The sequence below is a fragment of the Cyrtonyx montezumae genome, unplaced genomic scaffold (assembly GCF_038088225.1).
Source record: "Cyrtonyx montezumae isolate F1298 unplaced genomic scaffold, pur_monq_1.0 scaffold_2, whole genome shotgun sequence".
NCBI classification, from domain to species: domain Eukaryota; kingdom Metazoa; phylum Chordata; class Aves; order Galliformes; family Odontophoridae; genus Cyrtonyx; species Cyrtonyx montezumae.
Genome location: NW_027071936.1, coordinates 57,246,490 through 57,534,847, shown reverse-complemented (window position 1 = coordinate 57,534,847; position 288,358 = coordinate 57,246,490). Strand labels below are relative to the sequence as shown.

At 39.4% G+C, this 288,358-nt stretch overlaps 3 protein-coding genes across 10 annotated transcripts; 1 reads left to right on the top strand and 2 right to left on the bottom strand.

Annotated features, from left to right (window-relative positions):
- Positions 1-26,950: 26,950 nt before the first annotated feature.
- MAN2B2 (mannosidase alpha class 2B member 2) lies at positions 26,951-53,511 on the bottom strand. Its single transcript, XM_065735788.1, has 19 exons — positions 53,281-53,511; positions 50,044-50,190; positions 46,487-46,592; positions 44,125-44,297; positions 43,197-43,312; positions 41,947-42,124; positions 40,241-40,439; positions 36,923-37,113; positions 36,072-36,255; positions 35,044-35,177; positions 32,918-33,174; positions 31,589-31,780; positions 30,446-30,698; positions 30,235-30,345; positions 29,954-30,146; positions 29,151-29,303; positions 28,675-28,787; positions 28,064-28,181; positions 26,951-27,161 (listed from the first exon to the last, which is right to left on the bottom strand). Exons 1-19 carry the CDS (start codon positions 53,509-53,511, stop codon positions 27,067-27,069), a joined length of 3,144 nt encoding a protein of 1,047 aa, XP_065591860.1. The 3' UTR covers positions 26,951-27,066.
- A 2,951-nt stretch (positions 53,512-56,462) lies between these two features.
- Positions 56,463-224,034, top strand: PPP2R2C (protein phosphatase 2 regulatory subunit Bgamma). 6 transcript variants are annotated; one of them, XM_065735821.1, is made up of 10 exons: positions 56,463-56,499; positions 123,513-123,604; positions 175,138-175,235; positions 175,827-175,992; positions 180,294-180,406; positions 181,785-181,962; positions 199,259-199,423; positions 211,685-211,854; positions 216,099-216,190; positions 223,322-224,034. In XM_065735821.1, the coding sequence occupies exons 2-10, from the start codon at positions 123,538-123,540 to the stop codon at positions 223,611-223,613; spliced, it is 1,341 nt and encodes a 446-aa protein (XP_065591893.1). In that variant the 5' UTR covers positions 56,463-56,499; positions 123,513-123,537; the 3' UTR covers positions 223,614-224,034. The 6 variants fall into 6 exon arrangements, with proteins under 6 accessions (XP_065591893.1, XP_065591897.1, XP_065591891.1 ...); XM_065735825.1 differs by lacking the exon at positions 56,463-56,499 and adding an exon at positions 105,684-106,151 and having other exon boundaries at positions 123,518-123,604; XM_065735823.1 differs by lacking the exons at positions 56,463-56,499; positions 123,513-123,604 and adding exons at positions 106,072-106,151; positions 139,338-139,487.
- A 12,523-nt stretch (positions 224,035-236,557) lies between these two features.
- Positions 236,558-268,731, bottom strand: WFS1 (wolframin ER transmembrane glycoprotein). 3 transcript variants are annotated; one of them, XM_065735786.1, is made up of 9 exons: positions 268,320-268,343; positions 267,872-268,056; positions 266,745-266,942; positions 250,620-250,702; positions 246,670-246,814; positions 245,741-245,911; positions 245,075-245,155; positions 240,449-240,594; positions 236,558-238,865 (listed from the first exon to the last, which is right to left on the bottom strand). In XM_065735786.1, exons 3-9 carry the CDS (start codon positions 266,935-266,937, stop codon positions 237,057-237,059), a joined length of 2,628 nt encoding a protein of 875 aa, XP_065591858.1. In that variant the 5' UTR covers positions 266,938-266,942; positions 267,872-268,056; positions 268,320-268,343; the 3' UTR covers positions 236,558-237,056. The 3 variants fall into 3 exon arrangements, with proteins under 3 accessions (XP_065591858.1, XP_065591857.1, XP_065591859.1); XM_065735785.1 differs by lacking the exons at positions 267,872-268,056; positions 268,320-268,343 and adding an exon at positions 268,456-268,731; XM_065735787.1 differs by lacking the exon at positions 267,872-268,056 and having other exon boundaries at positions 268,320-268,337.
- Between the last annotated feature and the right edge of the window lie 19,627 nt (positions 268,732-288,358).

Genomic DNA, 288,358 nt, shown 5'->3' with positions numbered 1-288,358 from the left:
ATGCTGAACTCATCAGATCCAGTGGATACACTACTGCTGGAGGTTCAGCCTTGAGACACTGAGTTTAGTGTAAATGAGACATTCGTGCCTGAAAGTGTCCAAGGCAACTTGTTAATCTGGTGTTCACACTTACATTGGATGTGATGTAAGTCCTCCGGACTTCATGGAAAAAGTATTTTGGGCCTTACACTCCTTTGAAAATCTAAGCCTTTGTAAGTTCAACAGAGGGTTCACAGAAGATTTTGCTTTGACAAAGCATCTATCCCATACAGAAAGGGGAGCAGAGGATGAGGACATGTTCTGGAGAAGATTTGGCCTGCAGTAGTAGGAAGCAGGGCAATATATCCACATGAATTTCTGCTTGATGGTTAAGTTTTCCTTTTTGAAATTTGTATACAAGTGGGTGTATGTTTTCTAAACTGCCTAAAAGGTCGAAGCTGTCTGTGGATATATTTATTTCTGTTCCGTATTTGTAAGAATTCTGCATGCTTACTCACCTCTCTGTCAGTCCCACCAGTAAGTTCTTGACTTATTTATCAGATTTGATTGTAATTTGTCATAAGAGTGGAAATCTCACAAGAAACTGAATTCCTGTAAGTCTTGTGGAAGAAGGAACCCAATAGAAAAAAGTTGTGACTGTGTGCTCAGCAGTATCTGATCTGCTGCTAGCAAATTGCTATGTGTGCTCTGGGCAGGCAACTCAGTATGTGTACACAAACCAGACATATATTTAAATACATGTATTTCAGAGCAAGACAGAGCATATTCCACCTCTTGCTCAAGCTGGTAGTTACAAGACAAGGAAAGGCTGGGAGATGGGCGAGAGCTCAGCACAGTTATGGGAGTGAGGGGGTCCTGAAGAGGGCAGGAAAAGAGTCAAGACATGTAGGGAGATAAGGCACAAATCCATATGAAAGCAGACATGATTTACTCTGGGGCTGATGGGACAATATGTCTAAGAGTTGTGAGACTTAGGTGGCAGTAACATAAAGAATAAAAGTTAGTCTAGCTGAGGCAGGGCTTCTTGCTCCTGTGGAAAATGGTGTTAACTTAAGTTGGATTATTCCATTCTCTTTATATGGCTGCAATGTCTGGTTTATGCCATTTGGTTTGGCTTGCAGCTTCTTCACTTTCTTGCTCTGGGATGCACTTTTGTTTACATCACATGCAAAATTAGGAGTCATAGTGACTGTTCTGCAGGAAAGATGCTGGTTTGCATTTGTGAGAGCAGCAATGAGCTGTTTGTTAGGAGAAATGGAATCAATATATGTCCACGGCTTAATTTGAGTGAGCTGAAGGGTGTGTACACAACATAGAGCCAAAATTTGCACCCAAACCTTTGTATTCAGAGAAATGTCTGGACAGCAGGCATGCAGCATGAGCCAAATCTCATGGAAGCCTCGGTGCTGGTCAGCTATCCGTTCCTGTTAGCCTCTTGGAGTACGGGTGATTTTTCAGTTTAAAGACATGAGATCAGTTTAGATTCCTTGTCTTCATACTTCAACCAGCAAGAGAGCAATATATTTATGTTGAGAGAAGAAAATATATTGAAAGAAAATCTATGAAAAAGTCTTGCTGGAGAACCCTGGAAACAGCAAAGTCTGCTGCTTCTTGTTCTGTTATTAAAAATAGTAGAACACAGGCTCCCTTCCCTGCTCTGTCACAGAAAAAGGGCTCAGTTCTGACTTGAGGAGTCTAGACTTATGCAGAACTATTTGAATTGATGGGTCTAGATCCTGGCAAAGGAATTTCATAAGGCTTGAATGTTGCTAATGTCCCATGAGTAATTTATATTGCATGTACATGACTTGTTTGCACTTTTGTTGCGCTCTGACCTATTAAAGAGACATTTTAGGAAGTGTGATGAATTGGAGAGACATCAGATATCAGTTTTTCTAAATGTCCTCCTGCAGTAGGGCTGCACCATAACTACTTTCCCCAAATGGAAAACAAAGCCTTTCAACCAAAATGTAATCAGCGTTAGCTGTCCCAAAAAATGCTCTGTTCTCACAGGTTTGCAAAGCATAGGCGAGAGGAGGCTGGGGGAAAATGGGCAGCCCTTATGGGAAGACAGAAGACACTGTGACAGCAGATTTGTGACTGAGAACCAGAGAGCTCACATGAAGGAAGGAGAGCTGCAGGAATGGCTGGCTTCAGTCGATACCTGCCCCTTATTACACACTAATTAATCACACAGTGAGCCCTACTGCTCTGCTGCTTATGCTCTGTAGGAGCAATTTGGGTCTTGTCCCTGGGCTCCGGTACCAGCACGCAGTGAGTGGGATGGTTCTAGCATTTTTTAGACAATATTCAAAGATCTTGCCTGAAAATCTGGTGAATTTACCCTCCACCAGTGGGTAGTCATTGTTTGGGTGCAGTTGCTAGCCCATGGAAACCTTCAGTTCTAGATTATAATGTTGTGCAAGACTGTCCCAGGTATCACTTTGCCAGCACAAAGGGTAAGCTGTGTTTCTTCATCTGAGTGCCCTTCAACACCCCCACAGTGCTGCTAATTCCAACAACTGCAACTGGTCCTTTGGTTGCTTCAAGGAGATCCTCAGCCCTTGTGAAAGCTGCAGTCTTGTCCCTGTGATTTCTCTGTTTCAACACAGAGATAAAAATCAATGATGGGATACACTGAGCCTTCTCCCTTCCTCTTGCAAAGGGAGCTTTCTGGTTAAGAAAAGGGTGCAGCAGCAATCACAGAGGAGTAAGGACTCAGAGAAGCTGTGCTACCCCCAGGCCCCAGTGCAATGGTCCCTCTCATCTGTCCACCTCCATGCCTCCACCCCTGTAAAACTGGTCCTCAGAACATGGGTGTGTGTTGCGTGACAAAAAGATTACAATGTGAAAAAAACCAGCAGCTTTAAGCAGGAGAAAGAGAATGAATTATGGGCCTGGGGAGGGAAAGGGAGCTCAGAAGAGCAGCAGTTGATTCACACATAAATCAGCAGAATCTGCTATCACCCAGCCAGATTACTGAGTTATCCATCCTGAACCTGAACAGCTTCCAAATGCTACACTGCAGATTCAGCTTATCTAATTCAGTGTGTTTCAGAGGCTTCACTACTCTGCATGCCTCTCCAGACTTATTTTGCAAAAATGTAGAAAAAATCAGCAGCTACCATTCACACCACAGCTCCTGAATCTGGTGTACTTGGGAGTGCTCTGTTTCCCAATCGATGTTGATCTCAGACAGAATAGGTGTGATTGTTATTTAAGGCAGGGTATTGGTCCTCTTTTTGAGGCTTTCTGCAGATGCCATGTGTGGCCATAGTTATTTCTGGTTGAGTACAGTCTTCTAAAGCCCCTGAAGGCAGGCTGTGTCCTTCCTGGAGATTGATTGACTCAACTCCCTTCAAATACACCCACTCCAGAAGAGACGACTTGACCTGAACAGCTCTAGTACACATACGTCACAATGGCAGGTACAGATTCCATAGAGGACTTACAGTGTGAGTCAATGCTCACAGCCACCTTGGGCTGGGAGTGTGCTGGAGTGGGATCCCATGCTCCGTGGGGAATGCAGTACATTTCTGCTGTGCAGTCCTTTCCCTGGGGTAGGAAGGGTTTTGGCAGACTGCCGTCCTGCATTAGCTGGCTCAGCCTGTGTGTCGTACCATGGCTTGCTCCTTGCAGTATCTCCAGCAAACCCATGGATGTCCCCTGAACATCTCTTGTGCCTCCACCACAGTGACCCGCACAAAGCTCCTGTTTTGCACTTCTGCATTGCCCCATTACAGGCCCTCCAGAAACTCAGCTGGTTCAGTCTTCTGAGGAAAGAAATATTCCACAGTTATGTTCTGCCAGGGAAAGAAGTGTAGTCTTTAAATATAAAAGTGGATTTATTACATGAGAAAAATCTAAAGTGCATTTTGTCAGTATGTTTTTAATACTGTCTGATTCTGAGGAAAAAAAATTATTACCACTGCCGTTGCCAAATCAACTGCTACTTCCCAGCCATCCCTGAGGAGGGAATGGCATGTCACCTGGCTGTGGGCACAGACTGAGGGCAATGACAGCTGGTTTTTATTCACATATCACCAGGTTTAATATAGCTCAGGTTTTCAGTGGTTATTTGCAGGCTGTTTTATGACCCCTGTGACATGACTCTGGATTTCCTCCAGTTTCTGGTAGACAAGATCTCACATGTTTCACTGTTCTGTTATTCTCAAGCAAAAGATTTGGCAAGACAGAAAGAGTGAACTCCTGAATTCCCACAGTGTGGCTGGCACACGATGCCAATGATGGGAGAAACCTGTTGTCCCCTTCCCTGTGCCTCAAGGGAGCTCTGGCTGTTCAGTCACCACATCCTTCTTAGGTTTTGGGATGTATTTGTCAGGGTTTTGGGTGAAACCTCAAACAGCTAAAGTATCTATGGACCTCTTAAAGCTCACGCCATAGTAGAAAAGCTTGACTGTTCTAAGTATACCAGCTAGTTTTTGAGATGCAATTTATTCCAGTAAGTGCAGGCATTTGCTGTTGTTTTATTGTCTGCCTTCTTATTTATGATCTTTATCCTTATACTTAGTGCTGGAAATCACACCTCTAACTCTTCTGTATGTCATCCTGAAAGAGTCTTTAAAAAGTCTCTTTTCTATTTTGTTATCACAACCTGGCTTTGTGAACAGAATCTTCTCTCATGCCAGGACAACAGTAGGGTGCAAGTCCTGGGCTCCCACAGGAGCTCCCCAGGATCCAGATTTAGGGGCTTCTCTTCTCCCTGGACATGCTCAAGGTCAGGTTGGATGAGGTCTGAGCAGCCTGATCTGGTGGGGGGCCTTCTTCCCATGGCCTGGGGTTGGAACTGGTTGGGTTTTAAGGTTCCTTCCAACTCAACTCATTCAATGATTTGATGTTCTACTAAGCCACCAGCCCTGCTACTTCTCTAGTGTTTGATAGAGTAACATCAGCAACAGCAATAAGATGTTTTTAAGATTTCTGTCACCTGCCTGTAGCCGAACCGAGGGCAGTAATGCAGTATAATCAGTGCAACTTCTGCATACTACTGTGGTGCTACCAGAAAACCATTCCTTCATTCTCCTGAAACTTCAGTTCACTGACCCTAGCGTGAAAAATTGGGTGCATATAACACTTCCACTTCTACAGAGACGGGAAGATTCATTTTACTTTTTCTTTTGCTTTGAAAAAAAAATCAGACTCAAAATAAATAGCGCTGAGAATGAGGAACATCACGTCCGGTCTCCTCAGTTTCTCTGAAAATTTTCTGTGCATGAACCAGAAGAAACTGAGTGTTTTTATCAGGTTCTTTTAGCACTTACATTTGCACTGTATAGATTTCTTTTTAGTGAATGTGCTCGCTTAGCACAGAATATCTCCTCTTCCCCCAGATATTGCCGAAAGCAGGAGAGTAAGCAGTAAAAGCACAGTGCAACCCTGTCCTATCTGCTACTGGAGAAAGAAGTTGTCCTTGTCCCTAGTTCAAGATGGGGTTGGGATAAATGGGCCTGAGAGAGCACTGAGGGGTGAGAAGAAAGGCACGGAAGCAAAAGCTTGGACTTTTTTTCTAATCAGAATTACTAGTGCCCAGGTTTGTATAATATTCCATTCTTTCTTCTTTTTCCAGTAATTATTATTTTTTAGATGACACAAATGAAAGGACTGTAGATAACGGGGTCAATTTGGGAAAATAATCAGCTTCCATCGCTCAAAGAAGCCATGATTATGTACTGTTCCTTCAGATACTCATTTGAAAAAAACATCAGTGCACATGCATATACCACAAAAGCAGGAGTTTAGTCTGAGAATCTGGGAATGAAAAGGAGATCACGGATGGTTGGCCTTTCTGACTGTAGCAGTCACTTCAAGTCCTGGTTTCTCATTAGTTGGTGAAAGAGAGGGGAGCTTAATGAAAAATGTGAAGTACCCCATTAAGGACTGAGGGGCACAGCATCCAAAGAAGTCTTCTGCTGTATGGTGTTGGGCACAGTTACTGTTTTGGGCAAGGAAGGAAGTAGTGATTGGCCCATGGGATGGCTGCTGAACAGGAAAGAAACTTTCCCTTTTCTGATTAATTTTAACTTTTGGGTCTGAATATTAGAAGGTATGTTTGCAACAGATGTTTCATGGGGAGAAACCTCTTTAATCCCTTCCTTCAGGCTAAATAGCTTTACAAAATCCTCCCCAGAGCTTTGATAACCCAGTAAAAATAACAGCTGAGCTACAGATGATCACTAATCTTGCTGTATGCTTTTGATCACAAAGTGGATGGCCAGTAATTTCTCACATGTAATGGGGTTTTTGCTTAAATATGACTTAAGATGCACTTTTAAAGTGTCCTGATAATTAAGAAATTAGAAGACTGTTCTCAGATCATCAAACATAAACCACTTTCAATAACAACATGAGGATAGAATCCAACAGGACAAATTATTTCAGGGCTAGCATAAGGTTGAGTTAATTAATTAATTATTTTTGAAGAAAATATTACACTATGAAATTAGGAAACAAAATACTTCTGTCTCCCAAATGATATAGTTTTATTGGGTTCTATTTTGAATGAACACCTCAATCTCCAGAAGCAGCAAAATCAGTTAGGCCAACACTAAGCAGTTCTCAAAATCCCAGCCATGAGAACTGTTGAAGCAACTGGAGACACCTAATGAGAGGCATTATGGACTCTTTACTTATCTTGCCATAATGCCTGGAGCCTAAGTCAGGAACTGGAACCTCCTTGGGGCAGGGCACTCTTCATAAATTTGAGCAGACCTCTTTAAATGAATACAAAATACTTCATTTAGAGACTGATACGCATTAAGACACAGGATTCCATGTGCTTTCATCTATGCGTCCACCAATCAGAATGTATAACATCTTGAATGGACATTTTTAGGTGCAAAATCAGCAGGAGCACGTGGTTTGCCAAGAGCCAGGTGCAGATTAAAGCACTGGCTTTAAGGCTCTGTGGCTCCTGGAGTCACATGTCTTCACCAGCATCTAAATTATTTCTAAACTTAGATTACTTTTAAAGAGGAATTTCAGCTTTGCCCTTTATTTCCTTCAGCTTTGCTGCTGTATCTAGGTCAGTGGCCAGCCTGCTGGAGCAAATAGTCCTTGATCTTGTAGCATAAGCTGGTCTGGAGAGAAAACAAAAGCTCCTAGACTTCATGGAGAGCATTTTTAAGAGGGAGCCAAAACCTGTCGACACAGCTGTTAATTATATTTTTAATTCCTGGGCTTTTAGAAGGCTAAAGTCAGTATCTGCTAAACCTGCCTGTCTTTGGCAGAATCTCTCACTTATCTCTGGGCCCCATCCTCCATATGTCCTGAAGCATTTGCTTTCAAGATTTTCCAGAGAGGACCAGGAAGGCAGTGTCCTCTCTTGCCCAGTGTGTCGGGGTAGAGTTGGCTGCAGGACACCAATGCCTTTTCTCCTTCAGCTGCTGCCTGTATGCATCACTTTGCTTATGGCCTGTGAAAATGAATACACTTGTATTTATCTGGACAGCTATAAAATAATTTGATCCTGGACAGAAAGTATAACTGCTGTCTTGGTTTAAGAGTCCATCTCAGTGCTGTCTTGAAAGCAAGCAGCGTCCCTCGTAAATTAAGACAAGGATAAGGCAGAACCTCTCTGGGAATGGAGGGGGCAAAGGGCACAGGTGATCCAGATATTTGAGACAAAAGCCAAGCTAAAATGACTGTGGTGAGTGTCCTGCAGTGCTTCTCAAGTTAGAGATACCAAAGCAATGTAGACATTCACTGTAGGTGATGTAAAACTTGCAGCACCCATAGCAGTGAGTTATTCCACTGAGGTACCATCATATGAGGAAGCGTTTACTCATGGTTTCTGCCTCTTTCCTCAAGATGATGCAGCAAAAAAGTACAAGTACTTCCTTAGCATTCATAATTTCAGCCCTAAATATAGCCACAGGAAACCATTTTGTTTCTTTTATTTCCCACTGTCTTGATTCTTTCTTTTCTTCTGTAAGCCCAATGCATTGTTCCCACTTGAGATACTGAGCTGATGGCTTGTTTGTTTTCATTATCAACTATTGCTTTCCATTTCAGTGCTGTTATCCTTCACTCAAACTTTGAAACAAAGGCGTAGTGAACAAGTGATATCCTGTAACAAAGCCTCTATGGCTTTTGTGTTTAGTCATGAATCCTCTTCTATCATCTCATATTGCTGAGCAGTTGCAAAACCTAGTACTCTTTGCTGTTGATGGGAAATGGGGACCTAGCACTTTTTCTAAAATGCTTTTAAGGCTGTTTTTCCAAACAACAATCTTCATCCTGACACCCCCACAGAACCGAGGTCCATGTCTCGTGTCATGGACATGGGCTATCATTCCTGCAGCCTGGTCCCCATGTACAGCTGATGTTTGGTGTTCACTGAAAAGAGCAATACCATACCCATTAACCCAGAATCATTATTAGATAGGTATTTAAAGCTATTGAACTGAATCCTTCTCTAATCAAAAATGGCAGGAAAATAAAATGATTTGTCATTCTATTTTCATTAATGTTGAGATCTGCAGAAAACAGACTACCTACAGAGAGATCTTTTGCTCGTACTTGTGCAGCTAATATCTCACAGAAAGAAAGTTTGCATTGCTTCATTTTCACTGTGCTCAAGTTAGGAGGACTTGCAAAAGCAAACCTAAAACACAGCTTTATTTTATTGAACCAGGATGAAACTGGTTCATTAATGAAGTAGTTGGGCATAGCCTGAGGAAATTGGAAGCAACATATTCAGCTACTAATGTGCTCCTCCTCTGGGGTCTGAAAGATGGAGCTGACACATGCTACTGGTTAAACTGCAGGACACAACAGCAGCCTCCTGCACCAGGGGAAGAATAGCTCTTTTGCTTTATCTCTGGGGGTATAGCATGAGAAAACTCTTCCATTTGCTATTTACAAAGCAAACTGCAGAGCAGTGATCTGCCATGCCCTGCTGTGCTGAGCAGGCTTCATCCCATATTTCCTTACCATTCCTGTGCCTTCAGCTCACAGAGGTGAGACAGAGGTGAGGCCACACAGCCAGCAAGGATGTGCTACTTCCCGTGACGTGGGGCAGCAGGATGAGTCCATTGATGGAAAGACCAGAAGAGGAGCGTTTAGATGAGGTGCTAAGGGATTTGATTTAGTAGTTTAGTGGGTAGGGATGGTGATAGGAGGATGGTTGGACTAGATGATCTTGTAGGTCCTTTCCAACCTTATGAACCTATGAACCTAGGAGCACCCGGGTTCATAGAGACTGTGCTCATTCATGCCAAAATCAGACTAAAACCCTCCAGCCATTGACATTAACACCTCAGCCTCAGGCAAGACATGCATCTTTTCTCCAGCAGACCCCTAGGAGGACAAACCTGGTGTTACACAGTTTAATTGGGACTTGGGATCTCCTTTAGATCCCCTTCAGCCACAGCTTTGGGCTTTCTCTTTCAGCTATTTCATTTGGGAAGTCAGTGGTGGGAAAGAAACAATTTCTATCATGGGAGTCCAAATATACATCAGCCAGGCCTTAGTCCATGCAGAAAGACCTGCACAGGAGCTCTGGCCTTTTACATGTTATAGGGATTTTATTGTTTCTTTTAAATCTTTTAACTTACACAAATAGATACATGGGGTGTATGGGGACACTGACCGGCTGAGGTCAGCACGGCTAAAGATTTTAACACACAAACACAGAACTGACTTCTGTGGCATTGGTGGCTTACAGATACAGAATATCTTCAGCTGAGACAACTTAGCTAAAGTGGCACAGGCTTGATTTACAGAGAAGGTTTTGGGAATGAGGAGAGAGAGAGGAAATGTCATCACTATAACAAGGATTGAGAGGCTCAAAGGGAAAATAAATTTTTGAATATGAAAATGCATCCAGAGCAAGCACCCAGTCCTTGGATATCCAGCCTACACCAGATTTGAGCCCCTCTAGGTATCAAGGCAAGCACAAGGAGAGCTGCAGGCTGTGCAGTCTGTGCTGGTGTTCACACCTGGGGATAAAGCTGCTGGTTGTCTCAGTACATCTCTTCTCAGCTCCCTTACTCATTTCAGGAATCTTTTGCTCTTTCTGAATGCAACAGTCAATTGATACCTCATACTTCAGAGACCTACTGTCACAAAATACAAGAAAATGTTATAGGAAATTGCGTTGACTGAGAAGCCATAAAATCATAAGGAAAAAAAATCAATGTATTTATTTGGATGCAATGAAAATGTTTATCAGGCAAAAATAGCCTATTTGTAGGCTATTCTGATGCCTAGTCCTGCAGCATATGACAGCGTATGCAGCTGTTTAGCACTTGTTGGAGAGCAGAAGAACTGCACTGGTAAAGATGTTGGTGTTTTCTCTCCCTACAGACAATGGCCAGCATCCAGACAGAGCTATGACCCAGAGGTTTTCAGGTGGGTACAAGAGCAAAAAAAAAAATCTCAATGAGGGGGAAAAATAATTGGAATGAGTCTAGGGAAGAAAATGGCCTGAAAAAGCACAGTCAATTAGCTGCTGTAATGACTAATTTCCATGTGGGTGGCTCAGAGAGCAGACTGCAAGAATCTGAACATGGGAAAGGTGTCTCAGAAAGGGATCTAAGAGCATGCATGCACACTCTGGGGGGCTGCACACACATGGGTGGTGGGTAAGGGGACACAGAGCAAGCCCTGAACCTTGCCTGGGCTATAGACATGAAACTTCTTTAGCAAAACAGAGATGTAGATCCTTCCACGTATCTGAGCAGGAGTCAGCTTATTTATTTATTATTTAAGCACTTCCTGGATCACTATTAGGTGTACAGAACACACACCAGAGACCAGGGATGTGCTGGCAGGACACTGGTGGGCTGACATCACCCTGCATTTACCAGTTATAGGGGTGAGAGGCTGCTCTGAGCAGGAGGAGGAAGAGGAGGAAATGACTCCTGCTGGTGCGTGGGTTTCAGCTGGGGAAGGACTTAAGTGCCATTTCCTAGCTCTTACAGGAGTGTTTTACCATGAGGCTGTTCCATAAGAGAGGTAACATCTCCTCCTTCTCCATCTCTTCCTCTGGTATATAAAAACAAGCAGCTTGAATGTATTTTGTGAAGAGCTTGATCTTTGCAATATTGGTCAAACGTAGAAGGTGTACATTGCTAGTATGGGATGCTCAGAGAAAGCAGGGGAAGGAGTGTTTTTTTTCCAGCCCCAAACTGGAAATATTGGGAAGATAAACCCAATGCTTTCCTGGGAGATGTATTTTTTCCATGAATGTTTATTTTTTCTATTATTATTCTGAAGGTAAAATAATGAGGGATCTTCTCAGGTAAAGCCACAAGGTAAGTGACCACAGACATTTTCAGAATTAGGTAACGTGATGCCAATCATATATCTCCTGTATATACACTTCCATTTTTGAAACTGAAAAGTCTTGACCACAGATACTGGAATATATTAATCTATGGAAGGTACCTACTGTAAATCCAAATGTATATTGTTCTGTATAAGATAACAAACAATACCTATTGGCTGGTTTGCTCTTAGCTGACTTGTGAGCCTTTAAGCCTTGTCTACTTTGAAACTCACTGTAGATGATGATTTCCCGTATCTTCATTTTTGAGTAATATTGTTTCCTGTATCTATTATTTTCTGTTAACATAACTAGACCAAGCATATGCTATCCACAGCCATTAGCTCATATTTGCTGAGCTGCTAGTTTTTTGTATTTTCCTTTCCCTTAAAGCTGCCTTATACTGTCTCTTAAACTGTTTCACACTATGTAATACTTAGGCCTAGAAGCTAAGATTTAACCATAGGTTCCAAAACAGGTCCAGCACCTCTGCAACCTGAACTAAACAAAAGTTAACTCAGGGAAGGAAATGCACAGCATGTTCTGGGTAGATGTGAAAATCAGGGATACTAGAGAAGAAAAGCAGAGGATTGAAAGACATTTAAACAGCTCTAATGAAATGCTTTTAGGTTGATAATATATTCTGAAAAGTCACTTTTGTTCTATGATAAGGTGGGAGCTATATGTTAATTTCTTTTATTCCTGGATCATTTTCTCTCTGAGGTGTCATCAGTTGAATTTTCAGTATTACACTGAAATGAATATTCATCACGGAGTTAGAGCTTTTGAAAGAACTGCAGTGAAAAAAAGCCACTGCAAAAGCCACAAACCCTTAGCTTCCTTCCCTCTGCACCAGCTCTGTGCTGCTGGGGATGCTCTCATAGCTCTCCAGGTATCCCCATGGCTACTGATGGGACCGTGGGTCCTAACAGGAGTTGAGCTCATGCCCAAAAGTGTGCAAGAATGGGGCCTTCAGGAATAATGAGGAAAACTATATCCCACTCATTTCCCAGCACATTTTAGCTGCTATCGAAAAGCAGAGCGTGCTTTAGCTCAGCACAGTGCCAGGATTTGGGTTGTTTCACATTTTGGGAAGGGAACTGGTTACAAAGGGTTTAGATACCTAAACCCTTTAGATACCTGCAGCCAAGGAGAATAGTCAGGAAAAGAGGCAAAATTTAATGAGAGAGTGAGTTTAGGCATGTGGATAGTGTTCCCAGGAGCAGGGAGCTCAGGAAAAAATAGGTGCAGTTTATGGTAAATTACAGCATTACTTATAATGGTATACTTCAGTCACTGCTGGGCAGTGTGTTCTTCAAAAAAGTGTGTTCTTTTAAACTGGAGAAATGAGATTCATCTCTTGGCTGGGAAGGCAGCTTTTCACCCATTCGCTCTTTAAAAGGTGTGTTTCAAAAGAGATCGCGGTGGTGTTAACTGTGCTCTGGTAATTTCACAGGGGATCTGAGATCTGCAAATAAGGGGAAGCACTTTCCCTGGGGGAGCAGAGCAGAGCTCAGGGAAACGCTTCCTACAGGCGCCCCGTCCCGCTCTCCCTGGGATGCGCAGTGTTGGTTTAGAGGGAAGGTGGCCACTGTGTTGAGAACACTCCTGATCGTTTTGAATCTTGACGCCAGTTCTTCACATCTTCTCTCAGGAGAGATTGTGTAGGGTTTGAGGCCCAGCGAGTAAGAAAAAGGTTGCATGTAGTGCCACGCAGTGGTAAGAAGAGTAATAGTATCTGGGAGAAAGGATGTTACTGAGCAACGCAGGCACAAACGTTACATGTGAAAAAGAAAGCTACACTTCAGGAAAGTAATGAACAATCCATTAGGGACAGATATCACCTGAATTTTCTCACCTGATAGTGGTTTATAACGCTAGCTTTGGGTCTGGGAGTCCATGCAGAATCCGGCCCCTGGTCCAGCTCCGGATATATGCGACAGTGGCAGCTGCCCTGCAGCGGCAGCGTGCTTCACAAGGGTGGGGACAGGAACCGCGGGGCTCCGAGGACAGCACGGGCATGACAGCAAAGGGGATGGTCCTGAAGATGAAGGAAGTGAAATCGCTCATGGATTGGTACCTGTCATGTGCTCCAATGCCTGCACTGCTTCGCTCTCCGTGCTGTGCTGTTAAGCACCTCCCTGAAAGAAAGCAAATTGCACTGCCCCCCACAGAGGGGCAGGTACAAAAATTGCTCTTTGTAGTTATGCTTCACACAGGCATGCTACTCTGGGACAGAGGGGGTGTTTAAATTTACGTAAAGTAAACCCTATCTACCTTGCCAACTGCATGGCAATATCACTACATATCATTATATTAGACGAATTAAAACCATCTGAGCTGGTTGGAACAGTTAGCCAGCACAAAGAAGTGCACAGAATCCACCATGCTGAAAAAAATTAAAAGAAAAAAGTAATTTTTTTTCAGTCAGGAATGGTAAGCTGAGCTTAACGGCTGCATGGCTGAGGGTAGTGATCAGGCTGCACACACACACACACATTCTGATGGCCACTGCCCAGGAGGCCACTGCATGAAACCTGCTGCATAAAACCTGCCTCCAGCTGCTTTCACAGCCCCAACAGCATTTATCCTTGCCTGGCCTCTGCCCTGGGATGGATTTTGAGCCTTCTGGATGAGAACAGCATTTTAAAAAGCTGACAGAGAGAGAAAAATTGCTCAATACAAGCTAGTGCAATCTGACAAGCCAAGGCTCTTCCACAAAGGAGTGGATAGATATCAGCATTCAAGATGAGGATGTAAGCTGAGGAAGATTTATTTTTACAGCTCAGCATGCTTGTAAACAGCATTGCAGTACATGGAAGGGATGACAGGATCCATAGCAGTAGCATATGGAGCACAGGCAAAGATGGCATCTTGCGAGCACTTCAACAACTGTTTGTCTGCTTTCTGCTCAAAATATTTATGACAGCAGCAAGTCAGGGCTGCCACGAAATCAAATTCTTTGAAGTCCACTTGAGAATTACCGTTTTCATCCAGATTCTTGAAGACTTTATCAGTAACCTCCTTGTCCTTTTCCTATCTGCAAAAGGAGCAGGCCGCAGTGAGAGGCTGCACAAAACCCCAGAGCACTATTAGTTGCATCCCAAAGTCAAGCATGTGAGGCACGAGGACAACGCTTGGGAGATGTGTCATTGCACAAGAAGAACATTTAACTGTTTGAGTCTGAAGGAGAGTTACAAAGATAGGGAAAGGCCTGGAGGGCAAGATGCACGAGCGGCAGCTGAGGCCCCTCGGTTTGTTCAGCCCTGAGCAGAGGAGCTGAACAGAGGCCTCATGGCAGCTGCAGCTCCTCACAGGGAGCAGTGGGGCAGTGCTGAGCTCTGCTCTCTGTGACAACGACAGGGCCCAAGGGAGCGGCACGGAGCTGTGTGAGGGGAGGGGCAGCTGGGGCAGAGGGACAGGGTCTGCACCAGAGGGTGGTGGGTATGGAACGGGCTGCACAGGGCGGTGGGCACAGCCCTGAGCTGCCAGAGCTCAGGGAGTATTTGGACACTGCTCTCAGGCACAGGGTTTGGGTTTTGGGTGGTGCTGTGTGGAGCCGGGAGTTGGACTTGATGATCCCTGTGGATCCCTTCCAACATGGGACATCCTACGATTCCTTCTAAGTGATCCTATTTCTGCCTGACTGGATCACTAGTCTGCTATTAAGCAAGGTGACAGCCAAGCAAAAAACATGGTGTGTGTTTTCTTAATTTTGACAAAATAAAAAGCGTTTCTTTAGAGAAGCTCACAGGGTATCTTTGGCCTGATTCCTGGCACTGATCAACCCCAATGACTTTAGGAATACAGGCAGTGTTTAAAAACAAGCAGGAGATGGCAGTAGAGACCTGTGTAACACAGGAAACAACCGCGGGCTTGCTGGGAAGCTGAAGGAGCAAACAAAAATAGAAATTATTTAAACTTCTGTAATTTATCCAGGGCTATACAGAAAATGAGTGCCTGACCCGAACCCGGATGGCTCTCTGTGATCATGCTCAACTCAATTTCACGTTCTGAGATGTCATGCTTCTCTTAATAAATAAATCAATAAATACATCATTAGATTGCTATAAATCAACACAATTGCCCAGATTTCATTGACGAATGCATCTGGGAAGCTTTAATCCTCTTCATTCATCAATATTAATTTTATAAGTGCATATTTTAAGTTATTTAAGTGAAGTACATGAACTAGTTTTAGCCTCAGAATTACTTCTGACATGCTCACGTGGGATTTGTGTGTGTGTGTGCAAACACACGCTCTATTGCTTTGTCCAATTCTTCACTTCTATGGCATGGATTTATTTCTGCTTCTGATTGACTTAAGGCACCTCCAGGCAGTTGTGAGTTCTGCCAGGTACTTATTCTAGGACCAGAAATATAGGAAAATTGAAAGGATTCTGTTTCACAGAACACTCTTGTTAATAATAACAATAAAAATATGCATAATAAATGCCATAAAGTAATAGCAGGTATAATAGTGACTGTTTCTCTAAACTAAGACTTACATTCTCTGCTGCTTTTCTTGCAGTTATTAGCTTTCATGAAAAGATGCTGTCATTTAAAAAATATTTAAGACAGAAGTATTTATTTAGAGTACTGGCATAAAACTATTTCACATATCTATGCATATATATATACTTATTTATTTTCCTAGAATAGGTAAAAATGGAAATGGAGACTAGAACATAGCAGCATAATTAGCTAATTACCTTCCTGGAAAATTTTGTTTTGTTTCCATTGATTTCAGGAAATAACTAGAACCAGGAGCAACTAGAGGTGGTGGTGCCTGGCCAGGGAACATAGTCAGGAATGGCCTTTTGGGATCATCATATTTGATGAGTCTCTGGGAGAAAGGCTCCACAGATTTTTGTAGACCAAAGGTTAGATGATATTTTTTTATATATATTTCCATACTGATAACAATGAGTTAAGGTGTTTTTACTTGTTTGTTTTTCTTAATGTGGATGTATCATAACCCGCAGACAAGGATTAGGACACTTAGTATAACTCTTTTGTGTCACAACCCCTGATTTAAAATATTTTCAGACATTTTCTTCTATCTACTGTCCTACTTCTGTACACCACTGAGAAGAGCCCAGCCTCGTGCATTTGTCTCTCACCTCTCTTTAGATAAACATTAATCAGATTCTCTCTCAGTCTTTTTTTCCCCAGGCTGAACAGACCCAGGTCACTCAGTCTTATACAGGAGATGCTCCAGGCTCTTAATCATCTTTGTGGCCCTCTGTTGGACTCCTAGGAGATCCCTGTCCTTTTTGAACTGAGAAGTCCAGAATTAGACACAGTATTCTTAATATGGCCTCACGAGGGCAGAGTAGAGGGGAGCATCACCTCCCTTGACCTGCTGCCTATGGAATTTTAATGCACCCCATGATCCTGTTGACCTTCTTGGCCACCATGGCACACTGCAGGCTCATGGCCAACTCGTTGTTCACCAGGACCCCCTGATCTTCTGCAGAGCTCCTCTCCAGAGGTCATCCCCCAGCCTGTATCAATGCATGCGGTTATTCCTCCCTCTGTGCAAGACTCTACACTTGCTCATGTTAAATCTTACCAGGTTCCTCCCGCTCAACTCTCCAGTCTGACCAGGTCTTGTTGAATGGTAACACATGGTGTTTATATACAAATCTATGATGTAAAATACTTTTCAGATCTTTCTTTTAGTATTAAAGATAGTCACTAAACACTGAGTTCACACATTGTTCTTTGTATTTATGCGTTTAACATTTTGATGCAGACACTGAGTATATAAGTATAGGGAAAATAAATGTAGATTCCCCATCTATAGTCAAGATCTTCATTTGTTGCTACCTTCTCAGAAGCTGTGACACCATGCAAGACTGTAAACCCAGGAATAAGTCAAGGAATTCTGAAATGATCTCTGTACAGCCAGCTATTCAAAACTCCACCATTATCATGCTGGCACATGTTGCTTGCCAGTAGAAACTGGCTTCTCCTTCAAAATAGATGTTATGACTAACAAAACTCAAATAGGTGCATGGCCAATAGCTCACTTTTGGCAGGGTAAAGGCTAGCACACTCAGGAGCATCTCACTTCTCCCTCACAACTGCAGTTAGGGGCTCTGTGAGTGCTGCCTGTCCTGATCTAAGCTAGCAGGCATGGGTGGCCCATGCTGCCATGCAGAGGAGTTTGTTGCAGACCGAACAACCCACACCATGGGTAGGATTCACCAGATCAGAAGCAGAGTCTGCCAAGCTAACACCTGAGTGTTCCCTGGGCTTACATCCAAAGTAGATGTCTAAAGCTGCTCTGATGAATCAGCAGCTCTTCAGCACCAATAAGGGGAGCTTTTTGCAGTTCTCTCAAAGTTGCTTGCTCAGATGAGGATATCTAAAGGATAAAAATCTGACACATAAAAATCTATGAACCTATGACACCTGAGCACAGGATCAGTACCAAAACCCATCCTGACCTGTAGTCAAGTAGCTTGTGGAGTATCAGGTCTTGCAACAAAATTGACTGCCTTGAAAACAAAGTCACTCTGAAATCCTGTGGTCATCTGTAGCTTCTGATCAACCTCATGATTCACTTGGAAGTAATGATTCCCATAGTTAAAACATCAAATGCACTGGAGCCATGTTGTTCAAGCTCCAGCTGCTGCCTATATAGCAGCAGAGATGGCTCAGTGTTAGCACCAGGAGCTGAGCATTACCTGGAAGGAACAGCTCAGGGGATGGAAGCTGAATGGCTACAGCTGAGCTTGGATGTCTTTGGTCATTCCTCCACATGCTTGAAAGTAATTTCTAGTTGTGTCATGCTACAGAAAAAATAGCCAAAGTCAGTTTTAATTAAGAAAAAAAAAAAGTCCTTTCTGACAGATATCTGAAGCCACCTGTTAGACAGGCAAAACCTATTCTGTGACATCTACAATGCAAGACACAAATACATGAAATCTAGTACTTTCTTGAAAAACAAACAAACAAAAAACAAATCACATTTTTCTTCTTATATTCCCCAGTAACTGATCTGTATCTCTTGCAAAATCACAGCAACGGCTCCAGCTCTATGCTTTATTCAGTCACATGAGCTGTCCTGTCTGTTCCCATGGATTCAACCTCATGACATAGTTAGAATTGATTTGTAAGAAATGCCTTCAGTCAATAGGAGGCACCACTGCAGCCACACCTTCACCACAGAACTCTGCAGAAAGGTAACCTCATCCCTGACCTGCTTTACTATGCAAACAAAGGTGACGTGAGGCTTTCGGAAGGGGCCTCCAAAACACTGAAACACAAAGTAAACCACAGGACTTGAATTTCTAGAAATGGAAAGGTCACCATAGTGGCACCGTCTGCTTTCTTTTTCTTATTTTTTAAATGTTATGTATTTGCATTCACGTGCATACACCAGAACTGCTCAGACTTCCAATGCACGTGCTTTGTATTGTTTAAATATTTTCTTCTGGTTTGCTTTTCATTAAAAAGAGCAGCTTGGTGCACAAGGCACAGAACAGGCTATCCCCAACTTTTGCTTTGCAAAACAAAGCAGAGTATAAATAGGAGGCCCACACAGGAGAGCAAGAAATGCTTTGATGCTAACCCACCTATCCAGCTGGGAGTTGGGGGTGGGTTACATTTGATATCAATCTCCATGCAAACAATAGCCACCACTTGCTTCCTTCAAGTTTCTTTCTTGGAAAGAAGGGAGGAATGTTGTGGCAACAGCTTGGACAAGGCATCACAGAGAATTTATGCAGAATTAGGTCCCACTGCCCTGACTTGGGACAGTAGTTTAATTTTCTAACATGATGCTGATGTGCAGTCATGCTGCTTCCAGAAGCCATTGAGTTCTGTGGCACTCATCCAGACACTCAGGCTTAAACGTGATCTGTGTGACCTCATGGTGATTTTCTCTCAGAGAATAGATTTCCTCCTGTGCTCTTTGCAGCAGCTTCTGTTTTGGGGAAGTCTGACTAAACACATTCACAGAATCACAGAATCATAGGCGTTGGAAGGGACCTCCAGAGATCGAGTCCAACCCCCTTCCTAAGCAGGTTCCCTACACCAGGTCGCACAGGTAGGCGTCCAGGCAGGTCTTGAATATCTCCAGAGAAGGAGATATTCTACCGAGCCCATTGCGTGAGCATCACTGCTGGGAGAACTGAAAGGTTAAACCTCTCTTAGAGCTTCTCATCCCCTAACATTCACTCCAAAAAGCTCATGGAACAACTTCAGGACAGTTTTCACTACTTGTGAAGTACCAGAACGCAGAAGGCACAGGAGGAAGAAAGCACCATTTGAAATGATGAATTCACTGTTTTTTCTTGCAGCAGTACTAAACATCCCTTCCCTTCCCAATTCGTATTTATAACACGCCCTTCTCTATTTGCCTTTTACAAAAATACAAGCAGTGAGTGTTCCACACAGACATAAATAGCAAAACCCTCAGCTTTTCATAGGTGAAGCACATCTCATCCCTGCTGGCTAATAATTTGTGTTTGAATACACATTGTATTAATGCTTATCAATGTTTAATTCAGAACTGGGACCTTAATTAGTTCTTGCTAAAGGATAGCATGTGACAATAATAAAGTAAGATAACATAGCCTCCAGAAAACAACTTGACATAAGTTTATGGACAAGAACTCCTATAAATGTAGACACCATACTCCTATATCATTCATAAATATCTCCCACTTTTTATTGGAAGCATGTTAAAAAAAAAAAACAACAAATAAACCCAAATGCATATTACTCAACAGTGATTATTTTATCCACTTCCCACCACACAAAAGATGCATCCATTATCTCACATCCACTCTAACAGAATCCTCTAAAGGAATTGGGTTTGGGTCTTTTGTGAAACACACTGCTAATACATAGGTTTTCTGGATCCTAACAGTAACAATTATTCTTTGTGAAACCCTCAGAGAAGAAAGCAAAGACTTTACAGTGGGATTTATAAGGCAGGGAGCTTAAGGTAATTGTCATAAGTAGTAGGTTCAGGTCCTCCTGTGTTTGTCTTGCTCATTCTGAGATCTGCAGCATTGAGGGAGGGATACTGGAAAGGGAGGAAATGAAATGGTAAGTGGCATAAACATACTTTTGGAATCTAACCTTGCTCTTCAGCGACCAGCATTGTTCCATTTCCATTTATCTTCTTGCAGAAAGGTATTTCAATAATTATCTCACAGTAGTAAAAAACAGTGTCATTTGTACTGGCAGCTTCAATCACTAGGACATCCTTATTTTCATGGGTGACATTATGTACATAGATAAAATTTGATGATACAGTTTTGGTGATGTTCTCTTCATTAACAAGATACCAGCTGATTCTGTATCTCTAATCTGATTTTTCCCAAATACAGGTTATTGCAGTGGAGTTTCCAACAGAAAGGTGCATTTCTGTTGGTGTTTGTGTGACTATTATGTTATCGGTACCTGTAGCTACTGGGAGAAACACACACATTTGAAGAGGCAATTAGATCATGTAACATCTCGAGTGTCTACAATTATACTATTTTAAACAATACTAATACTGTAAAATCACGATGACATTAATCTTGAAGAATAGTTACTGCCCACTTCTTGAATGCAGACACATTGTGGCTGAACTAAACTTTTAGTTTTGTGTGTTATATCACTCCATCATCAGTGCATGACGTGAAGATTCTTTGTACTTGCCAATATACTTACTTTAAATAAACGGCTTTCTTTTTTTTTTTTTAATAAGAGATGTTGAGTTTGAAGCACATTAAACACTCTGTTTTTATCTGCCAGATAAAGAATGACCAAAAGGAGTTATTCAGAATGATTCATCCATAATGAAGAAGACTTGTCAAGAAGAAATTAAAACTCACTAGAAATTTTCTCCCCCATGTAGGATTCATTTCCTGCCCTGCTTCTAATTAGTATACTAGTAGTGACAAAAAGTACAGCATTTCTGTCTTGGGTTCTGTAATTTCATTTGAAATTTCCTTATAAGTTATTGCTGAAGAAGTTATAACTATAGCATGAAATTAACCTCCTTATTTCGTTACATATTCCACTCACACCGCAGTTGTTTCATCAAGTTTTTCATTAGGCTTTAAGCTAAGGCTGACCTGGACAATATCAGAGAAAATCACACTTCTTACTCTTCCCTGCTCTCAATCTGCCCACCTGATGGAGTATCTCCATGAAGTGCAGTGCAACACAAAATATTTTCCTCCAAAGTGAAATCACTGTGTAGACATCAGATGTTTTTCTTCGACTCCAGTGATTTGTTTGCTCACCAAAGAAATGCCAACCTTATAAAAATCTATCCCTGGACTGCTGAGGATATGGATTTCATTTGCTGTGTGAAGAATTATCACTGTTCTTGTAGCACGTAAACTGTTAAAGTGTGGAACTACTCAAAAGGAGTGTAAGCTGCATAATTTTCTTCCAATTCTTATCCTGCAACTCAGACTCTTTTTCCATCAATATGTAAGGAAAGTGATGACTTGGCTTTTAACCAGTCCTAACACAGCATCTGATTAAGTTTTATTAGAATTACATAAACTACGTTTTACCCTTCGTTAGCTTCTTAGCCATCATACCTAATAGCACCTCAACTTTTTTTCCCCACAAAGCAGTGCTCAGCAGCACCTCCATTCCAGCAAGCCCAGCATTTACAGCTGCTCTGAATGACCCAGACCCCTCACTGGATATGTACAGGGGGAAAATCAACAGCAGAAATACTGAAATACTACCAGGAGCTACGACACATTATTCTAGAAGTGAAACACTTCGCACTTCCTATTGAGGATACTTCTAGGATATTTCTAAGTGAGAGCATATTTACTGCTGCCAATTTGTGCAAACAGCTCTAAGTTTGCATTAAGATGTAGACTAAAACAGTGTATCCACCTACATTAAAAGCAGAGAACATTATAGGGGTAATAAGCAGCTGAACAATAAGGGAGAGAACTGATGTAGAGAGTAAACAACAACTTGAAACTGTTCTAAGAACTGATAGCTCATGTCACTTCTGCTCACTTGTTTTGTCATTTAAAATACATTTAAAAGATATTTTAAATGTCTAAAATTTGCTCCTCTACGCATTTTCCCACAACAATCTCTTGGTGAAAACGTCTTTCAATCCCCTCACACACTTTAATTTTGATTTCTGGATTACAACACACTTCACATTTGTCTCATGTACGCACAAGTCTACCTGAGGTTGACATACTTTGGGGTGGATTTAAAAGAAATAAAATTATCAAGAACTACACGTTGCTAATGATAAACAAGCAAGGCCATAAGCCGTACTTCCCTAAGCAGCCAATGCACATTGCCAACAGGAGTCCCAGTGAAGTGGCAACCATCACACAGGGTTATTAGCTCTCACATCAGGGTGTCTTTGCTGAAGACAGCAAAACAACAAATGAAAGCATGTGAGAACCATAGCCCAACTTCCTCTTCCCTCATGTGGTGGCAACGACATGTAATGCAAATACAGCCCAGTGTTTCCTTATGCTTTTTATGACGCTGCAGTCACAGCTGCCCCTAGCTCAGAGCCCAGTTATGCCTTCTGAAATCAGAATGTTTCTTCTCAGAACTTCCACCACTTGCCTTTCCTCATGAGCAGACGGACCTCCCTGGTGGTAAGGCACAAAGGGCTGCTTTCCAACAGCTGCAACGCTCACGTCAAAAGTTTACCACTTCTGTAATCTTACATTTGGGAGCTTTTTATGAAGATGAGACTTGTCAGTTCCTAAGGCTATTAACAGTCTTTTCCAAACAGTAAATTGTGCCCAAGCCTAAGAGGCTATGTACATGGGTTACACCAATACCAAGCCCAACTCCTACGTTTCTTTGTCATGCATTTGCTCGAGGAAGATTACGAGCACGGGTTATATGAAGTGAGCTATGGTATGGCATCAAGTTAATGTCAGTCTTGATGAAACTTATCTCCATCCAATTATTATAAAATCATCTGAAACACAGACAACTGTACAGCGCTTAATGTTTTCCAGCACTGATTTCTGGATCCAACCCAGAATCAAGTAGATTGCCTGGTAGAGACAGAGAAGGCAAAACACGTCAGTCTTATTCCCTTGACGAGCTCTTTCAAATGCAGGAGCAGCAGGCCACACAAAAACATTCCACAAATACACATAGCTGCATTACATCAAAAACTGCTGTGACAGAAGTTAAGAATAAAAAAGAAAATTAAAAATCCAATTGAACATGCATTAGTTAATTAAAAAACCTTGATATGAGCCTGTCTTATCCAGAAAATATTCCAGTGGCAGCATCTGGTTTCAGCAGCATCAGGCATGTGTCCAGAACAGCTGAGCGGAAATTTGTAATGAAGGCACAGCCACATTTAGAGCTCAGAGCATTGTTTTGTCAGCAACAAAACCATGATGCATCAGCATGCCTGCTTCTCAGCATCTGCCTTATCAGGGTTGATTCTGGTGTCACTTGCATTGCCAGGTTAAACACAAAATATACTCCAACACACGAGCAAAGATAACTAAATCCCAAAGACAGTAAATTCTAGGACTGCTGTAGGCTGTCGTCATCTCTGATGGTACCCAGCCAGCTGGAGCTAGTGAGAATATAACAAGTATCTTTAAACTGGAGTGAAGGAAGAGATAAATACTTAAAAATATTCTATTAGCTATACTAATATTGAAGTTCATGTTATCTTTGGTACAGAATAAATGAGATATGTATGCACAACCCAAAGGAGAAATTAGCTTCTTCTGGGTTTAAATATTCATAGTTGTGCACTTTGTGCTCAGGTATGCAGCTGGCAGCTCCTTACCTACAGGCTGGGCAAAACTTTTCCCATAGTACTGTTAGCAGCTCACATTCATTCTAGAAGATGCTCTGGCTGTAATCCAAAGCATCCACTGTCAGAGATGAAAAGCACTGGCATAGAAAAAGAGGTTAGAAAAAAGGTTTATTTTTAGCCCACGTTACTTCATCGTAACAGTTCACAGCATAACCCCACAAACTCATTGTGGTACTACTGAGTGGGTGGAAAAAAATATGGTATTTCTCAAGACAGCTTGCATCACACAAAACAGCTATCTGGGTCAGAATGCATCTGCAACAGAAAGATTCTTTCCCATTTTCTTTCTTCATCTACAATTAACATCACCACATTTGGACTCTGTATGCTCCAAAGACTCATGAGTCTTCCTCTCCTCCAGCAAACACCAGGTGTAAAGCATACTGCCACTCCTCACACCACCAGTACAGCTTTACTTGCTTCCTGCGATATAGCCATGCTATTAATTTTGTCCAGCTGTGACCCAAACAAAAAGCTGAAAACTTCTTTTGACATTGCCACTGCAACTTTTCTCAATACATTTGTTAGCACGTTAGCATCCCACCCAATTTGTTTTCCAACAAAGAACAATAAATTACATCCGAGCAGAAAAACAGCACGACAAAAAAGGATAACTGTGCCTACCACCATTAATTTACACATAAATATGAGAGCAAGTCATACTTTTACCCAGTCTAGTGATTATGGCAGTGATCAAGTCTGTGATCTCTGCAATATTTCCCTTAACAAGGGTAATTACACAGTGAAAAACATTAGCCATGGTAGTGGTATCAGTGCATTCATCCCCTTCTCAAACCAGGTGAATGCTAATGTGAAATAGGAACTATCTTCTTTAGCTTTTTTTTTTTCTTTATCAGGAAAACAAAATATACAGATATCTTCTAGTAGGAATGCCACACTATTACAGACCACCTTTCTGGATGCCTCTGGTGGAGCACAAGGTTCTTCTCTGATAAATTATTCCCAAATGGCCAACCATTCTGAAATAACTCAAGTACTCTGGTGTCATCCCATACCTGGTCCCCTTTGCAACTTTTAACCAGAAAGTCAGTAGAAACTGGAGTTAAAAACAACAAAAAACCCCTATCAACACCACCAAAAACCCAAAACAGATAAATCAGATGGTAATGAGGTCTTTCTGGTGATAATCTCCCACAGAGAGGTTTTCACAGGATTTGTTCTCACTTATTCTGCAAGAATCAGATCAATCTGGCACATGGGAGAGCAACGCCTCGAATTAACAGCTGTAGGACCCAGCACTGCCTACCTACTTCTTGGGCAAGATTTGCCCTGCTCCATTGAGGATAAGTTCAATTTCACAATCTACCAGCATGCCTTGCTGTTATTAGCACATGTATCAGCCAACACAACCAGTTCAGCCCTAAAAAAAAAAAAAAAGTGAAATCATACCACTGTGTAACCTATGCAGCATAGCCATTACAATACATGGTACCTCCAAGCAGGGATTGAAAAAAAGATTACAAAGCAAAGCAACACAGTTGAGCACATTTCATTTTCTGAATACACACAAAATAAAATGAAAATAGCTGCCATCATCCCTTACTGCAGCCTCGTTATGATGCTAAATGCTTTCCCCAGGGAGTTAATGCTGCAGCTTCCACTGCAGCAGGGCAGGTTAGATTGGTGTATTATTGGTTATTTTCACACTTGGCCATAGGTAACAACTGTTGTCCGCCCAGTAAAAAGCAGCAGTCTCTGTGGTGATGTTAAGGTGATGCAGCCAGCTGGTATATACAGGCTGTCTCCATAGAGAAGCCAACCACCAGCACAGCACACCCAGCACACCTATTTTGCAGTAGTCCTTTCCACTGTTTCCTTTGTTCTGGAACAGCATCTCTGCACAGGGGAAAATTATTGCTGAACAGCCTAACTACATCAGAACAACTATCACAGCAAACGTATCTTTTAGACTAATCTAGATCTGAAATTATTGGTTTAAAAGCTACATGTATTTCCCTTTAAATCCCATGTTTTTCAAGTTCTGCTGGCCAGAAATACAATTTTGCACAGTGTCAAACAAAGCACAATTCAGCATTACCACTGCAGTAAGTGACCAACTTGATTCTCATCTCAGCCATGTGCATTTTCACGGTGAAGGTAAATTAAGGGCACGTGAACAGAATGAGATTCTACAGTTATAACTAAGGAAAAAAATAGAAAAATGCAATGTTTCTTTTGAACACAAAAACATACCAGCTATTAGGAAAGCTGGTCGCCGTCTGTTTCCTTTAGCTGTTGCTCAATCAGATCTGCTTTACAGCTTGCACTTACTGTCAGCTTCTCTCTAAACACTACCCTTCATAACTAACTAGAACAGAGCACAAATGGGATAGCATTAGGAAGTCCAGTCAACTCCAAATCCTGAGTGATACAGTTTTAATGAACTCACTGCACGGGAATACCAACACTGCATTCAACTTGAATTCACAGTAAAGCAGAAAATTAGTGGTTGTGTCCTGAAAGATAAAGTAGTTCAAAGACATGATAGGCATATAGAAACAGAATGGATTTGGGCAGATTATTACTCAGTGACTGAGAAGTCATCACTAAGAGTAAAACCTTTGGAAAGGACTCTTGAATCAACCATAGTAAGAAAGACAGTTCAAGACTAGCAGACAAATATGACATTGACAGCATTCCAAAATGAAACATCAGAAAAGCAATTCGCTTCAAACCACCCACAGCAAACATGAAACTGTTTAAGCCACTTGTATTACCACACTAAGGCCATTTTTGTATTTTCAAATTGAATAAACTTCAGAAAAAAAAGATTTTAAGTAATTAAATAATGAAAACATACACAAGTCAACAGTTCAATTAAATCCAGACTTTATTCCAAAATGACATTCTTTTCATCAACATAAGTAGAATTTCATTCACGACCATCATTTATGTTTTCAAACAAAAATTAAAAGCTATTACATAGGCAATCCAGAAACAAAGTCAAACTTTATTGATCTTGAAAATAAACAAAGAAAGTCCTTATTTCCTTTGGGTGAACAGTTACAGTAAAGTTGTCTGAGATCTTTGTACTGTCAGAGAATCCTGTAAGACACGACACAGAAACATTAGCAATTTATTCAAGAAGGAGCTGTAGGTTAAATGTATATATTATTCTATCTCAACAATGTAACTTGTCCATCCTTTAAAAGCTAGTGTTTGAGCAGGTTGTCCTCTTTTAAAGCTATAGGTAGCATGGGACTTACAGCACACTCTCATTCTTAATACTGAGATATACAAAAATTTATCTACTTTTCATATACTGACTCATACCAGAAAACATGGGTGACTTCCCAGTCATGCATTTTAGTTCATCATGAGTCAAAAGCAAGCAAGTTCCTAGCTGCAGGTCAAGCAAAGCCTGAAACTCACATACTGCTCAGGCCAAGATATCTGCAAGCATTTTACAAGACACATATATGGTTGTGAGAGTAAGGACAACGTGCAAGCAACTAACAGGAATAGGAAATGAAATGAGGTCACCTACAGCACTTGAGTGCAAGCCCTAACTGGAATCCTATTCACGCAGACCTTTAAGCTGATTACAGTGGGGATTTTTTTTTTCTTTTAAACTCCAGCTGTCTGTTTTTCTAGAGCACAAGGTTAAGCTCAGATTAACACATCACAACTCATCGCCATATAACAAAATTCATGAAGTGTGACTTCACAGAGTAGCCACTTGAATCCGGACAAAGATAGAAACCTGAAATCTTCTTTGAGTTGAACAATTCTGGGTGAAATAAGCCATCGCTGAAATACTAGTCTAGTTCTTGCTGGGAATCTTTGCTACATCCTGCTGCTTGCAGCCTATGCTAGATACTAGGTATGTGATATAGATGAGTAATACATTTCTCAACTGGCAAATACAGAAGTATTTTTAAACAGAGAACTCTCAGAGCTTCAACAATCAACAGGAATAAAGACACCAACCACCTTGTTCCACTTACCTTTGCTTCGATTTTGCACAGTCTTCCACTTCCATCGCTTCAAAGTGTTCACATCCCAGGTGCCTGTGAGTGACCGCTCTTCCACTAACTTCACTGACCCCAATTCTTTCAACAAACACTGTGAGTAAAGAGTCACAAAGTATTGAGATCAGCTTAATAAACACTGATCTAATACATAGTTAGACCAGAGTAGAACTTTCATCTCAAGCACTGACTTGCTAAGCAGAGCAGTATAGACTTCAAAAAATCTGTGACATCACAAGGAGTACTACAGACTCACCTGAATTAAGAAGTTAAAGCCTACTCATCTTACCATTCAAGAACCAAAACTCTTATTTAAGAAAACAGATAGCCCTACACCTTGTTCCACCTTGTTACCGTCATATCATCCGCATGCTGTGCATATCCAAACTTTATCTGAAGTAATAGCTTTTGTGGCATAAGTCTGAATATAAATAAGACCTGCATTCCTCTGAGAGTAAAGTCGCAGTAGCATTTTCATATCCACCTTTAGTGGAGTCTGTATCACATAGGACATTTCATTCCAGAACCAGTTCTCCCTGAAACAAAAATACCTTGAGTGGTGTTTCATCCACAAGGATTTAATTTACCTTCAAATTCACCACCACAGGTTGAGATAGCACAGGATCCTCTCCGACTTCATACAGGTGTCTAATTCTTAGCAAGACACGACTGAAGTCTGCATCACCTTGCTTCTGTTTACCTTTAAGAAAAAGCAACATGCAAACATTCTTAGTTATAAATTAAAGCCATTTTTTTTGTTTTGTTCAGTTTTTCGTTTGGTTTTAATTTTTTGTGCTTTACAATTACATTATTTGAACTTATGGTCCATTTTTGAAGATCAGACAAAGTGCTGAGAGCAAAAAGTACTCAGCTCCCACTGTTCACAGGACATGATGCTAACTCATACAGCAGACATTTTTCTATCTGAGTGGAACAATTGTTAATTGCCAAGACAACTGGCTGTCTCGATAGAGGGATTTAACACTTAAATAAATGCACTATTCACACAACAAAGACAGATTTTTGAAGTATAACTTTCAGACACCCTTTTGAAAGCACCTACCCTTTTGAATGACGCGGACCTGCTCTGCATGATTAGAGCTGTATCTCCACCCTGGAATGCTCAGAGTTTGGAGATGAAGATTAGGTGGGACAGTTACAGAAGAAGAACTGTGGGCTGATCTCTGCTGAAGTTGCCTGGATAGCTCTGGTTTATCTTCTCCATGCAAAAGGAAACAAAGGGGACATCAAACATCCATCACACATATGGAAGCCTGGCTAGAGTACCATAAAGAGATTTTTGCATTTTCTGCCAAGGCAGATCTAAAGCAGATGCTATGCTTTCTCCACTGAGGTCTTCTGGGATACAAAGCAGAAAGAATTTATGTGCTAGAGAAGTGCATTAAAGCTTCCAATAAAGCAGATTTCTCTGGAGTTTGATGCTACTATTCCACTGCTAGGCTTCAGCTTTAGTTAATAAGTCAAATATTTTTAAAAGAATGACTCAAAAAAGGTCACTAAAGACTCAATATCCAGGAAACCCATGGATAGTACACTATCTACTTTGCAATAATTCCCTGCGTGGATATTTTGTTCTCATTACAAGCTTTATAATTTTTTCTCTTCTAAAAGCAGAGATAATTACAAAACAAGAGAAACATTCCTAGGGACACTTGGAAAACATCCATATCTGAAATTAATGCAAAATCATTAACAGTCTCTAAATCTGCTTTCTAACTCACTGTATATTAACTTCACCATACAGAAGGCTTAAAGTCTGCATTTACAAACTTAATAGCATAAGTTAGAGCAAAATAACTACACTATTCAGATGCTAAAGATAGCACAGGAGATAGAATGAGTTACCTGAGAATGTTCCAAACATTACAACTGGCTTGTGTTGTAATGCCAGGCCACTCGTCCGATACAAAACACTGGTGGCAGACTTTGTTCCTAAAATTAGCCAAAACACCGGACGAACCACTGAGGAGTCATTCAAAGTGAGATTGTTATTTAGGTTCCACTGAAGATTGTTCCATAGTCTCCTGTGAAGCATCACCTGCATTGAGAAGATGTGTCTTAACAGTAACCAGCCACAAAACTATCATCTCCTAATTAAAAAAAACCCACACATCTACATTTGTTACCTCCACTTGTCCATTCCCTTGACTTGAGACACCATGAGCTCTTTCTGCAAGCAGCACCAGCCTTGTGGTATCATCTTCAATGTAGGCAGTCTGGACCATAGGATAATAGTTCTGAAAAAACAGCAAATCATGCAGTATTAATAGTAATCCACGTAAAAGTGATGGAGAATGAAGATAAGACATCGAGTTTGGATTATGCCTTGGCACCTACCCGTGCTGCTGTATTATTCACATAGGCCTTGAATGGTCTTTTTTGAATCTGGTATCCATTGTCATCAGTGTAGAGCAGCTGCCCAGTGTTCAAACTTGTGCTTGTTCTTAGAACTGCCTCACGATTTACTTCCAAAGGTCCAATACTGTATTCTTGCTCTATCCTATGACAAAGCAACTTCCCATCGTAGCCTTCGGGTACTGAGTACATCCTCGTAAATACTGCATGTGTGTAATACTGAGCAGTAACATTGCTATAAAAAGAAGAAGGATAGGCAGAGCTTATCGAGTGCAGTACTAGATCAATTACACCAAGACTTGCAAATCATGCATGAGGTGCACATAGAAAATTTTCTTGTCCTATTCAAGCCATGTAATCACGGAAGTTTTCAGATGTACAGATATGCTGCTGGAATAAATAATACTCAGCTATTTTCTTCAGGGTTGTGAGTGAAAAGGGTACTGTTCATTTGGCTAGAGATGCTATGTATTTCCTCAAAATTAATCATGAGGTGTAAAAACAATTATAACTCTCTAAGTAACACATGTTCTACACGTAGTTTCATGCATGTACTTTTTTCAGTCTGGGCAACATTAATTTGGACAAGAAGATTCCACTGAATTTGCTCAGTCTCTCTCAAAAACAGTCCTTGTATGATGCAGTTTACAGCAAAATGAGTCAATCAAATAACCAGATTTAAAATAAGGTAAGGAGGTTATATACTAATATGATTTTAACATAGGAAATTTCATGCAGAATCTGAGCATCCCTGTGCAGGATTCACTTCTCCTTTCTGTCTTTAATTCACTGGTAAGAAAGATATCTACAGTTTGGAAAATTAACCATTATGTACAAATTCCACCCACGTATAGAAGATGTTAGCTGCAATTTTAATTAAATTATACAGAAACAGGTTCCCAGCAGAAATTACATTATAAAGCAGACTACAAAGGCAACTCTGAACAGTCTTCCCCTCCCTCCCCTAGTGGCACGACTATGCTTAGCAGATGCATATTAATTCTCATCTGAAACCTTCAGGGTACACAAACTCCACAGTGTGGAGGAGAAGCTGCACAGAACAACTGACATACATCAACAGAGGACTACACATTCAAGTGAAGTGAAGCTATAATGGAGTTGCACCTGAAGAAATATTGCCGTATCTCTGTCACTAAGTTTCCAGAGACCACTTCCAATCCAACTGCTTGCGATACTGGAACAGCAGAAGCATTAGGGGCAAATAAGTAGTTGTCTGAAATTGGTCCTTTTGTAACATTTCCGTTCACATGGTACTCAAGGAACTCCTGAGTCACCTGGACAGTCTGGTTAGTCTCCCTGTGAACCAAAGAGGGGAAAAAAAAAAAAACCTGTGTCACCCACAAACACATTTTGTACATAACAGACGAAAAGCTGGAATGAGGTTGTGAAAATAAGAAAAATCTGTTTTCTCAAACCAAAGAACTCATTCAATAGGAAATGAGGACAACAGAGAATTAAAGCACACCCTGTTAAGACATCTGTCAGTGTATAAATAAAAGGATTTTCCTGCATTTTGTATTTCCAGAAAACAGGGACATCTTAAAACAGGAACAGTACTTACATCAGGTTGTGTTTTGAAGTGTCAGTGAGAGCTGCTACAGGATCAAAAACTAGCTGCTGCACAAAAATTAGGAACACCACAACATAATAATGAATAATCAGATTAATTTATCTGATGTTGTAGCTAAGTATACCACTGTGGCAAAGGTTTCCATATTTAACAATAGTAACAAGAATATAACGACGACAGGGTAGCAAAATTCACACTTGTTCAGTGCATACTTTGTCATCTCCTTAAGGTTAAGGTACTTAGGAACCCATTGCTGTCTTAAATCCTGATCAGGCAAAAAGTATAGCCCGATTCATTGGGATTTCACCACTGAAATCCCAATGAATCGGGCCAATTCACAGCAGCCAGAAAGACAAGCTGCAAACCTCAAGCTGATCTTAACTATTCTTCCATTTCACTTGCTTAACTAAATTTACCCGATTCATTTGCTTAAATGTTATCTTTCAAAATGTTTTGTAGTTTCCTACGACAGAAAGAAGGACTTCCAAATACTACTAACTAGTTAGCCTTTATCATTTAAATCTCTTAGTGTACATCTTTTTAATATGCACACTGATGACTCATTTAGCTCAGAAGTACAGTAAGATTCTTCTGATATATAGGTATTGTGATCTGTCACGTTCTCTGATTACTGGTTGCATGGTTAAACGGGGCGACAACATTACAGAAATAGTATTAAATTGTCCAACACAGCATCCTTCTTTCCATAGGAAATACCAACACGTTGAATGGCAGAGAAAAATAATTATGAAGAAAATTTAATTAGTTAAGTCTCAGAATTAAAGCTCACAAGTATATTACTTGGACTTATTTTTACAAAGTGGTTTTACAGAATCTGAAACACAAAAAACAAGCAATCTCACCTGTTTGTAATGCTGTGCATTAGATTTGTGTTTTGGTCAAACATGATCTCATAGCAGTGGCTGGCCACAGGAAGCAGCTTTTGACTTTGCTGAACTGAACGCATTATGTCTTTTTGCTTGTATTTAATTGATCTTCCAATAAATGTAGACTGCTTATCATTTGAGGGCTTAACATTGTATTTTTTGTAGGTCAGACCACTTATTTCAACTAGAATATACAGGTCATAGATAGAATGGGACTCAGCTGAACTCTGAATCTGTAAGTTAACATATACAACATTGCTCCATTACAGAAAATGAATTAGCAAAGCAACTGTCCTCATGTGTTGTAAGCTCTAAATTAAAAAAAATTGACTAATACTATAAAAATAAATTTCCATACGTGCTAGTCCTACGCTTCTTAATTACAGTGTAGATCCATGCTGCTTTTAATTAGGAGTTTAGAAACCTCAGGTTAAGCCTAGCCATGCTAGCATCGGGAAGAAGATTGCTAAGCACTTTGCAAAGTTGTATCATATTTTGTTGTGAATATAGCACCAAAAATCTTGACTTAACATCACACAGCAAAAGGTAATGAGCAGAAATAATCATACCTAAAACTAATCAATTAAATGACAGAACAGGCTGAAACATAAAGGAGGCGAATAGTGTGAATATGAGAAAACAGGTGGCAAGAGGAAGAATCAACCTGGTATATCCTCACCTTGAACAAGGGACAAGGAGAGGAGGTGGAAGATTGTGGCATATTTTCATGTAAAGAGAACACCAGTGCTATTAAGTAGCAAAATAATCCTATTTTCACCTTTACTATGCAACTCATACATGTGGTACCAAAGGCAGCAGAGTTTTTGTCAACTTTTCCCACTTCCTCTCAACCATATACTCCAAACAAGGCACTGAGCTGAAGATTTCTCTCTCAAGGGGAAGGAATGTGTAACATAAATGTACATGGAAAAGATCCTGAAGTAACGACATTACTCATAAATGGATTTCATTTCACCTTAAGTGACAATCCATGCACGGATGAGGGTAACTTCTAGCAAAGAACAACACTGACAGAGAACTTAAGTAAAAAGCAACAGCTTGACCTCAGGGCATTCTGTATCCTGAAATAAAAGCTTTAAAAACATTTCAGTCTCACACTTTTATCTTACAAACCTAAAATAATCCAGAGAAGAAAACCTCTGGGAGGTAAGTGGCTAACAGGTAAACATGACCATGTGCTAACCCAAGAATCTAATGGCTTTCAGATCAAGGCCATACGTACGTATGCCAAAACCCCAGATAGCTGTTCTGCATCACTACCTGACTACAACGTGCTATGATGCATGGTGGCAGTAATGAGTCATGTATACATTAACAAGAGGAACTCTGTCCACCAGACAAAAGCTGCTGAGTTTCATGGCATCCTGGGGACAGAGAAGAGCATCTGGAAGTGTGTCAAGCCTCTGCAAGCATTTCTGTGCAGGAGGCATTCCAACAGGTTTTTCAAGCCACTGGGTGATATGCTCTACAAGGCAGATTATCCTGTGAAAGGCTGGTACTAGCTTTCATGCAAGGTCACCCTCTTCCCTCTTGGGAAACAGCTGGTCTTGTCATGGAGCTTGACTGCAACATAGAATGAGCTGGATTTCCTCAGCGGCTGCTTGTCCCTCATTCCCTTTGTGCTTGTAACTAAGATTCTACTCTTGTAAAATCTCCCCCTCAAAGGCAATCTGTCAATTGGACAAACTGGACCATCAATCGGGGAGGATTTATCTCCATAGGGCTTTACTGGAAACAATGCTGTTTGATTATTTTTCTTTCTCCTTTTTAAACCACAACCTAAAAGAAAGGATAAAACCTGACAGATTACACACAGCAGACAAGCAAAGGATAAACCAGGCACACAAGAGGAATAGAATGATTTTTGGATACAAAAGCAAAAAAATAAAAAAAAAAAATTGAGAGAATAGGCAAGGAAAACTAACCAATAAAATAAAAAGCACTTAAAGGAAAGCTAGGCAAGTCCCAACTTGAAGCAATCTTTGGTTTCCCTGTAATGTACTATATTACCATCTAGGATCAAGTCAGTGAGAACAGGAAAATGAAAGAAAAAGCAACAGAAAGAAAAAATTTTGCAGTACCTGTGCTGGCACAGAACGCCCCAGTTCATCATATACACTCATTGATGAGATGTTGACAGGGATTGTGACAACTGTAGTGATGTTCCAGGCCAGTGGATTATAGACAACAACATAATGGTCAATATCTGTAGCACCTTTGTGCACACAAAGGAACAAGAACAATCAGTCACTACAATTATGATTTTTAAAATGTGATGTTGAAAAGTAGTTAAGAGATCTGTACAAGTACAAATACATTACAAAATTTTAACAGAAAGCCCTGCAGTAAAACATCAGGATTGAAAGCAGCAGTACATTTTACAGTACTTTATAAAAACCCCTTCCACTGTATTTTTCCAATTATTTACCCAATAAAAAGAGACCCTGTATTCAGCCAGTGGCACCTGAGTTGAATGCAAATGCATTTGGCAAAAATAAGCAGCTTACCACAACTCACTGTCATGCAGAATTAACTTTATGAGAGTTATACAGAAGATCAAATGAGAAGCCTAATCTAAAAACAGCCCTGTAAAAAACCAAATCAGTCTGTTGTGCAGCCCACGGCACTGCTTACATTTGACAGTTTAAAAAGTTTCCAAAGTCAAGACAAAAAGCAATGCAGCCTTTAAAACAGCATCTTTAAAACTGTTCTACATTTTTATACTTGTTGGCAGTACATCACAGCAAGAACTTTTCTTAACTGTGACTATGATTTTTACTGCATAGGATTATGTTGTGTAGCAGGCTCAGTTTAATTACATCACCTCTTACTCTTCTCTCTTATACAGCTGAGGTCTGAGCTTAGAAGCCCAGTTTGACATTTACAGTGGGTCACAGCTCTGCCTAACAGCTAAAACGTTCTGTTTTCAGGTGCTTGAGATCTGAGAGCCCCTTAATTAATTCAGGCTTAGCACATCTTATACAGCAAACATGATTTTCCAGTGGTGGTTGACAAAATTTAAGCGGTAAATACATTGACTCTCTCTGAAGGAAACACTGTAACTTTCGTAAGCAAGCCAAGAAATTGGAAAAGCTGTCTTAAAAAGTACCTGATTTTCCCAAGTCTTTATTGTAAACATAATAGACTGCTTCATTCTTCTTAGCATTGTTCATATCAAAGATTATGGAAGCCATTAGCTTCTTAACGTTGTACATTCCATACATCAAGTTATCCATGTACATGTTTGTCACTTTGGGAGACTCCGTGCCTGTTATACCATCATGGTGCTGGACCTTACATTTAAGAGTAGTTTGAATGATCACAATGCAATGCAAACAAGTGACAGCTACAGGTCCAGTAACCCCCAGACACTTCATTCAAAATTTATCATTTTCCCAGTATTTAGACATTTCTGAAATTACGTATTAGAAGAAAAGAATATGAATCACAAAAATCAAGAATACCATAGCAAGACAGGTTTTTCATTTGCAACTAAGTTCTGCTCAGTAACTTAGTAGACAAAATACTTATGACCAGCAAAAGCACTAAGGTCTACAGATGCTTAAAGGCATGAGGCCGATTCCTTAGCTGTTTAACTTTGATGGAACAAATCTATCCTTCCCCTCCCAACTTTCACAAGTAGAGATTATCACAGAAGTTTGAGTTGGTTCAGGTTTTTACTGTAATCATAACTAAATAATAAAACTGAGAAAAGGACTTCCACATGTTTAAAATTTGGACACAACCACATAATGAATGTATGGGTAAGGGACTCAGGTCTTCACGAGACGGTTGTTTGTCAAATTATTATTATTATTATTTTTACAATTATGACTTGCTACAAGGGAAAATTATTGCTAAAACTATACATGTGAAACAGATACTATAAATGAAGTGGCTCCTTTAGGCAATATATATATATTAAAATTTAAATAGAAATATTTATGTAACAGTGTTTACCTCTGAAACTGCCCATCTAAGGCTCTGAAGTTGCTTCAGGGCTCCATGTTTGCAGATAGGACCTTCTGGGTGTTTCCGGACATACTGTGTGAAAAAGGACTCTCCAGCATTAAGTAGTGAACTTGCTCTCCTTGCAACTCCTTTTAACATGCTCCGAGAAGTATAAAATCCAGTCCATGCTTGAAATGGCTCTGTTAAGAGTTGAAAAGATCCAACAAAGGCCAAAATACTGCTTCAGTTACTGCTTATTTGCTACTTATTAGACTATTTCTGTACACTTTCTCACATTAAAACTGCATCAAAACAGCGTAGAAACAGTAACGAGACAACATGACCCCATACTATTCCAACACTTCAAAGTACTAAAACATGCCCTCAAGTGGTTAGTGAAAAATATTTCAATGATTCCTTTGTGCTTTAATGTGTTTCAGCATCACAAACAAGGAAACAATTTATTTGTTTTAAAACTTCCAAATCTTTACTTAGTTGTATCTTTTTTAACAGCTAGAGCACTGATGGATTAGTCTTCCATAGAAAAGTTGCAGACAATGCTTTCTAAAGTTTGTATATGCAACTGTAACAATCTGCTATCATTCTATAATTAAAAGCAGCAATTAGAGAATGGTCAAAAAGCAGTAGGAGAAACTCTTTTTCAACTGAAGAAATGCTATGAATTCAAGTAGAATTAATTTCATTTCAGTTTTTGAGGTTACAAGCAAGCTATGCATGTACACAGTGGCATGGTGCAACAAACCCAGAACGGAAAAAGGAAATAGTTTTCTGGGACTTAAAACTTGAGTTTCCAAGGCATATGTCAGAAGTGACACTGAGTCCAATAAGTGACTCATAATAAAACGACACAGAAAGAACGAGAGAGGATTAATCATCATGAGGCAAAACAGTACGTGGGAGAAAGTGCACTCCAATCTATACTGTAATTGCAAGGCACAGTAGGATGTTTAGGGAAGAGATTGCATCTATGTGTGGGAACCCACAAGGAGCATTAAGGGTGCTTCTATTATGCAAGAAAGTGACAAGTGACTGCTGCCTGTAAATTACACCACAAGATACAGGTAAGAGCTCAGATGTAAAAGGCTATTAGCAGTTAGAACTCACAATGCATTTATCAGCAAGTTATTAGACATGTCTTGATCCCTCAGGGGGAGTGAGTGAGTCAGGGATCAGTCCATGCAGTGATTCACAGGAAGCAATGGTTATTTTTTTAATTCATTTAAAAGTTAACAGACATGCTACAGATTATTATATGTATAAGCTTTATTTGGGTCATAATAGCCCAAGATATAATCCACAGTGCCAAGAAAGTGATGAAGCTGTTGTAGCTACGATTATATAAAAAAGGTACTCCAATGATAATTTTATCTAGAGAATGAAAGAAACTAATGAGTTTGAAACTGAGAAATTATCTATTGTCTTCTCTCTACACACATCATTTTTGTGGCCCTTATATAAAAAAGATTAAAGAGTACATTTACTGGGGAAAGGAACTGAAAGGATATTGAGTAGAGCATGCCTTCTTTAATATCTTCCCAATTCTACCTGAGAAGCACAGCAAGTAACAAGCAAGCAACAAACAACTTCAGTAAATTTGTGCCACATCATACTATGAAAATTGAGAAATACAGAGGATATTTCTCCTTTCTGAGGACTAGATGACTTGACTTTCTCCTAGAGCTACAGGAGATGGGGCAGGGGAGTACACCTACCACAGTGTTTTGCTTGGACCAGTACCATGTTGTCAAGTGAGTGAACAGATCATCCTTATTCTGCTTCACTTCACAAAAAAAAAAAAAAAAAAAAAAAATAATAAAAGGCTTTACAGGCCACAAACTGAATTTCTTTCATGTAGTAATACACCTGAAGTATCAAGTATTAACAGACATTCAGTCCATGTGATCAGACTACACCTACATGGCCAGAATAAATACAACATGAGCATTAAGTTCTCAGCACCAACTGTTTCACTTTGATCCACTCCTGTTCTACTGCACTAACAGAGAAGTGGGGTCTTTGAGCTTCAAGATAACCTTATGCCCTTCTTTGTATGCTCCTCCTTCAGCTTACTCAGTGTCACTCTTCACTTCTCTGCTCTAATTTATGCATAATCCTTTTATTTTTTAAATAGTAGCAGTGGGAGATCACTCTATTTGGCCAGATGGCCATTTATTTCAAGGTATCTTTTGGTTCATTGGTTTCCTTTCAGTTCCCTGGACCCTGAAGCACTGTGTACCTACTGTGGATCATTTTAGAAGAAGAGAAGTAAAACACACACATCCTGTACTGTAGAGACTACAGGTATTTGTGCATCTGTGCTGACATGTAGGAAGCAGAGAAAATAGTGAATTCCAAGTTTTATGTCTACATATAAAACAAATTACTCAAAAATGTACACTTCAAGCAAAATAGGGTCCTAGGAATTTTCCTATTTTTATCTATTTTCTTTCATGGTCTATTCCTCCATCCATTGCTGCTAGCTGTCCAGTGAAATATTCCAGTCACTGCACTCTTTCTTATACTGCTAAGTCTGGATCAATATACCTTATTCTATAGAACCTAGTAATGTAAATAAATGCCCCATCCCTGGAAGTGTTAAAGGCCAGGCTGGATGGGGCCACAGGCAGCCTCAACTAGAGGGAGGTGTCCCCACCCCATGGCAGGGGAGTTGGAACTAGACAGTCTTTAAGGTCCCTTCCAATGCAAACTATTCCATGACTCTGTGATTCTACTTTTCACAGAACTGTAGCAGTTGGAAGGGATCTCTGAAGATCATCTAGTTCCAGCTCCTCCCACTAAAGCAGGTTCCCTACAGTAGGTTGCAAAGAATCCATCCAGATGGGTTTTGATCATCTCTAGAGAAGGACTCCATAACCTCTCCGGGCAGTCCACTCCAGTACTCATTAATGCTCAGAATAAATAAGTTATTCTTCATGTTCATATGTAACTTCCTGTCACACAGTTTGAGGCCACTGACCCTTCTTCTGTCAGTGAGCACCACTGAAAGAGTCTGGCCCCAACCTCTTGACTCCTGTCCTTTAGACACTTACAAGCACTGATAGGAAATTCCCTGTCTTTCTTGAAATGGGGAGAGTCCAGATCTGGACATAGTACTCCACATGCATCCTCACCTAGGAAGTGAAAAAGTGGGAGGAGAACTCTTTTTAATGCTCTTTTTAATGTACAAGCCTTCTTGGAAACAAGGGCACACTGCTGGCTCTTATTTCTCATTTTCTCAGTTTCCTTTATTAAAACTATAAATATGTACAACTGAGGCAGATGCCATGCAGTTGTGAACTTAATTACCTGTTGAATATGGAAGGAAGTCTTGAGAATTCCTTACTTCCCATGTAAGATTTCTGCTATGAACTGCTTGGAAGTAATCACCAACAGTAGCATACTGGACAGTCACTCCAAACTCATCAGAATGCTTGTTAATATAGTCCAACAATAGGTCCATGTTGGAGTACTGAACAGATGCATTAAAGAACTGTTTGTCACAGCCCTGAAATTCACAGAACAGAACAGTAAAATAACTTCAAGTCATGTAATTTAGAAGGATCTTTTTTTAACAACAGGCTACATTAAAGTAGTATTTCTTTTGAACTTGACTGACCATAAAGAAGTTACTTGTTATAGAAATCTCAGTTGGGGGTAGGGTTACTCACTCACATCAGCTGATAACCAGTTGGCATTATAGACAGAAGTGTGCTAATGTACCATACTGTGCAAACACATGAAATGTGGAAGCAATTGAAAAATGTATGAATACGTATGACTAGAAAGAAGATCTTCATTTCTTTTCACACTGTGTACCTCACAGTTAGAATAAAATACAGAAGTTCTAGGAACATTTTTCAAAGCAGAAAATAAGCTTTAGGAAGTGCAGACATAGCTTTGTTTCACACTATCTGGAAAGCGAACCCAGCAGTACAAATGTCACACAGTATGTTGCTGACTGTCTTGATAGTACACTATAGTACTTCTGATGCACACCCTAACTGTTAAGAGGGGTGATACAATATGTAGTAAAGCCTTATCTTTATTTTTTAGCATGCTTGAACAATCTCTGACTTCTGTTGAAGTCTCATTATAGGCTACCTGCATGTAAAAATGTTTTCAAAAACAAACAATAAGCAAACAACACCATTATAACAATGCCTTTACTCGTCCACAGGAGGTGAACAGGAAAATGTTGTCAGCCACAACATCATGCAACAGTGGCACAGCCAGGGAGAAACAAAGCAGTAACTCAAAACTGCGTCCACTAGGAAATGTTTGTTCAGTAACAGACATTATGGTGAACTATCTACCTTGAGGAGACATTTTTTAAATTGTAATTACAAGACCTACAGCATCTACCAAACTTCAAAAACAGACTGAACATTCAACCTAAGAAAGGTTATTTTCTAACAATTTAAAACTAGCAAAAGTATCAGTGCTATTTGTACACAAATGACAAAATTAACACAGCAGACTGCTGGAAAAAGAAGATTTGGATGACCCATCTAGGGTATATCTCTGTTTCTAACTAAAATATAAAGATTGTAAGAAAATGACCACATGAGTTTGAAAAAATGCTCTCTATCAAATGCTTAGGACATTTTCTGTAAAGCTGACTTCTTTTTAAACAAGATTATGCTGTGCTAAACATTTATGTAAAGAAGTCATCTAAACAGACAGTACAAGTTAAGGATAAAGGATCACAGCACATAGGCAAGAGGTGATCTTCACAACTCTGATACATATATATTATATATGTATAATCTCTATATTAAGTAGGCTAGAAGATTTGGTAGACAGTCGACAGACAGCAAGAGGAAGCTCTAGTTTTCAGAAGTAATTACTAATTGGACATTCGGTCCCCACTTAGTAGAAAAATACTCTACAGTCACAAGGCTTGCACTCTGTACTTGGGCAGTACATACAGTAGCAGAGTAGCATCTACATACTGCTCATGATGTAGGTGTACTGGCCACTTCCCAGGTGAACTCTGATGATAACACACTTACCCATGGCCACAAAACATCACTTGTTCGGAACCAGGCTGCTCTCTCCTTAATGTTTGCCACCATGGTCTGTGCATACATACGGATGTTGGTTTCTGTAACAGGGAGGCTCATGTCTGGATAAATACCATCTTTTGGTGGATCTGGGAAAACTGCAAATCCATTCCAGTAAAATCCCGACCTAAGAAGAAGAAGAAAATAGTTGAATAAATCTTGTTTATATTCTAACTGAGAGAAACTCATCAAAAGGTGCTAGGATAAAACATCAACAAGCAGGAAATTCAGCTAACACTTGTTGACAATGTTTAGATTTTAGTGTATAATAGAGGGTAGGATAGGAGGAAGGTTGTTTTTCCTTCAGTGCAATTTTCCTGCTGCTTGCTTCCGTAGAACAAAGAAATCACAGAACAAACCAGCTAGCTGTGAAACAACAAGGACATCCCCCCAGGTTAACTTTCCTTATACAGTGATTATACTGTAATGATTATAATATAGTCCTTATACTGGATGATAAAGTTTTCAGTTCATAGCTCAAATTTTTTCACAAAGTCAATGAAAAATTGTCTATTCTATATATACAATGTACACAATCTCAGTCCAACATAATGGTCAAAATCTCCAACAGAAAATCAACTAGCAATAGCTAAGTCCACCCTAAGCTTCCTGGAGTTCTTAAATTTCCAGGCAGAGAAACAAAAAAAAACCAGTCCTGTTTTGGACATACCCTGTTTACAGTAATTGATTTGTTCCACATTTTTATTCTGTATTTATTATTTTGATAGAAACTGACACAATTTGTGTGTAGATGAAAGTTGTACCTGTGTTCTCAGTCTCCTGCTGATAGAAAAGATTATTTTTTAAGTCTGTCAATATTTTGAAGTATTTTTAATGCCTGTCAGTAGAAAGTGTCACTTTTGAAGATTCAATTGTCAGGTACTGAGCAGATTTCATGCATCATGGTGGGTAGCTGGAGATGCTTAATAACCCTGACTTAGAGCCACAGTCTAGACTTCTCACTGACCTACCACAGGGTCTAGGAAGGAAAGCAGGAGAATATTGTTGAAAAAATATACTGTTGTGGGTGGCATTCTTGCCCACGGTAGGAGGGTTGGAATTAGATGAACTTATCTTCAAGGTTATTCCCAATACAAGCCATTGTATGATTGTATGAGCGCTGTCAAAGGAAATCCTTAAACACTGACAATATAAACTCTCCACAGTGTATTTTCTGCATATTTTTGAAAGCTTCAGACCTGTTTGAAAAAGGCAATTGCGATGGGGTACAGTAGCTGTACTGATCCATAGTATGGGTGAAGATCTCCTGACTTTCAGATAAGGAAGGTGAACCCTGCCATACAAACTGAAGCTTCTGGAAAACAAAAAAAAAACAACAAAAAAAGAAACCATTATCCTTGAGGACAAGCACAGAACTACTATTTTGGAAGCCTCCAAGCTGTCGAGTGACCAAAAATGTTTAGATGGGAAAAGATACTCAAAAGCTCACAAAAACAGAAAGGAGAATCAGAACTCACTGCGAGCTTGAGGCAGTAGGTCCTCATTTCATCAAATTCAACAAGAATCCTGTTCTCCAGAGATGCTTGAATTCTATGCAGCATCCATAACAGCATAGCCTAATGCCCAGCTCATACTAGTCAAAGTCCTTAACTGCACACAATTTAGTGCACTTTATGCAAGAGAAAGTAGCATTCGAAACAAACTGAATTCAGCAAAACAGTGCTTAGCTGCAACCCTGATTGAAAGACACTTCCAGTCACAACTAGGTGTTCCAAGCATGACAGTCTCTGCCCCAAACACTCTGCACTTTAACACTGCATATACAAAAACAAGATACCAAAGACTGTCTCATGGGAAGGTGAAATCCATTCTGCAAGATTACAATTCCAGCAGTCCTAATTCCATGACCACTTATTCCTTGACAAACCACCCACATTTTGTGTCCTTTTCAAGCTAGGCCATATTTGGTCTCCTTGACCAAAAGTCACAGGAAGATGTTACTGACAGCACTGTACAGACACAGCGTATTTTACCATTACTACATACAGTATTAGAGAATATCAGTTACTTTTAGAGAAGAAATACCTATGCTTTAGATTATTATAGATATTATATAATTATTATATAGACACACTGTCACGGGTTCCAGTCCTCCAGTATTTTTACCTTGTTTTTCTGCATGTCAGCCTTCAGATCATAATCAATTCGAGAGATAAGATGAGCATGAAAGCCAGCAAGAGCAAAAAGAGTTGGTGTTGTAGCTGAAGCTCCAAAAGGATCAACGTGCCAAGAAAACTGAGGTCTGATGCCAAAAGTTTCATATAAAAACCCATGGCCCTCTGCAAAGCAACATTTGTTTATATTAGGCACACACCTACAAGTTCATTCTCTAAATGCAATATGCATGTAATATGACAGATAAGCACTTATAGGATTGCTCTTTGTTGCTATGTTCCAAAGCATTTAAAGTCTACAATGACAATATTTATTTTGCTATGCTGAGTACACCTTATTAACATCATAAATAATGAATAATAAACAGGAACTAGACAAGCCTCAGAAACGGTACTAAAAGACAAATTGGGTTAAGGCTAGTAGGTTGATGCTAGAGTTTCAGTTTGGGTTTGCTAACATCATTCAAACTGCTGTCAGGAAACGTTACTCTCATATCAATAACAAAAGAATAAAGACAAAACTAACAGCAACATGACCGAGAACTATGATAGCAAAAAAAGACAAAAGTTAACAGCAGTATTGTTACAAGATGTTACTTATAACCAATGTTATTTAGTACTGAAAATCATTTCAATACTAAAGAAGATGGAATACACAAATCAGAAAGACCAGACTACAGGATTAATTCAGGCAAACCAACTAAATGAAAATAACCCAACCAGTTATGCAGCTGGTTTCACAGAGAACTCTAAAACACAGTACATAGATTATTACTGCAAGAAAAAAAAAAATAGATCTCGGTTTTATAGTTCTAGAGTTGTGTTTGTATATTCAAATAGTTACGTGCACATCTTCTCATTTTGGACTAACTTCATTCCAAAGATCACGTTTAAATAACTGAAGTTGCAAGGCCCCCTTTTCACATTATCTTTCCCACAGTTAATGCCTCTTCTAGTGAAAACATTCACAAACAATAAGCATAGTACATTCCAGACACGGTTTGCTAGACCCTTCCCCTAAGCACAGCTGGCTGGACAGACAGGAAAAGACATGTAGAGCCTAATCATTTGCATTGGCTTTGTCTTTTGAAGGTGTACACTGTGCAGTGATACATCTTTTTCTTCTTCCATATAATCCTGTAGTGGAAATTGAGCAGAGTGCTTTCAGGAAAAAATAATGGGGATATTTTATTATGTTAATATTTGTTTCTCTACCAAACTAACTAGTAAACTTGAATAATCCTTTAAACAACATTTAGATTTATACACTAAATGAAATATGAAAATACAAACAACAGTTTGCACAACTAATTCCAATTAAAGAAAAAAACTGTTAAGTATGTTTTTAGTGTATTAAGCTCTCAACCATTTCTAAACACAGGAGTCAAATGAAAAAAAAAAGTATCCCCTCCCTCTCCTTTTTTGCCTAAGTGTGATGTGGTGACTCACTGAGATGGAAAAGCAGCGGCTCTCCTTGTATTGTGGATGAACACCGACAAGCAAGGCACACAGTGTTACTATGCAGTCAGGTTCAGCAAATGAAAAAACCTGTTTTCTGACCCATTATTCTCTGATGTAAGAAGCTGTCCAGAGTGTAGCCCTATAATGGGCAAAGCATATCAGTCATGATAGGCAGCTAGTGTTAATATATGCCCTCTTATCCCTACCCTGCCCCCAAGTATGCCACTCCCTCTAGACATCTGTGGTGTAGCAGTGTCATGAACAAACGGTCTTCCCTCTCCCCTACCCCCACTTCAACCAGATGGAGATAACTTCGAACACTGAAAGAAGCTTTACACCATCCAATGGAGAAGTGTAACATACACCTCTTGGAAATGAGTGACAACTTCTAGCAGAAACTGTTGTTAATTATCACAAATAGGGGCTTCTTCGCCAAGCAAGTCTTCCAGCCAGGCTAACATATTCTCAGTGATGTTCTATGCTCCATATTTTGCAGAAGACTTTACATAAACAATAAAAGCTCTCTGCCCCTAATTTCTGAATTATGAGGTGTTCTCGTCCAGATTGTTTCAAATTCTCAGTTTCATCATAAATAACTTCACAGGATCTTAAGCCCTCAAATAGACACAAACCCAAAAAAGGTCTCTGGAGTTTGTAACTTCTCTGTTTACTGCAGGTTTTTATTTTTATTTTTTTTAAGGCAAAGGTTTTTTTTTTTTTTTAATACAGATGAGTCACTAGTGAATTAGGAAAAAAAAACCAACACCTTAAATCAATTCTTAAAGAACAATATATACATTTATAAAGCAAACTTGGGGTTGAGAAATGAAAAAAAAACAAAACCTCCAGGGTCATAACAATGAAAAATAAAAATTAAATGCAAATACGCATACCCGTCAACTGTAAAATCTGATCATCAATTAATGTCACAGCTTCATCATGCATCACTTGCCCTCCAATTACAAATTCCAATCGTCCTTCCTGAAGTAACTGATGGACCTATGATATTGAAATTAAGACACAGAACATAAATGCCGTTTCAGTCTTCTCCAAAAAGGCTGCAAATTCATTTCAATCACAGCATATTACCTAGACAAAACAGTTGTCAAGAGGGCATCCAGGTCGAAAGTGGGATAAAAGGATGTCTGTACTGAGTGCCATCAAAAGCAAGGGTTGGAGGGAAAGCACACTAATGGGCTGCACAGTGCATTGATTTATCCAGCTTACACTGAAATCAGGTAGTGGCACACAGATGCACCGTGAGGGAGAAACTGCTTCTCGGAATAAAATCATGCTGACAGCCCTACTAATCTAAACATCAGGCTCTTGTCCCCACACACAGCCTAGGATCCTGCCTCAAGACTAAACTAGAGTTAGAAGATTAAAAAAGATGGTATTGCTTCTCCTGAAGTCTTCCTCCTGCTGCAGCTGTTCAGGCTTACGAAAGCCATTAAGCAGCTAGATGAGAGAGCAATATGAAGCCACATGTGAGCAGCAATGGCCAGGATCCTGAAGTTTGCTTTTGTTAACTCCTGCCACTAGAAGTCCAAGTATGTGGTCAAGTGGAATTGCTAGCAAAAGTGCTGGACAAAGTTGTAAGGGTGTGCATGGAGGGATGGCAATAATCTGTGCCCCTCTCTAGAAGTCTTTGTGAGGCTTCTGTCTTCATTATAGCTATTGTGCTACCTGCAACTTTGAAGATACAGACTTGTCAAAAGTTTAAGGTATAAATACATATTTTGTTCTCCATCATTATTTATTGTTAAATATCTGTCACATAGGATGCCTGTTCCAGGAGTATTATGTTTATGTCCCCAGGAACCTTCAGCAAATGCCCCTGTGCCTGCTCAGATACAATGCCAGATTGTCAATTCTGATTATAATCATTTCTTTCATTGACAATGTTGTGAAAATGCTCCAGGGCTCAGCTTTCATAAATTAGTTCCAGCTGACTGTGGTGACTGATTGGCATGCTGGGGTACCAGATAACTGGTATCTGGTGTCAGCACAGAACTGGTCCTGACCTACATGAAAAGCATCTGTGGTTATCATTCCCTGTTTGGATGGACATCCAGAAACATCTCTGAATCATACTTTGGACCACAGAAACTTCATTTAAGTTTCATGGAACCACATGGAGGTTGAAAATACTAAAATAACAATTCAAGTAATTTGAATTCTATCCAACTCAAGGAAGGAAAAAAAGTATAAAAGGATATCTATACATACTGTGCCCTTCACCGACATGAACTGGGCAAAAGGGTAACTTAGGAAAGAGTTAAGCAAGCAGCAGGCTGTTACAACAGTGGAACATATCTGCAGACCTTGCAACAACTGGTACTTCCTTACATGAACCTATTTCCACATACCAGATAAGCAAGATAAGCAGCTAAGTATGTTTCTTCCCCACTAGTTAAAACCCTGAGACATCAAGCCAGGGTCAGGAGACAGGAATGGTTCACAACATAAAACACTCTGAGAACAGGCTGCCAAGAGAAGTTGTGGATGCCCCATCCCTTGAGGCACCCAAGACCAGGCTGAATGGGGCCCTGGGCAGCCTGACCTAGTAACGGGCAGCCTTGCTCATGGTAGGGGGTTAGAGCTCCTTGAGGTCCCTTCCAACCTAAACCATTCTACAGTTCTGTGAACAACATGTACTGAGAATTAAGAGATTCACATCCAGCTGCATGCTGCTCCAATGCATCTCTGTCACACATACTCTCTTGCGCAGACTGCAAAACCAGCTTCAGTATTCAGGACGTACTTTTTACTGATTTGAATACTACCACTAATCTAAAGCAGACATGCCCATAGAAAAAAGAATAAAATCCTGCATTTCAAGTAAAATACAAAGTTAGGAGAAACCAGTAAAATTAAAACCCAAAGGCTGTACCATAGAACAGTTAATGTTGGAATTCAAGTGGAAAAAGCAGGGCAATAACCAGAGTGACCTAATTTCAAAGCTCAATATTTGCAGCCTGATAGTGTTAAAAACATGTCAGTTATCAACAACCATCACAGCTCTGTTAGATTCAGTATTTGACACACAGGTTCAAGAGAAACTTGCTTTTAATCATTTTAATTTTCAGAAAAGCATCAACTATAAAGTAACTAGAGAATTGATTAAATGAAGAAAAGTCACAAGTACAAAGATAAGGAAAGTAGGGCTGAATCCTGTCTACTAATATGGTGCTGCTGAGGTCAATGTGATAAATATTTGCTCTTCGGATACCACATAAGAAGAACAGATACTGGGAACTGTAGATCTTTTACTTAAAGTTTGTGTTACTGCAACACAATGTACTTTAAATAAGAAAAATCTCTTAAGAGTGCTTTACTGCCCTGCACAAAGCAGTATCTATGCTATTTTCTTTAATGCCCCTATCCCAGATTTACAACATTATTTCTGAATTAAAAACAAGAAAACTTTCCTGCAAGGTGTGGGCAAAAGCAGCCTACACACAGCAAAGCTGCACAAGTGTTGCAAGCTATTATTTAAATAAGAAACACTACAGACATTTCAGAATTTATTGAAGGACTGTGTTTAAACAAACAAACAAAAACACAGGAGTGTTTCCTACATGACACCTCTCACCTACAGTGCTTCACAGAACCATGGAATATCCCAAGTTGGAAGAGACTCACAGTGATAACCAAATCCAATCCCTGGCTCCACACAGGATCAGCCAAAAATCAAACCACATGTCTTTAAAAAACTGAAATTCAGTGTTCTGCATCTAATATGCTGCTGTTGCCTGAAGTTCTGAATGGGAACCTATAGGGAGATGCACTTGTACCCTCTAGTCTAGAAAGGGTTAAATACGATGCATTTCAGTCAGACACAGTCATCCACTAGGCTGCCACCCTGGCCATTCATAAAAAAAAAACAAACTTCAAAAGGTATTTACAAAAAATAAAAAAAATTCTTGAGTTAAAACTCTCTCAGTTCTTCAACACACAAACCCAGGGGACAGCTCTTGTTGCCAAATCCTATGTTTTTCCCTTAGCTACACTAACACTGCTTAGAAACAGCAACTTTTCGAGTAACATTTAACAGGAAAGAAAGAAGCTCTTTCTTGTGAGCATTAGGCAGCTGTCCCTAAGTCTCAGATGTTCGACAGGTATTGGACACAGCCTACTTCAGATCACCCAGATCTTACACCACTGTGCTGCCAAATAAGAAACTTGCTGATGAAACAAGAATTGCAGAGTCTTCAGTGCAAAGGTTACTACCACATACTGCTCTATCTACAGCTTAGGTTTTAACTTCTTGCAACTGCCTTTAGAGTTAAGGTTTCTTTTGCTCCTAGCACTTCCTATGCTAGATTCAGAGAGAACTTGCACAAGAGCTGCATAAAAATAAAATGCTGAGGTACTTTGCCCTTTCTCGTTCTTTGAAAAAACACATGAATTCCTCATAAAAAGCATGTTTTGCTCCAGTACAACCTACCTGCTGCTTGTGTGTCTCCGTGGCTACTGTATCCCACCAAAGCAGAAAGAATTCTTGTTCCACAGCGATAAATTTGCGCTGCTTACCTTTCATCAGTTCTTCAACAACAGATGTATAGACATTTGCTGCATAAGCATGCATACTCTCCTGAAAAAAAAATAAAAGAAACTGAGTATTACTTTGTCAATATTAAAAGGGCAGTTTTGAACACTCATTGGGCTTTACCCTTTCTGCTCTTCTGATTACTCAGAACATTAGTAGAATTGTTTTTGTAGAGCAAGCATGCTCCGCTATGCACGTATGTTTCTGGTACAACAGAGTTCTGCACAAACAGTGAATTTTACTATTATGGCCCTAGAGGTTTTAGTCATGAAACTCTTAAGTCTGAAACAGTAATTTTCTGAGCAACATTTAAATGAAAATAAAAATCCTTCTTGTGAGAAGCATTAGGCAGCTGTCAAACAGAATGAAATTCTGCTCCATGATTTAGAAGAGAACAAAATAAAACTGATAAAGGACTCTTAGAACACATTTGAGTGTTGATGTAGAATAATCTGACATAAGAATATGTGCATCTTCTTCATATCTCTCCTGCTCCTGAAGTAACTGATTCCAGAAGAAGGCCTATGGATTTTACAGGGGTGCAAGCACAGCAACTGTACTCATCAAATAACCTATCACATAGTTATAATGTATCAAAGTAACAACATAATGTAAATTTAAAATCATGCACATTAAGGTTTCTTGAGTACACTTTCCCTTATCAGAAAAACTTCTGCTTGTCCAGATCCAGTCTTCTACCCTTAACTTCAAAGTGATATTCATCACCTAAAGGCAACAGAAGAGCTTCTTGAAATACCTGTAATGTCTGTTGCACCAGTTTCAGCACCTAGCTATAACAGCAGAGTTGTTTTAATACGAATAATATCACTTTTCTACTTAAAGCCACTAGTCCTTGCTTAAGAATATGCACAACACATCCACCTGAAAGTGATTAGCAGACATCCAGTGAAACTAATGGACATAATACACAAAATGTGAATCCATAGTATTAATTTGTGCAATTTTCCTATATGAAAAAAAGCCTGCTCTGAAATAAGAGCAAGATGACGTGATTCAAACAAGAAATTAACTTTTCTTATCTCCTTCCTTTGCACAACTGAAATCTAGCTATCTTGGTTAAAGGCCACCATTAGAAAACAGAAAACACTTGAACACAGGAATAATGGCCCAGAATACTTTGAAGCATATATAAATAACTGCTTGTTCACTGAATTAACCATAATTTCTTAATGACTTTATAGAAGTCAAGATTATGACTCTCAACTCATTATTACCCAATTTTAACTAAAGGAATAGCCTATTTATCAAGTTCTTGCTATATTTTCCTTCGCCATTTGCAATCAGCTGCAAGCAATACATTCTAAAAACTTTACTTACAAGGATTATGACATTAAGATTAATTTTAATTCTTAATAGTTAAGCAAAACAAGTATTTTAATAGCTGATCAAAGACTCTTCAAATGTAACAAAGTAGTAAAGTATCCAGAGTAGAAACTTATTAAAAATACTTTCGTGATGTATTTTGGAGATTGAGAAATTATGACTCAAACTCAAGCTAACCAAGAACTCCCACAGAGCTTACAAAGCCCAGTGGTCTGGGAGTGAATTAAACATAAATGCTCTCACAAGCTAGGCCACCTACAAGCAATAGTAATAATTTTCTTTCACACCCTCTATCAACTAAGGAAATGCTCTGAAAGAATAAGCTGTGGTAAGACAAAATTACGCTTATTTATAAGTAGATTTTAAACTTGTAATGCGATTTAAGAATTACACTTTGCTTCTCATACTGAATTCTAGACAACAGTGAGGCATTCTTCACATCTTCAGTAAGAAATGTAAGTGAGGTGCCACATCTCACTTAAGTTAGGATACCACTGGTACTAGCAGACTGCAACAGACAGATGTCATTGAAGAGGAAAAATAAAGTTGTATTGCAGATACAATACTGCAATCAACCATCACTACTGTAATTTCCAGCACACAATGAAGACTGATGTACTGACCCCATAAACGCTTGTTTTCCACTTTATAAATGTAGAAATGAAACACTAAAAAAGTAGTATGAGTAAAACCTAACAACAAAGCAAACCTGTACAGTGGGTTGGGATCACACCCCCAGGGAGTTACCTTCAGGCTTCATCTTACTACAAAAGCATGTAAAGGTATGCAGAGGGAACCTTCATACTTTTTGACCAAAGCAATCTTTGACATTCACGATTTAATAACAGAGAAATTAAAGTTTCTAGCAATTTTATCTTCTCAAAGAAACATTTCATTTCTCTTAGAGGAGCTCTTCAGCCACAAGCTGAATAAATACAATTAATAAATAGTAAAAATTAATTTGGTGTCCTCTTATGGAATTTGAAATGCAAAAGGAGAAATTCATTGATTTTCTTAAGAAGATAAAATACATGAACAACAAATTTCTCAGCAAGCCATTATCATCTCCTTAGTTATTCTTAAAGACATGATGCCAAAGCACCCTAGCAAGCCAAGCATCTTCTGTATAACCTAAAAAAAAAAAAAAAAATCACAGCAGTGAAAAAGAATGCAGGATTTAGCTCAACAGGTATAAAAGGTACCTCTGTCCCACTTGATTTCTATTTTTCCTATACAACTATCTCACTTATCTAGCTAAAAATATTTTGCTGCTGCACTTCTGCTGCCTTAGGCACCACCCCCACTTTGGCAATGGGGAGAGAAGTCTCTGAGGACTGAAATTTTATCACAGAACCATAGAGTCGTTTGAGTTGGAAGGGTACTTTTAAAGGTCATCTAGTCCAACTCCCTTGCAATGAACATGGACACCTGCAGTTTTCCTTGGGTTTTGGCTTAGGCACAGGTCAAACTAAAAAGACCAAGAAGGCATGCCATGTAACTAAAGCACACCGTTTCTCAGACTGAGGATAATTTTCCTTAAGAAAACCCTAAAGAATACAAAACACAGCACATCGTGAGCACCCAAACACCAGTACAAGCAAAGCCCAGATGCGTGCAGCCACTGAGCCGGCCTCGCCTTCCCAGGCCAGCGCCCAGGGCCCCACACAGCGAGCGGGTGCCGAGCCGGCCTCCCAGGACGGCGCAGGACGAGGGAAGCCCTCGGGGCCTAGCTAAGAAAGGCAGCGGGCACGCCCGGCCCCAACACCCCCGTACCCCGGCAGCCGGCCCCACCTGCACCGTGTACACCCAGCCGACGTCCATGTGGCTGTGGGCGACCACGAAGGCCCGCAGCTCCCCGCGGCCGGCGGCCGGCAGGGCGAGGCAGACGAGCAGCAGCAGCAGAGGAGCCATGGCAGCTCCGCGGCCCGACCAGGCCAGCAGCATCCCGGGGCCGCCCGAGCTTCCGCGTCGCGGCCCGCCCCGCCGCGCTCGGGTCCCGCCTCCCGGCCAGGGCGGCTCCATCTTGGGCGAACGGGAGCCCACGGCTTCCAGTAAGAGGGCGTGGGGCGGGAGCTGTCCCCGCGGGGTGCTGGTAGCCCCGAGGTGCTGCGCACGGTGCGAGCCCCAGTGGAATCCCAGCCCCTGCAAGGTGCTTGTTTTTACATGATTGCTCAGAAAGAGTTGGGCATTTAACGAATATGAGTTCTGTTTTTCTTTCCTCCTTCCTTATTTTTTTTTGGTGGAAATTCCTTGTTGAATGAGGAGTTCTTTATTTCTCAGTACGCCGCCGCACTATGGATTATTGTCTTTGAGGGCTTTGAAGTAGTAAGATGAAATTTTTATTTTATGCGGTTGACCTTCTGATCCCATTTAAATTGGTTTTCTCCCTTGTTTTATCACGGTTAGCAGGAGCCGGCCCCTGTGACTGCAGAAAGCCCTTGTGAAAAGGGAAAAATAAAAATCCATCATTACAAAAGTGTTGTATAGGCAATGGAGCCCAACCAGCCTCCCCAAAAATTTTGTTGTCAGTTTCACCTGTTTTTGCCCAATATATCACTATCAACAGCCAAAACAGTTCTTTCTCTGATAACTCTTAACACAGACTTATAATTTGTTTGCTTTACTGATTGTGCTTCTAACAATCTTACAGTCCTGCAATGATAAAAAGTACCATACTCAATTCTTTATTTCCAGCAGTGCAAAAGGAGATCAGCTGAAATTGATATTTGTTCCCACCATCACGTCTGTCTATTGATTTAGAACTAGTAGTTTAACTAGTTTTAGTTGAAGCAATTATCTCCAAAGGAAACAATCAATCGCAAATAGTTTAAGTGCCCCTCTACAGATTTACACCAATAAAAAGATAAACTCAACAGAACTTGAAAATTCAACCACTTAAATATTTAAGGCGCCTGTAGAAACAGCCCAAACTTTAAGTAAGATCTGCATTTTAGACAGGACAAAAAATATAACTGCTGCATTGTATGACAATCTGGGTATTTTTTTTAACATACAAAGTTTGTATATCTTTGAAGTCCTGAATAAGAAATACTACATAACTCACTAATATTGATTTGAAAATGTAATTCCTGTATTTCATAAATAAATAAGCCTAATATGAATGGATTCTCCCACAGTAGGGCCCCTTTTTACTTATCAATATGGGAGAATATAATTTTCCCTTAAATTCAGAGGCAAAACTGGAATCCTAAGGTTGATTTTATTTAAAATAAAGCTCTCTGAAGAGCAATCAAGGTCTGTGGGTACTTTGCTGAGGGAGTTATTATCTCTGTAAACAGCTGGATGAAGCTTTACTAGTAGAGCTCTATGAAACTGTGTCTTCCCCCAAATCACCAGCTTAAAGCTTTTCCATTCCAAGAAAGCTATTTCACATCCAGCAAACATATGGCTTGGAGATATATATATACACACACAGCCTAAATGATGTTCTTTTACCTCAGAAGGCATTATGGCCTTTGTAATTTAGGTGAAGTTTCCAGGAAAGCTTAAGTGGTAGCATTTTGCTTTGTTCCTGAAGTAGCTGAGAATGTCTGCAGAACAGTATTCCCATTTTAAACCTATTTTCATCAGAACACATAACTGTCCTCCTCAGTGTTTCACACAGGCCACAGTGCTACACTGTTTTCTGAGGAGTGGATAACAAACATTTGAGCAGAATACTTGCATGAGTAAAACTGAATCAAATCGCCTGTTGTTTACGAAAGCACGTGCGAATCTGAAGGCATCAGGAGGGCCTTCACTTGCTATGAAAAGGAATGAATGTCAGCACATCAAATGGAATTTATGCCAAAGATAAATGTTTCCCCACCACTTACACACTGCTTCAAAAACAGCAAGAAGGTAGATGGCAGACCCAGTGCAATTGTGCCATCTTTGCCACAAGCGCACACTGCTGGCTCATGGTCAACCTGTCGTCCACCGGGACAGCCAGGTTCCTCTCTGCAGAGCTCCTCTCCAGCAGGTCATCCCCCAGCCTGTACCGGTGCATGCAATTATTCCTCCCTAGGTGCAAGACTCTACACTTGCTTTTGTTAAACCTCATCCGGTTTCTGACTGCCCAGCTCTCCAGCCTGTCCAGGTCTTGCTGAATAGCAGCACAGCCTTCAGGCGTGTCAGCTCTGTACCATCAGCAAACTTGCTGAGGATGGCCACTGTCCCCTCATCAAGGTCATTGATGAAGATGTTGAACGAGACCAGACCCAGCACGGACCCCTGGGGGACACCAGCCATTTATAACTAGGTTTGCTCTAGCCAACTGTTCCCACGTTCTAAAATTGAAGACTCTCTAGTGAAGACAAAGGTCAAAGCTCGCTTTGCAACAGGTTTGCTTTCTCCTTTACCCCTCTCAGAGCTACAGCTCGCAGATCCGCATGCTCGAGGACAAGAAAGCCTCTCCTGCCTCGCAGTTTGATAGGAGAGCACCAAAGGCCGCCGAGCTGCCAGGACCCCGCAAGCAGGAAGGGCGGGCGCGCACCTGTTGTGGCCGCGCCGGGGCCGGGCGCGTCCAGCCGAGGCAGCGCCGCCTCCGCCGAGAGCTCCGGGTGGAGCCGCCCCTCCTTCCCGCCCGCCCTCCCCCGGCTCCCTCGGCGCCCCGAGGCGGCGCGGCTGCTGCACCGCCCGCTCCGCTGGGAGAAGGAGGAGGCGGCCCGAGCGAGCGGCGCTGGGAGCGGAGCAAATCACAGTTGAGAGCACTGGGCACCTTCGCAGGGCTGCACACATGTCCCAAAAGCAGGGTATTTAGAAGCGCTCGCCTTTCCCCCGGCTCTCCCTGGTCCCCTCGCATCCCTCCGTTCCCTTCTGTGCGCCCTTCGTCTCCCCCACTGTTGCGGTTCGCCCTCTCTCCTCCACCGCTCCCCCTCCTCTCCCGGGTGCCCCCGACTGACGGTGCCTTTCCTCCTCCTCCTGCAGTTGGTGTCCCCCCAGGCGAGAGCGCGGTTGACTGGTGCCTCTACCAGCTCAATGGAGCGGCCGAGTTCGAGGTCTCCGAAGGTGAGTGAGCACGGGGTGCCGAGGAGGGGTGCAGCCCAGTGCCCGCTGCCCGCGGGCAGCTTGCAGGCTCTAGGCCGATGGCCTCGAAACGTGGCGGCTGGGCTTGGCCTAACGGGGGTGGCTTTGGGTGTTGCAGAGTTTGGTTTTGCCCAGGGCAGGAGGGGAGAGGGGCTTGTGCTCCTTCTGCACAGGAGCATGGTGTGAGCACCTCGGCTGGTTGGCTTTCGTGGGTTTTGTCCTATGGGCCTAGGTGGCATCGGTCCGCTTGGCGCCGCTGTTGCTCGAGAAGCTGCGCACGTGGAGAGTTTTTGTGCCTTCGTTGTGTTTTCTTAACTTTGACGAGATTTGGAGAGTCTCATGTTTGAATGTTCTATAAAATGGAGCGTCTTTATGGTACCAGGGCAAGAAAGTCTCCCCTCTGCCTCCGAACCATGTATGTTTTTGAATGTGCACTGTATTTCAGCCTAAGTGTCACCTTTTATTTTCCAATACATCCTATACGTAGAGTGCAAGTGTCAGCAAGCGTATTTCCATGTCTCTACTGAGTGTGTTTCCAGTAGGCTAAGTGCAGCTAGGACCTCATCTCTAGGATGTCTGTTGTTTGTGTGCATTTCTGGGGGGAGTGCATTGCTGTTTGCAAGGTAAACGTGTGACAAGCTCAGGCCAAGCTGAAAATCTTGCCGGTAGTGAGGGAGGTGGAACACTGCTAGGTTGGATTCAGCATAGACAGCCAGAAGAGCTTTCCAGTGATGAAGCCCTAGAATGGATGTGGTGGATAAGTGGTGAAATCTCACTCAAGATATTTAATGTTTGTTTTGGAAATGTAGGTTGAAGTGAGAAAGATGTGGATCCTGCCGTGGGGCAGGTGGATAGATTAATGATTTGAGGTTTCTTTCAGTGCTGTTATCTGTGATTCGGTGGAATGCCAAGTTTTCTGCTATGTCTATGGCTTGTGTTTTTCTATTTGCAACAGTGATTTAAACCCCAGTGTACTGATAAGTCAGTCAAGGCTCTGGACTAAGTTTATTTTTTCCCCAAACTATTCCATGATGGTTTCTATTTGAAGGTTTACTTAATAGTGTGCATAATTACACTCTCATGCATACCAAAGTGTTTCTTAAAATGTGTTGTGATTTGGTGCCTGGGTAATATTTTGTTCTTTCTTTTTTTCTTCAATATTTTTTGTGTTTAGCTGCATACCAAACCAGATGTGATGACGATAGGTGGGGGTGGAAATTACATCCGTGTGAGGGAGTGTAATGAGTGAGTGACAGCATTTCTCAAGCATCATAGAAAGTTGAAAACAAGCTTTAGGTTGGCATTTAATTTTATTTAAAGATTTGAATGAGTGGGATATGCTCCTTAACCTTACTTGTCTGGGTAAATACCAGTGTTTCAGCACTGCTTTAATAGTGTTATGTTTTCTTCTAAGCAAGCGTTCTATTCTTTTGATTTATTGGGTCATCTTTTGTCACATGGCAGAATCAACCATGGCTTTCAAAATTAGTTTGCTAACCCTGACTTGAGTTCTCTTTAACACAGATGATTTAAGGATGCCCAGCTTTACACCATAACATAAATGGAGATCTTGTACATTTTCTCTTTCTTACTCAGCATGGGAATATGTGAATTTCAGAGAACTGAAAACAGAGTGAAGCACGGTAATTTGGTCACACAAACTGTAGAATCAGAAACGTCTGCAGGCCATACACCCCATTTTGGTTAACAGGCTTATGTATCCAACATGCATTTTGTTCTTCTTTTCCATTTTCCAGGATAGTTGTCTGCTAAATGCCACTGGTATCTCAGGACATATAACCAACGCACTTTGCAGAAGTAAAGAACAACTTTTAAAAGGAAGTACTACAGTAACAGGTGGCTTGACCTCTTGCATGATAGTAATAGTTTGGACAAAATCCAAACTTTCTGTTTTCTGAAGTTTTCCTCTGAAATAGCTTAAACTACACAGAGCCAAACAGAACCTTCAGCTTAAAATTGACTGTCCCTAGGACTTTCAATGCAGATTTTTCTTCCATTCTTATCCAAGATCCTTTCACTTTCAAGGAAGGCCATAATGGCTGTGACTGCAAATGCTTTGGTTGGGGCTACCCAGTGAACAGAAGGTCTAATTAATATACATTAAATATAATTGTGTGTTTATGTAGATACATATCTGTGTAGATAACCATTTATATATTAATAATTTTAATTCAGTGATTCATCTGGGTGCCTCTTGCTGCTTTTGTTACTGAATGTGTGTGATGGTCTTGCGGTACTTTGTCAGTATGACTCCAGAGTTGTTTTCAGCAACATTTCTGTTTTAGACTAGGAAAGGAAATCATTCTTTTTTCCAAAAATAGACATGTTAGATGAAAAACATTCATTTACATAACACAAAAGCAAAATTGCATATTTCAAATGCAAGGAAAAATAGAGCATAGTAAGTGAAACATAACAATCAAAGCCTAGATAATCATGTTTGATTTAGTCTTGCTTCTTTGAAACAAAACCCTATTTAAAATATTGCTACTTCTATAATTAACATCTAAGTGCAAAATATATTTTATTCATGCTAAACATTTCGAAGCACTTTGCTCACATTAAGTGCAGCCTCACAAAAGCTGCATGAGGAACAGTATTAGAGTACCCATCTACCATCTAGCAAAAGGAAATATAAAAGGATGTGATTTTTTTCTTTTTCTTTTTTTTGTAGGAGCTAAATGTCTGCTATTGATCAGTTAGAACTTCTGATAAGTCAGATCTCATGCTGTTTGCCCAAAATATCTGGTGAACTGTGAGCAGGACTGCTTCTACAAGACCCTTTGCTTAAATTACAAAACATATTAACTTTTGTAAATGTTATGTAAGTAAAAATATGTTTTAGACATTCTGAGACTCAAATCTGTTAGATCTTGTACAGAACATAAGTAGCATTGCATTCACTAATTACTGTATGCTTAAGAGAAATTGAATCAAAATTCCTATTTTCAGTTTTTGGTCTTGATAACTCCTCAGAAACTGATGAGTTGAAATTGGTTTGCAGTTTTAATTTTCATCCCATTTGAGAATTTATGCTGTTGAGTGACTTGAAACTACAACAGTGCCCTGTGAATCATGTGATGTAAACTTTCCTGATACTTGCCTTATGCTGCTGTCCCATTCTCTTCCTGAGTAATTTGAAAAGTGAGTCACTGAGTAGATAAGTTGGATCAAACACCGCTTTTGTTGTAAACATACATTTGAATGATATACTATTTGAAGGAGCCAAAAGTCTTGGGAACTGATGATTTTCAATTCAATCATTGTGAGGTTTCTGTGCAGTAGTTTATTGCTTACTGTAGTTTTCAGAGACAGTAAGTCTGCTCTGCATTCAGTACTGTCTCTTCCAGTATTACATGAATTCAATGGAAAGCAATTTGATTGCACAAGTTTGCAGCTGATGTGACATCCTTGTGGTCCATGTCTTCATTACTCCTGTGTAATTAAAGTCTCCATCTGTAGATGCTTTGACATTTCAGTCCTGTTTTGTCAGAGCCAAACAACTGGTTGTACTTTGTTACAAGAAGACCTAGTAGCAGCTCTTAGGAGTTTGTCAGCATTTCTTTTGAGGTGTGATCACCATGAATGGATGTATTTCTCTTAGACCTTAGTTGGGTGAACATGCTTCACAGTTCTGGTCTTCCAGTTGCCCACACTGGAGTTAGACTGAGATGAACCATGCCACTTCTGAGCCCTGCAATTTTGGGAGGGACTGGTATACCCACTGCTTCACCCCAGTGTGCACTGAGGATTCTATTAGCTTACATACTGCACTGCAAGGTGCACCACAGGGCTTGTCTGCATCCTAATGTACCTCCTTACATCATTTATGTGGATAATATTATTATTCCAATCCTATTTCGTACATCTGTGAGTATACATTCAGCAACTCCCTGCTTTTAATCTCTCTTCATTACATAGCCTCTTACGTTGGTTTTTTGGTTGGTGATCACTGATGTCTCAGAGCTGCTGCAGTGCAGGGAGAGGTCTCCTTTCTGAAAAAAATGTTATCATTATACTGCTCTCTTGATGGTTTAAAAGTGGCTGTGTAAAACTAGAGCCAACAGGTGATTCTATGCAAGAAAATATGGGTTTTCAATTTGTTGCTGAAGAATCTGATGTGTATCTTCAATATGAAAAGTTCTGCATTACTAAGGTATACTGAAGCTATGTTAATTCATCTGATAGCCTTACTTCTAATTATACTTACCACAAAAAAGAATGTAATTTTAGGTATGTTTATCTGTAGTTTGTGTCTTTGTGTATGCATTAATTGGATTTTGTGAGGGTCTTTCATTCAAATGTCTCTGTAGATTACTATTCAAAATGCTTCTTGAGTGACAGTTGCATACTTGAATATACTCGTACATAGTTTTTATAAAACAGTAAAAGTGAATGTCTTATTTATGCTTCTTGTTTGTTGCTTTTCAGTTTTGAATAAGAGTTGGTTTAATTTTTATGGAATAAATTAATTAAATGAGATACATGGACAAGATTGAATCAGACTGTTTTGTGAAGTCTTTGTTTCCACAGTATTTCCATTGGAACTTAATATGGATGCTAGAGTATGTGCTCTCCTAAGAGTCATTAAGTGTCATTTGATCAAGAAAAAATATTTGTTAACACTTTGTTAATTATTTTCTTATTTAAATATCTGACTGGAAATTTTAGCTCCTTCTCAGTAATGTGAGGCATTGTTGCTGTTTGGGTGAAATTTGAAAAGCATGCTAAGCTTTTTAAAATTCTTTGCTAGGTTTCCAGATTTTTTTTTCCTGTTCTTTTCAAGGACTCACTCCCTCTAACATACTGTATTTGTTTGTGTAATCCTCTGGCTCTTTGATGTCTGAAGTTGTAGCCTTCACAATCCCAGTGTCTAGGATGTGGTCTTCAGCCACATTTTCCTCTCTGGTCTCTTAATGATCTTTTTTACTTTCCTTCCAGTCTGCCCCATTATAATAGCTTTACTTACATACTTGGTCATGTTTTCTACTCTCAGTTGGTGTTGTTTTACTTTCTTTGTCCCTTTAAATCTTCTCTCTGCCAAGCTGGTTTTGGGGGTGGGGGCGTCTCAGTCCATTGACTGTGGCAGTCTGGCAAAGGGGTCTCCCCTCTGTGCCACTGGAAGTCTGCCATTTGCAGCAGGTGCTTGCACAGCAAATCTTAGCTCTTTTCCCTCTGTCTCTCACTATTTCCAGGTCTCCAAGGCTTACCGTTCTATAGGATCTTTTTAGTTCCATCCAAGTAATTCCTGGCAATTCCGAGTTTGTGGTTGAATGATCAAAATTTCCTTGGGTGTTTCAGTTGGCTGCATCCTCTAAGATGCACTTGGTATACACATCATGAAAGATGAAATTGCTCTGTTGTGTGCCTGATTATGCAGGTATTAGCAAGTCAAACATCGTGCCTTCAAGTTATCTGGTCCAAAATTTAACAGGAACATCTTTCATGCTCCCTCTTTCTCATTAAATACACAATAATTTAATTTATGCCATGGTTTGGTTATAAATAACAACACCGATGAAGGAAACTGATTTCAGTGGTGCCACAACTTTGCTATTTAAACTGATTTTGGTATTTAAATTAAATCATTAAGCTTGAATATGAGTTGGTATAGAATTGCCTGTTGGTCCAACTGGGATGCAGAAAAATCACCAAGTCTGCACAAAGCCTCCTCTAATGTTAACAGTCAGGTCAGGAAACACTGTGCAGTTTTTGCTGTTCTGTATGAACCTGTTGAACATGAGACAAATTCTGAAAAGTTAAGATGGTTTTGTTTCAAGGATTTCAACTCAGAATCTTAAATTGTACAAATATGAACCCAAAGGTTGAAAGCAAGCTGCTCAGGGGATTCAACTGTCTTTCTGTCCCAGTATATGTTTAAACAGTATGTGTTAAAACTTTTCTGTCCTCAGCTATGGACTCCTTATTCAAAACCGTGGTATGTAGTGCACATTTCTTTAAGCTGCTGTGTGATCACTTGGTGGTCTGGGGCAGAACCTGAAAGAACGGAAGATAATGTTTACTGGCCAAATTCCGCATCTTGCCGTTTATGTTGAATTGTCATTATTTGTTAAACCAGAAGAGGGAGCTACTTCATAAATTTCCAACAGTTAGAAATGTTAGGTATAGTCTCTTAACCTTCATGGATCTTTTCTCTTGGGGTGGGGGGGGGGAGGTTGGGGGGTGGAAAACTGAATCCAGAAACTTCTTGTGATGCCTTTTTTGTCACTCAGTTCACAGTTTGCTGATTTCTAAGGATTTAAGAGTTCATCTTTAAATGTTGTGTTTGTAGAACTCCATAAAAGCTTTGGTTGATATCGCAATTGCAATTTCTTATATTTAATGTTCTGAGTTCTTTCTAATTGTAGGTTTCCTGACTAGGATGGTGTGAGTGTTTACAGGATTTTCTGCAACGTGCAGGACAAACTTGGTGGTCCATGTGAGATGAATGTGGCTTACAGGGCATTTTTTTTGTGTGTAAAGGACATTTCTCCTGTTTGTCTCAGTAAGAAGGTACAGATAGTATGTTGAAAATAGCACTTAGAACTAAAATAGTAAAACTAATGCATGCTACTGTGTACTTTCTCTTTTTTCCACAAATTTTATTCTAAACTGCAGTGCAACGTGGTTATATTGAGTAAATATGCAATTTCTGAGCTATAAAAGACAAGGAAAAAGCATTTTAGCATGCACTTGTGATGCTTTTCCAGTCATATTCTAAAGTGCATGACTTGCCTAGGTCCCAGTTTTTGTTGGCTGGTGGAACTCTAGGTTGATGCATACTACGGTGACAAATTTTGTAAAAGCTATCATACCTCCAGGTTCATTAGTGGTTATGTTCTGTTAAGAACTGTTGTGCTGAGAAACAGATGAGTCTTCCAACTGAATGCTGCGTTCTCTGTGTTGAAGAGCAAAGAAGGATACTTTTAATAATTAGAAACTTGTCATTTAGTGGATAGAGCACTGGGCTCCATACTTCTTTGTGGGCGATCACCTTGATAAATTTCATGGGAGTTTTGAGGTGCCACCTTCTTTTGCTGGAGATAAATACAGATTAGTACAAGGGGTGAGAATGAAGTATTTCTTTTATTATTGCATTCAGTAATGTCCTGCTGTTGACTAGCTTTAGGTTTGCTTTTAAAAAATCTTCATTTATAGCTGCCTTCATGGTGGGTCCCACTGGATTACATTCAAACCTGTGTGTGGCATTGTCGTGTGCCCTTCAGGTTATGTTTGCAGACTGCTCCACCACAGTGTTTAGACATTATGTTAAGCATTAGAAAATGTACCAAAATGAATAATTCCTTTGCTTATTTTTAGCTATGCTGTAATATACTTTCAAAATTTAGTTTTTGCCTGTACACACATCAGCAAATGCATACACATGCACACTTTTTTTTCTCATTTTCATACAGGATTTGTACCAAAATGAAAGAAAGATAAATTAGATCAATATGGGTTTGATCTTTTTTCTACAAGAGTTTTTAGAATGTATCCTATTTTTTTTAAAATATATTTTACTTGTGACACATGGCCATAATAGCAAAAATATGAAATATTTAACAATATGGAAAAAATGGACCTGTTTTTATTTTCTTAAAAATGACAACCTATTTATGTATTTCTAGGTCTTCCATAAAACACAGTTTCATTTCAGAACACGTATATTCCCTAGATGTTTTGGCTATGTTTATTTACAATCACTTTATATTGAGGCTTATGTCACAGTGAATAGCATTGACAGTTGGGATGATTGCAGGAATATGTAAAGCATTAAGCTCATAAAATCTTTAACCTATTGTGTTAAGTAACTTTTAGAAAATATTCACATGTATGATGCAAGAGGCAATTCCATTATTTTAGTGGAATCGTTTGGATGTTACAGTTAAAGAACGTGAATTCAATTTAGAGACAATTAAGTCTAGAAACTAACATAATCCAGGTACTTGAGTTTTTACTTACAGAGAAGGCATGTGTCATTCAAAAGAGACTTGTACTGTTATTTAGCACATTTTCATTGTCAGAGGTGTGCATCTCCATTTCAAATTTCTATCTTAACTAATTGCTGTATTTAATAGAATCTTACCAGAACCCTGAAACTAAAATTATCCACAATTTCTTTGTCAGGTATAAAGTATAGCAATCTTAATTCCTTTTGTATCCAGAATAATTTCTTCTCTTTTAAGTAGACTCAAATAGCTTCGTCTTTAAAGATGCATGTCTAACAGTAGGAGAGTTATTCTTGCAAGAATTAATGGTTTCTTGTTAGGTCTGTCTTACTCAGTAACCTTAGATTTTTGCAAGCTCTAACATGAAGGCTGTTTCTGTTGATCAGGTGACTCTTAGTTTAGAAGGTTCTCTGATGAGCTCTTGCATTAACTTTTGAAGCTCTACTTTGAAATTGAATGCTTGCTCTGGAAATACTCTGGTTTGGATTTTGTTCAGAAGCCTGCCTCTTACTGAGTTGCTCAGGAGTGTTCAGAGAAGAGCAGGAAGCTGGTGAAGGGGCTGGAACACAAGCTGACAAGTGGTAGGATGTGAGGCAACAGCCTCAAGTTTTGCTTTGGATGTTAGGAAGAATTTATTTAAATTAAATGTGGTTAGACGTTGGAATGGGCTGCCCAGAGAGGAGCTGGGGTGGCCATCCTGGAGGTGTTTAAGAGACGTGTTGATGAGGCACTTCAGGACATGATTTAGTGGTGGCTTTGCTAGTGTGAGGTGATGGTTGGACTTGATGATCTTAAGGGCTTTTTCCACCCTACATAATTCTATGATTCTAACTTGGAGACCTTCATAATGATATGCAAAGTAGGTGTAATCAGTTTTAAATACTTCTGAGCTTGCATTTTAAGCTTTATTCCTGTTTTTTTTTCTGCATTTATAGGTTGAAAAGCTAAAAACGTTATTTATTAATTTATATAAAAACTTCAGGTTTTTCAGATGGGTGGAGTGCTTATTTCTTAGGCTTGGTAGCATATTATTTTCAGGTATGCTGTCCCATCCATTCTGAGCCAGGACAGCAGAGCTGTGTTTTACTTTGTCTACTTTTTCTGTATTTAATAGAGGTTTTGATCCCACTTGCCCTAGTGGTACAGCCACCTTTTCTATTTAATGGAAGCTAATTAGAACTGAGCTCATGGACAGACTAGCTGTGCATTGCTGTGTGTTCTTCATTCGTGTGCCAGTGTCTTAGCAACTTTGTGACATTATTTTGCTTTTTGATTTCACCTTTGCCCTAAGCTCCTCAACAGTTATTAAAAATCTCACTTAAAAAGTAATGGGTTTTTTTTTTGATGTAGCAGCTGTGCAATTTGAGTTTTAAAATTCTGTAATACCAACTTGGTATTTAAGATTTCCGATCTGATGATTTTAGATGCGTAATTGTTCCAAAATACAGAAGTTTGTTGAAAACTCCCTCCATTTTCCTCATTATGCCAAAAGACAAGATGTAGTAGTGGATAAAGAGCAAAATGTGTACTTGGGGTCAAAGAAGCTGACCTTGAAGTATGAATTTCTTGTTTCAGCCACGAGACAAAATCGCCTCTGCTAAGGAACATCTCCAGCAGCAGCAAGAGGCTGTGCCTCTCTCCTCCGCTGATGCGTGCCTCTGTAGCAGCTCGTGACCTATATTGCATATCAAATGTCCATCCTCTATACCCTTATGGCAGAAATCACTTCCTTTTACTCTGTGTTCACAGTGTACCCAGAGCAGTGCCCTTGCTGACTTGGGCTAGGCAATACTGGCTTTGACAGCCCTGTCACACACAGAGAGCACACTCAGTTGCAAAGATGACAATTGTATATATCCTCTTATAGAGCCCTGAAAGAAAGCATGTACTGAAAACCTTGAAATTAAAAAGTGGAGCAAATAAAAGAAGATGCAATAACAAGTGTTCAGTGACATCATTGTGTATCTGCTGTTTCTGTAGGTAGTCTCCTGCATTTGACTCACAGGTTTTATGTGGCTCTGTTTTACTTCTCGTATATGCAGTGTGAGAACAATTAGAGCACTCTACTTTGACAGACACAGCCATGTGTTCTTTCTTTGGTAAGTACAGTTAAATATGTAACCATCCATATAGGTTTCTTTTTCTGGAAAAAAACCTCAGCACATACTTACCTATGTTAATGTAACATTTTAGTTGAGATGATGGCAAAAGTCAGGAAATTCAGAGATACAGTTCCCACAGCAACCATAATTCAACCTCATTGCTGTGAAAGCACAAAAGCCCACACCAAACACCATACAGAATGCTGCCTGTATGCAAGTGTGTGAAATACAGTTGCTAGGAGAGCCATAAATTTTTATTTCCAGAGGGGTTTTTTTTATATATATATATTTTTTGTAGCTGTAATTCTTTGTATTTTATGGAAACAAGGCAGCAGTGACAAACTGGAAAAGAGGCTGGTTGGAATGGTGTATCTTTTTGCTTTCTTGTAATGTGTAACAATAGATTATACTCCTGTACCTGTTTTTGTTTTGTTTTTGTAGTTTTCCTTTATTTTAAAGTGAGTAATTCTGAGTATGAAACATAATCTCACTCGCTTCCTTATTTGACACTATTAATTCTCTTCATTTAGCCCTATTCCTGAACTGTTGCAAATGAATCCTATTCATTTGCCTACTGAGGATAAAAAAAAGCCTGATATTTATCCAGATGTAGTTATGCATTTTGGTATTCAAGCACATCCATAGTGCAAGATTCCAGTATGAGATATCTTAAAGCATGTGGGATATGTGTCTTTTCAGTATTTATTAGGACTTTGTCAGCTAAGTCTGCCAGTTTCTTGATTTGCCAGTTTTCTTGACATTTCATCATTAGCAATTAGTGACGAGGTGGAAGTATCCTTGTTTCAAAATTACAGGTATGTAAATATTTAAAGTATGGTACATACTTGACACGGAAATGATTTTATAAAAAATATTTACATGATTTCCAGAAGTTGCTTGCCTGAAATATAACTTAGTGATTTTTTTTTACCTGAATCTTTTCAATCTGGCTGTTAGAGACAGAATGTGACACCTGAAAATTGTTGTATCAAGTATCATTGTTGTTGGAGTTGAATATTATATCTGTAGGTTAAATTGAACATTCATGATTTTTATTATTTTTTGAAATCAAATGCATCCCCTTTGATTGTGGCATATGATAATGCCTCCTAATTTATTTATGAAATCCATCATAATCTAACTGTATCCCATCAATCATTAAAAAAACATAGGAAGTTACACAAGATATGGGAGGTTAATGGTAAGATTTCTTCTTCGGTAAACTACAAAAAAATTAATTTGGATTTCATCTAGTTTCTACTAGATTGATTTTTTTTCAACCCTCCATCAGGTCTTATCCTCCAATATGAGCCCTTTTATGGGCAGTCTGGGCAGAGCTGAAAGACTGATTGGATGTGAAAATGTTCTCCTTGGGAAATCCTTGGATTCTGCCCTTCCCAGACAGTTAGGCAATCTGCTGTAGGAAACCTGTTCTGACAGTGCCTGTTATCTCTGCTAGGCAGAGACCTACAGGGACTGTCACAGTGTGTACCTCAAAGTCAGGGTGAGGGGAATTCACTCTGCAGCCCACCGCCTTCCCAAAGCTTTTATTGTTCTGTTTCGTTTTGCTTAAAAGCTAGTTAGGAACTGTGGGGATTTTAAAAGAGCACATATATAAAATTATTAGTTTATATGAAATGCAAGTTTGCTTGTGGTAGAGTTTATGTACTGGAGTTTGAACTCAACCTGAAAATTAAAAGCAGAACATTCAAAACGGCTCAATAATTTCTTTACAGATAAAAGCAGAAAGATTAGTTAAATTCTGGCTACCATGTGATCAAGAGTTGGTGTAGTCTCTCCACGGGGTCTTTACTGTTTCTGAAATGCAGAAGGAGACTGGGAATTGTGAATTATGGGAGTTTGCCAAAGGGAAGGCAGAATACTGGAATTTGGGTTGAATTGTAGGTAAAATTTTGATATATAAGGTTGAATGTGCTGGTAAAGCAAAAACTCCATCAACAAAGTGAATACTTGTGGTACACAATACTTGTGAGCATAAGCTTGCATCAAAATTCTGACTTTTATTTCTCCCTCTTATGTTCTGGGGCTCTTTCAAAGTATGAGCAGTTCAAGGTTGACTTTATTTTCTTCTGTTTATCTGCTTACACCTAATAACTATAGACTTAATAGGTGAACTGAATACCTAGTAACAGAATGTCAGTGGAAAATAAGAGCTGTTGATTAGAGGCAAACAGCAAAGCATCCCACTTGAAGCTGAGCTGTTGCTAGTAAATAGGCATGGAGATCTAGGAAGCACTAAGTTTACATCAGTTTCATTACAAGCAGATGAATAGCGGTATTGCTGGATGATTTGATGTGGTGATAAATCATTATTTTATGCAATGAATTTGCATTGCTCTGCTTTTGGGTCTAAGAAAGTGCAGTGCACTGTAGATACTGCCAGTGATTGCCAGTTATGTTTAGGATCTTGTTTTGTTTAGGCAGGATGGGGATCCTCTCAATGCAAGTGTACTACTGCATATGTTTTTCCTCAAGCATGTATCTTCCTCTGTGTGCACTGAGCCCCAGAGATGAGAATTTTCTAATGGAACGGAGGACTTTGATGAGAGTGGATGGCTGTGTCACCTCTGAGTTCTCAGCGGAGAAGAAAATCTTCCGCAGTGGGATTAAAGCCATCTGCTTGCGTCATGGGCTGTTAGGTGTGACATGCAGTTTGACTTCCATTTGTTAACTGCCATTAGGAAGTGGTTTTTGGTTGCTGTTGGTTTGGTGTACACCATGCTCCATCTGTCAGGGATTTTTGTCATTTCTCGTTTTTGGAAAATACGTATTGATGTCAATTACAATTAGCTGGAAAGAATTAATGAAAAGTTTTGGCAAATTTTCAGTTCAGTTGTGTAGAATTTAGAGTATTTTACATCTATCATTTATCATGTAATGTGGTCAAAATTACCAAAAAGATGTTTGGGTTATGCTTGTTAAACTGATAGAGGTTTTACGGAGAAGCTGATAGTGCTCTGTTATTGGAGCGAGCGCTGCCTTTTGCAGGATTGTATTTCCAGCTTTGACCAGGTTCTGACCATTGAGGCTAATAATAATAATAATACTTTTTATAGGTTTGTCTCAGGCTGATTTTTCACAGAAAATTCTAGTTGAACCTACTTAGCTAGTTTTGAGAAAAAGCCATAGAAGAAAATACTGCTATCCTTTTGCCCATTAAAAAAGATATAAATTTGTCTTTCCTTTGAAAAGCTCTTATTTTTGTATGCAAATCAGGAACTTCATTTAACAAGATACCTATATTAAGATGTGTTTTTCACTACAACTTTGTTCAGTTGACCAAACCTCTGAAAAATTGCAGTTCAAATATTGTCATTTAAGTCTTGCTACAGCTTGGTATGTGGGTTTGTTTCATGTTTTGGTTTTTGTTTTGTCAGCTCTATGTACAGTGAGTACTTCCCAGGGCAGAACTTGAACTGGCATTTCTCTTAAGTTCTGTTCTGATTTGGATGAGAGATGTTTCTGGTCCTGATGTCCTGCAGATTACTGTATGGTGTTGGAGCTTTCTTGCTGCTGTGAAGGAGGAACCTCTGTCTGCTTTGACGCAGAGCAAGACTGGCTGTCAAGGGAAAGGGATGCTGGGGGGAAGGAATGGGCTGTTAATGCAGAGCTTAGGTGAAAAGAAAATCAAAACTGTGAAAATGTGGAGGAGACTTGTAGTACCAGGTGTGACATTAAGTGAGCTACGTCCTTCTTGTGTTTTGAAGAACATAAGGTAAAGTTTCAGACCATCTCAACATGTACCAGTGACAGAGGTACTCATATTTTGGCATTTAGTTTTTGTCTGTTTGCATTTGCAAAGCTGGTAAGTGACTTCTTAAGAGTTGTAAGAATGAGGGAAAAACATTCTACATAATTAAATCACATATCTGTATTTTTGATTAAAAAGGCTTGGCTTTATAGAAACATTCATCGTGAAAAAGAACATATTTAAAAAAAAGTAAGTTGAAATAGTCGTAGGTGTATCTTCCCATGTCATTTCTTGCTAATTAAAAAAACCATGAGTTTTTTCATCATAGTTTTTCCTTAGTCACCTTTAGCAACTTGAAAGTTCCATCCAACTGCAGATAAACAAGTGTGTGAATACAGAAAATAAAAATGAAAATTACTGGAGGCTTTGACTGAATGCAGATTCCTATAAAAGCCAAAAGTAAATGCAGGGGATATAAGTTCACAGGTCTATTTCAGATTTAATACTTTCATTTCATATTTTTATGTGGTATTAAACTTACAGAAAAAGATTAAAATTATTCATATTTCAGAGTAGAATCATAGTACTTACAATTTAGAAAATTCAAACTCAGTCTCCATTTGTGAAAGTTTAGCTTATGTTTCAACCTTGATTGTTTCAGGCTCAATTCTTCTTGAATGCAAAATCATACTGAAGTGAAACATGAATATTTGGATTTAGACAAGAAATACAAACCCTTTTACTGAGATCAGCAGGTTAGCATGCTATCCTTTGCAGCTATCCTGCCATTCCACAGTGGAGAATCTTTAGTGTATATAGAAATGCTGATGAAGGTTCTGAAGAACAGAGACATGGACTTGTGGGAATGTTTCCAAGGAGGGCTTTAAAGATGCTCCAAGGAATTGAACAGCTCTCCTATGAGAACAGGCTGAAAGAGCTGGGGCTGTGCAGCCTGGAGAGGGAAGGCTCCAGGGACATCTGAGTGCGGCCTTTCAGTATCTGAAGGGGGATATAAGAAGGACAGGGACAGACTCTTTATCAGGGTCTGTTATGATAGGTCAAGGGGAAATGGTTTCAAAGTATAAGAGGGGATATTTAGACTGGGCATAAGGAAAATATTTTTACAGTCAGGATGGTGAAACATCGGAGCAGACTGCCCAGAGAAGTAGTAGATGTCCCATCCTTGGAGACATTCGAGGTCAGGCTGCACCAGGCTCTGAGCAACCTGGTTAATCTGTAGGCATCTGTGTTCATTACAGGGGAGTTGGGCTAGATGACCTTTAAAGGTCCCTTCCAACTCAAAGGATTCGATGATGATTCTGTGGTTCTAAGAAGTCCTAATACTAAGGTATAACATACCACACTGACTATTATCTTCTGAGGTGACATAAACTAATTAAATTAGAGTTGCTTTTTTATTATGTTTTGCAGTCAGTTTTTAGTTTGCAGAATTCAGTAATCCTCTGTAGACATCTGTCATTATTATGAAGTAGCAAGGTCCTGTTGTAATTGACAGTGGCTGATAATAATTAATATTTCAAAAACGCATGCATAGTTATTTTCCTTTTTATTAAAAAAAAAAAAAAAGGGAAAAGATCTTTCAAAAATGATTTGTATCCCAGTGGGAGTCAATTTAGAACCTACCGAATGCTATACTCAAACTTTCATGGACTTCATTAGGAGTAGAAACCTGGCTTTTCATATCAATTTTTGCTGATGAAGTGATAGCTGTTTTTCTATGGGGAACAGTTATAAAGTATTGCTTGAAACCATGAAATAGCTGCTGTCTTTGTTTTCTCCTTTGGTCTGGGATTCAGGGATGCAGAGCATCGATACCTCTCTTTTCTGAATGTACAGAAATGTCTGTTAAATCACAGTTCCTCAGATCTTCCCAGAGATTTGCTTAGGATGTTTTTTTTTTAATACGTGTAGTAGATGACAAGTAATAAAACCAGGAGGGTTATTTGTTGTCTGTTTATGGTTGAAGCTGTCACATCGGATTTTCAGACTTGTCAGTGGCCAGTCAGCTCTGCCTGAAGTCTCAGAGGTCAGGTTCTGAGCATTGTGGAACGGAGGCTTTGTGCTGTGATTGTAGAGAAGGGCCTTAGGTTGCGTTATGATGATTTAGGTTTTTCAAAAAGGAAATTTGATTGCTACAACTCGGATGACTTATAACGTGACAAGCATGTTATGTATTTAATTATTAGGTGTGCTGATAGAAGGAGCTGGAATGATAGAATTGTAGGATAGCACAACCTGCAGTGTGGGATGTGCTGGCCCACTGCATCCTTTTGCCAATCTTTGCAGCTACAGCTGATGGGAGATTTTATCTATTCCGTTTTCCTAGACCAGAGCCAGTTCTCTGGCTATTGACAAAATAGCAATACATCATGTATGGAAGGAAAATCTAACTAGTAAGAGAGGGTGAGTGGCAAAGTTTAAGCTCGTATCCGTTAGATACTGGAAAAGTAAAGCAACAGATTGCAAGGTTTAAGCTGGTTTTCATTCTAGTGCTGTAGGTACACATAGGTTAGTAAACTATTTTTACAGTGTCTTGAGTAGCAAAGAAACTAATATACTACACTTGATCTACACATACCTTTTGTTACTGCATTGATTCTTTGTTCTTATATGTTGTTAGATATTTATATTCCTTGAATCATTTTTTCTGAATTACATAGATACTTGTCCACCATATGCCTTATTCTTCCTCATTCTTCATTCCTTTTTCATTCTCTGTTTACCATGGCTAGGTAACTGACTCTGTTATCCCAGGTCTTTCCATCTTTCTCTTGCTACAGAAAAGACATGGAGGCAGTGGGGTGTGTCCAAAGAAGGGCAACAAAGCTGGTGAAGGGTCTGGAGCACAAATCTTATGAGGAGTGGCTGAGAGAACTGGGACTGTTTAATCTGGAGAAGACGAGCTTGGGGTGACCTTATTGCTTTCTACTACTACTTGAAAGGAGGTTGGAGTGAGGTAGGGGTTGGTTTCCTTTTCCAGATAACTAGCGACAAGATGAGAAATGAGCCTTAAGTTCTGCCAGGGGAAGATCAGGTTGCATTTTAGGGAAAAGTTTATTCTCAGAAGGATTGGCAAGGCATTTGAAAAGGCTGTCCAGAGAGGTGGTGAAGTCACTGTGCTTGGAGGTGTTCAGTGAAAGGAAGATGTGCTACTGATTGACATGGTGGTGATGGGTTGACAGTGAATTTAGAGATCTTTTCCAAACTTAATGGTTTTGTGGTTCTTTTTCCTCTGGAGGCATGCAGAGGATGTTACCTTTTCTGGAGTCCTCCACAGTGATGCTTCTGTTTAGCATTCAGCATGGCTTCTTTTGGTTACTGTAAGTCCCAATGTAGGTAGCACCCACACACAACTCCATCCAGCTGTGATGTCCTGTCAGCTTCTGTGTGCAGTTGAAGGTATGGATTATTCTCATTGGGCACTGGTTTCTGTGCTGTGCCCAGGCACAGGCTTTGTGTGTGTGGAACCCCAGAGCTAAAAAACAGCTGCAGCAACTTGCTGCCCCATGTGACTTGCACTGCTGATGACATCTCGTGCATAAATCCAGTCCAGCTGTAACTTCAATGAACACTGCTGGGACATTATTTAAAACTTCCCTCTCAGCATGATACTGTGTAAATACACATAGTAGATTTATATGCAAAGACTCAGGGCTTAAGTCTCCAAACATTTCTGAGTACACTGGATTTCAAGGGCAATTGTCTGCACATTCGCTGTCACGGGCTTTTAAATATAAAGGACAAGCTTTGATAGATTTTAAAACTCATGTTTAAAAGAAAGAATACAACCCTTATCTCACATCTTTAATCTGTACGTAGTGGATACCTCTGTACTGGTACTTCTGTTTTGTTTGTTTGAACTAGTAGCGTACACCTTTAATTTACTTCCTTCTGTTTTGATACTGAATAAAATGAATTGTTTACCATTTATACTGATTGGAGGAAGAATATGAAGTCTTTCTTCTTTAGGGAAAACTCTAGCTGTGTCTAACCTGAAGAGACATCTAGGCCTGCTTATTTGGTACGTTCACTGTGCCTTGCCTTGGTACTGAAATGTCTGACAGAGTACTTAAGAGGTCAGGCAGTTGAAGGAAAAAAACACAAACCAAAACAAACCAATACACAGTTGATTGTTTCTATTCTGTGCTAGAGAAATTAGACAGTTAGGAAATACCAGCTACCCTCTGGTTCCTCTCTGTAAAGAGTGGCTTTTAGGGTATGTGCACTAAGTGTCCTGTGATAAATCAGAGGCTGTTGCATATCTATCTTAATGACAGTTGATATGCATTTGGTCCGTCTGACCTCCAGTGTTAAGAAGATCCATACAAAATGAAATTGATAGTGGAAATATTATGCTTTTTATATGATGTTTTCATTATTGGAGCTTCTGTTGGAGAAGGATGTCTCTTGTTGCTTTGATGTGACACTACCCAGCTTTCAGATAGAGACTGAAGATAAGAAAAGAGAGGTAGGTGATTTTAACATTGTAGTCTGACCTGTTTCATAACACAAACCATAAACTTCTACCCAGTGATGGAACTGATGGAATGAATAATTCGTGAGTTTTATGGAGAGGCTTATGTGGGGAATATGAGTCCTTCTCTCAATTTTAAGTTATAGAACAAAGCACCTTAATGAGTAAACTGTTGTTGGATTTATTGGGAGTTTACTTAGGTGAAAACTGGTAAGATCTGCCTCATTTACTTTTAAATACCTAGGTGTATACATACAATTTTTAGTGTACTAAGATGCTTTATGGTGTTTCTCTTTGATTTTATCCTTTTTTATGAGATCTGCATCTGTTCAGTGTAATTGTAAATCATGAATGCATACTGAGGCTGATTCAACAGCTATTGCTCACATTGAGTGGCCCTCTATTTGAATGAGTAATTCGCGTAATACGAAGGAGAAATACGGTTCTGTCCTTCTTTATCAGTTAAGGATACCACACTATTTTAAAATCTATTCGTAAAGCCTTTCTTCTGCTGATATCCCTACTGGTAGAGAGTGTAACCGTGGCTACGCTCTGTTTCTGTGTCATAAGGGAGAGCTGCACTTGAAGCTCCATGTAGTAACTGCAGTGCTTTAGGTGTTCATCATCAGAGCCCTAAATGATTTTGTTTTTCTTTTTTTAAAATTAACATTTTAAAATGATGTGTGCTTAGAGAAACTCATCACTTTCTGTCAGATGATGGTGCAGCTTCTTTAGTTTGCATTTAGATCTTACAGTTCCATATTTGAGTTCTGGAGCTGAGAATCAAGGCGTTCTTAAAATGATGCTGACTGTATCGCTCGTGTGATGAAAACAGAATCATGTGCAGAAGTTAGCTTTTCTAAAATGGAGAAAAAAGCTCTATGCAAGTTGAGAAAGTTCACATTGCTGTTTCTCAAGTATGTTAAAAGGAGAAACTATACCAACCTGTTTTTTATAGTTGAGTCTAGCTACTTTTTGTTTCTACTAAGAAACCAATGAATAAATCATAAGTGTTACGTGTGTGTTAATCCAACCATATCCTCAAGGAAGAATAAGTAGAACAGCTGTTATTTTTACAGCTGTAGCTCATAATTTGAGTGCTTTCCATTTAGCTAAGCATTCAAATGATGTCTATTTAAATATAGTTGCAAGATTTAGACCTGTGGTAAGTGTATCAATACAATACATCAAATCTTCTTTGCTTCTTACTGAAACTCTTAATTTTATATCCAAAATTAGCTTTTACATTACTTTAAAATTAACTTGTACAATGATCCCTTTGGAGAAGGTTTATGTCTTCAAAGATGTTTCTGCAGTGCCTATGTCTTTTGTCAAGTTGAAGCTTTAATTCTCCCTTAAAGTAACTGCTGAACTGTGGCTCACATGCAGGACTCAAGTCCAGAACCATTGAATTCTGAAGATCTTTGTCCCGAGTTGAATCTGTCAGTGGTTGATCATTGACTTCATAGGAACTAGAGAAAGTCTAAGTTTATCCACTGCTTTTACTGGAGAATCATTTAGAGAGGTACTGTGCTTGTTCTGCATTAGAAGATAGTTGTGTTGATCACATTTTTCACACAACGAACAAAAATTCTGGTAATTTGCCCATGTTTTTTTTTGTTTCATGACTTAGATGGTGACCCTGCAAATCCATTCCTCTCAAGAGGCAGTTGTGAACAAGTATGAGATCATCTATGAGTCACATATGCTAACTAATTACTGTTTTATTCAGGTGATTCACGTAGAAAATATTGTTATTAATTTTGTTTATTATTACTTCTTTCCAAGTGGAATATCTCACCTTCTGGCTCTGTCTTCCTCAGAGATACTACATTTTTGGTAGTACATTTAAACATGCAGCTATTTGTAACTATTTGTGGTAGAGATGCAGTACTTGTGTGTTTGAACAATAAAGAACAGTCTTTGAAACAATTACTGCAAACTTAAGCCAAAGGAAAGGGACAATTCAATATCCCAAAGCTGCAGTGCTGTGGCCTGGCAGGTTGTGGCACTACAGAGGCTTTAATTCGGCAGCTGGTGGCATTAAGGCTACGATTCAGTTAAGTCTAAAACGCTGGGAGCTATAAATAAAATTAGATTTTCTTGCTAACATGCTATGAAATAAATTCAGATATTCTTTTTAATTAGGTTATTTGGTGCTCCTCTGTTCAACCGTATACATCATTTAAATATAATCAGTAATTCTTCAGTCTGTAGGAACTCTTTATCTAATCAAAATGAAATATTATCCTGATTGCTTTTGAAAGAATGAGAATGTAGGGCTGAGAAGGAGAGAGAAGGCCATAACATTTCCATTGGCTTCTAGTAACAGGTAGCATGAGCAGTGTGTTGATGAGTGATCCCCTAAATAAGCATGCTTTATGCCCAAATAGATACCAACTGTGTATCACTGTTGGTGAAGGGAGGCACTGTGATGGGTTCAGAGGGTTGGCATTGTCCTCTGGATACCACTGAGGACATTGTTATGTTGGGCTGTGGGTTGACAGCCCCAAGGACTTTGCTGCTGAATTTTGGTCTGGGACTGTTGTGTTGTAACACTGTATGTGTGAAGTGCTGAGAGCTCTTCTTGAGGTCGCCCATCTTCCCTCTGCCTTCTTGTCCCAGTTCGTGCTTGCAACATAGACCCTTGGTGTCCTGGCCCTTTTGGGTCTGCTTTAAGGACACATGCATGCAGTGCTGGGAGAGCTGAGTGTTCTAATTAGGTCAGAAAAAATGCTATTAAAGGCACTAAAAGTCTTACAGTTTTTAAGCATCAATACCTGTAAAGCATTGCTTGCCTGGGCTGCGTTGAGTGAAGAGGAATTATCTTGGGCTGCACATGTATAAGTTGCTCCAAAAGTAATGCCTCCTATTTATTTCCATGAAAACAACAACAGATAATAAGAGCCCAATAATACTGTTTGGTAGAGCAAATTCTCAGCTAAAAAACACTTTCAACACTGTCACCACCATTAGCTACACATTTTTTTGCCAGCATTGAGCAAGAGCCTGCCTACAGTGCTCTTAAAAATCTGCACCAGCAGCACCAGACGGTCACCATTGCTGAAGGGTATCACCCACAGGCTCACTGTGCTCACAATGCTTGGTCTCCATAAACATTCAGCCAAGCATCAGTGAATGTCAAGGGGTGCCATCTTTTCTGCATGAAGGAATTCTGTTGCACACCTTTACTTTACCAACCATTCTGTGTCAGACACCATTTTGTCAAAGTGCCCCTCTGCTGCCATCTGTCCAACAGCAACAAAATGTAATGGAATATCAGTGGGAAGGTTCAACCTCTACTGCCATACCACCACCACCTGCTCTAATGTTGTGGGCCAACATAATAAAGCAGGAAGCATTACTTTCAGAGCAGCCTTTGTAATATCATGAATATATAAGTAAAAGATATATGTGTATATATATATAATATTTTTCTTAAAACATTAACAGAAAGTGAGGAACAAAACTATTAAAGTAGTGGGATGTTTGACCTTGTTTTTGAGACAAGAATGATTCAGTCCAGTTCGATGGCAGTGGTTGCAGTTCTCAGTGAGATCTCAAGATGTTCATCAGAGATTTTTGATGAAATTTTACTTTTCCCATACTTCATCCTTGATGACTGATCACAAATGAGTGTACTACCAACAAGCAGTGATGTGAATAAGGTGTGACTGTGAAACGAGGGATGTTTGTCTCTGCTGAGAGAGGACTTATGAGTGTCTGGCAGAGACATCACCAGATTTTTGAGTTGGGTTTCTGATAGTGGCCGCATCGTGAGGCATGCCAGGCTGCGGGTTGGATGTGCCTGCAGTGAAAAGGGTAATGGATGAGAAAAATAAAGCTTGTTGAAAATATGCCACAGACTCCTGCTTTCCCTTCTCACTTCTCGTAGGTGTAGCCCTGTGCTCTGATCAGAACTCTTGTTGCAGCCACGGTTGAGTTCTTATAAAAGCTAGTTTTGTTATTTTTGCACTTTAGTGGTTTCATTGTGGATTAGAACCTAATGAGGTAGGTTCTTCAGGTGCTTCAAAAAGCCCTCAGTATTTTTGGTGCCAAAGGTTTATTTACTTATGCATTTATTTTTAAAGTAAAAACCTGTAAAGACGATATCTCTTAGAACTAACAATGAATATGAAAAGTTCCTATTAGTCTGTTATTTTGCTGTGATCTTTAGAATATGGTTATCATTATTCCACAAAATGCCGTGGCAGTTTACAGTGCTGTGAAGTCCAGAGGAACTGTCAGTGCCGCAGGGATCCATCTGCGTGGTGGAAGCTGAGGCTCACAGAGGGCCCCCAGCATGAGCTTCTGCAGTGAAGACTGTACAGACAGCACTGGTTAGAGGGCTCATTCCCTTTTATTTAGATCCTAGGGGGAAGAGGTCCGTTTTTAACAGGATTTTTATGTAGGTTTCCATGGGGCTGTTATTGACAATTGCCTTGGGGCTTATATGCTGTTGATAGAAGGAGAAATTTCACCTTTGAGTCACTAAGTTAGTCTGAATATTTGGACTATGTCTTCACTACTTTCTGTGTTTATTTAGATGGCCTCATAAAAGCTGTGCATTTGTTTATTTGTTTTTATTCACTGAATCCAATGGGACTTTTAAAATATAAATGTTTCTTTTAGAAAATAACAAATGTCTATTACAGTGTCAAAAATATATATCCTCTTTGGTGATATAGAAAAATCACTAAATTAAATATCACTAATGAAAATAATTTCTAAGTTTTGGGTTTTGTAGCGAGAATGGTTCTTCTCAGCCATTGCTTATATGTGTCTTTCCTTGAAGGTTAAAAATGAAAGAAAATATATATAACTCAATATCACTGATTTCTTAATCTTATGTTCTCTGATTTGTAAAATAGTTATAGAAATTTTTCTTGTAGGATTTTGTCTGTTTAATTGAGAAATTTAATTTTCTTTGTATGGATCTAAATGATAATCAGGAGAATACCAGGTCAGTACCATGCTCAATAGACAAGCTATGATTTTATTAATATTTATAAGTTAATACTGTTCTCATGAAGAAAGTCCTTCATAATTGGACTGTGGGAAGAGTAAGTAACTAAATTGGAAATGTTAATTTTAGCAAGAAACTGTCAAGCAAAAGGAACAGTGCTATCAGCTGTGCTGCTTGCTGCTCTGCTGGAGATGGCGTGAAACAACTGCTGAGACTGTTCTGGGCAGGGATGGGCCTGCTTTATGGCTTGTGCTTGCTGAGAACTGACAAGTGATTTTGTAGGTAAGTTCTTATAAATGTGATATTTCAAAACTAAATTATTGAGTTCAAAAAACCTCCCCAAGAAAACAATTAAACCATGGCAACTATAAGAAGATCATTTTAGGCAATCTTCTTGGGTTCTGTGTTTTCTTTTGTTATGTTTTATGAGTTCTCAGTGGGGAAAAAAGAAAAGCAAAACCATTCCCTCTAAACACAGTAAAAACAGCTTTCCTCTTTAAAATGCTTTTGCTTGTCCTTCTTTGCATAAAGAATTCCTTTTATGTTCTCCAGTTACAGACAACTGCGTAAGTGTTAGAATCAAACTCCCTTTCTCCTGCAACATTGCACTCCCAAGGGAGCGTGTAAGAGAGCAAACGTGACCTGGCATAGCAGAGGCTCCAGGAAAGGGGCTATAGGGAGGTACTGCAGATGCCCTGTTCATAAGGGTAGAACCATACCTCTGTAGACTAGAGGAGTGATGCTTTCCTCCTGCTTCCCCCATTCTTTCTGGCTGGAGCTCTAGCTTGCTTGCTTGCTCGTCCTTTATAGCAGTGCTACAGGGTAAGAAGCAATTCAGCAGGATAAAATTATCTGTGCTGATGAGCAGTTAAAGCCTACTGTCAACATATTTCTTCAGACTTGCCTTGATTGATGAGACAGTTGGTGCATCTCTGATTGTAATTTGCAGAGAGTAACAAACCCAGGGCTCTGTTTCAAACTGGCTTGCTCATACAGACACAGCTGTAATTGGAGCAACTAAGTTATGTGTCACATCCCACAAGTATATTTCTGTAAAGGATACATCTAGTTCTGGGTACAGAGAGTCAGTGAAAGGAAAACAGTGTTTACAAGAGAAATCCTATGCCGTCCTTCAGTTGTGCAGTACTCTGATTATTTAGCATGCTTTTTTAATTACAGAAGTACTGGTATGAAGGGACTTCAGTGTTAGCTACACTAACCTCCCACTCAACGCATGCTGTGTACGTGCAGAAGCTTTTCCTGTAAAGATCAAGCCAAAAAAGACTACTGGTCGTTCTCCTGTCTCTGGGTCTGCCTGTCACCTGGAGATTCTTTAGATTTCCTTTTGCAGCTGGCATGCCCATAGTTACCCGTGAGTTGCCCAGAATGTGCCTCCCTAACTCTGACATCAGGTGAGCACCGACCTCCCCCCTTTTGCCTCCGAGCTCCTGAGCAGTGCAGTCTCTTTTGTTGCCACTCCACATTCTCTTCCATTTAAAACTTCCATTATAAAAGCTAACCTTGCAGTTTACAGCAGGCTGAGCTGTACTACCCGTGATATCTAAACTAGTTTGTTTGTCTCTGCAGAGCAGTGTACTGTGAGTAGAACGTGCCTTAATCTGATCTTCTGCATAATGGAGACCAATTTGTTATCTGTATACATCTTCTATCCTCTTTCTTTTCCTGAATTTGTGCTATGGAAATGATCTCAACCTTTTGCTGTCAGTTTTCCAGTTATGATTATCATCTGGCTACGTTTCCTGTAAAATTACTACTTTTCTTGTGGGGCTGCTGACAGGTTGGAGCTGACAAGCTGCTGTGTGTGTTGACTGCATATTTATTTGTCAGAGTGGAAAGCCCTATTTATATTTTACGTTTTACTTGGCATAAGTGACTGGACTGAAATTTCATTCTAATGAGTTTAAGAGAAATTAATGACAGATTTACAGTGCTTCTTCTGTATGGTGGTAGTGTAAGGAGCTCTGGTTTATCACAGCAATCTCTTGGCACTAGGAAGATAACAAGAGCTTCAAGTCACCGTGGAACTGTACAGATTATAGGTGTTTGAGCACTCCCTTCTTTCACTCTCCGCAGCAGTGCCCTAGAAGCCTGTTGAAGACATTCAGAACCACTGCAGGCTGCAGGAAACTGTTCCTTGGCACCAGTAGCTCCTCCTGGCCTCCTTCTACCCTGACCATGGTGCCTACAGGGCTGCTTCTCCCATGTTTCTTGCTCCTCTATCCCACCTGCTGCTGCCCAGCATTTCCCCCTTTCTTCATTCCGCTCTCACAGAAGCACACTCAGACCCACTCATGGCTCAGCTCCAGCAGTGGCAGGCCCCTTTGGACCTAGCTGTGATCTGACATAGCTCTCCAAGACCTAAACCTGGCCACGTAAGTGCAATACAAAAACATAGCTAATCTATAACATACTCAATAACCCCCCAAAAAGAAAAAAATAATCATAATTGCTAGGTGGATGATGGATGGTTTGTCCCTTCAATTAAGTGACTGACAAAAAACTCACATGCCTGCAGTAATGAATGAGAAAGATGTGTCTACCCAGAGCAGTGTAAAGGTGCTGGAAGCTGATTGGACACATTAGCCTTCTGCCCTGCTCTATCTTGTTTACTTTGTTAGAAATTTTGTCGTGTTCAGGAGGTCAGGATGAGTCACCTTGGGCCTTGCTTATGAATTGCTGAAACTCATCAGGCTGTATCCTCCTTCCATTGGTCTGCACAGAATCAGAAAAAATAACTATGCTAAGTAAAAACAGTACTAAAAGGATATAAAATTGCTGTAATTCCCACTGTCTCACAGCTTTTTTTGGGAACTCCACAACTGAATGCCTTCTGCACTTGTATGCAGATAACAGATATTAGAAATGTCAAGTCTGGCTAGTTTCCGGAAGCATTTGCTCAGAATTTTCTGATTTATTTTTAAAACTGTTAATTAGAGAGTTTATTTTTCAATCTCTGGGAAGAAAGAAGAAATTCATATTGCTGTGAATGTCTCAGTGAATGAGCTGCAGTGTCTGCAATCACTGACTTGAGAGCTTGGAGGAATGATGACTGTATTGTGTATGAGAGCCCGGTGTCTTCAGTAGGTCACAGACACCAAAGGAAGATGGACAGGGCAGTACTGCATGGAGAGCATCAATTAAAATGAAACAGGGAGTTGTTAATACATCTTTCTTTCTTGAAAAGAGGGTCATGCAAGGTGTGTTTTCTGGGGGCATAATAGACCACTCTGTTTCTCAGCAGCAAAGTTTTTGCCAATTACCCTATCTTTAACCTTCCTTTTATTACAGAAAATTAATTAGAGGTTTCTGGAGAGGAAATGGGGACTAAAGGGGGTATTTATTTTTTATGGCCTATTTAGCCTTAAAAGCATAAATTGAAGTTTTTTTTCTAATATTTATAATGGAGCCTGTCTTCTTGTTCTCCTGTCTCAGCGATTACAAAACAAAAGCCCAGACTGCAAGGCTTCAGCCTGCGTAATGGAACTCATGGCAGCTATGTATTTACTGTGCTGGTTGAAACAGAAGCAAGAGGAATTTAACCAAGCCAATATCAAATGTATTGAGTCACAAAATTCTTTTTTATACAAAAAAGTTGGTATTTGCTGTGGTTGAAAGCTGGGAACAGCGTTTAACAGGGAAAACCAATATGAGAGCATCTAGCTTCACTTACAGTGTTGAGATTTGATCAGTAAAATGAAGTAGTATTCTGAAAGTCCAATTTAAATATTATGAGATCGTTTTAGATAGATGAAATTGCTTACTAATTAATTTCCTTACTTAAATGTATTTGTCTGCATTTGAACATGTGCAGCAGTGTTCCAGCCTTATAAAACTGCACAGGTAGGAGTCATATCTCCCTCACAGCTTGAGTCCTTGCTGCGTAGTGGAGTATCACAGATTGATAACTGCAGAGCAGATGGAGAACAGAACGCCTGGACAGCTATTTTATGAGAAGATCAGGAATTATGACTTTATAATCTTCCTTCTTGCTATTTTGGAAAAAAGCCATGTTTACTGCTTTTACAGTAGGCATTAGCATAGCAAATTATGCTATCAGCCATAATGAGTAGTGCTAGTGGGAGAGGAGGTGAAAAGTGAGGTTGGGAAAGACAGGCTTGAACCAGAAGAGCAGAGAAGCCTGATTGGAAGTAAATGCTCCTCATGCAGTCTGTGCACTGAAACATTGCTGTCTGATGGTGAGTCAAAGCTGAAGGGAACCAAAACAGTTTCTTACTGTATATTCTTTTTACTAGCACATGCCAAAGTGAGACGGTAGTCGAGCATATTTGGTATGTTCTTGTGCCTTGCAGCGTACATGGATGGGGAACATTAGGAGAGGGTGTTTTCCACTGAAAGATTTTTTTTAATATGAAGTGGTTCTCTTCCCTTCCTCCCTTCTCTCCATTTCTTTTTTTTTTCTTTTTTTAATTTGACTCCAGGAAGCTGAAGTGATTCCAAATTTCAATTTGTATACTTGTGGAACCAAGATGCAGCATTTGCTTTGAGTCAAATGTATATTAATTTTTGTCTGTGTGAGCTTTTTTGATAATTTTTACTGTTTGTAATTCAGGTCCTTTACATCCCTGTCTACTTTCTTATCAGTGAGTCTTTTTCTCTTGCCCTTCTCATTTCTCCTTCAACTCCCTGTAACTCTTCCTGTTTAAGAGTCCAATACTGTAGCAGTTTAAAAAATTGCACTGTTGATAGTGCCTGCACAGTTTCTAGTATAGAAAAAGGGAATGCTTCAGGGAAGCATGTATTAATGAACTCTGCCTTTGATGCTTGGATGAAATCAAAACATTTTTAAGTGTTCTATATGTATAAAACAACTACAGTATAATGCTGTCAGTTTTGCAGTTGTCATAAAAAAGAACTGAAGGCAAAGGTGTGTAGTAGTCTCTCATCTCACAGAAGCCGCAAAGCAAAACAGAGCTCTGGGGACTTCCTGTATTGCTATTGATTTTGCTCCACTTCTGTATTAGCAGAGGGGTTTTTCATCTTGTTAAATAACAGTGGCACATATCTTTCTGGTTTGTTCACTGCCATTTTGACCACGATCTTTCTGTACTGAGTAGGAGTTCACCCTAATAACACTGTTCAATTAAGGCTTCTTGCAGACATCACAACTATCTGTTGCCATTCTGCTACCTCAATCTATGGGTTACAGTGAGAAAAATCACTTCTGGAAAATGTCTTCTGATTCTCAGGTTACACTAGATATGACATGAGAATGGCAATCTTAAAACCTTTGTGGACAGTCCTCTCTTTTGTAAATTTTAGTGGATTTCTGCTATGAAACGACAGACTGAGCTCCAAAGTGGCTTTGAAGAATTGTATTTTGCACCTGGGAAGGGGCAACCCTGGCTGTATGTATGAGCTGAAGGATGAGATGGTAGAGAGCAGCCCTGCTGAAGGGCATCTGGAGGTCTTGGTTGACAGCAAGTTGATCATGAGGCAGTAATGTGCCCAGGGTGCGTCAAGCATGGCATTGCCAGCTGGCTGAGGGAAGTGATTGTCCTGCTCTGTGTTGCTCTGGTGCTGCCTCACCTGGAGTACTGTGTCTGGTTTTGGGAGCCATAGTACAAAAAGGATGGAGAGTGTCCAAAGGCAGGCTATGAAGATGGTGAAGTGTAGAGGGGAAGAAGTATGAGGAGTGGCTAAGGCTGTTCAGTTTGCTCAGCCCAGAACAGAGGGGCTGAGCAGAGGCCTCATGGCAGCTACAGCTCCCTCACAGGGAGCAGAGGGACAGCACTGAGCTCTGCTCTCTGTGACAGTGACAGAGCCTGAGGGAACAGCATGGAGCTGTGTCAGGGGAGGGGCAGGCAGGATATCAGGAAAGGATCTGCACCAGAGAGTTGTTGGACACTGGAACAGGCTTCCCAGGTCTGTGGCCATGGCACTGAGCTGCTGGAGTTCAAGAAGTGTCTGAACAACCCTTTCACTCATACAGACCGATTTTTGGGTGTTCCTCTGTGGAGTCAAGAATAGGACATCTTGGGTTTCTTCCAATTCAGGATATTCTTTGATTTTACAATTTATGTCATCTCATTTGCCTTAGTAGCTCTAATAATCATGATTTTCAGTAGCAGGTCTCATGTTGTCTAATAGGAATTTAAGAATGAGATCAATGACAAGCTTTAACAAGCATGATGTTTGATAATCAGTTCCAGTCACCACATGATGGTGCAACAGAAGAAAATTGTGAGCATAAAAGTTAACACTAGAACCCTGCACTGCAATGCAAATTAATATAATAATGAAAAAATATTGTATAACATAGATGTGAGAAATAAATGAAAATGTAAGTGGGAAGTTAGAGCTGCACGGACACGTCTTCAACTTGATCCCCTTAAATTTTATCAATTAGAGTCACTGAGCCATAGTATCCCTCTGTTGATATGAATTAATGCACGACAGATCTTCCGACTGTGAGAGGTCTGTACACAGTTAACGTGCCTACTCAGTCTGCTTGCCTTTTCAGTATTTGTCAACTACAGGTATTACCTCATTTTCTACTTTTTAGTCACTATTTTATGTGTAATAAAACACGTTCTGAGTTTGAAAGATGCATCGGAAGATTAGGGAAACTATAATTTTCTGCTGCTCTTTCTGCTGGAGCACACTGATTTTTTTTATTTTTATTTTTTACTCACATAATTTCATTAATTTGGAATATATAGCTGTGGTCTTCTGTTTATTTTTAATTAGAGTGTTAACAGTGTATGGATATGCTCTGACCTTGTTCCTGTGAAAGGAAGTAATGTATAGGAAGGAGTATAGTCATGCCTTGAGCATCTGTCTCAGAGCAAAGAATTCAGCTGGAGCTGTAAGAAACAGAACTAGTACATAAAAAGGAGCTGGGTTTTTGCTTTGGTTCTAAAACCAAGAAACATGGAAGACTTGCGCTTGTACAAAGTTGCTCATGTGAAAGTGTTCCAATACACTTAAAAAATAATAAAAAAATAAATAGACTTTTTGTGAACTTTCCTGGCACAAGGAAGGATGTTAATTGCTTAAAAAGAATTAAATGCTCCATATGCTGTATCTACTCTGTCCCTCAAGGCTATTTCTCATACTTAGCTGTGTGGGTTTTTGACCACGTACAGATGATTTTACGTTCATATTTAATTATAATAACTGCTTTTTCAAGCGGTGGACTTCCTGAATGCTCAACCATATTCAGTCTCATTTTGGCAAAGAGAATACAAGTGGCTGCTGCTGCAAAGGAAGAGTAAACTCTGCATGTGCATCTTGTTGACATTGTATTTGACAGAGCTGGAAACTTTGTCACAACGCAGCAGTATTATATAAGAGAATGATGGTGCAGAAATGTTGCTGCAAAGCATACTAATACTTAATCCTTGTCCCTTAGGGATGATCTTCTGAAAGAGACAAATAGAAGATGACTGGAGAATGAGAGTGTAGCATACAGGACAAGAAACATATTAAAGAGCTGGCACAGTTTGCTTATGAGCAAATAGTTGTGTAGATCTTTTCTTCATTTTTTTTTCTTTTTCTTTCTTTTTAATGACACCAGAGATAATGAGTTTTTATGATTTTAATTTATGCATTTGGTATATTGGCAATTAAAACACAACTGAGTAAGGTAGGGAGGAAGTGGGAGGGGACCAGCACAGGATGCCATAGGAATTCTATGAACTGCTTCCATCAGGAACAGAAAGGGCATACTGCTGGCATCACCATGCGTGTGCTACCTTTCCACATGATACCAATAACAGAGAGGTTAATTTTGGCTTCTAGTTGCAACTAGTAATCTGTCTTTTTTGTCTTTTTATTTCACCATCAGTTATTATTACAAGGAAGTTGAAATCCACTGCAGAAGTCAGTGCTTTAAATTATGCTACATCATTTATATGACTTAATATTGTAATTCTACAAGAAAATGGCATATGAGTTGCATTTTTGTGCTTCAGCGTGAACAGCTCTGACTTCCAGGCTTAAATTGATCCTGTCAGCTCCTTACTTTTCTATTAATGGACTTGTATGAATATAACATTAATTTTCTGCTTAAAATGATCAGATTGTTGGTAGGGTCAATACGAGGCTGGTATATTGCCTTATGCTGTAGTAATACAGTGGAGTTTATGCAACAGACTTCACATTTTTTAAATGCTTGGTAAACATCTTTTCCTTTCCTTATATGGTGGGTATTTGCTTAATGCACAATTGTTTGCAGTAGCAAGACTGATCATATCATAGTATGGTGATAACACACCATAAAATGAGGACATAAAACTATTAAAAGAACATCTAAAGGATATGTTGAAGGATCTGGAGAGAAAAACATATGAGGAGCAGCTGAGGCTCTTCAGCTAAGAACAGAGGAGGTTGAGGGAAGTTCTCATGGCAGCTACAGTTCCTCACAAGGAGCAAAGGGGCAGCACTGAGCTCTGGGCATGGAACAGTCTGCCCAGGGCCGTGGGCACAGCCCTGAGCTGCTGGAGTTCAAGAAGTGTTTGGATACTGCTCTCAGACATAGGGTTTGGATTTTGGGTGGTCATGTATCAAGCTGGGAGCTGGACTCTGTGATTCTGATGGGATTCCAACTTGGGATATTTTGTGATTCTATGATAGTGCCTATTGATTTTTTTAAATGACACTTGTGCTTTTTTTCCCATGTTGTGTGACCTGATTGTATCTCTTGAGTATTGCTATGGTAATAACTTCTATTTTCTTTATCTGCCATGTGGATTAATTTTAGTCTGTACTGATTTTAGTTATAACAAAGAGAACTAGAACAGTAGCACTGACCTATTTGTATTGCTTTAGATAAAATACATCTTCAGTAAAAAGTCATGTGCATCATCAAAATGGGTCATGTCCTGAAATCCTTAGTAAAGTTTACTTGAAGTTCAGCATATTTTTGAAAGTGAGAGATGAAAGCCTCGCTAATTTGATATGAAATTGAGAAATTCACCTACAGCCACATTTTCTGTTCACTAGCTGTAAAAAATCTATTTTTAAAGTCATGAAAGCATTATGTCTCCCAACTGCATTTTCCAGTCATTTTATTAAGCAGTTGTTTAGTTAATGAGCCAGAAAAAAGCCTACTACCAAATCTATGTGTATAGTGAATATCTCAGATTTTTTGCTATATTAGGTAATGTGCATTTACCTACAAGATGCAGTTTTATATACCTAGCTTTTATATGCAGATATGTTCCAGATAATTTTTAATATTAATGGTGCTATTCAAATGGTTTCTCTACAACTTTCCAAAATTACATCTGATTTTGAGTACAAGACATTCCTTGGATTAATAAAAGCAGAACCTGGGTCCTAGGCTTCAAGTTATCTGGCTCTGAAATGTAACTTCACTACTATTTATAAATATTTCATCACTGTTAGAAATACCTAAAGGATGGAAGTCAAGTGGATGGGGCCAGGCTCTTTTCATTGTTACTCAGTGACTGAACAAGAGGAAAAAACTGGGACAGGGAAAGTTCCATACAAACATGAGGAAGAGCTGTTTTACTGTGAGAGTGACAGAGCACTGGAACAGGCTGCCCACACAGGTTGTGGAGTCTCTTTCAATGGAGAATATTCTAGGCCATCCGGGACAGGCTCCTGTGCAACTTACTGTTGGGAATCTGCAATAGCAGGGGGTTGGACCTCATCACCAGAGGTTCCTCCCACCCTATACAATTCTCTGAGACTCAGAGGCAGCTACTTTCTAAAACTTGCATTAAAAATTGTAAGTAACTTTTGAGTTCTTCTGTTTTGCTGTTTAATATTTTAGGGATGGCATGTCACAAAAAAGCAATGCCATACTTTGGCTTTTCTTTTTAATTATTTCTGTTTATTATCTGAGGAGCGAGAGGCAAAAGGGTGAGGCTGGACTCTTCTCAGCAGTGTGTGGCAATAGGATGAGGGGAAATGGCCACAAACTGATGCATAGGAAGTTCTGTACAAATATGTGTGGGAACTTCTTCACAGTGCAGTGACAGAGCAGTGGCACAGGCTGCACAGAGAGGTGGTGAAGTCTCCTTCTCTGGAGATGTTCAAGACCCACCTGGATGCCTACCTGTGCAACCTGGTGTAGGGAACTACTCTGGCAGGGGGTTGGACTTGATATCTCTAGAGGTCTCTTCCAACACCTCCAGTTCTGTGATTCTGTGATTGTTCTTTAAGTTTCCAGATTCAAATGTGCAATTGAGCTGGTTAGAGAATGTAAATTCTTATGTGTTACACTTTTCAGTGACACTGAAATTCCTAATAAATAAGAGATAGTAGTGCTTCTATTACTCATTTATTCTATATCTTTTTGGTAAATATCAGATGTATTCAAGTGTTTCTTCTGCAATTGTTTCTCAGAGCTTTACAAGTCAAGGTTATTTTTTCATTGTATAATATCTTTTATATTATTTTCTGCTTACATTAATGTATTTTCAGTACATATCTTTCTCCAATCACTGATACCTGAACAAGGGTTGAAAGTTAGAAAGGCTAGATGAGAGAGAATCTGCTCATGTAGTAAAAACTAGTTGCTTCCTTTGATGCCTTAATGTCATAGTGCCAAGTATACAAAAATACTGGTTTACAAAAATATTCATGAGACCTGGTGTATTCATGTCTAATTGCAGCTTCCTTTTTGGACATGTCATTAGTTTCTGTGGAAATATAGTGAAATCTGTTTGGTTTTCTCTCTTTCATCATACATTGTGGTGTGGTGCTTAAAATATCTGAAAGTTTCTTTGGTTTATGAGCAGGATATTCTCCTTTAACATATTGCATAGCTTTGTTTCAGAGTTAGTTGCACTTTCTGTTTTTTTGGGGGAATAAGTTTATAAATTTTACATCTTATGTAAGAACCTATGATAATTTTCAAAATGTCATGATAACATTAAAGAAAGAAGCTCTGGCATTCTTCCGAAGATCTTTGTTTCTCTTCAAGGGTCTGGGGATGTGCCCAGAAGAATGCTTGAATTTTAGAAATGTGGGCTCAGTGCCACATGTGCCAAAGCAGACGCTCGTTTGTACAAGAACAAAGCAAGCAGGGCCCCAACCTTGCATAATCTGATCTGTGCAGGAGTCGTACAAAATCCTGCTTCAAGAGGGAGTCTTTTGTGAAGTCTGTGAGGGTCTCTGGGAAATGGGGATTGGGATCAGTGTTGAGCCTCTTTTTTTTTTTGTGTGTAATGCTGCTTTTTATTGATAGAAAACCAGTAAAAACCTGCATGTAGAGTATTGCAAAGATTGGAAAGTAGAGCAAAATACTTACCAGCATTGTGTAATTATGATTGCTCTGTTGTGGCACAGTTTTAAAATATGTTTATATTTAGAATAATTCATTCTTAGTGAAAATTAGAATTGATTAATGTGATTCTCGTTTTCTTAACAAACTGAATATCTGTCTACTCTGCATATCCCATAGTGTTTAGAGCAGTATACATTTCCATTATTATTTATTACTTGTTTAAATGTGTTGTGAATCACAACTGTTGTGAAGTTCTCCTGACAGTATTGCCAGATTGGAAATATTCTTGGAACGTTACTTTAAGATTTGAATCTGGAACTTTCAGCCTTTTTGATTAGAATATCTGTAGTATTATCTTCAGTATGATGAGCTTGCAGCACTTCAGAGATGCCAACTGGGCAGCCCAGAGATCAGTAACAATACTTTGGTTGAGGAAATAATTAAAGAATTGTAGGGAGCATTGCTTCAGCATGCTTTGCACTAGTGAAGACCTTCATGCTGCTTTTTAATTTTCTTCTGTCATGTGCCCTGAAGGAAAAACTGATTTTATTTGGATAGTATTTCCCCTTTCTATTCTGTAGGTGGGTATTTGGAAGCCATTTCCTTTAGGCCTCTATCTGAACAGAGATGAACAGAGAAACCCTTGCTTTCCCAAGAAGAGAATCAATCATCTCAGCCTGGATGCTTGCTTTGGCAGGAGTCAGTAGGAAGTTGCTGGATGTGGAAAAGAGTAGACAGAAGACAAGATCATAGAAGAAATTACCTAAGGAGAATAAGCTCGTAGAAATTTCAGAATGTCTTTGATAAGTGGTCTAAAAATTTTTAGACATATTGTGCAGCATAGAAGTGTGTCAAAGGATGCTGGATTTATGTGTAACACTTATTGCCTTTTGAGCCCACTGGATGAAGATAACAGGCTGAGTGATGAACCACTTTAGATCCCCATCCACAGCTTCTATCGACGTGAAAAACTTGGAAGGAACTGCAAATGCAATTTGCCATTCAAAGGCAGATCAATTGCATTCATTTTCTGTATGATAAAATAGGGTAGCAGTAGCAGTTGGCTGCTAATTATGAATAAAGACATAGCATTTTTTAACCTTCCAGTCTTCAATGTCGAGTGCTTATTTTGGGGATTAAGCTGAAAAAGATTTGGAAGAAAGCCAGCGTCAGTGGTGTTACTGTTTTAGACTTTATCACAGCTACCAGTCCATAGGACACTTTGGAGTCTTCCTGCATTTCTAAAGCAAATCCAAGTGGTTTCTTAGCTTTTGCCAATGTGCCTCTTGTTATAGTATTTTAACTGTACAGTCAATTCTCAGTGGTACAAACCTCACTCCTAACCACCCCCACCCTCTTTGACTGTACTGTCAGAAAGATGTCAGAAGTGTGTTGGCTTCAGTTTGGGGATTTATATTGTAGGTTTGTCGATTTTTTTATTTTTTTTATTTTTAATGCATGTTAGCAGCATATGGTTTACTTGTCTTCTAAATTGTAGTTGTGAGAAGACATTACTCCCTATTCTTCCAAAGCTGAGAATAGTGGTATGAAGCACAAGGCTTGTGAAAGGTTCAGTTCAGTATGGAACATGAACATAAATCTTACAGCGTTTATCAAAATCTTTTAAAATTTAAATATAATTTTTAAGTAGCAGCCACACATGCTGTTTAATACTGTAAAACTGGTCTCTCTCTCATTTTGGTACAGAGTAATTAATGATTCATCTGTTCTTATAGCTAGCCAATTTATATTTTATGTTGCCAGCTGGTTTATGATATGTCAAAGACGCAGAGAAAGCTATCATGGGTGTCATACATTAAAAATATGCTTTTTGTTCATTGCTACACAGATACAAACTAATCAGAAATGGAAATTATGACCTTGCATTACTGAATTCATTATGTAAACTGCATACTTTTAAAATGATGACAAACAGCACGCAAAGAAGAAAAGACAAAAGAACTTAGTAGTTGTATTTCTACAAGTAACTAGAGCATTTTGAAATGGAAAAAGGAGCGTTAAGTTACTTGCCAATGAGATTTTTACCAGCTCTCTTAACTGGATCATCAATGTCATACACTGGAGGTACTTATATTACTGGGTGTTCTCTTTAATTTTATCGTTTTTACTGTGTCAGCTTTTATTATCATTAACAACTAGGCTCACAAACTCAATTGTGTCCCAGCAGGATTTCAGATTATTCTTCAAATTACAGCAATTTGTCTTGGTGTCAGTGTTTTTTAACCTATAACCCTAGGTTACCAATAGAGTCTGCAGAGTCCGGATTTGGCGTGCCACCGATTCAATTTATATTGAATGTAAACAATTACAGTGTCTCACAAACAAACAAAAGGCAGGCAAAGTCAAAAGTAAGGGTCAGAGTCTAGCTTGTTGCAAATCCATCTCTAATTGGGCTATTTTTTTCCCCAAATAAGATTTAGGCAGTACAATAGTATCAGCTCCTTACCATAAGGAGAAATGTAAGTGAGTCAGGCTCTCATTAATGGTAGACACTGTACTGTGGTGGCAGCAACATAATTCAGAAGAATTGCCGCTACAGCTAGTGCTTTTCATGGCGTGTGAATGAAGAGGTTTTTAGGAGTTTTCATTTTGTGTTTGTGAGAGAGATAGAAAAACAAACCAACTAATCTGGAAGTTGAAGGAATGTGCTAATGTTGGGGCATCCCCAGGTGATATGAAGGCCAGGTGTGGCCAGGTGGCCTGAAAGCCCTGAATGAGCCCTGTCAGCCACCATGGCCAGAGCTCTGTTGCAGGACACAGATGGTGCTTACTTGCCTGGACAAGCTTTAGGACCGCCCAAATGCTGAGTTGTGGTTGGGATAAATTTACCGTCTTCACAAATTCACAGCTGTGGTGTTGCAGTGACTTAGGGGCAGTCTGATTGTTAAATGTGATATAGAATTGCATTTTCTTTGTTCCTTTTTTATCGTTTTGTTACTATTTCAAATACTGCCATCATATGTTTACCTGTTCTTCTGTTCTTGAACTTTTCCTGTAATAAGGTGTTCTTGGATTTATCAGAGCAGTTCCAGCTACTTCAGTGAATAGCAAAGCTTTCCAGCTTGAACGGAAGTTGGGTCACACACCTTCTCCCTCTACTGCAGAGAGTTGGCTTTGAGGACTGGTGATTCTGATAGGTGAGGAAAGTTTAGAAGAGCAGAAAGAATCATAGATCATCCTATCACATGTAAATATCTTTATTATTTTTTTCTCTCGTGTGCTTTACAACGTCTTTCACGGATGAACAGATGTTTCTCAGAACTCTCTTCCTTTTGGGTATTATAAATTCTTGATTTCATTTGTTTTTTGTTATGATTGAATGCTGTCACTATTTCATGAGTTCAGATCACTGTACTTGAATGATACCATCGTAAAATCTTAAAGACCTCAGAGGCTCAGCATTACAAGCAGTAGCAATTGCTGGTATGGTAAGATCTCAGAAATAAGACTTTCAAGTGTAAATAGAAAATCTTAATGAGGTTTCTATAAAATGTAAGGTGTACCAGTTCTGATTATGTTTTTCCTGACAATTGGCTAGGAGCCTGGCAGTGTTACTGGAAAACTCATGCTGTTAAACATTATTGAAGATTTTCATAGCTTCAGATAACAAACCTTCCATTAAAAGCCCTTTGTCTATATTGTTTCTTTGTGATGTGCTAATAATGGTGGTAGCTGCAGTTATTTCCAAGGGCTGAGGTGATTTTTGCCTCTTTAATCAGTTTCTGTGCTCTCAAACTGTGCTTTCTGGTTGTACTCAATTGCTGCTGGTGCTGGAAGCTGCAAATTGACTGATTAACAGTTATATTTGCTTACAGCAGGTACTGTGTCTGTTACCTGCTTCTTCCTCTTTCTGATTACTGTTACCTCAAAGGTGGAAGGACTGATGCTCAGTGAACATTTAAAACAAATTTCCACATGCCATTCAGTTCTGGATTATTTTCATTTTGAAAAATTTGCATCATGATGCAAAATATGGAAATATTGCATTATTGCTTGTGGTTTTCATTTGGAAAGCTAATTTGTGTTCTATGAAAATGCTGAATTTCAATTTTTTTAATTTTTTTTTTTTCTTAAAAGATAATCATTGAAGGGAACTTTGTTTCATGCAAAAAGATTGTCTCTGACCCAAAAAAAGGTAGTCTTTCAGAAACTGAACATTCAGGATTCTTGGCTTAAAGACATCACTTGGAGTAAAGCGAGTTGTTATTAAATCCCTGTTACAGTGAGTACCCTGATCTGAGGTCATACTGCCTAAGCAGTGTTTTCTGTTAAGTATGAAATGCTTACTTCCATCAGTTACATTGGCTCAAATGAGAGATAAATCTTCTGGCTTATTATAGATACATTAAATAATTAAGAAGCCACTCTTAATTACTGCCTGAAGGAGTCGTAGAAGTTACAGCACTAAGTGTATTACCAAGTAAATTTTTAGATTAAACTTCTTTAAATAGAACTGTGCAGTGTACATGCTACCAGAGGATTCTGACATGTCTTGTTTCAAAGGGTCTTTTATAATCTAATTCCACCTGTTTCAAGTGTTTAGAAGTGCTTAGAAAAGTGGCAGTGTGTGGGATGATGAGAACAAAGAAGATCTGCAGGTGGGCTCAGCGGACAGGGATGGGCTAGGTCACCATGGCATAAGACCACCAGTCACTTTGCCCTTAGGCATGGTGTCCCTGTCCTGCAGATGGTCTTTCACAACACTCCATTGGTAGCTGTCCCACAGAATGTAGAGACATCATTCTCTTTCCTTTGATTTATAATTGTCTTAACCTTACTGTAATTGCATCACTGTGCACATATTCTGTTCTTTTCATTGTGCTGGCTCAGCAATTCATTAGTTGAAATTAGTTCACTTTGTTACCATCTGTAGATATTTCAAGGTCAAGCATTTACGCTTGCTCAGTGACTGAGTTAGTGCCTATCTAGCTGTAAGTAAGGTTAAATTTAGTTTTGCTGAGTTCAGCGAAAACCATGCCATTAATCAGCCATCACTCCCCTCCTTTTTGCTGAAGGGCTGGTGATGTGCTGGAATGTATTTCTGTTGGGCAGACCCCTCTGAAGCCTTTTGGCCTCTGCTGGATGAGGGCCCTTCTTACCTCCCCGTGTTGCAAAATTGAGGTAGCCTTTGCCAAGCTGAATCCCTCTTACACAGAGTTGCATGTCACTGTGCTCCTGCATCCGATCTGTATGATTATTTCTCTTGTGCATGTAAGGTAACTCCAAGTGCAAATCCTTCAACTACTCTCACCAGTGGGATAATATCCCCTGCCTAACATGAGCATATCAATCACTGAAACACAGATTTCTGTTCTTTTTAGTTGGAATTATTTCTGGAAGCACAAAGAAAACGTTCTTTGTTGCCACATGATGCATCTTCAGCAGGAGGTATGGTAAATATCCATACCCAGAATATAATTATCTCAAACTGAATTAGATGACATTGGATTTCCCATTTGTGTTTTCAGCATGCTATTGTACAATAAGGTGAGACTGTCTCCCAGCTTTTCAGGAAATACTTAGTGACACCAAGGTTTTTCATCAACAAGCAAGCATCCCTTGTGTCCTTATTAGTGATCTCTAAGCTCTGGGGAGGATTGTACCTGCTTTTGTGTTTAGTGGTTCCAGTTATCTGATCCTGTAGGCGCCTGAGCTAGCAGCTCCTGTTCTGGGTAGGCAAAGCCCTTCACCCAGTGTTTTCAGGTTATCATTGATGCCAGGCATCTCTTTTCATTGCAATACTTCATTTTCAGGTGCTTACTTCTTTATTAGGTTGCAAAATCAATTAATTCCAGCTATACCTTTATTTGAAAGTATAGTTCAAAATGAGCAATGTGTGATTTCCTTTAGGTAACTTACAATTATTGTGTCTTCAGCCGCGGTAAAAGTAATTTGTTTTGATATTTGTGCTTACTTTCCTTCCAACCAACTGCTATATGGAGCCTTCTCCAGTCCTTGTTCCTTCCTAGTTTCTTATTTTCAATGCCAAATCACTTCTGGTTTGTTCTGTTTCTGATTTTTGATTCCTACTGTTGGCATGAGCACGGCCAAAAGTGAAGTTTATGTGTAGGTGTATTTGCTCTTTATTCCATGTAGGTTTCCTTATGTGAAATGCCCTCAAGCTGTGGGTTTAAGCATGTCTTGCAAACTTCAATTTCCATTCAGTAATAGATTTAGTTCTGCATACTAATAGTTGTTTCTTTCTTTCTTCTTTTCCCATTCTGGTGAATGCTTATGCTTTTTTTTTTTTTTTGTAGTTTTGTTTAATAAAGTAGCTTGAACTTATTGTTGGCTTTTGTTTACAGGTGAGCATTATTTCAGAGATGGTGGCTCTTACAGCAGGTGCTTCTAATGCTGTTTTAATTAACCACTTGGATGGTCTGGAGGAAAGGCTCATAAAATCATTGCTTATATTGATGCAACTTTTTTCACTGTTTCTTTTAAATTGAGAGCTTGCACTTCTCTTAAGCTGTGCCAGCAACATTACAATTAATTTTATCTACAAGAAAAACATAGGGCTGTATCACTTTGTAGACCAGCTCATTTTTTTTGCAGCAGCTCCTTCTCTCTGGCTGCAGTCTGCAGGCATTCCCAAATTGGCAGATTCCTGTGCCTCCTTAGTTATTGTGGAACAGAGAAATATGTAACTACTCCTTGTGAAGTAAGGTAATACTGGAGAAAAAACTCTTGGCACTTTATCTAAGTGAATTAATTAAATGCATTGGTGAAAGGAAGGAGACAGCATGACTGTCGTGTGACACATTATGTCGTTTCTCTGCGGGCTTGTGAAGAGCGTTGCCTTTTAGGCCAAGTTCCCTTTGCAGCTGTCATTTTTGTATGGCTGTGTGTAGAATGTAAAGATGGTAATAAATGATCCTGTACATTGATTTGGTTAAATAGACTTGCCAAGTGCTCAAAGGCTTCCTGAATTATTATTTCCTGAGACATTTCCAGATCTGAATTAGCAAGGTGTTAGGAAGAGTGGCTGTGGTATGCTTTTTAAATGTGAAATCTAACACATGCTTAATTTGATTAGATTCTTAATTATTTACTTGAGTTCTCAAAAATTTTTTTTGATGTGTTACAAATTCTCAGGCAGCTTCAGATATTTTATGGGAGGTGGAACCGTTTAAAAGTTTATCCTCTGTTTCCTCTTTTGTGTAGAACACTTTTCACTTTATACCTGTTTTCTCATCTCTTCAGTTTTGCTGTTGAAATTGTTCCAGCTTCATCTCTCTGTGGTTTCTGTATCTTACCAACTAAAGCCTTTCAGAGTGCCCATTTGGGAAGCTGTTTTCAGAATGCTTTCCTTTCCCAATGTTTTGGTTGTGTTGTAGCATTACTATGCAGTCTCTAATACAGCGTTCCAGTGCCACCCAAGGCTGTGAGCCCATAGGATTTGGCCCTGGGCACTTTTACCTTTTGCTAGACACTGCTGTGACTTCTGCTTTGTAACTTCTGCTCTTCCACTGTTGTCTTGCTCTCACTGAACTTAAGCCAGTAGATAAGGCAGTTTGTTTTTTCTATTTCTTCCTTTCTTGGAGGGAAGCACCTGCAAGCAGTGCCCAGGGTTGCCAGCCTGGGTTAGTGTGATACTGTGGGACTTAGAGAGGATTGAGTTGTATGCAACTGCTCTGACAAGATGGGGGAACCTGCTTCTTCCCTGCCAAGGTGAGAAAGTGGCCCTACAGGGGAGCATATAAGGATGTCCCAGCAAAGGGCATCTGTCCAGGCTTGGGGTCAGCAGGACTTCTTGCAGGAATCACTATGGCCAAATCCCATGGCTGTGTTCTCTTGGTTGTGGAGAAGACTGTTAAGTTTCCCAGAGTTTTCTCTATTGTTTAGCTCTGCCAACCTCACCGCCTCACTGCAAAAGAGAAGGTCAGAGCTGTGGCTTGCTATGTGGGCTGCTGTGTGTGTTGTGGACTTGGCTCTGGCTTTCTGCACACCACCATGGCATGGGCTCTTAATAAACAGGCAGGGTGGAGGATGCTTTAGGAAGTCTGCTTCTGTAATTTCAATTACTTGATGATAATTTTTAATTGCTTGCTTTCTAATATCGCCAGGTGCTGGGAGGCATTCGTTTTATTCAGTGTCTAGAGTATAAAGGCTAAAAATAAATTATTTCTTCTGGGTTGATGTTATTTTTAGGTTTAGCACTGTGTGTGTTAAAGAAGCTTACCCTTTGTGAATAACAGGATAGTTTCCTGTTGTGATAGTAGCCATTAGGTTTTTCAAAACAGTTGGGCTACTACATCATTTTTATTATTAAGTATTCAATTCAATATGCAGTAACTGAAGATTGTGTATTGAAATGTAAATTAAATGCTATAAATTTAAAGATTCTGAACAATTACTGAAGCAGAGTTAGAGTAAGACAAAATGATTTACTTTTTACTTGCGGGTTATGATTGATGCAATTTTTCTTTTATTACCTTTTGTATGTTAGCTTTTACTAGTATCAGTTTGTTTATGTTTAAGATGTCCGAGAACTAAAAATAAAATCGTATGGTAGTGTATCGCATTTGACTGTTAGACAAGAAATATAAAGTGGGCTATTAAAAATGTATAGGAATATGGGTTTTTATTTTTAAATTTCTTATCAGAGTCACTTATAACACATTTTCATTATAACAAAGCAATTAGATTAAGTTCTTTGCCAAATGCACATCACGTAATGAGAGAGATCTGTGAAAGTCTTCAAAATAAGGGAAAGTGTAGGGATACCATTACATCTTTTATCACCTGTGAGGTGATTCCCCCCAAACCAAGTGGCTTGTACTGAGCTCTGTGCTGTCAAGGCAAGATGGTTTCTGTGATCTCATTTGTTCACAGTTAGCCTGGATATTTCCTTTGCCCTGCTATGCGGGGCTAGTATCTCACAGGAGAGAGTAGGATCCATAGTGAATGATCATTCTGGATAGAAATGCTAAATGAGGACTAGATAGCAGAAAAAATCATTACTTTATAGGTAGCATTCTCAGATACTGAACAGTAAAAGCCCAAAGGGTTCCTTCTCTGTTGTGCTGAGCAGGGCAGGAGGATGACTGGAGGAAGAACATTTTATTACATGGTGATTCCTTGTTGTTTTGACCTTCAAATGAAGGGCAGGCAAAGAGTTCCCATATTTCTGAATAGGAGTATGGCTGTATTACATAACCTTATGTTCCTGGGCATTAAAGGTAAATAAGTAAAAAGCCAAGCTAGTTTGCCAGTGGCCTAATTGGAGAAGTCTTTAAGCCTTTTCTTTCTGTGTATGTAATCTGGATATGCATAAAAGTAAGTGAGCATCTGGCTCATAAATATTCTCCGTTGGTGAACAAATTCAATTGCTATGAAATATCAGCATAAAGAGTTAGCTAAATATTTCATTATATTTTTCTGTAGCTGACTGATTGAATGTGTTATTCTGTCCCACTTCAAGAGAAGACAAAGTTGTTACTGATTCACACAATTTGCCGATGTTAGGATGTGGTGATCAAATTCTGTCAGAGCACTAGAAAGACTCAGGTGCTACACAAACATTCAATTTAGATAGTCTAGTTTCATTATAATTTGTGTAACTTTTAAGGATTTTAAACCTCACAGTACTGTGACTTTTTCCATTAGTTTGAAGTTCAGTGCTAATTCAAAATTCAGTTCTGTTTGATTTAAAGCCATTGTGTTTTACTTAAAGAACTAAGAATCATCTGTTTATGAATTTTTTTGTTAGATAAAGAAGGTACTTAAATATTCAACCACTTTTTTATTTCAATTGCTCTTCAAGCTCAATTGTTCTAATCCAGTCTGATGAATTTGGGGGTAGTAAAATGGAAACAAATACTGACAATGCTCTATTTCAGATCTTGAGGGTTTAAATTATTAAATGTTGTGCTCTGATATCAGCTTCTAACAAAGCTAAATGGGAGCTCTTTGTGTGAATGTGCTTAAGAAAAGAACAAAAACATTCTGCATGAGCAAAATGGAAAGATCATACAATCACCAAGTATTTATAAATAGGATCACATGGAACCCTCAGGGCCAATCAACTTCAGACACCTCATTCTTCCCACTCTCATCATGTAGAGCTTACTGATGGAAATGCAATGAGCAAGCACCATCAACTGTTGTTCAGTGAACGCTTCTCTCTGGCTTCAGTTCCTTCCCCATCCAGCTTAACTACATTGTAACACGATCCTACATTCCCAACCCTATTCACATTTTCGCTAGTTTTGTTTCTTTCCTCAAGGTACTGGCTGCCTCCTGCTGCAATCCGTGGATCTGTCCTCCATTCATCCTTCATCTTCCCCTTTCTCCAGTCCTCCCTGAAACTCCTGACAGAGTGAAATACAGGTTTCTTCCTCATTTCTCTCCCTGTTCCCAGGTTCCTCTCATCTTGGCACATAACCAGTTTTTGTTTGCTGAGCTCCTTTTAACTTTTCTTTTCTTACTGACACCATGTCTATAAATATCTAAGGAACGGGAGGCAAAGGGATGAGGCCAGACTCTTCTCAGCAGTGTGTGGTGATAGGATGAGGGGAAATGGCCACAAACTGAAGCATAGGAAATTCTGCACAAATGTATATGGGAACTTCTTCCCAGTGCAGTGACGGAGCACTGGCACAGCTGCACAGAGAGGTGGTGGAGTCTCCTTCTCTGTTCAAGACCCGCCTGGATGCCTACCTGTGCAACCTGGGCTAGGGAGCTGCTTTGGCAGGGGGTTGGACTTGATGATCTCTAGAGGACCCTTCCAGCCCCTACAGCTCTGTGATTCTGTGACCTTCAGTCTCTGTTGGTACCTGTCTTGTGCCCACCCTTATTTTCTTCCTCATCTTTCACTCTCAACTGACACCGTCTCTGAACAGCTTGCACACATTATTGTGACATCTTAATATTGGGAAGGAATAAAATAGAAAAAGCTCCTGACTTGCTAGCCTGTCTTCCTCCTTTTTCATCTAAGCTTGCTCTGTTCTTATTAGGTACAGATTTTACAACTTTTTGAATCCAGGTTTTGTTTATTGCTGCTTTCCACCACGTCTCTAATGACCTTCTTTTGAAGGAAGCTCAAAACCAGTCCTCCATCCTCATTACTGAGTCAGTGTTTACTTGTATGTCTGTCTGATCTATACTTGGCTCTCTCTTACAAGCAAACTTTGTAGTTTGCTTGTAAATTCTTTAGGATAGTCTGCTCCTTTATTTCTGTTTGTATGCTGTGCAGCTTAATTAGTGGGCTGTTTTATGCACGGGACTGTGAAAGTGCAAATAACTAATATCTTCTTGATCAAAGGTTCCTTTTCCCCCACCCTTTCCCTAGATATTTTGTCTGGATCAAATCATATAGATCATCAGATTGATAATAGCAGCATTTTTAAATGACATGGCCAGTTATCCACAAGTGTTCTCTCACAAATTTGCATTGCACTGCAAATTTAGAGCAGAATTCTGCTAATCTTTCTCATGTGAACTGACATACTTAACGTCTGTGGACAACTGAGATTTGCCACACAGTATGGATTTGGCTCATAATCTTGGAGTAAGTATTTGCATACACACAGGGAATACTGTCTAGTGGCTTTGTTAAAAGCCTTCTCCTTGCTCCATTCCTCTTTATGTGATTTTCAACATGAAACTGGGAGGCATGAAGCAAACTCAATCTGACCCAGACATGGTGCCTAAGGAGGTTGTCTGTAAGCCTACCTAGTTCAAATGGTGGAAGTAGAAAATTATCTCTGGATGAGAGTTGTTACACTGGCTTCACAAAAAGAAGTGAAAACACCCTTTAACTGCTTAAATTACACCTAACAGTCGTGGGCAGCGTGCAGGCTTAAAATGGCTTAAAATCATAAAATTTCAACAGATTGAGGATGAAGGACAAATAAGGGACAGCGATTACTGAGCTTATGTTGAAAGGCAGGAAAAATTTCTCCCAGGTGGCATAGAAATCACAAAAGCTTTGGTCACAGAAATGTAGATGTGTTTATAAAAATGATTTGCAGTGGTTTTTTTTTTTTTATTTTATTTTTATTCTTTTTTCCCATGAACTGTCAGAATGGCTTTTTTGGAGACTTTATACCTCATTTGAGTAAATTTATTGTATAAAAAATAAATCAAATATCTGAATTATTTATTTATTTATTTATTTTGTAATTGTCATTTTATGTTTAATGCTTTGTTTCTAATGGGAAAAATGCAAGACCATTTCCTCTATGTTTGTGAATATTAATTATTTCCTGTCAACTGTATTAGGTAACTTTTGGGATCAAATACCCTGCAGTGTGACATTTCTTCCAGCTTCAACAGTCACAGATCAGAGGAAGCTGCTAAAAGAACATGGGTGCCTTAAGCATCCATTGTACAAAATAGAAAAAGAGATTTGACTCATACACTCTGAATTGCTCCCCATGTTCCTAACAAAAGCAGCTAGGTTAGTTTTCTAAATTTGGGTGTAAACTTGCTCTTTGTACTCTTTGCTGACAACTTCAGGGAGCCAGGATGTCATGTGCAGTGTGTGTTGTTCACGATACCTTTCGTCTTTGCAAGACCGAATCCTAAAACAGTGTGACAGAGAGGGACAAAATAGAACAGTCCTATCAGACGGATTAGAGTTATGTATAAAAGAAATATCAGTATTTGTAGGGTCTCCTTTCTTATTTCAGTCAACTTCTAGGAATATTTTCCCACTTACTGTATTACAGATTCTCCCAATTACTTCCTGTACTAGCTAGCATTATCATCTAGTATTTATGCTGTACTTGCCTCTGATAACTTGGTAAAAAATTTAGAATAACAGACAGCAGAATAGTCTACCCAAAGCAGCTGGGAGGACTGGATCCTTTTTTTAGGGTCCTACCTTGTACCTGAGGCTTCAGTTGTCTTACCAGACTCTGTATGTCTGTAAAGATGTTCCTGATCATAAAGCAGCAGGCCCTAGGTTGTTTGGTGTTGCTGCTGACATGCTTTTTCTCTGACCTGAAAAAGAGTGCTGGTTTTGTGCACAGCCTTGAAAAATTGGTGGTACCAATGTGTAAGCAGATTGGATATCCTGAGGCTGGAAGGATTTTGTGCATGGACAGGAGTGGAGAAAAGGCAGCACCTGGTTGAAGAGCAAGGGCAAGCACTGAAGAGCTGCTGATAACACCATTGTCTGATACTCTCCGTGCAGAAGTAAAGGTTCTAGAGTTGTCACCTTGAGGAACTGAATATATATAAATGTGTTCTCCACAAATACAAGTACGGAATATCTTCTTTTACTTTCCGACCTACTCAGATGTGAATATTTGATAATGTTTTCTTGTCAGCTTGAAGATGTTTCTGTTTTATTTTGCTTCATTGATGAGAAAGGGAGGTCACTGTACTGCTACTTTTCTTTTTCCCAGAACTGTACTTCATTCTGAAGTTAGATGCTTATCCTGGAAAGTCATTACAGAGAGTATATTACATAGTTCTCTGCTTTTTCCAAAGTCGTGAATCCCTTTTACAGTAATGGCAGGGTGCTTAGCTTTACCTTCAAGAACATACGTACTATCTTCATTAAAAAGATGCAAGAACAAAAATCAACAACTGCAGGGTCAGTGTAATATTACACAGACAGAAAAAGTTGTAGTAATGCTGACAACTGTATATTGGTGTTCAGTTCCTGGGCCTAAAGGATAGTCCCATCCCTTTGCTCTGAATTGATTTTGTGATTGTGTACTCCCTTATTGCTGTAATAGTAGCTTTTGTTGCCATCCACTTCTGTTCAAATGTCTGTACTTCAGTGGTGCTGTGACCTCAGAATACATTCCCTCTGCAGATAACATTTTGTGCTTCCAGAACAGGAACTAAAAGTTCAGGGAACCTGCTTGTCCTTTCAGCTGAAAGAATTTTATTTTAGCGTGTACCATTGTAACTGCACTTAATTTAAATACTTTCCCTAAAGAGCAAGGTTTGTTCTATAATGCAAGTGCACAATTTTTCACATCTATTTCTGTGTGTGTGTTTCTAAGTATTCAAATTTGAGAACTGCTTTTTCTTGATAATGGGCTAATCCAGGGAGTGAAAAAAGGTCTAAGAAAATGCCCTAACCTGCAGTCATTCCCTTTGTCCAGCCTCTCTCTGTGCTGAAGCCTCTGAGATTTGTTTTCTGGCCCGCAGTTTTTTCCCATACTTCAAATTTTGTCTTTTTTTTTTTTTATTTTATAAAACTGGCAAAATTAAAAGACAAATGACAGCTGTTATATCTTACCTATTCCTGGTGGCTGCCCAGTTTTTCACCATTCCATTTTCAGAGGCAGGCATTTGGCAATTTCAGTAATATTTATACAGGCTGACATTGAACGACTGTTGCTTTTGCTGCATATGACAGTATTGACTAGCGCAGAGCTGCGGCCTCCCGACAGCGTGCAATAGGTGTCGATGCAAACCCATTTAAGCAGCTGCAAGTTTTTTCTCCTGCATCCCCTCCCTTAAATTTTTCATTGCCCATCTTCGCAGCAGAAGAGCTAAAATAATTACCTGCAGTCTCATTTTTCACTTTCCTACATGCAGATCTTGTGTGGTTGGGCAGCGAGAGGCTGGCTGGGAGGGGCCTGCTCTGATGCAGCACAGGCATATGACAGCAGCAACAGCCAGCAGAGAGCTTCGCCAGGCAGCTTTTGCTGCAGTACGCTGATTGCCACTTGAGAGCATCCGCCAGGATCCCCGGCAGCAGGCACTCGGAGGAAACGCTGCGTGGGCACTTGTTTAAGGAGTACCTGACTAAACAATTGGGTTATTCTTTAACTGCAGGAGAAGTGCCTGTATTCCCTTCACGCAAGCTCCCTACTGGCTTTCTGCATTCTTAATTTATCGGAGCCGTTCCTCCCTCCGTTTCCCTCCTGTGACTTCTTTTCCTTTCCCTCCTTTTATTCTAAATATTTATTTTGAGCGTTTTCACCCCCCAAATCTGTGCTGCATCACCAGCTCTCATTATGCTGTGCTCGCTAGCCCGGTGTGCTCTCCGCCTCTGCTAGGCAGTGGCAGCATGGATGGTGCTCTTGTGACGACCTCTGCTGATGCTATCAGTCCACTGCGGATAGGCATGCTGAGTAATCCTGCTGTAAATGGGCGAGGACACGGACACACGAAAAATTAACCACAGCTTTCTTCGAGACCACAACTATGTGACTGAAGGTAACAGAAATACTGTCGTTATTCTCTTCTTGCATTGCATATTCTGTGCCAGGAATGCACTGTTAACGTTTGGAGATGCAGGCTTTTCTTTTATTTATTTATTTTTTTTCCAGCAGTCTTTCAGGGCGTTTTTCTGTGTGATGTAGCAACAGAATTCTGTCTGAATTCACTAAATCTCAAAGGCATTCTGTCTTGCTGTGATGGTATATGAAACTATATGTGCTGAAGAAGATCTTGCATTGTGCTGAGTTTGTGCTAGTGAGGTGTGCAGCACCTGGCATTGAATGCACAGGAGCTGCAGTGTAAAAGCCTGGAAGCAGCCGATCCCTTTAAAAAAGATGAAAGATTATTTCAGAGCTCTGCAGTAAAAGAAATAATCTGTAAAGTTAACTGTTTGCTGGCATAATAAAGGTTATGCATCTCATTTTGGTAATTGTAGCCTGAACATCACAGACATTGCTGAGCTGATTGTTCCCTCGAGAACTGTATAAATTTAGGAAGGATGTGTATGCATAATCTTTTGAAATACTGCTGCCTTCTTGCCACCCTCTCTCTATCTGTGCAAGGTACCAGAGGAAAGAAAAGGCACCTTCATTTTAAGCCCTTCGATGGCTGCTGGTTTATTACATAAAAAGGGTTTTCATGCAGGTGTCATCCAGTGCCCAGATATTTTAGCTTGAGACAAGTGAAATGGTTGGGTCGGGTGCTGATCTGGTTTGCATCGCCAGAAAGTTGTTTGAAGAGCAGGCCATTTTGAGGTCGATTTATTGAACAGGAAGGATGTATCTGTAGGTGCTTGACTTTGCAAATAAATTTGTGTGTGCTGAGTTTTAACAGCACTTTCTAGCTGCAGAAACAGTACTTCAGTGTAGGCTTATATAATATGAACACACTTAACACCAGGGTCACCCAGAGCTACTTGAGACTCAGTCTCCAGATTGTGTCGTCATTTGATCAATGTTCAGTCACTTAATACTCCCATGCTGCATCCTGAAATGTGATCAGCTGATGCTCTCTTGATTATTGATGATTTGCATTTTTTTAGAATGTGGAGAACAGCAGGATGATTTGGCCAGACTAGGAACACAAAGCAGATTTTTTCAGAAGGGAAATTGGGAAAGCTGTGCACTGTGACTGTTACCACTGGCTGGTGTAACCGTTTGATCATCTTGCCTCCAGGACATTCCTGGCATCCTGGTTCATGTTTCTATGCATTCTAAGAATTTGTTTTCAATGTTCAGTGCCCTTTGTCTGAATGATGCTTTACATTTTGAGACGTATTCATCTGTGATAACATTTGAAGCAACTTTGTCGTACATCTATTAGGTTTATAAATTACTGTCTTCACTTTTGCAAGATGTACTGTGCGATTACTGCAGTGTACTATCTACATGTTGAGAGTCAGATGCATATTTATGTGCTCGTGTGGCTACATGAAAATTTGGACATCTAATCTGTCAATTCTATAATCTGAGGGAAAGAATCACTTGTGGATTTTCCAAATCAGTCTTGTCCTTTATACGTTACGGGTGTTTCAGATGGCATTTTATAGTGTTTTGGGGCACATGACTGACTGAAGTGTGAGATTTTCTCACTTCCTAATCTTCACTTGGATCTTTGGATTGAAAGGATGGGATGTTCTTCCATGATTGTGCCTGGAGTAGCTTGTCTGAAACAGGTCATAGTAGGCCTTAAATATTGGTGTCAACCCATATTTCCCCTGGGAATGAGTGTTGTGAAATTTGTTGATTTTGAGTAGATGATGTGTAGGAAACTGTCATAGCAAAGGTCATTGGAAATGGTGTCAATTCTTCAGCTCTGAGTATTGTAATGCTCAGCCGGACAGCTGTAATAAAAATTCTTCCATCTATTACACCTGAGGTTGTTCACCTTTTTAAAGCATCATGAAAATCATGAGGAAATGGATTTATTTGTGAAATTTTTCCATAGCCGCCTTCAGGAATCCAGCTTACAAATTTTCATTTCTAATTGATACTAATTGAGTAATGATCTAATTGATAATTAAGTTTGTTTAAAATGCCCAACGATGATGTAGGTTAAAGTGGTCCTTAAAATGTGCTTTGTTCATTGTCTTGGTTTTTTTTAATTATATTTTATGATTTTATTTATTTAAAGATCTGGCTCCATGAAACATCCTTTGAGGCTTCTCATCTGGGAAGGCCTGAAGTCTTTCTGCAGCCCTTTGCATTTGACTCTATCATATGTTGGTACTGTGTGCGTGATAGCAGTTTCTGTTTGGAAATGCAGCCATGCTGTTTTGCAGGCAATGTTGCATTACTTTGTTATATTGGAGTATAATTTGGGGAGGGTCAAACCGAAGTCTTTTTTTTTGCTTTTGTAACCCACTGTTGAAAGCGAATAAATACTTCACATTTTATTCATCATATTGGAAAGCTTACTGATCCATTGTTCTCTGTGAATAATTACAGTGTTCTCTTTTGTTTTCACAGTTTAAAATTGTTTTTTCTGTTACTGCTGCTCTAAATTCAGCACACTAAATTCACTTGCAGAAGGAGGTGTTTCTGGCCTTTATATGCACTTCTTTCCCATCTGTTCCCTGAGGAAAGGAAAGCCAACAACAATCAAGATGATGTAGGTTAACTAGAGTATTGCTTTATTTCTCATCTATTACTTCATTGAAAAGAAAAGGAGAGAAAAAGCCATAGATGGGTACAGTGTAAATGCAGAGTGTAGGGAGACCATGAGCCACCAAGTCTGACTTGCTTTGCTCCTAATGGTGGCCCAGCATGTGCCTAATGGACAGCTTGCTTGAGCAAAGAATTACCTCTTTGGTGTGTAAGAATATTTTCTAATGTTGGAGTTGTGTACCAAGCATGACTGGCCTTGACTACTGGAACTTTAATTGTTTTATAAATCTCAAATGTTTCTTGGTCTGATTAGCGATGCGTTGCTTTCAGTGTTTTGCTGTTTCTGATAGTAGACATTACAGACGTACATGAGGCATTGCAGACATTCAGATGGCAGCAGTGGCAACCTAGACTTGTCTCTCCTGTTCCATATGCATATCTGCAGTGAAGTTAATGGAGTTAAACCATGCAGGATTTGAATAATTTTGTCATTGTAAGTCTTAAAAGTATGTTACAGTTGCACTATGGAAAAAAGGCAATTTAATTTCAGTGGCACCATACAGTAACTTTTTCAGTGATGACTTTCAAGAGTGGTTTTTGAGGGAATGGCTTCAATTTGAGTTGTCTGCATGCTGAAAACAAAACAAAAAAACTAAAAAACAAACAAAAAAGAGATTGGCAAAGAGAGAAAGATCTGAGGCCTGGAAAATGTGACCTGTGAGAAAAGATACGTTGCCTAGGGAGCTTGGGAGGTTTCTGTCACCGGTTGCTATTAAATGCAATTTCCATGGATGTTGGTAGGAAATGAGATGGTGATAGCTGATCCTCCCCAAGGCCAAAAGATGAGCTCAGTGATGCCCTGCATCCATGCAGGCTTGTGACTCACTGCGGAAATGGGGTTTGTCTTCACTGCCCTTTGCAGCCCAGCTGCCCAGGAGATGCAGTGTCAGAGACATGCGGGGTTTCAGCAGCACCTTAAGAGCAAGAAGCACAGTGGGACATGGCTGGGTGGGAGGAACATGGGCTTTGCTCACAAAGTCTGTCAGGAAAGATGGTGGGAAAATGGTGGCCAGTGGGGTGGGGACAGCACACAGGTGGGTAAGCGGTAGTGTGCTTATGGGGCCAGAGGCTGCCCTTCAGTCTGATGGCTGCCTTGACATTTCTTTAACAGTAGAATTGACAGATTTTTTTGAGGAACAAAATTCACTATCCTTACAAAACAGTGTTGATGAGTGTGATTAATCTCCATGAACCCAAATTCATCTGAAGAATTGCTTCTCTGGTGGTGAAGGCATTCTGCAGGTTTTATGCAGGCGTGTCTAACTTATCAGTTCATCCCCATCTTTTCATGAAGTTTCCCTGTTTTGGGAAGAACTAAAAGGTTGCTTGTCCTCTCAGTTCCTCCCTCAGTTTGTGCCTTTATGTTCAAGTGAAGCTGGGGAAGATGCACAGGTGCAGTGAGGCAGAAGCTGACCTTCAGTATCTAGTCATTTATATGGCCAAATGGTGCAGATTGGTTCCATATGGCTTAACTTCTATTATAAAGTTAATCATGTTAATGGTGTATTAACCTTCTCAAATGTGATATTTGAAAAATAATGAGAATTACCAGTGCAGTGTAAAACATATTGAATCATAACCATGTAAAGCATTTATTATAAGGGATTAAAAAAAAAGATATTTTTTTAATTTTGTAATGATTTTAAAGTAAAATCCTCAGTAGGTAATGAAAACAGATTTAGGAGCCTTTTTTACCCACTTAAACGGAGAAGTTATTAGCTCTGTTCTTCATTAATCAATGTTAAAGGAAATTATCCATTCTTGTACACTGAGAAAGCATTTATTTATGAACTGCCTTTCAAAAACATCTCAAATATAATTTGAATCAGAGCTGACTACCTGAAAATATTGGAAGAATATAGAGAAGGAGGTATGGCTGTTGCTGGCTCAGGCACACCGTCACTGCTGTTGGTTCACCTGTTTCTCAGAATGGCTGTTATCAGGCTCATTCAGAAAAGTGCACAGGGGAGCTCTTCCTGCCTTAACCTTCAGCATTTCAGGATTCATGTTGTGAATATTGATGGCTTTTATCCTTTTGCAAAACTCATTTAGGATGTTTTAGAACAACCCTAGAAATTATTGCTTATTCCTACTCTAGTCAACTGTTTTATTTTATTTTCCTGGATTAATAACTACCATCCAAGTGAAATTGCTGACCTCATAAGCTTTATTAATGCATCTCACTTAGGAGAAGCAAAGGAGGCAGGGCAAGAGCACAGCTGTCATGCCAAACTGTTTGCTTTCCTGTTGCATGTTTCCACCTTGCAGCTGGATGCTTGCTTCAGCACGTAGGATGAGCAAACACTGGCACTACCCAGAGCTTGGGGCTGTGTAGCACGGACATGGGGAATCCTACATTCTGGCACAATGGTGGGGCAGCAGTTTGTTCAGGTGACCCTAGAGTGGGATTTTGGAGTCTCTTATTTTGCTTCTCTCAGCATCCTGGCAGTGCAGCGAGGTGTCACTGTTACCTCCTCTGCACAAACCTTGTTGCTTAAGGCAGGGGCCAGAGTGCTGAACGCCTGGATGTTAGGTCCTCCTCGGAGAGCACTTGCTGCTGTTCTGCACTGCTGGGTGTGCTTAAAAGGCGTGGAGTTAACTCGCTCGGGAGCTGCGTATGTTGTCAGGCCTCCAAAGGACAGTTATTCACCAGTGTTGTGCATACCTTGTATGGTGTTTCCAAGTGTGACTAAATTGGGTGGCAGCTCTTTCTCCTTGCAAAGGCAGAAACCTAATGCCAGAAGGATAGTTCTGGTGGCTTGCCCTCAGAGGCTGACATCAGCTTTAGCTCTCGACACACATACATAATTAATAGATGATCTCGCACTCAATAACCAAATAAAAACTATGGATCTATATTGTGCAGTGTCATTAACAAAAGGATAAGAAGCATCTGGAACATTGGCCAAGGGATGAAAAGCCACTCTGCTTCTACAGGTGCAAAAGATGCAGCAGGTAACTGCAGAGGGCATTCATCAGGAGGGTAACAGCAGGGCCTGATGGGTGTCTGAGTGGCACAAGGGACTGCTTGATTTCAGCAGTTTAGTCTGTGTGCACTTTATTCGTAAGTACTTTTTATACAAACAAGTACAGACTAAAACCATAAATAGAATTATTTATATTGGAGTTATATGGTTAAATATACTGTGTAATATATTCAGTTACACCTAAACCTTGAAGTTCAGGAGGTCAATGGTACGTTGTATATTTGAGATAAAATCCAGCGTAAAATGTGGATTTATGCAGGTTCTCCTCTGTCTGTGCCAGGTTTCTTTCTAATTGAAGCTGACAATTCAAAAGCATTGAATAATGTAAAACTTAACAACACATTGCAGGTAGAGTAAGTGTCATCATTCACTGCAGGAGCAGTTGATTTAGCATATGCATCATTATGAAAAGAAAACTGTACCTTGCAGTATATTTTGTTTTCTAGGCAGACCACAGGCATTTCAACAATGTATCACATATTTAAAGAATAATAGATGTGGTTCTTAGATCAGTTTAAAATGTAAAACACAATGCGCTAACACTGAATATTTTATAATACAAAAAGAACTGAGTATGTTTTATTACATCCATAAAAAGGTAATGAATCAGTACTGCTTGCGTTGTGCAATGACATTGTTACTAGTTTCTGGATCTTTGAGACCTCTCTTTGGCAGTTGATTTCCTCCAGGTTAGTAAGGCTTGTACAGAGGAGCATGTGCTAGAAGGAGGCAAAGTATGTACTTATTGTCTGGGAAAGGATGGTAGATTCTCAGAGAATCAGAGGACATTACTACTGAGTTTTTCTTTTTAAACAAGAAAGGGTTTTAAATGCACTTCTAGTCATACAGAAATGCTTTCTTGATCAACTATTTCTGTAGCTCCCTGGTTGACACCACACTGCCAATAGTAATGAATGTGGTCTATATTATTGATTTCTGGTAAAAGTTCCTGACTTTTTACCAAAAATAACAAAAGAAAACCTACCAAAGCTGTGTTACATATTTTAAGAGTTTCTATTCTCAGGATTTTTTCCTCGATGACGAAGTGTTTTACCTCTTGTTTTTGTTGCTTAAATGCAAATGAGAACAGACTGTATTTGGACAGTGCAAACACAAGTTATAAAAAAACACAGCAAAAGATTCAATTCCTAATAAAAATTTTCAGCTTACTGTGTCACACAGTTCAGTAACTTTTGTGAATTTTTAATATGATGAGGTTTGCAGTCGCTATCAGAAAATACAGCAGTGCCTTTCACATTTATCTGCTTAAAAAAAAAAAGAAACATCTGTGTGTGATGTAATGCCACTCGTGTGTTTTAATTAAGAACAAAGTACAGAAGAAAGGTCAGAAGTATTTTATTATCCTCTGATTCTAGTTCAGCTCAAATCTGAATAGAACTAAAGTAATTGTCACCTTCATTCTTCCAGTGCATAGTGCTTTTGTTGTAGATGTGACCCAGGCACCACAAGAAGTTAATGATAATGCAGAATGAGACCATTCACACAAAGTGTGAACTTAATGCTGCCTAGTGATGTGCTGGTTGCTGTGAAGCCAGCCATACCATCCTCTGTTCTGGGAAAAAAAGAATAAAAGTGGAAAAGATGTATTTTTTTTAGATCAATACTATTTATCCATAATCTGAAATGTTAAAGGTGTGTTCAAATAGAATCAAGATAGATCTTAAACAGCGAGCTGCTCTGCAAATTTCAGCAATTGATTTCTAAACTTTTGTCCAGTCAGTGAAACCTTATGTTCTATTAACTTTCGATGGTTTCAGCAGAAGTTGGCAAAAGTTCTTAAACCTTTCCAGAATGTGATCAGACTGTAAATCAGACTATTTATATCCTTATTTAATAATTTTTGAGATATTTGTTATGGTACTGTTATATATTAAAGAGGAAAATTCAACTAAGGAATTCAGTAACAATAATTAGTAAATAAAATGCAACAAATAGGCACAGTGGACCGGGCAGTGCAGAGGAAAGCAGGCTTTCATTGTAGCACACAAAGCTATGTCTCTTCATGCTGTGAGTAAACTTTGGCACCTGGTTTGATTTGATATCTTTCATTTCTGCATGCAGGTCAGCATTGCCGGAATAACCAGTAGGAGATGAAGTCAGCCGTGGGTTCTGTAGTCATGTTTGGAACGGTAGTATTAGGTCAAGCATGTTCTTTTTAATCAAAACAATCTAATCTAATCTCAAAGTGAAATTGGCATATATGGTGACTTTGAAATAGGTAGCTGTGAATTACTGCTCATCTTAAAGAAATTTCTGGGACACCTGATGCTGACAATCAAAAAATGGCCATATGGACAGGTGGTCCTTTGCATTGCTTACAGGCATAGATTTTAGGTCAAAATGAACACCTTGTTCCCAAGCACCGAATGCCAACTTCATAACTCTGCCAGAGGGTCTTTCTTTCAAATAAAATAACTTGGAAATTGGCCAGTAGTTCAGCATTAGGCATTACTAATTTCTGCTAATCGACTTACTAATATGTGATTTCCAGAGATAAGGCTGGAGTGTAGAGCTTGCCACGCAGATCTTGGTCACACACACTTCTTTCTTCTCGATTGTTGCATTGTTGTTTGGGAAAGACAGGGTTAAACGTGAGCCAGAGGTTTATTTGCTTTCTTTTTTTAATTTGTCCTATTTAACTCTTCTTCAGGAAATTGTGATTGTGGTGAGACTCTCATATAGTATAAATCTGTTCTACTATTTATGTATATCCAATATCCAAGAAGACCCAGCAACACGAAGCATGATTTTCTTTGTGTGGTGTGCATTTGTGTATATGTTGCACCCAAGCCATGTGTGTCTGTTCCGACCAGATGCTACACTTGAAATGGGAATGTACAACCATTAGTGTGACTATTACAAGTTTCAGCATTGGGAGATGGAACAGTAAAAGCCTGATCGTAGGGTACTGTATGTCCCATCTGATTTGCAGTCTGTTTTGTTCTACGTCCATCAGTGTTTGCTGAACTGGGAGGTGAGATTTGCTGTGTCTGGAATGAAGCCTTCTATATGCAGTGGGTGTGAGAAACAGTGTCCCTGCATTTCTGATCGTCCTGTGCTGGTGATGAGCACGGGATGATCAGATCTATTACAACTTTGAGCATCTGCAAGGATTTACAGTATGTGCAAATGAAGGTTTTTTTGTGGCTTGAACTTTGAAGCGTCTTGCAGAAAGGAACGCAGAATGTGATTTGTCCAGAGTATAAATGCTTGGTTGTTGTTTTGATCTTGATTTTTTTTGGTTAGGTAGAAATATTGAGAAAGTTTCTTGCGCTTTTTTGTACCTTCAAACTAACTTCCAGATATTCTAAGGTTGGGGTTTAGTTTGGAACTGCTAGTGCATGCAGTTATTGGAGGCAAACTGTTCTTTATTCAGGGAGAGCTGCGGTACGAGCTGCCTGCTTTTCTCCCTCTCTCTTGGAAACGTGTTGCAGCCTGTCCTATGACAAGCAGAGTGTCAGCAGAGAGGACAGGAGTGGGAATGGCACTGGTCAGCCTGCCAGCCTGATTCCAGCTTCTTCAGAAAGTCAAAGAACTACAGAATGGTTGAGATTGGCAGAGACGTCTGGGCCCATCTGTTCCAACCCTGATCCAGCAGGGACACCCAGAGCAGGGTGCCCAGGAGCGTGTCCAGATGGCTTCTGAAGACTGCAAGGAGGGAGGCTCTGCAACCTCCCTCGTTGTGCCAGCATGGTGGCCAGTTTTTTAATTTGTCCCTTGCTAGCAGAGAAGGAATCATCACACCTGCCTTCTGAGAGCAAAGGTTGCAGTGAGCAGTGCTGACTTGTGCAGGGATAAAGCTGCCATCTGTCACCAGAACCCCATAGTTTGTGTCAGCTGTTACATGTGCACCAGAAATGTCAGTGTCTCAGTGTTGCGAAGATGTACTTAGTGATCCTGACCATAATACCTCATCAAACTCACATTTTTTGAAGGTTTTAATGTTATATGAGCACAGTAGAAGGAAAGGAGGAAACATGGGCTACAAGCGTATTGGAAAAATGTTTTACTGTAATCCTGGATGTACCTGGATAATGGTGTTAACAGCAATGTTAAATGTGAACGTGGAAAGCTGCAGTGCTTCTGCCCCATTAATAAATACTAACAAAGATGATTACCAACATGGAGCTTGTTTACACAGGGATTCATTTCTGATTGTTAAGTGTAAGTATATTTAGATAGAAAACGATTTCTGTTCCTGAAAGCTGAGAAGTTGGTGTATATGGGAGGAATTAGCAATTCAGACTCCACAGAGCAAACACCAGCCTGGTTATTACAGATGGGACTTAATACATGTAGTTATATTGAGGTTAGCACAGGAAGCTGTTCCTTTGTTTCATGTTTTAGTGATTGAATTCAGTTTTTATGACTGGCATATTATTGTTAGCGATTGAATTTGAAGTTTTATTTAACAAATCCTACTTTGGCCATTTCCTTTCCTGAAATGCTGCAAATATGTCCAAGATATTGGTATTCCTCGTGCTAAGTAATATCAGCTCCAGACATCTCCATTTATAAATTGTTCAAATTAGTGTATACATTCGTGAGTCTTCAAGATACTAATGCATCCAATAACTTCAAAATCTCCTGAAATTTTAAGACTAAAAAGAAAACAGTATCTGAATTTTGCTGATGTTCGAAGTGTGAATTTCTATGTTAGAAGTGCTCCTAACTTCAGTGTGATCGCTAAAAAATTTGACTTTTAAATGCCTAAAATGTATGCTCTATCACCCTAACAGGGTCTGAATAACTGAGCAGGAAGGAACTTTGCTGGCTTTCTTCTCAAAACTGAGCAGTGCAAGTATTCTTCTCAAAACTCAGTGCAGTCTGGAGCTTCTGACTCCAGATTTTGAGGTCATATTATCTAAGTGAATCCCCATATATGCTTGTCAGGTGAAGTATAACAGTATGGCTAACACCTGCATGTCATATGTACAAAAGGTAGATGGATAGGAGTTTATGTGTGACAGAAAGACACACTTGAGTGAGGCTGTGGCAGTTAAACCTGCCCCTAGCAGAGGATGAGCACAGTTTCAAGCACTGTTGTGCTCCACCAAGTACCTGGTCTTTCCTGGACAAGGCATTTGGGGAAGCCCTGTGCCATACAGCTTGTAGGCAGTGATTCTCATGATTTATCAAAAGAACTGTGTTTTTCTCTGCTTTGTTCTGTGGCCCACTGAGAGGCCTTCTGTTGGAGCACAGGGATGTTTTCTCAATGTGTCTTTATTTTATTTTTCAAAAGGTGTTTTTACTGATGGAAGGATGAATGGAGTATATTGACAGTACTGCTGTAGCACACAGGTCAGAAATGGAGAGGAGGCAAAGCGCCTGTTCATCCTAATAGCTTTTATAAGCAATAAAACAACAGTTCCCTGGAGCTTTTATCCAATTCAGAATTCCCACATCACCTATTTTCAGCTCTGAGGTTACCCAGATCATAGCAAGGGATGGTCTCTTTCTTCTTTTGAAGCTGGCCGCTTTAAGAACTACTCACTTGTCATGTTTTGTTTCAGTAAAACGGTGGCTTGTTTAGGGCCTGGCTCAGTGCTTACATGGGTGAGTCCCAGAGAAGACCTGCTCTGGCTTCCCCTGCTATATGAGTGGAAAATGATACTGAAACTTATGAGCTTGTGTTTCAGAGAGGAGAGGCTTCCTGCATTGCAGACAAACTAAAAACAGAGTTAATATGAAAACCAAAATGCTTTGAACAGGTGGATGCTTTAGTTTCTCTGTTCTTAATATCTTTTAACTCATAGGTAGTTGAAGTTTTCTGAATCTGAACTTCAGTTCTAGGAACGTACAACACTTGAAGTAGGACATGCTGATCAATTATTACAGTTCAAAATCTGGGCAGAATCTCAAATACATCTGTTCTGCTAGAGGTCTGACATGTGGCCAAGACTGTGGAAATTGCACAAAGAAGTACGGATATTTGGGGACTAAATATTTCAGAAGAATAATTTACATTTTCCTTTGGTTCATGCAGACTTCTGCCCAAACAGCAGATACTTTCTTAAACCTCGTAGTCTGCCTTCAAGTCCCCCTTTCATGTGCTTCTGGTATGTATTTTCATGCAGCTGAAGTTACTTTCATCTACTTTTGGCCAATTTCCAGACCATCCTTTAATTCCTTTTCTGAAATTTCCATACCAGCTTTAATTCCTGCCAGAAGGCGACTGTTCCATCTCTGTTCAAACAGGGCCCCAGAGCTTTAAATTCTAGATGTTTCTCTTTGTGGAAATAATACTCACTGCTCAGACCTGGGAGAGGTCAGGGATATATATGTACATCTTAGCAGTGCTGAGGGAAGAAATAAACAGGCAGAAATACTGTCATTGGTTCCTTGTCTGAAACGCATGAAAGCAAGATCCTGGATTGCCATCCTATTCCAGTCTTTGCTTCTTTTGTTTTTGTTAAAGGTCACAGATGCAACTCAAAATTGTCTTGGCCTTGAAGTCATTGGCCAGTCTATATGTGAACCTCAGGGGCAAGGGAGGGTGTCTGAAATGGAAGGAGATCTGGCAGGTGTTGTGGGTTAAGTCCCAGCAAAACATGCTTGTATTAACGTCTTGTCTGGAGTGTGGGCTCAGGCTTTTACCCTGTTCTTGTGAGGGAAAAGCTTTTGGGGCTTCATTTTTTAAGTATACCACTTGTTATCAGAATGAAAAATAGAATTGGAAGTGACTGGAAATAATGAATGTTACATAAATAATGGTCTTTAATTCCATTATAATTTTTTCTAATCTGAGAGACTTTTAAAAGAATGTTATACTTTTTTTTTTGTAAGGACACTTACAGCCATGTTTCCATACAATAACAAATATATGTTCTTTAAATTCCTGACAAGTTGTTAACAGCCTTTATGTAACTGTGATTTAGCAATGAGCAAAGCCTATTAAGAATCTGCCATTGGCTTCAGTGATATTGGATTATGGTGCATAGCTGCACTGTATGTACGTATATGAAGTCCATTAAAATTTGCTTATATATACAAATATACTTTTGTTTTTCACATGAGAGTACTGATCACTACATCTAGGTCTTTTTTCTAATTATGTTGTATGGTAACTTTAGTACTGTAGTTGTTTTTGTCTTCAGTAGTATATCTGTCATGGGTATTTAGTATGTTATGCTTGATTCTGCAAGAGTTTTGTTGGTGTTTATTTATTTATTTATTTTAAGAATTTATCTCACTCAGGACTCAGTGCAAGAGTGGGTGGTGAAATAGTTGCTTACGAAAAAACTTTCTTGAAATTTCAGTATACTGAATCTTCAGAGATTCAATACCAGAATAAAACCAGAATAAAGTTAGAAATCTGACCTTATTTTGTTATATTAATAAATCTTAGATCCTGTAAAGCTTACAGGAAACACATGTCAGGAAATACAGGTACGTTCTGCTATTTCTCCATAAAAGAATCCTGGGAGTTGAAACTGTGAGGATTTCTTAAGTGTTGGTTAATCTTACTGCATTCCTGTTCATCTGCAAACTATATATTTAGTCTATTAAAATGTATTCTGTAAACAAATGAACTGGTTCTCCATATTTATTATAATCATTTGTAATTAAAATTTTATTTCTTCGCACAATGGGGTGGGAAATGTACTTGGAAATTCTCACAGGTAATATAACATTTAAAAAAATTAGGATACTATTAAAGTTGTCCATTTCAATACTACGTTCCTAAAATGTTTGCAGGTTTCCTTAGGAGCTTAGCATATGCAAATTTATAATAACCTAGGCTTAAACTCATTTCCTTTTCTTTGACCTTTTTGCCTCTTCCTTGTATATGATTTATGATTTCTGCTTATTTTTTTTCTGTTAAATACTCTCATAGATTTTCCTGGAGCAAAGCTCTGTCCAGATTTTCCCTTTGAAATAATCTTGCTTCAGGCTACTTTTAACTTTCTGAAATGCAAAGTAATTGTAGTTCAGATTTTAATTGTATGTCTTTTTCTTCTTTTTAAGTATATACTGCGTGGACACATTATCAGTTTGCTATTTAAAGGGCTGATAAATTTGTCTAAGTTGTATTAATTTATGTTGCAGCAGAATTCAAATTAATGCTATCCAGAAGATCTTTTAATAGGAGAGTTAGCATGAAAAGTGTAATTAAAACTCTGAAAAAAAAATTACAAGATATTTCATGAACATCAGTAACAGACTTGCAATCCTTTAACAAATTTATTTTACGTATATTTTTCAGGGTTATCTGTAGAAAAGTAGAAAATGTACTTTTTCCACAAAATAGTAATTATTCCTCAAGATCAGCTGCCTGTTTTCATACTTCTGGGTTTATGTAGATTTGACAGGTTCATCTTGTTCCTCTAAATTATGCTTTTAGAGTTTCAAAAACATTCATATTGCAGCAGTAGCAAAATAAGGTATATAATTTGTGTTTGTGTATGGTCTGTACAGAATATTTAGGTAAATTCTTCACTTCCAGCTGTGGACTGGTCTCACTGTAGCTAATGATCACTGCAGGAGTGAAACATTACCTCAAAAAAATGAACCCAGTATCAAATAAAAGGCTCTGTCTTAAGAACTAGCACAGATGCGTTGTAGGAAGAAAAAAAAATACAGCGTGGCAGATCCAGAGTTTGTCACTTTAATCAGTTTTAAAATGGGGATTTCCTGATTCAGTCACTGGTGGAAGCATACCAACCTCTTGTGAGTAAGCTGCAGGGAAAAGATATCACCTGTTTGAGCTCTGGATCTCTGAAGCATATTTCTTGGTGCAAATGTCTTCACAGAATATCTTGCTGGACAAGTAGGGAGGAGAGGTTTACAAAAGGAATTCCGTAAAACTAACCTGTTTACCACAATGCACCAAAAAGTTTAATGACGTTCAAACTGAGGGGAAATTCCATCTTTGAATACAGCAGCAAGGTGAATTCTTCCTAAAAAGCAGCATGCGCTTCTGTCATGGAAGAACTTTCAGCTTTAATTGGTCACTGGAGAATACATCACTCTTACGTGAGGAAACGGTTTTCAGTCTATGAACTGCTCTCGCAGACAGTGAAAATGAGTCCATGTTTACGAATTATCCCATATTATTAAAGTGTAATTTGAAATGCTTGGGATACATGGACTGCAGGGGAGGTACAATAATTAACTTACAGGAAGAAATTCCATAGGATGTAAGCAAAGGAAAGGCCCTTTGATGCATTTAATGCATTTTGAATGCTTAAGGCTTGCTTTTGGAACAAATACAGCTTACCTTCAAAGCGTCAAAGCCTTGGCCTTTGATATTTTTGAAGATTACTAAAATAAACAAAAGACCGTGCTGAGTCTGTTTCATATTGCTGTGTGAAACTCGTGCTTTTACTTGCAGCTTGTACTGGTTTGCATTTGAGGGTGGGTAAAGAAAGTAATGCTAGTGGTTTTGAATGGACCCTGGTTCCACTGCTACCAGTGCTTTCAAGGGATTGTTAGAAATTATCCTCAAAGATTTCAAAGAATTTGAGTTCTTCTCTCTGTCATGTAAGAAATTTGTTACCAGAACATCTAGATTATCAGTGAACTGTGGTCACTTTCAGGAAGTTTTTTTTGTGACTCTGAGGTGGCTTAGGTCATACGTAAAACCTAAAGTCATCAGGGTTCCTCGATGACAATTCTTTGTGATATTCCTAGTGTTTTTCACCTGAAGAAAAAGAATACACTTACAGAAATTCCTGTTACTTAGAAGAATTGCTTCCTCATATGACTAGGGAGCAAAAGTGTAATTTTTGCTCAATGCATTTTTCCTCATTTCTGGTCTTTTGATTGTATAGTCAACTAGGTAGACCTGTGCACAAAGACTTAAAACAGGCCTTTGTGGGCATTTCTTTGTGGTCACAGTAATCTATGTGGTTAAAGCATCTCATTGTCTTAGAACCTCTGAAATATTGAGAATATAGCACAGTGAATATGTATTTTTGTATTCTTAGATTTCAGTGATGGCCTCAGCCAACACTCCCAATGAAACAGCAACCTGGGCAGTAAACGTAACACTCATGTAGTACTCAGGATGCAGTCTTTGTCTTGTGTTTTTAAGCCAGATTAATTTATCTTGCTTTTTATTTACATATTGGGCTTACTAAATATATAGTATTATATATAGTGCTTATTAATATAGATATATGTATAGTATATATTACATATGTAAACCAATGCTACTATTTGTCTTGGAGACATCTCATCCAAATATCCTGGCCAAATTCTGCTTATAATCATCATCCTTAATAAGCCATGATCATAATCCAAGGTTACTATCTAGTCAGAAATAAATTGTTTTGTTGCTTTTTATGCTGGAAGTTAGGAACTTTGCAAAGAGAAATACAGTATGCAGTTTTGACAAGGAAAGGCCACAAAATAAGAATTTAGAAAATGCCATGTGGCATCTTTGTTGGTGAAGTATGTGATATGTGAATCTGTTTAGTCCAAATAAACAATGAAAAATTCTGTTTACCTCTGCATTCATGTTTCAGCACACGTCTAGTGAAATGTCTGAGTTTGAGCAATTGACATAATAAAAGTGGATACGTTTTTTTTTCTTTGCAAAGCTCCTTAACCTTATTTTTATATTTTTTTGCTTGCTGCCCATGGTTTTCAGCAGCTCTGAAGTATATCTAAAACTCACATTTACAGACTTTATCTTAACTCTCAATTAAGTCACAAAGTCAACGTTGCTGTTTGCTTAACTTTGCAAATGCAACAAAGGCTGATACCATTCTGGTTAATTATGAGAAATTGTTCCTGCCCATGAACATCGGTATGCATTGCACGCTACTACTGGACAAAAAGGGTTGGTCATACACTTGACAGCATTTCCTCCAACAGAAAGCATTGTAGTACTGCTGAAAGATGCACAGAGATCACTGTTGGAAGCAAACATACTTATTTCAGTAAGGCTTTGGAGAATTGTTTTTGAAATTGTAAAACATTGCATTCATAAACACATTCAAAAGAATGGTTTATTCATATACTTCAGATATTTTTTTTTCTTGTCTCTTTTTCTCTCTAATGCATTGCATTTTGTTATATACAAATCATTTGTAAATGATACACTGAAAACTGTTGGCTGAAAACTGCTGGCCTAGCTGGAAAGCATGAGGATAGAGGAAGGTTTTCTTTTTCCCTTTAAAAGCTGTCTTTCTTAGGATTGATTCTGGTGGTAACTCTATTTGGATTAATATGAAATTAAAATAAGTATATGAAATGAGTGGAACATGAAAAGGAAAAGAACTGCTTCTCAATTAGGTTAATCCATGTGGTAATCATCTGCAAAGGAAATGTGTAAAGAACAGACTTAAGAAACGTGTCACTGTGCAAGGGAGGGAGAAGGAAGAGTTACCCAATGGCACGTAGTAGTTAAGTCTGGGTTGAGGGATTAATTTAAGCATCACTTCCTAATGTATTTTATTTTATTTTATTTAGGCTATGTACCTAGTAACATTGATTAACTGTCACATCTCAGCTTGCTGTATAGGTAACTGGTAAGAGTACCATCAACTCACGAACCTAAGAATCCAGCTTGCTGTCCAAGCAGACAAATGGAGCTCCACAGAAGATGTGAAATACTACAGTAGCAAACAGGGGTTCGGCACTACACCCCAAAATGTATTAGCTTCATTTTCCTTCACTTGTAATGTGGAAGGTGCTGGCTGACAGCCCTGGAAATTGAGTCCTCTATTTCTCCACAGGAGAGGTATAGCAAGGGCAGCAGCAATGCAAGCTTCCCCACATTGTCCTGCCAATGTTCCTCAACCCAGTTCGGAAGAGGTCACTTCTGGAGGTGAGTGGGTGATGAGTCTCTGTCCATGCAGTTGTTGCTGCCAGGACAGACTGTTGGATGGAGACTGCCCCTGTGTCTTGAATGAACCACCAGTCTTTGATAGATAATCACTTTATGTGCCATAAAGCGGCGTGGGCTGGATTCATTGAGGTTGCATTATTCTGCTTGACTGCTGTCACATTTTGGTAATGCTTTTTGGTTGGATGGCACTCTTGTATTTTTTTCTTTTTGCACTGTTTTGTTTTCGGAGACTTTGCGGATGCTTTATGTACATACACATCTATTAAGTAGCATGCGGATAACTGAATGCAGTCTGGTTGTGAATGTGATGCAAAAGAGCAGTTACTGATGGCAGCCATGTGTACAAGAGGAGCTTTAGAGCACTAGACCAGGAGGCATGCTTTGAAATGCACCAAAAATTGATAAGAAAGTGAATGTTGGTTTCCAGTATCTAAATGAACGATTAGGTTTCTGTTGTAAAGCCGTATCTTAACATTTTCTCTTTCCATAATTACTATGTAATTTAGATATTAACACTCATTAAGCTGGTAAACTAATGCTCTTTTTTAGATTATTTTGCAATTAATGAAATCGGTCTATCTGAAGTTAGACACACAACATCCTACGCTGTATGAAAGCATGGTGTATGCATTGTTGCAGTTGCAATAGGTAGTTGTCACCTAAACCAGAAGATACGTGGTAGATTATTTCTTCTCAAATTATGTAACTGATATGAGTCTTCAGAAAAAAATAATTGATGCTTTTACCCGTGACAAATGAATTTTTCATGTATATTCCTGGGTTTATTTAAGTGTTTCATACTTCAAATACAGAGAGTACTGTTCTGTTTTCAGATGAATTTAAATCTCTGAAATATACAGATGTAATACAGAAAATGGAAACAAAGGCTTAGCAAAGATCTTAGGCTATGGTGAATCACTTTTGCAGCTTCAAATGCTTTTGTAAAAAATTTCTATATCATTTGTAGTTGAAGCCTGCAGGTCTGTTTAACTCTGCTTATGTGGCTGTTTGTAAGCAGGTGTGATAACAAAGGAACAATTCAAATCTAGTGTTCTTAGTTTCCACGACATCTGAAAGAGTTATTTTTCCTAACCAGGTTTTTCTTGTCTTTTGTTTGAATGATACGGTTCAGAATATTGTTCATTCCATTATAACTTATTTACAATTTTTATTTTTTTGTCAGTGAAACAAGGAATGCAAGGTTTTGTTCATAGGTAAAATCAGCAGTAGAGTCCTCTTGGGAAATAAACTGTGACTAAATCATAAATTCAGTTTAAAAGCTTGATCATGATGACAATCCATTGCATTAGGTATTATAACATTGGACATATTTGCTAATCACCTTATTTGGCATTTTTATAGTGCTAATAAATTACTGTGGAGTTGATTATTTTTCAGCCTTTCCGAATGCAGTGCAGATTGTGAGCTTCTCACTGGCACTGACAAACCCCCATGAGGTCCTGAGGTTGCTTCCCACACACCCGTGTACACTGAGCCAAGCACTCAGCCCAAATCTTCTACTAGGTCACTCAGATCTTTGAGGCAGCTGCACAGTTTAGCACCATTAAACTCTATTTTAAATTGAAATATAAAAATACAGTTAAAAAAACAGTACAGACAAAAAATATGGAAAGGGGCTTCTCTCACATTGCATTTCATTCCTGCTGCATCTGTCTTTGTTTTTGAATGTGTTAAAATCGTAATCAATTTAAAGCCTGATTTTTTGCATATTTACCTTGATTAATGGTGATCTAAAGGAATGTACTTGTAAGACAAGGCGTTAGCCAGAGTATGAATAAATATGGCAGGATAATCCTCAGAACCTTGATCCTGGAGCCCTAACTTGTATGAGTAATTCTGTTGATTTCCAGTGTGACTGGTCACATGAGAAAAGGCTTCAGCATTTGTAGGTTTAGACTGCTGTCCTGTGAGCTTCAATGTGATTATTCCTTCTTTACCTCCCATTATATCCTAGTGATTTTACAGCCTTGCTGGCTGTGTCCAAGGACTGAGAGCATAGAAAAGTTAAATCAGTCCTTGGAGAGCATATATATGATGCCTTGGCTGAACCTCGTGGAGTTGGTTTGAGGCTGTAGGAGGCTTGTGTTGAATAATAACACTGTGGGCTGTGCATGGACCCAGTTGGGTACTCCTCTTGCTAAAACTTTGTTTCTGTTTGTGAAGATAATATAGGTCTCTATATGCAAGTGGCTTTGCTTCTTCAGATCTGCTGGAGGTATCTCTTGCAAAACATTTCCCTGACAGATTTGAACCTAATGTAGATTCCATCAGTAAGAAGTTTTGTTAGGCTGTTCAAAAGCAAATGCTTATTTAATGCACTTAGAAATATTTTGATGTGCCAGACTTCTAGAAATAAATGATTGAGATGTAGTGGAGGGAATTCCTTATTATCACAACTTTGTCATTGGCATCTGTAAGTGAAAGGGAGACTGAGGAACCAAAGCTATCAGAAATGAGAACTCATTACTCAAGTATCAGGCTGTGCAAGTGCTGTTGTCGTTTTGCCATGTAGTTATCGTGGGCTCCCAGCATGATATTGTTCAGTATTATGGTGGCCGTAGGGATGAATTTGTCACCTATCTTCCAGGGCTTTATGGAAGATGGGGTTTATGTCCTCCATCCACCTCTAGGGGGACCAGGACATTATTGCTAATTAGCAGCTATATAAAAACGTGTACGGAAAAAGTTATGTATGTATTTATTTAGTTCCTATTAGTGGTGTTTGTAGGGGTTTCAGTGTTCACACAGAAGGAACTCATTGCTGTATGGGAACTGTCGAATCACGGCCTGAACCACTGATTGATCACCTGAGACAAGTACTGAGTCAGCCGCAGGGGCACAGGTGAAGGTAACGTACCTGTGTGATGGGAAGGGGTGGGGTCTGGCTCCACCTCTCCCAGACCCCATTTAAGGGCTGACCACCACTGGGGAAGGATCTCTTGTTGGAGGTCCCTTTCTAGTGGAGTCATCAGCACTCCTCGATAATCATAATGGTGAGCCTTCCTTTTCTTTCCCAGTAGTCCGTGTACCATCAGTGTAAAGCAATTCGGAAATATACCATCCTCCGTACTATTCCATCTGAATTCCTTTCTTTAGAACTATTTGCCCTACAATTACTGATACATTTTTCTGTTTGCACACAGCAGTCCTGCCTGAGACTTTAGAATACTCTGTGATGCAGGTAATATAAATTATTTGTTTTTAACAATTTCTGTGCCAGTAGCAAACAAGAAAATGATCCTCCAAAACCATCAGTAACTTTTTAACTCATTTGGTTATTTTGTTTTGAGCACCCAGGTAAAACTGCTCTGGGGAATTCTCACCTTTATTTTGTAGTGAAGTACTTGAACAGACACTGAAAGCATTTCAGGAGATGGAATATTGCGAAAACAGTATGAGGTATGCATACAAAAATAGAATTGAACTTCCAGAAGAAAGATGTCTGAATTTGAGATGTTAGCTGGAATTCTAGGGCAAAGATGGCTGGAATTTATGGAATTCACTGTAGCATTGTCTACCAGTGCTTATCTGTGATATTTTTGTGTAGTGCTGACGGACATAGTGCCATTTATATTGCCTTGTGATGTGCCAAAGGAGGAAAAAAAAAATAAGGCTTATATTTCTAATTAAGTAGAAAAGAATGATACGCTGTATTCAATTTCTGACTGGAGCTGGGAAGACAAGGTCCTGTTTGTTTTCTATGACAGGAACAGTAGAGGAAAATTCTGAACAAAAGCACTGATCTGGATACCTGTTCCTTTTAGAAGACTCGTGATTTTGTAATTTGTTTGCAGCAATGTTGTAATTTCATGACAGAGGAATCTCAGTGCTAAATCAATCAGAATTGTGAATTCTCCCTCAGTGCAGTGTCTGCTAAAGGTACAGAGCACACTGTGGGGAAGCTGCAGCCAGATTGGTGCATTTTTATAGCACGCTTTCTCTGCTGAGCACCTGCACAGTGGGCAGGTCATGCTGTGGCCTGTGTACTTCCCCTGTTGCAGTTATACAGCTGATGGTGCAAAGACAGTGCCAAGCTCACTGGTGAGCTAGGTAATTAACTCTACCCCTGTAACAATGATTTTTTTGGTGTGAGTGGTGCATGAGTGTGGTTTCTTATAACTCATGGAGAAATATGCTACAAGTTCAGAGCACAGATTGTAGTGGCTTTGAGATGGACACATCTGAGGAACTCAGGGCAACAGAAGCTGGACAGCAAATTGAATTGTGATTTGTCTGCATGTAATAATTTTTTTCATTCCACAATGCTGATGATTTCACACTGGTAAGGATCATTATTTTCTGGTGTTTTCCTTGTTGTGGTATTTTTCTACCTAAGTAGAGGTATTCAAGAACCCTGGATGAGTGGCAATGATGGATGTGGCTGGTGGGCATGGTGGGGATGGATTGCAGTTAGACTTGATGATCTTAGAGGTCTTTTCCAATCTTAAGGATTATGATTCTCTCATATTTTGCTTGTGCTGTAAGCTGGGCAAGGTAGAGTCTGTGTGTTTATAGTTGGCTGTACTGAGATCTGTTTCACTCGCTAAACATAGGCATTGGCATCTTTTCACAAGAATGGGGAATGAATGACCCAGACAAGAACAGCAGATTGCTTCTAAGGACTCATTTATCAGAAAAAATGTTGTGAGGATGGTAATGGGTACATGAAACAGGGCAAGTTAAACGAATGAAGCTCTTGCTTTGCAATGTTTTTATATGTTTTACGTATTTATTTATATTACGACTTGGTGTATGTACGAAAAAGACAGGAATCTCCTTGAAAGAGTCCAGCGTAGGGCTACAAAGATGATAAAGGGAACACCTCTCTTATGAGGAAGGGCTGAGAGACCTGGGTCTGTTCAGCTTTGAGAAAAGAAGATTCAAAAGGGATCTGATCCACATCAATAAATATCTAAGGAGCAGGAGACAAAGGGATGAGGCTAGACTCTTCTCAGTAGTGTGTGGCAATAGGATGAGGGGAAATGGCCACAAACTGAAGCATAGGAAGTTCCGCACAAATGTGTGTGGGAACTTCTTCACAGTGCAGTGATGGAGCACTGGCACAGCTGCACAGAGAGGTGGTGGAGTCTCCTTCTCTGGAGATGTCCAAGTCCCACCTGACGCCTACCTGTGCAACCTGGGCTAGGGAAATGCTTTGGTAGGGGTGTTGGACTCGGTGATCTCTAGAGGTTCTTTCCAACCCCTACAATTCTGTGATTGTGTACCCTTGCTTTTCTCTAATTAGTATGAGGTCTCACATTTAATTTTAAATGTATTTTCTTTGATCTGCCTTTTTCAAATAGAAGATACTTTTGAGGGAAACTGCATGTTCTGTTATTGAAACATAGGATTGTTAAAGGGTTTCCTGTAAATAAAAACTAAATTTTGAAGATATAAGCTTAGTGTGCACACATCTTTTGTGCATTCTTGACATCTTTCTGGTCCCAGTAAGACTTTCTGAGACAAAGCCTTTCACTACATTTAACCTGCAGTGCTTGGTAACTTTGACCATCATTCTGTGACAATCATGGTATTGTTTGAAATACAACAGATAAATTCATTATCTGTTCAGTTTTCTCCTTCACTCTTTTTGTAGAGTGTCTCTCATTGCCTTTGTGTCCTGTGCTCCTGTCTGGAGGACTCCACAGCAGGTGGGGGTAGAATAGCAAAATCTTAAACTTTGCTTTTGATAGCTTCTACTGTCTGAACTTTGAGATTGAGAAGGACTGGGTAGTACCTGAGTATGCACAGGAATGATTTTTCCCCATTTCTACTAGCAGGTGGTCCTTCTGCCAGCAAGATTTAGCCTCTATGTGTGGTGTTGGGAGGATGTGGGGCAGCCTCTCCTTGTTGCTCAACAGAACTGGGCCACTGCTGAACCTGATTTACTATTTTTCTCTCAGTAATGGTAGTAGCTGCAGAGATTAGGATTTAGCTCCCCGTGAGAGCTGTCAAATGTAACAAAATATGAAACTAAATGATTGTTACAGGATAAATGCCTTGTCTTAATGCTTCTCTGAAACCACAGAGGTACCTTTTAAAATGTAAACTTCAACATCAAACTTGTGTTCAAAACAAATATTCCTAAGAATTTCACTGGTTGGAATCATGGTCATGATGCCTCCCAGTGCTGCTCTGTAGCAGTGCAATCTTGCTACAACTATTACATTTCTGTATATAATTCAGATTTAACCACCAAAAATTCTTAAATGATATTGGAATTCCATTTTGATATTAATTCCTCTGTCAGATTGTGTTTGAATTGATTTTTCTTATTCTTCTGTAGTTGGTTCCAAATCCTCTCCTGAACACTCAGCTCCATCTGACCTCTAATACTGTGGATGAAAAAAATTGCAGAACTCCAGATGGTTCACTTCTTGTAACAAGAACACTGTTTTTGGACAGGGATTTATGTATGAAGCCAGCAATTAGTTAAAAGTTCAGTAAAGAAAATTAATAGCCTTCATCAACAGTTCTCTGAGATTACACGTGCAGTTTCAGACATCCATGAGTGGTAGCACACCACTGGATTTCAAAAGATTTCCCAGCTTTCTCATAGGCTGTCAGAGAGAGCTATCAAAGCTCACTGAGTGTCTTAGAAGACCATGTTTCAGTGCTAAGTATCCCATACTTTCTGCTCTCTTTTCTAATTACTTACAGTTGCATGCCTTTTTTTTGTAGCTATCTGGAGGTGGGTTTTAATTTTATATCCACCCATCAGGAAGTGGATAGTAAGTACAGTGTGGATCAGTCCCTCCCGTGCCCCTCAGGGACTGAAACAGATGTCTTTTAGTCATCTTTTGTTATGTATCTTCCGAACTGCAGCCATCTGAGTTCAGGGACTTCCTCTGTGTGTTGCCTGGCTTGGAAGAAATGCTTAATAGCAAGAGAATGTCCGACAAAACTACTTGGGAAAATACTTGTCTTTCTTCTGAGTCAATTATTTGTAGTAATAGCGGCAATGCATCAGAATTAATGGGTGATTTAAGAAAACAACATGAAAGAGGATTTGTACTAAAGGATATGGTAACACAATAGGAAAAACCTTTGCTTCATGAATAAAAATTTCCATCAACTTGAACTTTGCACCTATTTAACTGAATATATTGTTGAGCTCTGCCATAAGTCATGGTTAGATGTACATCATTTGTGTTATTGGTGTTGCAGTAGCACTGGGGGTTGCTCAGCACAGCTGGTTCTGTAAACACATGAGAAGGAGCAGGTTTGTGCCTGGAGCAATGTTTCTGTCAAGGAGCAGACAACAGGTGATGTGTGGCTGTAATAAAAGAGGGGGAACATGGGGTCATGGTGATGGCTGGTCAGCACAGGCAACAGCAGCTGGAAGAGAAACCCAAGTGCCAAGGGTGTTCACTCGATGATAATTCATTTATTGTTGTACCCTGAGGAGCACCGTTTGTCTTAGCTAACCCTGGAGTTGAAGTTAGACCTAGTAGATCTTCCACACTATGAAAGCATTCTTTATGTTGAAAGCATTCTCACATTGCCCTTAATCACCATTTTCTGGCAAATACTGATGAAACGTAATTCAGACACTGTAATAACTGACTGAGCAATTGTATTCCTGTTCAGGCAGCTGTGTGATGGTCTTACTGGAGACCCTGGAGCTCCAGTAATGACCCCAACAACCTAAGATAAGCTGGAGAACCACGCTGATTACTAGTGAATGAGAAACATGTTTTTTTCTGATCTCTGTCATAGTGATTCTTCCTTCACCTGTGCATTGACATATATAAAAACACATGTGAGGGGTCCTCAAAAATCCTCAGTGCAAATATACTGAAAGAGGTAATCCTTAGTGTTGGTAAGGGCAGACTTGGAGGACTTCAATTGGGTGAGAGAGTTCTAAGCAATTTAATCTCAGTGTAATCACATTATGCATGGGATTTTTTCTTTATTTCATTCATAAAATATGTGCTATAATTTTTTTACTGCATTGTGTAGTTTGAATGTAGTGCAATACGTCTATAAACCTTGTTGTGGGCATCTGATGTGGTGCAGTGAGTGCTCCTTCTGGCCAGAAACAGCTGTCAGGACAGGTGAAGTGGCTGGGTGGGTTCAGTGGAAGCAGAATGCCTTCTGCAGTGGCTGACAGCAAAGGCATGAAGAGCCTTCCTTGTCCGCTATATGACCACAGATACATTCTTATTCTCTCCCTTACTACCTCTGTGATGGGTTCCTGTGACATAATCAGTTCCTAATCTATCTTCAGAAACGTTTTTTTTTGACTCTCCCAATTGTTTCCAGCTGAACTGGATTTGAGTTGTGTTCATTTTGTCTCAGCAACAGATACCAGGTATCATTAAATCATGAAAAGTCAGGCAAGAATAGCCATTCTTTCTGTAATTTTGGCCAAAGTAATCTTCAGATTTTTCAAAACAGTTCTTTATGTTTTCTGTTAGTGCAATGCTAGGATGTAGGTAGTGTCTGAGTACTGCTGTGGAATTAAATGAAATTATATTGGGAATGTGACTTGCTTTAGTTAACTTTTAATCCATTTTTCACTTGATATTAAATGTAAAAATAAAAAGGAATTACAAGTAGTGCCATAAATCAATACATGTCCTGAACTGCAGTGCAAATCATTTTCATGAGAGCGAGCCCCTGTATTTATAATAAATCAAATTCTTTATCTTTTGAGCTTCCTGATTAATTAGTCATTTATGCTGATACAGAACCATCAGTGAATACTTTGCTTTATTTCACAAGTATTGAATCTTAAATAATTTTGAAAGGGTCATTGGTTATAATTAGCTGCACATTATAATGTAAATTTGTTGTTTTGTTGCTCGGAAGTAGTTTCTTCTTACCTAGATTAAAATGCTGAGCAACTCTCCTGGAATTGGAACAAACTGTCTTTAAAGGAAGGTTGTGTCAGTAGCTAAGAGGAAACTTTAGAAACTGAGCATTGAAAGAATTAATTTTTAGACTTGGCATATGAAGTGCCAGATATTACATAACGGGGTACTTGGGTAGGGCTTGCTGCTCTGGTGTCCCCACGTCAGACTGCAGCGTTAGTGCCTGCTCCTTCCCAGAACTGTGTACCTGTAAAACACTGCTGTTGTCTGAGAGAATCTCCTTGGGATGTGATTCTTACTAACAAGTGTTTTGCATCATTCTTTAGAGTAAGGGTGACAAAGAAGTGGTGGAGTCTCCTTCTCTGGAGACATTCAAGACCAGCCTGGATGCCTACCTGTGCAACCTGGGCTAGGGAGCTGCTTTGGCAGGGGTGTTGGACTCTATGATCTCTAGAGGTCCCTTCCAACCCCTACAATTCTGTGATTCCCACGACAGTTCTTGTCTGTTTTACTTAGCACTCGTGAGGCTGCACTTCAAGTTGTGCTTTCGAAGAGGTACTGATTTGTTTTCAGAAAGTGAGTGCTGTTAATATTGATGCATACTTTTAGTTTATATTCCTGTGAGTAGTGCTATTGAAGTCACGCTTGTTTTAGTAATGCTTGTGGAGAAACAAGTAATAACATAGACTGTGAGAATTTGAGAAGTTTCTCTTAGAAAGGAGAAGAAAGGATTATGTCTGAGGGTAGGTAAATGTGAGCACTGGCAATATTATTATTATTTTTTCTATTGTGAGTGATGAAACACTGAGCAGTTTCACAAGGAATCTTAAATGTGCTTTACAGAAAGTCCTTACATCTTCTAGGACAAAGAAAATGGGTATTTTTCAGAGAATATTGCTCTTCAGAAAAAGAAAAAGCATCAGGCTACAAGAAATCTTCTACAAAGATGAACATTGTCACTTGAAAAGAAAATAGGTACTCACGCCTGTTCACCACCTGGGTATTAATGCAGCCAATTACTGTGTCCTGCCTTTCAGACGTTATTATGTTACAGCAAGAAAAGAGCCAATATTGTATTTTATATGACCTTTCTAATGCTGTATATACACATATAGATTTGTGTTATTTGTCTCTTTGATTCACCAAATGTTTCTTATTTCTGGCTCAAGGCATTTATTTATTGCAAGGCTTCAAGCTGCGGTAAACAAGGTCATAGATTAAGAATTGATTTCCACAGTTGCTGTAGCATACAAACTAAATTTCTCTTGGTTGGTTATAAAAAGCTGGGCATAAATTCGTAATTTCAGCATTGTCTTGAAATTAATGTTAAAGCAAATGAAAAAAATACTCTAAGTATGTATTGCATGCTTAATTTAGGCCTTCAGCTAAAGCCTAAGGAAATCAAATTGTTTATACACTGCAAGTTTCTAAATGAAGCCCTGTTATTACTGATCTGAAGCTTTTTTATTTTACTTGTTCTTTTTTTTCTCTCTCTGATTTTGTTGGCAGGTTTTCTGTACAGCTTTTGGCAAATTGTCATGATCAATAGGTTGATTAGTTCTTTGTTTTTGCTGTATGTTCCTGGGGATTTTGCTGGTTACGATAGGAGTGGAATATCATTTCTATTCTTTCAAATCCTGCTAGAAATAAAAAAAATCTTACTGTTTTGTTACCTTTTACTCCATCTTCCCTTCCCCACCCCCATGTTAAGGTATGCTTTTAATAGTAGAGCAATGCTGTGTACCACGATTGAGTCATATAACAGTCAAAGATGTTTAACTCCTATATGAATTGTTGATGCAGTACAGTTTCCTAGTAACTATAAAATAAAATTCAATGTACAGAAGTTGGCTCCTTAGACATATCTTTGTCGAAAATATTTCTGTTACATAATCCCATGCCCCTGCCCTCCATATTTGAGTTAGTTCAGTTGAGAGTACAGAAGTCACGATAGGTAATGTGTGTTGTCAGATCACAGGCATCTTCCTCAGGTGATTTTATGAACGTTACCTTGACCTCCACTGTTCCTAGTGTTGAAGTTATTGTACCTGCCATTAGCAGAGATAAGAAAAAGGAAATGTGCATAAATGAATTCCCTCAGGCTTAGAGTTCACTTTTTCCTATTTAAATGCATGTTTAGGAGGACTGAAGTTGAGAAATGTATCTATTGGCACTGATTCCTATTCCCTCTGTGAACTTTGTTTTGTAGGATTAGAATATATGGATCTCATTTCGTGGCTATATTTGTTCTGTTAGCACTTCATCTCATTTTGCAAAATCTTTAGTTGGAGCTTAATTGGAGATATTCTAAATAGAAAAATCTGTCAGCATTTAAAACTGCATATGTCTATAGAGAAATTCATTTCTCAGGATTTCCATATGGAGATATCTCCAGAATTGCAACTTTGTGGTGAAATGAGGTAAATCAATTCAGCCCAGAGTTTCTCTGAATAATGAAACAGTCTTACTGGAAGCGCTGTTAGAAGGAATTATGATTATCAAGTCTGGAAGTCAGGAAGGTTTCTTGTTAGAATATGGCTGTAGGACTAACTAAAGTGCGGTTACTCCTGACTGAATAAAAGATTTCCCAACATTTCTGAAATGTAGGTTGCTCTTTTGAAAAGCCCTTAAATATGTATAAAGAAGCTTGGACTGATTCATTAACTTTGAATACATTCCTATGATAAATGGGGGAAATGAAAATGCAAATAGCTTGTTGAGCAGCAGTCCTTGTAAGTGGCTGTCTCCCTGCAGAGGTGTAGGACTAGGACACATGCATCACTGATAAGTCATTGTAGATCCACCCGAGGGTAGGCTTTGAAGGAAGTGAACCTTTTCAGAAGGAGATCTTGCATTGGCCTCCTCTCTATTGATGTAGTAGTTCAGATTTTCAAGTTTTTGTTTTTCCTCCTCTCCTTTTTCTCTGCAGTAGCTAGAAGGAGAAATCTCCTGATCAATTTTACTTTTATCCTTTGATGAGTTTGGTGTAAGAGCATAATAGTGCTAGAAATCTAATGTTCTCCTACTCCTTTTGGATTTTTCTTGCTATTACCTGTATTCCTAATATCTTGCAAAGTTGTTCTCTGGAGTCACCTCATATGTTCATAGGTTCATAAGGTTGGAAAGGACCTACAAGATCATCTAGTCCAACCATCCTCCTATCACTATCCCTACCCAACTACTAAATCAAATCCCTTAGCACCTCATCTAAACGCTTCTTGAACAGCGCTAGGGATGGTGCCTCAACCACCTCCCTAGGCAGGCCATTCCAGTGCCTGACCACTCTTTCAGAGAAAAAATGTTTCCTCAGGTCTAATCTAAATCTCCCCTGGCACAACTTCTGACCTCATTGTTACATCCTCTATATTCTCCACATAGAACCGTGCATCAGTGATGCCCAATGCAAAATGCTGAAAAAGGGTCTTTGCAGCAAACAGAAGTCTGGTGAGTGGGGAGGGGGAGCAGTCTCTCCACCTGTGCCTTCTGCAATAGGAAGAAAGAAAAAAGGGAAAGTGAATGAGGGGAGATGAACACTTTCCTGTACAGACTACCTGAAAAGACTCACTGTGATTTATAGGTGGAAGTGGGCAGTACACATCTGGGGAGAGTCTTAACTAGCCAAAGTCTAGGAGTTGGGTTTGTGCAGAATCTGTTATGAACAGTGCAATTTGAGTCTGCCCACAATAAGTGATTAGAACTGTGTTGGTATCAGGGGCATGTGTTATTGCACTGACATTTTACTTGTTTGTTTGTTAGCTCTTGATGCAAAGTCTTGTCAACTGAAGGATCTTTCTGACTTTAATCAAAGAACTAAGGTTGTAAAGCTTGCTTAAGGTTTTAAGTGTGTAAATATAAATATTCTTAGCGTCCTTTGATTATCTTTGTGACACAATTTGTGCTTTTTCAAACGTTATCAAAATACATGTATTCTCCAGTGAATGTATCTATTTCTGGGGATTCATTCCCCCACATCTGTAGCTGGAGGAATAGCAAGCTCACTGCAGAAAGATCAAATGGGCATAGTCATTTTCATTTGTTGGGGCGTTTTCAGACTCAGGCAGGTAAAAATGAGCAGAGATCACTACTGTTTGTTTGTCTGAGGATTCTTTCAGTCTGTGGGATTGCGTGGCGATAACACAGGTCGTTTCTGTGCATTTCCCTGTGCAGGGCTGCTCTGCAAAAGGCAATGAAGAAAACATGCAAAAATTATGTAAATAGTATCTCGCTAAGGCTCTCCTCAATCTTCCTTATGTGTTGTTCCATCTGTAACTTCTCCAATAACTGACAAAGACCTTGAATTCCAGACATTAAGTAAATATGGAGTATGCTGACATTCACTGTACGCCTATGGGTTGTGATAAAGATATGTAGTCTTTTTTCAGTTCATTACTATAATGCAAAAGGAGACCCCTCATCGACATTACACAAGGACACGTTCTTGTTTATAGATGGATAGAGGCATACAGCTGTGTAACACTTGTGTCTAAGTAGACATACAAGTAGGTATTTATGGTGCACACATAATTTTTTGGGGTTTTTTTTGTATATAGACTTAAAACCTGGATAAAAATATAGTGCTTAATTTTTAGACCCTACACAGTGCCCTTTAATCAACAGTTACTTTATACAAAAATCACTTCTACATTACTGTATAGGAGGACTGGAGCATCCATCATAAAAGCCAGGATTGGCAATGAGAAGGTTAAGAATAAGAAAACCTTTCCACAAGGAAATATAAGGGTTTTTTTATTTGAAAGGCTCTGTTTGACTTTCTCAAATTATCGCTGTATCGTGTCTCTATATAATAAATTCTGGCTGTATCATATGTCTATCCTGATCCGTTTCTCCAGTAAAAATAGGGCCAAATTCTGATACATTTTGTGATCCAGTATTCATTGTCTGATATTTTTGCTTTTAAGAGCAAGTACTACAATTGTTAATGTTCCTCTGTGTGTCCTAGATCAGCATATTTGAGGTGTGAATATTCAGAAAGAGCTTGACACATAGTTCCAATTATTTATTTGGTAAGTATTTTTGTATTGCTAGAAACACGTGGATTCATTTTACCAACTAAAATATTTGCAGAGCACACTTCATCACTAAAAATCAGCATCACTGTGGATCCATTCTCAGCCTTAGCAAAGTGCAGTAGCACACCATCTGAAAAACATAACTTGATTCAAACAGCACCTTGAATCACTGATGCGACTTTGAGGGGAGGCACCAGCAGCATAAGATGATCACCCTATGGTTTTCACTCCATGAAAAGTCTGCTCAGTGTTTTGCAGTGCCATGCGTGTTCTGTTACATGGCATATACCTGCACTGGCTCAGTCAACGGAAAATCGACCAAAACATGCAGATGCTGAGAGAAATGCTTGAAGAAGTTGAAGAAATAGAAGTCATCTGATATGAAGCTTCTAGGTATGCCCTTCTTTTTATCAACAAAATGACGTAGTTCTTGAACAGTTGATTTACTGGATGTCTGAGTGTGGTTTTGTTTATAATATATACTGCTTTCTTGTTGATAGAAGTTGAAGAAGGGAGATGAACAAAACATAGAGGGTCGTTCGTGTGTATACAGAACTTTTTTTTCCCTTTTCCATCCTCTTATGACCTGCAATTGCATGGGACAATCTGAATGTAGTCCTAATGACGTGGAAAAGTGAAAGAGAAGGCTGCAGGCTTGCAAATAATTATTTCCTCATTTGAAACTAGCAGGTGGACAGCCAGTGCATTGCTTTCTAACTAGCTCCAGGTTACAGATGGTACCTGAACTTTGTTTTTATATCGTGCCATTCATGTACTTGATCATCATTGTTGCATCATATTTTATGTTCTCGACCTGTCCAAATGCATTTGTTGCAGAAAGAAGCCTCTCTGCTCTTTCTGGATGGCTTTTCCAATTCTTTTTTTTTTTTCTTTTTGTTTAAATAATAATCAGATTCAGAGTCCTACACATGAGGATGAGTGGTGGAGCTCATCCTGGCTTAGCTGCCTGGGTCATGAGTATCCCATGTGTGACAGTTCTCCGCTTGCTTCACAACTACTCTAGCAACTCCATGCTGTTTTAGTTGCTTTTGGACTCTCAGTTCTCAAAGGCACTGATGTGTGGATGCTTCCTGACTCATTGGCACTTCTGTTTGTTTTTTAAATAAATTAATTTAAAGTGATTTTTGTTTAAAAGGTGTTAAAAACTCGCAGTAGAAAAACAAGTATTTACTCAGGCTCAGTTCAGAGAAAAGAGATACTGCTTCCTTATTATCTTTCTCTTAAACACACAAAGGGATGTTATTCTTTTGTCCACACCCATCTTTGCACTCTTCTTTACCTTCATCTGCAAATGAAGTTCATTGCTAAACTGAGATGCTTTCTTTGCCTGTTTTTCAAGTTGACCCTAAGTATAGTCTTTCCTTAAGATTTAATTTGCCAGCTCATATGACCTGTGCCCCTTCAGGCTGTGCTGCTGTTTGTAACCCCTATATTATTTGGTCTCGTTATAGTGCCAGAGAAAAGCTAGTCCTGTAGATAGGTAGGTATATTGCTTCATTTTGCCCACTTCTAGTCATGTCAAGCCATATGAGAAAGAGCCTGAATCTGTGCCGAGGCTTTCACCTCAGTGTAGTTCTGGAATTTGGGCTGATGCAAATGTTTTATATGGTTTAGAGGGCTTATACTATTTTGTTATGAAGTCCTGAGATATTGGACTTAAAACTAACTGGCAAATAGTTTTGAAACGTTAGGGCCCTAAGGGAGAAATGAAATGGCCCTTTGTGTGTATGTGTATATATATATATATATATACAAAGTATTATACATATCCTTTATATAGCTGAAGTGGATCAATGGCTTTGTTTTTATGTTTTTGTTTGAAAGATAACACTTGCTGGCTGCAGAGTGGGTGGATTCAGCTTCCTTCTGGAGCCTGAGCAAGTCACCTGTGAGATCCTGTTTTCTCCTGTGTCCGTACAGACAACATGGAAGGGGAGAGCATCTATGAGGTTGATTCTGGAGATGGACTTGGAGGTAAGGGTGCCTATCACTTCAGTTTTCATCCCAGATGGCTGGTTGCAGGGGAGCCCTTATGACAATGGACTACAGAAACCACAAAAAGCAAATGTAATAAAGATGTCTACAGTTCTTTGATTGTATTGTGTCACTTTGAAAGCAGTGAATAAAAGTGATTTTGAAAACAACTGTCTCCTAGAGCAAGTGGCACACCTGGATGCTGCATGTACAGAGCATTGTTACTTGGAGTCTGAGATTTTCCAAAGATTATGCAAACTCTAAAGATTTACAATAAAATCAAAGGCTTGTAGCCCTTTCTCTCTTTTATTGTTTCTTTTTCTGTCTCTCACCTGCTGAGCAGCTCTGTTGTACGTGCCATCTGTTTTGTAAATTTCTTTTAACTAGACTGTTGAAAACTGCATGAAATAGCATTGACTTTCTACTATATATACCCACTAATTCTACAGCTGTCCTTGATCAAATTTGCTAAATTCACTGTTGTGATTTACCATTTTAATAATGGGATAAGCAGAGGTTATATTACATACTTCTATGGGATGCTGATGTTTGTGTGTCGCGCCAGGGAATTCTGTCAGTTTTCAGAGTGACGATGTGCCTTTGAGCTAGTGTTTCTTCCCACCTGTTTTTTAAACTGTTCATTCTATAAAGCTTCTTCTGAGACTACCTGGTTCGTGGAGCACCTTCAACTGTCTAGGTCAACTCACTTTTGAGCTCAGAAATCTAAATGTTGTTGGAAGGAACCAAAAGAAAGGTTAGAATATTGTACTAATACAAGAGTTACTGTGCTGTATATCTATTTTGATGGTTTGGGTATTTTCTTGTGATCACTGTAAAAAGAGATACTTTCGTACTGTGCTTCTGCTGAGATACTCCTTGTTTAGTATTTTTTTAAACACTTTCATAGGCTGTAGCTGTATCAGCAATACTATGTACTAAAAGGAAGAAGTTCTACTGCCTTAGCTTTGAATTTCCTTTGTATTAATGAGTTGCCTCCAGCGATTCATCAATTAGCCTAACATGCAAATATGCTGACTTTTTTCCAATCAAAAACCTCAGTAGTTCTATGAAATTGCTGTTTTATCATAATAAGTATTATTACAAGAACAGTATCAGTATTTCTGCTTAAGTGATGCCCTTCTGCTATGTGGGTGTAGGGTAACAGCAGCATTCTCTCCGGCTTTTTGAGCATGTCTTACCCTCTGGCAGAGTTTTTGGAACAGTACAACTGGAGCCATCGTCTGACCATTAGTGATTTAGGGTACTTTTTCATTCCGTGTCCTGTCTCAGGAACTTATTTCCTGGCCTTATCGTTATGTCCTTCACTGAACCTCTGCTTCAGTACTGCATCTTTGTCATTTCTTTCATGTCCCTATGTGCATGGAAAAATACTTTCAGTGCTGATGTTGAAGAAAATCATATCCCAGCTCTAGCTTAGACTGACCTTTGCTGTTAGAATAATTTATTGTCCTTATTCTATGTTTTCTATATTGTATAGACAAGTCTGATTGTGTGTGTTTAGAAACAGAGTGTGAACAAACATACTTCTGGCCTGTTCTGTCTTTCCTCTTCGTTTCTGACATCAGAGATGAGCTCATCAGAGGAAATTTCCTATGTTATTGGGAAATAATAAAAATAAATCATCACTTACTTTAATTAAGTTATTGGCATTGAGAACCAAAATTTGATCCTGTATGTGAAAGGGCTGTATTTACAGCTGCATGTCAGTGTCTCCAGTATATATATAGTGCCTTTTTAAACAAAGTGTTTAAGTGTGAGTAGTACTGAACAGAGGACCATTTCACATGTTTCCAAAGATGAGTGCTGTTCACTCTGTGTGAATTACCAGCTAAAAGCTCAATGAAAAAATATCCTTACTTCATACTTCATACAAAACGAAGACCTATCAAAACAAACTCAACAGAGAAACTCATTCCGAAGGCTGGACTTACGGGCAAGAGCTGTCCCTCTGTTATGATCTGTCCTTCAAGTGCTCTTAGGTGGTGGGTAAGGGAAACATTGGAAGTTTTTCTGTGTTTTTAAAATCAAGGGGAACAGAATTCTCTTTGTATTGCTTTTCCTGTTTCTATTTGAGATAGAAAAATGGCAAGGATCTGCTGGAATCAAACTGGAGGATACTGCCCTGTTTAACAGAGTGTGAATTAAATAAAAATGCAACTTCAAAATAAAGCATCAACCCTGCATTTTGAGAAGAAGGGCCTTTGTTTAAGGTGCATACATACTTTCTGAGTTGGATGCATATTTATCAGTGACATGTAACAAAGTGCACATATACCCTACGTACTATAAATGCATATATACCTGGAGTTACGTACTTACTGAGCACAGATGTTTATTTTCAACTGCTGATTTGATGTCTGAGTTCTTAGACATCAGTGGCTTAAAACAAAACAACTGTGCCTGATTTCAGCAACATGAGTTGAATTTGTCAAGCAGTTTTCCAGTATAATGAATTTATCTCCAAAAAACAATTTGTTAATTTGCATCTCACTTCTCTGAGGGAAGTGTTTCCTATGATTGTAATCTCCCTGACGGGCTGCCTGAATTTGAGGGTCAAGGGATCTTAAGAATTTTTTGGCCTTTTTCTGTCAGAGCCAAGTAAAAAGTAGGTTAGCATTCCCTTAACCTTCTTAATTTCACTCGTAGCCAGTGTTTTCCAATTCAGGAAGGTAAAGGCCCCTCCCTTCATTTGAATGCAAACAAGAGTTTGGATTTTCACTGGCGTGGGTGGCCCATAGCGCTCAATGTCAGTAAGAGCTCAGCGGCAGTGTTGCTTGCAGTGGTCAAGTAGCTTAATCTGCTGATATAGAGTTGTGTACTTAACTCAGATGTCTCAGGTTCAAAAGCAATGTAGGTAGCTGCACTGTAGGTCTTGCACTTGGTCCTCTTGACTTGGTACGTTACTTAATGGTAGATTTTGAATTCCCTTTCAGTCGATGCACTAAGAGCAGTGGAGTGAGCTTCATCTGCCTGAAAGAATGTTACACTTTCCTAAGCAGAAGGCTTGCTGTTATTCTTGAGAAATATGCTGTTTTCTATATTTTCCTTGTAAACCTGATGCAGTTTTTACAGGATGTTGTCATTAAGTGATTGTTTTTATTGGCAGTGACTTGACTACTTTGATGTGTTCCAAAAAGAAGCCATTAACATGGGCAGTGTAGTATTAAGTATATATTGAGATGTTTCTTTAGAAACTTCAAATCTTTTCCATTATTGAGTGATAAGATTATTAATTAAAACTAAAGGTCAGCATCTATTGTCGCTCTGTTTCTGTGACTTGATTTTTCAATATTTAATCCTGTTTGTTTTGGCAGAGTCTGTGCTGGCTAGATCTATATGTTGAATCAATAACACAGCACACATTTTTTCTTGTTCACTTTATTTAATGAGAATCTGAAGATTTGCTGCTGCCCTTTGCAGTTGAAGGGTACGAATGGGGAAAGATTAGGGAGAGGTTAAATGACTTTTGTTCTATTGCTTTGCTGATGTTACACATCACGTCTACTATTAGCCTGGTGTTTTCACTTGTAGCTCTTGTTCAAGTACAAAATCCTTCCTGCATGCTAGCAAGGTTGCAAGTCAGTTGCTATGGTATTCAGCATTTTATGTAGCCAATCGGCTTGCTTTTGTGGTGATTCAGCCCAGAATAAGAAATCGGTCACACAGGCCGGAGCCGTAATCGAAGGAACAGCTATTGTTGGTGTGACAGTCTACAGAGGTTCAGAGAACAGCAGAATATGAGTTTTCAGAGAATAACAACAGCAGTCAGTGCTTATGGTATATTTTCTGCTATATGACTAAATGCTGATAATAGTAGTCACAATGATAAATTTTCAGGATTATGATAAAAATTGAATCAGTGGACTAATTTCTGCATGTTGTTTTACACTCCGAAGGCTTTGGTAATTCACAGCTAAAAATTACCAAGTATTTATCCCGTGGCCGTTTTTGATTCCTCTGCAGCACACAGTACTCACATTTTTCATTTTGTTACAAAATGGTAGCACATTTCTGGCAGTCTGTTACCTGCTGTTGGTGTATTACTAGATTCTGCTGCTTGTCTTGTGCTATTTGGCTAATCAGAAAATTCTGGAATGTTGCTATGTAACATAGAATGACTTTGAGTGTCACAATGGAGCTGATGTGTCAGCACATTCATCCAAGGTCATGTGACAAGTTACTTGCACAGAAGAAACATTCTGAAGGTAACTGTCCAAAAAGGGAGGACAGATTTCTGTGGTCTCAAGGCCTTCTACAGGTTTTTGAGAAACTTATGTTCTTGCAGATAGGTTTGTTTTCTTCCCTGCTCTGCTCACAATTATATTCGTAGGACAAACAGAAAATACTGCTGCTTTAATAGGAAACTTTGTCTATTTGAAATCATGGCTATACCACAAATAAAATAACTTCAATTTAGAAATCACTAGAAATCATGCTTGAAAAGGGAATGCTGTATACCAAAGGCCATCAAAAACCTAGGCAGCTGATCATGGCAGATGCGTGAAAACATACATTTGAATTTGGAAATAGCTTGAAAAAAAAACCAGTTTGTTCTAGGAATTCTTTATAGGTACTCAGTACAATATATTGGCATAATATCCTTGCCCAGTGGATAGCAGATTCTCCTAAGTCACGAGAGCTTTTCTTTTCTTTTCTAGACCCCTTATGTTTCTCTGTGGAGGCAGTGATGTCCCACCGAAGTGGGACACACTGACAATGAGTACTGGTACCTCTGCTCTCACTGAGTAGGAAGAGAGTGAACTAGTTATCAAGGGTTTGATTGTGAATAGTAGCTGAGTGATGAAGTTGAATCTTGGAGGGGCTTTAAATGATGCTGCCAATAAATGCTTAGGTGAGTTTTTGCAGTGGTGGCAAAATGATATAGACATGAACTTGTTACTCAGCCACCACATACACTGATCCTATTGAAAAAGGATGAACATCCACAATTCTTTAGCCATAAAGTGTACAAAAGTGTTGAAAGTCTTGAAAGGATTTTCTGCAGGGACCATCCAATTTATATACTACTGCAAGAAGTTTTATGCAAGATAGTAATTTTAGTAGTTTTTGGTTTCACATCTTGACTGCTTTCACTTAGAAATTGCCCTGTGCTAGTAATTGCCTTGGTCTACTTGCCACTCACCTTTTTCAAGGCAAGTTGTAAGGGTTGGGATTTCGCTTAGAAGAACCCTGTCTTTTTAAGGAAAGAGCAATGGAAAAATTGGGAATTGGATTTAAATTCAGTTATTAAAAGAAATAAATACTGTGTTGATCTGCTGCTCAAAGACTTGGCTTGCTTTATTTGATGCTTTATTTACATTTCACAGGCTATTCACTGCTAATAATGAATCTTTTCAAGTAGTCACAGTCACATATACCAGTCCTCTGCCAGCGTAAATTGTCATAGCCCCACTGGTTTTGGAAATTACGATGGAGTCAGCGAAAGTCTGCATGCCAATAGGACTTGCTTTATTTTTACCAAAATAATTCTTTCAGTTTGATTTGCACTCACCAGTTATGAGAAGTGCTGCTTTTAATAGCAAGAATGTAAGTAGAAGGAACACTCTGCTATGAGTAGGAAATGTGCAGATACACCCCCGAGTGACTTAAGTTGAATGAACTGCTGCTGCCTGGACTAAATTCACATAATGACAATTACCTTCATAAAAAGGAATCATTTGGTACAGCATTTTATTTTTCTGGATTTCAAAAATCTATGAATGCAAATGTAAGCATGTGTAAATAAGCATTGAAATCATCCTGCCATGTATGGTATATATATTTTTTCTATTCAGTCTTTGAATCTATTTGCCTTTCAGTATATCTTCTAGAAAAGAAAGGCTTTGGAAGAAGATTAAAAGAAACAAATTGAAATGGGAAATATATTTCCACAAGGTTCCATAAAGTTATTCTTTTTGATGCTGTACAGACTTGGGATGAGGGATTGATAGTTTGGATGCACTTCTCTGGTTTAAGTATCAGTATTAATAAAATGGGTTCCTTAACCTTGTCTCCTTTTGTTTTGATAACAGACACACAATTTGTTTCTATGAAATAGAGCATTTTATTTTTAATGGTTGTGTTATTTGATTCATTTCTTACCACTTATTTCTCATTAAGAAGATCCAGCCTTTCAGTGAAAGAGAAAGGGCACCTGTTCTCTAGATCCTATAGACTGATGCTGTAGGGTCCATTTAAAAATTTATTGAGTGAAGCAGCTAATTTCTTCTTAAAACCCTGCTTCAACAAGCATTCTGTTAAATGTGTTTTGGTGGTGGATGAATTGATGAATCTGAGCTGAATCCCTTCAATAGCTCTACAAAGGGCTTCCAGTTACCTAGATCTGGAGGGAACTATTGTACCTGCCTGATCATTCAAAAAATAATTCTTACTTCCTTAGGATTAGGAGTATGAGACAGGAAACTCACTTGTGTGCCTGCAAATTCCGCTGGTGGAAGTGAGCAGAAGAGCTAGTGAGTTCCGGGCCGAAGCTTTTGATTTACAGTCTTATAAGTTTGGGAAAATCCATTGAGAAGCTGTTTTTCTGTTATTGAAAGAGATTGAGAGAACAAGGTGCTTTCTTGCTTACGGGGGTCAACAGTTTTGTTCCTGCTTGAAAAAATTAACTTTAGATGAGGAAAATTTTCACCTTTTTTTGTTTTGTCTTGAATTTCTTTGTTTTTTAGGGAAAGCTATAAGGAAGCTTGTGCGCAAGGCGACTGGTGGCATCTAGAATCCTCAGATTTCCATGACTGAATCCATCTGGTTTTAGCCCTAAATATAGTAGACAAGCTGCACTGCTTGCACTGATAAATTTTATCTTCCAAATGATAGACCAAGGTACAGTTATGAATACTCACAATTTTTGAACTTTATTTCACTCTTGATTCTGTTGCTTTTTGGATAGTTGTAACAGTATGGTTTGTCCCCATTATTGTGGACTGTCTCTTAATCACCTGCATCCTGCTATAAGTACTCTTAAAAAAAATATATATATATATATATATATTGAAAGAGACTTCTGGCTTGGCTCTGGCATTTGATGCTGCCAGCTGCTAACAAGTTTGCATCCTGATGGGAAACTTACCCACTCCTGTGATTTACTGATTTATCTCTAGAGGCAGGTAGGCAGTGAGACTGCTGGCAGGACAACTTTTATGGGTTTACTGTACGTGAAAAAGAAAAAAGTGAAAAACCAAAACCAAAATTTAGCTCCTTTTTTGATGTACATTTTTCATTTAATTTGTTTACTCAGCAATTGTAAAAGGAAAACAGATGGTGTTCTAACAGAGCATAGCTGTTGACTGTAAGGTAAACCCCTCATATCAAAAGAAAAATTAGATCACTATTGTGTTAAGTGATAGTTAACCATTAGGGTTTTTCTATATCTGATGTCTCCTTTAGCTGTGGGAATGACTAAACAGTCTTAGGGCCAACCAGCCTACTTTCTGAGGCTAGAAATCCTCTTTGCTTTTTTTTTAGATAGGGTTACCTGCTGTTACTTACCTGTGTATCTTCTAAACTACAGAGGAGGTGACTTTATTATAACAGATAGCTACTAGTTTTGTGATGTTTTTTGAGGTATTATTTCGTATGCTAAAGGACTTGTTTCCTCTGGTATTCCTGTGGTTATCCACTAGAATATTTTATTTTCTTTTTTTTGCTAAGATAGCCTATGAGATCTAAAAATTAAGACTACTACTTTTGTTTTATCTGAGCATGACATTGAATATTAATCGAATTGCATGGAGGCTGTTAAAAGTTCGATTGGTTTGGATATAGAATTGGAAAACTTCAGTGCTGTCAGCTTTCGGCTTCAGGTAGAGGTGAGGAAGTTTCCTGGTTGTTTCTTCTCAGTTCTTCACGCTGCATGAAGAGCTCCAGCTGTTTCCTGCCTCCACTTTCAATTGTTGAGCTTTATCCTTACTTTGGTGTGGTGCCTAAATACCAAATCTTCCAATGTTTTTTTCCCTAAAGCATAATGGACTTGGGTGAGCAGCTGGATCTGGGGTGGATGTCCATAAGCTGGGTTGGCTGGCACATTTGGGTTCTTGTGAACATTCGGATCTTGCTAAGGGAAATGCTACAGCAATCCCGGTCTGATCCTGTGGAGCACAACTGCAGTAATGAAGACTGTAGGTCACACACAGAAAATTTGCTAGCTCTATGCAGCTTTCAAGCTGCTACATGAAATCTGTTTTCTCTCGTCTGGGAAAAAAAATATTAGATTTTAAGTACTAATGCCACTGGGATTGAGGCTTGCAAAGCTGGTCTACAGATGGTTATCTTTCTGAATAGAGTTCTGTTCAAATACATGCTCTTGCCGAGAATCTAGTGAAAAGCTCCCATCGTTCTCCTGTTTAATTAATACAATACAGCAAATAATTGAAGTGTATGTCTGCCATTTCGATCAATAGCAATAGATTGAACCTTTGGCATACAGGTAATAGGTAATTTTTTCTGTTATTAGCAGAGCCAAAAGATAAGCTTTTTGAGTTATGATACGATCTCTGATGACATTCAGCCAGCCTGTAGTGGTCAGCGTGAGTCCTTTCGATCCTTCTCCATCCTTAGTGTTCTGAGATAAGTCTCTATGACTTATTGTGTAACTACCTATTCAGCAGCTGGCAGGTCAAAGCACTTGGGTACAGTAAATTCATTTTCTTTGTTCAAGGAAATTTTGGTATTATTTAATGGTGGTTTTAGTTACAAAAGTATTATGCTCCTCCATTTGGAATCCATGGGAATAATCTGCCAAGAGAACTTCTGAATAGGAAAGACCTTGTGAGAGGTTTCTCATTAGCAGTGTGAACACCATGCATGGAATATCTGGGAGCTGACAAAAAAAAATCAGAGCTAACCATAGGCTTTGGGTTAAGGTACTGCTGCTTAATGCCTGCTGTAGGAATTGGGAATGAGCCAGGCTCCCTCTAAATACATGCTGCAGCAAGAAAAGGGCTGCCATGGGATGTCAGATTGCTGGTACTACAGTTCTGCAGCAGTAATAAGAGACAGAAGAAATAATTTTTAAATTCTGCTAATAAATGAAAAGAATGTAGTAATTATAGAATGTAGAAATACCAGGGACATTGAAAAACATACACTGAAGAGAAGTAGGCAAATAGTAGAGAAAGTTGGACATTTGCTCGTGTGTTTAGTTAGCTGTTTTTATGTTTAACTGTAGAATCACAATGAGTTTTACTTTAACTCAGTAGTAATTCAGTGAAGGAATTAAATTTATATAAAATAATCTTCAAACTGTCATGGCAAATTAGTTTCTTGTGTTACTGTTTTTTGAGAGCTTAATTCAGCTGCTTTTCCTTTATTTTAAAAGTCTTCTTATATGACAAAGCATTTGTAATAGCATATGACATGCTGCAGCTAGTTACAAGCTAGGGTTAGATCATGACAGTAAGATCACCTTAGTGCCAGCTCCTCAGCACCAAGGGCTGACAACAAACATCATTGGAAGGAAGTAACAGGGGGTGCGGATTTGAGTAGTTCAGTGAAAGAAATCTACAAGCTGGTTTAGCAGAGAGCTGGTTGTGCTAGTTAGACAGTTAAGAGAGACCTTGCTGCATAAAGAAATAAATAGCAAAGGAAGTTTAGGGAGAGCAATGGAGAGAAAAACAGGAGAGTTGTTTTCCATTTTCAACTATTGAAGAGATTTTATGGGGCCAAAAAAAAACATTCTAACACAGTCAAGCATGCAATACAGAAGGTAGGTCTGATCCATTGAAGAGCAGCCTGTGTAACTATAGGTCTCTAACAAAAGGACCAGATAGATTTGATGTATTGATGAGATGATGCTAAATGGACAATGAGGCAGCAAACTATGAATAGCAGAGCTTTAAATCCCATTGAAATTAACAGCTGGAGCATGAATTTGGCACAGTTGAAGGATTTCAAAATGAGGTTTCAGTTCTCCACAACAATGGGCAGGGAAGAGGGCTGTTGTTATTCTTTTTTGTTCTGAGAACTGTATATTATACGGTATTGTGTGGCATTTGCTTTTGCAGTGGTTCATTTTATCTCACTACATTGCCATCTAATAATACAGCAGACGTGGTCAGCAGCTAAAGTGATGCTTCCTCAGCAGCAGCATACTGATCTAAACTTTTATGTACACTCAGCACTGCAACTCCATTGACTGCTTGCTCACAGTGCTGCTATTTAATGCTGCTGTAGCTGTTTCTGACAAGTTGATGTACTGGCACATCAGGAGCTTCTATTGGTACATCATAGGGAGACAGGATGATCGGTAACTGTGTGCCCTTGCAGTGCAGTGGTTATAAATACACTTCATGAGGAGATCACTGCTTAGTCTTCAAGAGATATTTGCACTTTTCTCTGTTACAGGGATGGTGCTAATGTGACCTATCTGATAATGCATCATTAAAGGTACCAAAAGCCTGATATGCTGTCACATGCCTCTAGATTGATTATGCAGTGCTTTGTTTTTCCATCATTAAAATGTGCAAGTTTAATCACTAACAAGCTTACATACCTGTGCATTGTCCTTTTTCTTTTCTTTCTTCTTGTTTTTTAACAAAATGTTAAAAGCGCATAACCAGGAATTTCCCTGGGAAAATAAATAATTTCAACTTTTGAAGGAAACAGCGAAAAACTTTTAAACAATGTTGTTAGATATTTGTTTTTAGGATTTTTTTCTGTTTTGGGTTTTTATCTCTTAACTTGTTAGTGTAACTAGTTGACAGTGGGGCAGCAATTAATGAAGATTAGTTTAAATATTAGCTTCAAAAAAAGAATCTTCCTCTGAGTTGAACGGCAGAAGTCATGGTTAGACAGTCAGTATAATCATCTGGTAGCACACAATGTCTTCAAAGTTTTAAATACTGAGAAATGGCAATCACTTTGAATAGCTGTGGTTATACTCTTAACTAAGTATATTTAGGAATCTGAACAGCTAAGCTGATTTTTGTCTTCAGAAGTTGTTTGCGTGTTAATGTGTAACATGGTGTCTGACCATGTTCTACGTCATACAAATTCTGAAAAACAACTAGAACTTATTTACTTTGTTTTAATTTATTTAGTTTAAATTAGTTATTTTTAAGCCTGCTTACAAGTACCCTTTGCAACTTGGTACCTGCTGGGTCGTTAGTATAATTTACATACTTTGCTTTAATAATCTTAGCAGTTAATGTATTGGTTTTTTGATTTCTGTACATACATCTTTTCTGCTTAATACAATGATTGAGGCTAAAGAACAGGGATAGGAAAGATGATGAAAGGAGCAAACAGAAAACACAAGAAAACCACAGGAGTCTTCCAACAGTGTAAAAATGAGCAAACCACACATTGATTCCTCTCCATTTCCCAGAGAAAATTAATATGCACAAGTATAAACTAGTACCTCATAGAGTCATAGAAACCTTGGAGTTGGAAGGGACCTCTGAAGGCCATCTAGTCCAGCTCTCCTTCAGTGAGCAGGGATGCCACAGCTCCATCAGGTTGCCCAGCACCTGATGCAGTCTCGCCTTGGAAGTCTCCAGGGAAGGAGCATCAAGGGCATCACCAGATAACCTGTTTGAGTGCCTCACCACTCTCACTGTAAAAGATTTTTTCTACTCTTACAGTCTAGATGAGGCTTTAACGTGTACCTGGATGTTCAGCTGTCACCTTGTTACTGCTTCCTAGTGCTATTCTGATACTCTACTGAGGAGGAAAAATACCAAACCCTGCAGCCCCTGAGGGGTTACTGAAGGAGATTTGTATTCTTTTTTAAGTGTAGGGATTTAGGACATACTTACTGATGTTTTACCCATTAAACTTTATGGCTGATAAATTTGAAAATGAGCATTCATCTATAATGTACTTCTGGTGCAGATTGCTCAGTAGAAAGGCAGTTATGTTTTTGTCATCAGGATGTGTGCGTGTATTCTTCCCTGTTGTATCTAGCATTTTAATGTAACCTTTAATGTAAATTAATAACTGTGTAAGCTCACTGTATCCAGTTATGCCTTTATGTTTAACGTGCATTTAAAATAATGATTTATGCTGCTTCTGCCATGGTTAAAGTAAATTAGGATGTTGCCATGCTACTCAGTAGAACTATGGACCCTAGGGGCACCGGATTACAAAGTGGTGGAGTTAATTCATATTGTTTTCTGTAGCAGTTAATTACAGTTTCAACATAAAACCTGTTAACACAAACTTACCTTTTAATTGTAAAGCAAGCGAAGTGCCAGGCTAAATACTGGATCATTGTTTGTTAGGTTTTTGAGCCGTAGGGCAGTCTGCAGTGGTTTTATTTGTAGTTGCTGTCCACAAGGCCCCTTATTTTCCTAGCACGAGGGTGCATTCCCCTGACAGGACGAGAGGGAATGGCCAGAAGTTGCGCTGGGGAAGATTTAGATTAGACCTGAGGAAACATTTTTTCTGAAAGAGTGGTCAGGCACTGGAATGGCCTGCCTAGGGAGGTGGTTGAAGCACCATCCCTAGCGCTGTTCAAGAAGCGTTTAGATGAGGTGCTAAAGGATTTGATTTAGTAGTTGGGTAGAGATAGTGATAGGAGGATGGTTGGACTAGATGATCTTATAGGTCCTTTCCAACCTTATGAACCTATGAACTTATGACAGTAATTACTTGTCGGAGAGTCTCCTTGCAGCATCTTCTGCAGACTTATTTAAGCTTTGGCACCAATATTTGCTGAAACCACACAGTTCTCAGGGTGGTCACGCTGAAGTCAAGCTGTTACAACACTCAGAATGCGGAAGAACAGAAAAAGAAAACAAAAATTGTAGAATAGTTCAAAGACAATCATTGCACTGAGCTTTGTATCTGTTTACTTCTTCATTATTGCCACAGTTGCAGTGCAAGGGAAACTCAAATGATGTTTTTAGGTACTGTGTACCCTTCTCTTTCTTTCTTATCTGTTGTTTAATTCTTTATCATTTGTAATAAAATATTCAGCTATCTAGTCCACTGGATAAAACTTAGCTGATCTCTTTCTCTGGAATGGAATGCTAAATCAAATCCTCTTCGGATGCAGATAGCACAGTTGTGTTGCTCACTGGATTATTTTGCATTTGTTTCCTGTTGATAAAAACCAATAATGTATTGAATTTTAATCCAACTTGGAGAAAACTGTACGATAAACAAATGCATTATCTTGGACAATTAGCACTGTATTAATACCTTGGCAAACTGCTTTTATCAAATCTTTAATAGTCATGGACTTCTTAAGGAACCAGATAGGAGGCACGGAAAGAAAACACTTCAGTAGAGACTTAGTCTGATTAAAATGTTTTGGTAAAGAATCCTTAATTATTTTAAAGAAAGCCACACTGGGGTCTTTTCTCCTGTGCAGATAAGAAACTGGGAAGTTTTAATATTGCATTCAAATGTGTGTGATGTAAAATGAATTAGTTATTAGCTGTATCTCCTTGGGACATACGCAGTATAAATAGGTTTTTGAAGTCTATTACTTTATTTTGCTCTGAAGTGTCATGTTAAATTGCAGGCCAGAATAAGAACGTCTCCAGTCCACTGAACATTGGAGCCATGAATACACAGAATCACAGAATCATACGATACAGATATGGCTGTTGCAGATTGAGGTCTGATTTTGTGGTGCACAAGCAAATGAAGGGCTCCTTGGTTCAATGACCCCTGATTTTTAAGAGTCTAAGGAAAAACAAAATACCTGTTGTTTGTGTCACCTGTGATTGTTGTACAAAACAAGTAAGATGCGGGACGATCTAGGTGTAATAATTCACTAAGATATATAATATTGTCAGTAAGTGATTCCGCAGCGCTGTACTTGAGCCACATTCCTACCAAACAATCCCTGTGACAGTCCACAGCAACAGCACTGTCATCTGTTCTGCTCTGTGTCCCTGGTCTCCCGGCAGTATGTCACTTTCTGGCATCACAGTATTTCTTTCTGTATCTGTTACACTGAGGTTTGAGTGACCACCAGGCAGCCAGGGCCCAAGAGCTGAGTGAATATCTAAAATAAAAGCTGGCCCTTGAGCAGTTAGCATCAATTTAGGGAGGCAGGCGAGTGTGATTAGCTGCTCCTCTCGTTATATTCTGCACAAAACACTTGTTCATTTGGTTCCATCAATAAAATGGTGTGAAACAAAATGCTTTGCACTGACTGCAGATTTTATGGGAGTGCAAAACAATAAATACGGTTTATAATGCTTTAAATATTTTCATAGTGTGTTTTAATTTGCTTGAGTGATCTTGCAAGGTGCCTTGAAGGGATATATTATAAATAGAATTACTATTATCCTTTTTGCCAAAATGACTTTGATGTTGGTTGAGATTCTGTTGCAAACTGAACAGCGTAGCGCCACTGAAGTAAAAAGACAGATTTGGTACCTTCTGTTTAAGTTGTCAGGGTTGACTGAATTCTCGTTTAATACAAAATCCTGTTTTATAGCCTCTATTACACAGTTTCCTGCCCCCTCCTTGGAGTCTCTTGTCTGGGGGGACAAAATGTAACCATAAATGCATTTGCTTTATTATTGATTCTTTTTTCTGTTTTATTGTATGTCGTTTTCATTTTGTTCTGTTTAAAGTAATAATCCATGTTGCTGTGTAGATGTGTAGGCAGATCTTTCTGCTTCTCTTTGCTCGTAATGCAAGACCTCAGGACTGGACCAAATAAATGGCTATTCAATTTTAAAATGCAAATAGACTCCTCATCTCCCATGGCTGGCAAACTTTCCCTTTTATCCCTCAGCCAACTTCTCTCCACTCCACTGGTTCCCCTTCTCTGTGTCATGCTTGCTAACTTTTGCAGATTAATTTTTTATGAGAGATGCTACTGAAATGACTTTGGAGATTCACATAAATTATCTCTGTAGCTTTCCCTCAGTCTTTGCTGTTGTGAAAGATATAGTTATGTTTCTCCAATGCCTCGTATTTAATGCTAAGCCAGCATTGAGTGTTTTTCTGATTTGTGCTTTAAGTAATTTCAACTTGATTTTTTCTTTAAATGAAGTAAAATGTTAAATGTGTTATGTAAACCTTAATTGAGGAGGGAAGTGAAAAAAGTGTGTCACTTCTGTTTTGTTGTTTATGCAATTTTTAAAGCTCTGCAAAGTAAATTGAGCAGAGCTCTGCCTGCCAAGAGCAGCCCTGACTGTTCCTGTGCCATTGAAGTGGCTTTCTGAGGTGCGCTTCTGATTCTTTGTTCCCTTATGGTGCAGGGGCAGCAGATTCAGCTGCCCTTCATTAGCGGAGAATGAGGAAATGAGACTTTGCTGTTTCCCTGCCTCTTTTTCTTCACTTTGTTCCTACCCAAAGGAGAACAGACAGGGCAGTTTTTTCACTTCTTCACCTGCCTTCGAGTTTTGGAGAGCCTGAGTAGGAATTTATACTCATAGGAAGAAATGACATATGAGTGGCTGTGTTTGGTACTTGTTTCACTCTCTAAAGTTAGCAAGAAAGTACCACTTACCTTGTACAAAGCTTTGCCTGCAAAACTAAGGTATGACTACTGTCTATTTTGTTCTGCATCCTCTCATATTTTAACATCAAGGTGGAGTTCCCCAAATTATTTTCGTGGCTCTTCTATTAAATCTAGGAAAGTTTTTTTTCCTTTCTTTTGTGAATATATTGATTCTGCTTTGTTGCAATTTCATTCTAAGAAATTAGGTCTTATATTTGGAATAGCTGATATAAGGCCAAATTTGCCACGTACAAATCTTATGATTTACTTTTGAGACAACGGAGTGAATAAAGCTGAGCCTTTGTTACTTTACTAATGTAGCCCTAAAGCGCTGCAGTTTATTTAAGGGTTTTCCAACACTTATGATTGGTAGGTAGTGTGTGTATAGGTATGAAGGTTAATTAAATCAAGTGGTGAAGTTTGTAGAACAGGGAATGCCTCATTAAGCCCTGTGTGAATTAACTTGTACAATCTGTTCACAATACCCCAAGTGCCATTCACTGAGACAGTGTAATTACAGCTTACACACATTTTCATTAGTTTGTGTTTCTTCTACTGTGGTTGACATGTATGTTGTCTTCACTGAAACCTTGGGATAGAGGAGGGACTGCTCACTGGTGGGCATCTGAGCATACTGACATTCAGCAAATCATTTTTCCTTTGGGTTCTAAAATGTCTTATCCCAGATGTAATTAAGCTTGTAATTCATCAGCTGACATATTTCTTTTTCCTCAGATTCCAGACCTAGCTGCAGAGTTGTGAAGTAGCTGTTCTTTGCTTTAAACAGATGTGGACACAACAATCATCCTCTAGCTTGGGTTGTTGTTTTTTTTTTAATGTAACATTCATGCGTTATTATCAAGGCAAGATGTCACAGTAACCTAGAGTTGCAGTAATTTAGACACATCTCTCTTTAATGACTATGAAATTTGGGCAACTGTAATATCTAGGTGCAGAGAAATGGAGGCTTCAGTAAGAATTTAATCATATAGATTCCCAACGGTTTCTTTTAGTAACAACTTACAATGCCACAAAAGTGTGAATGCACTCAGATTGAAGTGTTGTCACCAGTTCATGCCAATTTGCATCTCTCTTGTTGTATGTTTAATTGATTCCCAGAGAAGGATGGTTAAAGATTCAGTTATGATCACTGCAAATCAGACCAGATGCATGCACAAAAATCCCACAGAGTTATGTGCAGATATTTAGTGTTGCCCTTCAAATAAGTCCCATGGGCCTATTCAGGTGAGAAAAGTTTAAATGAAAAAGCGCTTGAAAGTTCAAAGTCTGTAGACAGAAAAGCAGTATTAATGAGGATAATAAAAAGCCCAGTGAGGGGGAATGAACAATGACCTTTATTGCAGATCTTGTCTGTAAATTATTTCTTTATATTAAAAAAAAAATCCAGCATAAATCCTTTGTGAAGTTCCTAGTCATGCAGGTGAATACAGCTGGGGTGTAACAGAGGTAGCAATAAAACCAACTTCCTGTTGTTAATACCTTTAAATATCTTTAAGAGGTTTGTTTAAAAGTTAGGTCCATGCCATAGAGTGTCCCACCTCTGCCAAAGGCGATCTTCAGCCATGTGGCTATCAGTCTCTAGCAGTAATCTGAGAATACTGGAGAGTTTAGGGCTTACGCATTTTTATCTGTTATTTCTTTTTGGTATCTAATCAAGTAATAAAATATTTCACAGAATCCTCTTGGCTGTGTTTTCTCATGTCAAGAGTTAAGTGTTTTGAGATGATATCCTAAGTTCCTATCTGTGCTTTTTGGATTTTTGAAAGATTGTAGATAGGACTGGACTGGACTGGACTAGATGATCACCGTGGTCTTCTCCAACCTCAATATTCAGAGAATCATAGAATCACTTCAGTTGGAAGGTACCGTTAAAGATTGTCTAGCCCAACTCCCCTTCAATGAGCAGGGACACCTACAGCATCACGAGGGTGCTCTGTGCCCTGTCCAGCCTGACCTTTTATCTCTCTAGGGATGAGGCATCTACCACCTCTCTGGGCAGTTGAAAAGCCATTGAAAGTTTCTATGATTCTCTGATTTTTTGGTGAGTTTTAGTATATATAATGATTTTATAATACATTTCATGTAAGAGCCATTCCACAGGAAAATTGGCAGTAAGATATTTGAAATTGTGTGGATTTAAGTCAGTACATACCAGCACGTAAAGTGCTAGGCATAGCCTGATGGAACTGTGGAACAGTATCTGAAAAAAACCATCATAAATCATCATTTCAAAAGTAGCATGTTTTGGGGGCAGAACTCCCAGCCTTTGAGCTCATTGTGAAGAAATACAGTAAAGCAGAGAAGGGAATGCAAATATCCATTTGCACCAAGTTCAGAAGCAGGTCTTAGTGCTGCTACAGAGAACAGATTGTGGGGCAGGCACACTGTGCAGAGAAGTCCTCCAGCATGACAGCTTGGGGTTTAGGCATGGTGTTCTGTAGATATGTGTGTTCATGCTGGGAAGACTTACGAGCTGCACAATAACATGTAGGAGCTTTATATATAAAAATATATACATATATATATATATATATAAATTTTTGGCCTTTGAAGTAATGTCCTACACTGACTGAGGCTGCCTTCTGCTTGGATCAGTACAGCATACCTCACTATTAAGAACAGTTAGCTGTGTCTTTTCGAAATAAAAGACCTTGTGTTATTTACTCACATCAGTGCCAGAAGAGCGTGTGAAGCCTTATAGGTGATTAAAATTAACTTGCCACCAGAATCTAACTACTTAGACAGCACAGCAAGAGGTAACAAAAAAGGCAGATAAGTACAGGAAGCATGAGGACTGCAGTAGCAAAAGCTTATGAAAATGCTTTCTTATTGACATAAATGCTTTTACTTATTCCTCATGTATGTTTCCTTGCTGCGTGTGTCTTGCTGGTTATTTGATTTTTGGTTTTGCTAGCATATCCAACCCATAGACTGTGGTCGTGATTTTTTTCCCTTGAAGTCCCTGGAAGGAACTCCTAGTGATTTAAACGGTGTTGGATCAACCTCACTAAGCCAAGACTGGTAGGATGCAGTATGGAAGAAGGTGTAATCTTCTTCTAAATGTTTTTTAGAATGAATGATCAGCATGTAAATCCTGTTATAGAAGTAGTATGCATAATATTATGTACAAAAATAGCATGTTTCATTTTGACTTCCTACAAAGTTAAAACGTTTACTATTCTGAAACTGTCTCAGTTATAATCAGTCATAATTAGTGCAATGGTGGATGAGTGTATAAATGCATGCATGTCTTGTGAATCTGTTGACCTCCTTGCTCAGTAATGTGCTGATGCTTCACGGGTTAAGTACTTAATGTGGAGAATGTTGTTATCATTAGCTTTAAATATGTTTTTTTTATGTAACAAAAACTCTTGTGTCATAAGAAAATTGCAAATGATTTCATTTGCACAAGTTGTTTTTTTTTATAATCTTTAATATTATGTTTCCAGTATTAAAGCTCTTGTTGGTGTTTTGTTGTTTTGCTCTTATCCTTCTGCTTTTGTCAAACCCCTTGTTGGAAGTTGAAAATCCTTCAGGCAAACGTGCTATTCTTTGACAGGATGTATTCTCAAATACATAGGGCAAATAGGATAAATTTACATTACATGCTGTAAAATGTGGAGAGATGAGGGACACTTAGAGTTGACATTTTTGAGTAGCAAATGGTAGATCCTGCCTTGTAAGCATTTACTTGCATTTTAAACTTCACATGAAAGAGAACCACAGAAGTGGAAGAAGACAGTTTCCCTTTCCATCATGGTATCTTTGGTTTTTGCTCAATGGATTTCAGGAGATTTCTTAACTAGTCAGAAATACAGAAATGCAAGTAGGCAAGTCATGAGAGCTGCAGGAGTATCTGACTCGCTTTAAAATACCTTTAAAATCTTATTAATTTGTATCTTTTATGTCCCAGGTAGATACAATTAATAGATATATATATATATCACAGCTGATTTTCTTGCTGATTCATGTATCAGAAGCACCAAACAATATGAAAACATTAAGTGCATCAAACGGGAACAGATGTGTAATGAAGTGTAGTGAAATTTATTCACCTGTTTATGTGAGTGCTGTATGTGTTTGGTGGATTTAACTATTTAATAAACAGCTTGCTCACGTATTGCCAAGTAGTGGATTAAATCCTAATAAATCAGCTTAAGTAGAGCTATATTCATGAGTGTGCCACTCAGTCTATTTACACCTTTGCAACTGTGTGAAAATGTCAAAAAGATGTATTTTTATAATCCAAGTACCTCAATTCCTTTCAACATTTTCTGTAGCTCATTTTATATGCATATCTTTCTTTTATATTATCATCGTGATGGTATTAATTTGGAAGTGCAAATTAGCTGTTCATGATGTTGTCATGTCAGCATCTGGATTCAGGATGTGCTGTTTCATACGTACCACATCCTATTGCGTTTCATCAGAGTCCCCTTCTCTTAATCTAATTATTCACAAGGAACCTTGGGGATTGTGCTAATGGGTATCTGAAGCTATAAAGAGTAATGAAAGTGGTTGTGTTACTGCTATGCAATTAAATGTATATAGAATACCATTCATATAATCAAATTCAGAATTTTTACCACTTTTTTTCTCCTTTGTAGTACATTAATTATTTCTTTTAAGTTAAGAAGAATACTAATGGGGTTTAAGAGCTTTTTGCTGTTGTGTTTATAATCACAAGTTCACACTGGCTATTATTTTTAAAGGTACTCTGCAATTAAACAGCCAGTTGTATGAATTGATTTTTGGATTTTTTTCTTTTTTTTTCTTTTTTGTGGAAGGGTGGAGGATATTGCTGGCTGATGTAGAATTGGAACAGCTGAGCAACAGAGTGGGGGTTGCTGTGTGCTTTCTGCTTAGTGTTATGGACGCTGGATGGATTGGGTGCAGTACACATTATGCTGCTGTGACACTAATGGGTATCAGCAGTCCCTGCAATTTATAAAGTTCAGCATGACCTTTGGTCTGGGCTTAGTTTTCTGTCTTTGTTCATTTGTAGTAAGTGTTTTGATGAATGAGAATGAAGCATTTAGATCAAGTAGTCAATATGTTTTATGCTGATAATTCCATATTAATAAGTGCTGATGGTTAGCGTCTGTAAGCTCTACTGGTAATCTGACTGAAATCAATGGCAGTTTTGCCTCATTTAATTCATTGGGAACAAGAATGAATCTTCAACCAGCAGAAAATTATGAACACCAATCTCTGCTCACGTGTCATTCAACATGAACAAAAGTTTTTATGGTGCTGTCAGGCAAAAAAAAATCCTTTTCTTTCCTGATAACAAAGCTGTATTTAGTTGAGGTAATCCCTAGGTAGCCTGTTAGAGGTGTTCCAGCTTTGTTATTTCCAACAATAGGGAATGTGGCCACTTGCTGGTTCTACTTATTTAAGTAGTTGCTCCTGCTCAGAACAGTATCTGAGACTGCTGTGCTGCTGAAATTCAGCTGCAGGCAGTCTGCATTAGCCCAGTTACGTTGAATTTTATGTGAAATTCAGACTTTTATTTTAATGCTATGGAGTATGCGATAGTACATATATTGAGCAATTCCCTTTTCCAGAGCATCAGTGACAGCCACGGGTTGTGAAAGAATTCACCTTTGATTAACCACAGACGGTGGAGGTCTCATCCTTTGTTCTGGACTGCTTTCCATTTCTTAGCCTTAAAAACACACTATCATTTCAGAATTGGCCATCTGCGTAGTGTCCTTCTTCAAAACTGAGTAGTAGCCTGCTTCATAAAATCATTTTTCTGGGATGTCCTCTTAGTTTTCTCTACAGGTACCCAACAGAGGAGAAATGAACTGTGAAGAAGTTTGAATGGGAATTTAATAGGTCCAGTTCCTGTCTGACCATATGGCAGAATGTCAGAGGGCAAGTGTCAGCTTCTTTCTAATCATCACTAGAAAAGTGAAAGGGGAGAAGAAAGAGGGGGAAAGTGCACAGAAAACATGATCTCTCAGCTGGATTTTCAGCTTGCTTAGAGCATTAAAGGTCAAAGCCAACATTTAGGTTGGTGCCTCCTTAATTACTAGGAGACAGCCTTAGAACACAGGAATAGCATGCTTTTCACTAAGATTCTGCAATCCACATTTGCTTGCACTTTAAAATATTGTTAAGGTACAACAGCATGTTGGTAGTTTTTTGACCTATCCTTAGAAAGGCAAATAAATTTGGCCTCCAGGAGGAAAGCTTGTATCTGTCTTACTGTCTTTGCAAAATGCTCATGAATGTGTTCAGTCCAGCTATCTCTTGTCAAATTTGCTACCATGATTATGGATCTTGGTTCAGTGCCTGGGATGTTTTCTAGCTGTTTTCCAGGCTTGACCATTGCTATTCCTTCCCATATGCTCTTAAAAAACTCAGCATTGTTCTTGCACACCTCCCAAGCATATCCTCTGAGATAACAGACCTGTAGTCTGAAAATCAGTAGATGTGAAAAGAAAACCTAGCCATTCAAACAGTTTTACCACTTTCAAATTTAAAAGTGGTAATTTCATATTTTTTACATTTGTATTTTCTCTATTAATTTGATTTTTGATATTATACTAGATTCCCTTGTGTACAGGGTAAAATCCTTAATCCTCTGTGCTAATATGTTAAATACTGACCAGTTAAAATGACATTCTCATTGCCTATTGCATCATGTTTTTATCTCCCTATTACTTTTGCATATTAGTGTTTTTCTGTGTAAACGTGAAAATATGTATCTAGAACAGTTTAGAAACAATAAAAACTGATTCTGTATTCCTACCTAGTATGTGCATGTCTTTACTCATCCAGTGAATACTGGACACTAACATTAAAACTTCAATAAGGAAAGCTTGTTGTTAGTTGCTACTTGGTTAGGCCCGGCTTCTAATATTACACTTTTGTTCTTTCACGTTATATAAAACCACATAATTTTAATGATCTCTAGGTTAAATTTTGTGCAAATCAGATATGAGGGGTTTTGCTACTTTTTTTTTTTGTTTGTCTCTTTTTTTAAGCCAGTTTCCATACAAAAGTTCAAATCCCTTAGATCAAGAATATGCTCATTTAGAAAGACTTTAATTGATTTTTTTGCCCCTATTTTCAATACTTTGCACTGTAAATGACATCCCAGTGGAGAATAATCATCATATAGATGTTTGAAAGCTCCTTCCTGCAGAGTATGGTAATTGAAGTCTATAAAATGTCATCAGACTGCACATTGTTTCTAATTAGTACAAGGCAGTTTCTCTTAGCTATGTATAGTTTTTTTGCCTCTTTCATTTATTACTTTATTATTTCTGGCTAGTAAATCATAAAATACTGGTGACAGTAAGCCTGTATAGTTTGATGCTGAATTTTTGATGCTGTCAGTCTGCTCTTAGTTCCAGCTGGACAGGTACTATTCTGACATCTTTTGAAGGACTTTTCAACTTCCATTAGCTTGCATTAACTTCAGGTGCAACCAGTGAGTGCATTCCTTCACAAATGGGGCTTTCTGATAATCATTTTAATTTGTCTAGTGTTCTGAAAAAGAGTGTGACTTCTTGATGTCTAGATTTTTGTGGCAGGTTGTTTCCCAGAACTGGTTTAGGTTGGAAGAAACTCTTAGGTCTGTGCAATATCATTAGGAAAGGTAGATTTTCTGCTTGCTTCTGCTTCCCTGTGTGAGTGCACTTGGAGGTGGGTTGTCCCGAGGTATCTTGATGAGGCCAGGTTCTCCCTCCAAACTTGTACCTCTAGTAGGTTCATTTAGTCAAAAGTAGTGTCCCTCTATTTCCTGATGTCCTGCTGCAAACTCTCTTTTGCCTTAAATAATGTGGGAGCACAGAGGCTGGAGAAGCAGTACACTGGTAAAAAATTTGAAGGCCTGACTACTTTCTTCAGGCAGCCATTTTACCCGTGGAAGACTTAAATAAGAGTTCCCTTTCTGATACAAACAGATTCCTCTTCTTATTTAATATTATTTAAATTTTATTTTTATTGCACTGTGTCCGTCTAATTTTGGGTGGTACTATTTGGAGCCTGAAGTTGGACTCACTGATCCTTGTGGGTTCATTCCAACTCAGAATATTCTTTGTATTCTATGTATTGCTTTGTATTTTATTGATGGAATTTGCATCCCTCCCTCCCATGTGACTAACACCTTGTCTGAATATTTATTTAGCATATTCAAGACATGTCATTACATATTGGTTGTAAGTTTGAAAAATACTTCACTATTTTGGAAGGTCTGCATCTTATCTTGTAGATAAGGAGGATCAAGACCACATGTGAACAGTTAACAGACAAATTTGTTGAGCTGACATGTATTATGGGGCACGCCTTCAAGATCTAGGAGGCTGATTTTGTTATCTCCAACTAACGAAATCCTGTGGAAATTATTTTGTTTCTGCTCATATTTGTTTCCTATCTTTGAATCACAGTATTAGTGATATAGTTCCCTTTCTTCATGTCTTGTGCTCCTTGTAGGCCTTTGTGTTTGGAAAGAAAATAACATGCAATAGCTATGATCTGGAGAATGTGACGTAAATAATTACCAGACTTCTTACTGACTTCATTGTGAAATACTTAACAGTATCATTGGTGTGATATTGCATTGCACTAGACCTTCCAGTTAGTGAAAAACATGTAGAAGCAAAACTCTATCTCGAATTAACTACCATATGTGCAAGTACATAAGAGGCTGCTATAGTAAAAGCTGCATCTACTTGATCTGAAATCCTATTCCAACCAACATTGCTTTCCAAGGTAAAAGATCTTGTATTTGTTTGTTTGTTTTCCTCTGATAAATACTGCATAATTTAGGGGTAAAAATGTGAACTAAAAATATTGTTGTAATGGGCCATCTTCTCCCAAGATGAAGTGCTGTGCCTGGCTCTCTGTCTTCCCACTTCATTGCAGCGCCTGTGGGATGCAGTAGTCCTCTCCACCCAGCCACCCCTTGGCTAATTTTCCAGCATGTGTTCCCTGGTTCTAGCTCGAGCGATGACTTTCTCCTTATCACAGTCCTTTGAACACCTAATAAGCGTGTTTCTGTACTGCTTTGCCTCAGAGAAACCTGTCAACACCTTTTCTCTTTATTCTGTGTTTAATAGATATGTCAACGTTGCTTAATGGAGGATGGTGAAAAGGTATGTTTTGTATTTAGCTCAGAGCACAGTGGTGTGTCCTGCCAGCAGTGCTGTCGCAGGCTCAGCCCTGAGCTGACGTTATATCGGCTCTGATGCCGCTTTCAGTTAGTGCGAGCTCGGATATTTCTCTGCAGTGCTCTTTGCAGTGCATGAATAGACCCTCATGCCAACAAAAAATTCAAAAGCAGCGTCTCAACTGCACATCTATCATTTATAATTATAGTGGGATTAAAATAGAGCTGAGCCTTCAGTTGGCCCCATGCCGCAGAACTGCTGTATTGCAGCAAAGGCTGCTTGGCTTCGAGAGCACAGCAGTAATTACTGTGTCCTGTTTTAACAACCAGTGATGATTGCAAGGCACATCTTCAAGGGTTTGGGGGTGGGGATAGGAGCCTTGCACATTTATTGAGGGCTCATAAGTCTAAATGTTAGCTGTGTGGGCTGCACATTAGCAGCTCTTCGATGATACAGCCCTAGGTTGTTTGGCCCTGGGGAGGGTGCCTGCAGATTGGTGAGCTGTCTCCCTTCACTTCGAAGCCCCCTGACCTAGGGAGGCTTACAGGAAATCTGCTTTGTCTCTATCTAGGAGACACGAGTCTGACCTGATGAGGTTTGGTATTTCACGCTGTTTTTTATTTAACTTTTAAGTTTTAGCAGTATGCTAGTGGAAGCCGTACTTTGCGTTTAACTGTTTGATGCAGAGTGGATGATAGTGCTTAGTCTTAAAAGAGTTGGATTTGGAGCTTGGAGGATCTCATCTGTGAATGCAGTGGAAGCAGGCTGAGTTTTCACTGTGTTATTTGTCTGGAAGGAGCTTTCAGGGCTGTTTTAGGAAATATACTAAGTTATGTGAGTGTTACCTCAGAGTAGAAAAAGAATGTAAAATTGCCTGATGAGCCAACAGTACAGTTGCTTTTTTAGATGCTGTCCATAGCATTCGTAATATATGCTGATCCAGTCCTGTTATGTAATTGGCATCCTTTGGGAATATCTCAAAATGAGGATGTTTGTTTCCTGAGGCTGTTAACTGTGTTTGAAGTTTCTTTATCAGGCACAGATTGAGGAGAGGTACATTGACGCTTAATGTCTTCTCTTCTTTAGGTGATTTTATTTTATTTTTTAAGGATAATTACAGTAATTACTAGAAGCGTGATGCACTCAAACTTGATGGCAGATTTATTGTTCTTTGCACACTCCAACTCTCTAGAACTCAGTCTTTTAGGGCTGGGAGTGCCTCTAGTTCCTGGTATGCTGGGGTGGTGCGGTGTGCTTTAATTTTAAGCATGAGTAATCCCATCTTTCATCACATTTATTTTGCTGGATTCCTATATACACTAGGACTTCTGTCTTTCATGAGCAGTATTACGGGTGAGCTTTTACCATAGTGAAAGCCACTACTAGTTAACATTAGTCCTTTCTACTATGGTTTGATATATATTGTTCATAGTGGAACTGATTACGGTTATTCTATTCATTTTGAGGCCACACTAGGAGCAGTTTTTGATGTTATCAGTAGCTGCAACCCATGTTAACATAAAAAAAATGTGATATTTCTGTTATTAGGATCATTACATAAACTTGTTGAAGGAACTGATACAATGATCTTAAAGTTTGGCTTAGGTTACAATGCCACTTAAGCCAGACACAGTACCTGGATAATTCTGAGAGGTCACAAATGCTGATTTCAAAGGATGCTTAGGAAGGCTGTAATATATTATGATGTGCATGATCTTCATCAAAGAAGCATTAGGCACTCCCAGAAGTCCTACAGTTATATGATCTTGTGACAGACCCAGAGGCAAATTCAGAGTTGTCAGCTGAACTGCCTTTGGAGCCCGCCAAGCAAGCAGATGCTAATGTTAGATGAGTATCTACACAGCTTGGCATCGAGCTCCCCTGACAGCCAGTGAGCCCTGCTGTGACCTTCGCTTGCTGGTCCACTGCTGGGAATCGCAGAGGAGATGTCCAATGATGTTTAAGTTTGAGCTGCATTTTGCTCACAAGGTTTGGCTATAGTTTATTGCACACTATGTGCAACACTGATTGCTGTGAGTGACATCTACTAATCACATCTGCCCAAGTAAACTAGGCATTACCGAGCACAGTAGCAGCCTATGTCTGTGATGGTAAAATTCCAGTTTCTGAAATGTCATGACCTGCTGAGGAGTGTCCCTGGCTCATGGTAACTCCTGAACCATGCTGAAGATTGTCTGGGGGAGAGCAGACTACTGCAAGCCTGTAAAGGTCCAGTCTTAATTCAGCTTTACTAATAATAGCATTACAAAGCCCAGGAAGTTACTGGAGCTATCCTGTGTGTAGTTGTGCAGGTATGGCTTTGTGTGCCCTGCTTTCCTTGGTGTCGCTCTGCACTTGAAGACTCCAGCTTTAGTCCAGCTCCTTGCTCCAACCCTCAGTTATGTTTAAGATTGTATACCTCAGCTTCACTTGAAAGCTTGTTCATCACGGCTTTTTCTTCCATGGTGCATGTTATTGTGATGCACTGTTAGGTCTGCACCAGTGTATTCATTTGACTACATGCGTGCTCATTAGAACTGAATTTGGGAACATTTAAGTATCTAGACAAATGATTAAGTGCTTTGCCAAATAGAATTGTTTTGCTGAGGCATAGCCTGGCTTATCTGTCCCTTAGTATATGTAGAATCAAAACTGCTTCTCTGATCTTGGATAATAACTCTCAAGGATCTGTTTCATTTTTTTCCTTTGTGTAAAATGGGATGTTAACGTTTTCTTACTGACTTCCCTGGGTTGCTAGGGGGTTTAATGCCAGGAAAGCACTTTGAACATAAGAACTGCTGTGACAGAATTACTGAGAGCTTTGCTTCTGGAATTTAATTGCTCACTTAAAAAAGAAAAAAAAATTCAGAACCAGCTGGCAGGGAAATTCTATTGAAGTTCGTAAGTATTATGTTGGAAATAACGTTCATATTGAATCGGATTATTCAGCATTATATTTTAAATTTTGGATGACTTTTCATTACCCTTGGATGTATTTTAAATTAGTGATTTTCCTTTAAAATGTAAATATGTTATTTTTTGCCTTTGTTTTATAATAGTCTTTTAACAAAACTTGGTTTGCTCATTGTAGACCATTGCATTTATTATGCACGAGTATAATCATTTCTGAAAGTGCAACTAAAATTGGTGTATTTTAATAATTTGTACAGTTTCCATTTTTGGCATTTGCTTGCTCCAAAATAAGGGGTTAGGTTCAAGGTCTTTCAGTGCTCTCAGTAAAACCCAGTTGCCTAGCATTTTTAGCACTTGGCAGCACTGTTTCTGATCTGTCTTTTGCTGGCAGCCAGGCTGTGCTGCTCCTTGCTGTGCAATAACGTGGATCCAAGCAGGAGCTCCCAGCTCAGGCAGCACTTGTTCTGTGAAAACCAGTTCAAACCTTGCTCTGGAAATTGTATATACATATTGTGATGCCTGTGGCAGTTTTTTCCTTTTTGCCCTTCACTGTTGCTTGGTAAGAGGAGCAGACTGGCACATTTTCTAATTGCACTAATGTTTATGAAACTGCATATTTTAAGCCTGTTGCTGAATCCTTAACTGTCACAGTCAGGCCTGCCTTGCTTGACAGTGAACACAGCAAGAAACATCTAGAGGTATTCATTTTTTAGAAATCTCAGGAGAATAAATTGCTAGCATGTGTTACACTCCATGGGCTGTGGAGAAGCTTTTTGGGGATGAGCATTTTGGAAGCTTTCTGTGGATATCTTTCAGCCAAAAGCCAGGTTGATTTTCAGTGGTTTATTCAGGTGTCAGGCCCTGGGTTACCTGCACACACACACAGGGCTGTGGTCTCCCAGCGCTGCAAGGCTGCTTTCCTGCAGGTGATGCAGTACCACCATACGGGGGCCCCTAAATAGGTATTAAAAGGATTTATGGCAAAATTTTATCAGTCCACGGAGTGTTTCAGATTATGAAAGTAAAAGTAGCGCATTTATTGACTTAATTAGGAAAAATAGTAACAGTAATTAGAGGTTCTGTGGAACTAACGACTGAAGCTTTGTAGCCTTGCTGATCTAAGCAGGTCACCTTGTGCTGAAAGAAACTGAAGTGCGTGTAAACTGTAGCCAGAATTTTAAGAACTGTGTCCTAATTTTCAGCTACACTGCATCTGACAAATGTTCCTTGGCCTTATTTATCACTGAAGTAGAGAGAAACTTCCCATTTACTTCAGTGGGTGTAAGGTCAAGTCTCTAATCCCAGATGCCTTTTACTCTCCAGGGGAGAGATGAGTGCCAGAACCACTGAAATAAGGTCTTTGAGACTTTAAATTAGGAATAAAAGTGGGGGTCACAATTAAAAGCTGCATCTGTGACACGTATTCAGTGTGAAGTCTTTTTTAGCACGGAGCAAAGATCCCTTATAATCTGTTTTGCATATTTGTAATGTATGCAAAAAAATATTTTCTTCTCATTCACTGTGCTCCTGTAGTTGGGTGTCATTTCTTGGTTTTCTAATTTGAGAAATACGGCTGGAAACCAGAATGAGATTAAGAAACTGATGAGAATTTTCTAAGCTCTTCAAATGAATGTTTGTACAAATATTGGAGGAAAGCCCAATTATATTAAAGTTCATGGCTACAAGTTGTAAAACACAGTGGTGGTAGGTGTTCATAGAATCATAGAACATCCCAAGTTGGAAGGGGCCCACAGGGATCATCAAGTCCAACTCCCGGCTCCATACACCTCAAAACCAATGTCTGAGGGCAGTGTTCAAACACTCCTTGAGCTCCAGCAACTCAGGGCTGTGCCCACGGCCCTGGGCAGCCTATTCCATGCCCACTGCCCTCTGGTGCAGACCCCCCCACCTGAGCCTCCCCTGGCACAACTCCATGCTGTTCCCTCTGGCCCTGTCACTGTCAAAGAGAGCTCAGCACTGCCCCTGTGCTCCCTGTGAGGAGCTAATTTGTCAAGATCTCTCTGCAAAGCCTGTCCACTATCAAAGGAGTCAACAGCTCCTCCCAATTTAGTGTTGTCTGTAAACCTGATTAGTATCCATTGAAGTCCCCAAATGAGGCCCCAAAATGGTGCCATGGGGAGCCCCATTAGTGGCTGGCTGGCAGCCTGATGTAACACTGTTTACTATAGCTCTATGACCTCCCATCACATTATGTATTTGTCTAGCTGTATGCTGGACATTTTGTCCAAAAGAATGCTGTGAGAAATAGTACCAAAAGCAGTGCTGAAATCAAAGTAGATTACATCAACTGACTTCCCTCGTTTAACTTGGTGGGTAACCTTGTCATAAAGGAAAACTTAGTTAAACAGGACTTTCTACTCATGAACTCATGATGTCTATGACCAATGACTGTGTTGTCTTTCAAGTGTTTTTCAGTAACTCAGAGAATAATCTTTACCCTAATTTTGCCAGGCACTGAAATGAGACTGACAGGCCTGTAATTACCAAGGTATTCTCTCTTACTGGAAAATTTGTTCCATGTTTACCAGATTATAGTTGACTGAGACCTCTCCAGATTCCCAAGATGGTTGAAAAATAATTAAGAGAGGCATCACAATGGCTTCAGCCAGTTCTTTGAGTAACTTCGGGATGCAAATTTTGGATGTGGGTTCTGAAATTTCTCAAATAAATTTGCTCTTAGAGTGAGCACTGAACCTGCATTCAAATATTCTGAATGGGGAAGTATTTTCCTTCGTCCCTGAGGATATACAGATACATAGGCCTGTAAAACTCAGATGCATCCTGATGGTATCATGGTCAGCCAAAGCAGGTGCAGCGCACTAAGGTGTCTATTTGTAGTATTCCTAAAATTTAGAAGATAGAAAAAAGGGATTTACTCAGTGTTGCTGAGGATTTGTAGTTAGGGGGTTTTTTGCCCATTATTTTTTTTACTACTCTTTACTACTGCCTCCAAGTGCAACAATTGTTTTTACAGCTGCCTTTCAGGAGGTAGTCAGCATTCATCCCTGTAGTTTTGGGTTTCAGATCAGGAGATTGCCATACTCAGGAATGAAGGTTATACTTGGCCCAATAAACTAACTTGTTCTTGCTTGACAGGATTAAATGGGGCTGATGGATACTGCACTCAATATATTTCTTGTTGCTGACAATGAAACCAAGAAAGGCATCACTGAAAGCAGGGACACAAAGTGCAGGGACACGCTTCTCCGGACTTTTTTCTGCTATTGATTGATCACCTTGTTTTGCTGCTCCCTGAGGCATTTACACCATTAGCACCCATGTTTAGAGTTTGCCTTGGCTAGAATCAGCTGCCTGTTGTGCTTTGCCTTGTCCATTGTCCACGTGGCCTGGAACAAACAGCATTTTGTAGCACAGTTATTTGTATTTAAAGCCATAATGAACAAGAAAAACTACGGAGTGTGATTTAGCAGAGTTACAAATAATGTCAGGGGCAAAGAAGCAGATAGATCCTTTGTTTCAAACTGCTTTCTTATCTTCTGTTGTAGCATTTCATTGTGCTCCCTCAGGCTCAAGCTCTTGCACATGCTTTCATGCATTGACTTTTTTTTTGCTACTTTTTTCACAGTCCACACATGCTTTCTGTTTTGTGCATGCTCATGCTCTCTTTTTTTCTACCTGTCCTTCCCAATTGGCCTCTCAGCTGAGTACTGCTTGTCTTACACTGCTGTGATGGCATGGAAAGGTGAAATGATTGATTGTGAGCAAAATGTCTTCCAGCAGAGTGGAGTTGGGTTTCTGGTGTATTGGCTTTTAGTTAGCCAAGGTGTGGACAGAGCAATACGTGAGGTTTTATTTTGTACTTCCTTGCATTTTGAAGGGTGGTTTCTGATGCTGTGTAATTGCACAGCACTGTGGTGAACCAGAGTGAACACATACTACAGAGCCTATTGTGTCATGTATGAAACTTCTGTTGTCAGAGATCCCGCTGTCAGTTGCTTCAGAAAAGAAAGGTCCATCTGACCCTTCATGCCTCTGAGTTTTGCATACATTGTTTTCTGGCTGCTGGAGGAAACCTGTGAAAGTTCAGCTTGATAAAAGGGCAATGGGCTCTTTCATCCATATTTTTTATTTACCTTTTTTCTTTTTTTACCAAGTCTAAATTAATTTCTGACAACATAGTTCATTCTAATGGCCACCCTTCATACAAGTTACTGTAATAATGCTCATCTTTTTATCTACCATTTGTCCTTTTGTTTTATATCTCTTTGTTGCAAGCTTCTTTGTTGTTTCTTCCATATTATGCTCTTTGGGGACTGTAGTATCAGTATGACTGAACATTGCTTGCAGCCATGCCAGATTGTGCTGTGATCTTATTGAATTTCACAAGCCAAGGTTAGACCAGGTCAGAACTTGGTTGAAACAATGTAGACTACAAGATCGCATTCTAGCCACTGGGAAAACACAACAAAAACTTGGCCTAGGTGCTGCTTTAGTCAGCTCAGGCCTTGTGCTGTGATGCTGGTTGTGGTGGATGAAGTATTAAGGAGACGATCTGACTGTTCTCATCAGTGTTCACAGCCTTTTATGAGAAAAATGCGGATGTTAATTAGAGTATTCTGACTCATTGCAAATTCTTTAAGTCATTATCAGCATTACAGTGCTGTTCAACTGTATATTATATTCTCTGATCATATTTTTCCTGTACAGATCCCTCAAAACTTGCTCCAAAACCATGCCAAATTAATGTTTAAAGTATACCAGTGCCTTCAAATGGAGGGCTCCAGAAAAGTAGAAATTATTTGTAAAAGTAACAAACAGAAGAGTATAGTTGAGCTTTACTTAGAGTTGCTTGAGGTCTGTGACTGAAAGAGTACGTAACAGTGAGTAAAAAGATGAGTAAAATATGTTAGACTTTATCTTTGTGTAGTGTGCAGTTATGGTAGAGTCCCCCTAAGTGATACAAAAATGTATTATACAGATAGGAGTTCACTAATTATTGTAAAGGTTTTTTAAATGTGCCTACCCTTGTATCATCCCACCCCCACTGTCTGTATGGGGACTGCTGAAAGTTCATTCGTCTGCATCTGTGTGGGAACAGCAGTAATGAAACTGAGGTAAATGAAGTCCAAACAGCTGGAGATATCTTGACATGCATAGTTGTACACCAATACACTTAGATCTATTAGAAAAGCTGAATATAGATATCTAAGCAGCAGCTGTTCAGTATATCACCATTAAACACCTTTAAAGAGGGTAAACTGAAGCTGCAGAGGAATTAGATAATGAGGTACAATGAAAGATGACTAGGAGTCAGGGAATTAAATGCTTCAAACTGGATCAGGGAAAACTTCCTTTCGGTTTAGGCTCTCGTGTTGTGTTCCTGTGGATCTGTAAAATTGGCCTGAGCAATGAGATCTGTAATACATAGTGCCTGATGGAACAATTTGCTGTGGCAGGATGTAGAGAAGAGGAGCAGGTGTGTACCTCCCTGGAGTGTTCTTTCATCTTTTGAAGGTTTTTTGTGTGTTTTTTCTCAGCTGTATATTGAATATTCCACTTGTGTTTTTTAATTGTGTGAAAATGTTGAGCATCATGACTCTTAAATACTAATTTATATACATATCTGTAAAGACAAAATGAGGAATTTAGACACAGATGAGCACTACTGATATTGGATAAGAGTTGAAGTTTGTAATCTAATTTGCAATGTTGTCTGTTGAGGTTACCTGTAATTATTCTTAATAGATAAATTATCTTTGTTTCATATAATCATAGTTAGTGCCAAGCTTGATAATGTTATAACATGGAAGGTATAGAGCAGGATGGAGCCTTTTATCTCTTTGATCCGTTACCAAGTACTTACTGTACATGCAAATTCACCAGCTCTTGTATCTTGGAGCATTTACATATCCCAGGGAGAGTACTTGCTGGTAGTTTGTTTCTCTGTTATGCTCAGGGGATAGTTCTCCAATGTAGGAATCCATAGGGTGTGACCACAGTGGCTAATGTTGCAATAGCATTGACAAAGATGCAGGGGAACATCCTGCAGAGGGGTTTGAAAAGCTCTTTGGATTGATTCTGTTCCTACCTTGTTTGTCTTAGAAAGAGCCAGCCTGGCTAATCTTTATGAAAACAGCATGACTAATGCTTGCCTGCTGAACTGGTATGTTGGATAAGGTATTTTGGCTGTTGTTTTCAGCTGTTATTTACAGGATCAATAAAAGTGATTTTTCAATTAAAGACTAATTTTTTACCAACTGCAAACCATGTAAGGTCAGAGTATTGGTTTTCCTCTTCTTTTAAGAACAAGTTAATTTAAAAACGATGGGTATTTTCCAGTTCAGAATTCCCTTCTCTTCCTGAAAGGAGAGATGCCTCTGGGAGAAACAGCTTATGAGGGAGGGAATTATGCACTGAACTATATCGCAGTCCACTGCCCAGAAATACTTAGGTGTTAGCTGCTTTTATTTAAGCAATAATCACTTAACAGCATACAACATTTTAATAAACATAGAGATTTTATCATAACCCTGTTTTGGTTGCTGTTGATGTCTATGCAGATACTCCTGTTGACTTCTCCAGGCCTTGGCCGATGCTGTCTGTGGTATTTTGTGACCATGTAGAGATGCCTTCCATAGTATCTTGTGACCACTTACAGAGAATTGCACGCAACTGTGCAAGTATTTCAAGCCAAAAGAAAGTGTATTCACTGTTTCCCCCTCACTTCTTTAGCTGGCAACATATAGAGAAAAAAAGAAAAATGAACTTTTCTTTAGGCAGTCAAACAAAATTGAATGATGGATGCTTCTTATAAAGTATCTCTTTTGATCTTTATTGTCATTAGGGTAAGGTTTTCCTTCTTGAGATGGTGAATTGTTTATAACCTTCCAGTAGGAATCTGACTTTTGGGAAACTGTGTTGCTGATGTGACTGGCAATCCAAGCTTTCTAACTCAACTACTAGTTTATTAGAAGAATAATAGGAGCAGATGTTTTCAGTTCAGAAAACGTATCCAAGAAATGATGCGTCCACTTGTTATTTCAGTTCCTTTAAATTGTAGTGAACTCATTTGGGACTAGGTTTTCAATAGAGATTAACTCACTATAGCCCCGTTGTTCTCAATATAAACTGATAGATGATAAACACTTGTAAAAACCACAGCTTTTAATGCCTAAAGAGGAGCTACTGACTGTGGTTACTTCAAAAAATGTGGCTAATGTTTCTGCTGAGTGCATACTGATCACTATAGAGAATTCATACATGTAGTCTCTGAGTAATGCCCTGCATTTGTCTGTGATTGTATATGTGACGGCTTCTTAATTTACTATTGCACTAGGCATTTTAATTTAAATTATGCTAATAGTGTAGGATTAACCGTGGATTATGATTCTCACATTTGCTGTCATACAAGAAGAAGAGCCAGTTCTTTTGCTCCTATCTATTTCTCCCTTCTCATTCTGATGTTTAGTATTTTGTGCTCAAGATTGGCCTCAGGTTTTGATGAGGTTTCTTGTATAAGCTGATGCAATTGCTTAGGGAAAGAGAATTGTTGAAAATTAGAAAAAGAAAAGACTGAAATATTTTTATCTTCTGATGACACATTTTTATGGTGCTGAAGTGATTTACTGAAAGCTCTGATTTGAATGGGCTGTTGCCAGCATGGCACAGTGAGCAGTTCTCTGTGGCAGGACAAGCCTTGAGTTCTTTGCTTTTTACTGTTTGCTCAATAGTAAACTAATACTCAGGGTTTTATCAAAACCCTAATGAAGGATGAAGAATAAATAACACATGCAGGAGGAATGCCTTTATGTTGGTCCCTGCCAAGGAAATAGCAGGAGGCCAACACTGTCTACTGTCTCCAATAGAGAAAAAGCTTTATACAAGTCTGGGTTTGCTCTTCCTGAATCTTAACCCCTCTAGAGATCTCCAAGCTGCAGATGTGCTGGAGACATGAGTTTGCCTTGTTACGTTTGCACTAATTTTCATTGTGTAGCAACCTTGGATTCTGATGGCATGCAGCCTGTTTGCATTAGTGTCTTGCTGTTGAATTCATTTGTATACCTTCAAATCTCTCATTTTTTTGTGGAGTGCTTAATATTCCTAATGGCTTTGTGTTGTGGCAGCAGTCTAAAATTTTTCTTTTTCTCTCTCTTTTCTTCTCTAGCTGATATTATTTCTACAGTTGAGTTCAACCACACTGGAGAACTGCTGGCTACTGGTGACAAGGGGGGTCGGGTTGTTATATTCCAAAGGGAGCCTGAGGTATGTGAATTAGTCCTTCATAGCATGCTAAAACTGGTTTTGATTGTTAGTGTTTTAATTTGATCTAACAAAAAATCTTACTTATAACCTCAAGACTGAATAAATAATAATATAAAAGTAATGTGGAAAGAAGGTAAAGTCTTTTCATCAGAAGTTTGTTCTTTTTTCTGTTCCAAACAAGAATACTTCAGAGCTCCAAAATTCTAAGCTAAGAATAGAAGTGGTGGTTTTTGTTTTAATAGCTTTTGCCTCTTTGATGGAGTCATTCAATTTCAAACAATGTTTGTGCTGTGTTATCTTTTCTGCTCCAGTCTTAAATTTAGTCCATGTACAACATCTTCTGTACAAAGCTTTACTGAACAATTGACATTTCTTCAAAAATTCTGTCCTTTATTAAATGCTGCTTCAGTGCTTACGGGAAATTTCATTCCTGTAGAAACAGATCTATCGATATCATATTCTAAATGAGAAATTTAATTATACTTTCAATATTTTTATATTTATAAGGCTGCTAATACAACTTCCCCCTGAGCAGGAGAAAATATATTGCCATAATAAAACATGCGTTTTTGTTGTTCTTACTCTCCACAGAGTAAAAATGAGCCTTACAGTCAGGGGGAGTATAATGTTTACAGCACTTTCCAGAGCCATGAACCTGAATTTGATTATTTGAAGAGCTTGGAGATAGAAGAAAAAATAAACAAGATCAAGTGGTTACCACAGCAAAATGCAGCTCACTCGCTTTTATCAACAAATGGTAAGATAGAATAGATTGGACATAGGCACCTTTTGCTGTCTTGCATTTTAGCATTGACTGTATGTAATCAAATTCTGTGTTCATTTTTTTTTTACTGTTTAAGTAATTTCACGTTTCAGAGTTTACTGAGATTTCCACACTGACTCTGATAGCTGTTATTTATGCTTTTTATGCACAATCACAAGGTTTTTCCTTTTGACATTTAGAGCGCTATCCATTTTTGCTCTGTCTGCCATGCTGTCCTGAAAGTAACTTTGTGAAAAAGGCATCACAATATCCAGCACTGGAAATTTCACTGGGAATTTAGAATTTTGTCTGATGTATTTGTCATAACCTTTATTCTTTGCGGATGTGTAAACGAATGTAGGTGAGAGAAACGAATTTCTTTTTCTGTTCATTAATTATCATCAAAATGTTTTATTAAAGTTCTACAGTAGGAATAATAATGAGAAATTGATTCTGACTTACCTTTCCACATGCTTAAGGCCTATTGCTTAAGAAAATACAGTATCAGTGCTAAGAGGGAAGATACAGGTATGACATAGTGGGAAGAAACTGAATGGGTCCTAATACACACATCTGTCTTTTAGGAAATAGTCACCAGTCACCAGCTTAAGGTCCAGCAAAATGTTTTGCCCTCTGTTCTCCCTCCTTCCTAGTGGTGGAGAGTCCTGGGTGACCTCTGTATGTGAGGAGAGCAGAAGAGATGCCATGGACATAGCCTGTGGATGTTGGCTTGGATTGCAAAATGCTTTTCTGTGTTAAGGAGAACTCGTAGTGTCCTGGCATAGTAAAGATGAAGCCTGAATTCATCTCATGGCATAGTCATAAAATAGTTTTAACTTTAGGATACATAAGTTGCATGTTGAACTCCTTGCTGCCTCTCAGACTTTCTGTGAGAATACGCTTACAATTTATATCAATTCCATGCCTGTTAGAAGTGGAGAATAGTATTTTCCCCAGCTTGTAGCATGTGTAGGCATTGTCTGCTATGCATGCTTACATTGGTCCAGTTGTAGAAACACCTTGAGTACTGGCTTGTATTTTTACCTGTTTATGAGCCTTCTGCTAGTTTAGGATCCAGAACACAGTTTCGCTCAGAAAAAAATGATGACTGCAAAATAGCATCTTGTGGAACTTCTGCAGAACATGTTCTTTGCCCAGGCACATATAGGCAGTGCCCATTGAACTTGCTGAAAGGATCATCCCTGTGTTAGGGGGAGCATGAGTGGAAAGTCCACCTAAATCTCACCTTCATTATATGAGACCTGATAGATCTTCACTTTTCCAAATCTGTTTCCATCCTTCTGAGGACTCCTGCACAGGTCACCTTGCTCTTAAAGGGATCTTGGTTCTTCTCCAGTTCACACGTTACCAATAAGTTATCAGCTAAGCTTTGCTTTCTTTATCTTAATTAATGGAGGCAGAAGGAAGTCACCAAGGCTTTCAAATCCCACTGTGGATTTGCAGTGCTTGCAGTTAGCAAATTCCCGGTTTGCATTGTAAACTGAACTAATTTTGTAGTATAGTATTAAATCATTAAGATTCATTGGCATCTTTTGTACCAGAATATATTGGGACTTCCTATTTGATTTACGTTGAGTAAATCAGAATTTGACCCTTAGACATCCTTTCATCTGAGGATTTGAGATCTCTTAGCAGACATTAATTAATTTAAACTTCACAACACTCTTGAGACTGAAGGAATACTGAACCTCACAAAGATATTTCTATATTTTGTGAAACATAAGCATACTTAGAATTTCTAGGGAGGTGTTAAAGTCCAGAAGTCAGATGAGGGAGAAGAAGACTAACACAAAATATCCTTAACCACTGAAAAAGTTTTCTCTCAGGGAAGTGATGGGTTTATCAATGGCAGTCAAGTCCAGCAATGGAAAACACACTTATATATTTTATAATCATTGTATTTAAAGATATTAGACTAGATGAGCAGAAAAGCACATTTACATGTAATAAAGGTCCCATGTACATGCTATACTCCCTATGTATTTTTAGTAATTAACATGACTGATATAAATTAAACATACTGTACTTTTTCTGCAACCGTTCAGCTGCAAATGGAACTAACCACTTGTTCTGAGGATTGATCAATATCTGCAGGAAGTGCTTTGGTGGTTTCACCCTGCTGGGCAACTGAATTCCACTGCATCACTCTCTCACTCCCCTTCCTCAGAGGAAGAGAGGGAGGAAATGCAATGAAAAAAGGCTCAAGGTTTGAAGCAGGAACTGGGAGATCATTCACCAGTTACCAGCATGGACAAAACAGACTCAGCACATGGTGATTAATGTAGTTTATTGCATATTACTAACAGACTAGAGCAGTGAGAAACTAGAACCAACTTCCTCTCATCCACCTCCTCACCCTAAGCAGCACAGGATAACAGGGAATGGGGGCTGCCATCTGTCCATAATGCTTTATATCTGCTACTCCTCCATGGTCACTCTCTCCCCCTGCTCCACACGGAGTCCCTTATGCAGGATGCCAGCTTTACTGAACTGATCCTGTGTGGGCTTCGCAGACTGCAGCTGTTCAAGCACTGCTTCAGTGTGGCTCAGTACCACAGGGCCCATCCGTGAGTAACTGCTCCAGAATGGGTCCCCATGGGCAGCAGTTCTCCCAGAATTCCTGCCCTGCTGCAGCTCTGGCCCAGGCCCTGCTCCTGCTGGGGCTCTCCATGTTCTATACATCCTTCAGGGCTTCTCCATGGCTACATGTGGAGATTTCCTCATGGGTGCCTGTGGGCTTCAGGAGGACAGTACACCCCTCCATGGGGCAGCCCTTTCCTAGGCTGCAGGAAACTTCTGCTCTACACCTGGAGCAATTCCTGCCCTCCTTCTGCGCTGACCTTGATGCCTGCAGGGCTGATTCTCTTACATTCATAATTCCTCTCCCAGCTGCTGTTGAAAAGCAGTTGCTCCCTTTCTTAAATCTGCACTCACACAGTCACAGCCAGTGTCACTCATGGCTCAGCTCTGCCCAGTGGCAGGTCCCATCTGGAGCTGGCTCTGATCTGACATGGGGCAGCTGCTGGGCTCTGCTTACCCCTGCAGACTGCCAGTACCAAAACCTTGCCACATAAACCCGATATAGACGCAAGAATAAAAGCAATCTGAACAGCAGAGCAGCTAATTGAGTTTTGAAGTAAAAAAAAAAGATCAAAGTTGCAGTCACTATAGAAATGTGGAGGGATTTCTGTGTTCAGATATGCTACTTTTAAAATAATGTGTACTAGTATTTGAAAGAAGTGTTTGGAATTTTGGAAAGGGTGAAGGAAGAAGAAAGGAGTACATGAGGAAGATGCAGGAATGGAGGTTAGCTTCTGAAGTGCAGAAGCTTTGAAAAGTCTTTGGCTGCTCCATGAAGAAATGTGTAAGAAAGCTATTAGAAGGTCGAAGCAAGGTATATACCTATGTAGTAGGAGAAGAGCTGACATTTATTTTTCTGCCTAATGTTGCCAGGTTGGGTGCAGAGTTGGAGTGGGAGTAGATAGTATCAGGGTAATCTGCAGCTTCAATATGCAGCTAAAAAAGAGGGAGAAGTTCCATCTGAAATGTTTAAAACTCTTCAGTAAATATGAGGCATCCTTATTCTTTAATGATATTCTTAATGATTATCTTATCCATCGTGAAAAGGGAGAGCCTAGGTTTAGTTCAGTTCCCTGTGATATTAATATATTTTTCTCTCCACTTCTCTCTCTTATCATTACAACATGTTTCTCTCTGTTTTCTAATGTTAATTTTTGCTGATGTCCCTCATTAGGAGAGCAAAATGTTTCATATTTCAAACAGTCATTACTTTGCTAGAGCTTGTGATGTTATACCTATACAGCTCTGCTCATTCTCACAGCAGGCCAGGCAGGTATCATTGGCCTCTCTTCTTGTGCAGTTCAGAAGTATCCTAGCTAACTGGCTTTAGTATCGCGATAATTTCCTTGGCAATTTGACTTCGCAAGACTGACCTTCAGTAGGAAGCACTGTGTGGTTTGCTATGTTGTGCCTGCAAACTGCTGAGTTGGATATGAGAGCAGCATGTGTTTTGCAGGGTCTGTCAGCTGTCAGTGCCCTCTGACTCACTTGAGGGTATGGGATGTGCTGTATGAGTATTTTTTCCAGTTGGCAGCATTGATTGAATGTGCCAAATTTAGAGACCTAGACTGTTTCAGCATGGAATGTGGCTAAGCCAAGGTGCAGAAACTTCTTTAAGGAGTATTTCGTGGAAGTGAGTAACCATGTTCAGAATTCCGATGCTGATGGAAAACTGTTTGTTTCTTCTTCTAAAGATAAAACAATCAAGTTATGGAAAATTACTGAAAGAGATAAGAGGCCAGAGGGGTACAACTTAAAAGATGAAGAAGGAAAGCTTAAAGATCTTTCTACAGTAACATCACTACAGGTAAGATGCTGTCTTTGTCCTGGTTGCTCCCATATGAAGAAGATAGTCATGGGTGCCAAGTCAGTAAAAGATTTAAATATATACCTACTGTTAAATATATATATGCAATTATTCTTGAAATTTTAGCTAACTGTAAAGTTTTGAATCTATAATGTATTTCTCAGTCACAAATGCTTAATGATATAGTGACTATCACACAAATGTTTAGAGTTTATCATCAATTTTATTTTTCTTGATAAAATTCTCTCAGCTTGACTTCACATTCTTTCACACAGGGTTGTGGGACTTAGTATAATGGAAGAAGCCTACTTAAAATTAATTAAAACAGTATACTCACCTCACAATTATAACAGATTTTTGCTCTCAGACCTCAACGGCTGAATTCACTTCAGGTGCTTTTTCCAAAGGAGATGACTAAATGTTAGAACTAGAATGCTGTGTTGTACAAATGCTACTATTTTCACCAGTCTTAGAAAGAATCAGCTCCTACCTCCAAACCAAGCCAGTATTGTCCAGTGAGGGAAAAAATACCCTCCAAAGTCTGAAGATCTGTGTGAATGGAATTCATGCAAAATGGAGTACCTGTTCTGTATCACTGAGCAAACAATACCATTTAGAATTGCTTATAATCTGAGAATTCAAAGACTGAGAGAAATACCGCTTTGTTGCTGTAGCAGCAAGTTAAACTCAAAGCTTTAATTTTTCTGTTTCTCTTTAAATGATCTTGCATGTTTGATAGATTGTTTCTGATGCATGTGTATTCTCAATTGAAGACCACAGCTTTTCTGCATTTAATGCTTTACCAACAGGGAATAAATTGGCATTGTCTAGATTTCAAAGCGTGACATCAAAGTGACACACAGGGAAATAACAAGGTTGCAATGATCAGTTGGCTTTGTTTTCTAAGACTGTATTTATTATGTTCTGCAGAGATTATAACCTTTTTGCCACTTGACTTTTTTTTTTTTTTTTGAGATAAGGACATGAAGAAGCAAAAGAAATACTGTGAGTGATTTGCAGCAAACAAACCATAGGAAAAACAAAAAAACTAGGAGTTCATTGTTTAACTGCTGGAGCCAGAACCTGCTGTATATGTGAGACATGGGACTGGCCTGCACTGTGGCAGCTGTCAGTGCCTCTCTAACAGCAACCCAAGCTTTCCACTGTTCTGCCTAGCTCTCCGTGGCTTTTGTCTGTTCCTTCCCCATTGTCAGGGATGGTCTCGCCCAACTGTTCATCTGTGGGGAAATTTGACTTGAATACACTACTGAGAAGTTTTATAATGTCACAATCTTTGAATGCTTGTTCTCCATCATGCTAGTGAAAAAAATATTTAAGATCTTACTCTGTTTCTGATCTGTGGTTTGTTTTTTGGCAGGTGCCTGTATTGAAACCTATGGATTTGATGGTAGAAGTCACTCCCCGGAGAATCTTTGCTAATGGCCACACCTATCATGTCAACTCAATATCTGTCAACAGTGACTGTGAGACATACATGTCAGCGGATGATCTCAGGATTAACCTCTGGCATTTAGCAATCACTGATAGAAGCTTCAGTATCCTTTATTGTGGTTCTTTGCTCGGTGTTGATAGCATTAGTGGAGCTTAGGAAAGACACTTTAAAATATTTTTCTGCAGATTTATAAACATACCTTACGCTTACCAGAATCCCTGCAGTATTTGTAACAGAAAATCTCAGATATCATAAAAAAAAAGAGCTTAACAGTGTCAACATTTAGGGAATTCTGTGAAAAATGGCAGCCCTGGAATTGGTTAATGACAAATCAACAGAATACTGATGATGACTGAATGATAACTGTCCACGTGACTAGTATGTTTTATACTGTAATTTCCAGAATTTCCAGAAGACATTTAATGCTGAGCTACTTCACTTTTCTTTTTCTTTTTTTTTCTAAAAGTTTTGTCCTTCCTTTGTCCCCTGTTCTCAGCCACCCTGCTGCACAGAACTCTTAGGTCTGAGACGTGCATAGTTTGGGGATTAGGCTTAGCTGCTTCATATGAGTTGTGTTTGGAGTTAATGCAGTCGTTGCTGTATCAGGTGCTGGCATCATCCTCAAAGCTGTGTTGTGGGATCATTCCCATCATTTGGGAGCTGGCCCTGCACTGCGGTGCAGGAGGAGCAGGAGAAAATGGAGCCAAGAAAAGTAATTCTCTGTGCACTGCAGAATATAGGATGAGGGGAAATGGCCACGAAGTGAAGCATAGGAATTTCCTCACAAATGGGAATTTCTTCACAGTGCAGTGATGGAGCACTGGCACAGCTGCACAGAGAGGTGGTGGAGTTTCCATCTCTGGAGACGTTCAAGACCCACCTGGATGCCTACCTGTGCAACCTGGGCTAGGGAGCTGCTTTGGCAGGGGGCTGGATTTGATGATCTCTAGAGGTCCCTTCCAACCCCTGCAATTCTGTGGTTCTGTTTATAAGGGAAGAGTAAGACAATAGATTATGGGGCCAGCACAGAAAATGTGTTCCCTTTTTTATTGTTGTGATTTCATTTTATTTCAAGGGGAATTAGAAGAATATGTCTCCATGGAATTGTATGAGGGACTATCGGGCATGGAAGAGAAATTGTTCTGCTGTAGAAAAATTCCTTTCACCAACATGAAGAGCTCTTTCTCCTGTTCCTGCTGGCCTTTCATGTTTCCTAATTTGTAGGCTAGTTAATCTCTGAAGCTTGGTGTGTTCTTTGTTAAAGTCAGAGGAAAATTTTTTGAAATGAAGCAATTCTTGATAGCCTTAAAAACAAGAAAACAAATGAGACTGCCATTGCAGTCTCGAATGACAGGTCTGTTTATCCTTAGGTAATATGAGTTTGGAAACAAATTGAGATATTTCTTTTCTATCTTTCACCTGTCTACATTAAGTGAGATCAGTGGTGCCTTCTTTAATAAGACTGGTTTTAGGATTAATCTTTAGGTGATCCTTTAAAATGCAGCAGTGCTTGCCTTTGATATTCAAGCAACTGTACTTCTGTTGTTTCATATGAGAAGACAGAAAATCTTTTGCAGCACATCTCTATGGAGTATAGCTTCCCACAGTGTCCTTCTAACTGTTGCTTCACCATGCACTCTTAAGTCTCTCCTGGGCAATTTTGTAGCTGCCTGATGGGTGTTTTCTTCCTCTTCTAAAGCAGCAGAGCAATCAGTCAGAGTGAGAACAGCAGTCTCTGTGTGTCTGTATATGTGATAACCAAAACCACATTCCCGAGTTCTTATGTATGTCTTCGCTTTTGGCAGTCCCTATTGTTGTGTTAAAAGCTCTTTTATGAAATGTGGATTGTGAGGATACATTTTTCTGAGAAGTTTAAAAACAGAACAAAACTGATATTTGCTATAGTTCATGATGATGACCTGAGAATTTAAGGAGTCATTTCTCATTATTCATGAGGATTACCTGAGATTTTGATTAATCATTTATCTTAGTGACTGAAATATCAGATCCAAATGAGTTTTTAGATCCCAGTTGTAAGTAAATACTTGAAAGCGAAATGTTACTATGAGAATATTGATAACATTCAGAAGAATTGAGTGTGTTGGTATAAGATAATCTTAGTATGTATGCATAGATTTTCATTTTCAAATCTCTTGCACACGTTGAACAACTTATCGTTATGAAAGAATAAGACTGATAGGTAAATTTGTCAGCTAATCCGTGGATTAGGAAATTGAGGCAGAAAGTTTAAAGAAATTAGTTATGAGAATTTTAAATTTCATAGCCTGTGTCCCTCTGTGTTCAGTTACAACTGTGTGTACTCTGCCTGCATTCCTGTATCTACTGATAAGTACCTTTTCTAGAGTTTTGTAATTGAATCACTGATTTAACCCTTACCCTTAGTTTATAGTAAGTAACCTGTTCAGTGTCTGAGGATGTTCTAAGACTGCTGACTGGGGGCTAAATTCAGGCAGTATTTCTGAGTTTTACGATGGGAAGCTTTTTGAATCTGAACTTTGGGTTGCTTGTGTGGATTACTTCGGAGTAATTGTGTTTTATTCTGGTTTCAGATACAGATCTCGCTACTTCTTTTAGATACACATGAATGAGTACCTGTGAGATGGTAATGACAGAGTTTAGGCAGTGATAAGGGAGAACACTGATAAGAAACATTGGTAAAGAGATGGTTAATCTTAGATGGCAGCCTGTTTTTGCTACACTGGCCACAGTGGCAGATTTGTTTTTACTTTTTCTTTTCCTATATAGAACCCTTTAAGTTCTTGTAAAATTGCAGCAGCCTGTTTTCCAATAGATTTTGAAATCTGTCCAGTAAAGAAACTGTACCTCTACCTGAAACGTGTAAGATCATCTAGTTTACTTGTGTGTCACCACCAGTGCCCACTAAACCATGTCCCCAAATGCCACATCTGCCCTTTTCTTCAACACTTCCAGGTTTGGTGACTCCAGCACCTCCCTGGGCAGCTTGTTTGAATGCTTTACCACTCTTTCTGAAAATAATTTTTTGCTAATATCCAACTTGAATGTTGCTGGGTTTGGTGCCTTGTTCTACACAAAAGTTAAGAGAACTCATGAGGAGACTCAGTTTAAAAAATGCTCACTTCACACTTTCTTACTAGCTGTAAAGGGAAAGGAAACAACTTGCTGCTTTGCACTGGGAGCTTGATTCCTTGAAACATTTAAAACAATAAATAGAAAATATTTTGGTCTGAAGTTGCATTTGTTAATAAGGGATCTGACAGTGGTACATATTTGTCTTTCTACTTTCCTTCAGAGACAGCAGTGCTGTATATAATGAGCTGCAGTCTGTTTACCCAAGAGTCTGTTGTGACAGTGGCACAACAAGTACAGTGCTAGAGCTTCTGGAAGTTCAGCTCATGTTTGAACATCTTTACAGGTTACTGGGAAAGGCTGGAGAAAAACTGTCAGATTAACAGTGATACACTAGGGTTTTGTCAACTAAAATACTTTGTCTTGTAAAATTGTATTTGGGTTATGGCTTCAGTTTAGCACTCTTACAAATCACTAAGAATTCTTCCTGTATTTGAAAACAAAAAGCAATGCTGATCTGAAGTTCTCTTTCTGGCTCCCATGGAAAATAATTCAGCTTTGCAAAATTTGATCAGAATAGGTAGGCAGATAAAATATAATTAACGACTTTATGGTTTGCTTTTATATTAGCATAAACAGTAACTGGAGTGAAAAGCAGAGAAGTGTTTTTTGGTGTGTCCGTACATTTTCCTGAGGAATATGCAAAACTTCTGAATTCATTCCCACTTGCAAGTATAGTTGTTTGAGCAGGATGAGGGAAGGGAGGAGGAGGTGAATGGAAAGGAAGGGGGAAGGTTAACTGGTAAATAATTACACACATGAGGCATTCCTTTGCTGAAAGGTTTAATGTATTTGGTTGTGTTACGGAGAATGAGAGTCAGTGTCCTTAATTATAGATGATACTCTTCACTGGAAAAGAAGTGAGGTAAAGGTTGCTGTATTTTTTAAAGTTCAGTCTGAAATGGCTTAGCAGTGTTGTCCATAGCTTAAGCCTTTAGATAAGTCATCTTTGGTGTATTGAATGAGAAAACTGCAGAGCTGGAAGCATAGTGATAAGGCTTATTTCACATCAGCAGTAATCTTTGGACTATCTAGCTGCACTAAATATTCTTTATGAGAATGTATTTGGATCACTCACAGAAGTATGTAGCTCATAGCACTTGAACTCCCTTCATTTCCTGGTAGCGCACTATTTCACTCCAGAGGCAGTCATGGCATTGCTATGGAAACAACATCACTGTTTCCAGCATGTACTCATCTAGAGACTCATCTCGACTAAAATACTCATTTCTCAGTCAGATCAATATAGTCCAGTGTTATCCTGATTTAATAAAAAATTCTTTCTTCTGTCTCCCATATGGGTTAAGCTAATTAGCAAATCACCATAGGGCCTTCTTATAGTCTAATGAATTCCAGTATTTTAAACATATCATAGATAGTCAGATCATTAGGGTCTGTATCTTAGGGAAATAAATTTACTTAAGAAATAACCACAAAAAAAGCAAAGAAATAATATCACCAAAATAACAGAGTACATAGATGTAGCCCAAGTTTGAACATTGTGCATCTGAATTGCACAGGGCATAACACAGTGTGCTCTGGGAGCAGTCTGCCATCTTACAAAATTCCTGTTCCCTGTCTCAGTGCTATGCGTTTGAATGCTAAGCTGAGAGCAAACATGCAGTTTTCTCTAGGCATTCTTGGAGCTGGAAGATGACAGGTTTATGCCCTTCAGTGAGATATGGTTGTTTCTATAAAAACTCCTCAGACACGATGACTGTGCACAAACTATATTCACAGTGTATTTTTGTGCTCTCAAAAAATAGCCTTAACTGCATTAAACCCTGCTGCTATCCCCACCCTCAGCTCTATTTTCCTCAAGCAACTCTCTATTTGGATAGTTGGAAGGCATTATTTCTCTTCTTTTGAGAGCTCTGTATACTACATTCTAGTGGTTCCTAGTCTATCAAGAAAACTGCCAATCTGCATTGTGTGTTTAAAAGGTATATATTGCATCAAGGAGCCCTATTTTAATTGACTTGTTACTAGCAAAATCTGAGTAGCTTTCCTCATAGTGTGCTTGTGTTCCATATATCCCAGAGTTTCTCTTTCTCCTGCAGGCTTTGTCTCGGTCTTTCTCCTTTGAAGGCAGAATGATGTTATCTGCAGGGCTGAAATCTGGTCTTTAAGACAGAAGTAACAGATTGCAGAAGAGGTTGCAGGATGTACCCTATTTTTGTGGTTTGGCAAGCTCTTTTAGAGTGTAACTATTGAGAAATGGTTGCTTTAGGGTGTAGCTATTGGGAATCGGTTGTTCTGCTCTCCTAATAAAATACTCCCTACTTGAATAACTGAGGGCAAAAAAGCTAATTCAGCAGGCTTAGATTTTGGGTAGATGTAATGTACTCTTTAATCTCCACTTTGTTTTCCATCAGGGTAATACTGGCCTTCTAGCAAAAAGCATTGGTAGTAGTGAAAATAGTTTTATACCTAACTCACATCTGACTGCTGCAGGTTTTCTGTGTGTTTTGGTGAATGTTGAATTATGCTCTGATTGAGGAAGACTGTTGTAAAAGCTGAATAAAGGCTTGAGTGCCCTATCCTGCTAAGTCATAGGAAAAGGCAGCTTGGAAGAGAAAATAAAGAAAAATGGAATTCTAATATATTAAACTTTTAATGTAGACAGTTCACACCAAAATCAACACTTAACCATTAGGTTCTTCGCTATATTGTCATTTCTCACCTAGGAATTAAATTTTAAATGGTCTTGGTAGAGATCTTTCTTTTGAAGATAGTTTCAGCCCCACTTCATACTTAATTAAACAAAGATTTAAATAGGTTTGTTGGACTTTCAGCTCAGAATCTGAATCTTGCATGGTGAGATCCCACTTTCCATTGCTTCCATCTATACTCTAATTCTGTGTTAGATTAGATGGCACTTTATTTAAGCTAAAATATGAACTACATACAGAACATCACTGATGTGTACAAGCAAAGCTAGACACAGTTCCGATATTAAAAGTTATGTATGCACCTTAAAAAGAATATCTAATAAACATAAAATTGGAGAAAGGCAGCTCTAATTTAGAATAAAACTCAATCATTATTTTAATGGAGCTGTTAAACAATGTTACTAGACATCACTGATCAAATAAAGCCTGATTTTTCTTTAAACTGTTTAAGATTTTGTAGAGGTCCACACTAATTAGATATGTAATACTAGATAAATAGTAATTAATAAGAATATAAAAGAAGGAAAGAATTTTCTGACTGCTAGACTAGGGACCACACTGGCTCCATGGGTATGTAATAAAATCATGTATCCAGCACCTGTTCTTTGTAAGCACTACAGTTAAATATGGGATAAAATAAAGAATTTTCAATTCTAAGCAAAATATCCAGTGTGACCTCTAAAGTGAGGATTTTAGAAGTGTGGTAGTTCTAGGAAATTCCTTTACATATGTTTTTGCTACATAGGAATAATGCAGTAGGGAATCTTTTGTTTCAAACACATTAGGAATGTTTTTAGTGTCAGCTTAGGAATAAAACTAATGAAAAGTCAGTATATGTAATTGTAAGTTGCCATCTTCTCTGAACCGTATAGAATCCTGATAACAGAGCCTTTCGTGAACTGAGATCAGACTCATCTGAAAGAAAAATTCTGTGTCCCTAGTGCGAAGTGCCAAGAGGAAACTGTATTTCTAGGGTCACCTAAAGATTTTGTCTTATAGCATGTGATGTAGATACAGCTTCTACAACACTGTTATTCAGAAAGTTCTAGGCATTGAATTGGTTCTACTTCTGTTGAAGTAAAACTATGCCCAGCACATGGAGACAGTGTTACTTCTGATGTGGTCATCATATACTATATAATAGCTTGAGTACAGTTTTATTTAACAGCTGAGCTAGTCCTGTGTTTGTACATTATCCTGTGTTTTTAATCTGTAGCGAACTGATGTGATTCAAGTAATAAATAATAATTCTAACCAATAAGGCTGCATGAATAGTGACTCTGAGAACCTTAAGGATTTTTGTTTTCAAGAAGTCACTGTTCCTTTTAGGAGATTTTAATACCAGATTTAGAGAGCTGTGGAAACCATAAGTTTGCAAAATAAGTCTTTGAAACTTTTGTCATTTTGCCCTTCCAATCCTTGTCAGAAACCCATTTTTAACTGTTCTCATCACCTTAAGTTGACTCATATCTCAAGAATGTGATTGTCAGCCAGTCAAATGGAATTGGATGAAGACATATCTGATAGCAAAAAAGAAGAGATATTAGAGCTAGTAAGACAGTATTTTAGCATCAAACTGCTGTCTGAGACCATCTATCCAGAATACTCAAATACGCACTGTAGAAAAAGCAAGCAATCCATGGCTGGAGTATCAGATACTGCTGTCTCCAGGGCATGGGATGTAACTATGAAACTGTCCTCTAAAAATAAATAAATGGAAGGAGTTGAGTCTGGCTGTGAAAAACCAATTATAGCTGAGGCCTTTGCATTCTTGGCAAAGACCAGTCTTCGTTTCTTTTACTGGAGCTGTTTTTAACGTAGTTCATTTCAAGTGATTTGAGCGTAGCTATAGCCTTGGGATGATTACTGCACTGCAGATTTATTGTTTAATAAAAATATTAATTTGTTAATCGGAATAACCTAATTTCCTTACTTATCACTCCTGTCCATACACAATTTGAATGAATAAGTATGTGATTCAGTTAACCTTTTAATGGATTACTCCTTTATCTAGTCCTCCATCTTCTCTAATGCAGTCATCCCTAAATAGAGATGCATTCCCATTATGGCGTTGCTGCAGAGGTAAGGAAAAACAGCCAGAGGCATTAAAATACTTCTGATTTTTAGAAACTTAAAGTGAATTGCAAAAACAGAAAAGAAGATTGTCTGGAGTTGCAGCAGACAATGAAGAATATAGTGAAATACAGAGCCGATAAAAGCCATGTGAGAGCCCTTTAGTAGTACATTATAGTGGTGGGTTTTCACTATATTGATGAGTTTGTAGAGTGATCTAGGTGAAGAAACAGATACAAAAATATATTTTCATAGATCCCCACATAGTAAGTTGCTTTCCAGTCTACTTGGGACAGTTGTTTTTCTGACAGTAGAAAACAAATAACCATTTTGTACAAGGAATGCCATTTGTCATGATCTCAGACTTCCTCAAGTTAGTTTCTGTCGTTGAGGGAAAGAACACTCAGTAGAGCTGAAATTAATCTTAAGGGTGTCAGATGAGTTTCCTTCTTCCCCCTAGCATCTCATTAGAATTTTTATGTTTTATCTGGAATCTGAGATCCTTCAGCAAAGAGGGATATGGGAACTATTGCAAGGAATATTGCAGGAATATAGGAAGGAATTGCAGCTACTCAGCTAAGGAGCACTCACGTTTTAGCATAGTGAGGCTGTAGTCAATGAAGTTATTCCTGTGGAAATGGGTAACAGCATTCAGCCCAAGATTTATTGCCCTACTAATTTTATTTCTTTAGCTGATGAGTTTTAATCAGTATGGTGTCATTGTGGAAGCTTTTGAATTGCATGTTTCTGTTTCCCTCTGGATTAATTTCTCATTGAAGCGTTTTAAAAGCAAGCCATTCTCTGTTGTCACAGGTGCAGGTGGTATATCCAACTTGAAAATCAAGTATTGTGAATTTATTGAAAGTTAGGCAAAAAAAAAAACCATTTATGCCATTCTAGGTACAATTATATGAAAAGATAATGTATAAATAATTCAATTGACTCTGCCAGAGGGGAGAGTTCTTTTAAATGGGTCTAATTATTCTCATTCCCCTGTGAGTTTGGACTTGAAATTAACCTTGCAAAGCACAATCTTTTGTGGAGTATTAACATAAAGAGGAAGAAAATGTAACTTGCTGTGCTCATCAGCTAAAATCTTTTAGTTCAAAAACCTTCCATAGAAGAATAGTGATGCCCACGCAGTCATCTCAGTATTGAAAGCCATATAGTCTGTACTTCTGTGCTCTGAGTCCTTAAAACCTGAGACCCTGGAAGTTTTTTGGTTTTTTTTGCTATTGAAGTAGCCAGCATACTTCTTGTTAATGCAGACATTTCAGTTTCTCTTGTCTGCTCTCATAATACACACTGGAAAGGATTGCTCTGTACTGTTGCCATTACATATGAAATTACAGTACTTTCCATTTAGGGAGTTCATTTTCAGGGCCTATTGGAATGAAAATGCTCTTGTAAATAAAACCCATATTAACTTAAACAAAACGAGAAGACCAGAGTTAAAAATACATCTGTTATGACAATTTTCATACTGAATAGAGTTATGTGACTTGTCTGGAATCAATCTCCTGATATCAAGCAAACAAACATACAGCTGTGAGTACCAAACCCCTTTGCCTCAAAGGATAATCTTGGTGTTTAGAATTCAGGAATCCATGTTTCTCTGCAGTGCCTGGAAAGAAAGCTGATGGGCATTTTCGTAAATCCTTTCAATAGATTAATCAGATAGATAAAACTCCTGCCAAAAGGTGTGCTATGTAAGTTAATAGAGATGATTGAAGAACTTTCACTATGGAGATTCTCAGGAGAACTGAATCTGTTCCTTGGTTTCATTTTCATATTGATGATTTTCCAGGATTTCTTGTCAGTGCAAAGTGCTTTCAGGCAGAAACATCAGTATAAAATCTGAACTGAAGCCTCTGTTAGTATTTTTAAAGTAATTATTTTTCAGAAATATCTCAGTATTTTAAAGATAGAAGCAGTAAAATAAAACTGTAGTAAATACACAAGGAAGTGGAGAACATTAAGCTCTAAAAGGCCTATTTTTAGGTAGCTAAATTGTGCAAACAGCAAGTCTTTAAGATTCATATAATTTAAGTAAAAATATGGAATAATTTTACTATATTATGGCATAAATAGTGCTGCACTTGGGATTTCTGTGAAGTATTTCTGTAAGGTATGTGGAAGAATAAATTGCATACAGGGAAAGAAAAAACTCCACCAAAATCCTCTTAAGAGTCTGTACCCTCCAGCTAGAAATTCTGTATCTGCCTCTTAAAAGACAGATTTTCCTAAGATGCATAAGATTTAAATAAATATCAAGAAATACATGTATTGATAGTATTCCCTGTTAGTGCATAGTTTTATTTATTTATTTATTTATTTATTTTTAACTGTGATATCTGCCTTCCCATAAATCCTTGGCTATTCTATGCCCTTAAGGAAGTTGTGTATGTTGTACTTGTCTGTGCTATGTGACGCTGGATTCAGCAAACCAAGTGCTTCCCTATCAGTTCTTTTTTAAACATCTCATTCATTTCAGGATAATACATTTGTCAATGATGAGAAGATTTTGCCCTAGTTTACAGTTTTTTCCTTGCTTTATTATACTTAAAGTTGTAGTTTTTTGGATCCCTTGCTGGTGTATAATACATGGTGCCATTTCCATAGGAAAGACTGCTGGCTAAGAGAAACAGCTAGGTGACTTAATAGGTCTTTTCCATTCATATTTTATTCATATTTGAGGTGCTGATATCTGCTGTGTTTCAAATGCAATGGTAAGCATCTCATGGTAGTTTCAGACAAATGCTAATTAATTAACATGCAAATATGTCAACTAAATACTACTTTGCAACCTTTCAGAGATAGAGTACAGTACACTGAAAACTCCAGATGTGCTTTTAAGCGCAGGTCTTCTGTTGACTCATCCACTTAACTTTGCTCTCAACTGCACTCATCTGCAGATAATGATTTTGTTGCTTTTGAAAATTTGGATGTGCATATGGTTACAGCTAACACAGGGATGTGACTGTGTCTCCAGATGAAATTGCAAGCATTTTGTTCTAAAAAACAAGCTGAAGATTCAGTTTTTGATTACATCAACATTTTCTAGTAGCTACTTCAAAGTTCATTATTCTTTAAGAAAATTAACGGTTGCAATGTGCGTGAGCAGTCCTCTCTATGAGGAAATTTGCATCTCATTTGCACTGTTGGAACTCCAAAAGACAAACATAACAGTTAACAGAAAAAATGTCCTCAAAACCAACCAACTGTGGGAAGAACTGAGTGCATACATGCATAGTTGGACTAATGGAGACAGGGAAGAGATTAATTAACCAGAATCCAGAATTACTGCTCCTGCTGGCCCTTAAGATGACCTTTGTCAAATCTTTGCCACTGGCACTGCTTCCTCTCACGTTCCAATGAAGTCAGTGAAACCATACTTTCGAAGTACATGTAAAGGCTCTGAATATCCATCTCTCTTCTCTTCATAGGTTTTATGATGTTAGAAACATTATAGAGAACAAAATTGGACAAAAATCTGACTGAAGCTTTAGCTATTAGACTGTGAGGAAGTTCTTGCTCCAGGAGTTTTGTGCTGAGCATGCATCATGCCATTTTACCATTACCTCATCTATTCTTTGTATGCACTTTGTACTTGCTCTTCATGTAACGGGCAGTCTTTTTACTTTGTGTTTGCCCTGGCATCTAACATAATTGTCCACGGGTTGGCTTTCCATGTAGAGCTGACTTGTAGCAATTTTACTATTTTACTGTCTATCTCATAATCCTAATATGAGGAGAAATAAAAAAGAATTAAAAAAATAAAAATAAAGCAAACTATTAGAAGCCTTTGTACTATCAGAATGGCACCACCTAAATGCCTGTGATGAAAACATGTTGTTGCCAGTCAGCACCAGTGTAGGAGATGACTTTGCCAGGCTTTCCAGCTCCAGTTTGATATCTTGAAGAAATGTTATAAGGATTGAGGAATTTAAAAATGGAATTGTGCTGACCTTGTGCTACTAAGTCATTTTCATGTGTGGATCAATACCTTGCATTAGCAGATATTTGGTACAAGACAGCTTGAAGGAGCACACACTTATGCAGCAGTTTCTTTTCTTGCGGTTCGGAAGAGTAAAATGGTACAGACAACATAATTGCAACTCCCTGGGCTTTTAATAAAACCCATATAGCACATGCTTTTAGCGTAGCAGTGGGAGAATGCTGCATGATAAAAAGCATTGACATTGGCTATTAGGAGTACTTAGAGAATAACTACTGGGTCATCTCTCTGCCTAAGGTAAGAGAGAAATTTGACAAACAGGCCAAAATCATTAACCTATTGATAATCCATTCCAGAAGTCTTTGACTCAAAGGGTCTGAAGGATAGAGATTAAAAAGCTTGAATTTATCCTGTAGCATCTTTAGTGTGATACGCCTGCTGCAGGAATCGTCCTTCAGCAGTGTAAACATGCACTGTATCTTTAAGGAATGAGAAGAAACAGTGAGGGGTTAGCTATTAAAAAGTTAGGGCTCTCTTCTTCCTTTCATATTAAATTGATGTAATCACATCATGATGTTATCCTGCATACTGAGGCCGTATCCCTTCCCTGCTCTGCTGATGCAACCTGCAAGAAAACTGTAGGCATTTGGAATGAATTCACTCAGTTGATACACAGTATAAGAATGATATAACCACCATGTAGGAAGTGTAAAACTGGTAGAGCTTGATTTGTAAGCATCACAGTTCCCTCCTTCTAATGAAAATGGTGTGCACTAAATTACTAACAGAAGAAATCACTTGGAGAAATGCTTATATTAGAAGCGTAGAGCCTCAACAGGACCACAGCAATCAATTACCCTAAACTAAAGCCCTGGCAGCTTCCATGAATTGCTATTGATTTCAGCTCCTAGTCAGTGAATATTTCTAGCTCTAGGATAGAATGTAGGTGTGAGATGCAGACAAAATTAGGAGCTGGAACAGACCTCCATGGAAAACACAGGGAACGGACAGGTTTGGATGTGCTATGCTGCATTTTTTTTTTTTTTTTTTTTTTGCAAGTGCCTATAAATTTATAAAGAAAACAAATCCCACTCGGGGGTAAAAATGAAGTGACAAAACAGCATATACTGACATAAAAAGAGGATTTTTTTTCCTGTAAAGTTATTATGGAAAAATTCTGTCAGGCTTTCTAAATAAAGCCTCTCTTCTGCATTGCAGTTGAGATGCAGTTAAATTCATTTCTGTAGCCTGAATGTGAGTATTCCAGTGATTTCTTTCCCGCAGTGAACATGCAGAAGATATAAAAATGAATCCAAATGAATGCAGCTAGGAATAAGACCTTTATGTGCTGTATCTTCTGAGTTGTAAGTTTGTTATCTACAAAATTTGGTTTCTGATAGTATTCCTTGTTGGTTTCTAGAAGATGAAGCAGCTGTTTCTTTATGCATACTGTTCTCTTCAAAGGGAATTTAATCTGTTTTGAGGAAACAGCTATGTATTCATTATCATACAGGGAAACTCATTCTGGAGCCTTTTTTGCTCAGAAGGAACCCTGTGTATTTTCCAGTGTCTCATTATATACATTTTGATATTAGCATAAAGCACAAATGCTAATTTTTATTCTAGTTGATCAAATGAAGAAATCAGATAATGGAAATTTTGGATCACAGTGAGGGTCATCATTGTAACCTGCGCAAGAAGAAACTTTATGGACTGGCTTCTCACAAAGGCTTCTCACATTCTTCTGCTAGTCCAGTGGCCCAGAGGCAATGGAACAAATCATCTTCCTCCTGTTGTCCTCATTTTAATATCAGCTGCAAAACAGCAGCACAAATGGAATGTAACTGATCGTACAGTGTAACTGAATTCTGCATCCCTCCTACTGCGTGTTGTTGCACAGTGGTAATTGTGCTTTTCCTTATGTTCTTCCCTGCTTTGGTCAGGTTCTGTCCCGCTTCTTTTGCTGTGTAACACCTCTGCTGTTGAGCAGGGTTGGTAAAGGAAGCCCAGAGTTCAAGATTACATTACCCGAGGGTATCTTTGTTGCCTTTACCAAAATTATCACACGATCTTATAGCTCTGCTAACACAACTGTAAGAACACAATCTCTCACCAAAGAGGGGTGACCTTTAATTTCCATTTTGCTATGGAGAGCCCCTGGAAAATTTGTTGACCTCCTCATTGCTTCATTCCATTTCTCAGAGCTAAGCAGTAGCGCTGACACCTGGTGTTTAAGGAGATGGCAAATAGGTGGCATAGGAGGAACAGATTCTTGTTCTCATGTTAAGGACTGAAAATTCTGCTAATGCTTCCCCATTAGCTGCCAAGGCACCACTTCAGCCTTCTCATAGTACAGACTGCCAGGGCTGCAAATTCTTCCGTGGCAAGTGTGTATGGGAGTGAAAGCAGTGTGAAGATCTTTCTAATTTTCTGTGGGAAATTCCTATGTGTTCAGGCCCAGTAACACTAGGGTTATTCTTTTTTTAGGACAACAGTTACATAACTGTGCACTGCCAGTTGTAGACTGTTAAGTCATTAGGTCTCTTTGAAAGGGTTGGTCCTATTTTTTTTTTTCACAGCTTGGAAATGCCACATATTGTGGTAGACTGGGATTCAGATGTGACTTTTGTACTTGACGTGTGGGTGAACTGTTGGAGAAGGACTGTGACCTGGTCAAGACATCCTTCTGCAAGATGAAATTGCAAGGGAAGTCATTAGCTTGGGAGTGGCTCTACAGCTTTGTTACATTACAGTGCTTTTCTCTTCAGCAATGGAATTTTCATTTAATCAATTTCCGCCAAATATCCTTTTCATTGAGCTCTTGTAGTTCACCACATGGCAGGTTTCTGAAGATCATTGTCTGGTCCAATTTTTTAAATATTTTCCTGCTGAGAGACATCATGTTTAAAAAGGGGGAAAAGAGGGAAAATGGAAAAATAGAAATGCAGTATATCATGAGAGATATGTGCCCTTACCATGTCATGCTAGTTTAAATACAGTTCCCACACATCACATGTCAAGCTGTACTTGATTGTTTTCAAATAGATGGCAAAAATCACAAGAGGAGGAAAACGTTCTTTTGTGTGACATGCTCTTCATTTGATACATTGGGTTCTGTAGCTGTCAAAGCAAGAGCTGTTTTTCCATCTATTATTTGGAGTAAAGTATCTTCCACAGCTCACTATTCCTTTGATTATTTCCTTTAATACAAATGTTAGGTATTTTTTTTTTATTTATTTTATTTTTCTAAATCTGATGAAACAATGAGTTTCCTGTGGTGTGTTTTCTCCATGATGCTCAGGAGGCAATGAGTTTTTTCCTCAGTGGAGATTTAGATCACATCTGGAAATACAGTCTGTTTCAAGTATTTTATGCTTTTCTGGCAGGCGAATGGAATACTTAATTTCATTATTCAGTATAGGATTATTCATTTCATACAATGAAGGGAAATTCGTCAACATTGTCTATGGCATCCAGAAAAAATGATACTTACCCGTGACTGTTCACATACTCTATTTATTTTTTATATCTTTCTCATCACTCAGCAATTATTCATCCCTCTGCTGGGAGGTGAAATTCTTGTATTGAGTTACTATAATTTCTCTGAACTCCTGAAAGCAATTCAATCACTGAAAGCAATTGCTTTTACTTAAATGTATTTCTTGAGACAGATACACAAAATAGAAATAACTGAATAAAGGTTATTTTTTTTTTACTATTAATTTTCAAGATGATGTAGCGATAATTTATAAGATTAGGTAAATCAATGTAGCTGCATCTTAATATTCATTGTACTAATATTAATCATGGTGGATTATTGGAGATGGATGTGAAAGTGCAAGAGGGAATGCAGTTGAAGTAAAATGTTAATTTATTCCCCGTTGTTATTAAATATCACAAAGTATTCATAATTCTGCTGATGCTTTCCTTTTAAAAATGTGGTGTAAAACCATCAGTGTGAGGTATTTGTCTGTGCAGAGTCCTCAAGATAATTATATTTGAATATTTTGTATTGTTATGTTTAATTCTAATGCAGTCTCTAAATCTGCATTTTTGAAAAGATGAAAGTATAGAATATAAAATTGTTGGTGGACTGAACCCTTCTCCCGCAGAAATCAATTAAAAGTCTTCCATTTGGAAATGTGAACAGAGGGAACAGAAACCAGCCTCGTATCGTTGAGACATGATTTCTCTTGCCATTGGTAAAACAGATTTTCTCATTTATCTTATCCTCTGAGTTGTTTAAATTTTGAATGTCAGCTGATTCAAATTTTATGTTTGGGGATTCCAGACTCTGAGATGATTTGTGTTTAGGGCACTGAAGTGGGGCTCAATAGATCTGAGTTTGTTCTGTCGTGCATTTCCCATGTGATCTTATGCAAATCATTTTCTGCCTCTCTGAGCCTCATCAGTAAAGTAGGGTAATGTTACTCTTCTTGTTTGAAGGATTTGTTAACATTTGGATGCCTTATCTACAGTGGATTGCTAACGGCCATGTGAAAATGCACAATCTTATTTAAATATTCTGCTTTATATATATGCACCCTTCTTTCATTTTATGCCTATTGCTTTCTTACAGCTTCCTCATGAGACTCTTTCATTCTTTATCAGCAATCTTCCACAGGCTGGCCTCCTCTTCCAAGTAAATGCTTGCTAGATTACTCACCAAAGCAGGTAGTGTGTGTGGGTGGATTTTATACTGGAGAGGCCTCAAGTGAGTTACGCTTCATGTGGATAATCTCTGATGTTCTAGCTGACAGGTCTGTCCTTGAGAAACTATATCTGTGTTGGTTATTTTTCTCCCAGATTATCTCTGTTTAAATGGTTTGGACGTATAGTTCTTTATTACAGATATTAATACTGGTTTCAGTAGTGAGCATCTTTTATATGAAAAGAGAAATTAAATTTCTAATACTTTTGCAAGTATTAAAGTATTAAGGCAGAAAAATCATCACTGTGCTTAATTTTGTTTTGCAAAAATGAATTTTTTTTAAGAAAGTAAATTATATTAGATATGTACACAAATTATTTGTGTAAGTTCTGGTTCTGTACACATTTACCTTTGCAAAAATACATGTCTGTTGTTTGAGGCTTTTAACTTAAGGCACACATATTATTTAGATTAAGTTACATGTTTATAAAAGCCAGCAAACCTTTACTGGAGTGTGCAAATCTGAGTTGTACATTGTTCTCTATCCATCAGTATTACCAGAGGTACTGCAGTAATGTCAATGTCAAATACAGGAGATTTAGCTACCTGTTCTCTATTAGTTTAATGAAGGTGGGAATTCAAAATCTGAAATACTATTTCCTTTATGTCTGTATGTGCACAGCTTGGGAAAATGTTGACTGTTCGTGGCATCTACTGTAAAACTATTATTAAATAGTGGTTTTTGAGTTCTGTATAGATGAGGCAAAGAAGTGCTCCAACTAGAACATCTTTATCTAAGAGTATTAAATTTATGGATGCTTTTTAGGTCACTATGCTTCCTTCAAGAAGACTGTAATAGTCTCCAAATAGAAAATCTCCAAACAGCTCGATTTTCCTTAATGAAACTTCCATTCAGACATTGTAGATATAAAGCCAGCCAATATGGAAGACCTGACGGAAGTGATTACAGCCTCTGAGTTTCATCCCCATCACTGCAATCTCTTCGTCTACAGCAGCAGCAAAGGCTCCCTGAGACTCTGTGACATGAGAGCGTCAGCCCTCTGTGACAAACATTCCAAGCGTAAGTCCTTCCTTATGTTTAGCTCTGGGTGTACTTTGGGTTGGTCCCTTTCCATCCTCAACAATTTTGCGATTCTTTGATACTTCTTCAGTAATTGGGCAACTTAAATGAAAGCCCCTAAAAACAAAACCCAACAAAAGCGTGATATTCATGAGATGTCGTCTGTCTTAATGTGATTTTATATCACTGGCAAGACTTTTGAGGCAGAGCCTCTAGTTCACAACCATTTGTATTTGAAGCCTACCTAAGAACAAGGAGTAGAGTGTGAGGCTGTCTGTCCTCAAAGAAAGGGATGAAGGAAAATGTATGTTTGTAATGTCTTGCTATCAGCTCTTTATAGTCCTGATAAGACAATATATGTTAGGCCACCGCTACCCTTGCAAGCCTATGTGCTTTTCCATATGCAAACAATCTTTTTATTCTTCTAAGGCTGAGAAACAGCAGATATTGTGATCTGTGGTTGTTTCCAATGAAAAACTGAGAACCTAATGAGCTGTGGTGGTTTTGCATTAGGCACCTTCAGGGCAGGACTTCTAGAACTCTTCTATCTCACAGAATGAGGTCTTCGTTGTCTTTGACAATGTTCAATCATTGAGAAGGAAATGTGCGAGAAATTCTCGTAGTGCAAGGGTCATGTAAGCAGCTTTGTATCAGTCAGTTTGTATCTGAAGCTTTTGAGGTAGGTGGGTCTTCAGTTGTAGTTTTAGTTGAGACATAAGCACTGTATAGACTTAGCACAGCTTTTTTTTTTTGTTTTTTTTTTAAGTGAAGCAGATATAGTCAGGAACCTAGGATAAGAACTGTTGGCTACAGGGAGAAGAGCCCTTGCTCAGAACCTGTTAGGGTGTGTTCTTCAATTGTAGAAAATAAACTTTCAGGACTATTTCCAAAGCAGAGAAGTGTTTTATTAGGTCTGTCCTGTCATACACGTAGGGGAAGTCAATACTATGAAGTGAAATGCAAGCACAATGTGCTCTGTTGCATTGTTGTGAGTTATCCTGTCTCATACTTTAATTTCTCGTTACTAGTGTGTTCTTCTTACCCCTGTAATTCAGTGCCAAGTTCCAATCATAACTTATTAAAACAAGAACACAGTAACCCTCGGTGAAAGAGGGCATCTTATGCCAGAAGGGAGCGCAAGGTCTAATGGTCATTGATTAAACCCTTGTTTCCAGATCTGTGAGTTAGAAAATAAACGTTTAATGTACCATTGCTGCACTGAGCTGAAGCCACGCTCATTGAGAAGCCTAGTGCATAGAGCATGTACAGTACAAAATTGAGAAGTTAATAGCAGAACTTTCAAAGCATTGCAAGGAGTAGTCCTGTTGATTGGACTGATTTCAATATAGCTCTCAGAGGCCTGCAAAATTGGTAGTGTAAAACCTGTAGCAACCAAAAAAGATATCTTTGGAATCAAACAATCTGTGAAATCAAATGCTTGGCTGATCACCTCACAAGTACATTCTTGTTGCATCTGGTTCCTCTTCAGTGTTGTTTTTTACATGGTGCACATGCATGGTTAACACCTTACTCTATCCTAGCTCCACTTGTCTTCACACCTTTTGTATGACTGGCATGACTTTCCATACAAAATAGCTATGATTGTAGTCACTGTAAACCCTCATATTCTGCTATGGAACTCTACTTTCTTCAGTCAGTCTCGTTTCATGACAATCTGTATTTCAGATGCTCTTTGAGGTTGTGAAATGTGTACATATTTTTAGGGATAAAAAGTCAAATATGAAGCTTATAAAAATACCTGGATGCTGAGGATGTGAACTTCTGGTTTTATTCTTTTCTCATACCTTTTGTTGTAGAAATCTCTGTAGTTAGGCTGAAGTCTGTTGTAGCTTTTAGAGGAAGAGCCCCTCCGTTTCTACATGTCCTGAGTGTGCCATGAATAATTACTGTGTTATACTGAATAAATAAATTACAAACTTAATATCTGTAGTAGAAGTCACTGACACAGGATGTTAATAAACTATAGTGTTGTTGAAGATTTTTCTTTTGCTAAATTCAGTGGTGAAGTCTCTCTGTTCAGCATTAGTGACAGCAGAGCTACATGTTTTCCCATATTAATCTTTCACGGCTCTGACGTGGAAGAGACTTCTATATCTGGTTATCTTTAGTGCCTGAGATTTATTAGCAAGCTGCCAGTTTGTGTGATGAGTTGTAGCAGGGACTTCTGTCCCACAGAAAAACTGTCTCAAACTACCAAATCCATCCATAAGGCATTGAAAGAATATCAGGTCATTAGCTGAGTTTTAAATGGTCATTGAGATACTGATAAGGTATGATAAAATATGTTGTTTTTCAAATAGACTACCTGAAACTGCTTCTTATAACACCTCTTTAATAGATCATACAGTGCTGAGTGAGCAATCGGAAGCAAAACATATGTGGCCATTACAAATGGATATCCAAGAGAGCCCAATCTGCAACTGTAGGAGATACATACATAATACTGCTTCATTTCATTTACAGACTTGGTAAATAGTGGGAGATAATTCCATCAAAATTTTCTGTAGAGGAGGGAAAAAAAGACTCACAACCCTCCTTATTTAGAGTATTAGAGGAAGAAAGTGTTTTTGCAGTCTAGGGTCTTATAGGTGAAGATTTAAAATGGTTATGAATGTCAGACCCCAGCAGCAAGAAACGGGGAATTGATTTAAATATTAGCTCACTGTTAGAGCAGCTAGCTAGAAGCATCCAAGAGATAGAGGAACCTGTCCCTAACTCCTGAAATTGTCATACAGAAGATTGAATTAACAAGGGAGAAAAGCTAAAGGCTGTTGATGCATTACGATTCTCCAGACTGAAGAATTCTTAGAGCAGTTTAAAGCACAACTGTTTGATTAATGAATAGCTGCTAATTTGTTTAGATTTGTCTTGCTAATACTGTGTTCAGAATTCCTTATAAATGTGCAGGGATATACGTTCTTCCAAACAGCTTGTATGCTGGGTTGGTACATATTGCTGTTTCAGCAAATCATCTAGTGAAGCAGCCAGTGAGCGAAAACAGCTGGAGCATGTGAAGTTAGAAGGAAATGAAGGGCTTTTTCAGTAGTTCATCAGAATTACTAAGCTTGGAATTAAGTGGAAAATGGAAACTGTATATTTATGCAACGTGGAAATTTAAGTCACTGGAGTATAACTCTTATTGATATTCAGTGTAATAGCCTTAATATCTTGCAGTTATTGCATGCTTCAGAAGATATCTGCTTAAATGTCGTATGTTGCTTTAAGCATTTTTTTAGTGCTCATTTCTTAATGTTGATGTAGACTGAAAAATTGTTTCCAATTATCCATTACCCATGTGCAAAACGTAGAAAAAAATACTTCAGTTAAGAGGGAGGTTCAGTTTCAGATTTATTGTCTCTATTGCCATGGTGATCTTTAAAATGGAAAGTTTGGGGTCATCCTCCCCCTTACTTGAAGTAGAGGATCATTTACAGATGACAGGCAAGCCTAGCAGTCATCTTCTCTGGACTCTTCCTGAAAGATGCAAAGCGTTACAGCTGTAGAACTATAGCATGGTTAATTGATGTCTTAAAGGTATAAGCTGGTCTTCAGAGCAGTGCACAGTGATCTTGAGGTTTGGCTTGACACCCGAATATGTGGCAGGTTCCTCTGCTTTCCTTGTGCACATGACCACATTTCTAGTTGAGTTTTGGATGTGAAAGAAGTCCCAGCCCTTCTGCTAGGATAAATGCCACTATCTGGTCAGTCTGGCAGTTAACTGAGTTTGGTTATCTTCTGTATTTTAGAGATTGTCTTGATTTTAAACTTTAGAATTCTGCACTGTGGAAGCAGCTAAAACAGAAGTTAAGGAGAATCTATTTGAACACGTTGAATTGAAAAAGTTAAATGAGTGATATTTACTAACCTTTTAGGGAGATTGCAATTAAAGAGACAAGACAGCTTTCAGACCCCTAACTGAATATGGATTATCTTTCATTTGCAACAGAGAACAACCAGAAGCACAAAAAAGCCTGTGACAGAGTATCCCTGCTGGATTTGCTAATTAATACTGACCTTTCCAAATGAATGATACTTATTGTATGACTGGAAAAGAGACAACTTGTTTTTCTTTTATCTGAGCTTTACATTGGAAATACGCTTTTTATTTCTGCATCTGGTTTCATGTCAAGTTACCATCTGAGAGAGAGACAGCCAGCATTTTCCCTTTGTGCAATGAGAAGCCACTGTCAAAGTAATGTTCATTTGGGCAAAATCTGCAAGGTTTTGAATGACAGGAAGGGAACTTATCTGAGCTTCTGTAATGATTTAATCCCACACTTTAATGAAAGTTTGTTCCCCTTATCCTAGTTCTGGATTTATTTTCTAAGCATGCACTACAAAGGCATATTCATTGCTGATTGATGTGCCCCTATCCCAATAATTTTGTAATTATGACTACTACTAAAGATCTGTTATTCTAATTTTACACATAGTAAACTACGTGCAGCATAAGATCTTTCCTAGTGCAGGAATGTCATGGAAATTTGGTAGAAGATTGCCTTTAGCATAGACTTCAGAGCTTCTGTTCTGCTCAGTTTATATGGAGGTAATAAAGACATTCAAAAGATGAGGAAATACTTCTACAGAAATACAATTATGTCTATATAGTATTTCCTCCAGTTATGCAAGATATGTTAAAATTAAATCATAGTAAGAAAAAGAATGATTTATGTACTTCTAGCTATCGAACGGTAGGAAGAGAAAAGCCTGAAGCAGTGGTGAATGATTCATGATTGAAGAGGTGTTTCATTAACCTCTCTCCCCCAACCACACACAGATAAAGCAAATAATTGCTTTAAAATTGCTTTAATTATTCAAACTATTAAAATTCCTGTCCTGTTTGCTTAATTTTTTAATAGCAACAAATACTGCTTTTCATTATCTCTTGAAATCAACATCATTTTTTTGAGATCCTGTTTCACTGGGGAAAAAATCACTTCTTGCTAACCTTGTATATCAAGATCTGAAAGACTTATGCATGAATTTGTCTGTACAGGAGTAGTTTCATGTTCCATTACCTTCCGTGATATTGCTCACAACATGAGGCATTAAACAAGCACGTAAGTGTTTGTGAAACTGAGGTGTAAAGATGATTGTTCCTCCAGATTAGCCTCATGTTTTTTCACTTCCTGGCTCTTTTAGCACCATTTCTCTTTATTAGCAAACTTACTGGCAAAGTTGCATTTATGCAAGCAGCTCCACAGTAAAGCTCCCACCCACTGATCCTGAGCTATTGATCTGGCTTAGCCTTTCAGCACTAATGCACTATCCCTTGTGGTCTGTGACAAGCTGCAGCAACTTGCTACAGATGGTAAAGCAGATTCTTAAATATTGATTTGAGGCTGCACTTCTAAAAGCCAGATTCTCTAGAGGTATTGATGAGAAGTCCAGTTTTAATAACAGGTCACTGGATAAAGGAATGCTTTGCAGTAGGTGGAATTTCAGTCTTGAGATGTGGGGATGGCATCTGAAACTTACCCTTGTTCAGAGAAGGAAAGTGATCTGTAAGTGAACAGGGCATGAAGAGCTGCCCTCAGAATTTTATAAAAGGAGAAAATTGAATTAAAAAAAGAACCTTTTTTTTTTTTCGTATTGAAACAGGATGAGCAAATACAGAATGACTGACTTTTGTGGCTTAACCTGGCAGATGGCTCTGCACCACCTGGTTGTTTGTGAGCTCCCCCGTCCCAGTGGGATAGGGGAGAGAATTGAAAAAAACTCACAAAGTGGAATGTGTGGGTTGAGATAAAACTAAGATAGAGAAAAAGAAAAGGATAATAATTATGACGTGTATGTATATATGTCATAATTGTAATCCTTCCCTTTATATATATATATTCTTGTTATAACCTCTATGTATATAACAATACACAAGGAATTGCTCACCGCCCCCTGACAGATGCCCAGCTAGGCCCTGGAGCAGTGGAAGAGAAACAGCTGAATTCCCACCCCCTTCAAAACTCCTTCTGCATTGATGACCTATGGCATGGAATATCCCTTTAGCCAGTTTACGTCAGCTGTCTTACTTATCATCCCTCTCAGCATCTTCAGTCCTTCTCTGTGAATGGCCTTGGCTCTGCACAACACTGCTTAGCAAGAATTATAAACATCGGTGTGTTATCAACACTGTTTTTCTCCTAGAACCAAAGCTTAGCATCATACCAGAGACTCTGAAGAGAACAATTTTATCCCAGCTGAGACACCAACCTTTAATAGTATAAAATGTCAAGTAATTATGGTTAGCTATTTATATGTCATGTTTTACCTGATAAATGTATTGTAGACTGCTTATGAAGTTGGATTGAACCATTCCCGCAGGTGCACATCTGTATTAATCCTTGTAGAAGATAAAAGACAGGGTTTTCATCCTAGCAATATACCCTGATCTTGAAAAACAACTTCTGCAGGATGTGAATATACAGGTGGATTGTCTTAATAGCAGACAATGAAACATTCAGAGGTAGTGAAAGATAAAGTAAATAATAATGGTAAATCAAACTATTATCATAAGGAGTGAAACTAAAAAGGCATGGAGATACTGTGAGTTTCAGAGGGAACATTACAGCTGATTTTGGTTTGCTCATAATGAGCTCGGGAACTCTTCAGCATGAAATCCTAGAGTGGATTTTAAGCTGTATATTAATGACTATCTGTGGGTAAACCAGAGGTCCTGCCAGCTCTGGTACATTCTACAACAGAAAGTGTAAGAATGGAGCAAATAATCTTTACTTTTTGTAGATTGCTATTGAAAACTTGAGGTGGAAGGACTCTAGCAAGAGTGAATTTACTTGCATTTCACAGAGCTGAAATGGATTTTTTTTTCCTTGGAGTTGTCCGTTCACTTTTGAACCTGTGTATAATTTTTTTTTACTGATCCCATTATCTATCAGTGAAATCTTCTGTAACTTAATGAGAAACTGTGAAGAACTGTCTGTTCCCACCTGTTCTGTACTTACCCTTTCCCAGGTCCCCTTGGTGACTCCTGCTAGTTGATTGGAACAGACATGTACAAGGGGTAACTGTCCTTCCCTATTCATCCTTCCCGTGCCACTCAAAATTACAGATCTCTCAGAGCAGTCTGGACTGAGAAGTCCTGGTCTGTTTAGGTAATCTGTGCTCATTTGATGCTTTTGGTGATTGCGGTTGCCTGTTTTTGTGTCTTTGGTCATTTCCCAGTTTTGAGATAAGACCAGAACTAGGCATCAATCAAGATGGCACACATGCACACAAAAAATTAAAAATAAAAAAATGATGTTTTAATATTTTTCTGTGGTGGAAAGTCGTTTAAAGAAGTGTTTGTATTTTTATACAACTTAGAAATTTAGCTTAATTTTTGGACAAATCACAGCTTTCCTGGGAATCTGTGCTAATTTGACATCTAAATTTATTTCTGTGGTTCAGTCATTACTAAGATTTTTCAGCTTAGAATCATATTTTATGAGAAACTTTTCATTAGTATAACAATGTAGTCCAGGAAGAAAAAAAAGAATGTTTAAAGTTCTTGTTTATCAGCCCTCAAGAGAGCATCTTGGCTCTTTGGTAAGCTGCTGTGGCTGCTCTTCTCAGAAGGGCAAGATTCCTTCATTTGCATTATCATTTTAAGCACATTTCAATTAGATGTTTCTGAAAGAGGGACTTAATTTAGATGATGAACTGTTTGGCCTGGGAATGCGTCTGTTTTCTGCGCTTATGTAACTTGAAGCCCACTGAGAGAATACCTGACCCACTGCTGGTATATGTGGGTCCAGATGAAAAACACCCACTGTATGTGTTAGTGTGTAACCCGGGGGCTATCTGCAGTCCATCCTTAATTCAGCTTAGCTGCAGTCTGTTGGACAAAGCAAATGATTCCCTTTGTTGTTCCAGCATCTTTCCTAGCTCTGGTCTCTGCAGTCCTCTCCCTCCTTGTTAGTTGCACTGCCTTTTTTCTGGTGTTAACTGCCTTAACCAGTTTGTTGCTGAGGCCCTTGAGCAGGTGCTGGACAATGTTGTACATCTGTTTGAAGTCCTTGGAGGGAGGCAGAGAGCTGGGAGCTCATGGTGGAGGATTTCCAGGTACTTCAGCCTAAGTAATAGCACATAAAGGGTTTGGCATCAACTGCATGTGTGAAAATATAGTCACTGTTACAATTTCTGTATCTGTAGCAGGTTGTTTTAACAGGAGAAGCAGTGAGGAGTCGGTGGTCCGCTTTCACTTTTTCATCCTTTTTTCATTTTTCTCAATGTTGTGCAAACAGATGTTTTCAGGGCAGAATGCAAACTATAATATTTTCTGGGAAGAAGCTTTGGGAGCTTTTTGTTCTTAAATAGCATGTGGCTTCAGGAGAACCTTGGTTCTGTGATTCAGAATTATTTTGTACGGCTGGTTATAATTTTGTCCTATGAATGATGAAATTTCTTACCAACTCTGTGAAGCTGCTGAGGTATCACCTTGAGGTGCTATTGTTTTCTTTTCAGCTAATCATTTGTTCTGAAATACATGGAGGCACAATTTGTCTTTGATTTTTTTAAACGTTTGGCTCTGTCATAGCAAAAAGTTGTTTTTATCTACAGTTCTGCTTTTGGCTGGTAGTAACAGACATCTTCAAGGTTTCTGTTTTCATGCCTTAAGGAGAACACAGTATTATCAGAGCCTTCCCCTTGCCAGATCTCTTTCTGTCTTTGTTTTGTTTACTGATACTTCACAGTAAACCTTTGCAGTTATCATCAAGTACTCAGGCCATGATAACAACATTTTGCCAGGGCTTATACTCTACATTTGTTCCCTTCAAAAGCAATGAAATTTTTTTTTAACTGAGTATAGTTGACATTGCTGTTATCCTGTCAATCCCTTATACATTTACAAATTCCTGTAGAAAATAAAAAGTAGCTCCAGATAAACTTTCATTATATAAGTAGATAGCTTTTCTAAGCCCTGCCCTGTATTATCTCAGATACTGTTATTGCCTTCCCTTTAAATGGGTCTTTTCTTCTTTGAGCTTTGAAAGACACTATTCACATTTGAATTTGGGAACCATCTCTCTTGCAGCAGTGTTGTGAGGAGCTCTGGTTCTGTTTCATTTGGGCATATGGGGAAGGCAAGAGGAACAGGGATGTGAGAGGAATTCTGAAAATTTTGCTGAGGCATTAGCCAAGGTCTTTTAATATAATGTAAAGTTCTGCATATATTCCTTGTGAGGATTTGGGGTGGGGTACAGGACTGTGTGTGCTGTTTTGGACTGTGATGCTGCACTCTATATAAGCCATCTTTAGCATTATTGTTTTGTTTTGAAGTTCGCATGTGCGAGAATTTAGACCCTGTGGTGATTGAAGCTCAGGCCTGCAAACAAAACAGTAATTTCAGGTATTGAGTCTGGAAAGGACGATGACTCCATCAAAAATGTGAGCCTTTGGAAACGGGACCAACAACACAAAGAGAAAAACCTTTTCTGAGGACACAAAGTTTTATGCTTTCTGAGGCTGAAGTTATGTTTTGACAATTGCTAGGGTTCATAGCTGGTTGACTTTTAAAACATCACTTACTAACAGTCTACTTGCTGTTCTTCAGTGGGATATGCAGTGGTGCTGTGTGATGGATCACTTTCCTGTGATAAAACTGTAGATGTCTGCATATATTTCTGCACAACACATGCACATTTTGGCAGTGCCTTTCCCATCCACCAATAGTCTACATTAGGTCAGAGGAACCAAAGGCACACTAAGAATCATGATTTTTAACATGAGATGAAAGCTTTTCAGCAGATGGCAGTTCCTTCTGAGAAACATATTTTTATGCCTCAGACTTTCTTTGTGATTCAGGAAAACAGTGCTCCGGCAAGTATTCCTCACCCAGCCCATCCTTCTGCACAAAGCGTGGAATTCTGTGCTAAACTACTCTGTGATGATGTAAACATCTGTAATGATGGCCTGAATGAACATACCAGTTACATGGCCTTCAGTGCTGTTCTGTCTCCAATTGCTTAGCTTTATTAGGCATTCTGAACTGACAATGTGCCTTTTTGTAGTGTTTGTGTACCCCTACATTGATGCTAAGCCACAAATAGCTGAGCTGTGAGTGCTCTATCTCACCTGCATTTTCAAGGCTGGACTATGCCCTGTCTCTGGTTGCTAGGCGTATTGTAAACGCTGCACGTCCTCTGCAACACTGAGAATTGCTCCTGATTTCCTTTAACAATTCTCCTGGTTTGATTATGCTGACTATAGGAGCTATCTATAAAGAATTTCTGCTCATAGAATTGCTACCTTTCTTTCTGCAGTAATATTGGGCTTTCATGCCTGCAGTAGTTTATGCAGTGTAATTAATCTAAGTCGTTCTAATACTTACTGTGGTGAGGCTACAAAAGCAATAAACAGTGCAGATAAGGGATGAACTGGTTTAATCTCATTAATTAACAAAACACAGAGCATCCGGGTACAAATATTACTTCTCTTCTAATCACTGGCAGTTGGATGAGACACACAGAACTCAGAAAATGCATCTAAGCTGTAAATGAAGGTGTAGTTCATTTAGGTTTCCTTTTTCTTTTCTGGTTTTAATAGCAACTTCACATCATAATTAGGAGGATGAAATTCTTGCCAGCCAAGTGCATAGTTTGGACAGATTAAAGGCAAGAGGTATGAGAAATGATAATTGCTTCGTGCTTGTCAGAATTCTATTGAAAATCTGACAGGATAATTACAAAATACCTGCTTTGCAGAATGTCTAGGCAAATTTTTAAAGAGCAAGTTAAAATTGCTCGTTTACAGTCTGTCTGAAAAGTTTTGCCCCCTCTTCTGAAGTAATTCAGAACCATTTAGATATGTCGTACGTGTACAAATATAGACCTTATTCCCATGTGCATGCCTGGCTGCATTTCACTGCCCACCCCCAAAGAAAATTGTGTATCATTTTTTTGCACCACCCCCTCATCCTTCACCCACATACTCACTCTTAGCTTTCTGCTGAACATGATTTTTCACCTGATGGAAAGTGTAACCTTTTTGCTTTCAACAGGCTTGATCATAGCCATAGATAAATGATTTGAGAAAAAAACATTCTGATGGACTACGCAAAAAAGTCTGACTTGACAGACAGCAAAAAGTTGTTTTACTTTCAGCACATCTCATCTTAGAGGGCATTGGTGGTGCTGGGTTGGATGGTTGGATTTGATGATCTTGTAGGTCTTTTCCAACCTTAAGGATGTTACGATTCTGTGAAATGGCTTTTCTTCACTTGCTTTTGAAACTTAGAAGTCAGGCTCACCAAATTGCCAATTTTCAAAGGATATTCTAGGCAAAGGTGCCAGAATCATACTGACTCACAGTCCCTGGAGGTATTCAAGAAACGTTTACGTGTTGTACTGAGGGACGTGGTTTAGTGGGAAATACTGGTGATAGGTGGATGGGTGGACTGGATGATCTTACAGATCTTTTCCAGTGTTGGTGATTCTATGATTCTGTGATTTTAATGATAACTGAAAGACTGAAATTCTGACTTTCTACTAATCTTCATTGTATGAGGTCATTTGAATCACAGGGTTACAGAGTTCTGCAGAAAGGCCACAGAATGGCTCAGGGCTCCTCTAAGAGTTGAGTTTAGCTCTGTTTAACCAGCTGTGACCAGCTATAGGTCCTGACACCAGCATTACCTGCTCTCCTCAACTCCAGGCTCTGGCAGGGCAAGAGTTAGTGCAGGATTCATGGAGGAGGATTAAGAGACCTTGGATAGTATAATGGGTTTGTAACAAATGAGATGAGGTCCACAAAAACCAGTTATTTCAATTACTGCAATTCAATGTGAGTCATCAGTGTTGGTATTGTAGACAGACAGAGATGCTATGGCCTTTGTACACCTTCTTTGTGACAGGATTTTGGTTGTGTCCCAGATAACAGGATGTGGAGACCCCAGGAAGGATCCCCATGGATGAGCTGCTGTGCTGTTCTGTAGCTGTAGTCAACTACATGGTGTATTTATGTGTATTTTATGTGTTTTCCCAAAGAGATGCTTTGGGACCATAGTGATAAGGTTAATTACTGTAAATTTGAAGCTTACTGTTTGTATTCTTATATGAGGATAAGATAATCTTCATATAGAGATAAAAGAGAAAGGATAAAGGTGCTGAGCATAGAATTAATTTTATATTGTGTACATCTGTATATCGGATTACCTTGTTACACAAGAAATACGTGGTACAGATTGTGTAACAGAGTGTTTCTTCTATAGAATTCTGATCTCTCCCTTGCTTCTTTTTCTTTAAACAGTTTATGAAGAACCAGAAGACCCCAGTAATAGATCATTTTTTTCAGAAATAATCTCTTCAGTGTCAGATGTCAAATTCAGTCACAGCGGTAGATACATGCTAACAAGAGATTACCTCACTGTCAAGGTTTGGGATCTGAACATGGAAACAAAGCCTGTAGAAACATACCAGGTAGGTATCTCCTACTAACCTCCTTCTCATTGAAACACAACAATAGAAAAACATCTCTCTGTTAAAAACTGAAGGATTTCTTAATCTTTTCCTGTTTGGTCTGAGAAGCTGCAAGTTAAGAGCTGTTAATCAATGTGATTTAAAGTCCTGATAGTGGAATCCTCGCAGTTGCAGAAGGACAGTTTCAGCATCAGTAAAGATGTGCAAGTCTTAGGGAATCAGGATAACAGGGCAGAATGGGCTCTCCAAAGAAACAGTACTTCCAACAAGGGAAATCATCTCTTTACTTTGGCATCCGTTTTCAATTGATGTATTCTACTATTAACATTTGAAAGAAAGTGAGGAAAGGATGTTGTGAATTGATTAGCTTTCTGCTCCCTCTGGGACTGCTGAGAGTTTACACCTTTATCATTTCAGAACTTTTCTTTTTAAACCTTCACTGTGCCTTTCTCCCTCGTGCCTAGTTCTAGAAGAGGTCGTTGTTAAATCCTAACATTACCACTGACGCAGCACTTTGTGAATGCCAGACAGACACATCTGGTTGCCTGAATTCATTGTGATGTTATCCAGACAAAATGCTGGTGGCTGCAGCCAGCGCTGCGTTTGTGCTCTGACATCTGTTCTAGTTGGCAGTAGAGGTCTGAGCTTACATTCTGTGATGTTGCCTCGAAGAGAGAAAATGTGTCTGAGGCACAGAAAATGCTTGTAGCAAACATGCAGTGAGAAAAAGCTGTTAAACTATCTACAGAAGAGTATGAAAAGAAGGGAAAATGCTGTTCATCTGGCTTATATGCAGAGTCAGTCCTGCAGGAATTTCATGTCTGTCTGATGGCAAGTGGGGCACAGTAGTTCACAGTAACTAATAATAAGATTGTTTTTAAGTAATATGTCGGGAGAATTTGGTGATGGGTCTTGTCAAAACAACCAACATTTGGCATCAGTAAGATTGGAGGTGTTTATTAGGAAATGTTCAGTCGACAAAGTTGGCAGTGTTTTCCACTGGACCCTTTGCATTTCCGTGGATACCCTTTGCTATATCTGCTGTTAGCACTGGCAACCCTGAGCCCGTGTGCCTATAAAATGACAGGATTGGTTTTGCTCTGAAAATGGCAGTATTTACAATGCTAAATGTGTTTGAAATGTTGATATGCTGTAAAAACCAAGTGGGGAGGGTAAGAGTGAGACAGTGTTTTATAGAACAGAATTGTATCTCAGATTTTAGGAACTGAAATAATATTTTATAGTTATGCTAATAGAGTAGGCAGCCTTCTCTCTGGAGAGGAATAGATCTCTCTGCAGAGCTGGTCAGACAATCTCTGCAGAGCTGGTCAAGCCAACCTGTTCATCTTGGCTTTAAACTCTGCTTTTATTTCCTTCTGTTGGTAGCTATGACACCAGTTGGCCACCTTTGAATCAGTCTGGCACCCAACAGTGGGGCCAATTAAAAAGTTCCATTTCTCCATGCTGAGATATGGAAATTGAGTATAATGTAAATTTTTCAGTACTGATTATTGCAATCAGGACAAATAACAACAAACACCTGAAAACAGAACTGTGTTCTGGCTGGTTTACTTTTTTAATCCGGGGACTGCCTTCAGTTTCCAGTGCTTTGTAACAGACATGCAGGTGCATTGCCAAGTGCTGTAACTGTATGAGGAGAACCCACAGCTCAGAGGCCGTAGAAAGCCTGCAGCACAGGGCCGTGTAGGATTCACACAGTCCAACTGTTCTCAGTAACCTTTGGTCTCTTTTCAACTGCAGAGAACTTTGTTCTGAAGAGAAAGAGAAAAAAAAATAGTAGTGAACTTATTATCAAGTTGTTCGTAGGGTTATCTCATTTAAATCTCTCAAGATTTTGTGGTGGATCACCCGAAGGCAACAAATAAACCTAATATTTTAGGTTATGTACCTACATACTTCTCATTATGTGTATATCATTTAAAGTTTGTATTTCTGATTTTGTTGACTCTTTGGTAGCCACTTAGATGTTGTCTAACTGGAAGGCTCACCAAGCAGCAGGTCATGATAGGAGATTTCCCCACAAGACTATAAGAAAGAGCAGAGTTTATTTATTACTGTATGGTTTAGTTATTGGAATAGAATTTTAGTGTCACCAAAAAATCAAATCCTCCTCCAACTTCTCAGCAGTGCTGTGGCCAAAAGACTGCTATTGCATTGAGCAGCTGTTCCAGAAACGCTTTATATGCTGACAGTGATTCATCATGATTTTCTTCTGTTTGTGCTTCACACAGAAGAAAAAAGGCAGAGTATGGTGCCCTGGGCAGCTCAGAGAGTGATAGAGTTGCCAGTGCTTGAGCACTGCAAGGCATCCTTGCCTGAAAGGATGCTCTTTTCTTGCTGCCCAGGTGAATGATTCCAGCAGAACCATACCAACAGCTACCAGAAGTGAATGTGTTTGGAGCTGATAATAGATTGATCTGCTTTTGGCAGGGTTTGTTAGATAGGGATATTGACTAATGTGTCACTTCAGCACAATTCCTGATGGTGAATAGTCAGTCCCAGTGAAATAGCTCCCCACGTAGTTGTATGGCTGTGTACTTGTGTAGCAGAAATTGCCTAGATATGACCATGGAGGTCTGACCTAAAACAGTGAAGGAAAAGAGAATGCCTGAAGTTAGGAATGAATTTGTTTGGGATTGGGATGTGTAAAGAACAGTAGGTACAGATGAAGCAAATCTGATTTTACCCCCAGTCTGTTGTGGCAGATGAACACAAAAGCGAGGTGAAAGTTAAGTGTTTTCTGTTAGATTTTCCTAGACTCTGTGGCTCTGAATGTGGTCAAATGTGGTGACCAAAGGGTCAAGGGGAAGAGCAGGCTGCTGTCCCAGGCAGGTTGGCAGTCAGACAGGAAAAAGGGGCTGAGACCTTGGAGAAGTCAGTGAGACAACTGAGAGAGAACATGCAAAATGCTTGAGAAAATGCTCAGCTCTGAGCCGTGGACACGCGTTGCAGAGGGTGTGTGCACTGTGGTGGTCATGACAGATGGCTGCTGGAAATGGGAACCAGAGAGGCCTAGAAACAGCAGTCAGCAGGCAAATATGATCTGCTTTCTTTACCTGCCCCACCCTTCGTGTTTCTTCCAGGTATTGGGAGCTCACGAACAATACTGGTAGCACAAAAAAATTCTAAAAGAGAAAACAAAAGGGCTTAATTACAAATGGTGCAATAAACTGCTTCAGTTCTAAGTATTCTGACCTGTGAGGGTAAATGCTCCTCAGGGCAGAGGAGGGTGCTGAGTTTGTGCAGGAAGAACCACGTTCAGGAGACCCTTATTCACATGGCCATGAGCAGAGCTGTCTGCACAGACATGCAAAACCAGCACCCCTGTAACAGAGCTCAGCAGTGCCCTTGGCTGTTGGGCTGGTGTGTGTCCCTGGAGGCCCTCCACACAGCTCCGTTTTACAGTTTGTGCAACAGCTAGAAGAATGAGAGTGCATTTGTAAATTCACCTAGGCAGGGATTCTCTAGCTCATTATTTCCATGCAAAATGAAACCAATCATCCAGAAGGAAAACTAATCAAATTCAGCAAAGGACTGAAACAGTTTGCGTGAGGTCTGTCTCCTTATGAGAACTCTTTTTCAACCCAGAGGAGGGGTCTTCTCCTGGTTAACCCCTCTTTTCAAGTATGTACGTTGCTTATAAGTCTCAGCCAAATAGCAAACATCTTTGGGCTAAATCAATGTTCTCATCTGCAACCTACAGAACTGCAACCTTGTGCTGTATTTTACTCCTGAAATACCTTACCCAAACATACGTATTACCATACATGACAGGTTCTTTTAAGAGAGCCAGGTTCGTTCTGCCACAAGAAGTGATAATCTGCTTATCTTGGAATATGACATTTTTGTTACAATTTAAATTAGATTTCGTGCACATTAATTAGCACATCTAGGGCATCAGGTGGTGAAACATCTTTGGGAATTAGGCTGGCATTGAGAAAATCACCCAAGCAAGAAACAAGTGTGCTGTGGAGGGGTGGTTTGCAGCCTGCTGAGGGAGGTATGCTTCATGCCTTCCCGCAGCAATAATTCTGCAGCACCTGGTTAATTGGGTTGTGGGAAGGCATGGATTGCTTCTTTAAATACACTATCTTCTGCAGTGTTACCAATCTGTGAGGCATAATTTGCAAGTGACTGTGGGAGATAAAGCAGGGAGGGGGGGACTGGCTTCGGAATTGGTTGTACTGTTTCATGAATAACAGCTGTTGTTTTCTATGAAACAGGTCCACGATTACCTTAGGAGCAAGTTGTGTTCCCTCTATGAAAATGACTGCATCTTTGACAAGTTTGAATGTGCATGGAATGGATCAGACAGGTAATCCATCCTCATGTCCACCACTGTGTTGATTTAGCAAAAGAGCACCCTCCATATGATGGGACCCCTCAGAATGTAAGGGATTACGTATGGTTATTTTCCATATAAATTTCCATCTCTGCGTGCTTGTGCTCAGGCTGATAAAAGGTGCACAGTTATTGATGCAGCTGTGTCTCCAGCATCCTTGGACAAGATGCATATATGCTTTTCTAACCTGGCTCATGCCTTACAGGGAAAAAACTTCAATCCATTTCTGCCAAAACTGTAGGTAGGCTGCAAGAATTTAGAAGAATTCTGGTGATGCACACAACCTCATCAGCTTACTGAGGAAGCTTGTGTGACCCTGCATTTACACAAGCTCCTTCCAAAATCCAGTTCATTTATTGGAAATGGGGAGGGGAGGACAAGCAGAGGCAGATCCTGCACCTCATGAGCTCCCCTGCATTATGCATTCAAGGATAGGTTCCTGTCTGTATCTTGATCACAGCATCTTGTTAAACCTTTTCACCAGAGATACTGGCATAAATGAGGAGAGAGAGGGAGGATGAAATTCAGCAGTGCCCTATTGCTAGCAGATAGTAGTGGTACTTTGGGCAGTGGGAATATTGCACTATAAGAACTGAGCAGCCTAGAAGACTGGGAAGATAAAAATGGGTGAATCCAGGAGTATAGTGCAAGGTGAGGATTTTATCTAAAAGAAAGCACAAACTTCCATTTTTACCAATCAGAAACGACTCACAGGGACATTCGTACACCATGGAAGGGATTAGCAGACTGCAGAATGCATGTGGCAGAGAGGGCACAAGCCAGGTTGGCATGGCACCTGGAGACTCCCTGGCTCAGCAGAGCCAGAAGCCAAAAGGCAAGTACTGCTGATCCATTTGGCATGTGCAGAGAGCTTGGAACTGTGCCTTCAGCTCACTTAGCCTCACCTTTGGGGAATGCAGTCCATCTCGTGTCACAGCAAGCAAGTCCTGCCTGACCAGAATGGGTGAGACAGAGTGTAGAGCAGGTGTGAAAAAGGCATGGTGGTCCTTGTGTGGGCTGGGCTGGGATATCCTGCAGAGACGGGAGCAGTGCTGACATTGTGCTGCAGTCTCATTCAGTGGCTTCTGTTGTCCTTCATCTGGAAGGCAGATGAGCTGATCAGACAAATGGACAGCTGCTCTGGAGAGAGGAGAGGGTGAGATTTTATCTAGTAAAAGAGGAGCCAAGGTTACACTCATTTCTAAGTACATCATGGAGGCATATGTAAGGAGGAAGAGGATCTGGCTAAGCTATGTGCTAATGATATTTCACGCCTCAGTAATATTTTCTCACAAGGATACTCAGTGTTGAGTATACTCCGTGGTACAAACTGCAGGCCATTTAAAAAGATGTAGCTGGACCACCCTTGGTTATGACTGCACCTTGGGAACCAGCAGTTGTGGAAATGTCTTCAGAATGCTCAGAAAGTGGGAACAACTCACAAAAATTTGAGGGGAAGACCCAGGTTTTGAGGCTTCTCTCTGATCTTCCAGCGTTGTCCATGAGTGGATGGCTTCAATCCAGAGATTCTGAGTAATGCTTAGTCCTGCTGGGTAGTTTGGCTCTGCTCAAAATACCAAAGTAAGAGCCTTCAGTGGTGCTTGTCCCTGCCTAAATCTGATACTGAAGAACCACACAATCACCAGATTATAGGAACGTAGAATCATTTGAGTTGGAAGGGACCTTTAAAGGTCTTTTAGTCCACCTGCCCTGCAATGAACAGGGACAAATCGAATCATTCAGATACTCTGAAACATGAACAGACATTCAGGTCATTTCAAGTCCTTTCAGGCCATTTTGCCTATCCTCAGTGGGAGTTCCTAGTGTGTTGTACACGATGGGCAGCCATGTGGCCCAGAGTCCTTCTCCCTTTGTCACATGAAATACTGCCCTCTGCACTGATGAAGTGAGACCACCATCTGGATGGCTGCCTGCTAACAGCGCAAGTTTTATTCAGTAGCAGGATGTAAAATGAGTGTCATATTTTAGCTCCTACCTGACAGATCAGAAAGATCAGCGCAGTCAGTAATTATTAAGTGGGAGCCTTGCACTGCGAGGGCTTAATTTGTTGTACTGCCCAAACATCAGGGGGTTGTTAGCCTTGCACAATTACCTGATCTGTCACTAAGTACAATACACTGCTCTCGAGTGCAAGGAAGCTACTCTGTAGAGTAGCTGGCAACGTTTGACAAATGATAAGGGTCTGTTCTAATTTAGTTGTTTCTTTTTAAGAGACAAATATACCAGTGCTGATTTTCATCCTTTTTGATGAGGAAATCCATGTTCACTCTTTGAGATTCTTGCTTCTGTGCACAAGTATTTTATTTTACTACACGTTATGGGATTATTTTGATTCTGGTGGATCATAATTTACATTACACTAGGGTACCAGCAGCCATTAGCAAACAGTTCATTTGAATAGTAAAGTCACTTACTTTGATCCTTTTGATATATGTTCTTCAGCAAAGCCGTTCTGCTAAAGGTAAGCAATGCTGTTCCTAAGAGATGCTGTAATATAATGTTTACAGCATTAATTCATATTCACAGCAGTAATAATTGTAGTTCTAAACATGTTACTTCTACGCTTTGCAGAGTTTACAATGACAGTTTAAAGTGAAAAGGTTGTTCAATTGAAAACGAAAGCATGCTTGTTACTTGGGGTAAAATAGTTTTTAGTAATTTCATCATTATTACGGAGTTACTGGAGGCAATGTTAGAACCTGATGGTGAGGCTGTTAGGAAAAAAAAGAAGAAATCAATGTTCACGAGCTGTGATTAGAACGTGATTGATGCTCAGTTTCTCCAATGAATAGGAACTAATATGATCAGACAGAGTCTATCTCATTTGCTGAAGGGCACATTAATCAGCAGGCACTTGGGCAGAAGCAGTGGTCAGGGGGAGAGTCAGGCAGAGGTCTTACTGTAATTCAGCCAGATGAGCATATATTATCTGTGGTTGAGTATATTACACTAAAATCATGCCATCTTTATCGTATATACATCATTGCATGAGTCCAGAGAGTATGTGAGCTCTGCTTTGTATCCCACTTGCATTCTGTTCTTCCTTTCAATTCCAAAGTCACGTCGCTACTTCCACAGCTGATTGTGATTTACTAAAGAAGTCAGTCAAAGAAAAAAAAGCAGTGTAGTGTATTTGACATGGTAGCAAATAAATACCTGAATGGTTGTTCTGTTTTTTTAAGACTGCAGTGAATGGTGCATGGGAGCCCTTCCAGGGAGGGCTTCTGAATGCCATCACCATCAGTGCTGTGCTGTAAGCAGATGAATGAAGCCACACACAGCTGTGCTGTCAGCCCCTCCCTACGGAGCTGTCAGTCATCCCAGGGGTACAGCCGTCAGCCTTCCCTCGTCAGGCAGAATTGGCAGTCCTGGGGCACAGGACACTAACTGTTCCTGCTGGCAGTGAGCTCTGTTCTGGAGTGCTGGGGGACGTCAGCTTATCAGGGCTCAGCATGACTCGTGTTAGCTTGGGAGGGCTGGGGTACCTCTCTTCTTACTTGCAGTCGTATCCCACCAGCGGGGTTTGAACAGCTGGTCTTTAAGGTCCTTTCCAACCTAAGCCATTCCATGATTCTCGTGATTGTCACAAGATGTTGGGCCTTGCGTGTTAGTTGCAGAAGACTGCAGGTGTGCTGCCCTGCTCTGATAGCAGGTATTGAAATCTTGCAGGTGTAAGGACTCGTTATAACTGGGGAGATGGTTTCAGGTGTTGGAAATGACCCCTTCTGTGCTGGGTGCAGCTCTGCAGAGGCTCAGGACAGCATCTGGAGGCAGCTCTGGTGGGCACTGCTCTGAGTCTTGGATCCCATGGTGTCTTCCCCTTAGAGAGTTAAGGGGTGGGCGGGCAGGCCTGGTTTCATTTTCCCATTGTCCCTCAGCCTGCCCTGTGCTGGTCATTGAATCCTGCCCAGTCCTGACCTTGACTTGTCCTATGGGCTCTTGACTGGCAGTGAAAGGGGGGAAGCTCTGATATAGGCTGGACTTCTCTACAATAGAAATCTATATGGGAAGAAAAAGTGTTACACAGCTCAAAGACCAATCTGACCAGAATTGGCCCAAAATGGATTATAGAAGAGTCTTTAAAACAAAACAGAACAGTGTATGGTTGGGTGTTTAAGCAAGCCCTACTTCTGGCTGATAATCCCAGAGCTTCAGGGTCACGGCAGCTGAATCGAGTCCTTGTGATAAAAACTGTGTGCAGAGATGTTTGACATTGAAGAGCTTAGCTTGCAGTAAAGAATTGCAATAATGTAGGGGAGTAACAGAGATTTGAGAAAGACAAAAGTATGCCAGTCCTCAGTGACTGACTAACTGAAAAAAGCTCAATGCTTGAATAATAGTGTGGAAAACAATCTGACTGCAGTTCAATGTGAATGCTGAGGGCCTCTTCAGATTCCCCGGGGTTGGTGGAACAGGAAATACATTGATGTTGGACCTCCCCATTTACCTCCTGTAAGAATACATTTGTTCTGTTTGTAAATGTAAGTAAGGGTTGAACACTTTGCTTTCAGAGATGAGGGATGTAAGTGTAGCAGTGAGGTACCTCTGGTTGCCTCATTAGTGAGGAAAAGCAGTGCAATGTCAGTGCAGGCTGGAGGAACTACTGAGGTCATGTGTTGCTGTGTAAAGCGTTTGAAGAGTTGTGAGAAACTCTTCTGCCTGAATGAGAGGGAATGGCTTTAAGTTACACCAGCGAAGGTTCGGGTTGGATATTAGGAAACATTTCTTTTCAAAAGGAGTGATCAAGCACTAGCACAGGCTGCCCAGGGAGGGGGAGGGGTCACCATGCCCAGAGCTGTTCAAGAAACGTGGAGATGTGGCACTGAGGGACATGGTTAGTGGGCGTGGGGTGATGGGTTGATGGTTGGACTGGATGGTCTTAGCAGTCTTTTTCAACCCTAATGATTCTGTGATTGTTGGAGCCTGCTCGAAGCGGCAGGCAGAGAGGAGGGCTCAGTCCCTATGGGATTAGACCCTTAATCATTATCTCATGGTTGTTTTTTTAAAGCAACTGTGCTCCTGCCTGCTCTTTAGGGGCCACTGCTCTGTTGTGAGTCCAGACTGTCTCTGCATGGCTGAGGTGTTCCCTCTGACTGTACTTCTGAGTGAGATGAGAGGTGCTCAGCCAGAGCTCATTTGGGTGCTGCCTCACACTTCTGTGGGTTGGGGTGGGCAGCTCTGGTTGTTTGGACCACCCTCACTGGGATGGGTGTGGGCCGGGAGCTCATGGTAACACTGCTATGCAGAGCAAGCCAAAGACACAGGGTAGGCATTACCTGTATTCAGCTACTATTTCTATATATGCATATATATATACATGCTACTATTTCTATATATGCATATGTATATAAATCCTCCTTATGGCAAACATTCCGTCACTGTATATTATATTTTCATGAACAGGAATAAATCACAGGGTTACATTGAGCTCTCACTCTGTTTTATTGTTATTTTAAGCAGCAGGTAAGGTTATAATCCATCTGGGTATGTGACCTTGAACAAGAATGGACACTTTCTCATTTCCATAATGCTATTTTTTGCTGTGCCACTAAAGTACAGAAAAACAGGGCCAGCATGAAAAGAAACCGTATACATATGTTAAAAACAAAACCAAAACACCCTGCAGTGAATCCAACCACAGGGAACAGACTTAAAAATATGTGAGCTGAAGAAATTAAAAAGCAAATGGACTGTAAAGGCAGCTTTACTGCAAGCAAAACCTGAGAGAGAAGAATTTTGACAAGCACCTATCTGTGTGGTTGGTGTGTTGGTCCATTGTGTGCACACGAGCACCGATCCCCCCTGCAGCTCTGTGGGCACGTGGGGCCCTGCAGTCCCAGCTCTGACCCCTCTGATGGTGCACTGTGCTGTCAGCATCACACGGCGTGGTAGTGCCAAGGCAGGAAATCTCCTCTGCTTTTTCACATTTCAATTTTTTACCATTGTAGCAGGAGTCCTAATGATGAGGTGCAGTGATTTGGAAGGAGTGAGACGTTAGATTTACTGCTGTTTATTCAGGTTCTGAAATGGGCACTAATCTTGATCAATAGGCTTGCTGCAGCGTCTGGGATACGTTTCATCAAGCTGTCACACTGCCTGTTTTTTTGTTCAGCCCGTGAGATTGCTCACGTGCAGCTCAAGCAGCAGCACAGTGCCAGGTGGGGCAGGTATGAGGTGGGTCTGCAGACAGCCCCGCTGCAGCTGCTGCTGCCCGTGAACAAATGCAGAAGCAGTTCAGTACAACACGTAGCCATGCTAGCTGCACGCTGCACAGGACAGCTCCTGAATGCAGGGACTCCAGATCTGCTGATCCAGGATGCAGGGCTGAGAGCACAGCTCACACTTTGCATTGTGCCACTCCTGGCCGGCTGATCAGATCCCCCCAGGGAGGAGACAGCAAGCTGTGAAAGCAGTGTGGCTGTCAGCCGTGGCAGAGATTAGTTTGTTAAGTGCAGAACATGTGAAATACGCTTGGTTGGGCTGTACTGAACAGGCAGATGTTGACTGACTGCCCACGTCTGCCTTAGGACTCAGTGTGCAGCTCCTCCTGGGGAGACACAGTGGTTTGGGGTGGGTTCCCCTTCTGGAATGGAAGTGCTGAAAGTCATTCAGATGGGGCTGAGAAGGAAAAAAAGCTGAGCAGAGTGTGGTCCCAGCGATGGATAGTGAAAAACTTCGCAGGAGGCTTAGAAGTCCATGACTACATGAATCCAGTAAGCCGAGGGCCAAGGATGAAATGCTGAACTCCTTAAAGCTGGTGACAAAATGTCTCCCCGCTTTCTCCTGGATGCAGAGGTACATCCTGACTTGAATTTTCCTTCAAACTTTCAGTACAAGAGCCAAAGGCACCCTATTTGGATTTCATTGGATACCCTCTCAGGGAAGGGGAAGACCTCGGTGGGGAGAAAGCTTCACTTTGGGGAAAAACTCCACAGTTTGTATTCTCTCCCAGCTGAAACCAGAAGACATCCAAATGTTGGTGCTCAGCTGTCGCGATCAGTTTGCATTAGCAGACCTCCCCCAAGCTGCTCTGTAATTCTCTCTCTGTTTCCATCCCCCCCCCCTCTCTCTTTCTCTCCCCAGTGTCATCATGACAGGTGCATATAACAACTTCTTTCGAATGTTTGACCGAAACACCAAGCGGGATGTTACCTTGGAGGCATCCCGGGAGAGCAGCAAACCCCGCGCCATTCTCAAGCCCCGGAGAGTCTGTGTTGGTGGCAAACGAAGGAAAGATGACATCAGTGTTGATAGTTTGGACTTTACTAAGAAGATCTTGCACACAGCGTGGCACCCGACCGAGAACATCATTGCTATAGCAGCGACAAACAATCTCTACATATTTCAGGATAAAGTGAACTCAGAAATGCACTAGGTTTATCAGTATCCCTCTGTATCTACAAACCAGCCTCTTGAGAGTTGTAAAAGGATGCGATCTTCACAGAAATTAGGGCTTTTGTGGTGGGATTTGTAGGTGGCATCCTTTCATCCCTCAGCCTGTATCATTACTGGTGGCAAGCCAACTATTCTCATCACTGCAACTGTATGAGTAAAAGGCACGACTGCACATCCAGCCCCGTGGTCTGTGTCGGTTCCTTTAATCCATCAGGGGCACCTATGCATCTGGGGAGCGTTGTGAGGAGGGCTGGGACTCCTCAACTCCTGTCAGTGCTGTGAGGGTCTCAGTGGTTCACAGGATCACGTTGTTCTGGTGCACTGCCTGCTTCTGCAGCCCACACTTACCACACTGTTAGAGCTTTCGCTTTGATCTCTTGATTTTATTTTTTCAGTGACATTTTTCTGTCATTCTACTAAGCCGAGCCTGTTTGTGCATGAATGAATGAGTAGCCACAGCCCTTTGGATCACGTGGCACGTGGGAAGGGCTTCCCCAATTCCCACTGGTGTGAAGCTGCCCTGTGTCCCCTGTCCCATTCCCTTCTTTACACTCCTCCATTATTTATTCACATTATTAACTTTGCGCTTCAACTTCTTGAGTGAATAAGCAGCGGGCTGCTGGAGTTACTCAGCCAACTTGTTTTAGGAAGTTCATTCTCCCTCGATCTCTGTTTAATATTTAGCAGCTTTCTCCCAAACTTGGCATTACCACTGTGCAGGGACTGGCTGCTCAAACACAGAGATAATCCATAAACCTACACTGTCGCCTGGGGGTGGGAATTGTGGAAGCCTTGGCCAACAGCGCTGTCCTTGGAGGCAAATCCTGACTTCAGGGGAAGCAAAGTCACAGCTCAGCTGGACACTTCAGGAAATCCCCACATTTGCTCAGTGCAGCACGGTTATTTTTGTCCTGGCATATGGGGAACACAGACAGTGCCACGGTAGCTGTAGCTATAAAAGGAACAGTACTGTGAGAGGTGACATTGTGAGTCCACTGCTGGGTGACGCGGGTATTCCTGGAGAAAAAGCTCCAAACCTTCCACATAATGCATTACTGTGAAACCCATAGCTCTATAGCTCTCACAGCTCTGTCTCTGCTTTCAAATGAATCGGATGTAAGTGGCAAATGAAAGGACGTGGAATTACGTGCTCTGTTTTGGAAGTCTGTGGGAACAGTGTAGTGGTAGGAAGTCCTCTTCGTGCATGAGAACGTTCTGTCTGCCTCCCCAACAGCTCTAGAAGAAAAATCGATATCCCCAAGGATTTCTTTGCAAATCACAAACACAAGAGCACAGCTGAGCTGACCGTGTTAACGTGCCCAGATTAAAACTCCTCAGAAAAACAAACAAACGAAGAAAACCCACTTCTTTAAGCCATTACACACCCATTTCTTTGGTCAGTGGAGAACATGCTGATAAAGGGATCTGCATGCTTCTCCGTTCTGGTTCGGAGGAAAGGATGAGTGGAAAGCTACTTTAAAGACCTGAAAAAACCCAGCCTACAGCTCTCGTGTAAGACGTCCCGGCACAGCACGGCAGGCTGCCTGTCTGAAGCTCCCTACATCAGTGCTGAGTGTTTCGTGTGTAGAAGCACAAACACACACGCGTCGGTTTCCAGCCCTACTGAACACACACGGTGTGAAACGTGTAGGTTAATTCTAAAGGGAATGAGGAATGTTTCTGTATAAAATGCTGTACGCTGCAGCAGGCATGGACAGTGCGTGTACATATTTATTCTAATGAGATTTAACAAAGTTGCTTTCTTTTTTTTCCTTGTAAAGAGGTTGAAGAACGTGGTAAGTTGTATAGAAAAGTTGCTAATGCCAAACTACTGCTTCAAGGGCATCATTCAGTTTCTTTGACTTTGGACCTCCTCATTAACCTTCGCAGCTCAAGAAACGCTATGAGCTCATATTGGCATTTACAGGTAGAAGTACTGTAAAACATATTTAGTCTTTAACATGCTCGAGTAAGAGACTTAGAGATAACTTATTATAAAGCAGCTCTTAATACAACTTCTTTTCTTTTTCCTTTTTAATTTGAAGTACCTTACTCTGTTATAGCTCTGGGTACCAAAAAGATCGTGTTAAAACGAAACAGAAATATATCTTTGGAGCTTTATGAAACTAATGAAATACCCAACCAAAATAACACAAAGTGATTACAGAGGAAGTAAATAGAAATCTCTCAAGGACCAGTATTCAGTCACACCGTTGACTTTGCTACTACAGTTGTTTCCTGGTCTTCTTGAATGTACGGAAAGTTAAAATCATCATTGTGAACGTTTCCAACTTTCTTTCTCTTTTTAGTTTGAGCTTTCAGTGGTGTAGAGTAAATGATGGTAAAGTTGGTAAATCTGATTGTTTTGAAAGCTGTTGTTCATGGCTGCATTCTTTGTGTTGCACAAATTAGCTAACTGTTGTTGAATAAAAATATAAATATGTTAATACCAGCTTTTTCAATAAAATACGACAAAAAAAAAAAAAAAAGGCACATGTAGATGACTTCAAGGCACAGCTTATTTTCAAGCTAGGTGTGAGAGACCTGGATTAGACTCCTTTTACAAAGCAGGGACAGTCACAGGGATCACTGAAGTGTGTTGGGGCAAGTGGGGAAGCAGATGTAGGGAGTGACTTACTGGTTTAGCATGATGACTGGTGCCTGCACAGACAGTGCAGCTGGAGATGCACTTTTTCTTCACTTCGGATGTAGCTCAAGTTAAATTATGTTAAGCCTTTAAGAGGTGTGAGTCTCAGTCTCCTACAGGTGGAATAAGAGTCGCACAGTGTGAAGGGATGCACATCCATAGGACAGATGGCAGCCACGTGGCCAGTGTCCTGGTTGGGCACCTCCATTACCACTGACCACGAGGGCGAGCTGCTGCAGCATGCACTGACCCGGCCTCCCAGCTGTCAGCATCCTCCCTCCTCTTCACCACCTTTCCTTCTAGCCTCTGCCCTAGGGGTGATAAAGAAACCCCACAGTTTCTTTATCGCAGCCAAACCCAAACGAGCTGATTTGGCACACAAACTTAAGGTGAAGAAGGGCTTCACCTCGTAGTCCCAGCTGCTGCTCAGGTATCCCTGGTCGCCATGAGGCCTGCCCAAACCGTGGGCTTTCCTTCTGTACTTCAGCCAGCCAACCCTGCCTGCATGTTCCACATGGAGCCAGTGGCTCAGGATGCCTCCGGAGCTCAGCACACACGTGTCACACCCGGAGGGGCTGAGTCAGCCCCTCTGCTGGATGCAGACCAGAATGCTCTTGCCTCTGCTGTTAGAAGAGGCAGTGTACTGCTTGCACAGCTCTCCCAGGGCTTACTTGCTAATTCTACCCTTCTCCCTTTGCTTCTTGGGAAGACCCAGTCAATCTCCCTCATTTAGGTGGACAAATATGACGGGGTACTGAAGAGAGGAATCTCAGCTGTAAACCAATACATCAAGCAATTCACTATTTACCTTTCTAGTTTCCCTTTTTATCCCTAAATGCCTAGCACAAGCAGGATCCAGATGGCCAACTCGTCTGCTCGTGAAATATTCACAAAAGCCTATTTAGTAGCAGCATACAGCAGTTTAACCCTTTGTGGAATGGGGATGTGGGGAACTGATCTGAGCTGCTGGGTTTCCGTGTTGGCAGCCAGCAGCTCACCCTGCTGTTGGGCAGAGCTGTGTCCTTTGCACCCTTCCAAGGTTGTGATAAGTAATCATAGACAAGGGGGCAAGTATAAGGATTTTTTTCAGTAACATCATTACCACCACTTTGCTCCCACTCCCAGTGGTAATCCTTTTCCTTTTGCTGATTTCTCAGTAAGCTGCATCAAGTCTAAAATTAGAGCATGAATTCACTTATCTTTCCCATGTGGTAGGACCTCAAAAGGCAACAGGATCACTGGAGGGGATAAACGTATAAAGAATTGGGCCTAATTTTTATAAGATGCTTGGAACGGGGTTTGGTTCTTCAGTTTTGAGAAGCTATGAAACTGCATGCACGTTCAAAGTACATGGCAGTTTGACATGGATCCTGGAAAGTGCTGCTTTAGGAATGAAAGCTTCTAGCAGAAGTGATTTTCTTGTTGTAATTCTCTCAGAAGCTGGACTAGGATCAAACTTTTGCTCACATGAAAGTGAGCACAACTCCCTGACAGCGCTGAAGTTGAGGCTGAGGTAGCAGGCGTTGCACATGAAGCACTTGACAGAGCAAACTCTTGCATTCCTGCAGCTATAAAAGCTTCCCCAAACACAGCTCACCCCAGCAAGGTACAGATCACCGCTTGTCTTGCCATTTGCTGAGCAAAGACAGTGAGTGGGACAAGATACTTACACCAACGATTCCATTTAACATTCCACTACACAGGTGCTCAGAAGAATAACACCCACAGCAGTGTCTTATTGTAGAATGCCTGGTATTGTTCTGGGCAGCCACTCCTTGTCTGAAAACTAACACTGGTACCGTGGGCACACTGACCCAAGACAGCTCAGCAGATTCCCCAAGCAGGTACTAACTTTAACACAGGACCAAATCCTTCCATCAGCAGTGCTGGCACTGTGAGTTGTCTGATGCAGGAGACAATGCTCACAGTAAATCCATGTGCATCTCGAGTCCTCTCGTGGAAGAGGTGGGGAGGAGCACAGTGCCATTTCCACTATCACCCTCTGTCATCTCTGTAACACAGTCTGAGCGGAGCAGCTGTGGTCTCCATTTCTCACAGCTATCGATCCAGGCTTCTGCAAACCCAGATAGATGCTGCTGCCTCAATTGCACTGTGTCAACAGTATTAAAATACCTTCCGCAGCCTTAAGAGCTTAAGACTTTAGACAGAATGCTTTATACTGCCTTCCTCCACACACATTGTTCAAACCAGTATGGCTCAGACAGGCTTCTTAAAATGACAATTTTCAGCAGTTGTTGCAATACTGCTAATGAACCTCCAGGAATCCAGAGCTAACATTATAGCTGGTATCTCCTCATCCCTTTCCGGGGCCACAAGAAAGGTCTGCTTGCCCAGGCAGCCCCAAGCCCAGACAAACCCCAAATCTATCTGTCACTAAAGGGCAGAGAAGAGCCACAGCAGCTAAAGACTATGGAAGTCAGGGGACAGAAAGGATTCTCCTTGTTCCCACCATGCTGTCACATCCACTAAGTGCCCTGTGCTGCCTCCACGCCTGCTCTCCCCTTGCTGCCCCTTTCTGCTTTCTCACCTGGATTCCCCTTTTAGCCTCAGCCCACTGAGCGTGGCCAGAAGCCATCAACGCACACCGGGGTTCCACACACAGGCAGCAGGAGCAGTTAGTGTTGGTGTGATGGTGAATGCCATCATCTCCCCATCTCCTCCCCTGCCACAGAGGAACGACCCATTTGCCAGTACAGTGCATTTCAAGTGGAAGATTTACAGAATCTGTGAGATTGTATCTTAGCAACCACTGGGGCATTAAGAAAGCAGTTTAACTGTTTAAGTTTTCAATTAGAAGATCCACAGGGCCATCTCAGTGCATTCAGAGACCAAGTGACCCTGAGCTATGGCCCTTTCCTGCACACACAGGCTGGGCAGGGCATGGCCCATACCTACAGCACCGATCTCCTGCAGGAGGTGAAGCACACAGAGGGCTTCTTGCAAAGAAACCCTGAGGTTTCATTAGCTGGTCTCATAGGAGCCAAAGCAAGACTTCCTGCTTTCCAAGAGAGAATAGAGAGCTCCCACAGTAAAAACCCAGACAGAAACAGGCACAGATGGACCTTCATGAGATGATGCAATGCATCTTCACCCTGCTTTGTGCAGCCTAGAATCCTTTCCCTCAGTTCTCATTTCCCTCCTCTATGAACTGTAGTTACTTTGCACAGAAAGATAGAACCACAGAATCACAGAACTGTAGGGGTTGGAAGGGACCTCAAGAGATCACTGAGTCCAACCTCCCTGCCAAAGCAGCTCCCCAGCCCAGGCTGCACAGGTAGGTGCCAGGTGGGTCTTTAATACCTTCAGAGAAGGAGACCCCACCACCTCTCTGTGCAGCTGTGCCACTGCTCCATCACTGCACTGTGAAGAAGTTCCCATGCACATTTGTGTAGAACTTCCTATGCTTCAGTTTGTGGCCATTTCCCCTCATCCTATCACCACACACTGCAGGTGTTATTCCATAGCTGTACTCCATAGCCAACCCTGGAAGCACGAAAACATCAGACACTGCCAGGCAGCCATTCACAGACTGCCATGGCACAGGGAGCAGTGGCAACTCTTGTCTTTTCTACTCTTGCCTCATGGATGCACTGCTTTGGAGAAAGTAAATGTAATAAGGCAACATTAGAGCAAGAAAGAAATTCTTCCAGGACAGTTACCAGTCCCAGAGAAGACTGCTGGATGAGAGCTGTGATACAAGGCACACAGTGCATGCATGGACTCGTATTTGTGCTCCAAGCTGCAAGACAGATGGGCTGCCCTGGGCTAAAGAAACTTCAGGAAATAGGATTGAAAAATTCCCATGGAGTCCCACTTCTGCAACAATGATTAAAGATCAGTTGAACCGTTACTAGAAGCTGCATTAGGAGAGATCTATGAATCATCTATTTACAACTCTAGGAAAGGATCTCCTGCAAAGAGCAGGCTCAAGGATTTGTTATTACAGAACCGTTTGCTGGGGTCACCATTGGTCTCTCATGCCAGCAGAGGCTCACACACAGGCAGTGCTCGGGCAGTAACTGGGTGTGGTGGATGTGGAAAAGTTATCCAATTCCTTACATCTGCTTTGAACGATATTTAGCACCAGGACGAACTAAAATTGCTTTGCACAGCACCAAGAAATAATCCGGATTTTGACTGAGTATTTGAACTTGGATTAATATTACATTACCCAGCCAGCAATATCCACCCTGACCTTTGAGCTTTGATTCCACACAGATTCTTGATCAGAATTCCATCTGTTCAAGCAGACTTTCAGAGGCATCCAAGCCCTATTAGAATAACATTTCCATCACCTAATTAATTGTTTGAAGCTATTCTCAGTGATTACTTATTGAAGTTATAGTTTGTCACCTGAGGCAACAGAACGTATTGTTGTCGTGGAAACATCTCCGCTGTGACTGGCTCTGAATAGAGAGGGAGGAACAGCAGAGGGAACTGCAGAAGCAAGGCTTTGTTGAAATGCTTCACTCCAGAAAGTGAAGGAACATTTCAGATAAAGCCAGGCTGCATGGAGGTCCGAACCAGGGACACAGTGCACACAGATCACTGAGAGAGGAGGGGTCAGTGGGTTTGGTTTGAGCACTCTGCTGCAGTGTGACACAGCCTCCCTGCACCGCCATCTCCCATGGCCAACAGCAACATCTGCAAGGCCCTTCCTGATGTCAAAATGCTGCTGTTGCAGGAAGATCCTGTCGTCCCCAAAAGCACAACAGGAACTCTGTAACAACCCGCTATTGCCTCTCCATTTCATTTAGAAAACATTAAACTCTGACTTCTGGGATTTGTTGTATCAGCCTTTACCTGGTGTGTGATGGCCACACAGCCCCTCTGCTTTCCCCACATCTGTGGGCTCATTTCTAGCATGTGCACATCTAAAGCAGAGCTGCAGCCAGAATTCCCCTTAAAACAGCACGTCTTCTACCTAAGTTTTTATTAAACGCTGATTACCCCTATTCAGGTAACAGAAAGTTAAAAGCATTTTGTCTAGATAAGCCCTGATACTTTTGCATCTAACACGAGTGTAGCAGAGAATGCCATTTCTACCAGAACAGGCACTGGGACTGCATGCTGTCACCACGCAGATGACAGCAAGAGCAAACAATGCAGATTCACACCACCGTATCTGTGTTACAAAAGCCTCCTCAAAAAGGTGCTGAACTACAACGTAGCCAGAGAGTGCCTCTCACAAGGCAGCCATGCCCTGTTTGGTTCACTCTTGGTTCATCATTACACAGTGTGCTTTCACATTATTACAGTCTCAAATAGAAGAAACACTGCAGCGACAACTTTACTGGTTACTGCTTGTAACTTGGGGGGCTTGCTTGAAATTGGACCTATAAATAGTTATCTATTTTTTTTATGAAGTATTTACTAATCGAGATTTCTCCCTGCAATGGAGTGAAAGCAGAAAGTGATTCTTTTGTTCACTGCCGGTGCCCTCTGGAGACAGCAGCTGAGGGAGAGAAAATGCAAAGTGGACCTGGAGTGCCACCTGATGGCACCGCATTAAAACCACACACGTTACACGTTTTAAATTGCAGAGAAAGGGCAGACACCTTGTAAAACACATGGAAGAGCACCGTCTTCTTGCAAACACTACCGGAGACGTTGAGCAAACAAGCACACAGAGGCTGCAGGTACAAACAGACCCCCAACCTCACGCTGAAACGCAGTGCAAGAAGTGATACACCTCAGCACAAAGGTTAGAAGTTCCACCTCCCAGTCACACGATGCTGCAGGAACCCAGGCTTCAAGATGACAGCGTTCTGAACTCCATATGCCCACGCAGAACAAATTATGGGCAGATCTGCTTCAAGTTATACTTCACAGACAATGAACATTCCCATTCTCCTCCTGGCCGCGTCTAAGTGGGTTTTGCAACATGATCTCAGAAGAGATGCAGTCTGAAAGCTGGCAATAAAGCATCACGTTACTGTCCTGCCACGTCAAGCAGAAACTTCCAAAGTGCAACCCACTGTAAACTCTCTGCTTTTATACTTCCTTTCTCCCATTGCCAAGTGATTCTTCACCTGCATTTCAGCCACAGACTGCCAGCAGCAACCCCAGCCACACAGGGCCAGCAATGAAAGATCTATCAGCTCTAAGCAGAGCTCCTGTCCCCATCAGAGCCAGGAGAACAGGGACATCAAGACAACAAAACACTGGAGCAGGCATTTCTGCTTGTACCCTGGTCTGATTTTCATTACTAGTTGCAGGTGGGATAGCTGAGAACTAATTGTGCTCAGCCTCACTCGTTAAATCTATTTCCCTACACTGAACTCTGGGGAAAACCTTTTTTATTTTGTAACAGGTGCTGTGGATGCAGCACACTATGAGTGGTGCTGGGGAAACAATCCAGACAGATCCATTGCAAAGGTGTGGATTTCTTCTGCATGAAGCTAGCAGAGCCACCATCAAACAGGTCGTGCCATCGGTCTCCAGGACTGTGCCTATCAGCCCAGACCAGGCTGCAGAATCAGACTTAAGAGTGTTTCACTGCTTCTGGATGAGTGTGTTTGAACCTAGGGGCCCTCTGTTTGCAGCCAACTGTGGGAAAACTCGCTTGTTCTTCTGGAGGAACAGTGAGAACACACTGGAAAACATCAGAGTTTTGCTGCTTTGTTTACTGCCTTGAAGAGGAGGAATTCACGTTCCAACCCACAGTGCCATCTGGACAACAACAGAGAGGGATTGAGGCTAAGAAAGCCTACCTGACAGAAGAGGCTGGGGATGGACTGCCAGCGTCCAGCCCCGAGGATACAAGGCTTTGTCAGGAATGCTCCAGGGATATGTTCCTATAAGATGTAGGCAACTAAATGTCAGATGGCTCTGCTGCAAGAACATACTATGTACAAACATGCTCCACCTTACTCATGTGCTTGGCACATGCACCAGGCAGAATGCAAGGTATAAACTCCTTGCATTCCTTCCAATTGCAGGAGGCTGTCAGTCATTACAGAGCAGGCTTTTAAATTACTCAGAATTTCTATATGTGCTGCGCTGTTTTTCCTGTGCTTACAGAAGAATGTGCCAGCTTGAGAACAAGAAGTACTTTTCCATGTTAGTTACAAGATGGAATTCAAACAATGAATATTTACTTTTCTCTAAATTCTAAATATTTTAAGTGCTATACTGAGCTTACAGACGAAGAGCAGAAGCTAATTTAGATGTGTCAATAGCCATGTAATAGCCTCCTCCTCATCACCAGTTAATTAATAATAATTTGAAAGACTGAACTATCTGCCTAGAGAAAGGGCACCTGTCTTTGGAATTGTTTATAATTCATCACGTCTTCAAAACCAAGTAAGAAAATAATAAATGTAGAATTAATTGAATAATTAACAGCAGCTGCCACATGATCATAGAATCATAAAATCACCAAGCTTGGAAAAGACCTCCAAGATCATCCAGTCCAACCATCCACCTACCACTAATATGTCCCCCCTAAACCATGTCCCTGAGCACAACATCTTGCACAGCCCCAAGGACAGGACTCCACCCGCTCCTGGGCAGTCTGTTCCAGTGCCTCATTACTCCTTTGGAGAAGAAATTTTTACTAATATCCAACCTGAATTTCCTCTGGTGCGATTTGAGGCCATTCTTTCTTGTCCTATCACTGGTTATGCAAAAGAAGAGGTTGACTCCCACTTCAACACACCCTCCCTTCAGATAATTTAGAGAGAATGAGGTCTCCCCTGAGCCTCCTCTCTTCCAGACTGAACAATTCCAGTTCCCTCAGCTGGTTCTTGTAAGACTTGTGCTCCAGATCCCTCACAGCCTCATTGTCCTTCTCTGGACACGCTCCAGGGCCTCAGTGACTTTCTTGCAGAGGGGAGCCAAAAACTGAACATGGGAACACAGAAAACTTGAGGAGTGGCCTCACCTGAGTACAGGGGGATGATCACTTCTGTGCTGCAAGGAGCACTTGAGAACTGGACATTAAATGACAGCATTTATAGGTTCTGAAGTCAAATTTACCTCCTCTTTCACTTTCAGTCACTCAGAAGAGTTGCAAACAAATGTGTGGAAAATGATCTCCTATGTGCTAATGTTCAGATCTTTCCCACTCTGCTGGAAAGGATACCTGACAAAAACAAACTGTCCCCATCATGCAGGGCTGTGCCCCTCGGTGCTTTCCCTACAATTCCTTTCAGACTCTGAGGTCTTGGCTTTAGTCGCTCTCCAAAAGCATCACGAGCTGGAATCCTATTTTGCTGTTAGCAATACTACACTTTTCCATTTGTTGTCCCTTCCAATAGCACAACCTCGACATCAGGCCAAAGACAGAACTGTTCCGCTCACAGTGCTTGTCAGCCCACAGCTGTGCTTTTAGTAAATAGCAATTCCTTCAGAACTATTCACAGAAAATATCAGATCAAGAATTCAGCCTTCCGGACCTGCATTCAGCTGTATTAACATGAAGCTGTACTTGTATTGGCAGAAAAGGTGAAGATCCTCTAACAAGGAGGGAGGAAACTCCACACAGTTGGCTTCATGACAAAACCTCAAGTCCTCCTTCAAGAAGCTCCCACCTCTGAATGAAATAAGGCAGTGTACAAGGCAGTGTACAAGTACAAAGATGGATGGGCAAGGATGAGAGGAGTTACATGCAGACAGCAGTTCGAGACAGTTTAGCTCATCTAACTTGTCACTACTTAACAGGTGAATTATTTCTCCCTGGTAGCAATAATATGCCCATAACTGCTAACTCCAACAGGAGTTAGGCCTCGTAATAGTACTGTTATAGCAGGAACTGAATCACCTGGGTGAAGCCTTTTGTCTCAGTGACAGAGCAGCTGTTTCCAAACGAAATCAGTAACGCTACGTACCTCTTCTTGCAACACCTTCCACATCTGACTCCATCACATTTTCCCAGGATACAGAACAACTTCTTCAAAACACACCAGTGGGTCAATAAATTGACATCCTTGTGCAGAGTAAAAGCTTAAAAAAAAAAAAAAAAAAGATGATGCACTTCCCTTCTGACAAATGTATGAATAGAAGTTTTAAATTTATATGTAGATACTGCTTAACATTTCAGGGCCAGGAAGACCACGTAGGTATTCAAAAGGAGCCTCCTGATAGTCTAGGAAAAAAAAAAAAAAAAAAAAAAGGAAAGAAAAGGCCAAGTTTGGCTTATTTCCAGCCAAAAGCCAAGAGGAGATCAGGTAAACTGATCTTTGCCAAAATGTGCATTTGCCTGCAACCTTATGCTATTTATTTTCTCCAAGGCTGGTAGTTTTCAAAATTAAAAGCACCTTTAGGACATGGTTCTACTACAAAGATTTTCTGTTGTGCTCCAACGTGACCAGGTCTGCAACACCAGGCTCAGCTCAGCGCCTGGGACTCTGGCACCTCACCTGTAGATGTCTCTGGATTCTTTCTATCTGCAGCCTGATCCTGATGTCCTAGTGGGTGCCAACGGCTGAAACGCAGCCAAATGTCTCATTTTTCTAAGTTTCTCCTTCTCTGTCAGTTTTCAGTGACTTTCCCTCATGCTGTCCAAACTTATGATGGCTATGGAAAGGCAAAAAGGATATTAATGTAGAAGGAGTGAAAGAGAAGTCATGGAAACAGCATGATGCACGTGATACAAACTTCATCCAAGAGCCCTCGGCTCAAAAGGTAGTAAGACAATGAAAGCAAAACCTGCAGTATATCTAGATTTTATAGCTACAAAAACTTGGCCAGGTATAGTTTGGTTTTACTGCTAGCTTGAAAGAATGTCAAGTACAACTTCAGGCAGCTCACAGCAGAAAACTGTGAACGTTCTAGGTTGTGTTTTCCAATGAAAGCTGTTTGTCATCAGTGCAACATGAACAACTGCTCAAAATGTCAAAGCATAACAAACACATGTTGTACTCATTTAATCAAGTTTATATTTTATATTTATTTGCACAATACAAATTTTTAAACAGACATTCTATTTCAGTTTCCAATGTAGACTTCTACATTCTATTTTCAGTTGCTTTGGCTTGTCTGTTACTGGTACCAATACAGTACCAGTCCTACCACGTGGTGTTTGTCATTCACGCACCAGCAAGGATTATACCTTAGTGTCAGACACGTAGCTACCATGGCCAATTAGAACAAATAGCTTGTTTTGTAAAGAATATTTAATGCAAAATGAAAGCTTCAGAGCATTTTACCACCTTGCTGGAGTGTGGAATAGTGTATCCTTTCAAAAAAAGGTTGGAATCACCAACTTCTGGACAAGAAGTGAAACTATGTGGTTTTTTATTTTTTTCTTTTTTACAGATATCACCAGCAGGAACTGATTATACGGTCACCTTTTTCTAGAATACACCAAATAAATACAAGCAATATGTGCAACACAAGCTGTTGTCAACTACCTATAATAAATCATACCTGTGAAAATACATAGGAGCATGTTGTGAATATTGAAAGAGTAAAGTGCTTTAACACAGAGCAATTGAATCCACCTAGTGTTGTATCACAGGCAAACAACATGTTCAGTTTGGATAGAATAGTCTCCATGCAATTAGTCAGCAGCAATGCCCTGCATTTTCTTTATAACATTAAACTAGTATATACCACTTGAGTCATATGGGATTTAAAGTCAGGATACGGTGTATACACTTACAAAACTCAACCAATGCTCTACATTAGCACACGTTGTAAGCATTGCTACAGCAGGGTGGTTTTGTGTTTATTTTTCCTTTTAAGAAGCTGAACCTTTGGTAGTGTAAATGCAGCGTACATCGAAGATACCACTGAACCAATGTGAGCTCATTACACAGCTGACAGGAATGGGAAGAAGAAAAAATCAAAAACAAATTTAATGGCTTTATGCACTGTGCTCCTCCAGTCATGCTCTATTTTCACATGCCTCCCTGCAGGTAGGAGTTTAGACATGCAATTCAAACAAGTGATTGCTTTCAATTCAAAGACAGGCCATTTACTGCCAAGACGACCTTCCAGAATTGTGCTGAATTCAATTATACTCCCTTGCCTCAAGTTCAACAGCACTTTCTTAAACTCATTGCTTGCCTTTAGCACAATATCTTTGGTTATGTCATCTTCCTCTGCTAACTTAGTTCCATTTTTGCTACTGAAAGGCATACCCACAGTTATTTCAAACTTGTACCGATCAAACATTTTCATGTGGCAGCTGTGCTTTGTCAGGTACTTGAGACGACACAATTCTTCCTCCTCCATAGTGACATTTTTCGGGTCACAAAGAGGGTAGGTTTCACCATACAAGCACCTCATCCAATCACCAATGAAAAGCGGAAGCATATTTATTGCAGATTCTGCACTATTGTCAATTTCTGTTACACGGACGTATTTGAACCGCCCAGTCCACGTCACTCTGTGTCCTTCCAGGTGACTACATAAAATCTGAGTACGTGCCATGTTAGTCTCCTTCCATGATCGGGGTCCACAGAGGAAGGCATACTGATTCCATGTCAAGGTGGAGTTGTAAACTTTCATTCCCTCTGATCGATACACATAGAACCAACAGAACAACACTACAGCCGTAATCCACACCAAAATGAGTTTCACGATCGAGCTCCGAGTGAGGGACTTAACCATTTCTACTACAGAGAAGTTGACTTTTGTCCACCATCGGAAGAACAAAGGTACAGCACACAAAACCAGAGTCACTACAATTTTCATGAGCTCCAGAGACACGAACCACTTAATGAAATGGACCAGACACATCAGTGCAATGCCGACACCTAGCACTGGGAGTGCAAAGAGAAACAGAAAGTAACCAATTGATGCACGGACGAGCCCAAGGCCAGAGGACTCCTGCAGAATGACCACAGAGAGTTCACACCACATAAAGCAGACCAGATATGGGACCAGGTAACAGTAGGTGCCTTTAAAATTTCGTAGCTGTGCCATTCTGAAGAAAAGATAGAACAGATACAAAAACAAAAGGCACGGGATGCTTACGTTGATCACAAAAAGATGGCCTACAGGAACAGTAAAGAAGGTTTTACCTAAGAATTTCAAGAAGCCAAAATTCCCAGGTAATATCTGCAACAGGGATAAGCAACCTGCTGCTATCTCAGTCATTAATGCTCTTCGCGTGTATGGTTCTGCACATGTGCTTAAACTCATGTAACTTGTCACTGTGAAGAAAACTGAGACAATAGCTAACTCTGAGCACGGTATACAGTCCTTACTTGCTATAGGGAAGGAAAAGATTACAAAGAATACTGAGAGTAAAAAATAAACGTACGGCTCTAAGTGATTCCAGCCAAAATTCACCTCAGCTTGCTCAACATCTAGGTTTGGTTCAAAACGAAGGAGTAAGTCAGTCAAAGTGCGGAAGTTCTCCCAGGCCTTACTGTCCTGAAAAACTTTCAGTGTGCAAATCACCATAGAAATGAAGGACAAATAGAATATAACTAGCGGAATAATGAAGGCAAAAAAATCAATTGTCAGATTACTGATGATGAAGAAGAAGATGAGAGCATTGATGTGATGCGTTGGAATAATGGTGGACAGCCAATGCATTCCCGCCTTTGATGCAATATCTATCAGGTATTCTTTAATTTCCATTATGGCATGAAGTGGATATTTTACAACCTGGAGAGAGAGAAAGAAGGGTTTTATTTAAGAGCGGTTTTGTATCGGTGCATCACAGGTATTAACTGAAGCAACAGCAGTCAGTTGCCTAACTTCATCTGACATGGAAAGATTTTTATTCCAAAAGTGTTGCCAATAACCTGACATTACATTGTCTGATATTATTAGCTCTATTTTGATTAATTCAGTCAGGTGAAACACAGAGGCTATTTTGATTTCAGGGAAGATGGATTTCATTACCTCTGACACATAATTAAACGCCTTCCTAGTCCAAGACTCTGCTCTGCTGACTGCATGCTGAAGGTAACAGAGAACCACAGCCCATAGTTTATCTTAAGTCATTACTTGAGCTGTGAGTAATGTAAGTTTTAAAACATTAAGCTCTACCACTCTTTTGCAGAGATTATGTTATACATTCTGATTACATGCACTTACAGAAAGCCTTCACAGCTGTTTTATCTTTAAAAAGATCCTTTCCATGTACCTATGGATGCAGCTGTCAAAATCTATTTTGTAAACAGCAGAAAGTCACTGTACTTAATGATCTTAAAATTTTACCCATCTCACGTGGCATTTTCCTACACAATTATACAACAGTAGAAGAAATGCTAGATCAGATGTCCCTATGGCCACCTACACACTCTATCAGCAATAAAATTGTCAAGATTTTTTTTTTTCAAACAAACATTCAAATATTACCACTGCATAATCTGCACATTCCGCAGTGCACACAGTCCCATAAAAAGACAGTTTTTAATGCTTTCCCAGAACTTATGCTTTTATATTAATTACATCAGCAGAAAAGCCAAAACATGCTTCAGCAAACCTCTGTGACCTTGCAAAGAAATAACAACAAACACGTGACTCTGGCATAAACCTGTTTATTAGCAGAAGTATCTCTGTTGTTCTTCATAAATGCATCTCTTTCAGAATGTTAGTTATTCAAAACATTGGAAAAGAGATCTACTTTTTTCTTTTTTTGTAACCCTGCCTTAGGATAACAGACAACAAAATGAAAGAATGACAACAAAACCCCTCAAGGCAGTAGCTAGGAACCCCTGCCTTGCTTGAAATTTATACTTATCTTGGACACTTGCACCTCAATTTTCCCTTCTCCTTTCACTACCAAGAGAAATAACAGTACAGAAAACCAATGTACAGAAAAACAAATCACACAGTTCTTGAATTCCTCCAAAATAGAACCTTCTAACACCTCAAGGTTAAGGATAATTTTTGTCACCTTCTTGTTCCTTTCTACGTGATAAAGATATCAAGTATATAAAAACAACTGTAATAAAAACACAACAGTTGTGACAGGGACCTTTAAAGTCTCACTGAGACGTAATGAACAAAGTTTGTACCCTTGCAAGGAAAACCATTACCCTTTTCTCTTAAATACACGTCTCAAATATATGAAATTATAAATACATACGTAAAATCACAAAAATTTTTTCAGAAATCCTACTATTGACGCACTGAGGCTGAATATCAGCTTTGAGAATCAAGTGCAAATCACCTCTGTCTTGTCTGAAACGTGGAAGCTACAGCCCTTCCATAGAGCCTGTTCATTACTGTCTGTTTACCTTCAGTCTCAGGGGCAACTCTTCAGGAGTCTTCCCTGCCAATTCATCATCTTCCTCTTCCTGCATAATCAGGTTAGATGGGATGATTCCCTTTGCATACTTCTTGGTAATCTCCACAAAGTCATCCAAAGCAATAAATTTTTTAGCTATAAGATAAAGTATAGATGGTGAGTAAATAGCATCACTAAAATGCTGTACTGATTATATGAAGTGGAATATTAGTTTTCTTTCGTGTTATTAAAAATATGAAAGAAAATTACGTTATTTCGTGTTATTAAAATCACGTTAGCTGCTCTGGACTTCAAAACTTGAATTGCTGATAACATAGGCTTACCTTCAACCTTGCTCTGAGATTTGTGCTTAAAACAACCAGCTGCTTTTACCAGCACTACAAATACTCTAAATCTTGTCAAACCAATACGTATTTTATTATATTCACAAACAGGAAAACAAAACGAGTGAATGTGGCTTATCTTCAAGTATTCCAAGGGAGAGAGACTGCTGGATCAGGTTATGCAAATCCTAACTTATCATAGCTTTGGTAACTTTAACTAAAATCTGCACTGAAGAGAAATAATTATACAGGAACACCAACAAATTATTTATACACTATGAACTGAAAACCAACTTCTGATTTGGTGTTTAGCAATTATTTTTGTAATTTTGTAACTATCAGACAGATATAATTCCATCAAATGCCCAGTTATTTACATGTACAGGATTAAATGTAGATTTACTTTAGTACATTAATTTAATATGTTGTTTGGCTTTACAAAACTCCTCCCTCAAACTATGTCAACTAGGATTTAAATTAGCTGGCCACAAAATACGCCTTAGTTGGTTGTGCACAAAGACAAAACGTTATCACTGCCTAACAACTCATTTACAGGTATGAAGCATCTTCTCCACTAACATTCTGTCAACTTGATCATATGGTTGTACCTCAGGGCCAACGCCATGCTCCACACAATACAATGAAGGTTTTGGCTAAGCATCCTCAGTCAAATGTCTCTGACTTCCTCAGGAGCTTCAGAACAGCGTAGGCTAAACTCAAACAAGTTGCTTTCCCTGGAAGTCTAGGAGTAAACTGAGACAGGAACATGCAACAATCAAAAACTATCTGTTTCTGTAGCATCACTGTACTGCTCTTTCCCAGGCTCTTAATGCTAGGGGAAGTTCAGGGAGCAGGGATGCCTCATCATGCAGTATCAGGAGCACAAGGACACAAATACTGACAGCTACTGGCCCTTGTTATCCACTCCTCCAAGTAGAAGGGAAGCAAGAGATTACTTCAGAGATCTCCAGGGATGCTACAGGATGCCTTATACACTGCTTCAAACTCTTCTCACACCCAGTGCCTTGCATTAGCATGCATTAGCTAGTTACTATGGTAGGCAAGTTTGATGTGGTTTGTAAAGGAGGATAATTAACAGCAACTTTTCCCATACTCCGCAGTAAATGACACTGCTGTAGATATGAAAGACTTTTGAATGACAAAAACCTGTAATACACCACCTACACAGTACGTTTAGCTAGTCAGCTGACAAAAATAAGAATGCCGGCCTGCTCAATAGAGTTCATGATTTTAAAGAGACAGAAAACTCAATGGCTTAACTAAGTTTCAAATAGAAGATTGGTAGATTTCAGCTTTAAAAATAAATGAAAAACTTTAACAGAAATAGGAGTAATGGAAGCCATATAAAATATATTTGCATTTTTTAATAGGAGAAAGCTGTAGATTCAGGACCAAAAAAAAAAGACGTTTTTCCAAACACTCATTTCAGGAAGATGTGCCATAATGGAGTTCAATGGAAGAACAGCAGCTTGCATTTCTGCTTCAATCTTCCAACTTGGACATTGCCCTTCCTTGCACTTTTACAATGTTTTTCTTTTTCCCCACAGCATGAACCCTGTACATCCCACCAAACACCGTGCGGCACTGTTCCCAGGAGGCAGTTTAATTTTCTGCTAACTTGTTTTTCCATTCACAGACTGCAAGGCTACAAGACTTGCACAAAGAATTCATTGAGGTTCCTCAGTTGTCTTTGGTGCGCTCCAGATCACTCCTATCACCACACAGACCACCTACACTTACTGTCTTACTTGGACAAAATATTCAGCAGCAAGAATAGTTTTTCTGGTGAGGAACCAGTATGCAGACATGATTAGAATCTCACTACAGTTCCTTTAGGAACTTTTACATCACTCTGAGTTATCCTGAGAGGGAAAGAGTTATTAATTTAATACGAACAGTTGGCCTATCAAGTGTAACAATACATACACTTTCAGGCATGCAACAACTGTCCATTGACAATATCAGCTTTAGTATTCCATTTATGTCTTCATTACGGATACTCCAGATCAAGTGTCAGCAAACACATCACTGGCTTAACGCTTCCAAGTATTGACAACATATTAAAACTGAAGGAGAAAATTCCTGCTGGCAAGATAAATGCAGAAACTCAGTGGAACAGAGAAGTAAAATCTGGGTAGGAACAGCTGCCTTGTTCATCTATGAAAAGAGAAAAGCTCTCTAGAGAAGAGGTAACAGCTTAACTCCTACTTTAAGTGTTTGATGAAAACTTTTCGCTTTTAAACGTTATTAGTATTTTGTCACCCAAGTGTCTTTTAAATTGATATTAAAAGTGTATGTTGTAGATTCCACTTCATTATTTGTAGATTTTTTTTCTTCAATTTGGTTATGACAAATTCCCCTGCCTCCCCCATCCACCGTAGGAAAGGAAAAATATGCACATCAATTCCTGCCTACGCTTACATGTAGGTTCATTTACTCTCCTGTTATTTTATCTGCCATTTAAGCCTTCACAGAAAAGAAAAAAAAAAGCAGTTCCTTTTCTGACAGTCTGAATAACTGAAGAATCCAGAACAAAATGACTTGCTTAGCACTTATGCTCTGTCAGCACGTGCCTGTTCAGCTCAGGAATGGAAAGAATGCTACTGTCATTCAGCAAGTGCCCAGCAATACAACTCCAGGGAACTTGGTTACAACTGCCTTACCACACGATGACCAAACAATGAAACACAATCCTCAAAGGACTATTTCTAGATTTCCAGGAGTGGCAAATCAGTCACAGGAACAGCTGATCTACTCCCATGGAAATTCTGATAGGGCCAGACATTTGGTCTTCAAAATGCAGTTCTTCCCTGTCATTACTCTCTCCTTTATATACACAGGCACATGTTCTTCCTCCACTTTTACTTCTATTAAAGTTAACATAAGGCTGAAATACTCTGTGCTCAGGAATGTTAGCTTCACTGCCAGTTGCATAACTTGATCGTATTCATTACACAGGTGATTTGAGAATCTTTGAAGGTAAAGGTCAAACTGAACTGGTGGAATGTCCATCTAATCTTTCAAGGAGGTGAGACATGCAAAACCTGACTTGGTTTATTAACCCACATATTACATTTCAGTTGCACGTACCCTAAACTACAGTGTAAGAAACAAGCCATGTTGAGAGCAGTGCTCTCCAACAACCTATCCACATTTTATATGAACTAATCTTCTTTAGGAAAATGAGATTTTCCTGACAATTGAGTAATTGAATTTTGTGTTCTTCCTTGGAAAGTACATGTGCTGTATTATTTGAAACATATTTTCTTAATTTAGAGCCTTCTTTACTGCCAACCTGCTTTCTAATTTTATTTTTATTTCATTTACAGAAGTTATTAGAAGTAATCAATACACATAAGTATCAGCAGCTTCAGCACACTACTAGCACAGAAATTCAGAGTAAGCCAAAGCAACACCCTACATAGTACAATCTCCACTGGTGATAATGCCCTAGAGGAAAGTATGTAATAGCAGTCATCTGGCTTCTTCATTAAGTGCTTTAGAAAGAAAACTTCTCCTTTACAAATTTTTCGTGTTTTTTACTTCTACTGAGCACATTTGAAGAATCTGTTTTAGACCAGCCAAACACCCCTACTTTTTAGGCTATGATTGTGATCAGATTTGTAAGGTTTCAAGCCTGCACATTTTGTTTTGTGCTGCTATGACAAGCAGCAGAATTCTCGGGTTGCATTCTCATTCACAGGGGACAATCATTCTATATGCAGCAGTTTCATCTCCATTCCACATAGATGTCCCTATCTATTTCAGCTATGAAAAGAATGTCTTGGTACATATTTCTTAGATAAACTCTTGAACAAATATGAAAAAGCAAACATTAATTATAAGGGAATGGCAAACAGAAGCAAGGCAAATAGAGTGAGGGAACTGTCTGCAGTAGCAGTCTGCATAATTAAGTCCCTTATTATAAGTAGAAGCCTTACTACAGTTTAGAAGGAAAAAAAATATTGAAATTGCAATTTTTTTTAAACTCAATTGCCTTTTAAGCTGCAAGTAGGAGGAAAATGGCAACTTATATGCAAACCCCCTTTAGTATACTAATCACTGGCAAGTCTATGAGAATGGTAACATATTCCATGATTTCATGTGGAGATCATTTATTTACCTTGCACTTACAGTAAATTGACAGCATCAATTTATAGCAATTAGAACCTGCTATACATCCTTGCTCTCATTTAATTCTATAAAATTGCTTAGCAAAACTGAACAGAACCTAAAATCACTGTCAAAGATTAGAAGCAGCAGGTACTCACATTCACAGCTCACTAAGCGCTCCAGCATTCTCCTCTGCTTCTGCACTGACTTGGGGACAGGACCAGGTTGCTTCTCACCATCTGGTTCAATAACAGAAGTTGAAGAAAAACAAAGGCTTTTCATTAAAGTGATCAAACAAAAACTGGAATGTTGTTCAATCTCTATATCTGGGGAATGATATTTCTTCAAACTCCCCACAAGACAATCATCAACGGGTATGGAGTAGCTATTTACCTTTCTGTATCCTTATTACTACGTGGGAAGAGAAGGGAAGGGAAGGATTGATATAGCACATATAAATCCATAACAGGAGATTGAACACTGTATCTTTAGACTTAATTTGTAAATTGAAATATCTAGTAAAATTTAAGGATGACTGGGGTAAGGGGAAAAAAGTGAAACACAGTAAAACCATAAGACATGGACAGCAACTGCTTAACTGAATCACAATCTACAGCAAGAGTTGTCAGGCCTTCAGGAAATAACTTCACCAGTCCAGAGAGAATACTTACTAAAACAGCCATTAAGACACTTACTTCTTCTTAAGTGAAACATACATTGACTTTTATCTCATGCTTCATTTTTTATAAAGCTCTCCAGATTTCTAGCTGCATTCTGCCTGCAATTACGTATCATCAATATCATAAATCAGTTCATAAACAAACCTTCATTATCGACTTGCCCAACATTTTCCAGTAGTTCAGAAACTGCTAATTGCTTCTTCTTTTTGGGGTTTAATTTCCAATACATGACTAAAGCAGCTTTTCTCACAGCTCTCTCCAAGTCAGTCTCAGATGATAGTTTTTTGACTTCTTGCTCATTCTCAGAAGTGATGCCTCAAGAAGAGAAAAATACATTAGATACTATTATCCCACGCCCTTGCTGAACTGACAGATTTGTCCACAATTGACTTTTTCCCAGTTTAGTCTGAAACCTCTCAAGTTTCATTCACTTCTTCCCCCCTCAAATTATTCAAATACCCTTCCATGCTCATTGGTCACCAAAATCAAGTTTCATTCCTCAAGTTTACACTGTACTTCAACATGCAATATCCTTAGGTCTTTTTTGACTTTTGAAGCATAACAGATCAGACAAAGATTGGTGCAGACATGTACAGTTGACATACAAAAAGCAGAAAGAATTTCACAAACAGATTATTTATTTTTAAATAAGAGTTCAGATAGTTGGCAGACAAGAGGAGCCCATTCCAAGTGTGGGAAGCAGTATGAAAGAAGGTATGAATCTTGAATAGGGAGAAGACACCCAAAAAGAACAAGGAGAAGAGAGGCTGGAGCTGGGCAGAAGAATGGAACAGCAGATATGTATGATATGAAATAAACAGTCATATAAAAGAAGTTTCAATGGTGCTGAAGGGAAGAATGCACATGAATTCCATTAAGGAATTCAACCGTACCATTAATCTAAATGCTTCTATAAGCTGTAGTTTGCTTTTTACAGGACTGATCTGAACGTGCTTCCAGCAACTACTCACATAGTTTTGTCATGAATGTCCCTGTTGTATTTTAATGTGTCTTTTCAGTGTTAAAATGGATAGGCAATTATTGAAGTAGGACGTACAGACAAAAATCCATACCTCTTCTGTCGGCTAGGCATCTGCGCAAGAGTTTAACAGCTTCTCTTCGACCCTGCTTAGCAGCAAGGATGAACCAATCAACTGCACTGCAATTGTTAAGCTCTTCATCCTCCTCTTCTGCTAATCTCAAGAAGTGTTTCCCCACCTAGAACAGAAATTCCTTCAATTACTGAAATACATGCTAGTGTCTGTCTCTCTCCTCTCACCCTCAGACTCAGCTAAAATGAAATCTCTTTGAACAAAAGGTCAAAACATTTGCTCCCACCACTAAAGAACATAGCTGTAAGTTGATATTCTGTAGAGAAAGATCAGCTTCCAGAACTGGAAGCAAGAAAGAATTGCAGTACACTTGATCAGGTCAAAGAACCAGTTGCCATTGGTCTCTGGCAACTAGCAGGATCAGTTAAAGCTCATGGGGTTATTAAGTCATATTAAGAGCAGTCTTCTTCATTATCTAAAGTGGAACTACAAGAAAGTATGGGATGAACTTATGCAGGGTCTGTGGTGACAGCACAAGGAGAAATTGTTTCAAACATAAAGAGTGTAGATCCTGGATGTAAGGAAAAAGTCTTACAGTGAGGGTGAGGAGGCACTGTAACAGGCTGCCCAGAGATGTGGAGGAAGCCCCATCCCTGCAGACATTCGAAGACAGGCAGGACCAAGCTCTGAAAAACCTGATCTAGCTGTGGATGTCCCTGTTCACTCTAGGGGTGTTGGACTGGATGACCTTTAAAGGTCCTTTCCAACTAAGGATTCAATGATTTTATGATTCTCTTGGATCCTTTTCTTCCTATAAAAATGGTCAGACAAAATTCTGATGGCACAGGCTGGCAAAGAGTCTTGGTGTGGAAGGAAGGCCCAGCAGTGAAATGCCTGACTCACTGCAGCTTAGCCACTGAAGGCCAAAACAAACTCATGATTAATTAGTGAATTGAATGAAACTAACACAGCTTAGCACCAGTGTAATGTTAAATACTCTTATGCTATAGCATGAAATACTTCTTATCACAGCCCAAGAAAACAAATGTTAAGTGGCAGAAGGTGGCCAGAAGTGCTGAACACTTATTTGTATGTCCAGAGAATCTGGGAAACGCTTTTGTTTAGTTATCTGAACCCCTTCTCTCTCTCTCTCTCAGATACTCTGTTATTTACACTCAGAATGTTACTGAAATAATAACAGACTACAGCTCCATAAATCTAGTATTATCTGTTGCAAAAAACAAACAAAAAAACAACAACCAACTCTGCTTGACAGCTTTTCTGAAGCTTTGCATTTGATATTACCAATAAAAGTGACTAAAGAAATACCTTTGAAAGGTGAGTAATAAACAGTTGCTGCAAGTGAACACTGATCTCATTAAAAAAATGTTTATCTTAGACATTTAAGATTAGGTCTCCAGCTTTGCAACCAGTTCAAGCACTAAACTGGGTGTTCAAACAACTTCTCCTTAGAGAGTCACTGAGTCACTTGGAGCAATTAAACCCATACAGCAAAGCGACCCAAAACTGTAAAGGAACTTAGAAAAATGTTGAACTGAGAAATACGAAAGACAGAACTAAAGACTTACTATGAATTCATACAAGAGTTCAACAAGCACTGCACAGATATAGTGGCAGACCAAGAAGGGAGTATATGAGGCTGTTTATTTCTTGTTTTTTACCTTAATATTTCAGCCCTGATAGAGCAAATGCCAGGTAACTCATCACCAACTGCAGGCCTACTTCCAGCTTTTTATGCCACGAGGGAATTGTTTGAACAAGTTGCGAGGTAAGTAACATCCTCTCACAAGAAAAGGAATTTCCTGAACATGTTTATACTTTTAGCCATTTAAATTTTGAGCAAAGCTTCAGGAGCAGTAGCACTTGATGCAGCTCTTTCAAATTGATGAGCATCTTTTAGTCGCAAAAACTTTTATTGCAATGTAAACCGGAAGATTTCGGTATCAAGTCATATATTGCTCAAGTGTACTGCATCAGGAAAAAGAAGCCATAACACTGGTTTTATAATATAAATGTTTTGAGGTCTGAATTTTTTTTGTCCTACAGAGGGGTTCTGTTTGTTTGCTTTTGAGCATCAAGATTCAATTATTTAACAACCCCCCCCTCCCCCTCTAAAAACTGAAACAAGACAGATGCAGTTCCAAAATCCGAGCAACCAGAAAATATTTGCTTGTTATTTTGGTTACAAAATGACAAGCCTTTCTGTGTACTTAAGAAGTTTTAGGATCAAAAAATTACCTCCAATCACCTCCAGGGAACAAATGCAGCTTTTCCACAAAATACTACTGAAAGGGGCTCTAAACAAGCCCCGTGCCTTTCCCTGTTATGGCAAAGCTTCCACGTGGAAAAATTTGTGAATGGCTGCACAGCTTTGGCTGGCAGTGATCAAATGAGCAAGAACTGATGGGAAGAAGCATTATCCTCAGATTGCTAAAGTGAGGAATCAAGGATTCTCTCTTTCCCATGAGCTAAAACTACAAAATAAAGTAAGAGTTGGCAGTGACTTAACACAGATGTGCATACTGCATTATTCTAAAGCTGAGTGCTCACCCCTCACCTTTGGGCTTTGCAAACCACAGCATTTATCTCAAGAAGGCCCCTTGCAGATAAGCTTTAGTCAAAGACACAGAGCTGCCCCTGCTCCATTACAGAATCCAGCTGTGGGTGTTTCATTTTCATAATTGCTATGCAGTTATTTCTCAATAAAGAAACTACCTAAAGCTACGGTAATGCAGGCTGCCATCCACTCATAGTGTATTTATTTCCATAGTCCCTGCAAGGTTATTACTGAATAAACTCATAGTAATAGCTATGTGGTAGTGAACTGAGCAATTTCTTATGTTTGATTTTGTAATAATTAGAAAAAACAAAAAACAGTGATGTAATGCCAGCTCCTTATTCTTTGTCTTACAATATTCACACATTAAAGTAGTTTTCCTGACTGGATTCTAAAGTAGAGATGGATGTATATATAACATATAGTATCTTATTATTTAGGTTAAAAATGAAAGATAATTCCTAGAAAAGAGAACTATTTGGGGTTCTTTTTCAAACAGTCATTTTCTCCTGAGGGCACATTAAAGCAAAATTGCCTCCCAGATCTTTAAAAAAAAAAACCTGTTATTATGTGGGAATAGCTCCAAGTGTACACAGTTAAAGAAGTAAAGGAAAGGAGCAAACGAGGAAGGAACTGCAAAGGATAAGGATGAAATACAATTATTATTTATGCATATACATGCACGCACATCACAGGCTTAGATTACCTATGCTATTTCTTACTCAGCCAGAAATTATATCCCAAAGCAATGTTCTATGGGTTTTGTTCGTTGGTGTGGAAGAAGAGCCAAAATGTGGACTTTGTAGCAGCAATCCCCTCAGTGCTAAAGTCTCACCTTCTGCAAAGCCACTGGCTGTTTCGGAGGTGAGGAATTCCTTACTGTCTCAGGTTACAACTCCAAGGACAGCCTGCCCCCAAACCAGCTGAGATGGAGTGAGAACTGTCAGACATAATTTTATCAGCTTCAAAAGCATTTCTCTGTGCCATTGCTCCTGCCTCCTCCCTGTTGCCCCTTTTATTTTTATTTGCAAGAAGAGTGGTAAACCCCAGGGAAAAAAAACAAAACCAACGAAGCATCAATGAAAGACCACATTCTCATGAAAGACCACAAGCAAAAATTTAACTGCTGTGGTTGCTCTATGCTCTGAGCCCCTCTTGCCAGTTTATATATTCGTTCTAAAGGCTTATGCAAGAGTTGGCCTTGAAACCCAAGCAAGCAGCATTTTTCTAGGTGGAGAAGCCATCTGGCATCGGTGTTCTTTGAACAGTTTAAGATCCAAACACATACAGTACAACTAAATGTCTTTGGGGAAGATAATAGTTCTTCTAAAAGCAGGCAGTGCTGTTTTTGGAAATAAAAGTAAACCGTACTGGACAAAGCATATGAAATTACCTCTATTTGTGCTTTTGGTTCTCCAGCTTTGGCCCTCTCCAGCAGTTCCTCAAAGAGCAATCCAGGTTCTTCCTTCATGGCCCCTACAAATTAATTTGATTAAAAAAAAAACTGGTTTACTAGTGACACTTGAAATTATTTTCTGAATCATTACTATATTTGGTTGAAGAATTAAAGGATCACATTGAAAAAATCTAACATGAGGGTCTTACAAGAACAGCAGTACAAATTAACTCAATATTTACTCAGTCTCCATGTTCTACTTCAGTGTATGTTACTGTTACTTGTTATTTGGCACCTGCCACAGGATGCTACACACTATTTACAGTTTCTCATTTACTTCCCCAGGATTAATCTCTGAAACCTGCAGAATTAATCAACTTTTGTACTGGAATTCTTATTGCTGAAAGCCCTTGAGTCAGTCCCTACCCCGACTGCTTGTTTATTTAGTAGTGAAGCATTTTCAAGCATTTCAAATAATCAACCATCCTGTAAAACTTATCCAGTAGAAGTTCAGCTTCTCAGCCCTTAGAGTAAACAGAAACAACAATAAAAATGAGCAAATGCTCACAGAATTCATTCTGCTTTGTCCAGGTCAACACTCAGCTGTTTCTCCTTTCCTATCAGACTATACACATAGATGTAACCACGTTTTTTTCTTCATCAAAAGCAGCAGATCGCTCTACTGGTCATCAAGAAAAATTTTCCCAGCTCTGATATCCAGTGTTTGTAAATAGCATCATGCTGTGCATCACTTTATGAAGGAAGAGCACGTTTGATACAAAAGCTAACGGAGTCTTTAACAACTACTTTTTTCCTTTAAAAGAGAATTTATAATCTGAAATCTGTTTGGAAACATTAAAGAGAAAAACAGCGCAATTCAATCAACATGAAGTGTGTAAGAAGGAACAGACCACTGATTTAGAACACATTTATTAAGCAAGTAAGAACTACAGTTAGAAAGGCAGATTTAAACTCAAGAGCAAGCTTCAAAACCTTACCCCATTATCCCGCAAGGTCACTGAACACACTGTGATGCTTGGCAGCTATGTATTTAGAGCAGACAGCATGACAAAGCATGGTCAGAAAGAACAGCCTCCAAGCATAAGAAACATTGCCTCAGAAACGTTTTCTGGCACTTGCTCAAAGCTACAGATTTCAGTCTCTACCTAATATGGTCAGCAATAGTGAATGAAGCATGGTAAACAGCCCAGTTAGCTGAGGCGACATTTAATGTCAGTGATTTTTCAAGAAATGAGAGGAAGGAGGAAAAAAAACAATTCAACATAATCTCCCAAAGAAAAGGGCTACTTATACTCTTTAATATCCCTGGTACTGGGACTATTTCCAAACAGGAACAGGCTGCAAGCCAGCTCTTTCATTAAAATGGATATATTTTAACAGGAGCAAATCATGAGGTAAGTTTTCTCCTTCTCCATGCCACAGTTTTGTCTGCCAAGCTTCACTTGGAAAAATACTAATGCCAGATTATAACATGTTCTCTGGCTAAGCAAGGCACATAGTGAAAAATAATTTTCATTTACTACTCCCTCTTTTCAGAAAGCCGTAAAAATATTATTCTAAGACAGGGAAACAACATCCCAGGAAAATTAACCACTTAATCTCCTTGCCTGATATATAGCCAACTGCACTGAACTCCAAACAAGTCAGAAGCCTCCTCTCCAGATGGCACCACTCACATCAGCACCCATCCTTCAGGGGCTCTCTGCTAACAATAGAAGTTACAGAGAAGAGCGTATTGTTTGAAAGAAACATAATATTCATTTATCTACCCTACACAAATGAAAAGATTTGGGCAATGCAACATTTTTCTGCTTCTTCCTCTGCTTTCACTCATCCATAAGCTTCTTTGGTTGAAGTTCTTTGTACCTTCTTCCGTCTTTGTCAGGCCAGTTATCCTCAGAGTCCTCAACACCTTAAAATGGCACAGGGATAATCCCCCCACAGTTCAGGAGAAAATGGTGGAATAGCAGGTCTCTACTTGTCACAAATCCATGGGGCCAGATGTATCCATCCAAGGGATCACTTATGAGCTGGCAGTAGTGACTGCTACGACACTTTCAATCATATATCAACAGTCCTGGTCAATGGGGGAGGTCCCAGACAACTATAAACTTTCTCATTAGAAGTCCACCTAAAAGAAACGTCAGGAGGACCTGAGCAACTACAAGCCTGTCAGCCTGAACTCAGAAGTCCATGGCTTGGACAGGTGTACTCCTTGCTGAGTAAAAACCTGTCTGGATGGCTGGGCCCAGAGAGTAGTGGTGGTGAACAGTTAAGCCCAGTTGTTGCTATTGGTGTTCCTTGGGGCTCAGAACTGCAGCTGGCCATTTAATATCTTTACCAATGATCTGGACAAGGAGATTGAGCACAGCCCCAATAGGTTCACAGATAGTTGGAAAGAGAGCTGAGATGCCTGTGGGTAGGAAGGCCCAAGAGAAGGAACTAGATAGGCTGGATTCATGGGCCAAGATTAACTGTATGAGCTTTAAGAAGACTAAGTGCCTGGTCCTGCACTTTGGCTGCAGCAACAATGCTACAGGCATGGGGCAGAGTGGCTAGCAAGCTTCTCAGAGAATAAGGAACCAGGGGCATTAGCTGACAGCCAGCTGAACTTGAGCCAGCAGTGTACCCAGGTGGCCAAGAAGGCCAATGACATCTTGGCTAGTATCAGAAATGGCACAGTCACCAGGATCAGGGAGGTGATCTGCATTTAATCTGTCCAGGGGGCATGAGAGGAGCCCTCTGTACTCAGCCCTGGAGAAACTACATATAAAGTACTGCATTAAGTTTTGTGCTCCTCACTAGAGGAAAGGCTTTGATGACCTGGAATACGTTCAGAAAAGGGTAACAAGTCAGGAGCACAAGTATTATGAGGAATGACTGAGGAAACTGGGATTATACAGTTTGGAGAAGAGGAAGCTCAGGAGAGACCTTATCCCTCTCCCCAGCTACCTGAAAGGAAAAAGGAGAACAGCCTTAAGTCACACCAGGGAAGGCTGAGATTGGATATCAGGAAAAATATTTTCCCTGAAAGAGCAGTGAGGTATTGCAACAGGCATTCCAGGGGGGTGCTGGCAGTTTTCAAGAAAAGGGCAGATGTAGCATTGAGGGGCATGATGTGGAGGGGCATGGTAGTGATGACTATACATACTTCTTTTCCTTTGCTTAGCTTGAGACAGGCCTAGAGGGTGATCAACAGCATAAAGCATGAGCACCTCACGTTACACATCTGCTGTATCAATTCACTCTCCTGAAGAAAGTATTAAGGGCAGCTGTTGAAGGTAAATGGTATAAAGTGCAGTCAAAGTATATTTTGGAACCAAGAAGGACAGAGGGAGATACTTTCCTTCAACTAAGCCTATACCTGGAAGAGAAATACTATGAAAGACATGGCCACCATAAAAAGGCTAAGTGATGATCTGTAACTCACTGCCCTTGTTCTTAAGTGTGTTTTTAGTCAGAAAACCTAATATGTATTCCTCCCACACAGAAGTACCACAATCAAAGTGCTGTCAGCAGAAGCTTTTATTTTCTAGCTTCACTAAAAAATCATGTCTTCTTAATGTCAAATCTTACTCTGTCTTGAATGTAAGATTTTCTAGAAAAGAGGAACATTCATAATACTTCATGCATCTTTTATGACAATTAAAGTAGACTTCGCTAGCAGTCATGTGTCAGGTGCATTTATATAAGCCAATCAAGTCTATCAGTTATTCAAGGTTCACAAGCACTGCAGTCATTCAAATGAAAGCAGGCAAGTGAAAGCACACAAATTTTAAGTAGTATGCAGCACACATGGAAGAATCAAACTAAAACAGGACTGAAGTAGAAGTGTGGTTGGAACTTCACATTCACCTTGAGTTTCTTCCTACTCTGCTACCAAGACCCTGTGATGACCATTAATCAGGCCACTGTAGGGTTCAGTTCCTGACACGCAGTACAAGTTATTTCTACCTTGTCAGAGGCAGCCCACTCAATTACCAATTTTTTTTTATAAGAACAATGATGCTATTCATTGAACTTTAGTATTTTATTATTACACATCAAGTCTCAAACCAGAAAATCACACTGCATCTTTTAATCTTCTCAGTTCCAGCCAAAAAGTGTAACATGCATGCCTATGATTTCTGATCTGCAAAGGATGAAGCACACATGCACTTTCAAGTCCACTGCATTTATGCTTCATACTACAGAAAATATTTAAACATCTGTAAAACTAGAAAGATATAAATAAGATTTGTATATTGAAAGTGGATAACATTTAATAAATAGATTTAAAGTGATAATCTAAAACACTTGAAGACTCCATATAATTACATTAATAACAGCCTGTATGCATTTCAGTCCTACACAGCATTTAGAGTAAGCTAAAGCTGCATAACATTACCTAATATACTTAAAAGTATTAGCAAATGTTTTGATAGCATCTGTTTGCTTACTATAAAATTACGTTCTACGATTTCAGAAGGATCCTGAATATGCAAGTCTAAACAACTGTTTATATAGACAGATTGTAAGTAAGCTGATGAAGACTATTTACTTATATGAAATTTCGTGGTCTTCACATTGGAATCTTATTTTTTTTTTATAATCAATAAGCAATTTTCAGTCCAGCTTTGCAGCCAAAGGCTGAAACATACTGTTCATTTTAGCACAGGTAGGTTTTTTTCGCCCTGTTAGGTTTTGATTTGAAAGAAGAAACATTGCAGTAAAGGGATGCATACTGTTTTTGAAAATTCTATGATACTGTTAGGATACAGTTATTGCCCCTCATCTCTGAAATCTAGCAATTAAAATAACAAAAATGCATTTAAAGCAAAGTAGGGGATTAATCCAAGTAAGAATGACAGGGCTTGGTGCTTAACAGTCAGACTGCTGACAGGATAATAAAAATGTTTATTGATGAAGCTTCCTACCAACGCAAACATACTACAGCTCCCAGCAAAATGGACTTCTAGCCTACTATTATCAACTGTTGGCCAGGTACATACAGCTCTTCTTCCCATTTAGGTCATAGCTACATCTCCTGAGTTCTCCAGATAAACCCAGAAAGCAGAGACTAAACAAGAATTAACCAACTTCAGAGTGGGTTCAAGGATCACAATCTCATAAGCTCAAAAGGAATATGGTCTACGTTCACATAGTTCATGGGGAGCCACATACAGTCAGCATTACTATATATGATAAATCAATTTGTAGGCAAACAAGCCAGGCACTTCCAACTCTTTTGAATATCAGAAACCTCAATGAACACAAGATAAAAGGAAAACTGAAAGCAGTTTCTCAGAGAGGAAGCAATAACGAAGAAAGTATTCATTTGAAATACATAAGCTTAAAAGAAATCACAGGTTTTTACAAGTGAATATTAAAGCTCCATGGAAATTCTGCTAAACAAAAGATTAAGGCATCTGGCAACACCCACATGCAGTGTCTGAAGCAAACCCGTACTGCATACAAACTTTGTGACCACAACTACAAGCATTCATTTGGGCTCAGGAAAAAAAAAAAAAAAAGCAATGGACATGGAAAAGGAGAAGAAACTGCATGTCTGGGAGAACAAAGGATCTTAGATGACAAGGTATGAAACAAGGCCCCTGGACTGACTTTCCCATTATTACAGCAAGCAACTGAAAACAGGAAAAGTTAAGCATATGCACAATACACACGCTACATTCAGTCTGAGTCAGCATTAGCACACTCTCACTGAAAATACAACCAGAAAAGTACATAAATCTTTTTAACCATTTCATGAGAATACTTGACAGTTGCCATGAATGAAAATTTCTATTCAGGTAGCAGAGCAAGGTGAGTCAAGCAACAATAGGTAGTTTCAGTTGGCCCTGTAAATTCTAAGGTTTTGAAATATAGGATTGGAGAGCTGTCTCCCTCATGCTTCATTTGGAATAAACGTGTTGAGAAAAATAGACAAGCTGAGAAAGATCAGAACAGCAAAAAGGCCAGAAAACAGCAATAACAAACTAACTCCCAGAGGTAAAGCTAGCATCACAATAGTGACATCAGTTGCTTCATTTATAATTGTAGCTAAAACTCAGAAACCAGAAGAAAATTCTTGAAAGGAGCAGTGCTCAGAAACTAGATGTCACTGAGCTACTCTAACAGTAACTTAGATTTAGTTCCTGTCTAGGTGTCCCCGAAGCCAAAAACTTGCTGAAGTTCTATTTAAAAGGAAAACAGGATATTTGGAAAAATAAAGAGCGGAAAAAGGCTCAAGAAATTCAAGTTCTAAGAAATAAGCATGCATCACTGTAAAGCTGAGGTCAGTAACTCAGTGCAGAATCTGTTACTGCTTTCTATACCTTTTTCAAACACGCAAATTGCAGCAAGCCCTCAAAAGTAGACTGAAGACAATTCAAGGGCAACAAAATACTTCATAAAGAGATGGTCACATGTAAGACATCTATTGAAAGCTTTGTTCCCCTGCCAATCCTAACAGAAGATAGTGTTGTGAGACTCCTGTGCAGGAAGTTCTAATCCATTTTAAAAAAAGAAGTTACCATTTCATCTCATCTGTACTATAAAGCAAAATTTCTTGCTTATTCAAGTGCACTAAGATTAAAATCCATTGAACTACATGCTGCAGCATGTAACCTCCCACTTAAGACAGAGAAATGAAAAGTGGCAAGCAAGATATCAGAGAGATTCATGATAACAGAGACTTATATCTGTCATCTACACAGAGCAAATATGTAAAAAGGAAAAAAAAAGGCCTGAAGGTTGCAAGGGAGGTACCAGGAAAAATAAAAATAAAAATCAGGAAATAAATCGTGAGATTAGACAGCCCTGGAGGAGTCAAAAGGTGGGAGGACAGAAACCCAGCTCCTGTCTCTCTCTAAAGTTGGTGTAGAATGCTTCTCACAGAAGTTTCCCAAAGAAATTAGGAAGAAAACTTATGTGGATAAATAATAGATTTAGAAACCAAAAATGATAATATGTAGCACATGCTTCCAGTGAAACAATAGGACTTTACTATTTTGAGCATATGTAATATGAAAAAAAGGCCAATACAGAGATGCCAGTCTGTTGATAATTGTAAACAAAAAACAGAAAACCCAAACATGATCTGATTGCAAATAAACTTCAGAGGGATTCTGTTTGATTAAGTGTTAAGAGTGCAGATGAAATGCAGCAAACACAAAACAAGACAAAGTCATCCTATCACTGTATACACAATGATAAGCTCTGAACTACCACCAGAGTGAAACCTTGGAATTGTTAAACTGTTTTATGAAGCAACGGCCTGGCACAAGTAAGACATTATCAAGGCTTTTTAAGCTGAGAATTAACTCAGAACAATAAGTCATGAGAACAACTTGCAAAATGGAGAAGATAAACAGTTACTACTCCATGTCTTAAATTCAAAAAACAAAGGGAATCAAGTACTACGTACAGTCAACAGGCTGTAAGTATTGATTCAGTGTCAAATAGTTGCATGAATTTAAAAAGCAAATGGACAAACCAATGCTAGAACTAAAATAACATACACAAAGACCAAATAAAGCTCTCACTTTTGGAAATCCCTAGGATGAAAAGACAAAGAACACCCTGAGAAGGAAACAGGGACACCTGTAATACCTCAAACACATCAGTAACCAGAATAAAATCAGTAAGGAGGGCACTAGTACTGCATGCAGACAAAGCTCCCTAGGACTAACAGATATGCTGTGAGCAACAGTGTAGAGGATTCAAATGAAAAAGGCGACAAGAATCTCAGATTGGAAAGTGTTTGTCACCACCCTTTTCCAGTAGGAACAATACTGAGCAGCAATAGCAACTTCCATGATCCTTCACAGACTGATGCAGTATGAGTTCACATAAGAGAAGGGAAAAAGCTGGATGAGGTCCAAAGGAGGAAAAAGAACAACTTCATATTTTAACAGCTTTCTCTATTAAGGTCACTACCTAAGTAAGTTTGGGTTGCCTTTTTTACTTAAGAAGTTACAGGATGTCAAGCACTCCCCTCAGTTTTATGTTATTAACTGATGAGTAATTTGTATGTTTGATGAAGGTCATATGGAACACACTTGTGTGCAGGTCTTCCCAGCAACTAAGTGGCTGTGGGGAGAGAGGAGGTAAAATGTCACCTTTGACATTAGATCTTCTCCCACACTTGGGCAAGTTCCCCATACAACACAAAGCGTACTGGTACCTGAACTGATTGTTATCAGTGTACTGAACTTCTCTGGAGCTTTGGTATGCATTATTTCACTGCTCTGAGATCCTTTAGCAAGAAAATCTTATTGTAACACAATCTGAAAGGAAGTTGAAATTACAAAGAAAACTACCATACTTCTACTTCGATAGGTTTCTTGTATGAATAACCTATATCTACTGCTAAGCTCTACCCTTCCTATCACGCTTAACTCAAAAATTCTGTATTTGCAGACTGCTTTGAAATGCTTGCACCTTTAAGCAATGGCCAGCAGAACAAGATCCTCAAACCACTTTTTTAAGAAAACTCATTTTCCTGCTCCTAAGCTTCCATTTGTCCTGTTCTCCAGTTCTCCAATATGTATTGATCTTTGCTATAGTTACAGTTAGAAAAAGAAGCTGATACATCAAAGACAGGGGAGGCCTTGTTACAGAGTTCAAGACTATGACAGGGTTGTATTGTAAACATCTGGTCCTTCTGGGCTACTGTGAAAGAAACAATGCGTAAGTGGAGCATCAGAAATAACAGACATCACAGTGAAGCAGTTAATTTATGTTAGAAACACTGAACAAATTGTTCTAAGTTCACATATTCACATTACTGCTAGAAGACACTTTGTAAACATGCTCCAAAGTGAAAAGAAAAGAAGTTCAGCACCTTTCAGGAATGAGAAATTTAAACTGCTCATCTGCAGGTAGATTTGTCTATTATAAATGTGCTCTTAGAAAAAGTTGATCTGTACATTTTGTAACAAAATGTAATGCGCTAATAGCTTTTGTGTCATTGGATTGTACTGTGGAGCTTTCAGTACTGAGGAGAGCCAGTTGGAATCTCTAGAGAAATCCTCCTACTCACTTTGCACAAACTCCAGAAGTTGAGTGGCATTGCACACAGTACCTACATAGTACTAAAGTTTTCTGGAAAAGACTGGCATTCCACCCAAGGCATTAAGCAGCATCTCATAAACATGAGCTGTGCATACAGAGTATGACACAGAGGACGGGACTGCAGAGGGGGAAATTCTGTAAAAACAAAACACTGCTGTTTTAGTGGTTTTAGTACTTCAGACAATTACTTGCTCACCTGTAAGTGTTAAATGCTTTCAACAGCTCAGAAGCCTCCTGTACTTATTTTAAAAATGTGCTTTTTATTTCATAGTGGTGTCTTCAGACTGTTGTTCTTGAGGCAAGCAGGACTTAATACATTTGTATTAGCACACATTGTGAGGCATTCTATTTTTAAAGGTGAAAACGGGGATGAGAGTGAGGGAAATAACTTCTTTTAAAGTGAAGTCTAGGACTCAGCTCCGCTTCTTCTGGGAGCAGCATTGCATTTGTAGATATGATAATAGTCTTAGTCACACCACAATTGCAAGTCATCAAGTATCATTGAATTGAAAAGGAACAACTTCTGCACCCCCATAAAAATGAAGGTAAATTGTCAGGAGAGAAGTGACAAAAAGCATGTAGGTGGAAGACTAAGAGTGATGATATTATAGAGTATAAAATTTAAAAGTGGAGGGAAAACTATTCTTAAAAGGTATTTCTTTCTAGAGTAACTATTATTGTACAATGATCACTTGAAGTAATTTAAAATAATTTTACAACTAATAAAACAGTTTTGCTGTTTTTTCCTATACAGTCTGAGATTTATCCCATCAATAAAAAAAAAAAATCAAACAGGTTCCAAAAGTGAAGTTAAAAGTAAGTTGTCATTTCTCAGTTAAAATTAACACATTGCTAACCTCCACAAAAAAATCAACCTGCAGAAAAGCAACATGAGAAAGACTCATGTAGTCCACATAGTTGTGTGAGTGAAAACTCAGAGTTACAGTACTAAATTTCAGGAATTCTGCAGTAGAAGTCCTTCAACACAGGCACTATCAGTTCATTAACTTACTGTCAGAATTGCAGCCCTCAAAAAACACCACCGATATTTGGAAAGACAGCAATGCCTAATTCTCCTTGCATACTAAGCACTGCTAATAGTTAACTGACTTTGCAAAGGACTGGTTTTATTTCCCCACTTACTTTATCCAGCCTCACCTTCTAACTTCTGCACTGAAGTGGGCTTTCTGCTGTTGCAAGGGGTCCCTCTAACAACGTGTTTCAAATCTTTCCTATGGGTTATTTTTTGCAGTTCTGTTTGAAGATGAATGTACAGATACCAGGTATGTCCAAATGTTTTCATCTCAAAACACTACCAAATACCTACAGAGGTTAGTCAGCCTCCAGAGGCTCTTACTGTTGATGAATTCCTTTGATAAGACGATCAGTTCAGATGAGGCATGAGCTTCTCAGCTAATTAATTTAATACATTCTTTTTGCACAACAGAACATACTGGATTCCTTTTGGAGAAAACTTAATGGAAAGATTGTCTAAATTAAATGTAGCAGTTGGAAATACAAGTCTAAGTTTAGCATAAATAAAGCATACAAGATGGGTACAATACAAACCTTGGGTCCTCAGCACCAAATGCTTTACAAAAATGTTCCCATTTCATGTGAATGTAGCTCCTCCTCTTCTATTGCTCCTTCCTATCCCTTGTTATCATATAACAAAATAGACTAAGGAATCAACCCACTCATAAAAATCAGAGAGGAAGAAGATTTAGCTAGGGTACTTTCCTTAATGTGGTCCATTGTGTGAGCCCAAAATTACTGTACTGGCACAGCCCAGTGGTAGGAATTAGTGGTAAGGAAATTCAAGCGAGGACAGAGAAATGTATTTTATGTTTCAGCAACTCACAGGTACACAGCCAGCATGAGCTTCAAAGATGCAAGACTTCTGCGGAAGGAACTATGAGTCTTTGTTACCAGCTAAAGAAAAGATTTCTAGCTTTCTTCACCATTTAATATACATAGAAAGAATCCTTCCTCACACATGGGCATCCAATCTTGCTCCCACAGATCAAAATAACACCACAATGTTACTGACCCCAATAGCATCAGACTAATGCCAATTCCCACTGTTCTGCACTAGGACTACATCCCTAAGTTTTATCTGAGAGTCATTAACTTCTGTTTGTATAGAATCCCTTCTCTCCACAATTAACACCTGGCAAAAGAGCTTTCCAAGTAAAGCCTGAGAGAACATCAATAAACTGACAGACAAGTTGTTAAGTAATTAATACTTCAGAGCATAATCATCCCCTTCTAACAATCAAAGAACTTTGAGTTTTCTTCAAGCTGTGCACAAACATTTCACATCACCTCACAATGTGCCTGTACAAGAAAAACATCAGAAAATGAAGACAGAAGTGATAAAATAGAGCTCTGAAGCAAAGGTTTCTTATAACCTTAAGTAGAATAAGCTAACATGTGGAAAGTATTTGTAAATTAGCAAGGTTCCCTATTTGTTAACTTTCATTCAGCAATGCATCGGAGACACACTGTTGCACCCTGTTACAATGTATTGTAAACTGTTTTGAAGATTATTTTGGTACTGTTTATAAATTCTTAGTCATGCAATTTATATTTAAAAAAAAAAAAGCTTCTTCCAAGAGGTACAAAAAACCTCAGCCTTCCACAGAGCAGAAATCCACACATCTACAAACATAAGACACTGATTCATGTCTGCAAAGCTCTCAGTACAAATACTTCCCCCATATGTTCTCAATTTTAGAGCAAGAAATTGGTGCATGTCCTTAATAACTAAAACATGGACAAAGCATAATTTAGTGAACCAAAGAGATGTTTCTTGAATCACAGCAACTCAGTAGTGCAGTGCTCTCAAAACTTCCCAAACTCACCTTTGAAATCCTATCTCATTCCTTTTTTCCTGCTGTACTGGCTAGTAAATATACATGAATGATGCAAACAGACCACCCCCATCCCAAAATAAAACAAAATTCCTTTGTCTGCATACAAGAAACTCATCACACTGCTTCCAAGATTTCTCTGTTATCCTAGAGCATCCTCTCTCACCTTCTACTGTTGAACAGCAGACAGTTCTCTTATCATTTTCAAAGGCATTTTACATACTTGAAAGGGAAGACCTCCAGATAACCAGCAGAACAAGCATTTACCTGGGGGAAGAGTCAATCTAGTTACCACTATGGCAAACTTGGACTAATTAATGGAATGCAGATATCCCAAGCAAGTATGTTATCACTACCATATTGTGAGAAATTTCTCTCAATTACATGGCTTTTTTTTCCTCCTATGTGAATCAAAAGTGAAACATCCACCGGGCCACATAAGGAGGTACTTCCTAGCTGAGCAATACAAACCACTTAACCTAGAATATGGATTCATAGATCTATCACTATTTCAAAACCATTACATTAATAGCAACAGGAACCAGATACTCATTCAGTGAATATGTTAACAGTGGTGTTTGTTTTGCTTTGCTATTTTTTAAGCTGTGTTCTATGTACACACACAGGGAATGATCCTACCAGCACATTTCTAAGCCTATTTAGAAAACTGTTCTTATGGAGTGCATAACAAACAGAAAGAAATTGAGGGGCTTGGGCACCTGGGAGGCATAACTGTGTCTTTGCAGATTTGATCTTAGTTTACTTCATTAAACTTCACCAGATTTCATCAGCAAGCAGCTACTGGTCTTTTTTACCATATACCACATTCCTCCTGACAAAGTATTAAGATAATGACAGAACTTCCTTAAGCAACCAGCAACTCTTCTGTAATTTCCTTACATGAATACCAGTGACTCAATGGTTTTGAAGTTCTAGAAGCCCTAATTAGCAGTGCATATGCTTTGCTCACTAATAAACTTCCTGTCTAGGAACATTCATGACAGAGTAGCAACGTTGTTAAAACAAACAATCACATTAGAATCAACATATTGACACACACGCCATTCCTAACACATACCAAACAAAGAATACTTCACATAGGTAGAAATTTTCTATAGAAAACAACAGTTTTGGTTAGAAATTGGAAAACCCCCATTAAAAACAAATATACACATACACCAGTATCTACAGATCACCGTAAGTTCATCAGTGAGTTTCCCCCTCCCACAAAATTGAGGTTTGATTTGCACAATACATTCTCAACAGACTGCTACCCACTATTGTGGGATGGATTATATAAGGAATGACTAAAACACTACCTAATATTAGCCTACAATGAACTAAAGTCTGCCAAGAAAACACCTTAGGTATAGGATTTTGATCCAAATGAAGTACCTATGCTTAAGTGCTTTACTGAATTAGAGCCAGGGTGTTCATTCCTTTGCTGGATTACACTGCAAGATACAGATAATGCTGCAGGAGTAGATGTTTCCAGGAAGCAAATTACTTTGTGCTCCTTTCAGTGCTGTACATTTAAACATGCTAAACAGAACGGACTCACCAGAACTTGCAGAGGGGAAATATCTCCCCTTGACATGCTAGCAACACTCCTCCTAATGCAGCCTAGGATGCCATCTGATCTGATGGATATCACAACTGTACAATCTGAGAAGTACTGGAATTACAAGGTTGGGAGAAACTTCCAAGATTACCACACCTGAACTCTATCCAGAACAGAAAATTTTCTGACCCGAGTCATTTATCCTGAGGACCCTTATTTCTAGGGCCTAAGAGAAGAGCTCCTTGAGTCTCAAGGACAACAGTTGGCTGCAATCCTTGATCTCCCTCTGAGCTGAGATACCACATGGGGCAGGCTTCTGAGATCAACACTGAGTAGCCCTTTAAGGGGGCAGATCCTGTTGCCCATTGAGAGACAACAAAAGGATGGGCAAGTAATTAACCAGGAGTTCTGAGTTCAGGAACCTCCCCTCCTATATCCTGCATGTAACTGTCAAGTGAACCTTGCCATTCTCAAACCTTTGTATTTGACTGTAGTTAAATTGGCCAGTGATTAAGCACTGACTGAGTCACAAGGTTAGGTTGCATGATTCTTTGTATTGTAAAAGTATTAATAAACACTAAATTGCTGCTAAAACTAGAGCTCTGTAAGAATCAGCAACATATTAATTGATCTAGTTTTCCAAGGGAGACGGTGGTTCCCAGAATATATTTTACATCCTTTCATAAAACCAGAATACAACAGAACTACATGCCATAACTCAGACCAAAGTCTTCACTTGTCTTACATCTATCCATCTTACAACTGGAATGTTATTTATTGGTAAAGGCTTTAGTGATTGAGGGATACCTTCTGTCATTTTGAACATTGCAAAAACTGCTCAAATGACAATTTTGGATTTGAGATATGATTTCCATAATTATGTTTCAATATGTATATGTATGAATGTGTGAACTTCTGTGGGTTTGTATTTCTCTTTCTGAAGTTCTACTAAAGACCCTGTTTAAGTGTTTGTATATGGGACCAAACAAGATGTTACAAAAGAAAAGAAAAATGAACGCTCACCCATCTCTGAGGGCCCAGGCTCACAGGAAAAGAATTCCAAAGGAGGGATCTCCAACGAGAGACCCTTCCTCAGTGGTAGTCAACACTTAAATGAAGACTAAGAGGAGTGCAGCCTGGCTCCATGGCTTCCAGTCACACAGGTGAATTGCCTGTGCTCCCAGGGCTGGCTGTGTCTTTCCTTCAGGGGCTCATCCAGGCCATGACTCAGCTTCTCTGCAGGAGAGAAAATTCTCTGCTTCCTCTCTTTTAAGAGAGTTTTTAGTTCTGGAACATGTTCCAGATGGAACATGGTAAGTTTTACAAGTCCATAATAACTATAGAAAAAATACTGGACAGAGAGACATGATCTTATTAAACACATGCACTATCAACTAAAACCTTGGTTATTAGAAACTTTGGCATGATATAATAGCTCAATTTGCAGCACTAAATACTTGAATATACTAAGAGGAGGACAAAAGGCAGTGACAGTGATGCCAGACTACTCACAGGAATAGATTTAAGGTACTCAGAAATTCAGAAATGAGCCACAACTGAAATGGAGAAATATATCAATCCTTGCAAGTCCTAACCCTAAATTAAGAATCACAATTGATGCCGAAAGTGTCTATTCTCTAACAGCTGAGTTACTTTATAGGTGGGCTAGATGACAAAGATGGTAGTGATACCCTGAAGCATGTTCAAAATTCAGGCATTCAGAAAAGTTCATTTCTTCTGTCTGGAATGTGCTCTTTGGTACCAAGGAATGCAGAAGGTTCCAGCAGTCAGTTCTGAATTACACAGAAAAAGAAGATGTACTAATACAGCCATGACACTGGCTTGAATCTTGTACCAAGCTTACCTGCATCTGATGCACGCCACATTCACACACACAATTTTAAACTCTTGGACAGCCTTATCTTCAATTTAGAGTCATACATATCAGCACACACATGAACAGTTTCAATACTGAAAGCTCAGTTTTAAAAGAAGTTAAACAGTAATGGCACCTGGAGTAGATTTCTTGCAGAAATATTAGAACACAAAATGAATTTAAAACTGAATTCATCAGTTTTAAAACAAGGGCCATATGTTTTTCTTCCTATCTTCAGCAAGAGATCAGTGTTCCACCTTTCAAGATGTGTGACTACTCTTAAGACTTATCTGACAGCTAATATAAACTTCATATCTGTCACTGATTTCATGTTTGTCCCTAAGCCTACATTACACCAGTATCTATCCACCCACATTGAAATTCTTATTAAAGCTACAGTCAGCATGTAGTCTAGCCAGTTAAAAATATTAAATTAAAGCCTTAACATTCTGCTGAATTACATTTAATTCTTCCTGCCAATTTCTCAGAGAAACTTCTTCCTTGTTGCCCTGGGTATGTAAGAAAAAAGTAGATGGAAAAGCTCAAAATTACACAAAAAACAAACAGCAAAAAACCCATAAACAACACTTCCAAAACAAAAGGTTAAGAAATGAGAGGCATTTTTTATTACTTGGCAGCATCTCTTTACAGCAAGAGCTTAAAGTACATATACATACTGATCTCTTAAGGTTTAACATAACTCAATTTTGCAGAAAAATTGCTTTCATACTCACCATTTTTTTCAGCTTTCTCCCTGCTATGGGAGTAGCCTGGAATTGAAGAAGAAGGAGTTGCAGCATCTCCTGAGGGTGGTCCAGATTTACGACTGCTCTCAGTGTGGTCCACAGCAGCAGCATTCAGCTGGGACCTTCCAAGATGGAGTTGTGGTTGAGAGGGACTTGATGGGGGATCAGGATTTGAATTCATTTTAGCTGCGAAAGAAGAGAATAGGGATTAATTGTCAGGTAGCAGGATCACCATGTAAAAACAAAGTAAAACTTAAAATCTGAATCTGTTTTATAATTACAGAATGAAAGGACAAGAATGTTGCTAGCAACTTCAGGGTATATAAATACATCCTTGAAAAATTCCAAGCACAACAGTTATTGTTGGTTATCGACTGGCCACACACAACATTATGCAAGAATAGCTACTGCCTTTATCCATTAACTAAACAAGAATTGATTTTCAAGTGTTGACAAACTAAGTTCACAATTAAATCCTGTGTATATATATTTTTTTTTTACAGAACAATACTGTCCATTTTAAAATGATGAAAAAACTGACTTTCATCCCAAGGGCTTTGTGCACTGCCACCAAGCAAGTCTGATAGCAGGGAAGGAAAAAAAAAGTTACAAAGGCAAAAGGGGAGGGCAAAGAAAGTGAGAAGGTGAAGGGGAACTCTGAAACTAGAAATGGAAAGAAGGACACCACCAAAGACACTCTTGGTGGACACCTGGAAATGAAAAAATACAGAACCTGAAATAAGCTCACTTTATTTCATACTTAGTCCACAATTTTATGAAATAGGATTTAAATAGAAAACACTTAGGCAAGGAGTGAATGCCTTATGATTTCCCACAAGAAAAGGCCTTTTTAAATTCCCAGTGTAAACCCCCTCTGGAACGACAAGGGGATCTCTGTTTTGTAAAGATTTCCTTAAATCAGTAAACTTGCTCAGTGCTTACTGAATGCTTATCTTGCACCAGACAGGAAGTCAAAAAGCACACACTCATGCTACCACAGCATGACAAGGAATAACTGCTTGAAAGTAGTCCCCTGAAATTAAGTAAATCATGACAAACACTGTCGGTGTTTGCTTATCAGCTATATCTTCAAAACAGCTGTTCAGTTCACTGACCTAAAGGTGCTTTTTCTTTGTGAGGTGGAAGCAACGTAGCCAAACTCAGGGATACAATCCCTAACACTGCCAACAGCTTCACCTCCACTGAATGGGCACCAAATCACGACAGGATGCTGAAAGCCCCGAAAGCATCAACACAGCAAACTAGCTGCAGTTTAGACAACCTGACTGCCAAAATGAAGCTTAGAAAAATATATAAAAAAATAAATAAATAAAAAGAAAAGAAAAAAAGAAAGTAAACATATTACTGAAAGAAATGAAATACATTTCTGTATTGTATCTCTACATCAAGCTATAAATAAACCAACACAGTTCAGCTCAACCACCCTTCAAACCAGTCTTAGGAAAGCACAGAGATTAAAATACTTTCCCAGTAGACCAGCGTGAGTATTTTTAACCAGCGTACAATCACAAAAGTTACTTCGCAACCGGTTCTCAGCTTGACCTTCCAGAGCACCGTCAGCCGCTGCCTGGCAAAGGGCGTACCGCGGCACAGACGGGAGCACAGGGACACAAACAGGAGGAGCACAGGGACACAAAGGCCGCCGTCCCGCACGTGAGGCGGGCAGGGAGAGACTTACCGCAGGTGCAGGCACTTAGCAAAACACGCCCGTCTCAGCAGCCCCTCCTACAAAGGGCTCTCTGAAGTTTCACCTCGCACAGACGCTCCGCTCAAAGCTCGGGAGCGGGGCAGCGGGAGGAGCCGCCTCACACCCACTGCAGCCGGGCCGGAGGGCACCCAGGCGGCAGCAGCAGCACCACCCCGGAAGGCCGCGGGACCGGGAGGGAGACGGCAGCTCGCGCCGTCCTGCCCGCGGCCCTCGCTCCAGTCGCTCACTGAGGTGAAGCCAACGGCAGTACCCAAAGTTTCCCCGCAACCACCGGGCGCTGAGTGGGGCCGAGGGGCCGCCCGCAGCGCTTGGGGTGGCCCCGGCCCGCCCCCAGCCGCAGCCCCTTCCCGCGGCGCCACGGGAGCGGACAGCGCCGCCGCCACTCAGCGCTCCGGGGGCGGCTCCGCCGCTGGGGGCGGTACCGGCGGGAGGCGGCCGGGCCGGGCCGCGCTGAGGGAGGTGGCTCCGGGAGAGGGGTGGGGCGGCTCCTTTCTGAGGGGGCAGCGGGGGCAGCTCCAAAGCGTAGGCTGTATTTATCCATAGGGAACAAAGTGCATGTGTGGGGAATGGCGGTAACTGGGGAATTCATTATAATAAATGCTCTTAGAAGTTGCTGCTCTATGCTTGTGCCACGAATAAGGGAGTGCTCTCAGGCTCGCAGCGAGATGGGGATGAAGTTGTGAGTGTTGTATTGGTGGCAAACTTTGTAGGAACAGTGCACTCGCTGCTGCTTGTTTCTGAGCTACCTAAAGGTACACCAGACTCTATGGAGCGCTGTCAACAGCTTCTAGTTCAAGAGTTCAAGCAAACTAATCAGGAGCTTAGATTAAACTGTGCAGTAATTTAGTCACTAAGTAAGTTTTCGTAACTTATAAGTTTACAGCAGGTGATGGGGTGCTGTGGTAAGTTTATGATATTTGATCACACTTCTCAGCATGGAAAGGGCTTCAAGGAGATCTCTGAGAGTGGCCTTTCTGTGTGTAAAGGGGATTATGAAAAAGAAGGGGACAGGCTCTTTAGCAGGGTGTGTGGTGACAGGATGGGAGAAATAGTTTCTAGGGGAGAGAGATTTAGATTAGACATGAGGAAGATAGTTAAGCACTAGAATGGGTTGCCTGGAATTGTGGTAGATGCATTCAGGTCAAGCTGAATGGGGCTTTGAGCAACCTGACTGCTCTGTATGTCCCTATTTATAGAGGAGTTGGACTTCATGGCCATAAAAGGTACCTTCTAACTCATACAATTCATTATCATATTTGTTGATGTCTCTGCATTTTTTTCTATCCCTAAACAAAAATGTGGTCTCTAGCACCTGTGCTTTCCTTACTCGTTCCTTAACTTGAAGTTTAGAAAAAAATTAACTTTACCCAAAATAAATGTCAACAGGAAGTTCTGTTTGTTACTTAAATACTTTTTTTTTTTTTTTTAAAGAAAACAAACAGCCAAAAGTCCCTTTTAAGAAGGTGCTTTTTCTCTCTGAATCTAATCTGGTTTTGTCAGGACTCTTAAGTGCCTGTGTTATGTTATCTGCTCAGTTGTTTCTTCAGACTGACAGTGTGACCTAACTCAGATATAACAACTTTAACTGCTGCAATCTGCTCCCCCTACTATTCACATTTGCTTTAAGCTATTACTTGATAAAATTGATTTGATATTTAGTGGGTGTGCTTAACAGATGTAGCTAGCTGAGGGAACAGGTGGAAAAGAGGGTGGTAGCTGGAAAAACAGCTATCAAGGAATTGTAAAATGAGGCCTCTGTGTGCTGCTTATGTCCGCTTCTTCCCAGCACTTGGTATAAGCCGTTCCTGAGGATCTTGGTTCAAGGTTAAAACTGTCTCCATTGAGCTCTACCCAGTTCAACAGTGAAACTCAGTGTAAAATATATTTACGGGTTGTTTATGAGTGATGAAACAAATGTGCATATACACTGCAACATTACTGAACTTGGTTAGCTCCTTAATTTGGTAAATACCACCTAAACCTCAACAGTGGCTTGCCTGTCACACATACTTTATGTACTCAGGTATATAAATATACATAACATAAATGGGAGTAAGCCAAACTCAAGCATGGCATCAGTCACAGATATCAACTTCAGTAACTTCACTTTGGCTCACAGTATATCACAAACGCTGATTTGTGTTCAGCATAATCAGTTGCCAACTGCTTCAGCTGAAGAGAAGAACCCTGGAAGTACTGTAATAACTCATAGCAGCAACTTATTAATGTGGGTTAGGTACTATGACTAAAAAAGTCTTATCGTAACATCAAAATAAAAGCTTGATGTTTGTCCAGTTTGTGTTAGAAAACCAGTTCTTTTACAAATATTTTGTACGTTTACAAAGTGATGTTGACTTTATCTGTTTTCTGTAAACATTGTTTCCTCAATGTATGATAAAATGTGAGTGACCACATGAGTGTCCTGGGTGTATTATTGGGTTATAGGCTGAAATTCCCTGCTTTACCACAGAAGCATGAAGGAGTTCTAGAAATGTGGTCAGAAACATCTGATGATCTCAGCAGCTTTTACATATCCTTTCTTAAACTGCACTGACTCTGGAATGTGATACAAGCTTTGACATTTTCACGTTCTGTTGTGAAATCTGTACCCTTGCATTTTGGTATGAGTGTACTATTGAAATGTTTTAAAAAAGTATATCACTCAGAAAACTGAATTTATAATGGTAAAGGAACGTGGTCATGCTGAGCAGTCTTACATAGAACCTTTTGTTACTAAATCAATCAATGCAACCTGATTTACCTATCATTATCATAGAATGGCTTGGATTGGAAAGGACCTCAAAGATCATCTAGTTCCAACCCTCTGCTGTAGCCTAAAGTGAAATCACATTTGTTGTATTGCTGGCATATAAGCAGTTTTTCAGCAGTCCAGAGAAAAACTTTTATTGAAGTGGTTCCTAAGATGATGAAAGTACACAGTGACAATCCAAGAAAATAGACTTGCATGAAGTATGAATCATTCCAGTGAACAGCCTTCATCTCTGTTTGTCACAATAACTCCGAAAAGAAGTCCATTTCTTTAGTACATGGTACAGTCAGAAACAGATTTAATGTAATTCATCTAGATGTATCTAGAATATGTTAATCCTAACAGCAAAAAAATAAAATCCAAAACTGTCAGCCATGCTGTGGTGAGAGTATAAGAGCTGAAAAAAACAAAGAAAAATGCCATATGCACCTTCAGTAGATGTTTATTATGAAAGGTACACTAAGGAACTAAGAATATCTAAGTGACGCTAAATAAACTGTACTTAAAGATGTCTCAAACATCTTTGCCCCACCTTTCCAATTAAGAGAACAGCTGTTATTTCAAAATAATAGGTTTTGTTGTTTACTCTGTTACACATATTTTAACAGTATAATTTAATTGATGGAGGGATTATATCAGCATAGATTTAGTGCAATAAAAGCTCTGGCATACCTCAAGAGCAGCGAGGGATGCTATTGTTCATTAGGCTATAAGGGCCGACCTGCAAACAGGCTTTTTTTTTCAGGCTATGTGTAAATCTAAAGCAGCAGATGACTTCTGTCAGAAATACTTAATTCATATTTAATAATTTAAGCACAGTAGAATCTAGACAGATGTAGAATCCAGAATCCAGACACTGAATGATGTGATGCCAGTAACTAGGATGTAAGTTCTTTTGGGGATGGATATTTAGAAGGAAGAAGACAAAGGTGGGAGGAAATGTAAAGAAAATCATAGAAAGTTGGCCTCAAAAAGCAGGTAAAAGCTGCTTTCTTAATCATGGACATGTGCTGTGAATAAGGACTAAGTTTTAAAAATGTGCCCAGATAGCAGCAGTAGCCTCACAGGTGATAGTTAAGGCTGTGAATGTCCAACAGTGGCTTTTCTAAGGAAACTCATTTCCTAAAGGAGACAAGAAGAACGTGCTCCTCTTTCGCTTGCTCAGATGTTCCTGATCGTTCTTTTGACAGCATCACCATGAGAGAGCCATTGATTTCATTGCTAGTACATGGTCCAAATCGAACTTTAGTTTTCTAAAGTCTGATGTTGCATCTGAATTGAAGTTTTATTGTTTCTATTCTACTGCCGCCTAGAGGATCGTCTAGTTCCAACTCCCCTGCTATAGGCAAGGACACCTCCCTTTAGACCAGGATGCTCAAAGCCTCAGCCAGCCTGGCCTTGAATGCTTCCAGGGAGTTGGCATTCACAACCTCACTGGGCAACCTGAAACACAGATGAGCTTGTGTCATCCTTTCAAATTGCAAAGTGAGCCACAAATGTCCTGCAAATTAATTCATTACTGTTCATTCCTTTGCGAGAGATCCATAATCTTGCTCACAGTGACCTCTAGTGTGAATGAACAATACGATGTGGATACTTCTGTGCATTCATTTCAGGCAGAACCACAGTTGCAGATCCAAGCTAATGCACGTAGGATGTCATTTGCAACTGTTAGCTGTTTAAGGAGACACATATGCATGCCATCTTTTTGACTAAATAACATACGGTTTTATGAATTAAAGCTAGCAAAGTGTGAATAGAAAGCCATAATACAAAAACATTCCTTCAGCCATAATAAATAATTAATTAAAAATATTTCTTAATGTAAAAAAAAAAATATTACTTAGTGCGATTCAGGTAACTACCATAATTCCCAAGTGAATTGCTCTTACTTTCTAAAGTACAGCCCTTTGTTGGATTTCGTATCTAAGATACAAATAAAAAAGCAGTGACACTAGGATTGCTGCAACATTTACAGATTTTCCAGTGTCTCACCCCAATATATTAGTGAATTAACCTCGATATTATATATACTTTTTAGAATAATTTGGATTAAAAAAATTGCTCTAAAGCAATGTTTTTTCTGTCTATTTTATACAAAACTGCATGAGAAAAGGTGAAAGTGAATCAGATCATTAAAGAAAATAGTTTATAGTGGAAAATCCCTGATGCTTGGCAGTGTTAAATCTGGAATTTAATAGGTAAAGAGAATTTAGCTTGAGAAGTAGCCAGTTCAATCCCTGAATATTAAGAATTCATTCTGTAAGTGTCTTCCCACATTTCAGGAGAAAATAATCTCCCATCCACCTTGGATAAATAGAAATTCCTATTTCTTTGTCACATCAGCTCATATAGCTTGAAATATAAAGAGTTAATAATTTAAGCTACCTTCTGTGCTTTCCAGCAATCCATCTGCTACTCAACAGCAAACAAAGACATTTTGTTCTCCAGCCAGAAAATGTTCTGTATAAATTGCTATCTGAAAAAGTGAGTTGCTACATCTCAATTGCAGGCGTGTTTAATGTAAAGGATTCTGTAGCAGGAGATCATGTACCCTTTAATTAAGTTCTCAGAATTGTGCAGAACTGTCATATTGCAAATTACATTTCTGACAGGAAAATATGCTATATATGCCAGATCAAATTCCTTCATATTGTACCTCTCAGTGTTTTAGTCAGGAAGCCTTCATAGTGTCATATCAGTCATTAAACTTTGAAATCACATTTATATCAATACTGCTATCTACAAATCTCACTACTTCCTGCCTAAAAATTGGCTAATCATTTCACAGCTTTGCATACAAACAATTGTCAGAAATGTTAGAAGTGAACATTAAAGTGAGTTCATTATCATATGAGTGAATTAATGGAACACTGAATAGAGAAGTTGATTACCTATATCTGGAAAAGTCCACATTATTTGCTTGACAAGTACATAAAATCAGGAGAGGTGGTTTGGTCAATTTGAAATGCAGGTTGAATCACCTGTTCTTTGTCTAGCTTTTCTACACATATTTCACTGTACTTGTTCAAATTTTATTACACATTTCAGTATTCCAATCCTGTTGATTAATATTAAAAGTAGTGGGATTTAGTAACTTTAATAGTGACTTTAAACGACTTTAAAAGGAGTGTAAAAACAGTATGCAGCTCTCATAGAAAATGCAATCACGATTGTTCTCATGCAAACTGTAGTTAGTGGAGACCCTAAGGATGGTGTTGGTCAGCAATGCTGTTAAGTTGAAAAAGCACTGCTCCCACCAGGTGGCAATAACTCTTCATTTTTAAAAAGCATTTGCTGTATTTTAGATGGTAGAAATGTACTTACTGAGGAAAACAGTGATTTACAATAAAGTCAAGATTTTACAATAATGTCAAGAAAATGTAGTTTTCCTGAACTCTCAAGGAACAAGGTGACTGGTGACTACCAACGTAAATTCAGTAAGAGCAGATGATGCCTGGCAAAACTGTTGGCTTCCTGTGACAGAGTGGCAGCATCGGTGGACAAGAGGAGAGCAACTGTCATAATCTACCTAGATTTGTGCAGAGAGTTTGACACTGTTCTGCATGACATCCTTGCCTCCAAATTGGAGACGTGCAGATTAGATGAATAGACCACTCAGTGGATGAGGAATGGATTGGATGTTTGCACTCAAAGAGTTGTTGCCAAGGGATTGATTTCTAGATAGTGACCTACGTGAGTGACAAGTGGTGTTCCTCAGGGGTTGGTATTGGGACTGACACTATTTAGTGTTTTTGTCGGTGTCACTGTCAGTGGGACTGAGTGCACCCTCAGCAAATTAGTGGATTACACCAACCTGTGTGGTGTGGATGACCTGGAGGAGGGAAGGGATTCCAACCAGAGGGACCTTGACAGGCTTGAGAGGTGGGTCTACATGAGGTATTAGAAAAAATTCTTCCCTGTAAGAGTGCTGCATCACTGGAACAGCTTGTCCAGAGAAGCTGTGGATACCCCATCCCTAAAACTGTCCATGGCTAGAATCGATGAGGCTTTAGGCAGCCTGGTTTAGTGGCAAGTGTTTCTGCCCATGTGGAACTAGATTGTCTTTGAAATCTCTTCCAACCCAAATGATTCAAGTGTTCTATGATTCAACAAGAGCTTAGGAAGTCATCTGTTAGTGATAGAGCAGAGTGCCTTGTTCAGGGGTGGTCTGTTACTAGATTCTTATGATCTATTTCAGTATAAATACAAGCAATTGCAACTTGATCCCAGAGAAATTGAAACTGTTTAAATTCACCTTCTAATGAGCAGAAAATATGTGCACAGAGGCAGTATAAGGCTCACATTTGCCAGAAGCAGTGTGCTTGCTGTGCATTCACTTGACATCTGCTCTGTGTATTGTCAGCATAGTACCAAAGTACAAATGTACTTCATGTGCAGATCTGTGCACCTGCTTAGACCAGCAGCATGTATATATATAGTATATATATCTATGTAGCATATAGGCCAGTTTCCAGACATATTGCAGCCCAGTTAGTTACTGCTCTGACAGAATGAAGGAAGTCCTTGATCAGTGAGAAAAATCCTCGAATTTCTCCTAGAACAATTTCCAGGAAAAAAAGAATTTGTGTCTGAAGAAACCAAAAGATGTAACAGTTGCAGTATCTCAAAACTAGTATCACAATAGTTGTCTTGACTTTTCAGTGTCTGATCATGCAGAAGCAACTTAATGTATTTTTCAACAGCCAAGGTCATCTTTCATACTTTGGACTGCTTTTTTTTTTTTTTTTTTTTTTTTCCCTCAAGGTAGATTGGTATTTTGAACATGAGTCTTACAGTGTATTTTCTGGTCCATGCACTGAGACTCTGAGTTTCATGCACTTCTTTCTATGTGTGTCCTGGTGGATGATAGGTTGGCCATGAGCCAGCAGTGTTTCCTGGTGGCCAAGAAGGCCAATGGCATCCTGGGGTGCATTAAAAAGAGCATGTCCAGCAGATCAAGGAAGGTGATCCTTCCCCCTCTACTCTGCTCTGGTGAGGCCTCACCTGGAGCATTGTCTCCAGTTCTGGGCTCCTCAAAAAGATGGGATATCCTGGAAAGAGTCCAGCAGAAAGCCACAAAGGATAAAGGGCCTGGAGCACCTATCTTACGAGGAAAGGCTGAGAGACCTGGGTCTGTTCAGCCTTGGAAAAAGAAGACCCAGAGAGGATCTGATCCATGTCTAAAAATATCTAGGGAGAAGGAGACCAAGGGATGAGGCTGGACTCTTCTCAGCAGTGTGTGGTGATAGGATGAGGTTAAATGGCCACAAATTGAAGCATAGGAAGTTAAGTCTTTCCAAGATTAATATGTTGACCTGACTTGAGTTAGGGTTGTGAAGAAAACAAGGACCCAATTCAGAAGAAGTGTCTTGCAAATAAAAATCACGAACAAATAAGTGACAGACATATTTCAGCTTGCAGGCTGAAATAACAACTATTTTAACTGTTGAGAATAAGAGACAGCTAATTAATTTTAGAAACATTCATAGCCATTTTTATCTAGCTGAAAGGCTACAGCAATATAAAAGCACTATGAATATTTTAGAATTACTTGATTCCCTCAGAAGTGACACTTGATCAAAGTAAATTGTTATGGATCAGATAGTATCTAGGGGAATGAGAAATCAAGAAGGAGAATCCTGCTGGAAGAATTTTCAAGGAGCTAGGTAGACAGTTCTAGAATTGCAGATGGATGGGCAAATGATAAGAACAATATCTGTGTTTATTGTTTCCAAATACAGCTTCTTACAATTTTTAAAATTCTAATGGACAATGCCATATAATAAGGAGAATATTGGATTGCTGATGGCCAATTTAATTGTCCTAGAATAAAGGAAGCTGTACATTTGGTGTGGTGAATCATAGTTGATGCACTGTAGGCTACATCTTGGGTCCAATTGTGGAAGCAGAAAGAAGAAACTATGTTAACATACGTGACTGAGATCATTGTATTCCTGAAAAAAATAAAAATAAAAAGGAAAAAACAAGCCTAAGAGAAGATATCAGATACATTTTAAAAGATGAAAGATTTTGTTAGATAAGGGAGGTCCTTTTAATGACCTAAAGATTCTTTTCTACTTGCTCTAACAGCCTAGAATTAATTTACAAAAAGGCTCTCAAATCTTAAGAGGTCTTAAAAGCTTTTGTAATATTAATATGATTTACAGGTATCATTTTAGTAACAGTATGGTAGAAAATTTATGAAATAAAAATTATTTACCATCATTCAGTATTTGCTTTTGAAATTGGAAGAGCACAAGATAAGTGTTGGAATTTTCAGACTTTATTTTAAAATAAAATCTAGAAGTAACTTGTGAGGTAGAAAATCTGTTCCCAACTCAAAATGTTGATTTCCAAAGCTGCATGAAGCTGCTTTATTTGAGGAGATAAATGATGATACAAATTTCATTATTGACTCCTAATATAATAAACATAAACAAACATTTGGTTTTTGTTTCTGTTCAAAGTGTTGTGTCAGTAACTGGTATCTTCTTCAGAGGCACAATGAATTCTGGATAAAGTTAATGGGAAGTAGGTGAGAACAGACTTCAGTTTTTCAGCTTTTGAAATGACTTAAACACAGAATCAGGATCAACATGAAGACTGAGATACTAAGACTAGCAAATGAAAAAAATAAACCAGTTAGAAGAGTAAAAACTGATCTGTGAGATAAATAAATTATTATGGCCCTCATTTGGCTGTAGATTGGAGTATGGGAGCATGGGAAAAGATGTGTTGTTTATTGGCCCTCTCCCATAGTGGTAGAACTCAATGAAGAATGGGATACCCTTAACAAAACCAAAGAGGGTATCTCATAGCATCTCAGTTGCAGTAGAACCCTATAGTAAGGAACATCAGGTCAGAAAAGCAGTATGAAGTTTTCTTTCATTCCTGACAGCAGCTGAAATCTACTCCCTTTTATAGTAAGTTTAATAGTTCTGTCATGGAAGTACAAGTTACTGCAATCATTCTTTTTCTTTGTATGGGCAAAATCAGATTCACAGAATCAAAACAGATGAGGGATGAAATAATAGATGAGAAAAAGACATCTTCCAGGCTAGTAACTGCTATTGATTCAGTGGTTAATCATTTCACATCAACCCTGAAGAAGAGTAAATCAGTTCTAAAATCTACTGCTCATCAGAATTGAGCAAGTGTTCTTGGCATGCAGTGTGAGGAAGAGCAAATATAGTGGTTATTCAATTGCTGTCAAAACTTTCTTTTAAGTTTCAAACTTTGCAAACAACAGAGAATCTCTTGCTGAGTCACAGAAGTGTGGAATGAAGCACTGCATTTAATTTAAAATACTTCACCAATTTACTCTCATTTGGGGATTTGGCACAAGATAATTGTTTTCTATATTCTAAGAAGAATCTGGAACAAAGACCTATGAAAATGCATGGTGAGATATTGAAAAGATGTGTTATCATTTACTGTTTCTAGTGCCCTTAAAAATCACCAGTAAAGCCCAAAAGCAAATGTGGCACAAAGCAGAAAAAAAAAACAACAACCAATCAAATGTTGATAAGAAGGGTAAAGAAGCAAAGGAAGAAGGAAATATTATAATATTATGGAAGCTACTATTGTCTATTCACCCTTGTGGTATATATATGTATTTTATAAGGACTAAAAGCCATATACATACACTGTAGGGACCTGAAATTGCTCGCCTAAACTTCAATTATGCAGTTGACTTTGAAAAACTTCCTTGCCCTTGATATTCCTTCCCAAGCTTTAATTCACCAGGTTCCGATTCCTTGCCTTTTACAAATTGAAAGTGGACAGCACTTCTGCTGCATCTATCTGAAAAGAAAACTATAGAAGCAGCAGAACTAAAGTATGCCACTCAATTTAGCTATGACTACCTATGCCAGAGCTGAGGTTAATCTAAGTGGAGAATGTTTTACAACATGTAATGCATACTGTACAATCAGGGTATAGCAGGTAGCTATGAATAAAGCAGATGTCAGCATGGTTAGAGCTTCATTTTGTGTAGCTGTTTATGGGGAGGTCTGAGGGAGAAATCTATGAAATAAAGCACCAGCAAAATAATTCTGCAGCCACAAGGTGTTTTGTAAATCTGCTGCTGAGAGTGAAATGCTTCCTTTGAGCCAAAAAACTGACAAATTAATGTGTTTAGTTCTTCAAAAGTATTTCCCTGATAATATTTTCCAGTGAATATCTCTTTCAGGCCTCAGAAACTCATTTGAAAAGTGTCTCAAAGATTACAAACAAAAAATAAATTTGTGTTTTTAAATTATCCAGGCCAGAGATAGTTGTATGAATATTCTGCTCAGGATTTTGAGGCTTCAAGTTGCCAACGAGAATGTAATAAGAGACTACATATTCACCAGATTCTCTAATTTTGTACAACACATACTTTTTAATTTGTAAACCTCACCAGTATTATCCATCTGCTAATCCCTTGTCTTCTTTCCTTCCTAATAGGATGGCTATGATCAGTCAACCCTGTCCTAATACACAGTTGAAGTACCATTCATTATGTCATCAGACTTATAAATTCTTCTGTACAGGTAAGAAATCTCCTGATTATATTTATTCTGTTTTATAATCTGCCTTTCACATAGTTTTTGATATGTATTTCCAAAAGCTTTCTAGTCATACTGTTCCCAGACAGATTCAGCAATGAAACAGGAAGTTACACAGCAGGTTTGAAAGCTCATACTCCAAAGTTGTAAAGAATCCCTGCAAATACAAGTGTATTACATTTACTTAGGAAACCTGAAATGTATAGAAGGCATCCATTACAATTTTAATTCTCTTTCAGCATATCATTTTTTAAAATCCCTGTTTTAATCACTTCACAGTTGCATTTCTACTCATAAAGTTACAATTTTCTGGCTTAGAAGAGATAAACAACAGTAAATATTTTGTATTTACCCAGCAGTGATAGGGATTAATCAGTATTATAATGACCATGTTCTTTTAAAACCAAACAGAAATAAACCTGCATGTTTTAAATGAATATGCCAGAGCACCTAGACATATTTATAAAAATGTCAGAACTGAAATTAACTATGGTAAAAATAAGTAAAGGTTAAAAATTCAAGCATTATGAAAGAATCTGTCCCTCTGGTTCCAATTTTGAAGTGAGAGGCCCAGATTTTCAGATTTTACTTCCATAGTTATTTCTATTCTATTAGATTTCATCTCTTTAATTTCCGTTCCTCATGAACGGGCAATCATGCTTAACCACTTGATAGCCTTTATGATGAGATGACCAGCTTGGCAGATGGCTTTACGATGCTGTCCACTAATAACATCAGTAGGAAAGCTGACAATTGCAAACTAGGTAATTGAACAGGAGATGGACTGAAAACTGCCTGAACTGCCAGGCTCAGAGTTGGACTGAGCTGTGTGTAGTCCGGCTGGAGACCAGTCACTGAAGTGTTATCCCAAGAGCTGTTACTGCCCTCTGTACTGTTTAATTAGTTCATTAATTACCTGGATGATGGAACAGGCTGTGCAGTTAGCAAGGTTGCAGATGGTAAAAAACTGAGGGGAGTGGCAGACACACCAGTCTGATATGTTGCCATCCAGAGGGATCTCATCAGGCTGGAAAAATGGACAGAGAGAAGTGTCACAAAGTTCAACAAAGGCAAATATTGAGTCTTGCACATGGGAGGGAATAACCACAGTAACCAGTACAGAATGGGTGCAGCCAGATGAAAAGCAACTGTGCAGAATGAAATGCCATGGTGCCATGGTGGACAACAGGACCATGAGCCAATAATGTGTCACTGCAGCTAAGGCAGCTGGTGGTATCCTGGCTGCACTGGGAAAAGTGTCACCAACAGGGTGAGGGAGGCGATCCTTCTCCCGTCCAAGCAGTGGTGGGTCTGCATCTGGGGTCTATGTCCAGTGCTGGGCTCTCCAATAAATGACCACAAGGATGTAACTAGAGGACTTTTTCACATGTAGAGCTGTGACTGTTTAGTCCGGAGAAGTGAAGGCTCAAGGGGGAATTTCATCAGTATTTATAAATACCTGATGGAAGAATATAAAGAAGATGAAGCCAGACTCTGCCCAGTGTGCACAGTGACAGACAGGAGGCACTGAAACTCAGGAGGTTCACTCTGAACATTGGGAATCCCTTCTTCACTGTGAGGGTTATTGAGCACTGAAGTAAGTTGCCCTGAGATGTTGTAGAGGCTTTGTCTTTGGACAAAAGGAAAAGATAAAAAATGAAGGAAATGATAAAAAAAAATGAAAATTGACCTGCCTACGTAGCAGGACAAAATGTAATTTTATATGTAAATACACCAGCATGGAACTCGCTCAGGATACCACAGTCAACAATATTGGAGTTATAGTAGAGTCTCCTATATGAAGAAGTAGTCCTCATACAGTTAGCAGGAGTTTTGTAATGGCAAATCAGTGCTAGCATTGGTACTTCTATTCTTTAGCTCCATAAGTGACTCTTGTACCTCACTTTAAACCAGCTATTGTTAAATGTCTAGTAAGGAGAATATACTAAATAAGTGCAAAAGGAAAATGCAAATGCAGTTCATTCAGATGAATGTATGTTCAGTAATTCTCACTGCAATTGCATATATTTTTCATAGACATGCATATGCAAAATTCCCTTCATCCTCTTACCTTCTGACATCAGACACTGTCAGAGAATGTAAGACAAGCCATGTTCCAGCCCTCATAGCATTGTTATAAAGGAACTTGAGGTACACCGTTTATCCCTCTTTTTCCCTTTAGAGTGTTCTCCGTGTCAGTATGTAAGGTTGTTATGTGATGTAACATGAGAATTTCAGCTGGAGAAGCTTTGTTCTTCATTTAAATATACTTGTTTTCAGTTTAGAGGTGTTATGTGCAACTCTTGACAGGTTAAAAGACAGCTATGGTCCTCTCAGTGGGAAGAAATAGACACTATTAGGGAATAGACTTCTCAGACTGAAATTATCTTCTATCTTGCTATAACTTCCTCAAATACTACTGCAGTAAGGAACAGCAGCCAGGAAAACCATATTCTCTCTGAGACAGAAATGTGCTCAGGAAACCATACTGACTAGATCTCAGACATGAAAATGCATGGAGTTTCTTGTGAGAAACCGGTTTCTATCTTTTTTTCTCCCACTGAATTGCTGGGTTGCCTTAGGTTAACATCTGTCATTTTTTATAACTGTTTCTCTGTCAGCAAGAGCTACTTGCCTTTATGAAGCACCTCGCAAGTCATGAAGTAAGGCAAAGATTTACAGAAAGTTAACACTGTTTATTAACAAAGCTGTACAGCTGGAGTAAAGGCAGTCCAAGTTTGTGGATACACAAACACTCCAGGTTTTATGAAATGCTACAGAAATTTCTAAGGCATTAAACACTTAAGAAGATCTCATGTAATCTAGTGATTTTGGTTGAGCATTTACTGCTATTTTCACCCCAATTTAAGGTACTTGTACAAAGAATACTGAACTTAAAGTAAGTAGACGTAGGGTGAGCAACTCAAAAGAATAGTATTCACAGAAAACAATGAAGTGAATGGCATATTTTGCTTAGCTTATCTGGGTGGTAAACAGACAACCAGTAAATAAAGAGAGGCTCAACAATAACTCCACAGGGGAAAGACCTCCAACAGAAGCACCTTCCCCAGTGGTGGTCAGCCCTAAAATGGGGTCTGGGAGAGGTGGAGCCAGACTCCACCCCTTCCAATCATACAGGTGCATTGCCTTCACCTGTGCTCCTGCAGCTGACTTAGTGCTTGCCTCAGGTGATCAATCAGTGGTTCAGGCCATGATTCAACAGTTCCCATACAGTATAAAAGGGACTTTAGACTTTTTCATACCTTCCATGCACCTGGGGAAAACAAACAAAACCAAACAAAAACAAGCAAACAAACAACTGACTAGCTCTACAGAAGAGTGCTTCTTTCACAAAGAGCTGAATAAGGTAAAAATTCTGGACTCAAAGAGACAAGGTGAATACGAAAAGATAAGTGAATACAAAAACAGCAAATATATCTAAGAGGACAGAAGTAGAGAAGTAGGCTGCTATCAGGTTCCGTTCTTTGTCCACTGCTAAAGTTCAGTTTTCACCCATTTGCGTCACTCATAAGCACATATGCTTTATTCTGAGTTTACTTCCTATAAACGCTCCTCCTGATGAATGAAAAAGAAAATGCTCACTTTTGTGGAAAGATAAGAAACACTAGGAAGATTTTTTGCCTGATAGATAAATCAGAAGATACTGTTATATTCTGCTATTGAACCCGAAATTCAGATGTATTTTTCAATGAAGGAGGTTATGCATTTTCCTCAATAGATTTAGAACTTATCAGCATAACTTAGAACAAACTACGTTTACCACAATTTGCTATCAACTGTCACTATCAGTCAGATTATGCTGATTTTGTTAACTGCAAAGTATCACTACATGATTATAAAATTACAGGTTAGCAAGAGATTTAAAACCAATCCTGTCCAATATATTAAGCTAATATGGGGTCCTTTATATTTTTTATTTTTTATTTTTTATTTTTTTTCTGTTGGAATACATCTAGGAAACAAAATAACTCCATACTTACGAGACCGTCTGCTACTGTTTTGTGCTTATACCATTCGAATGACTTGAGAAGACTGAAGAAAAGGAAAAGGAAACAGATAAGGAGAAGAAAAAGAATAAGAAAGGGGAAAAAAAGTAGATGAAATGTAAAAGGAGTAAATACAGGATATAATAGAGGCTGTTATGTTTTCTACAGCTAACCTCTGGTCTTGGATAGGTCAATAATGGGGTGGATCAAGAAGGCAACAAAAGATGAAGAATAAATGGCAAGGTAGCAGTACACTGGGGATTACAGAAGATTAATATAAGTTCATAAGTTCATAAGTTCATAAGGTTGGAAAGGACCTATAAGATCATCTAGTCCAACCATCCTCCTATCACTATCTCTACCCAACTACTAAATTAAGTCCTTTAGCACCTCATCTAAACGCTTCTTGAACAGCGCTAGGGATGGTGCCTCAACCACCTCCCTAGGCAGGCCATTCCAGTGCCTGACCACTCTTTCAGAAAAGAAATGCTTCCTCAGGTCTAATCTAAATCTTCCCTGGCGCAACTTGTGGCCATTCCCTCTCGTCCTGTCATTACTTATCAGGGAGAAGAGGCCTACCCCCTCCTCCCCACAACCCCCCTTCAGGAAGTGGTAGAGTGCAATAAGGTCTCCTCTGAGCCTCCTCTTCTCCAGACTGAACAATCCCAGCTCCCTCAGCCGCTCCTCATAAGACTTGTGCTCCAGGCACAATATCTGATAAAACAAGAATGTCATTCTATTTCAGTTAAAGGCAAGTGCCGTCTTGGCACGTAAGGCAAACAAGAGGTAATCCTTCCGCTAATCGGAACTGTATGGACAGCTGCCACACTTCAAAAGCCAAGTCCGTACTTCAAGGAAGATGTGAATCAGGTGAATAAAATCCAGAGAAGAGAAAAACCTAGAAGAAATTTAGGGAAAAGGTGGAGAAGTTAGTCTTTCAGCATTATCTAAGAAGATATTTCAAAATATGCAAAATCTTCTGCAAAAAGATTGCTTTTAGTGCCCAGAGTGCGTAGGACAAGTAGGTCATAAATTGCAGCAAAGGAAATTTAGATTAGAGGTTATTTAAAACTTTAAAAGGACACTGAAAAAGACCATCTTTGAAGCCATTATCAAACTTCTTTTTTTATGCGAGGGTGATACAATCCTCTAAAAGAGCTTTTATTCTTCCAGTAGGAGTGTAGAAGAAGAAACAAATCTTCAGGAAACTCTTGGGCCACAAGAAAAATGAAAGGATATATTTAGTTCTTAACTTAGATTCCCTTTAGTTATCTTAATTCCACTCTGAATTTCTTTGGTGGATTAGAAGGGAGCAGTGAAGGCTGTTTGTATTTGTTTTTTTTTTCAAAGTTGGATGCTAGTTGAGAACTGAAAAGCTGACTTCATTAAAATGACTCTCACAACATTTTCTAGGCTATTCATTCTAATTCACCTCATCTTTCCTCTGGGCTATTCTCAAAGCCTTTGGAACATGCTGGGATTTTTTACAGTTGGGGCCCAAACTTCTTGAAATGACTCATGTAAGAACATACTCTAAGAGGGCAAGTTATGCCATACACTCTGATAGGGAAGCAAGGAACTGAAAATTCCTTTGAAGTTTTAATTTCATTTTTTCCTTTAGGGTAGCTACAATTTCTTTTCTGAGGAAGGGAAGTATTTAACATTACACTGCCTCACATCTGCTACAACAAAGCATTTTATATACGTTGTGCTTGATACAGTCCATCAGGAGGGACTTCTGTAGGGAATAGGCAGTCTGAATTCCAAGGGCAGTTGCACAGTTGCTTTAAAGAAGGGAAAAAAAACACCTTAGGAATGGCACAGAAATTAGGAGAACCTTCTGGTGCTTTGTCAGATTTATCAGATTAAACCAATTTTTTACACTAAATTCTGGGGTATTGTTAAACAGTGATCTATTTGCTTGACTGTTTTTTTACTCCTCCCATTTCCTTAGGTGGGCTTTGGGAAATTAACAAGACTGCACAGAGAGAGTAAATCTGTGTACAATACCTGCAGCATAGATTTGTCATTTCAGCAGCCCTCTCTTTTTTTTTCTGTAAATTGTGAAGGACAACCAAAAGAAGAGCCATAGAAAGTCCACATTAGGGAGTAATGTCACAAGGACTAGCCCTCAGCTGTACATATGGAGGTTAACCAAGCTGCTTTTTCAGTAGCCATTATCCCATCAGGCTGTGAATTACGCAGTTTACAAAGAGAGGAAACAGAGATCTCAGCAGTTCAGTCACTCATCATTCAATACCCTTTCAGTTATATATTATTTATTTGTATAATCACTGATTTCATTATTATTTACTCTGGATAGCAACTGAACATGTCCAACTTCTACCTCTAAGGAAAGGACCATACTGAAGATTCAAAATCCTTATCTGTCTTTAAAGAGAGCTGCTTGCAAGTAAGAAACAGCAGGCCTTGCAGGTTCCCTATGTTCAACTGCACCCTCATTTGGAAAGATTCAAGATCCTTTCTTCTTTTAGTAGGGAAAAAGGAAGGAATTTACAAAGCCATTCTATGTATTTCTCTACCACTCTTTTGTTCCTCACCTACTTATTTCTCTACCATCCTTTACTTAGAAAGAAAGAATGAGAATCATGAAGAGAAAAGAGCTACCAAAACTGATTTTTTTTCAGTGGCCATGATTAGCAGCCTCTTTTCCAGAAGCTCTTCCAGCTCTGGCTAGCTCACAGTGCTAACACAAGCACAAGTGACCTATAGACATATGTCCACAGATAATTCCTTTTAAGTATAACGGCTGTTATTTTTACCCTGTTATCCCCAGTCTCTTTTTATCAGAGCTAATCATTTCAACGTGTGCATTCAAGGCAAATATTCAGGTAGCACTAGAAATCAATTGTCACTCAAACCTCTAGTGCTTATTTCCGTGGCAGTATCTTTGACCAAACATGGGTTAATATATTGTAGATCCTCAGTTTCACTCTTTAAGATGGGCTGAATATTTTATTCTCATATTCCACAGTATAGCCATTAACTTCATCTACTTACACTGTCATTATCAATTTGATATGTGACTGCACAGCAAGGCAGCTTTTATCCAAGTCAGCTGTACATTAAGCCTATAATAAATCTTAATTTTAGGGTGCATATTCCCAGAAGACTGTTCTCCTCCTATTATGGAAAAAGTGACTTCTCAAAAACAGGTGCAAGAAAATATTAAATGTGTATGCATATCTGCTCACAGATATGTACCCTCACAAAAGAGAAAAAAACATTGTACAATTTACTCAGTGCAGTACAAAAATTTAACTTGAGATTGCTAAAATTACAGTTGGAAAGAACCATATTTCAACTCTTAATTGCAGTCTGATTCCTTTGTCTGCTATTGATAACAGTTCATGGTAAGTATTCCCTATAAAAGACACATACTCAGCAGCACATGCTATTTCTGGATATTCTACCAACACCCACCTCTCACAGTACTATTGTGGGGAACTGTCTATGGTACTGTCATAGGTGGGTGTTGGTGGAATATCCAGAGGGAAATTCTGACAAGAGAGGGAAGAGCAGCTACAAGAAGATGTACTACAATGTGTCATATCAGTATTTCACCATTTATAAAAGAAGATTTGATTCTGACAAAATACTTGCTGTAGAAAGAATTCATTCCATGCACAGGAGGCTGTAGGTGGCTGTAAGCTGTTCTTGCCCTTTCACAAACCAAATTGTACCATGTTACCAACTGCAGACACCAGCATCAGTCTTCCTTTTGGTTTGGTAAATAACAAATTCTGTTTTGAAATTCAGCAGCACGCTCAGTGGCTTTTTTCACATGTGCTAGTGCTACTATCATTTTTATACTTGACTTTAAACTGATACATTATGGTCATTTTTCTTACCTAAGAATAGTTGATTTTTCCTCTCCTGTCCTGAAAAATACTAACAATAGTAATGAGTACTGAGCAGAGAGAAGTTTTAAACATGGCCATATGTGACACATGATCATTGTAGTGGTGCTATGCACTATTAAACAGTTGCCTGCAGATGGCTGCATCTCAACTGGAAAAAATCCACAGTCTCAAACGAAATTTTGTCATTATATATGTATTTCTGGTTTCTAAAGAAAAATGAATCAATGCAATCATTTTATGTTTAAAGCAGCAGATAAGTCAGTCCCCTATGTGTTTCAAAGTTCTCTAGGATTATTTTAATGAAAGAATGTAAGAAATTTAAATGTTACTATTATTCAGAGCTGAAGTTTTAAAAACTTATACTTTCAGTTTTGATTTAGTAAGAAGGTCACCAGTACTTACAAGGATCTTTTATTATCATTAAAAAGGTAGAGCAAATTTAGAGCAAGGACTTCAATATCCTTCTGCTAGCCACAGGCTTAAAGGTCTTTAGGATGAGTACATCAACATTAAAACTGGATTAACTTTTCAATTATGGTCCGTCCTTGAAATTCCATTTTCCTTTCTATGTAATACAGTTATCTCAACATAAGAAGAAGATAGTTAAAATGTCTCTAATTCTAAACTGCACAGCTGGAAGAGGTTTTTAATGAATTTTAA

What these genes read in the sequence shown, in the direction of transcription:
- MAN2B2 (XM_065735788.1), bottom strand. Translation starts at nt 53,511, where the DNA reads ATGGAGCCGCCCTGGCCGGGAGGCGGGACCCGAGCGCGGCGGGGCGGG. An exon ending in GGTCCGCGTCATTCAAAAGG is followed by an intron (nt 28,788 to 29,150) that starts GTAGGTGCTTTC and finishes TTTTTCTTAAAG; the next exon opens with GTAAACAGAAGCAAGGTGAT. An exon ending in CTGTGGTGGTGAATTTGAAG is followed by an intron (nt 28,182 to 28,674) that starts GTAAATTAAATC and finishes CTTTACTCACAG; the next exon opens with TGTTTGTTGAAAGAATTGGG.
- PPP2R2C (XM_065735825.1), top strand. Translation starts at nt 106,082, where the DNA reads ATGGGCGAGGACACGGACACACGAAAAATTAACCACAGCTTTCTTCGA. An exon ending in TATTCCAAAGGGAGCCTGAG is followed by an intron (nt 175,236 to 175,826) that starts GTATGTGAATTA and finishes TACTCTCCACAG; the next exon opens with AGTAAAAATGAGCCTTACAG. An exon ending in CTCGCTTTTATCAACAAATG is followed by an intron (nt 175,993 to 180,293) that starts GTAAGATAGAAT and finishes CTTCTTCTAAAG; the next exon opens with ATAAAACAATCAAGTTATGG.
- WFS1 (XM_065735785.1), bottom strand. Translation starts at nt 266,937, where the DNA reads ATGAATTCAAATCCTGATCCCCCATCAAGTCCCTCTCAACCACAACTC. An exon ending in GGAGAAAGCTGAAAAAAATG is followed by an intron (nt 250,703 to 266,744) that starts GTGAGTATGAAA and finishes ATTAATTTGTAG; the next exon opens with GGGCCATGAAGGAAGAACCT. An exon ending in GCGCTTAGTGAGCTGTGAAT is followed by an intron (nt 240,595 to 245,074) that starts GTGAGTACCTGC and finishes TTTATCTTATAG; the next exon opens with CTAAAAAATTTATTGCTTTG.